At 39.3% G+C, this 288,358-nt stretch overlaps 1 protein-coding gene across 1 annotated transcript; it reads left to right on the top strand.

Annotated features, from left to right (window-relative positions):
• Positions 1-10,253: 10,253 nt before the first annotated feature.
• On the top strand, positions 10,254-221,113 carry cstpp1 (centriolar satellite-associated tubulin polyglutamylase complex regulator 1). The gene is made up of 9 exons (XM_052029624.1): positions 10,254-10,491; positions 54,379-54,481; positions 112,286-112,416; positions 152,019-152,103; positions 183,428-183,513; positions 203,960-204,149; positions 205,759-205,868; positions 216,889-216,952; positions 217,980-221,113. Exons 1-9 carry the CDS (start codon positions 10,449-10,451, stop codon positions 218,131-218,133), a joined length of 966 nt encoding a protein of 321 aa, XP_051885584.1. The 5' UTR covers positions 10,254-10,448; the 3' UTR covers positions 218,134-221,113.
• The last annotated feature ends 67,245 nt before the right edge of the window (positions 221,114-288,358 follow it).

A 288,358-nucleotide genomic window follows, 5' to 3' on the forward strand; every position in this document is an offset into this window, starting at 1 on the left:
GATAAAGAATACCATGCACAGGACTCCAGATGTGGTTTCATCCATCCCCAGAAAACTGACTTGCATTCTGAACTTAAGGGTTGTAAATGGTGCAAAGGTTTTGGGTTGTTCGAAGGTGAATCACTTGCTGCAGAATACCCAGGCTCTAACCTGCTCTTGTAGCCACAGTATTTATTTGGCTGGTCTAGATGACTTTCTGGTCCTTGGCGATTCTTTATCGAAGGGGGAATCAGTCACTGTTTAAGGATATACTGTGTCTACATTTACTCCACGAGTTATGAACCTGCAGAATCACTGTCTTTAATCAGTGTAGATGCTTACTTATTTACATTCAGTGGTAAGAGTGATTCATTTTTTAGATTCAAGTGATAAAGGGATTGGGTACATAAGTGGAATTAAGGTAAAGGACGAGGTATGATCTTGTTGAAATGTCAGAGCTGTCCTGAAGGGTTGAGTAACTGACTCCTGTCCCTATACCTTAAGTTCTTAAGTAGAATTATTATCTATCATTGGAGAGTATATCTCTGAAAGAGTAAGTTGAGAAAAGATGAAATAGAGGCACTGACTATTGATAGAAATTACTATAAATAAGTATGGAAGTGATTTCATGAACTCTGAAATTAATTTTTTTGTCTTTTGTTACTATAGTCATCGGCTAACAATGTATTCAGGATATCATAGGAAGAAATAACTTGAATTTATACAGCAATTTTTGCAATTTTGGCTTTTCATAAAGGATTTCACACTCAATGAGTTATTTTTTGAAGTATAGTCAATGATCAAACATAATCAAATTGGTCGAGGCAGTCTTGAGGAGGACTTCATTAGAATGCATTTGTGATAGCTTTCTTGAACAGAATGTTAGTGAACCTACAAGGGAAAATGCTATCTTAAATCTGGTCCTGTGCAATGAGACAGGTAAAATTAATGATCTTGTAGTTAGGGATCCTCTTGGAAAGAATGATCATAGTATGATTGAATTTCTCACACAAATGGAGGGTGCAATGGTTGATCTAAAACCAGTGTATTATGCCTGAACAAGGCAGACTACAATGGGATGAGGCAGGAGTTGGCTAGCATAGACTGGAAACACAGGCTGTATGGTGGGACAGTTGAGGAGCAGTGGAAGACTGTTCCTCAAGAGATTTTTCATGGTGCTCAACAAAAGTACTGTACATTCCAGTTAAAATCAAGGACAGTAAGGGTGGGGAGAGCCAGCCTTGGATAACTAAGGAAATAAAAGGCGGCATCAAGCTAAAAGCTCATGCATACAAAGTCGTCAAGAGTAATGGGAAACTGGAAGATTGGAAAAACTTTAAAATGCAACAAAGAACCACTAAGCAAGCAATAAGGAAAGGAAAGATAGATTATAAAAGTAAACAAGCACAAAATATAAAACAAATAGGTTTATGGGCCCCCAACTGTTCATGATATACATTAACGATTTGGAAGACGGGACTGAGTGCAGCGTATCTAAGTTTGTTGATGACACTAAAATGAGTGGCAAAGCAAATAGTGCAGAGGATGCGGAGAGTCTGCAGAGAGATATAGATAGGTTAAGTGAGTGGGCGTCTGGCAGATGGAGTACAATGTTGGTAAATGCGAGGTCATCCACTTTGGAAGGAAAAATAGATCAGATTATTATTCAAATAGTGAAAGATTGCAGCATGCTGTTATGCAGAGGGACTTGAGAGTGCTTGTGCATGAACCGCAAAAGGTTGGTTTGTAGGTGCAACAGGTTATCAAGAAGGCAAATGGAATGTCGGCCTTCACTGCTAGAGGGATTGAATTTAAGAACAGGGAGGTTATGCTGCAAATGTACAGAGTACTGGTGAGGCTGCACCTGGAGTACTGCGTGCAGTTCTGGTCTCATTACTTGAGGAAGAATATACTGGCTTTGGAGGTGGTGTAGAGGACGTTCACCAGGTTGATTCTGGAGATCAGGGGGTTAGCCTATGAGGAGAGATTGAGTGGCATGGGACTATACTCACCAGAATTCAGAAGAATGAGAAGGGATCTTATAGAAATATATACAATTATTAATGGGATAAATAAGATAAGAGGCAGGAAGGTTGTTTCCACTGGGAGGTGAGATTAGAACTCGGAGACATAGCCTCAAGATCCAGGGGAATAGATTTAGGATGGAGATGAGGAGAAACAGCTTTTCCCAAAGAGTAGCAAATCTGTGAAATTCTCTGCCCAGGGAAGCAGTAGAGGCTACCTCATTAAATATATTTAAGACTCAGTTAGATAGATTTTTGCATAGTTGGGCAATTAAGGGTTATGGGGAAAAGACAGATAGGTGGATCTGAGTCCACGGCCAAATCAGCCATGATCTTATTGAATGGCGGAGCAGGCTCAATGGGCCAGATAGCCTATTCCTGCTCCTATTTCTTGTGTTCTTATGAGGAAGGAACAGAAATAATTTGGACGCAGCAAGTTCCAAACTGAAAACTGAAATGATTGCACAAAGCACTTTGAAAACAAACTTTGCAAATAATATGAACTACATATTTTGGACACAAGGTCTGCATTGATCTCATGGTGGATATACTAACAATTATGCAGAGCCGACTTCATACTTGATACAAACTTTCTTCACGTGACAACTCATCAATGGATATACTTTGCTGGCATGCCTTGATTGGAACATCTGAAATAATGAGGGCTGAAGATTTTTCTTTTCACTATAACCATAAACATGCGAGAACAATCAAGCACTCATTAGTGTTTAATGTACTTAATGTAGAGAAAACCAAAAACTAAATTATCAACCAGCTGTGTCAACATGTGTTCAGGGAGATTAGAATAGAATTACAGTGCTTTGATGTTTCTGATTGACCTGTTATATATTACTTGCTCTGCTCCATGAATGAACCTTTTCGAACCTCTAAGAAGCTTACACTTACGTAACAGGAGAAGCCATGGAAATTGCAGGCTTATTTGTTCTTGCGTTTTTTTTGAATGATTGCCTGAGTAAATTTACACAGTGCTGAGGAAGATAAATTACTGCAACAAAATAACTGAACAAAAATAATTCCCTTTAACTTCGATGACTTTTCTTAGCAAAAGGCATGTTACAGCACTACCAAAATAAATTGATGACCAACTGGCAAACAAAGGTTTATAATTAATACATCTTGTTCATATTCTGCCAACATGACTTTGTGAGACTGAAGTTTTACTAAAGCAGGTAATCTTAGTCTTTCTTTTAGTTATATTTTTATGAAAAATGTGTTAGTACCTGGACAATTTGAATTGCTCAGGACACTTTGGTTTCCAATTATAATTTATTTATCAGTTTTGGTACTTTACTTTGACAGTAACTCAATTTATATGTGTAATTATCTTCCTGGCAATAGATTATAAAAAGTGCATTTCTTTTTGTTGAAGCTGTGGCATTTCATGACCTTGCGCAATGTCAATGGAAAAAATTTAATGCTTTTCCCATAGTCAAGTTTTAAAATCAATTACACTTATCATTGAAACATTAAAAATGGAATCCACTAAACTTTGATGTATTAGACATAAAGCCAGCTATAGCTGAAATGACTAATACTCTATTATTCGTGGAACTTGATAGATAAAAATGGAGTTTCATCAGCCCTTACAAACTATATTCCTTTGCACTAATTGGTATTCCTAAGGTTGCTGATACAACCTCTCAAAAGGATGACAACTCAAAAGGCAAGCCTAAATATAAGTTAATGATTAGAGTCATAGTTTACGGTGACTGAATAAGTTAAATATGACTTTTATTATTTGGACTGCACAATTTGTGGTAATATTTTGAAGAATCATAATTTAATCTACTTATCTATTCTACTGACAGATTTTGCAGTCAGCAGCAAACAACATAGTTCATTAAACTTGCACTTGACCATGGACTTTCTATTAGCTTTTGCATGAATGTATCCACTGGAATATGTAGTTAGTAGAAATCCAAAATAGAACAATACCATGTTCTGGTATTTTGTGAATCTGGAGAATGGAGAAACATTTTCCCTAGACTGTAAAACTTTGTGCCAGGTGCTACCATCCATATAGAGTTCTAAATGGCATCTGTAATCCATGCTTACAGATATTTTGGAAGCAAAACGCAGGCATTAATTCTGGTAATGTATTCGTCTACTGGATTAAATAGAACATGATATTAGTCAGTATTCCACACTAAATTGACATCAGTACAGCCATTCTGCAGCTCAAAGATGAAGCCAATGATTAAACTCACACATTAAGCAGCAAGAGGACCTCACCAGCAGTATTTAAAAGGATCATTGAAATCTTAGAGGAATATTACTGGTTCATTTCTTCTTGCCATTGCTGCAGTTATTTATGGTTCCTTCCACTGATGTTTTAAAACTCTGAAGGATGTGTTTGATAGATGCCAAGATACCTTAAGGCAATTTTAAAGCTTTTGTTCAAACTAATTGCTCACAGACAGAGGAGTGCGGCAATGAATGTCATTCTACATATTTACATAATATGATTAAACAGCTGACAGTATATTGCAAGATGAGAGATATGGCTAGGAGGCTTGCAACAGAACTAAACCTGAGAGTGAGGTGAACTATATGCATGTTAGGTGTGAGATCATATCAATGGAGTTTCCTGGAGATGAATGATGGGTGTATAGAGTTTCCTGGAAAGTGAATAATGGGTGTATGGAGTTGGAAGGATATTTACGCATTCACTGACTTTGAATACATGTATGATGTTGTTTAAGTCTTTCAAATCATTGATGCTAGACACCTGACATTGAACTCTTGAGCTCTCTGCTTTCTTAATAAGATGGAGGACTTTCCCTTACTTCCACTTCTTCCACCAAGACCTCCAGCATAGCTTTGGGAGAACAAGATATTCACACTTTCACAAGTTCAGCCAATCTAGCATCTTCCTTGGAAGCTCACAAAAGACTACACAAGCACCACCCACAAGGATCTTGACTCCAAGAAGATGCAGTCTAACTTGAAGCTCCGGAAGTAATTCTTAAGTAGTGCCAATCCTGATTTAGTGCAGATGAAGATGTGTCTGCAGAGTTGTTGAAGTTAGAACATGCTGGATTTCTTGAGCACTGTAATTAGTTCTGGAGGAGGCAAAACCTGCACAACCCTGATAGCTTACTCATGCTTTTGAGGAGAGATAGGGCAGTGGAATGGGTGTGTGACTTCAGAAGGGAAAAAAGGTAAGACTAGAAATGGAAGGGCTGAGCATTAGTAAGTTAGGTTGAAAGACTGAGGGAGGAAAGGCTTGAACATAGACAGCAAAGGAGTTCAAAAATGTTTAAACATATATACATACACTCCTGCAAGTAGGCAAGTGTTAGTGGATATCAGTTATAAAATATTGCAAATTTATGTTGTCCCACACATTTGAATGCTAAGTTTTTTTGGGATGTAATTTTATTTTTTCCTACTAGAGTCATTATTGATGTAGGATGACTTCCTATTGGGATCAGTGCTCGCAAGCAAGAGCCTGCTGTAACAATACAGGAATATCTGTACAGGAGGTGCTGTAACTTTCCCAAAGGCAAAAGAGCCCCAAGTAAATCAGCAAAAATGGTTTTGCCATTAACCAAAACTGAGGCCTAAAACCTCAGGGAGAGAAGTGCTTAAATGGGGTTCCGCTGCTTTGAACATGTCAGAACCAATATCACTTTTAGCATAGCATTACAATCAGGCAATTTGGGAAGGTAATGGTGAAGGTGCCTGGATGATAGAGAAATAGGTTAGGAGCTGTGTGTCATATTTTATGCATGTTTCTGATCATACATAAAGGACATGTCTACAATGTTCCAGAATGACTTCAAAGAAATGACGAGAGGAACTTTTAATCCTGCACTAATTTTTGTCAGCAAAGGGTGAAAAATGAACAAGTCCAGAAATATTGTCAATTACATTTTTCCCTACTACCTGTCCTGACAAAAATGTTATTGATCTCATTTGAAATCCTCAATTAACCTAACCTCAACTGGCTAAGAAGGAGACAGTTCCCAAAGTAATAAAAAAAAACAGAAAATGCTGATAAATACTCAGTGAGTCAGGCAGCCTCTATGGAAAGAAAACAAAGTTGACGTATTGTGTTAAAGACCCTTCATCAGAATTCAGAAAGACTAAAAAATAAATTAAAGTTGCAGAGGAGGTTGGGAAGGATGGATAGGACAAGGAATATCTGTGCTAAAGTGAGGTCAGGGTCACCATAGGGATAAACTGGCGAGGTCATTTCACTGATAGATTAATGGGGACAGTTCAAGAATAAAAACAAAAGAACATAAAAAGTTGTGAAACACAGGTCTGTAGGATGTGTCCAGTGGGCCAGGCTGTATTAATGGAGAATGCAAAACTGAGGCAATGTGTGCAGGCACGGCAGTGTGGTGGTTAGCATAATGCTACTACAGCGCTAGCGCCCCGGGTTCAATTCCGGTCACAATTTGTAAGGAGTTTGTACGTTTTCCCTGCGTCTGCGTGGGTTTCCTCCGGGAGCTCCGGTTTCTTCCCACATTCCAAAGACGTGTGAGTTAGGAAGTTGTGGGCATGCTACGTTGGCGCCGGAAGTGTGGCAACACATGCGATCTGCACCAGAATACTCTAAGCAAAAGATGCATTTCACTGTGTGTTTCGATGTACATATGACTCATAAAGATACCTTAAAAGATGACTAATAGTAGAAATGGCCAATTCCAACACAGACAGAGAAAGCGAGTTACCTGAATTTGTAGAATTTGATATTGAATCCAGAAGGCTCCTATGTGTGCAGAAACAAGATGAGTTGCTGTTCCCCATGCTCACATTGGGCCTCATTATAACAGTGCAGGAGGCTAAGTACAGATAGGTCAGAATTGGAGAGGATTGAAGAATTAAAGTGCCCAATACATTCTTATTGGAGTGCAATCCCCAGACCTGAACATAAAACTCTAAATTTGGTGAAAACAGAACTTATTACAATTTGCACCTCTTTGCCATCAAGCCACCTTGAGAAAACATTCACAGCTCCATTAGTCTTTTAAATTCTATTTTGTACATGTAGCTTTTTTTCATGATTTCTGTACTGGTACCATTTAATCTCTCCAGTTTCTACCTCTCACAGTTTAGAAGCTAGTCTTATCTAAATCCTGAATGATCAAGTGAATGACGTCACATTTTCCATATTAATCTTTACCTACCATAGTCTTACCAGCTTAATCTATCAACTTTCTGTTCACACCTATGCTATTTGGTGTCATCAACAAATATGGATGTGTGACTCTTTACATTTATGTGAAATACATTTTCTAATTTACAAACTGGATTCAATGGAAATATCAGTAATGGTAGGATGCATAAAGGAAACAGTGGCATTTGCTTAAATACTTTGATTGAAAACGTTATCATGAATCAGCAATGACAATCACAAAAAATTATGTATTACATTGTTGTGCCGTATAATTGAATTTTTATTGTGTGTTTTTATATTGAATAATACTACATATTTGTTAGCATGATACTAAGGTGATCTGTTGCTATATTGTTTCATTTGCTAGTAAAGTCAGCTAGTGTGGGAGTATGCTTGCCAAGTGTTTAAATTGCTACCTGTGTATCCAGAGGCTTGGATTACTGATCTGAAGGCACATGTTCTGATCCCACCATATTATCTGGAAATTTAATTCAGGTAATTTAATAAATCTGACATTTAAAAAAGGACATGGTAGGTATAGCTACCATGAAATTACCAGACAGTTGTGAAAGCACACGTGGCTCACTAATGTCTTTCAGGGAAATAAATCTGCCAGTCTGCCCTGTATGAGGTTCAACAGTGATTATTTCTTCCCTGTGATCATCGTTTTATTTGTTCTTATTTTGCAGAAATTGTTAGTTTAAATGAAGCAAAATCTTTATGTTTTCTTATATTTTCTTTGTCACAAGTGTTGGTAGACTAAAATTTAAAAAGCCACAAAGCCTATTGAAAGTACATGTCTAAAACACAAATGTATGCTTATCCATTTATATATGTTTCCCAACATAATCTAATATCAACAATGTAGCAGATTAGAGAACTCATGCAGAAGGGTTTCCTGCAATTTCCTAAATATAGCCATGGAAATATAATCAAGCAGAGCACCGACTAATCCACCTAAAAATGCACTAAATATAATGATTTCCATTCAATCATTTCCTAAATAATTCCAGGATTTTTGTAAGTCAATTTCAACAGTTGGTCAGTCATCGTATGGAGAATGTAATGTCATCCTAACTTAGTTTTTTGTGAATTTGAAATTGTGCTCCTTGTCATTCTCTCAGACCTCAATTTTAAGTAAAATTGGGAATTTTTAGAATATAATTTCTTAATTTGGCTACCTCTACAAAGTAACTTCCTTTCAATATCAAATGTCTACATGTTTCTATCTTTTTTTATAAATGAGTCCTCTGACACCAGTCTCCATTTCTGTACTATTCCACATTTCAGTGTTTGAGTTATGTTTGATGGAGCTGAACTGGACATTATGTTCCAGTCTAACTGAATATGAAGACAAATTTCCATGATCAGCACTCAATTATTTCCTTTCTATAATTTTAGTATTCTGTTCGCTTTGTTGATTCCAAAACACAAATTTATAATATTTAAACATTTACAGATGCATTGTCAACAACAGCTTGGACTTAAAATGTTACTTCAATAAAATAAACTGTTTAAGATGCTCTAGGGGTGTTTAATCAAACAAAATTCATCATTGAGCCACATAAGAAAGTAATAGGCAGGTAGATAGGATTCCTTTTGACACCAAGATGAAAGTCTCTTGAAAATAAAAGGAAACTACTGACGTTGGAAATCTGAAACATAAACAGAAGATGCTTGAAACACTCAGCAGGTCAGGAGCATATGTCAAAAGAGAAACGGCATTAACATTTCAGGTTGAAGACCCTTTGTCAAAGATAGTCACATTTTGCTATCAGTGAATGAGGTGGAACTGGTGGGTAAGAAAGGGACTTTATAGCATGCACTGAAGACAATAGTTCTGGCTTTTCCATTTTTCCAAAGGATGAATTTCCACATGCAACAGAGGATGTTTGTCAGTGTGGCAATTCAGACAGTGAATGGGTCAATGCAGGCATCAGGGTACATATGGAAATTGATTATTTGCTCACAAATAATATCTTGAGGGGCAGAGTGCACAATTTATGTGGAACTGTGCACAGTTTACTGTGTTTGAAGAATTAATGACTCTTGAAGGAACTTAGAGTGAATCTTTATTTGGACTGATCAGTAGCAATTACACTCAAATGCTAAATTATATATTATTGAAATTCTTTATAGTTATATCTTATAGTTATACTTTATAGTTATTAGTTTGGTATTCTTGAAATATTCACAAAGAATACAGAATAGCAAAGGTGGAAAGAAAAGTATGGATCCAAATGGACTTAACAGTTCCTATGTCAGATTGAGATATTTCTTAAAGCAAAAATTGAAAATATTGGACATGGCACACAAAGACCCACAAATTCATCAATTATTTCCTCTCCCAGTCTCTCTTGGCCCACTAGTCTCTCAAGATCTGCTATTATATCCAATGCAAATTAATACAGCCTATTCCGTGGTGGGTTATCAGCATCTAATGTCTTTAACTGGGCTTGCTTGGATTTGCAGGGTATGTAGAAAGAACTATAAACCAAACTATCAAATAGCTTCTCAACTGCTGACCATGCCAGGAGAGGAGATGAACACCACTTGAGCACTTTGCTCAACAAACTTCACACTGGATCAGTTGGGGCCTGGGTCAACAGCATTAGCCATGTACGTACCAAAGAGGAGGATAGCTGTCGCAGCATGTAAGATGCCTTCAACAGTCACAGTGACCTTGGAATTGACACGACTTGATTCCATGTACACTTTTAAGTCTCTCGTGACCTTGTCCATGTTTTCTTTTACATCTTCCTCCATCCCTGCATATTCAAAATTATCCTTGGGTTCCTGAAACCATGCTAGCTCTACTTATTTTCAACTTTAATTTAAACCATTACAGCCACTAAATTCTGTTCTCTGTAATTTCCTTATTAAAACCTTCACCTCTGCCATCTCTTCTGCTTGAAAAAAACACTCGTCCTCACTTTTACCTTTTTGTGTTTTTCTTTCTATTCTCCTGTGTTTGTCGAATGCTTTCCTGGACTGAAGCCCTGCAGTTGATGCATTTTAAAACACTGCAGAAGTTTTTTTATTTTCGTTGTTCCAAAGTGCAATGAATTCATGTCCAACTCCAGCCAATGTGCCTGCCGGGATAGACGGCACTGATCCCGGAACCAAAGCTCGGCACCGACTAGGTTGAGACGGTAACTATTTGCGGCAGCACCTTGCTTGGGAAGCTGCTGTTATGGTAACCGGAGCCAACAAGGTGTACAAGTACGCGGAGCTTTCGGTAAAGACCGGCACCCGATCTCTGCTTCTGCATTCTTGCTGGACCAGGTGCAGGGAGGATGAGTGCCGACCGGTTTTCGCTGTCGGCCGAGGAGTATTTGGGTGAGTAGGGGGCCGGATGTGTCGAATGGCCTGGATGACTTTCAGTGCGAACCACACCCAGCCTCAGCAGGGGACCGGGGCTGTGCTGAGCCTCCACCCCATGGCTCTGATCCCTTGGGCAGAACATCCATCATCCGTTCTTTGAGAAATCCCAGCGTGGGACACTGGAATTGACTCAGCAGATCCTGGATATAGACACGTCCCTTTTCCGATGGGATGGGGAGGAGAAGCAGAGATCCAGATGTTTTCCTCTAACTGTCTGTCCACCAACCCCCCCGCCCCCGCTACCCGCTCCTCCCTCTCCCCGCTCCTCTCGCTCCCCCCCTCGCTCTCCCCCCTCTCCCCCCCTCTCCCCCCCTCGCTCCCCCCTCTCCCCCCCTCGCTCCCCCCTCTCCCCCCCTCGCTCCCCCCTCTCCCCCCTCGCTCCCCCCTCTCCCCCCTCGCTCCCCCCTCGCTCCCCCCTCTCCCCCCCCCCCCCTCGCTCCCCGCTCCCCCCTCTCCCCCCCTCGCTCCCCGCTCCCCCCTCTCCCCCCCTCGCTCCCCGCTCCCCCCTCTCCCCCCCTCGCTCCCCGCTCCCCCCTCTCCCCCCCTCGCTCCCCGCTCCCCCCTCTCCCCCCCTCGCTCCCCGCTCCCCCCCTCGCTCCCCGCTCCCCCCTCTCCCCCCCTCGCTCCCCGCTCCCCCCTCTCCCCCCCTCGCTCCCCGCTCCCCCCTCTCCCCCCCTCGCTCCCCCCTCTCCCCCCCTCGCTCCCCGCTCCCCCCTCTCCCCCCCTCGCTCCCCGCTCCCCCCTCTCCCCCCTCGCTCCCCGCTCCCCCTCTCCCCCCCTCGCTCCCCGCTCCCCCCTCTCCCCCCCTCGCTCCCCGCTCCCCCCTCTCCCCCCCTCGCTCCCCGCTCCCCCCTCTCCCCCCCTCGCTCCCCGCTCCCCCCTCTCCCCCCCTCGCTCCCCGCTCCCCCTCTCCCCCCCTCGCTCCCCGCTCCCCCTCTCCCCCCCTCGCTCCCCCGCTCCCCCTCTCCCCCCTCGCTCCCCGCTCCCCCCTCTCCCCCCCTCGCTCCCCGCTCCCCCTCTCCCCCCCTCGCTCCCCGCTCCCCCCTCTCCCCCCCTCGCTCCCCGCTCCCCCCTCTCCCCCCCTCGCTCCCCGCTCCCCCCTCTCCCCCCCTCGCTCCCCGCTCCCCCCTCTCCCCCCCTCGCTCCCCCGCTCCCCCTCTCCCCCCCTCGCTCCCCGCTCCCCCCTCTCCCCCCCTCGCTCCCCGCTCCCCCCTCTCCCCCCCTCGCTCCCCGCTCCCCCCTCTCCCCCCCTCGCTCCCCGCTCCCCCCTCTCCCCCCCTCGCTCCCCGCTCCCCCCTCTCCCCCCTCGCTCCCCGCTCCCCCCTCTCCCCCCCTCGCTCCCCGCTCCCCCCTCTCCCCCCCTCGCTCCCCGCTCCCCCCTCTCCCCCCCTCGCTCCCCGCTCCCCCCTCTCCCCCCCTCGCTCCCCGCTCCCCCCTCTCCCCCCCTCGCTCCCCGCTCCCCCCTCTCCCCCCCTCGCTCCCCGCTCCCCCCTCTCCCCCCCTCGCTCCCCGCTCCCCCCTCTCCCCCCCTCGCTCCCCGCTCCCCCCTCTCCCCCCCTCGCTCCCCGCTCCCCCCTCTCCCCCCCTCGCTCCCCGCTCCCCCCTCTCCCCCCCTCGCTCCCCGCTCCCCCCTCTCCCCCCCTCGCTCCCCGCTCCCCCCTCTCCCCCCCTCGCTCCCCGCTCCCCCCTCTCCCCCCCTCGCTCCCCGCTCCCCCCTCTCCCCCCCTCGCTCCCCGCTCCCCCCTCTCCCCCCCTCGCTCCCCGCTCCCCCTCTCCCCCCCTCGCTCCCCGCTCCCCCCTCTCCCCCCCTCGCTCCCCGCTCCCCCCTCTCCCCCCCTCGCTCCCCGCTCCCCCCTCTCCCCCCCTCGCTCCCCGCTCCCCCCTCTCCCCCCCTCGCTCCCCGCTCCCCCCTCTCCCCCCTCGCTCCCCGCTCCCCCCTCTCCCCCCCTCTCCCCCCCTCTCCCCCCCCTCCCCCCTCCCCCCCCTCCCCCCTCCCCCCTCCCCCCCCTCCCCCCTCCCCCCCTCCCCCCTCCCCCCCCTCCCCCCCTCCATCCCCCCCCTCCCCCCCTCCCCCCCCCCCTCCCCCCCTCCCCCCCTCCCCCCCTCCCCCCCTCCCCCCCCTCCCTCCCCCCCCTCCCTCCCCCCCCCTCCCCCCCCCCCCTCCCCCCCCCCCTCCCCCCCCCCCCCCCCCCCCTCCCCCCCCTCCCTCCCCCCCTCCCTCCCCCCCTCCCTCCCCCCCCTCCCTCCCCCCCCTCTCCCTCCCCTCCCCCCCTCCCCCCCTCCCCCCCCCCTCCCCCCCCCCCCCCTCCCCCCCCCCTCCCCCCCCCCTCCCCCCCCCTCCCCCCCTCCCCCCTCCCCCCTCCCCCCCTCCCCCCCTCCCCCTCCCTCCCTCCCCCTCCCCCCCTCCCTCCCCCTCCCCCCCTCCCTCCCCCCCTCCCTCCCCCCCTCCCTCCCCCCCTCCCTCCCCCCCTCTCCCCCCCTCTCCCCCCCCCTCCCCCCCCCTCCCCCCCCCTCCCCCCCCCTCTCCCCCCCTCCCTCTCCCCCCCTCCCTCTCCCCCCCTCCCTCCTCTCCCCCCCCTCTCCCCCCCCTCTCCCCCCCCTCTCCCCCTCCCTCCCTCCCTCCCCTCTCCCTCCCTCCCCTCTCCCTCCCTCCCCTCTCCCTCCCTCCCCTCTCCCTCCCTCCCCTCTCCCTCCCTCCCCTCTCCCTCCCTCCCCTCTCCCTCCCTCCCCTCTCCCTCCCTCCCCTCTCCCTCCCTCCCCTCTCCCTCCCTCCCCTCTCCCTCCCTCCCCTCTCCCTCCCTCCCCTCTCCCTCCCTCCCCTCTCCCTCCCTCCCCTCTCCTCCCTCCCCCTCTCCCCTCCCCTCTCCCTCCCCTCTCCCCCCCTCTCCCTCCCCTCTCCCCCCCTCTCCCTCCCCTCTCCCTCCCCTCGCTCCCCCCTCTCTCTCTCCCCCCACTCCTGGGAAAGCACCAGTACATAGAACCAAGAGCATGGGGCAATTGTTGTAGAAGTTTAAGCATTCATTGTGTATTATTTAACATATTGAGAAGACCATCAATTATCTTTAATCTGTTTCTTATAACTCTTCAAAACAAAAGTTCGGTGCACGTCGTGGGCCAAAGGACCTGTTCTTGTGCTGTACTGTTCTATGTTCTAAAAGCTTCTGGAGTATTGTGGACTTGTACCAACTCCATCTGTTCATTAGTAAATTTAAGACAAATTTTTATGAGTAATCCATTATTACAGAGGATTGCTAATTTCTGTTTTGTTTGCAAAGTACCTAATAGTTATCAGCTCATTAAAGTTGAAACAGCTCCATAGCTGGGGTCAGGAATGTGGACCAGGTGTGTTACTGGAACTAGGACTGGTGTGCATATTGCTGCCTTTGATTGAGGATTATATCAGATCATCCAGTAATTCTACCTTTTGAATGTGTTGCTACTTGTACCAAGTTTTTTTTTCTGGCTGAAAATTTTATTATGGAAATAAGAACATGCCGACATCTGTAATTTTCTTTCAAAGTAAAAGTATATTTTGAGCATGGAGCAACTCAGTATAAAAATATCTTATGGAATAAAGCAAATATGTATGTTTGGCATGGCTATCACCACATTCAAAGACAAGTGCCAAATTTCTAAAACTAATTATAAAACTCCAAATGTATTTGAACTGGGAAGGGCATGTCACAAACATTAAAGGGATACCAATGAGCCAGAAACTCTTACCAAACCAACCTCTGAACATGACAAATTTTTTCAAGCTGTATTTAGTAGCACCCTTGGTTTCTTGGTGATCCCAAAAAATTTAAAAACTAATTTATCAGTTCTCTACTAAAGGCCTGTGCTTCTATCAGGGGTTTGTTGCTGAACTTAATTTGGAATCCAGCTGTAGCACAAGAAGAAACTGAAGCAATGTCTTATTCTCTCATGGTACATGGGCATCACTGACAAACCTAGTATTTAACATTTTATCTTCTAATCTCCCTTGAGAGGTTGATGATGGGTTACATTATGAACTGCTGATGCCATTATGGAAAAAAAACTTCCACTATGCTGTTAATTAAGGAGCTTGTGATAATAAAGGAAAGGTAATATATTTCGAAGTATGGATGGGAAATTGCAGGTGTTGTTCCATGCATCTGATGCCCATGCTTTTCTTGGTGTGAGGTGTCATGTCATTTGAAAGACTGAATGTTCAGGCGAGTAGTGAGGCTATGTGTTACTTTGTCCTGAAAGATGCTGAGCTATTTAAAATTTGGAACTGCACTTCAAGCTCCTGGCTTGTGCTTTTTTGTTAGTCAAAGGCTTTCTGGAGACATGAAATGAAGGCTAGAATTCTTTTTTCCAAAAATGTACTTCATTCATTAGAATGAATAATAGGGATGGTACATTGATGCATAAGTAGAGCTGCTGCCTCACAGTTCCAATGACCTCCACTGCAGATTTCACAGATTCTCGCTGTAATCACATGGGTTTCCTATGGGTGTGCTGATTTCCTCTGACATCTCAAAGACTTGCATATTAGTAGTTAATTGACCACTGGAAGTTGACGTTAGTGTGCAGTTTTGCAGCAGCAGCAGTACAGTGCAAAGACATAAAAATTACTATAAATTCCAAAATAAATAAATAAATAGTGTGAAATAAAAAGGAATAATGAAGTAGTGTTCGTGGACCATTCAGAAATATGATACCAGAGGGGAAGAAGCTGTTTCTCAATCATTGAGTATGGTCTTCATTCTCCTGTACCACCTCCCCCATGGTAGTAATGAGAAGAGGGCATGTCCCAGATGATAAGGGTCCCTAATGATGGTTGCTGTCTTCTTGAGGCGCCACCTCTTGAAGATGTCCTTGATAGTGAGTCGGGTTGTGCCCATGATGGAGCTGACTGAGTCTACAACCCTCTGTAGCTTCTTTCGATGCTGTGCATTGGACCCTCCATACCAGGCTGATGCAATTAGAATGCTCTCCACCGTACATCTGTAGAAATTTGCAAGAGTCTTCGGTGACATACCAAATCTCCTCAAACTCCTAACAAAGTGGAGCCACTGGTGTGCATCTGTCGTGATTGCATCAATGTGTTGGGCCCAGGATAAATCCTCCAAGATGTTGACACCCAGAAGCTTGAAGCTGCTCACCTTGTCCACGTTGACCCCTCAATGAGCACTGTGTGTGTTTTCCCAACTTGCCCTTTCTGAAATCCACAATCACTTCCTTGGTCTTGCTGACATTGAGTACGAGCAACACGACTCAACCAGCCAATCTCTCTCACTCCTGTACACCTCCTCACCATCATCTGAGATTCTACCAACAACAGTGGTGTCATCCGTGAATTTATAGATGCCGTTTGAGCAGTGCTTAGCTACACAGTCATGAGTGTAGAGAGAGTAGAGCAGTGGGCTAAACACACATCCTTGAGGTGTGCCTGTGTTGATTGTCAGCAAAGCAGAGATGTTAATACCAATCTGCACTGACTGTGGTCTCCCTATAAGGAAGTCGAGGATCCAGTTGCAGAGAGAGGTACAGAGGCCCAGGTTTTGAAGCTTGGTGACTAGTACTGAGGAATGATAATGTTGAATGCTGAGCTGTAATTGATAAACAGTAGCCTGACATATGTCTTGCAGTTGTCAGGTGCTCCAGAGCAAAGTGGAGAGCCAGTGAGACTGCGTCAACTGTAGATCTGTTGGTAGGCAAATTGTAGCGGATCCAGGTCCTTGCTCAGGCAGGAGTTAATTCTCGCCATAACCAACCTCTGGGGGGAGTTGTTGGAAATATGGGGGAGAATAAAATGGGATTAGTGTAAATGGGTGCTTGATGGTCAGCTCAGAGCCAGTGGGCCAAAGGGCCTGTTTCCATGCTGTATGATTCTCTGATCCTGGGTCCATAATGAGGTTCATTTGTATGTTACCGTTTTCAGTATAAGTCACATCATTCCATCTACTTGCAAGATTTCCACTATATGACTATGATATTGATTTATCCATTATAAACGTTCCTGGAGCCCTGCATCTTGGAATGTCACAGTCTGCAACATTCTGTAATGGATAGCAACTTGCAGTGGAAGCCCAGCTTTTGGGCAGACCAGAGGGATTTTTTTCACTATGTTGATAATCCTCTCGTTAGTTGCTGCTGTCTCGGTCTTTCCTCCTGGGAGCAGCTAGAAAAACGGTGAACTCTGTGTTATGCAGCTGTACGGGATAAACCTCAACAGTGACCACTGCATCTCCTTCCAGACTTACTTGGCAAATGCACATTCCAGAAGGTGATGGATGACAGATTCATTGCCAATGCAGCAATTGTAAGGGCAGCATACGGTCATGATGAAACTCCAGCAGTGAATAAAGGATCTGTCAGGGAGAGCCCTTTTCACCAACAGCAAGATAAGTTTTGGTGCTTGTTTGCATGTTCCAGTTTTATGGCATTCTGCCACATGGCTGACAGTGTACTTGGAGTACCATCTGACAAGATGCACCATTTCCTTTTCAAGCAGGCACTTGAGAGAATTCCATGAAGGCGGCTATCTGTCTTTAAAATTATTTCATTTTCTGCATTATTGCATTGCTAACAAGGCTGACACTTATTACCTGTCCCAGATTCCTATTGGAAAGTGATGCTGAGCTGCCTTCTTGAACCATTGGAGTCCTTCTATTGAAGGTATTCCTACAGTGCTGTTGGTTAGGGAGTTCCAGGATTCAGACTTCGTGACAATGAAGGATTGATAATATATTCCCAATTAGAATGCTGTGTGACTTGCAGGGGAACCTGCAGATGGTGGTGTTCCTAATCACCTTCTTCCCTTGTCCTACTTGGTGATAGGTATGGGAGGTGCTATTGGAGTAGTCTAGGCAAGAAACTGGTGTGAATTTAGTAGATGATAGCTGCAGCCACTTAGCTCTGAAGTTGGGGAGAATTAATGTATAGGTAGGTGGATAGGGAGCCAGTCAATGTTAGCACTGGATAATGTTGTACTTCTTGAAAGCTGTTAGGCTGCACTCATCCATGAGAGTGGAGAAATTCCAACATGTTCCTGACTTGTGCTTTGCCGATGGTGGAAGACCTTGGGGTATCAGGTGCTTCAGAATATCCACACTCTGAAGGCATGTATTTATGTGGCTGGTCCATTTGAGCTTCTGGTGAATTATGACCCTCAGGATGTTAATAGTGGCTAAATTGACAATAGTAATGCCATTTAACGTCTTCTATATTCTTGTGTTGGACATGTTCATTGCCTGGCACTTCTGCTGTGCAAATGTTACTCAGCCCTTGCCTGGATGTTGATTAGATCTTGCTATTCATTTACTGAGGACTTGCAATTGGAAATAAACATTGTGGAATCATCCATAAACATCCCTACTTCTGACCTTTATGATGAAGGAATGTCATTAATGAAGCAGCTGAAGATGGTTGGACCTATGACACTGCCTTGAGAGATACTGCCCTATGAACTCCTGCAGTGATGTCATGGGTTTGGGTTGATTGACTTCCAACAAGCACAACCATCTTTCTTTGTGCAACTATGACTCTAACCACTAGATGTTTTTCCCTTTGATGCCCATTGACTTCAATTTAATCAAGATGCTTTGATGTCAAGGGCAGTTGGTCTCAACTTGCCTCTGCAATTCATCTTTTTGGTACATGTTTTGATCAAGGTCATGACAAGTTCTGAAGCTGAGTTCTCCTGTTAAAATCCAAACTGGGTATTGGTTATTGGTGGTAGTGCCACTTGATAGCATTGTTGTCAATAACAGTTTCCATCAATTGGTTTTATAGTAATGTTGGAGCGATGGGTATGTCCGGGTATGAGGTGTGCACAGCACCTCAATTGGATGCCCACAACTGGATATTGAGTTTATCCCATTTAGCATGATTATAGTGTTGTCCAAACAATGGAGGTGTAAAGACAGTAAAGCACATGCTGAGAGCAGCACTAATCATACTTAAATATGAATAGTTTCTACCTAGTGAAACTGCAACTCAAGGCTATATGCATGCTAAATAGCATGCAATAGACATTGCTGTGCAAGCTCACAATCAGTGGATCAGATTGAAGTTCTGCAGTCCTAGCACAACTCGACTCGGGCTGCGGCATGGTCACTTCCATCAATACTTCAATGGGCAGTTGCATCTACATAGAAAGATGTGCATCTACATAGAAAGATTGGTAAGGATGAGGTTAAGTAGGTTTGTCCCTCATTTTGGTTTGCTCACTTCCTGGTGCAGCTATGGTCTTCAGGACTTGCATGGTAATTTAACTGCTGCACCACCACAATGCCACTCTTGGTGATTGTTTTATACCATTCTGACTTTCATAGGTTTGCCCAAATATTGTTCAGTATGGACAAGCACTGATTCATCTGCTGAAGGAGAACAGTGGGTGGTAATCAGAAGGAGGTTTCCTGGCCCTTGTTTGACCTGTGAGGCTTCGTGGAGTCTGGAGTCAATGTGGAGGACTCCAAGGGCGGCTACTTTCCTCCTGTGTACCACTCCCCACTGTGCCCCTACTGTCATTGTGGAATTTGAACCCTACATTCTGGGTTGTTAGTCAGTGTCAGTTAGTCCTCTGGATTATAAATCTGGTAATTTAACCAGTGGATTACAAGTTTCTACCTGAAGTTGTTCTTCTGCACACACTTTTGTGTGAAGGACAGGTGGCATTGGTAAAGTCCAACTGAGTAGAACATTATCCAACATTAAGAATGTGGCCAATCCTGTAGGTCATAAGCCCTTACTCCTGATCCCCAAATCCCATTATTCCCGTCACATCTGATTGTTCAGTACATTCAAGACAGAGACAATCACAACCTGCTGAGTGAAGGCATTTCTCCAGCTCAGTTTTGAGTGACCAAACACTTTATCAAAGATCATGACCACTGGTTTTGGAGTCTCCAGCCTGCTTCTTAGCACCCAACTTGTTAATCCTTTTCATAATTTTATGATCCATTGACCATATTTCAGGAAACAGAATGATCAGGATGTATTATAAAGTTCAGTTCTATCATAGGTGTTTTTTTCCCTTTGTTTTGCCTAATTTATCGTAATATTTCACCAAGAATTGTATTTGTATTTATTTCACTTAATGCTACAAATTATGGGAAAATCTCCCTGAACTTTAAAGGCAAAAATATAAGTGCTGATCATAATTTATGCATTTAAAAACATTTAATATAGCACAGGAAAACTCCAGGAAATTCAACTTTGACTCCAGAAGAGAATTTTGCAAGCTCCAGTATCACTTTCAGCATAAACTGACATCCCTTCTTTTAATTCCACATGTTTGAACTTGCCCAGATTATATTTGAATACTGGCAGCAAATCCATAAGTATCCAATGAACTGGCTGTCTCTTCCAGGTGGTCATGATTCTCTGAGAAATGCCTCTTAGTCCTTTGCTGCTGCTTAATCTCAAGAAAACTTTTCACATTGACTGTCCTCTTTTTTTTAAATGATATTGAAACCCTCAATTGTACCTCCTACAAAATAAAATCTCTAGCTCTTTTAACCTTGTGCTGATGGCCTTTGAACTAGGGTTGTCTGTTGAATTATTTCCACTGGCATTTTGTGAGGTTATTCTGCTGTTATTAGCAATTAATTGTTCTAATACCCTGTGTGCTTTTACACAGCTTTATGCCTTTTCAGCCATAAATGTTTTTGTAACTTACTGAAAAAAATAAGGTAATGTGCCTGAATGACAACTGCTTGGTGGCTCTGACATCCACCATCATGAAGTGCTTCGAGAGGCTGGTCATGGCACACATCAGCTCTAGCCTATCAGACAACCCTGACCCACTGCAATTTGCCTACAACCGAAACAGGATGCCATCACCAATAGCCTGTCCTGGTCCAACCATGCAGAACCATGGCCAAGAAAGCACATCAGTGCCTCTACTTCCTCAGGAGGTGAAAGAGATTTGGCATGTCCCCTTTGACCCTCACCAATTTGTATCAATGCACCATAGAACGCATCCTATCTGGATGCATCATGGCTTGGTGTTCAAGACGGCTATCCAGAACCCTACAAGAAGTCCAGGTATGACCTATGGAAGGCCATCGTGAGAACAAAAAGGCAATTCCAAGTGATGCTAGAGACACAATCGGATGCACGACAGCTGTGGCAGGGATTGCATGCCATTACTTCCTATGAGGCAAAATCTAACAGCATAAATAGCAGTGATGCTCCACTCCTCGATGAGCTCAATGCCTTTTATGCATGCTTTGAAAGAGAGAATAACACTATACCTGTGTGAATCCCCACAGCACTCGGAAACCTTGTGATCTCTGTCTCGGAGGCCAATGTCAGAACATTGTTCAAGAGGGTGAACCCTTGCAAAGTGTCAGACCCCGATAGTGTATTTGGCCAGGTACTGAAAACCTGTGCTGACCAGCTGGCTGGACTGTTCAAGGACATCTTCAACCTCTCACTGCTGCAGTCCGAGGTTCCCATCTGCTTCAAAAGGGCAGCAATCATACCAGTGCCCAGGAAGAGCAGGGTGAGCTGCCTCAATGACTATCGCCCGGCACCACTCACATCTACCATAATGAAGTACTTTGAGATGTTGGTTATGGCTAGAGTTAACTCCTGCCTGAACAATTCGCTTAGCACTGCAACAGGTCTACGGCAGACCCAATCTCATTGGAGCACCTAGACAACCACAAAACATACATCAGATTGCTGTTTATTGATTTACAGTTCGGTGTTCAACACCATCATTCCCCTTAGTACTAATCACCAAGCTTCAAAACCTGGGCCTCTGTACCCCCCTTTGCAATTGGATCCTCAACTTCCTTATCAGGAGACCGCAGTCAGTGCGGATCAGTAATGACATCTCCTCCCTGCTGACAGTCAACACAGGCGCACCGCAAGGATGCGCGCTTAGCCCACTGCTCATCTCTCTCTACGCTCTTGACTGTGTGGCTTAGCACAGCTCAAACATCTATAAATTCACCGATGATACCACTGTTGTTGGTAGAATCTCAGATGGTGACTAGGAGGTGTACAGGTGTGAAATCAGCTGGTTGAGTGGTATCACAACAACATCGCACTCAATGTCAGCAAGACCAAGGAATTGATTGTGGACTTCAGGAAGGGGAAGTTGGGAGAACACACACCAGTGCTCATTGAGGGGTCAGCGTGGAAAGGGTGAGCAGCTTCAAGTTCCTGTGTGTCAACATCTCGGAGGATTTATCCTGGGCCCAACACATTGATGCAATCATGAAGAAGGCACACCGGTGGCTCTACTTCATTAGGAGTTTGAGGAGATTTGGTATGCCACCAAAGACTCTTGCAAATTTCTGCAGATGTATGGTGGAGAGCATTCTAATTGCATCACAGCCTGGTATGGAGGCTCCAATGCACAGCATCGAAAGAAGCTACAAAGGGTTGTAGACTCAGCCAGCTCCATCATGTGCACAACACTTCCCACCATTGAGGACATCTTCAAGAGGCAGTGCCTCAAGCAGGCAGCAACCATCACTCAGGACCCTTGGTAACCAGGATATGCCTTTTTCTCATTACTACCATTGGGCAGGAGGTACAGAAGCCTGAAGACCCACACTCAACAATTCAGAAACAGCCTTTTCAGATCTCTGAAAGGTCCATGAACCCATGAATACTAACTTGATGTACCTTTTTTTTGCACTATTTTTGTAATTTATAAAAAAAATTGTCTTTGCACTATACTGCTGCCGCAAAACAACAAATTTCATTTTATATACATCAGTGATAATCTGATTCAATGTTTATGTTAAAATATGTAGAACATAGAACAGAACAGTACAGGACAGACCCTTTGGCCTACAATGTTGTGCTGACCTAATTAAATCAATGACTCCTAATTAATCTAATTCCTCTTCCCTGGACGTTGATCATATTCCCTCCCTTTTCTGCATATTCATGTGCTGATCTAACGGTCTCTTGAATACTCCTATGCTGTCTGCCTCTACCACCACCCCGGCAGTGCATTCCGGCCCCCACCATTCTGTGTTTTTTAAAAAAAAAACTTGTCTCGCACATCTCTTTTGTACTTTCCCTCTCTCCTCTCTCGCCTTAAATCCATAGCTTCTAGTATGAGACATTTCAATCCTGGGAAAAGGATACTGACTATCTACTCTATCTATGCCCTGCATAATTTTACGAACTTCTATCAAATCTCCCCTTAGCCTCTGCCACTCTAGTGAAAACAGCCTCAGCTTGTCTAACCTCATCTCATAATCACACGTCTTCCAAACCAGGTAACAGCCTGGTAAGCCTCCTCTGCACCCTCTCCAAAGTCTCTACATCCTTCCTATAATGAGGCGATCAGAATTGAATGTAATACTCTAAGTGTGGCCTAACCAGAGTTTTATAAAACTGTAACATAACTTCCTGGCTTTTGAACTCACTGCCTCAACTAATGAAGGCAAGCATGCCATACACCACCTTTATCACCCTATCAACCTGTGCAGCCACTTTTAGGGAGACATATACATGGACTCCAAGATCCCCCTGTTCATCAGCACTCTTAAGGATCCTGCCATTAGCTGTGTACTCTCCCTTTATGCTGGATCTCCAAAATGCAGCACCTCACACTTGCCTGGATTAAACTTCATCTGCCACATCTCTGCCCATATCTGCAATTGATCTGTATCCTGCTGTATCCTTTGACAATCTTCTATGCAATCCACATGGCCACCAATCTTTGTGTCATCTGCAAACTTGCTCATCCACCCTACCACATTTTCATCCAAATCATTTATATGGATATATATGCAAACAACAGAGGTCCCGGTACAGATCCCTGCCGAACACCACTAGTTACAGACCTTCTTTCAGAATAACACCCATCCACCACTACCCTCTGTCTTCTATGGGCAAGCTAGTTTCAGATCCAGTCAGCCAAGTCACCGTGGATCCCATGCATCCTAATTTTTTTGAATAAGCCTACCATTCAGGACCTTGTCAAATGCCTTACTAAAATCTATGTATACAACATCCACTGCTCTCCCTTCATTAATCACCTTCATCACCTCCTCGAAAAACTCAATCAGATTAGTCAGACATTACTGCCAGAAAGCCATGCTGACTGTCCTTAATTAGACCATGTTTCTCCAAATGCTCATAAATTCTATCCCTAAGAATCCTCTCCATTAGTTTCCCTACCACTGACTCACCGTTCTATAATTTCCAGGATTGTCCCTATATCCCTTCTTGAACAAAGGATCATCATTAGCTACCTGCCAGTCCTCCAGCACCAAACCTGAGGTTAGCGAAGATACAAAGATCTTGGTCAAGGCCCCAGCAATCTCTCACCTCTGTCAATAACCTGGGGTATACCCCATCAGGCCCTGGGGACTTATCCACCTTAATGTTTTTCAAGAGACCTAACACTACCTCTTTCCTAATCTCGAAATACTCTAGCGTTTTAGCATGCTCCACTCTGATCTCACTATCTTTCTATCCTCAGTAATTATCAACGCAAAGTACTCATTTCTGATCTCGCCCACATCCTCTGCCTCTGAGCACGTTCCCTCCTTTATCCTTGAGCAGTCCTACCCTCTCCCTAGTTGTCCTCTTGCTCTTAATGTATGTGAAGAATGCCTTGGGGTTCTCTTTAATGCTACTCGCCAAGGGCTTTTTGTGATCCCTTCCAGCTCTCTTACGTCCCTTCTTGAGTTCCCTTTTGGCTCCTTTATTATCCTCAAGGGCCCTGTTCAATTATTCCAGCTTCCTAAGTCTTACATATGCTTCCTCCTCCTCCTCCTCCTTGACTAAATTAACTACCTCTCTCGTTATCTAACGTTCTCATACCTTGCCATCCTTGTCCTTCCCTCTTACTGGAGAAAACTAGTCCTGAACTCTGTGCAGCTGGTCTTTAAACAACCTCCACAAGTCAATTGTGGATTTGCCCAAAAACAACTCATCCTAATTAACTCTCCCTAGCTCTTGTCTGATGCCCTCATAATTTGCCGTCCCCTAAATACTTTCTTATAAGGTCCACTCTTGTCCTCATTCATAGCTATCTGAAAGATTAAGGCGTTGTGATCACTGTTTCCCAAGTGTTCACCCACTGAGAGGTCAGTCACCTGGTGAGGCTCATTCCCCATGCAAGATCCAGTATCGCCTCCCCTCTAGTTTGTCTATCCACATACTGCTCTAAGAAACCCTCTTGGACACACTGAACAAATTCTGCTCCATATGAACCTTTTGCACTAAGGAGTTCCCAGTCAATGTTGGAAAATTTGAAGTCACCCACAATGATAACCCTGTTGTTTTTGCTCCTTTCCATTATCTGGCTACATATCTCCTCCTCAGTGTCCCAATGGCTATTTGGGGGTCTATGGTATAAACCTAACAGATTGATGGCAATCTTTCTTATTTTTGAGTTCTACCCTTGTAGACTCAATCGATGAGCTCACCATTTCTTCCCCTTTGAGTACAGCCGTGATATTGTCCCTGACTAATATTTTAACCTTTCCCCTTTTTTTACCTCCCTCCCCATCTGTTCTAAAACATCAAAACCCTGGAACATTAAGCAGCCAGTCCTGTCCCAGGTCTCTGTAATTGCCACAACATCATAGTTCCATGTACTGATCGTTGCTCTAGTTTATCGCCCTTACTCTTAATACAACTTGCATTGAAATAAACGCATCTCAATCCATCTGTCATGTCATTTATATCACCTAGCTCCTGCTTATCCTTCCTTGTATATAGCTTTTCAATTGGAAACTATGTTCTGGATTATGACTAGTTTTCTTTCACTAGTGGAATCTTGGTTAGATTTCTTGAGCCAACACTGAACTTCATACTGAAATGGTTAAAAGAAAACAGAAAAAAACAGCCTGGTTTTGGTTGAGAACAAAAAGTAAGTCTGGAGTGACTTGGTCCATTCTGATCTCCCAATTTAAAAAAAAATCAGGGAGATGAACCTGAAGAGAATCAATTTCAAATAAAGAAAGTCATATTGCAACATTTCAGAGTATACCAGATTGATTCTGGTGAGGTAATGGAGTACTTAAGTTCAAGGTTGTGATTTCAGAAGCATAAGACAAGGGCATTACACATGCTTTTAAGCTTGGTCCATTTCTGTTTTGTAATCATTCTGATTGTTTCTATGTATAATCGCCTGGGCATGAATTTCTGTAAATCATCATTTAAGAAGCTTTACTTCTTTTATCACATGACTTCTATTACATTATCATGTCAGGTAATTAAATGAATTCTCCACTGCATATTTGACTTTAGAGATCTTCTATTTCTGATACATGTACTTTCAGAATCAGTTCCAAACAATTCCATTTGCAGTCAAGAAATTGAAAATGGTTGTACTGCTTTCACAAAATTAAACATGAAATTAATAGATTATTCTGTCTTCAAATACAGCAAACTTCCAACTGCTGTATGTTCTTTCGGCTTGCAACCACCATTATTTCCCTGCACTAATGTTCTAGTTCTGACACTTAAGATGCAGTTGGCAGCTATAGATTCTATTCATCTCTTTAGTAGGTGCAATATGGACAGTGACTTATATTTAGCATACTATAAGGTTCGAATCAGTATCAAACTCAATTTTTACGCAAATGCTCTCTTATACCTAATGTTGCAAAGATTGCTGGAACTTGTCATCTGCCATCTTTGTTCTTAATTTCACAAAATCCAAATAGTCTAGTAAGAACATTCAGCAGATTGGGCAGCACCTGTATAAGGAGAAACAGTAAACATTCCTGTGAAATGGAGATAGAGAATTCCAGAAAGGGGAGAAAAGAGGCAGAAATGGACTATGGTGTGAGAGCAAGGTGAAAATTGGCAGCAAAAGTGATAATATTTTTGAGTTCTATACGAGTGCAGAAAGCACTCTGCAGTTTTCAATGTACAGGAATAAGAAATGGGGGAGTGGGCCCCCATCAGAAGAAATTCTTTGTGTGATTGTGAACAGTTAAAGCTTCCAGGTGTACCTTTTAAGTTGTTATGTTATACTTGATTCAAGCATGCCTCCCTAGTTTGATATATTTTGAGCATTTGACCTCTACACTAGATTTTCAAATTTCAAGGTTTTTCTTTCCTTTGTCAAACAATGTCAAGCCAGCAAAAAAAAAATCCTTCTAACTTTGTATACAATAACTTAATGGCTGTAACTTGTATTTCGTATGTTGGATAGGAAACCTTTCCACAATTTATTGTAACACATGACAAAATGGGAACTAATAGTTTACTTTCTTAATCCAAAGTTGCTTAATGAAAATGATCTGAATTTATATTTACAATCTTGTATTTTTAGGCAATTCATTTTGCATGAGTATAGAAATTATGGATTTGCTGGAGTAAATACCACATTGAATGTTGCCATTTGAGCAACCCATTCAATGCCTTCCCTCAAAAAGGACCCTAATTTATTAAGTACGGAAAAATGGTCTAGCATCAACTATCAATCACACTCGGATGCCTTCCTAGTAATAGAAACGTGAAATGATACAGAACTTGGGGGTACATAATGGTGAATAAAGTTTGTTCTTCAGACTAAGCTAATTGTCCAAATCTGAAGAACATAATTATTGCAAGTAAAATGCTGCTTATCAAATTTTGATACCCAACTGGATGAATCCAAATGACTGTATTCTAAAGAGAAATTCCTTTCATCTTATAAATTATGACCAGCATTCAGTTTCGCCTGTTTCAGAGTTCCATTACTGCAAATGGTTGTGGCAGTAAGAAAGGTTCTCTTTGACAGATCCACACCATGTTTTTGGGCCATCAAAGATTAAGTTAAAATATTCTCAAAACAATTATGAGATGTTGGCATCTGGTTATTTCAAGAAGGTTTAATGGGTAATCTAAGCATTAGTAGTCCTACTTATCTTATTCTGTGACTTTGCTTTGTCTAATGACTTGCATTATATACAAATTTGCCTATCAACTTTTATATGAATGGTATTAAACTGTTACTTGTCTTTCTTGGAAAGTAAAAGAGTGCATGATTGTTAGTCTGTCCAACCTTAAGTGTGAATTATACAGGAGAAAGATGATTTTTCTTTATGACCAAGTAATACATCAGGTAAATGAGTTAGATAATTGTGGATGAATAGCTGAATAAAACTTTTAACTGACCTTGAAATTAATGGCAAGAATCTAGGAGCACATAAGGAAATCTTTCAAAAGTGGGATTACAGTGATGGATCTTGTCATTAAAATTTGGCACTTTCTTTTGTTCCCTAAATAACAGCCAGCTAAATTAACATGAACAATTAGCAGCTGCAAAAACAAGGATTGTCCCTGGAAATCAGGATCAGGGAGGGAATGAGAAATCAGGGCTTTGGGAGCGATGGAGTGGTTGCTAGTTGCAGCAGGAAGGGACAGTGTGGGGCATTTTGTTGGGGAGATGGCTGATTCTTGGAAGCAGCAAGATAATAGGCATAGATTGTGGAGGTCACTGATTAAAGGTGGGAGGAAGAGATCAGCACATGGATTTGGGGGAGAAATGTATTCTGGGATAGAGTGAGTGGAGAATGGAATAATTGGGAGACAGAGTTTGAATGCATCTGTGGCATAAAGATACAGCCATCAGAGTTTGTGGGTGCAGGAAAGAGGGAGGGCCACTGATTGCTGGGAACCAGAGGCTTTCTTGAAGGACTGGCTGCCAAAACTCCTGTCTTCCTGACCCACAAAGAGTTGTAAAAAAAATCCTGAATTGGCAGCTTTAGTCTCTTTCACTGCTGAGTTGCTTGAGCCATGGGATACCCACATGATAAGTCTTAAAGAAAGATTTGTATTTGTATAGATCCTATTATATTCCAATACAGTTGTTGAAACATGGGAAACATGTTAAAAACTAAGATGTCCGAAGAAATTGATTCTTTTTTGTGTTTCTGTGCTTAACTTAATTTGCCTATTTAGTTATTGGACATGGGGAGATGTGTTCTGACATTTAACCAATTCATAGCAAGACTGAGTTCTTTAGCTCATTTCTGATGAATGATTATTGACATGAATTTGTTTCTCTCTGTTAATGCAGTGTGTTCTGTTTTTACTTCCAATTATCAGTATCATAGTAGTTTGTTCTTGTACATTCAGATATTGGCTATGTTTTATCTTACATCGAACCAGAATCTACAAGTCTCCTTTAAAAAATTATTTGCTTAAATTTGTGTTGTCGTGACTGGGATAAGCTAATTGAAAATTAGCATTCCTGAGACATGTTAAAAACTAAGATGTCTGAAGAAATTGATTCTTTTTTGTGTTTCTGTGCTTAACTTAATTTGCCTATTTAGCTATTGGACACGGGGAGATGTGTTCTGACATTTAACCAATTCATAGCAAACACATGTTTCACCATGAGAACAAATCTGATCATCTGCATTGGGGTGACTCAGGCTGTGGGGAATGTTGAATCTGGCTGTTTTTAATGTCCTGGAATTATTTCTTTGATTTTCTCTCAATGTCCTCAATGAAAATAGATAATGAGTGATACCTTAGCAAATGTAGTTATGCTTTAAATGCAGTATTTATGAGACATTGTTCAGCTAGATTTAATTGCTATATTGTAGGTCACGTTATAGACCATTTGCCTATGGTCTAGAACATAGTGTAAAATCAGGAAAGGTGAAGAGAGATTTTATAATGTGTAAAGCACAGCTGATATCTTTTCAAAGTTTCTGCTGATGGGGAGAGGAACATTTGGTCAAGTCACCCTAGTGGTCTTCAAATCTTGCAACTAATTATGGAGAGTTACTCTTGAATTCAAACAAAGCAGTAACAGGGCCTTTGGCCTATGGTGTCCATTGCTGGCTATCAAATACTACCTTTTCTAGAACTCTGTTCATGCCCTCCTCTGTGATGGTATTTCAAATACTCATGTAAATACTTCTTAAATGTGAATGTGCTTTGCCTCTATCACCTCCTCAGGCAATTTCTTCAAGGTTTCAGCCACCTTCTGGTTGAAAATAAATTCTTTCTCGAATTCCCTCTAAATCTCCCACCTATACCTTAAACACATGCCCTCTAGTTAAGGACATCTCTGCTGAGGGGAAAAGTTTCTGAGTATTTACCCTCTCTCTGCCCCTCATAATTTTGTATGTTTCAAGAGAGTTATCCCTCGCCTTTCTCCATTCCAAGGAAAACAAACCTAGCCTTTACAGTTTCTCCTCATAACTGAAATGCTCCATCCAAGACAGCAGTCTGATGAAACCCCTCTGCACTCTGCATTATCAACAAAAGCTTCGAAGCAAGTTGCTTGTTCATTTACTGCCCTGCTAAATTGATTGGAGCCAAACCTTTTGAGAGTGAATTTAAAAAACACATCTGCATCTGAGCATGGGCGACACTTGAAATTCTCCTCTGTAAATGGTAGTTGATGCTACATTAATTGTTCATTTTATTTACCTGAGACTGATGAAATTTTGTTAACCAAATGTATTGATAGGTTGAGTGAGCTAGGGCTTTTCTCTTTGGAGAGAAGGAGGATGAGAGGTGACTTGATAGAGGTGTTTAAGATGATAAGAGGCATAGATCGAGTGGACATTCAGAGACCTTTTCCCAAGGCAACAATGGCTAATGCCAGAGGACATAATTTTAAGGTGATTGGAGGAAGGTATAAGGGGGATGTCAGGGGTAAGTTTTTTACACAGAGAGTGGTGGGTGTGTGGAACGCACTGCTGGCAGAGGTTGTGGGGGCAGATACATTAGGGAATTTAAGAGGCTCTTAGATAGACACATGAATGATAGAAAAATAGGGGGCTATGTGGGAGGGAAGGGTTAGGTAGATCTTAGAGCAGGATAAAATGTCGGCACAACATCGTGGGCTGAAGGGCCTGTACTGTGCTGTAGTGTTCTATGTATTAAGGGAACAGAGAAAAGGTATGTAAATGGCACTAAGGTCATTCAGCATTCATTGATAGACGAATGCTGAATGACCTACTTCCTTTCAGCCAGTCAGAATTTGCTTCAGAAGTTTGTGTTTTTGGAGTTTCCAATCAGCAATCGAAACAGGACCATTTAGACACAAAGTATACATGTGTCTAAATGGTCAACTCCCGTTTTGATTGCTGATCGGAAACTCCAAAAACACAAACTTCTGAAGCAAATTCTGACTGGCTGAAAGGAAGTAGATTTTTAATTTGGACTACTAATACCTAAACTTTTGAACTTGAAGGATTCTTTTCCATTTGAAGCAGAAGACTGTGGACTGAAATTATTGTGTGTATTTTGTTGTGTGACCTGTTGATATTTGGGCTGAGATCAAAGGCCATGTTTGTTTGAACTTAAGAACATAAGAAATAGGAGCAAGAGTAGGCCATCTGGCCCATCGAGTCTGCTCCGCCATTCAATAAGATCATGGCTGATCTGGCCATGGACTCAGATCCACCTACCTCCTTTTCCCCATAACCCTTAATTCCCCCACTATGCAAAAAAAATCTTAAATATATTTAATGAGGTAGCCTCTACTGCTTCCCTGGTCAGAGTTTGTAGTCATGCGCAAAATTCTTTTGGACATACAAGGCTCACAGGAACATGGAAGCTGGTCTTAATTAGAGTACTGATGGCAGTTTCATTTGTGACTATAAGGGTTCACTGTATCTGGGCCTCAGAGTCTGAGGCATGTCTTCCTCCAGCTGGCTGCCTTGCTTCACCTTTTGTCACCACCCCAACCCCCCCCACCCCCCCAACATGCCCTTTGCTTCCATTATCTTCTACTTCCATACCATCATTTATAAACGTGCATTTGGGTGTCCCTGTAGTATTGGTGTGATCCTGGCTTAGATTAACTGCTTATATTCAAGCTAAATATTTGTTGACCAGTTGGAAACTTGTTGTTTATAGTTAACTTAACCTGTAAGTGTACATTGGCATATTGGCACATAAAAGGCTTTAGCAAACAATATATGAACATTGGACAGTAGTCAGCAGAAGATATAGAGGATTTGTTAAGTAAAAGGTTGTCACAATTTAAATGAAAGACCTAAATTACTGTTAAATTATGTTTAGAAAGAATGGTAGGTAAGCTTAAGAGGGTTGCAGTGGAATGTCAGTTCGCCACTGGAATGTGAATAATTTAATTTTTAGGCAGCATCAGGACATGCCTGCACCCACTGGCTGTTTCCACTGTTGAGTATTTGATTGGCAGCTTCTTGTGGGAGAATGTTTCATTTTGGAAAAAAGAAGATAAAGGACTTGTTTATAGAAGTCAGATGAGGACATGGTTGATGCTTGGCTGTGACGCCATACATGATCAAGTATTCTGCTGGCACTCATCTCAATGTTTGAAAAATAGTGATTTGGCAAGGTATCAAGAGTTTTGATGACATTTCAGAAGCTGTAATCAATGAAAAGTATTTCCCAGGAGAATAGAAGAACAAATAAGAAACATTCCAACTCTCTCTCAGTGGAGGCCAACGAGGACTGGAATGACTGAAGTTGGTTTTATGATGGGAGACGATGGTTGAGATTGGTACAGGAATTGAATCTGCAACTAATGATGGTCCAGATTAATATATTTGCATAAAATAGGAAGTAGCGATTGAGCTGGTGTGGTTCAGTGGAGTGTGTCATTGTTCAGATCATAGATCAGCCGTTTTCTACCTTGTGTGTGTCCCTGTATTGATTGAGCGATAGGGATTTCAACGCCAAGAATTCCCCTACTTTCACTTAATTAAGGTCTGTTGTGCGACTGTGACATCAGTGGTGAATAGGAATTAATTCTGCTGCTGTTTGCTTCAGAGCACTTAATATAAGTGAAGTGGCTTTCCAGATGAAAAGATGCATGCATGTCTGATTTTTCTCAATTTACTCAGATGAGTTTAAATACTTCAAGAAGCCATACTTTAAAAAAAAAAGTGGTTTCAGACCACAATGCAAGCTTTTTTCAGTGTTAAACTTTCTCCAAACTAAAGGTGTAGCCATGGGCACTCACATGGCCCCAGTAATGCCTGTCTCTTTGTCGGCTATGTGGAACAGTCCATGTACCAAGCCTACACCAATAACGCCCCCCGGCTCTTTTTCCGCTACATTGACGACTGCGTTGGGGCTGCTTCCCGCACCCTTGCTGAGCTCGTCAATTTCATCAACTTTGCCTCCAACTTCCACCCTGCCCTCAGATTCACTTGGTCCATTTCCAACACCTCTGTTCCCTTTCTGGATCTCTCTCTATCTCCATCTCTGGAGACAGATTAACCACAGACTTCTACAAACCCACTGACTCCCACAGTTACCTTGACTACACCTCTTCCCACCCTGTCACTTGTAAGGACGGCGTCCCCTTCTTCCAGTTCCCCTGCCTCAGCTGCATCTGTTCCCATGATGAGGCTTTCCATTCTAGGACATCAGAGATGTCCTCCTTTTTCAGTAACCGGGGTTTCCCTTCTATCACCATCAATGCTGCCCTTGCCGTATCTCCTTCATTTCCTGTATGTCTGCCCTCACCCCCTCCTCCTGCCGACATAACAGGGACGGGGTTCCCCTTGTCCTCACCTACCACCTCACAAGCCTCCGTATCCAACACATCATTATCCACAACTTCTGCCACCTCCAACGGAATCCTACCACCAGGCACATCTTCCTCTCACCCCCTCTCTCCACTTTCCAAAGGGACCACTCTCTCCACGACTCCCTTGTCCACTTGTCCTTCCCCACTGATAACCCCCCCCGGCACTTATGCCTGCAACTGCACCAAGTGCTACATCAGTCCCCACACCTCTTCCCTCACCACCATTCAGGGTCCCAGGCAATGCTCCCAGGTGAGGCAGCGGTTCACCTGTGAGTCCAAGGGTGTCATTTATTGCATCTGCTGCTCGCGGTGCAGGCTCCTGTACATTGTTGAGGCCCGACGCAGATTGGGTGACCATTTTGTTGAGCACCTTTGATCCATCTGCTGCAACAGCCAGGACCTCCCGGTGGCCACCCACTTCAGTTCCACATCCCATTCCCATACTGACATGTTTATCCACGACCTCCTCTACTGCCACATTGAGGCCAGACGCAGGTTGGAGGAACCACACCTCATATTCTGCCTTGGGAGTCTCCAACCTGATGGCCTCAACATCAATTTCTCTAACTTCTGGTAACATCACCACCACCTCCCCCCCCCCCCCCCCCCCCCCCCCCGAACTCCTCCTTTTTCTTCCCTTATTCCTATGGCTCCCTTCCCCCACCTTGATGACCTGCCCATCTCCTCCCCTACCCCATCCACTGCCCCCTCTTACCAGATTCCTCCTCCTTCAGCCCTTTGCCACTTCTACCTATCACCTCTCAGTTTATTACATTTTCTCCCCCTCCCCCCTTCCACTTAACTTCCCCCCTCACCTGAACTCACCTATCCCCTGCCTGCATGTGCTCCTCCCCTTCCCCCCACTCCCCCCCCCCCCCCCACCTTCTTATTCTGGCTTCTGCCTCATCCTTTCCAGTCCTGATGAAGGGTTTTGACCCGAAACGTTGGCTGTTTATTTCCCGCTATGCTGACGCTGCCTAACCTGCTGAGTTCCTCCAGCACTTTTTGTGTACTGCTCCAGATTCCAGCATCTGCAGAATTATTTTGTATCTCCTTAAATGTAATCAGATTTTTTTTCCCTGAAAGTTTGTAGCTTTGGTGGCAGTTTTAATATAGCATTAGGATTCTTGTCTAAATATGTGAGTGTCTTGGCCACCATTTATCCCTCAAACTAAGTCACCCAAAACAGACTTCGTCCATTTGTGTCTTTGGGACCTTTCTATGTTGTGTTCAAATTTACCTGCTAAGTTCTCAGTGATGCCATTCGGAGTAAAGCTGGTTTTGGGTGCCATAGTGTCAAGTAAATGGAAACTATATATATATTTGTGTTAAAGGTAGAGATTTTAGGGTATTATGCTTTTGGAATTAAATGAGAATTAGTCCAATTTACATGTATACCTTGATAAGCCTTAAAGTGTTTTTCAGGGAATTCAGGCAGCTGATTGCCTGAAACAATGAATATTTCTGAGTGGAGCTTAAAAAGTAAGTTGTAGAACCACTTGATAGTAGAGCAACTGATAAAAGTTACAATAAAATCCTAGTTGATAAAAATTCTATAGAGATAAAAATCACTCTTGTTCTACTCTGCACATCGAAGCCACTTCCTGCTGGTGAGAATGAACCATCAGTCGACATACATTGTTTCATGTAATAATTATAGTGATTGTCTGGTAGCACTTCTCCAGATGCCAGATTGCCATGAAATGCCCCAGTCAGTCCTTTGAATTAATTTTGAGATTGACTAGATAAAATGTTAATCCAAAAGCGTGTTAAGAAAATTGCTTAGGTGGTTTGTTGTGTAATTTATTTATGATGTGGTAAATGCACCCCTTCATTCCCTTAATGGAATATCTTTAAAATATAGTTACAACAATTGACATCTTTATAAAGCCTTTAATGTAGTAAAATAGCTCCACTTAGCATAATATAAGACCATAATAAATATGTAAAATGCTTTTATATTCTGTTCACAAAGCATACACATCAAACAGATCAATCTTCTATCAGGTCGCATGATGGAATTATTTTCTGAGATTCCTTTACAAATTGGCAGGCTTCTCTTAATAAATAAATGTTAAACATCTGGCATATAGCTATTTCCTTGAATTATAATTGCTGATTACCTATATTAGATCACTGAATTTGTTTAAATATGAGCAAAAGGTTTAACAGCATAGGCTTGAACCAATAGAAAAAGGAAAACAGTTTTAATGTATATCTTCCTTTGTGCTTAACCTTAAAAAGATACATGCACATTATAGAAGGTACATACTGATCTGATCTCTATACTTAGTTCTAAAGTTTAAATTTTAGTCTAAGAAGGACAATTCTCTATACCAATCCAAAATTATATTCCTTTTAGTCTGATTTTGTCACTGAATCCAGTATATAGTATCAAAGATTTTTCATGTAAGCACAAACCAAAAAAAAGGGAATTGATGACACAAAAGACTGCAGATTGCTGGAATCTGGAGCAACAGCCAATCTGCTGGAGGAGCTCAGCAAGTCGAGCACCTCCAATCCTCTTCTGGTCCTCCCATACACCCCTCCAGACTCCCATCACCCATTTTTGTTCCCCTTCTCCTGGTTCCATCCACCTACTATCCCAACATTTTACCCACCAGATCCCCCCCCCCCCTTCACCATCCAGTCCCACCTACCTACCTCCCCCCTAGTCGTTATCATTATCACCTTCCTTACTTATCAGATTATTGCACTGGTAGCCTTTTGTGTTCCTGCTTATCACCCTCCAGCAACTGTCTTCACTGTCACTTTCTCCTTCCCCACTGGGCTTTATCTGCCTCTTTTTTACTCCTGCTTCCACCTATCATCCACTTGTCTCTGTCTCCCAACTCCACACCTCCTCCTCCCCCTCCCTCTCCCCGACCTGGCTCCATCTGCCTGTTGTCCTTCACCTATCCTCAGGCCACCAATCATCTACTAGCCCCTGTCTTATCCCTACCCTTCCCTTCCCTTTATACTGGGGATCTTCCCTCTCCACACTCAGTCCTGATGTAGGGTTCTGACCTGAAATGTTGATAATTCCTCCCCCCCACAGATGCTGCTTGACCAGCTGAGTTGCTCCAGAAAGGAATTGATTTCTTTGTAATCACATTGTTGCATCTTCAATTTTATGGATAGTTCATGAAGAACAAATATGTTCAATCAGATAAGCAGTACCTCTGTTTTTTGTGCCTCACATCATAGCAAGTGACAAATCATGGCAAGAATTTTCTATTGCAAAGAATTTTGTTTTTTGGTATCTTTGATTGGAAGAGTTTCTCACCAGGAATTTGAAATAATCGCTCTTTTCCCTCTCTGTTCTCTAAAATGCTTTTTAACATTATTTGCAGTCAAATATACCACGCTTTCCATTATGAAAAGCTGTAATTTATGATTTCTATGATGCAATTTGCATTGAAACAATTATCTCAGAATGAGCTAGAAACCTCCTAAGTCATTGTAGGCCTTGTGTCAAAGTGATTTATTGGGTCAATATTTCAATGTTAGTCTTTTCATGTGACAAAGGACTGGAAAAATGACAATTAACGAATAGTCTTGCATGGTGAATTAGCATCTGCTTTCTGAAACAAGTTTCTGAAAGTGTTTCTAGTGTGCCCAATTTTGCATTGGCCACAGATGTTGGGGTCAAAGAAGGGTTGTACTAGTTGAAAAAATGAAAAGAAGTCCTAACCCATGCACAACATAGTGGTTTAGATTTATTTGGTGAGGTTTAATTTTATTTCTTGCAGGAAGAACACAAAGCTCTAACTGATTTAGTGTTCTCCTGTAATAGGAGACCAAAAGTACACCACAGGGACCAATGTTTAAAGGCTTTTCAAATTTATTCTGTCTGCTTGATTTAGGGGTAGAATAAGAATATTTGTTGAACCAAGATTGTAAATATTCTTCCACTGTGCACATTATGCAGATTTCTGACAGTTATCAGAACTTGTACATTCAGTTTTAGAACTCCTTGGGAATAAGATCTTTTCCCAGGGAAATGTATGTTTTGACCTGTGTGTTCAAGTAATAGTTGCAGTGGGCTAACAGTATGCATTGGGGAAATTAGGAACTGGCGTCTAAAATATAAAATGTTTCTGGATTCGAATTTGGCACAATAGATGATTTTAACATCTCCATCAAAACAAATGGGAAGACTTTTTGACATTTTGCAAGTCATAATGTAAATAGGTTGTTTCATTTTAGCAACCATATTAGCCTTCCATCATTTGGACAGAAGTGATAATTATAATGGAAAAAAAACACTGACATTGCACTTAGCTATGTCTTGTTCTTTTTTCTTGCACAGGCATCTTGAAGTTTAATGTTACAACAGTTGTGCCCTTTCAGTTACAGTTACATGATCCATATCAATACTATACAGCACATGCAGAAACATGCAAGTGCATTTATGATGCCACAACTTGATAGACCTGCCTAAACTGTGTAGGAACCTACATACAAAATAGATATATTCATGACACTTTTAGAGCAGGCCTCCCTCAAGAAATTATTTTCAGAGAAGAGTGGAAAGTGTTTAATGTGCCCGTATTTTTGTGTATTTTTGTGGTCATCGTTATGGAGCCCGTCATATTTGCTTTAAGATTATTCCATGAAAATTGCAATTGGAGATAACCGTTATACGTAAGTATTTTTTCCATTGATTAAATATTTAACTTTTCTCCCTTTTGGTGTCTAGCAGCCTGGGGGTGATATATTTGCCTTGCATAAGCATATATGTTTCACTGAATAGCATAGACTCACAGAAACTTACAGACAGAAATGGGCCCTTCCAGCCCACTTCATCTGAGTTGACTGTGATGCCTATTTACGCTAATCCAATTTGCCTGCATTAGGCCAGTATCCCTCTGCGCCTTTGCTATCCAAGTACCTGTCCAAATGCTTTTTAAACGTAATTGTACCTGCCTCCACCACCTCCTCTGGCAGCTCGTTCCAGATATTCACCACCCTCTGTGTGGAAAAACTTACCCCTCAGATCTCCTTTAAGTTTCTCCCTTCTCACCTTAGAAGGCTGGTCATGGCATGCATTAACTCCAGCCTCCCAGACAACCTCGACCCACTGCAATTCGTCTACTGCAAAAGCAGGTCCACAGTGGACGCCATCTTCCTGGCGCTGCACTCATCTTTGGAGCATCTGGACAGTAAAGGCACCTATGTTAGACTATTGTTTATTGACTACAGTACTATAATTCCAAGCAAACTCATCACCAAACTCTGAGATCGGGGACTCAACACCTCCCTCTACAACTGGATCCTTGACTTTCTGACCATCAGTGAGGATAGGCAGCAACACTTCCAGCACGATTACTCTCAACACTGGTGCCCCACAAGGCTGTATCCTCAGCACTCTGTTTTACTCCCGATATACTCATGACTGCATGGCCAGATTCTGCTCTAACTCCATCTACAAATTTGCAGATGATACCACTGTAGGAGGCCATATCTCAAATAATGATGAGTCGGAGTACAGGAAGGAGCTAGAGAGCTTAGTGACATGGTGTCACGACAACAACCTTTCCCTCAATGTGAGCAAAACTAAAGAGCTGGTCATTGACCTTGGGAAAGGGGACAGTGTACATGCACCTGTCTACATCAACGGTGCTGTGGTCAAAACGGTGAGAGCTTCACGTTCCTGGAAGTGAACATCACCAATAGCCTGTCCTGGTCCAACCACGTAGACGCCATGGCCAAGAACGCTCACCAGCACCTCTACTTTTTCAGGAGGCTAAAGAAATTTGGCATGTCCTCTTTAACACTCACTAATTTTTATCGATGCACCTTAGAAAGCATCCTATCTAGATGCATTATGGCTTGGTATTGCAACTGCTCTGGCTGGGACCGCAAGAAACTATTAGAGAGTTGTGGACACAGCCCAGCACATCACGGAAACCAGCCTCCCCTCCACAGACTCTGTCTATACCTCTCGCTGCCTTGGTGAAGCAGCCAGCGTAATCAAAGACCCCACCCACCCAGGTCATTCTCTCTTCTCCCCACTCCCATCAGGCAGAAGATACAGGATCCTGAGGGCACATACCACCAGGCTCAGGGACAGCTTCTATCCCACTGTGATAAGACTATTGAACAGTTCCCTTGTACAATGAGATGGACACTTGACCTCACAATCTACCTTGTTATGACCTTGCACCTTATTGTCTACCTGCAATGCTCTTCCCTGTAGCTGTGTCACTTTACTCTGTGTTCTGTTATTGTTTTTACCCTGTACTACCTCAATGCATGTAAGACAAGTTTTACACTGTACCTTGGTACAAGTGACAATAATAAATCAATACCAATACCTGTGCCCTTTATTTCTAGACTACCTAGTCCTGGGAAATAAATTTTGACTATTTATCCTATCTGTGCCCCTCATCATTTTGTAAACCTCTGTTAGGACACCCATCAGCCTCCTAAGTTCCGGTGAGAGTAAACCCAGCCTATCCAATCTCTCCTTAACACTACAGCCCTTCATTCCAGGCAGCATCCTGGTGAATCTCTTCTGTACTTTCTCGATTGCTACCACATCCTTCCTGTAGTGTGGCAACTAGAACTATACATGATACTCCAAGTGTGGACTAACCAAAATTTTGTGCAACTGCAACATGATATTCCAACTCTAATGCTCAATGCCTTGGCCTTTGAAGGCAAGTACATCAGATCCCATCTTCATTACCCTATCCACCTGTGTCTTCATTTTCAGAGAGCAATGGACTTGCACCCCAAGCCCATCAACACTCCCAAGTTCCCTGCCATTTATTCTATATGTCCGACCAGAATTTGACTTCCCAAACTGCATTAACTCACACTTGTCTGGATTAACTTGCATTTGCTACTGCTCTGCCCAACTTTCCAGTTAATCTCAGTCCTGCTGTATCCTGAGACAACCATCTTCGCTATCTACAACTGTACCAATTTTCCGAGTTACAAAATTTTTAGATGTAATATGCTGTAAATATATATTGGGCTAGGTTGAGCTTAAATGTAGTTAATAGTTCCTTAGAGAACTGCCAGTTATCTGCTGGTCACAGTTCAGCTTGCCTTGGACGTGGGCTCATGCATTGTCAAAAATGAAAGTCTGAAATGAGCTGGACATCAGGTGCTGGTTTATTTTACCTCCTGCTTTTCCACTAAACTCATTGAATTCAGTGGTGAAGCACAAGTATACTGTGAAGAGAGATCAGATGCACTTTGTGTCCATTCCCCAGCCTTAAGTAATGGCAAGATAGCATAAGCACCCCAAATGCTTTCATTTGAATGTGAGTAAGTGAATTCATTGGTTTACATATTTTATTTAATGTTTTTAACTATTTGTTGTCATTTTAAGTTGCTATACTTAATTGTTTTTATTAAAGTCATTAAAAAAAAGTATTTAAATCTAAATGCTGTGGTCTACATAGATATTTATAACCAGTTGCCAAAAGCAAGGTATTCTGGGGTTGTTTCAGAGGCATGGCCCGAGAACCCAATGATTAAAACCTGCTTGAAGTGTGAAGGTGCTCTGCAATGATACCACTGACTACTCAATATTTTTGCAGTTAGTGATGAAGTGCCTCTGATCTTGAAGAAATCTTTCCAGAAATGTCCAGTGATGACCATGCATGAATTTCAGCTTTCTGTTTTCATTTTGATCTCAACCATTGAATCTGATGTTGAGCAGCGGTTTTCCATAAATAAGGCAAATTAGCCAATTATATTAAACAATTTTGACAGATGAATAACTAAAGACCTCAAATTTTTAAACATTTTGCAAACAGGAAAATAAATGTTGGACATACACAAAGTTGAGGCACAAACTGAAATATATGTAAACTTTTAAAAACAATCTTTAATTATGTTAAAAGCTTTGGAATTTTGAAATAATTCTGAAGGAATTAGACAAGGCACAAAATTAGTTTCTTAGGCCATAGAAAATTCAATAATTATGGAATATAACACTGTTTCAAAGTTCAACATGATGAAGCATTTTCATTGATTTTTAGAACCATAGAACCATACACCGCAATACAGGCCCTTCGGCCCACCATGTTGTGCCACCCTTCAAACCACACTATCTAACCCCTTCCTCCCATATATCCCTCTATCTTAAATTCCTCCATATGCTTATCTAACAATCTCTTGAACTTGTCCAATGTATCAGCCTCCACCACCACCCCAGGCAGCGCCTTCCATGCACCAACCACACTCTGGGTGAAAAACCTCCCTCTGGCATCTCCCTTGAACTTCCCACCCATTACCTTAAAGCCATGTCCTCTTGTTTTGAGCATTGGTGCCCTGGGAAAGACACACTGGCTGTCCACTCTATCTATTCCTCTCAATATCTTGTATACCTCTATCATGTCTCCCCTCATCCTCCTCCTCTCCAATGAGAACAGCCCTAGCTCCTTTAGTCTCTCCTCATAATCCATACTCTCTAATCCAGGCAGCATCCTGGTAAATCTCTGCACCCTTTCCAATGCCTTCACATCCTTCCTATAATGAGGTGACCAGAACTGGACACAGTACTCTAAGTGTGGCCTAACCAGAGTTTTGTAAAGCTGCATCATCATCACTTAAACTCAATCCCCCAATTTATGAAAGCTAACAACCCATAAGCTTTCTTAACTACCCTATCTACCTGTGAGGCGACTTTCAGTGATCTGTGTATATGAACCCCCAGATCTCTCTGCTCCTCCACACTGCCCAGAATCCTGCCATTTACCTTGTACTCCGCCTTGGAGTTTGTCCTTCCAAAATGTACTACCTCACACTTCTCTGGATTGAACTCCATCTGCCACTTGTCAGCCCAGCTCTGCACCCTATCAATATCCCTCTGCAAGCTTTGACAGCCCTCCCCACTGTCCACAACACCACCAATCTCTGTGTCATCTGCAAACTTGCTAACCTAGCCTTCCACCCCCTCATCTGTCGTTAATTAATATCACAAAAAGTAGAGTTTTACATGATGTAAAATTGACTTGATGTCTACTTCATGTTTTACATGAAGAATATTGTATATGAAGTTGAATTTCTCATCAAATCAGTGATTTCTGATTGATTCTCAATGCAAAAGTCCAAGAGTGCACATCATTGTGGAGCAGGACATCACTGATATCAAATTTTGAACTTATGTATTTTAACTTTGCATGCACACTGGATATTTTTGTCAGCTTTGCCAGGTAATAAGAGTGAATACTGACACTTCAGCTGTAATTACAATGACAATATATGGCAACTGCTTTAGCAGGGAAAGATGTAACTAAGATTTTACTGAGCTAATGGAGGATTAAAATATTTCCTGCAAGTTGTTCCAATGAGAGAAAAATGGTACACACATCCAAAGCATTTGTCTATTGTTCATCAGTCCTTCAAACCAAACACAAATGGTTTAGGTGACAAAATTATTTCAAAGTTACTAATTTTGTTTACATTAATGTCTTTTTGTAGATTGTGTTCTTCAATTTTGCCTTAAAATACAATCTTATTAAATTCCAGATCTTTATCACAGGTCTTGTGGTTACATTCAAAGAGAAGTGCTCTCTGAACCATCTGCTTTGAAAATTTGCAGTGACGCCTTTTTCTTAAGGGGAAGTACCTCAGTATGCCAGTGAAATATTCTGAGCTGTATCCGGCTGGGTTAGCATTTGGATAATTGGGAAGGAAGCTGCGTATAAGGTGTTATATTACACCCAGCAATGTTTAGAGTCATTTAAATACATAGATCTTGCTCTGTTTTAAAATTGATGTTAATAAATAAATAAATAAATGCCCACAATTGCCTACATTGGATTGGTTTACTTTTGCAAAATATGTTGACTCTTTTTCCCAGTTTATATTCCTACCAACAAGTTAATCTATAAACTGGAAGCTGCTGTACTGCTACAATGAACTGTCATTGTATCTACTGCCTTTCTGTTAATTTTTATGTTCATTTTCAAAGTGTGGTATCCTTTTAGGGTTTCGTTATTCTTTGTGGCAGGTGGGAAGAATTGAACACAAAAAAAATAGTCTAACCCATGGAAAAGTAATTAAAGTTCTGTTCACATCTTCTAACTTGGTAGTGAAAATCACTATGAAATGAAGGCAGTAACAAAAAACTATATGAAACAAAATTGCCATTTCTTTGAGAGGCTTATTGTCTAGTGCAACCCACACTTAGTACATTCAAAGTACAAAGTGCAAGCTTGTAGCTGAGCCTCTAGTGCAGGGACAAACTAGTTCATTTTTGGAAAGATAACGAGCTGTAATTTAGCAGTACCGAGTAAAGACAGAAATCTGAACTTACTATTTTTAATAGTGAGTCAAAGTATTTCAGTAACTCCTGATTTCTCTGGGAATCTAAAATTATATTTGAGCAGCTGATTTTAGCTGAGTGTCTATATTGTAAATTGATGCCTTTGTTTAAAGAAAAATCAGGTTTGTTAATAGAGCATTTCGACTCAGGAAATTTCAAATTGCGTAAATGATATTTAATTTCAAAATACATTTATATGCTTTACAAGGAATAGAAAATTACATTCTGTTAATGAGTCAGGAGGTTCCAGTTTGATATGCAATCCATACCAACCTAATTGAACTCATCAGGGCCAGCATTCGGGTTGTTACTGTTGGCTTGCATATTCCCATAGTAGCTAAAAGGACAACTTGCAAGTTCCACAAGAAGAGGGTCTCCTTTGTTTTGCATGCTGTCATCTGCAGAAGTGGCTTTTTCGTGTACTTTGAACAAAGAGGCAACCAGAGCAAAGGGCATGACAGGAGGAAACATTTCCTTTAGAAGTTGTTATCTTCTTTATTTTGTCAACACTATTGTCCAGTGTTTCACCGAGCAATCATTGATTTGTAATAAGGAATTATTACCTCTTAGATACAGCCATTTTCTCTTTTGCATTTTACAACATTTTTCATGAAGTTCTGGGCTATGCACTGGTGGAGGGGGAAGAAGAGTCTGTAGCACAACCTGTGCTGTCAAGACTGACAATGTTGGTGTCACATTTATATTTTCTGAGAGAAAGCAATAACTATATTAGCCTTTGTCCTCCAGCAGCCAGTCTCTGCCCAAAGCTGTGGACAGAAGGAAGTGGGTGGGGGAGGATGGACGCAGAGGGTTGTGGGGCTGCACGGCACTGCAGAGTGAAATTGATGATGAATGCAGAGTGAAGGTGTAGTGGCAGTTACTGGGAATCATGGCACAGACAAGCATGATTTTCAGCATATTGCACCTGAACATTCAGTGAGTGTAATTCTATTGTGTTCTTGTAAATTTAAGGCACTTCTACCAGAGTGCACTATGTTAAGTATTTGGTCTATAGCGATCTGCATCTGTAGGCAGCAATAGTAAGTGATGGATAAGAGGTTCTGTGCTTGTAAATATACACAGAATTATTTCCTGCATATTTCTCTCTCTGCCTCTTCTTCATTGCTAGATCCCTGAATTAATGTCCAGACCATTGACCACATCAGGTCAATGGCAGAACAAGCAACGAACCCATTTAAACAAGTCTTGACATTTTTTGGAAGCCCTGTCTCTTCTAGCAGCTAAGAGTCCCCAAATTACAAAAACAATACTCCAGCAGTTTAAATAATCTAACCAGTTTTGATAGAAAAGTTGAAATCTACTATGCTAAATCTGAATCCTAAAGAATTTATATTTTAATGCCAGTTCTTAATTTACTCAGAAGTTACCCACTGCAAGTATTACTTGAATGCACCAATCAGAATATTTGGAAAAGATCGTATTCTCAAAAAAAGTTCATAAACAGAACTGCAAAAGTTGTGACAACCTGACAGTAGCTGCTGGTATTTTAAATATAAACAGCATGCGCTAGAGTTATACAACAGGTCTGTCAATGTAAATGGAACTCCATGGAAGCTGTCTGAATTGATGAGGATTTCTTGGATTTTTGTTTTATATTTCATATTTCCAGGTTCTCTATTATTTTGCTTTTGTGCTTGTGCTTTAAGTATTGTTAGAAATGGTGACTCACAGACTGCTTGCATCCATGATTTTTGCAACTGATTTAGAAATAGTGAAAAGGATGTCAAAGGAAGGGTCAATCCTCAAATGAACACAGAACACTGGATGACATACTTGGTTTGTTTGACAAGAAGAAACCCAGTTTAAATTAGGTATAGATGAATTTTGTCCATGAAATGGAAAACAATATGCCATGGTATACCTAATTTTTTTTTGAGGTAAAATGTTGACATTTCCGTCTCTCTTTCTAGCATGAGTATTCATTTTTCCCTTTTACGCCATTAGAAACTTATCCTATTCAAGGACTATTTAAGTAGAGCACACTTACCGCAAGTATTTTTGTCTATCCAATATTACTAACCCTTTGTAATGTTAGTTTCAGTTACATTTTTAGAAATCGATATTGATATAAAATCATTTAGCAATGCTATTTTGTAGTGGGGTTTGTAAAAACAGCTATTGTTTTGTGTAGCAGAACAAAGAAATGAAACACCCTTATGACACATTCACAGGACTATTGTGGGCAATCTCTTTGGATAAATGACACTACTGCCTTTTGACTTTTCTACCTAATATTGTAAACAATAGTACAAGTTGGGATATGAAAAATGTTAAAGTAGATATTCTTGGTCAATCGATGTGTGATAGACTGAAAAACAACATACTGAGATGGCATGAAATATATCAATCAACTGAGTAAATTATTCACAGTGAGATTCAATCAATTGCTATGAAAGAAAACAAAACTTGCATTTGAAGTTCCCAGCTGAAACTAACCTTTACATTTTAGTGCATTATTATTCATACCTGCTACATACTTCAATTTGTCACAGAAACAATTCCAAACAGACATCCCAGTCATTTTATTACAACAAATCAAGCTAAGCTTAACGAACAGGGCATATATTAGGATGTGGAAAATGATTAACATCAGGTAAAAACATATTCAATTTTTTTTCTTAAATGTTAATGCAGTTCTACAAATTTAATCCAGATTAAATCTTGATTTTGTACAACTGTGCCATTCAGGCCTTAACACTAAATTGTAAAGTGCTTGACAAATTATTGAGGCTAGTTTCTGAGTAGATGGAACTGCTGCAGTGGCAACGAGGTGCACATGTAATGAGGAGTGGGACTGGATTTTTTTGGAATTGAATACATTGTGAGCTTTTCAATATTTAATGTAACCCCAAATATAGGGCAATATAATTTAAATATTTTATAATTTCATATACAGGAAAAGGAAGGATGGTAATTCTACATCATAAAATTTGTCCTTCATACTCTTTTGCTTACTTTGAAGTGAATAATTAACATGTCTTCAGTATTGTTGGAGGTGAAACATTATCTTGCTTGCTGCCGATGATTGATGTTGTAAGCTAAGATGGTAAACTAGGTTTTGCAATTATGTTGAAGAGTCTCCTTTCACAAACATATAGGACTTGCATTTAAATCTAATTCACATACATTGGCTGGTTCCATAATTTATGCAATGGCTCTTAATTATATTCAATTGCTCTTGTGCAGTAGCATAATACAATCCATTGGGGTCCATATCAGGAATCACAGGAATGATTCATGTATAGCTGTGTTTTCTGCTGAAAACATTCTGTATTTCATTTGGAATATGAAAAACCCATTCTGTATTGTGGATATTGCCATAAAACAAACACCCCTATATGATTGTGATCTATGAATCAAGCCAAAAATTAACAGCTAAACTACCAATGTGAAGCCCAGAGTTTCTGCAGCTTTGGTTAAATAAAGGAAATTAATTCAGACTTAGACCTTCAAAACATGACAATGTAATTTCCTCCTTTGTGTAAGTGCTTTATCATGACTACACTATGGATGATTATGCTGAAAACAATGGGTGGTACACATAAACAGGTTCTAATGAGACTGTTTTGTGCTGAGGAGTGTACCTTGCTGTTCTGTTTACAAGATGTCAGGACTGATGCACAGTAGAAGCATAAGGACAGCTGCAGCAGGAGTTCTAATAGGCAGGAAGGAAATCTACACCAGTGATTATTTATGAACATTAAGGCCTCTCCAAATTGTCGCTTTAAGGGAGAAACATGATAAGCTTCGTGTTGGTTGAATCCTGTTACTCTACACTGAGCCTTCAAGATGTGATGCCCTCGAATAGCAATCTGCTCAGAGTTCATTCAGAGATTTCAAAGATGATGACTAAAGTTTGAGCTATTTCAAAGAAACACTTTTTGACACTGTTAGTGACTGCTATTAATTATATAATCCAGGTCCTTGTATCTGTCATATCCTGAGCATATGCTGTTAGGTATGCTGTGATTGTCAGTCACCTTTGTTCTTTTCAATGATTTCTTTTTCTAATTGGATATTTTCTACTGTTGTTATTGGCAAAGCATGTTGCACAAAAGGTTCCTCTTCTATTTCCTCCTGAATTATGTTCTGTTTGAAACAAACACAACACAATCTCATTTTGCCCCCAGAAACCATCCCAGACAAATCATTCTGACAGTTCCAACTCCATCGTACAACCATTTAGTAATAATTTTTATATACATGTTAACATTTGAACTTAAAGTAACATAACAATTAACTCATTAAATTTAAATTTAAACCACAGCTTCTTACACAATGCATATTTGACATAGTTTGCCAGCCAGTTCATGATCCTGCCTCCATTGTGCACACAGAAAGCACAACTGTGCTATGAAAATTAATGGACAGAAAATTGTTGTGAGCCGCTGCTGAAATTCCTGGCAGCCAAAGCTGTGCTCTTGGATTTCTAAGATTATCCACATGAGTAAGTCCACCTGCTTTGATTGTGAATGTGAAAATGATGGCATCAATTACATTTTTGGCTACTGGTTCCTTCCAGGCATGAGTTTTTTTTTGTTTTTAGGCATTACACTACTTGCAATGTTCACAAGTATTCACAGTACTGCTTTGAAAGGTCCATGGATTTGTCTAATTCTGCCAAAGTGGAGACAAAGCAAAGGTTTTAAAAAGTTTTTTTTTAGAATGTGACTGACTGCACACATGGTAATGTAGGTATAAGCATTAAGCCAACAATGTAAATGAATTACAAGGATTTTATTTCCATAATACATGTGCCAGAATGACTCTAGTGTATGCATAATACCTGTGATCAGTATAAGGCATTCTCAGATTCTTTGCTTGTTCTACATGCTTTCCCTGAACTTCATCAATTAAAAAAAAGCAAAACACACAGTGGTAACAGAGTAGACTGCAGCCGTGCTCTAACACCATCATTTGTAAAACTACCAATTTATGTGCTTGGAGAATTTGGATATTCCGATCTCTTGTATTTTATTTTGTGTTTGTTTGTGAAGTATTGGTAATTTTATTACCTTGCATTTTGCAGGACTATTTGTCCTTTTTAAAGATATTTTCATGGAATGTTGGTGTTTCTGGCAGGGCTGCTATTTATTGCCCATCCCTAACTTTCTCTGAACTGAGTGCAATTTAATGCCCTTAAAGAATGCATTGGTTGACAACATTGCTGTGTGTCTAGAATAAGGCAGAGAGTCATGGAGCCATACAGTGTGGAAACAGACATTTCAGCCCCATCAAGGACCCATCCACACTAATCCAATTTTTCCTCATTTTTCCCCATCAACATCTCCAATCCCAAATGTCCTACAACCCCTTACACAAAGGACAAATTACGGTAGACTATAGATCTACCAACTAATAAGTGTTTGGCATATGAGAGGAAACCAGAGCCCCTGGGGGAAACCTACGCTGTCACAAGGACTATGTGCAAACTCCACACGGATAGCATCCAAAGTTGAGATTGAACCTGGATCTCTGGAGCTGTGAGCATTAACCACTGTGCCACACTTGGTATAGATGGTAGTTTTCCTTGAATGACATTAATGGAACAGTTGGGAAAGTCACACTCACATGAGCTTTGAGGAAAACTCATTTGCAGCCATTTTGAGTGGTTTGAGGAAATGTACCAGGCAAGTGGGTTGAATGGAGCTAACTGATATCTGGCAAGTAAGAAGGGAAAAGTTTGTGGCTCAGATTGTCTTGAATGTCCATGCATACACTGCCAAACACAGAAGTATATGATTGGCTAGAATTCAGATCATGGTGTATTACTTTCCTTTGAGTAGCATGAGTACAATGTTCCAGGTCTCTTCCTTTTGTCCTGTAAATTTTTATGATTCCAATTTTGACGGTGTTCTGCTGACCAACTTAGGCAAGGATACACTAATGTACTTGAGTAAACTTGCCCCACCATCATCGTTGGCTACATCTCCTTTCCAAGGTTTATTGGTCAGCATGCTAACTGCATATTTGTTCTTCACAGAAAGAATAGCTTGAATTTTAAAGCACCATCCACAGCACAAAGTGTACCAAAGCTGCCAGCAGGAGGGTTAGAGATTGAGTAATAGGTACAGAATAAATTGCAGGGAATGATTGAAACTGTGGGTGAAGAGAAAGGTTCTGAGAGGATTTTTGCAATGGGGGTAAGAGGAAGTTTTTAAATGATCATTCTAGATGAAGCATGCTGGATGAAAATTCAGGAAGGAGAACTCAGCAAGAATGCAGTTACCATACTTATGTTGATATCATAAATTTTAGATATGAAGAGGAATAGTTAAAACTCCTGTGTGATTCAGTTAGTGAGCTGCGGGGTTGATTTTTAAATTTAAGTGGTCAGAAATTGCAAATCCAGAGAGTTCTAATGGCTCATATCAGGATAGAAAAAAACTCATTATTTCTGAATCAGAATTCTGGGACTATGCATCCATAGATAGAACTGTGGATTAGATTATTGTACCAGTATCATCTTTGTAAATATTTTCCATTTAAAGCTTTATTCTGCACTATTATTTAACAAGAGGTAATTTTACTGAGATAGTGGTAAAAGTGAAGAAACTAATATTTCTCTTTTACCATTGTGAATTGTTTGTCCAAGTTGGTCGTGCGGCAATGTGCTTACTTAGTTAAGCTGTACCCACCTGCTCATCACATTTTGCCTCTGTGAAGACCTCTCCAAAATTTGATCAATGGAATGGCTATTTCCTTGGTGGCAAGTAATTACTTATGTACTGGGGATGTAAAACCAAATGATGTCTCTGTTTACGTCTGCTGGTATCTGCCACAGCAATGCAAGCGCTCCTGTTAATTTATGTTGTGTCTTTGAACTCCAGATGGTTCAAGTTCATTAGACAGAAGAAATGAATATATTAATAATATGGTATTACAACACCTTCTTGAACTTTAAAGAGTTAGGAGATTAATGCAGTGCTATAACTTGATTTAACTTTTTACTGTAATTCTTAATGTTAATCAATTCAAATTTATTTCAAAAAGCAGCTGCAACTAATTATAAAGAATATAACCTTCAAAGGCCCTTATATGAGGAAAAAGTATTTTTTATTTAAAAGTGTGTTTTAAAAGCTGTTACATTTAATATCCATGGGTCAAATGCTGAATAAACACTTGCAACTACCACTCTCAAATAGTTAATTAAAAATGTTTTGCTTCATTTGTGTGCATGTAGCAGAGAAAAAAAAGTAAAATTTACAATAAAAATTGAAGGAATAGTATAAACTACCTTTTGGAAAGACACAGATTGATCAAGGACAGCCATCATGGATTTATCAAGGGATGGCTATTTCCAGCTAACAATTACCTTTTTCTTAGAGGAAATAATTGGAAAATTGGTGAAGGTAGCACATTTGATATAGTCCATGTGGATTTTAGCAAGGCTTTTGACAAGATCCCAGTTGGCAGACAGATCAAGATAGTAAAAGTCCAGAGAATAAAAGGAAATATTGCAAGTCGGATCTAAAACTGACTCAGTGCCAAGAAGCAATGGGTAATGATCAGCTGGTGTTTAGTGAACAGAATAATACATGTAGCAGAATCCACAGAGCAGGGCTTTCGCTGTAAATGTCGGGTCAAATAATTGAAGACAATCTCGAATAAAATCTAGAAACCCAAGGAGTATCGGGTAGTTTTGAACCTTGTGTCTGTAATGGTAACTATGAAACACTCATTTTGTTATAATCCATATGGTTTATCAGTGCCCTTCAGGTCAGGAAATATGTTGTTCTCATCCAGTTGGGTTTATATGTAACCCCAGAACCGCTTATGTGGTTGAATTTTAATTGCCTTCTGAAGTAGCTTAACAACCAAAATGGCTTGGCAAGTCACCTGGATCAAGGGCAATTCAGGATAGCAATAACTGCTGGCCAAGCAGGTGACACCCATACTAAGTGGAATGTAACAGCGGGGAGATTATGTTTGAATTTACAAAACATCAGTTAGACCACAGCTAGAGTACTGCATACTGTTCTGGTCACCACATTGCCAGGAAGATGTGATAGTATTAGAGAAAATTCAGGAGAGATTTACAAGTATTTTGAAAGCTACTAAATGAGAATCAGGAAGTGCAATTAGTCAGGAGAACCATATTTTGGCTGGTTGGACACAAAGACGTATAATGCCATTTTCCTGTATTGTAATCTCTCATAGTTCTATTTAACAGCCTTCAGACTTGCCCTTCAGCTGATGCTGATTAGCTTGAAGTTGAATACCTTCCTTTACTCCTCATGGGAATGTATCCACTCTGAATCCCAAATGCTCTGCCCTTTGAAGATTGAAAAACTGACATAGGTGGACAATAAACATTCTGATCCTTCCGGATCAGATTCTTTTCAAATGAGTGATGTTAGCCCACCTCGTTAAGTATTCTTATACTTGATTGTAGCATGTCCTTTCACTATTCAGTTCACTTTCCAAACAATTAGATTGATTTCAACAACTTTCAGTTCATTCCTCCAACTGATCAAATTAGTTGTTACCAATAACCCTTGAATACAAATACGAAATTGATGTGAGGTTTTGCATTGCTAAACATCGGTCTGAAATCCTCATGTTTTCATGCATGAGGGTGGGTTTTGTGGAAGATCTGAAGATGAAGCCTATATAAGATGTTGGAATGCCAACAGCTATACTTCATTGATTTACAGGGATCAATCATAGCAGAAGCTTCCTCCTTCTCATGCTTTAATGTTTATATGCTTATCAAGAAAGGGAGTTATGGGCACCTGCTAGCAGCATTGTCCACTGCCAGGTCAGATATAGCACAGTAAAATGATGTAAAAGCTTTCTCTAGCTTCAGAACACTATCACACACTCCCATTATGGCATTTCTTAGTTTACACACCCTGCATCCTAAGGCTTGTTTGAGTTAGTTACTTTTTTAAAAACATGTTTGTCACTACAGTCCCTTTCAAAGTTCAGGCAATGGAACTTATTTAATGGAGGAACCCAAATAACTTTATTTCAGTGTAGAGTAGTTTTGAACCTTGCTCTAGGAGATGAAAAAAGACATTGTTCAGCTTAGTCTGCCACCATAATTATCACCAGAGATTATTTTACTTATATTGCAGGCCAGTTTTGAACAAGTGTCATATTTTGGTTGTGGATGAATTAATTTCAGTTATGCATGTCCTACATAAACCCAAGCCAATGAATAGTGACCATAATATGGCTTTCTCATCCATCCTGGATATAGATGAGGAAATGGCATTGGAATTTGTGGATGGATGGATGTGTGGGTGGGGGAGCAGAAGACCTGGCGATTCTGTGGAGGGTTGGATGATTGCAGTGAGTCTCTGGAAATTGTGGTGGATGGTGAGTGTGAGAAGAAGAAGAAGAAGAATAAGGTCAGGACCAGTAGGAGTATTGAAGTACAGAGGGATCTTGGGGTACAAGTTCATAGCTTGCTGAAAGTGGGAACACAAGTAAATAGGGTGCTAAAAAAGACATGTGGCATACTCTCGTTTATTAGTTGGATTGTTGGGTATAAAAGTCAGGAAATCACGTTGCAGTTGTCTAAAACTTTGGTTAGCCCTCATTTGGAGTGTTGTGTGCAGTTCTGGTTATTGCATTACAGGAAGAATGTGGAGGCTTTGGAGAAGGTGCTGAAGAGGTTCACCAGGACGTTGCCTGGATTAGAGAGTTTTAGCTAAAAGGAGTAGTTCGGACTTGGATTGTTTTCTCTAGAGCGGTGGAGGCTGAGGGGTGACCTGATAGAAGTATATAAAACTATGAGAGGTATAGATTGATTAGATGGTCAGAGTCTTTTTCCCAGGGTGGAAATGTCAAATACAAGAGGGCATAGCTTTAAGGTTAGAGGGGGAAAGTTTAATGGAGATTTACAAGGCAGGTTTTTTTTTTACACAGAGTGCAAGTGCCTGGAACATGCTGTCAGCAGAGGTTGTGGAAGCAGATACAATCTCAATGTTTAAGGAATGTTTAGAAAGGCACGTAAACAAGCAGGGATTGGAGAGATATAGACCATATGCAGGCAGATGGGATTAGTCTAGATTGGCATCATGGTCAGCACAGGTGCTGTGAGCTGAAGGGCCTGTTCTTGTGCTGTATTATTCTATCTTCTATCATAGCAGTTGCAAGTAGTGTTGGGGAAACCACAGCAGGTTTTCCTGGGGGTCTGAGGGTGGAAATCACATCAGCTCTTCTTGGCCTGTTGAGATGTACAGCAAAAACACTTACCTGGATCTGGCAACTCCCACATTCCTTCAGCTCCCATGTTTCATGGGCTCACAGAAGACTGGACTTACAATTTAAAAGTTTTTTTCTGATACAGTTACTCACTAAAGTGTCAAAATCACTGACTCGCCTCTATGGAGCAGGTTATTCTAAACCCTTACACTTGTCTCAGTTAATCTGGATGACCTGTGGTCAGCCTTCACAGTTTCAACAAATAAACCCACTCATCTTGCCAAGGGAGAGTTCAATGTGGAACGTGTGCCCCTAAGACTGATTCAAATGTTTCCTTATCTGAATACAGGAAATGTATTTTCCAACAAAAGTTATTATAATTCTGTTTTATAATGCTAAACATTAATCAATCTCTATGCAAAATGGTCTCTTTTCATTGGCCTTCATTTCTTCACACTGTAGTTTAATGTCCATCCTTGACTTGCTTTCTGACTTGTGCATTTGCAGAATTTTCAGTGCTAATTTCAGTATTTTCAATTTTTCCCCTCTGTCATTCCATTGTACTGAGTTGAATGGTATGGCTCTTCTATACATAACTAGAAATTAGAAATATTATTTAAATTTATAAACGTACTGGTAAATATGAACTGGAATTTAAGGGGATATTGTTATCAGAGATATTTCACTAGTTCTATCATCACGTCATGGAGTATTGCTGTTCTTATTTTAATGTATCTTTGCCAGTTGCATTTAATTCATGATAACCACAATAATTTATCAGTTTGTGTATGGCTAATCTGTATAATCTCTGTGAAGAATAACTGGGGTATGAAGCAAAATGGAATCATCTTGCAGTAATCAAAAACTATTTTGTAACTTCAAGTATTGAATATGAAGGGTAAGTTTGATTTGCTATTGATATCTTTATTTTCAGGCCAGACCCATGTTTTAACTTACATTGAGGATGCAGTGAGTCAACTACTAGAATATAAGGAAGAGCATAGTAAAATTGGGATTACCAGATTCCTCGCTGAATAGTAAGTACAAAAATGTATTTATGGATATTCAAACTGCAGTTACTTAAAAACAAATCAATGTACGACAAAGACATTTTTAAAAATCAAAGTTGTTTTAATTTCTGTTCCATTTGACATATTTGATGTATATGAGTTTCATGTTTGATATGTTCTAACCTTTACAAGGTAACCTGTTAAGTATTTTGCAGCAAATAACTAGCATGCAAAGATCTAAATCGGTTTTTCTTGCCTTTATTCCATTGCATGGACTAAATGTTTTGGTGTCAAGTCTGTAATTTACACCAATAGTTTGGATGTGTGAAGGGTACCATATGTTTGTAATTCTAAAGGGCTCTTTTTAGTCCATTGATTTCCTAGCAGTTTAAATCAAACCTGTTTCAGTATAAATCCTGATTTTTCCCAATGAAAGGAAATATTTTAATTTTTTTTGATTTTGCCATTTATATTGCCAGATTACTTTATGGAATAATTTTTAAAATCTACACATGTAAATAACTTGCTCCAGCCACATAGATCTGAGTTCATAGATGCTTCCATACAACATTTTCCTTTCCCTGCTTTTCTTTGTCAATTTCCTCACTACTCCTTTACTGAAAGTATTAACTCCTTGTTATTCTTCAGTTTCATGGACACCATTTTTCCTTCTATCTCAGTCAGGGAACTATTCTAGATATTCAAGCTTTGTTGGTGAGTTTAATCAGGTTATTCACCTACATGGGTACCAGATGGCCTTGTGTTGTCCTGGACCACATCCTATTTAGTCGGCATTCCTGCCCTCACAGTCTGATGCCAGCTGTCAGTTCCCAATGCAATGACAACAGCAGCAATAGCTTTATATTTGTTTAATATAGAATACAATCAAGAAGCATAAGTTGCCTAAATGAAAGGAGGTATCAACATATTAATAGGGGGACTTTAAGTTTTAAAAGAAAGAAAAGTGAAGGGGCATAATGGATTAAAATTGAAATCTTCATTTCCAAATCTTCCTTTTTGGAAGCTAATCTTTTCAATGGAGCTTCTGCTCTGCCCCCTTCCCCTGTGCCCCCACCCATGCCTGGACCCTTTCCTGAATATCCCACAATAGCTCAAGGTTCACTTGCAACATTTTAATTAAGATATAAGTACATGTCATTGTCATCATCTGGTTTCACACTTAAATAGTGGAAATTGCATATTAAATTCTAGAGCCTATAATTTTAGTGAAAGGCTTTTCTCATACCACAGACATTCAATTAAAATACCTCAGCCCACAGATATCAAATAAGGAAGAGCAACCACAACCTGTACTGACATATAATGTGGAATAATTGCTTTCCTTAGGATGGAAACACTGAACAAGAATCTTATCTTGATTAATGAAAAATGTTTGTAGCAGGCCAGCAGTGCAGTGCATTTATGTGTTGAGATTATCACCAATTCTTTCATAATCCTGGGCTGGCGTTTTCATGGGAACTGAACTTGGATGTGAACGTTGGTTGCATTTGTGTATAAATTATTTGGACAATGAAGTAAGAACATAGGCTTAGCAGTAGAAATTCCTTCAAGGCCTTTTGTTAACAAACTAGTTTAAGTAATTGGATTTGGTTCTTAGAACACAGAACTGTACAGCACAGGAACATGCTCTTTGGTCCATGATGTTGCGCTGAAATAATTAAACTAGTAATTAAATACCCAACTAAACTAATCCCTTCTGCCAACAAAATGTCCATAACCCTCTGTTCTCTGCACATTCATGTGCCTATGTAAGATCCTCTTAAACATCTCTATCTTGTTTGCCTCCACTACCACCCCTGGCAGCGCATTCCAGGCACCTACCACTCTCTGTGTAAAAAAAACTTGCCCTGCACATCTCATAGAAACATAGAAAACCTACAGCACAATTCAGGCCCTTCGGCCCACAAAGCTGTGCCAAACATCTCCTTTGAATTTACCCCCTTAAAAAGCATGCCCTCGAGTATTAGACATTTCAACCCTGAGAAAATGATACCGGTTCTCTACTCTATCTATGCCTCTCATAATCCTATAAACTTTTATCAGTTCTCCTCTTAGCCTCTGCCGCTCCAGAGAAAACAAGCTAAGCCTGTCCAACCTCTCCCCCAGCACATGCCAATTTGAGATTAAGGGGAAGGTAGTACTGGGTCTTCTGAAAAGCATTAAGGTGGATAAGTCCTCAGGGCCTGAGGGCATATATCCCAGAATACTGAAAGAAGCAAATGAGGAGATTGTTGGGGCTTTGCCAAAGATCTTTGTGTGCTCACAAAGATCTTTTGCAGAGGACTGGAAAGTAGCAAATGTTGTGCCTTTGTTCAAGAGGGGAAATAGGGAAAATCCAGGTAACTAAAGGCCAATGAGCCTCATGTCAGCACTAGGGAAGCTATTGGAGAGGATACTAAAGGATAGGATTTGTGCGCATTTGGAAAGGCCTGGCCTGCTTAGGGACAGTCAGCATGGCTTTGTCTGGGGCAGGTCACGCCTTACAAACTTGATCAAATTTTTTGAGGAGGTGACAAAGAAGCTTGATGAGGGTAAGGCAATGGATGTTATCTACGTGGACCTTAGTAAGGCATTTTATAAGGTCCCTCATGGTAGGTTGATTCAGAAGATAAAGATGCATGAAATCTGGGGTGAATTGCAAGTTTAGATTCAGAACTGGCTTGCCCATAGAGGACAGAGAGTAGGGATAGAAGGCTGTTATTCTGGCTGGAGGTCCGTGACCAGTGGTGTTCCGCAAGGATCAGTGCTGGGACCTCTGTTGTTTGTGATACATATCAATGATTTAGATGAAAATGTAGATGGGTGGATTAGCAAGCTTGCAGTTGACACCAAGATTGGTGGAGTTGTGGACAGTGTAAAGGACTATCAAAGAATACAGCGAGATATAGATCAGTTACAGATACGGGCAGAGAAGTGGCAGATGGAATTTAATCTGGGCAAGTGTGAGGTGTTACACTTTGGGAGGTCAAATGAAAGGAGAAAGTTTACAGTTGATGGTAGGCCCCTTAATGGCATTGGGGTATAGAGAGATCTTGGGGTCCAGATCCATAGTACACTGAAAGTGGATAAGGTGGTAAAGAAGGCATATTGCATGCTTGCCTTCATTGGTAGGGGTTGTTGGATCCAGTTATTTTCAAATCCGCAGGTTCTTCCAGGAGTCCAAGAATGAGTTGAAAACAACTTGGTGCTTCACAAAGTTTTATTGGAAAAGTTTAAAACAAAGAAACAGTCACAGAGCACATGGCACTAGCTTTACTACTAGAAGATGAGCCGCGACAAGGGAACTAAAATGAGCTAGGGAGAGGGGGAAGAGACCAAGTGATTGACAAAAAACAACACCTTTTATACCTGAGATAAGAGGTACTCCTTAGATAACAATAGTCCAATCAGAAAACTTATTAGGTACCTGTGGCAAAATCAATCAGTGAGAAAACATGTATTCACCTGATGGACGAACCAATAAGCTAAGAAGCAGTTATACCTTATACAGCCACTTGAGGTGTATTAAACACTATACATGTTAAAAAAAAACTACTTGAAACAGTTGAATCCAACAGTGTGTTGAGTATAAGAGTAAGGAAGTCAAGCTGCAGCTATATAAAACTTTAATCAGACTGTACTTGGTGTATTGCATTCAATTCTGGTTGCCCCATTATGGGAAGGATTTAGAGTCTGTGGAGAGGGTGCAGAAGAGGTTTACCAGGATGCTGCCTGGATTAGAGGGTATGAGATATAAGGAAAGGTTGACCAACTTGGGTTGTTCTCCCTAGAGTGTCAGAAACTGATAGAGGTTTTTAAAATTATGAGAGGCATAGGTAGGGTAGACAGTCAGAATCTTTTCCCCAGGGTACAAATGTCAAAAACCAGAGGACATGCTTTGAAAGTTAGAGGGGGAAAGTTTAAAAATGACGTGAGGGGCAAGTTTTTTACACAGAGAGTGGTAGATGCTTGGAATAGATTACCAGGGGTAGTAGTGGAATCAGGCAGTTTGGTGGAGTTTAAGAGGCTTTTTGATAGACACATGAATATGAAGGGAATGGAGGGATATGGATGATATACACGAGGAGGCCATTTAGTATAAATGGCATCAAGATCGGCACAACATCGTGGCCTGTCCAGTGATGTACTGGTTCTATGCCCTCTTTCTTTTTATAATATTTTTATTAATTCCGCAAAGAAAATACAGATACAGAGAATCAAAAGGGTAAAAGTACTACTAAATACATTGTGTTAAATCATACTTGAAATCACAATACTCAATATTAATAATCACACATGATAATTAATAACGAATAAATTGGAATAATTTTATTATAAAAAAATCTAAACCCACTACCAAGACCGAAGCTGTTTAATAAAGGAAAGGACAAGGAAAAACCCTTGACACATGGCAATATCAGACAATATCTGTATCTTAGCCACCAAATCAAAGGTTTTGAAACTAACTCAAAAAAGGTCCCCACAGCATTTGAAAATCTAAGTAAGTTAGATTCAGAAAATGAACAGTGGATCTTCTCTAAATTTAAGTATGACATAACATCCCGTAACCATTAAGCATGAGTAGGCAGAGTGACTTCCTTCCATTTAAGCAACACAGCCTTCCTGGCTATAAGAGAAATAAAAGCCAGAATGTGTCGGTTAGAAGCCTCCAAAGTTATCTTTTTCTCCAACAATCCCAAATAATGCAGTCTAAGGATTAAGTTTAAAATTTATTTTAAAGAGCACAGAAAAAGTTTGAAACACCTCTGTCCAATAGTTTTTAAGACTCTGACATGTCCAAAACATGTGAATTAAAGAAGCCTCTCCATTATTGCATTTATCACAATAAGGAGATACATCCAGATAAAAACAGGATAGCTTGTCTTTAGACAAGTGAGCTCAAAGACCACTTTAAATTGAAGGAGAGAGTGACGGGCGCATAATGCTGAAGTATTGACCGATTAAAAAATTTCATTCCAAGTCTCCTCAGAAATTGAAATCTGCAAGTCTTGTTCCCAAGCATTTTTAATTTTATCTAAAGGAACCTTACTCATTCCTAATAACCTGTCATAAATATTAGATATTGAGCCATCATAAAAAGGCTTCAAATTAAAAATTACATCTTGTAAGTTCTTATCAGGATTCATAGGAAAAGAGTGTAATTGAGATCGAAGAAAGTCTCTAATTTGTAAATATCAGAAGAAATGAGTTTTAGGTGAACTATATTTGGTTGACAATTGTTCAAACGAAGAAAGATTTCCTCCAACAAACAGATCCTGAAAACACATAATACCCAATTTGTCCCACTCTTTAAAGACTACATCAGTTATAGAAGGTTTAAAAAAAATTAGAAAAAATGGGACTAGATAAAGAAAATCTCAATAAACCAAAATATTTTCTAAATTGCAACCAAATCCTCAAAGCATGTTTAACTACTAGATTATCAGTTAGTTTGTTTAATGATAAAGGTAGTGAAGAGCCAAGCAAAGAAATAACAGAAAATTTTTTAACAGAGTTAGCTTCCAAAGAAACCCATACTGGACAATCCTCATGATTAATGTAATGTAGCCACAACGTAAGATTTTGTATATTGACTACCCAGTAATAAAACCTAAAATTAGGTGAGGCTAAACCTCCGTTCTTTTTAACCTTCTGAAGGTGAGCTTTATTTAATCGAGGATGTTTGTTTTTCCATATGTAAGAAGATATAATTGAATCAAGAGAATCAAAAAAGGATTTAGGAATAAAAACAGGTAAAGCCTGAAATAGGTGTATAAATTTAGGTAGAATGTTCATTTTAATAGAATTAACTCAGCTAATCAATGATATAGAGAGAGGTGGTCAACTTGATAAAACCCTTTTCACATAATACAGTAAGGTAAGAAAATTTTCTTTAAATAATTGTTTATAGTTTTTAGTAATCGTTATGCCTAAATAGGTGAAATGATTTTTTACGATTTTAAAAGGAAGGTTAATATCAAGTGATATCAGATTATTCAAAGGAAAAAGTTCACTCTTATGTAAATTCAATTTGTATCCTGAAAACTGACTGAAACAGCAAAGTAGAGAAAGCATAGGAGGTAACGAGGTCTCAACATTAGAAATAAAAAGTAAATCATCAGCGTATAACGAAATTTTATGGGTAATACCTCTTCTAAAGATATTATGCCCTCTAATACAGGCAGCATCCTGGTAAACCTCTTTTGCACCCTCTCCAAAGCCTCCACATCCTTCCTATAATGGAGCAATCAGAATTGAATGCAATACTCCAGATGCAGTTTAACCAGAGTTTTATAAAGCATGTCATGTGCTTTCCCTACCAACCTATCAACCTGTGCAGCCACTTTCAGGGAGTTATAGACTTGGACCCTAAGATCCCTCTGTACGTCAATGCTATTAAGGGTCTTATCATTGACGGTGTACTGTCCCTTTTACGTTTGATCTCCCTAAGTGCAACACCTCGCACTTGGCCAGATTAAACTCCATCTCCCATTTCTCCACCCATATCTGCAACTGATCTGTATCTCATTATATCCTTTCGCAATCATCTACACTATCCACAATGCCACCAATCTTTGTATCATCTGCGAACTTACAAACCCATCCATTCACATTTTCATCCAGGTCATTTATATGTATCACAAACAGCAGAGGACCCAATAGGGATCCCTGCAAAACACCACTAATCATGGACCTCCAGTCAGAATAAGTCCCATCGACTGCTACCCTCTGTCTTCCATGGGCAAGCCAATTCTGAATCCAAATGGCCAAGTCATCATCAATCCCATGCATCTTAATCTTCTGGATGAGCCTACCATGAGGGACCTTGCCAAACACCTTCCTAAAATCCATGTTGACAACATCCACAGTTCTACCTTCATCGATCACCTTCATTACCTCCTCGAAAAACTCAATCAAGTTAGTAAGACATGACCTGTCCTGCACAAAGCTATGTTGATTCTCCCTAATTAAGCCATGCTTTTCCAAATGCTCAAATCCTATCCCTAAGAATATCTTCTGTTCTATCATTCTTCTGTTCTCTATTTTAACATTGTTAGTCTTATTGACAATGAGCTCTTTCAAAGCTCTGATTGTAAATATGTCATTTGTACATTATCCTAAGATTTGTGTTATTAATTTAGATTGGCATATTTATACATTACTGTGGGAATGGTTCCTTGAACCCGTTAAAGAGATTGCCATGAAATTCCATTGACTTCTGCCCTCTAGCAGCTCGTGTAGCAATAACATTATGTAGCAGTATTTCAAAATGTATTTGTTGAGTGATATAATTTTTGTTAAATAGTATAACTTGATTGCTATATTTTTGAGTTATAAACTTCTTGGGATTAAATATACTAAGTTTTCATAATGTACATTTCTTGTCAGATATTTGCTGCATTCAGAATATTTCAATCAAGAGTCAGAAATCCATTATACATGATAATAATTTCAGACATCCCAGAATTGAAACTAACAATTGCAGCAGGCAGTAGGAAAAATGAAAATCTCTTTTTGTGTCTTTGTTTTTAAACCTTGAACAAATATGAGAAGCCGACTTTAAAAAGCAGGATCTTTGCATCCAAAACGATTGGTCAAATTTTTTTGTGCAGTTTAAATAATGCTGTTAATTGAACTCTTCAGAATTAGAGGAAAGTATACACTTGAATAATCTTGATCTAAAATTTAATGTTTCTTGTACACAGTTCCCATTATTCAGTACATGTAAACTGCCTAACTCCTATGGTGGTTACAATGTAGAATAGTTATGGTCTCTGTTTTAAAGGTGCAGTCTATCAGTAGACTTAGAGATTTTGATTTTCTCGTGTCATTGAATAGATATCTATATACAAACAAGAAGAAGATAGCTCTGGTAAAAATGCTAAATATACACTGTATTTATTGAAGTTCCTTAAATGTAAGTAGAATAAGCATAGGATAAAGTTTATATAATTCTGCAGTTAAGTATACATGGATCCTAGTAAATAGAATGAAGAATATTGGCTTATTGGTGTGTTTATTAAACAATCATTGTCCTTGGCCAAACAAGTTTCAGAAGAGACATGATTTTGAAAAGAAATAAGCAGATAACCTTTTATTTATTGTATAATTAATGGGCCTTTTTAGTTGCCTACAGCCGTTGAGTGCCTATTTTACTGTGCCCAGTAAACCGGAGGACACAGGGCCTGGAGATCACAAAAAAAATGTACCTATTAAGAGTATTTGATCACTTGCTGTATGCCACATGTTATTAATTCCTTGGGAACTGAATTAAGGACCACTGTCAAGTCGGGTAAATTTTTAAAATTATGGTGGAATGAGTTCCACAAATACAAGTTCAAATTGGAGCATCTGCAAAACATCCTGAAGTTGTGAAAAACCAAAAACTAAGCTTTTCTAAATCTTACTGGCATTGAAGCAAAATACACAGAATTGAAGAATGCATGGTAAAACTATGTGGTAATTGATCTCTTAACTTTTTAACATTGGTAGTGCAAAAAAGAGCACAGAATAACGTGCAGAAAATGTGTGATCATTGTTTGGGAAGTCTGTCCACTTTCTGCTATTCATAGTTTCTGAGCGGCTTCACCATAATGCAATTCCCTTTTTCCCCTTTTTATCTGCTTTTCCAGCCGCAGGATGTTGTTTGCAATGAACTGAATTTTCAAACCTCATTTTTGACAGACTTATGATGACAGATAATGAGTCAATGTGCATGAGATTTAGGCAAATATACTTATGTAATAACAAATCACTATCAAATAATTAGATGATGGTTAAAAAATGCTTAACTAAATTCTTGTTATTTTAGGTTATGTGCCAGAAAGCATTTAGCATTTTTGTATAGTCTTGGGAAGAAGGCCAAATTATCTTGGCATAGATTTAATATTTTGAATTTCTGTTGCATATTCTGAAGCATCCAGCCTGTATGCAAGAAATTGGTTTCATGACTGACCCTAAAATGATCTTCAGTCCTCAAATTCACACCATCATTAAGACCATCTATTTCCATTTCCGAAGCATCGCCTGATTTTCCCTGATGCTGAAGCCCTCAGCTATGCCTCAGTTATTTCTAGAGTTGATTATCTGAAGCAATTCTGGCCAGCCTTCCTTTTGCCATGTTTCATAACCTTGACATCATCCAAAACCCTTCTCCTCACTTTCTAAAGCAGATACTGCAGATACTTGAAATCTGAAATAAAGCAGAAAATGCTGGAAATACTCAGCAGGTCAGGCAGTATCTGTCGAGAGAGAAATAGAGAAAATATTTCTGGTTGATGAGGAACTGTCCTTGTTATCCACTTGCTTAATATCGGTAGATCTAGGTCAGCTATGAATTACTGGGAGTGTTGGCTAAATACTGTATAGTGTGTTTTCCAGAGCTGTCTCCTGTGGTATATGGTGAATTCTGTTTGTCATGAGATAATTGCATTTGATGTATGCTACCAAGTAGTCTACAGTCGGGGTTGGGCACACTGAAAGTTGAGAAAGTGGGTAGGTTTGTGGTTGGAGCTGGAATGCAGAATGTTTATATGTTTCAGTTTGGCAATTTTGACAAGCTGAAACTTGCATATAAATTTTTATATCCATGGATGGATACCTTTTGTGTCATTGCATGGCCTTGGTGGTAGCTGTGATTTTTTTAATATATATCAGTGGGAAGACTGTACCCCTAAACCTCACAAGTAACAAGGACTTTGTGTAACTCAAGGTAGTAGTAGGAGACCTTGGGCTTACAGTGGATATTAGTTGCAAACAATCTCTGATACAGAGATAGAAAAGTTGAGGAAGGCAAAGGAGGAATCTGAGGTGATATGGGAGAGGGTAGAAAATGGCAGCAGAGATGACTTTCTAGTTCAGTGCAAGAGCTGGAAGCTTGCCCCACTGGAAAAGGGGTAAGGAAGATGTTATGCATAGGACTTAAAAAAAGAATCTACCAGGTATACCACAAAGAAATACACACAGCTTGAGTGTATATAGGTTCCTATGCCTACACCCTTTATTTGGAAGCAAGTGTGCAGTGTTAAGGGAGGTGTTCCCCATGTTCTAACCAGCCCTAAGTCCTGTTCATCTGTTAGCCTGGTCTCACTGACCAACATTTGTTCCAGTTTAAGCAATTTCTCAGTTTTAAAATTCTCAGCCTTGTTTTTAAATCTTTCCATGGTCTTTCACCTTCCTATCTCTGTAACCTTTCCCCAGCCCAGAATTCTTCAATTTCTACATGCTCCTTCAATTCTGGCAACTTGATTATCACTGAATTTAGTCAGTCCACTGTTGGGGTGATGCCTTCAGGTTCCAATGCCTTGAGCTTCGCTGAAATGCTTTGGGATAATTTTTTCATTAAAAGCACTAGATAAAAGCAAGATATTTCTTATGCTGTCAATCAGGCAATTACTGCGAGAGGTTTGTGGAAGTCTTGAAATAGGCCAAATATAATTTCTTCAATAATTAATTCTACGTCTCAGCTTGACTGAAGGGTTTCTACTGTGTATTACAAGGGTACTTTCTCTTCATCTTTCGACATATAGGAATTTAATGTATAGTTAAGGACCATTTTATCACTCAGATTGGTGGCAAAGTCTCAGAAATACCATAATATTCTGTCAAATCTCTCCAATTCTCATTAAGAATTGACTCCATTCATGAGTTGAGCAGCCCATATCATATATGAAGAGAGAAATTGCATCCAAAATTCTCATTCAAGTTTATGGATTTACCATATTGTGGTAAAACTTTGTGATGTAGACTACTAATCTACCAAAGACCACTAACCGAGAAAAGGGCAGCACAGTGGTTCAATGGTTAGTACTGCTGCCTTACAGCTCCAGGACGTGGGTTAGATCCTGACTTTGGGTGCTGTCTGTGGAATTTTTACATTCTGTCTCTGACTGCTTGGTTTTCTCCTTATGCTCCAGTTTCCTCCTATGTGTCAAGGACTTGCAGATTGGTTGGATAATTGGCTACTGTAAATTGCTCCTAGTGTAGGTGGGTGTAAAAAGAATTGGTTGGAATGTTGGAATGTGATGGGGATGCAAGAGGCAAAATAAAATTAGGGTGCTTGATGGTTGCCGTGGACATGGTGGGCCAAGGGTCTTTTTCTGTGCTAATTCACACTACAAACCTCTTGAAAGTGCCAGGTTGCAGATTACATACAACTGGAAGTTTAATGTAGAAAACTGAAGTAATTTAATAGAAAGCATGAGAAGAGATTTTTAAAAAATGCCATTTTACAGAATAGTGCAGGAGCAGAGTGTCCTGGGAGCATAAGTATATACTTTGAAGATTGTTCATAAAAAGAGGCCTGGAATTCTTAGCTTTATAAAGAGAGACATACAGTACTGAAGCAAAAAAGTTGTATTATACTTGCCCAAACATTAGTTTGGGTTTAGATGGAGTATTTAATCTAGTTGTTACCACACATCATGAATAATGTAAAGACTTCCTGTGGCAGACAGCTCTGCATTCAGAATATTCAAGTTTTGCAGCAAAACCAAGTGTTTGCTGTTGAAAAGATGGTGGAAGTGGAATCAATAATATCTTTCAAATGGGAATGAGATAAGTACTTAAATCGGAAGTGAGAAAGAGCGAGGAGTGGAACTAACTGAACAACTTTCAAAGAACAGGTCCAGGCAGAATGGTCATCCTTCTGTCTTGCATAATCAAACAATAAATTTTGAGCAAGATATCGTTCCCTTCACCTCATATTTTTTGCCTTTTATTACCTTGTCTTTAGTAGATGCTGATTCTTACTAATTTGTCTATTGGCACTAGTAACCCTTCATCCCTGAGCATCTCTCTTGAATTATCATCTTTATTTGTAAACCCCTATTGAATAGGTAATGTTATAGACCTTATGAGAAGGAAACATCATAGCCAAATGATTAGCACATTGTTTATGATATTATAAATACATAAGATTTCAAGAACAATTTGCCAACAGAATAATATATCGTCAAAATGTTGAAATAATTTTGAAAATACCTGGAGCAGGCATTCTAAGGGATACCTTATGATGAGTGAAAGTGAACAATCTTGCTTCAGTTTTTCTTGGGGGAGAGAGTTCCAGTGTTATCTCACCTGCTTATATATTAATTTTGGAGCTTTAGTAGTACTTATGCCAAATTAAATCGATAAATTTGCCACGCATTAACCTACCTCAGTCTTTAAGAGGGATGCATAAAGCAGTACTTTGTTAGTATTTCTAAAATAGTTGCATGCAATACAAGCAACTTTGCTTTAAACTATATAATGCCTCAAAATCTTACATGAGGCATACCTTACATATCACTCAATCGTTTGGAGCAACTGTGAAGGTATTACAATTGACCTGGGTACCACTGAATTACAGAGAGAGGAGCATTTAGTCAGAGTTTCCACTCCTTATACATATCCAGTGACATATTTTCAAAAGAAGATTGTTAGCTCAACAAAAGTTAGCGGATTGGCTGCCAATGTGCCTTTTAACAGGTTATTAAGGACCAACTTCTGGAAATGAGAAAGAGAAAAAAAATTGGAGAATTATAGGGAAGTAAAATCCCAAATTATTTTTGTTTATTTTAGGAATATGTATCACAAAAAAATCCATTTGTGCCAACGGCAATGCTTTCTAAACAAAAATCGATCTGGCTTATTACCCCACACTTCCTAAAACTCTTGCAATTTATTGTTTTGCTTTTTGAGTATACACACAATTCTCTTTTTGAAATTTACTTCTGAACCTGCTTCCACTGGTCTGATTAACAGTATGTTCTAGATCCTAATATGTTCTGCAAAAAAAAAGAAATTCTGTGCATCTCCCTGGTTATTTTGCCAGTTACTTTAAATATGTATCCTCTGATTGCAAATTTTCCTATCAGTGTGAAAAAATTCTTTTTATTTACTCATTCAAAACCCTCTAATTTTGACCATTTTCTCTGCTGTGCTGTGAGCAATTCTGGATTCTCTTGTCACTGCACATAATTGGTTCATCATTGCTGAAACCATCATCACCACAACCTGCCTACGGTCTTGACATCCTTTCTCATCTATGGTGCCCAGAATTGGACAATACTCCAGCTGAAGCCTAGTGTGTTTTATGCAGGTGTGCCTTAACTTCCTTTTGTACTCAATGCCTGCTCTATCTGAAATTGAACCACATTTTGCAGTTCTTATTTGACCTTGTGGTGACCTTAGGAATGCCAACTCTACATTCCTCTTGGATGTCTGTGGTTCTCCAATTTTGGCATCTTGAGCATCCCTGAATTTAGATGTTCCATAACTACTAGTTGTGCATTGCTTGCCAACACCCTGAATTCTGAAATTCCCTCCCTATTCCTGTTTTCTCCTTGGGAACTGACCAAACTTTTGCCATCTTCCCTATTAACTCCTTATGGGACTGATTGTAAGATGTTTTCTTGATACTCTGGACGGCATCTTGGGATGCTTGGTAATGAAGGTGACACTATGAAAATACAAATTGCTGTTGTATATTCTGTTCATTCTTCTTTCCAAATTGCATCTTCTAACATTTGCTTATGTGAAGTTGCATCTTCCTTGTGTGTGCTTATTTCACCAGTCTGTATATATCACCTAAAATATGTTGCTGTTTTCTATGGTGTTCATTGCCCATTACACAAACTTGAATTGTAATCTTTGAAAATATGCTTCCTGTGCTCTAACCTCGAACATCAATAGAGATTTTTAAAAAAAGCAGTGGCTGTAATACCAAGTCCAGAGTGACACCCTGCACATTTTACTTTGATCTGAAAAACACTGTTTGCCCTTGGTCTGCTTTGCACTGCATTGCTAAGAAACAAACTCTTATTTCTGTCATCAAAACAACCACATGTCGATATGAAACCCAATTATGCTTCCCAGACAACTTATGAATTCTAGTTTGTTGTATATGTGAGTTTGTACTTTTTAAATGATGTGTGAAGTGGAAAATTGAAAACCAATGCTGCTTTTATTGAGAGAAATTGTAAACATTAGGTCAGATATTGGAAAAGCAGCACAGAGGTAGATGGAAATAAATAGATTTAAGGATCCCATGAGAACCAATAAGGATTTTTAAAAAAGTAGAAAACTCTACTCAACTAATTATTGAGCCCTTGCGCAGTCTGAAATTTGTATTGAACTGATTGCTATTTCTCTCATTTTAAGCATTTAATGTTTCCAATTTTGGTTGATTTAGGTTTACAGATTTGCTTCTTTACACAGTTATACAAGTTTGCTTAATTAAGGAAATTGCTCTATTGAAAAATGATACTTCTGATAGAAAAGCTCAGTGTGATGGATTTACTTTTAAGATTGTTTGTTTATTCATTCTGTAAAGAAGGATTGTGCTATAATGATTGTTTTTTCTGCTAACGGCTTTAGCGCAATATATTCAACACATTGATTCCTCAACTGTCTAGAGTTTAGGTGGATATCCCATACCACAGTTACTGCCTTGCAACTGCACTAGTTTAATAAATTGTCATTCTTGCCTATTGCTCCAACTGTGTTTATTATGAGTTTGAGAAATGCTGCACTGGAATTCATGATCTAAGCCCCTACTGCATCAATATATATGAGAAAATTAGAAATGTTGAATGGAAGGGAATAAAGCAATACAAAAACAGAACTGACACATGGGTTAAGACTACTACATGAATGGATAATTTGATCTAATTTGTATATAATCCTTCTCATCCAAAGTTTACACAGGGTCTATTGAACTACGATTGACCTGAAATGTTAATGCTGTTTCTCTGTCCACAGATGCTGTCTAACCTGAGCTTTTTTCAGCATTTCTCTCCTTATTTCAGAATTCCAGCATCTGCAGTTTTTTCCACTTACAAGAGTGGGAGTAGGATGAAGTAAATTTTGCATTAATCTTTTATCTCATTCTGCTACTGCTACTTTGAGCTGTGCAGGATGTTTATATATTATTTGATAATTCTAGCAATGTTTTTTCTGGCAGATCTGGCAGTAATTGAAGACCACAGTGTTACAGACTATGTTTAAAGGAATAAGGGGATGAAAGGAAACAGGAATAGATCAGCTAAGACTGTTAGAAATGTGGAGTGCCAACACCCTATAACAAATTTCCATGTTTGATTTTACAATGTGCACTAAAATTACACTAGCAAGATTATCCAGGTTGTGTGTATATATAGATATCTCCTACATATGCATTTTATGTTAAGTTGAAGTTCAACAATTAGTGTTCAAAATGAGAGCAAGCAAAAAAAATATCCACATGGGTAACTCCTTTGTGTGAACTGAATATTTAGATTTAATTTAAAATATCTTCAATACAGCTGTGGTATTTTATTGGTGCATATTCAACTTTTAATACTATTTTACAGGCTTTAGTTAAATTGCCTTCCATTTTTTGGGGAGATTTGAAAATTAATATTATGTACACAAGCACTGGAAGTAATAAACCGAGTGCATCCTTAGATATAAACGTGTGTTTTCCTTCATGCAAGCAGCATTGAGTGTAAATGTCTGCACTGAGTGATATATGTTAAGAATCAATAAAGTAAGAATCAATGAATGTCAAGAATATTTTTCAACTCAATATAATTTGAACCAGCTTAATATAACTGTAAATTCTCAATAATGCATTTTGATGCATTGACCATTGACGTCATCTCAATACAATTTTAAATTATTTATCAAAGCATGGATAATGATTTTTTATGAAACCCTGATTGCTGTATGTACCATCTACAAAATGCATTGCAGTTACAAGCCTAGGCCACTCTATTAGCATCTTATAAACTTGCAACTTCTACCATCAAGAAGGACAAGATTGCAGGTGCATGGGATCATCACTTCCTGCATGTTACCCTCCAGATCACATACCATCCTGGCTTGAAGCTATATTGTAGATCCTTCATGGTTGCTGAGTCCAATTTCTGGAAAACATTCCTAACAGTATTGTTAGAGTACCTTCACCTGAAAACTGCAAGGAAATAACTTGCCATCATCTTCTGTAGGGCAATTAGTGATGAGCAATGAATGCTGGTCTTAATAGCAACACCCAAATTTGAAAACAAATAAAAAATGTGGCAAATGCATTTAGTCAAGGAAAAATGTGAAATATAACATTAAGGAAAGGCAAGATAGTCAAGTGAATACACAATAAATGATGCAACACTAAGAAATGTAGAAGAACAGAGGGATCTTGGAAGAATGTGATAATACTGGAGGAGTTGCTGATGAGAATTATGAGGATAATACGGAGAAAATTATAGTCATGAGAAAAATATCAGTTCATCTAGGATTGTTTGCTTGGAATGTAGGTGTCTGAGAGAAGATTTAATTGAGGTCAGTAAAACTTTGAGAAACCCAGACAGAGTGAACAGGAAGGTCAAGCTTTGCTTAGCAGTAAGGTCAATATCTGGGGGACTTTGATTTAAAGGAACTGTTGAAATGATTGAAGAGAGTTGAAGGAGCTTTTGTTTATTGCAACCTCTGGATAGTCCAGGATATCCTGCCTGAAATGATGGTGATGAGAAACACTGGCCAGATTTGAAATGTTTATGAATGATTATTTGAATAGCACAGGCTGCAAGACTACGAACTGAGAACTAGAAGTTGGATTAACCTGAATAGATCTTTTTTTTGGGTGGGTGAGTGAGGGGGAGCATGGACAAAACAAGCTGAATGGCCTCCTTTCTGTGCAGTACATATTTGCAATCATTGCTCATCCCCAATTGTCTCTCAAATTGCTGGTGAGCCACTTGAATCACCACAGTTTTCTTGGTAAAGTCACTGTTTCATTCAACTGAGTGGCTTACTAGACTATTTCATGGGGGAGTTAAGAGTTGAACACATTCCTGTGGATCTGGAGTTATTTATAAGCCTGACTGCATAAGCTTGGCCTACTTCCTTCCCTGAAAGACAAATAATTCCCTTAATATCTTCTGCATGTTATATTTGTGATCCTCCTATTTAGAATTTAAGCTAAATGGGATCAACCATATGTTGAAGTTGCATAAATATAGTATCTTTCAAAATATCTTCCTCACAGAAGAAAAAGGAATATTGTGTTGTTATTGGCAAGTTAAAGGTTTCAATTAGAAAGTTAGTCAACTTGTTTTGCATATATTCTACTGCAAGGGATGAAGAAGTGGAGGCATTTACTTCCAAGTAATGCAGCGAGAACTGATGAGACAATAGCAGAAGCAAGTTAACTACCTAGCAAGATGTACTAAATAAAGATTTGAACATACATACAATCAGAGCAAAATGTGAAATATAAATACAAGCTTTTACATTTCATTTTGAAATTGCCCGTGTCTTGAAATATGTAAGGAAATTATAAGACACAAAATTCACAGGGCCAAATAGTTTGCTGAATAGTAATTATGGCTTAGTATGCCAATAAAAACTCAGTTAGACCTTATGTAATAAAAGAATTTTTTAAGGAGTATTTTATAGTGGGATAATTCCTTAAACACTTGAAATTCATTCCAGTTAGGTTATTTCTCTTGATTTGTGCTGGAAAAGGTAGCAACCAGTTGATTGTTTGAAACCACTTTGACAGCAACTTAAGGATTTTCACTTTAAACCACTTTGAAGACTCCAAGGTTTCCATCAGCTCCATAGAATAATGATAGTATGTACCATTCATTTTGCCATCATTACTGTCATAAAATATGGGCTATTTTGAGTTGCTCAAACTGGAAACTTTCATCTGAAGATTTCTGCCTTAAGCAATCAAGCTAAAAGAAACGCAGCATCATTTTCTGAAAGTGCTGAACGAGAGTTGTTAAGGTGATACACAGTTGTAATCTCAGGTGTTTAGTTAATGATTTATAAAAACTAGTTCAGCTTTTCTGTACCATTCTCTTTATCATCTGAACTGCCCTAGCAGATTGATGCCTTGGAAATTCTGCTGGTTTTCCCATTTCTTCCTGTGTCTTCTACATACAACCATCTTTAGCCGCTTCACTTTCCCTCTCGTACTAGATTTGAATTGTTGATCAGGTAATGTTGAATTACATTTATAGTTACTAGAACTTTTAATCAGAAGAGCAATATTTGTATTGTTTATTTTAAAGTAATAAGCAATGCTACAGAGTCTGCAAAACCGTAAAATTATCTGATTTACTTAAATAATTTAGGCAAATGGAAATGTAAAGTAGTCTAGAACACAGTTTACAATGATGACAATTGCACAGACAGTATCCATTTCAGTATCGACCTTCCTCCATTTGCCTTCTGTTAATAAGAATTAGATGCATGTTATGCACATTACTGATTATATGTACACCATGCAGTTAGTATTGGCAGTACACATTTCAGCTGCTACTTGCCATGTAGGTGCATATCTTAGTAGTTATGTCATGAACATTTCATGCTTGTGACATAACTGACTGTGGGATTGTTCCTATCAACAAAATTTAACATTTTAAATGAATTTGAAATGCACCCAGGACAATCTGCTGTGCTTCAGTATAAACGTTTGTGATGTGAAGCAGTCTGGAATGTTAAGCTAAAAAAATGAATTTTCTAATACAGAGCACCATTTCAATATCAAAAATACACATTCTTTAACAATACAGTTAGGATACTGCTACTTTGCAAATGGGAGAAGGTGGGTGGGGGAGGGGTGCAGGGCAGCCATGTACTCTTTCTGAATTTACAGCTATCTGAAAATCTAGCAATGTTTCGACTGAGCACAGTAGATACACAGAATGCCTTCCCCCTGCCTGCCCTATTTTAATTAATAAGTGAGTAGAAATGCATTTATAAGTGTAGATTTAACTCTGACTAAATTTGGCCACAGATTGTTTCACGTTATTTTGGAAATGTTTCTTATTCACAGTGAGGGTCAATGAACAGGGCAAAACTGGGGTAAAACTTAGGTCAGCTGAATGTTCTTTTCAAACAGCTGCAAAATATTCTTCCTCCCTGCAACACAGCCCTCCTACATCAACCAGCTGTTTCATCAATGACCTTCCCTTCCTTATAAGGTTCAAAGTGACAATGTACCTCATTGATCATGGAAGGCTGGACTCCATTTTCAATTCTTCAGATAGTGAAACAGCCCATGTATGCATGTAGCAAGACCTGGAAAACATTCAGGCATGAATAATAAATGGCAAGTAACATTCACTTCATGTAAGTGCCAGGCAATGACTGTTCCAATGAGGGAGAGAGTCTAACTGTCTTTACGACATTTAAGAACATCTTTCCTGGGGTTAGGAATGGGGGTGGTGTCACCATTGACCAGAAACTCAACTGGATTAAGCAAATAAGAACATTGATAAAGCGCATGTCAATGGTTCGGTGTCCTGTAGCAAATGACTTTCCAAATTCTTTCAACACAGAACAAGAGTGTGATGGAAAACCCTCCATATGCACGGAAGAGTACAGCTCTAACAACCTTTGAAGATGGACTTCATTGTGGAAAAAGCAGTCCACTTGATTGACATCTAATCATTCAGTGCAATTTGACAAGACTTCTCCCAAACCTACAACCTCTGCCTTCTGGATCCAGGGAAGCCAGGAACATAGAAATACTGAAATAAATACAAAAAAAGTTTGAAACACTGAGCAGTTCTGCAGAAAGTGAAACAGAGTTAAACAGATGAAAGATTCTTTGTCAGTAATGGAAAACAAAGAGACCTAACTTGATTTTTCTCTTAACATTTAAGCAGCCTGACAACGTTAGCCTTATGGCAGCTCGGATTGTTTATATCCTTAACTCTCCTGCTGCCATATCTTCTTTTCTTTCACTCATCGTTATCTCTTCCCTCATTCACCTTAAAATTCCCTGACATGATTAATTATCTCATTTACTATCCAGTACCTGAAACCTATTTGACACTTCAGTGCCCCATTACATAACAGATTTTTTTCTCTTTTAACTGTGATTAAGTGTCATATTCACCATGTAGTATCATTGTTCATTGTCTGTGATGCCCATTCAGTGTGTTAAATAACTGTTTACAGAGTTATTTATATTTCTTGCATTGCATGACAGAACACAAATGGAATGCTTAAGCTTCAACAACTGTTTTGCTTCATCTACAAGTTGGAAAAATGAGCATTCAATAACAAATGTTCTCTTAGCAACCACACACTAACCCAATGAACAAGAATCCTCCGCTAATGGGGATACACATTTCTGTGCTTCAAGCCATGGCAGGTGCAGATGTGGTTGCGTTATTCCTATATGGTGTTCTTTTTGCTGCAGTAATTTATCTCCCAATAAGTTATGTCAGTTTTTTTTCCTGCTATTATGCCTGCTGATTACCATTATTATGTTATGAAGCCATCTGGACACAAGTTCGCTATGTTAAATTAGTTTACTTGTTCAATAATGTTTAGCCTCAAGGTTGTAAACTATTTTACTTTCTTGGAATAAGTCAAGGCTGAGGATGAGCAGATCATTTAAACTGCTCTCACTCTGTATTCTATTCAATTCCTTGATATGGCGTACTTTTTTTGCCTGTTATTGTAGAATCATAGAATGTTAACACTTAAGAAGTCTATTCAGCCCATTGTGCTTGTACCTGCTGCTTGAAAGAATATACAATCCAATCTGTTTGTTTCTCCCCATGACCCTATAATTTTACCATTCAAATATTTATCAAAATCCTTTTTTCAAGGTTACCATTGATTCCATTTCCACCATACTTTAAGGGCATTCCTGATTTTAACAACTTGCTAAGTAATGTGGTTTCTCTTCTATTTATTCCTCATCTATTCTCTAGTTAATATGCCATTTACTCTAAGTTGTGTCCTCTTGTTACTAACCCTTCTGCCAATAGAAGAAATTTCACCTTATTTACTTCATCACACCATTCATGATTTCAAATAGCTCTTTTGAATCTCCACTTGTCTTTCTCTTCTCTGAAGAGGTATGCAGAAATTTCTTCTCTCAGAAGGTAGTGAACCTCTGGAATTCTCTGCCCTCCAAACAACCCCCCCCCCTCCCCCGATAGTTATGGGGGTTAGATCATTGGATGAATTTAAGGTGAAGATGGACCTGGGACTCAACAGCTCCCTCTGAAACTAGATCCTTGACTTCTTGACCAACAGGCAGCAACACCTCCGGCACAATTATTCTCAACACTAGTGCCCCACAAGGCTGCGGCCTCAGTTCCCTACTTTACTCCCTATACACTCATGACTGTGTGGCCAGATTCTTCTCTAACTTCATCTACAAGTTTGCAGATGATACCACCGTAGTAGGCTGTATCTCAAATAATGATGGGTCGGAGTACAGGAAGGAGATAGGAAGCTCAGTGGCATGGTGTCATGACAACAACCTTTCCCTCAATGTCAGCAAAACAAAAGAGCTGGTCATTGACTTCAGGAAGGGGGCGGTACACATGCACCTGTCTACATCAACGGTGCTGAGGTTAAGAGGGTTGAGAGCAAGTTCTTCGGAGTGAACATCACCAATAGAATGTCCTGGTCCATCCACGTAGATGCCATGGCCGAGGAAGCTCACCAGCCAGTGCCTCTACTTCCTTAGGAGGCTAAAGAAATTTGGCATGTCCCCTTTGACACTCACCAACTTTTATCGATCACCATAGAAAGCATCCTATCTGGATGCACCATGGCTTGTTATGGCAACTACTCTGCCCAGGAAACTGCGGAGAGTTGTGAACACAGCTCAACACATCATGAAAACCAACCTCCCCTCCATGGACTCTGTCTATACCTCTCGCTGCCTTGATGAAGTAGCTAGCATAATCAAAGACCTCACCCACTTGGGACATTCTCTCTCCTCCTCTCTCTCATCAGGCAGAAGATACAAAGGCCTGAAAGCACATACCACCAGGTTCAAGGACAGCTTCTATCCCACTGTTATAAGACTATTGAACGGTTCCCTAGTACGATAAGATAGACTCTTAACCTCACAATCTATCTCATTATGACCTTGCACCTTATTGTCTACCTGCACTGCACTTTCTCTGTAGCTGTGACACTTTACTCTGCATTCTGTATTGTTGTACCTTGTGCTACCTCAAAGAACTGAGTAATAAATTGACCTGTATGAACAGTATGCAAGACAAGTTTTTCACTGTACCTCAGTACAAGTGATGATAATAAACCAACTCCAATAAATATTTGAAAGATTGAGAGTTATGGGGAACTGGCATAAAAGAGCAACTGAGGCCAGCATAGATCATCCATGATCATATTGAACTGAGGGACACGGTGGCCTACTCCTGCTTCTATGTTCTTGTGCCTTGTGAGAAATACCTTGGTTTCTCTAGTCTCCACATACTTATATTAGTTAATCTCTTGTACCTTACCAGTAAATGTCTTACAATTCACCTAATCCCTCGGTATCTTTCACTTTGGTATCCAGAATAGGCCATAGTACACCAGTAATGAACTAATAAGTATTTTGGAAGGTTTTAGCATGTTTTCAATGCTTTGTGTACTATGCCTCTACTAATAAATCCCATTATTTAACAGGCTTCACAATTTTTCTTTTCATTTTACCAGAGCTTACTATCCTCACTATTTACTACATTTCCAAGTTTCATGTCATTTCCAGAACATGAAATTATATCCAGGTTATTAATTATATCAAGGGAATGGATCCCACATTGAGCAGTGCAGGACACCAAGGAACTCCTTCCAGTTTAAAAATAGAGCCATTTGCCACTGCAATATCCAAGAAAAAAATAATATTTATGTGCAACAAAACATTCTATTGTATCTTATCGGAATTATTTTTATTATAATCTCATCCTTGCTTATATGAAAGAGATGGCCAATTTTTAAAGACAAGAAAACCCTTGCTGTGTTTGGAGGACCTGCATAGTACAAGATGCAGTGTAATCAGGGTCACGTCTGGGCCAGAACTAGCTCCAGCACAAAACTGTTGAGAAAGCCTTGCATAAATGGTAAAGCTGCACTCCTAGATTGCAGTCTATCAATGCCATCATGTTATTTTCAAAGTTTCTGACAGTCAGATGCATTGAATAACTGTTAAATATGAAATAAATAATAAAAAATGTTAAATTATTAAACTTTAAGAAGCTAAGTAAAATGACCTAATACACTCAAAAGCACTTATTAATAATTAAATTCCTTAAAATAAATTATTAAAGCCACAACAGCAAACAAAAATAATTCATAAGATGTAACATACCTTATTCTAATGCCACAATATCTAGGGCAGAGTGACAGATTTGTGAGCAAGGGCCTGTTAGCATGTTCAGATCTTGTACATCTGGATACACATGCACCAAAGTCTCAGAGTTGTTGGCAGTCATGTGGGTCAATGCTGGCATTTCACAGTGGAACTGTTGTCACTTACCAGCAAATTGCAGGCAATTGAAATAACCTTCATGGGTCATCCATCAGTTTTCAACAACAAAGTTTTCAAAAATGCGATTATTAATCATTAAACCCCCTCTATGAAAGAAGTTGGCATTCGTGATCATTATCTTTTATCAATTGTCTACCATTTCTTTCTCCCTTTATTTCACTCAGTCATAGAATAAAACTCACATTGTTGCTATCACATCATGCGATCCTGGAAGCATGTGATTAGACTAAACTCAATGGTAGCACTCCTAACTTTTGAGTTAGAAGTTTTGAATTTAAGTCTTACCCCACAGAGACTTAAAGATATAATTTGAACAGTCCAGTCCAAGTAGATATGAAAGATCCTTTTGTACTTTTATAGGAAGAGCAGAAAGATTTTTCTTGGCTATTCTTTTATCTCTCAACTAACTCCAACAAAGCACACTATATTGCAGTTCATCATGTTTATTTCTGTGTGTCAGTACTGTGAACAATTGACTGTCATTATATTTCAACAGTGACTCCAGAAGCTCTTCATTGGCTTTGAGTCATTTGAGATCATCGAAGATTGTTTATATGTGATTTCTTTCTTCATATAACGTAGTTAACTTATAAGAAATGAGATTACTTAAATTGACAATTTATGGATTATTAGCATGAACAGTTTTTAAGCTACAATTTTCCATCAAATATTTGGAAGAAACAATAAATGGTTATTTTTTCACTATCATCAGTTTTTAATTGCATTTAGCTGTAAATTCTATTAGAATAATAAAAAGAGATAATTTGTAATTCCCTACCTGTCAGATCCAACTTGAAAAAACACAGAAATACTCTGGAGGCTAATGGCCTGTAAGAATTATTTGCTTGACATCACTGTCCCGTCACTGCAATTTCTTCAAAAACAATGTTGTGAGCTCCTCACCTTATTCTGCATCTGTTGTTGAAAAACCATGTTGGAAACCACTGCATGGAAATGACATTGACTTTCTGAATTAACTTGTAGTCTATTAAGAATGACGAATGTGAATGGCTTGAAAGCAACATTAAGGAGAGAAATTACCCTATTATAGTTTTTGATTTTGTTTTCCTCTTACTCCAAGCAGGCAGGAAAGATGTTGTCAACTTACGTAGGTCCAGCCTCTGCTTTGTAGTTAAGTAATTTATCTAGTGGGTTCTAATTTTGCTAATGTCATGGAGATAATTGCTTTCTCAAACCCACTTCTCATGATCTTCTCTTGTTTCTTGACATCTGAAGACTGCAGGTTGCAATGCTGCTTCAGACAATGGTTTGATGTTATCATTGTATTCCGACTAGCTTTGCAACTGGACGTTTCTGTCAGTGATAGCTTTTAAGAGATCTGAGCATTTCACTCTTCCTGACTGAAGGACCAGCTGGCTTCTTCATTCGTTGCACACACCTCTGGTTCCTTTTTTTAAATTATGTTTGTACACATCTAGCTTAATTGAGTGCATTTCTTTGCTTTTCATTGCATTTGCTTTAATCCAATTTGAGATTATTATCCCTCTGAAGAGAGAAATTCATTCCACATGGAAGACAATCTGTGTGGATATGGTGTCTGGTTTTCACTTCCTGGAACCATTTCCCAAGAATAGGTTGCAAGTTGGTTTCCATCTTATATGTTTTTTTTAACGTAAGCTAAAGCATCATCTTAATACATATTAGTTTTTTAATAAACATTCAGAAGGATATAACTTACTTGCTTTGAGGTGTAACTTACTGACACCCTTTTTGTTTTTTGTCTTTGCTGTCTACGCATAACTAGCAGCTTTGTTTGGCATCATGGTGTTTCCTTTGGGAAAGCTGCCTTTTACAGTACACAATTGCAAGATCATTGTTACAATTTGTACTCTGAAAACTGAGAATATAAATCTTTGTGTTTTCTGGAATGATGCTAGCATTATCTTCACATTTTTGTAACTTCTCAAGCAGATACTAGTAATGTACAGTGCTTGATGGGTGCAGGAATCCTGTAGTCTTTGCCTATTAATGCTATTCCTTTATGGAGCAGTGGAGAACTTTATTGATCATGCTCATTGTCTGCTTGAGCTGGGAAAATGATATAAATTTGCCATTTAAATTGGCCACATAACTCCATTGTGAGCCACCTCGGCATTGAATTTGTCTTGTCCAATTCCTGTTGTTACTCACTTGGTGATGTCCTGCTGATGGCAATGTACTGAAATAAATCATTGATATAGAAGTTTGTTCTCTGATTCATGTTATAAATTAGTAGTGTATGCATGTTGTGCTCCCCTTTCAAAGGTCCAGATTTCAGAAACAGAATGTACACTTCTATATTGAACATTTAGTGCATATAACTCAAAAAAAATTTTGATCCCTTGACTCTCCCAGGCTATTATTTTGGACAAAGAGCATACCAACCATCTTTAACTCAGTGGAAAAAGTAAAACTGGTGTCATTAGTGTGCATTTCAAAATATGTGAATGGAATAGTGAGGAAAAAAAAATGACCATCACTCATCTTGTCCATTAGGCCGTGTGCCATCTTCCCCAGAAGTTAATGGCCCATATGTGGAAGCTGATCAGATGTTTTCAAATGCTATTGCTCATGGGTAGCATGTAATTGAAGATGTGGAAGGAAGCAAGAATAGACTGCTGAGAACACCTGAATTTTGAATTTCAAAGAAATGTCATTTCATGTAAAGTATTCATTGTCACACACACGACAGCAATCAAAAGAGAACAGTGCTAATCAGAATCAGGTTTGTTATCACTGACATATGTTGTGGAATTTGTTATTTTGTGGCAGCAGTACAGTGCAAGACATAAAAATTCTATAAGTAACATAAATAAATAAATAAATAAATAGTGCAAAAGAGGAATAACGAGGTAGTGTACATGGATTCATGGATCGTTCAGAAATCTGATGGCGGAGGGAAAGAAGCTGTTCCTGAAACATTGAGTGGTAAGTAGTAGATTGCAGAGGAAGTTAGCTGGGGGAAGTCATATATGGTTGATGTTATTAAAGGTGGCAGGTAGGCAAAGGAAGATGAGGAAATACATTGAACAATGGCAATAAATATACCATTTACATAAATGGCTCTGTGCAAAGTTGTGGTTTTTAATAAATTGGCCACTGAAAGTGTCCTTCTACAATAAATATTGCAGGGCTTTTTAAAAAAAAAGTAAAAAAAGAGAATGCATCAGAAGAATAAAGGACTTGGTGCTGTTTTATTTTCAGGAATGTACGATGTGCAATTAAGGTGTAAATAGAATTCATGAAAACAGACACACAAGCATGGGGATAAGGAAATGGAGGCTGGGGTAAGAGGCTGGTCAGAAGACCAGGAGATGTACTTCATGGGCCAGATTTATGTAAAGGAGAAAATAAGAGAGAAACGTGCTTCCTGCTACATATGTGGAGATATAAATAGCGTGGAGAACTTATGCAAAACAATCTAATTGTTTTTGTTTGCTTGAAATATTCATTCAGTCATTGCTTTATAACTCTGGATTATATAGATTGAATATAGATTGTTTAGTGCTGTGAAATTATTAAAGAAAAGCTGAAAACTGCTTTGAGAGTTTTGTGGTACAAAAGAATTGTCACATTGGCACAGCTAATGGAGGACATAGCATTTAGAAAATGTTTTGAGCAGATCAAAATTCATGTTGGAAAATGTGTTCAGCTTCTCTGTGATTGTCCATGATATCTTAATTTTCAAAGCTGGCTTAAAGAGTTACAAGGTACTTATTAAAAACATGAATTCTATTATTCTAAATGGTAAGTGTACTTTCAAATCATCATTTCTTCTACTAGAACATAGTAGAGCATAGGCACAGGCTCTTTGGCTTACAATTTCTATGCCAACCATGATGCCAGTTCAATCTAATCCCATCTGCCTTCACATGGTCCATATCCCTCCATTTCCAGCCTGTTCATGGGCCTGTCTAAATGCCTCTGAAATGTGCCTGTTGTATCTGCTCCCACCACTTCCCCTGGTAGCGCATTTCAAGCACCTACCACTCTCTGTGTAATAAAATTGCCTTGTAAATCTCCTTTAAACTTTCCACCTCTTGCCTTAAAGCTACGCCCTCTAGTATTTGACATTTCCATTCTGGAAAAAAGACTCTGACTATTTACCCTATCAATACCTCTCATAATTTTATATGTTTCTATCATGTCGCCCATCAGCCTCTGACGCTCCAGAGAAAACAATTCCAGTTTGTTCAACCTCTACTTATAGTTAATACTCTCTAATCCAGGCAACATCCTGATGAATCTCCTCTGCACCCTCTCCAAAGTCTCTGCATCATTTCTGTAATGCAGTGACCAGAAATACACACAATACTTAAAATGTGGTCTAACCAAACAACTGCCACATGACTTCCTAACTTTTATACTGAATACTAAGTGCAGTGGTAATTATTTCAATGTTTCTGTTAATGTTTAAAACTTCAATAAAATTGAATAGAAACTGTTTATAGCAGCACAATATATTATGAACAAAACATTAAACACAAAGGTATTGATACAAGTTTTCTCAGTGAATAAGTGAATACAATAGTGTGGAAATTTGTGGCTCAGTGGATGAAATGAAGTATTATCATGGAGTGTGAAAGGGACCTCACTAATGATGTGAACTATTTAATTTTGCCCTTATAGAACAGATGGTATTCAAGGAAGTCTTTGTTGCCAATTTCCAGGCTTGCGTGTCCTGTGATATTTCACCACTAATGGCTCTCTGTCAAGGATTCACATGGAGCATGTGGACTTTAACCAAAAATATTCTACCAAAGCTACTGAGAGCTTCCATAGTTCCTTTGTAAATTGTTTCCAGAATCTCTGCTTCTGAAATATATCTCTCCAGTTGAATGCAGCAAATCTGTACTGATAAAGTGAGTACTACTAGCCTCCAGTGTGAATCAACTAGTCAAGAACTGACCAGATTGTCTGTTGAAAATAACTTTCTTGTATCACAGATTGGCCTGGAATCCTAAACATGTTGTTGTAAATGGTGGTGGACAATTAAATAGCTGACAATAGGAGGAGGCTCCCAGAATATCTCCATCGCCAGCACTGGAAAAGCTCAGCACATGAGTGACAAGGCTGGAGCATTTGCAATCATGTTTAGGAACAGTCATCAAATAGGCTATCCATTACAGCTAAAGAATAAGTGCCCTTGACATTAAGGCAGCATTTGACCAAACATGGCATCAAGAAACCCTGGTAAAATTGAAGTTAATGAGTATATAGTGGTTGGAGTCGTGTCTTGCTCAATGGAAGATGGTGGTTGTTGTTGTTGCTGTTTGAATTCAATCATATTAGTTCTCTATAGCAGTCATCCATCTGCCACCCTAGCCTTTTCACTCCTGGATAGTCCTGAAGTCTACTCCAAGCTGAGCATCTAATCATTCCATTACATCATAAGTCCTTGCCTTTCTTGCAGTTTGTACTTCAACTGCCTCATTGTGTTTTTCTGCCTCTTGCACATTATACACATTAATAAATAAAAAGAAATAGGGAAAACTTTGACAATTATGTTTCGATGTAAACAAAGGTTAATTTATCCACTTTGGATCTAAAAGAATAAAACAGTACTTGCTAAATGGTGAAATGATAGAAGTAGTATAGATCTGAAGAGTTTTGGCAAGTCCTTATGTAGATCATTAAAAGTTCCAGCTTAACTAGGAGAGCCACCTGAAAGGCCTGTAATCATATGTAGTGAACAGAATCTTGTGCTGTTGGCTCAAGAGGGGAATGAGGTGGGGTATCTATGTCTGCTTTCAGTACAGTGGTTTTAAATCCAGATTGTGGAAGAGTTTGGAGACTCAATTTGTGCTTGAAGTTCTGTGACCACCTGCTCCTGTGGTGTTGATGGGTGAATTGTGCTGGAAAAATCAATATTTGTTCTGCCTCATTGAGAAGTACACAGTTATTATTGGTTATTTTTTTGTGAAAATCAAGCTATTTTGCATAAAACAAAATAACTCATGACGTTGATACACCCATCCACACATTCTACCCTCACCCCCCATGTCTCTGCAACCTGTTTAGTTTGCACATATTGAATTAAGTAACCTAGCAACAGTCCTTGAGAGCTAAATCAGTATAAATATGACATTATCTCCACATGTTTGGCATCTATAAAATCTGGTTTCGACTGTTGAATCACCCTTTGACAATTTGTCAACCAGATGGTTTCAGCTATAATTATTTCAGTAACCTGTATGCTTATGATCATCATTGAATTCACCAGTGTGCAGTAACTTTACAATACTATATGTATTGGACATGCATGATTACACACAAAGTAATTTCTGTAAAAATTAAACTTACAGACCAACAGGTTCCACTGGGAGAGTTGCAATAGATACTCTGATTAGCTGGAGAAAATGTTGCTGATTGAGTTAACACAAACTTGGAGGTGTAATGGACTGTGAGGAGGATAGTTGTCGATTTTAAGGAGACATAGGCTACTGGAATTGGTGGACAGGTACTAGGTGAAATTTAATGCTGAGAAATCTTAACTATTGCATTTTGGTCAGAAGAATAGTAATGGAAATACAACGGTGGGCACAGTTCGAGAATAAAAGAGAAATATGGGGTATATATGCATAGTTCATCGAAAGTGGCCGGGGCAGGTTGAGAAAGTGTTGAACAAAGCATACAGGATTTAAGGCTTTATAAACTGAGACATAGAATACAGGTGCATGGAAGACACGAACCTTATAAAATACTGGTTTGGCCACAAGTGGGCTATTATGTCCAGTTATGGGTGCTATACTTAAGAAAAAATAATAAGGCTTTGGAGGGTGCAAAGGAGATTCAATAAAATAATTTCACTGATAAGGGAATTTTGTTTTGTGGATGGAATGGAGAAACTCAGTTGTTTTCCTTGGAACATACAAGGTTGAGAGGGGATCTGACAAGAGGTATTTGTGATTCTGTGAGTCTATTTGAAATTGACAGAGTAGATGGAGAGATATTGCTCCAATTTATGGAAGAGTCAAGAACCAGGGGACTTAGAATAAAGGTGATTGATGATAGATTCAAGGGTTACATGAAGAGAAGCTTTTTATGCACTGAGTAGTTAGAGTCTGGAATGCTCTGACAGGAATAGTGGTAGATGTAGATTCAATTGTAGCTTTCAAAAGGGAGCTAGATAAGTTTCAAAAAGGAAATAACGTGCAAGGCAATGGGAAATAAGTGGGGGAGTTGGACTAGATGGATGGAGCTGGTAGTAAGAATTCTGTGATTCTGTGACATTTCTGCTTTTCCTTCACCAGAGGAAAATTGAATGAATAGATTTCAATGTTACCATCAAGGAAATTTTTAGCAATAAATGTAATTATTCCAAAATGATATTTTGTAAACCCAAGGGTGTTTTATAGCTTAATTATTTGCAATTTATTGATTGCAATATAGGCAGTACACCAACTTTGTTATGCATGCTAATTTCTTGGATTTCCACATCCGGCGAGTGCTAACTCTGCTGGTGATTGGCTTGATGCATCAAAAGGGGACCAATATTATGAGTGGCTATTTTCAATAGGAGAAAGATATTTACTCTGAAAAGGGAGGTACATTGTGACAGATGCTCAAAGTAACTCTGAGGTGGGTTACACTGAAAAAAGAAACCACCTAAGTGAAAGTGAGCTGAAATTTTCAGATGCTGCAACAAAGGCAATGGAAGTGATGCAAAGTAGCACAGATGTCTTCTATCCCTACTGGACTTTAATTATGAGGCATTGAGTGCAGACAATCATGGAATTCAATGCCAGCTGTAAAGCCCAAGGACTTGCAGCACCACAAAATGTTTAGTGACTTCATATGAGTGGTCAAGGTTGGAGAATCCATTTTGAAAACCTTATCTTCCCAATTGTGATATTACCCTTCAACACTTCTCAATTCAATACACCCAGACCAGCACCTATCCCATCACCTACCCCATCACCTACCAACAACCTCAACTAGAACTCATAAGATCTCATGCAAATTCCAAGAGGAGCCCCCTCTACCCATGAAAAACACGATGATGCTGGAGGAACTCAGCAGGCCAGGCAGCATCTATGGAGAAAAGCAGGCAGTCAATGTTTCGGGTCAGGACCCTTCTACAGGACTGAAGATAGGAAAAGGGGAAGCCCAATATATGGGAGGGAAAAACAGAACAGTGATAGGTGGACAAAAGAGGGGAGACGGGGTGGGCACAAGGTTGGTGATAGGTAGATGCAGGTAAGAGATAGTGATAGGCAGGTATGGGGGAGGCGGGGAGAGCAGATGCACTGGGGGATGAATCAAAAGTAGGGAGAGAAAGGAAAAAAAAGGTAGAAAAAAGAGAGAGAGGGAAGGAGAGAAGAAGCATGGTGGGGAGAGAGGTTTGTGGGGAAGAGGGGTGGGTTACTTAAAGTGGGAGAATTCAATGTTCATGCTGTTAGGCTGTAAGGTTCCAAGATGGAAAATGAGGTGCTGTTCCTCTAGTTTGCACTTAGACTAGTCCTGCCAGTGGAGGAGGCCAAAGACTGTCATATCAGCGATAGTGTGGGAGGGGGAGTTGAAATGACTGGCAACGGGGAGATGAAGATCATGGTTATAGAAAGAGTGCAGGTGTTCTGCAAAACGGTAACCTAGTCTGCGTTTGGTCTTGCCAATGTAGAGGAGGCCACACTTGGAATGCAGTAGATGATATTAGTGCAGGTGAATCTCTGTCTCACCTGAAAGGACTCTTTGGGTCTCTGGATGGAGGTGGTGTAGGGGCAGGCGTTGCACCTATGGCGGGGGCAATGGAAAATTCCTGGCGTGGGAATGCAGTGGGAGTTGCAGGGAGAGCAGTCCCTGCGAAAGGCAGAAAGGGGTGGGGAGGGGAAGATATGCTTGGTGGTGGGGTCCCTTTGGAGATGATGGAAGTAGTGGAGAATGGTCTGTTGGATACATAAGCTGGTGGGATGAAATGTGAGTACAAGGGGGAGCCTATCCATGTTGGGTCTGGGAGGGGTAGGGGTGAGAGTGGAGGTGCAGGAAATGGCAGAGATACAGGTGCGAGCTCTCTCAACCACAATCAGGGGGAAACCCTGGTTAGAAAATAAGTTGGACATCTCGGATGTCCAGGAGTGGAAAGCCTCATCGTGGGAGTAGATGCGGTGAAGGCAGAGAAATTGAGAAAAAGGGATAGCATCCTTGCAAGGTGGGAGAAGCTGTAATCGAGGTAGCTCTGGGCATCAGTGGGTTTGTAGAAGATGTTGGTGGATAAGGAATCTCCTGAGATGGAGATGGAAAGATTGAGGGAGGAGAGGGAGGTATTAGAGAGAGGACGGAAAGATTGAGGAGGGGTACTGACCTGAAACATTGACCCCCTGCTTTACTCCACAGATACTGCCTGGCCTGCTGAGTTCCTCCAGCATCATTGTGTTTTCCATCTAGATTTGCATCTGCAGTCCTTTGTTTCTCACCCACTTCCCATGTTTAACAAAACAAAATCAAATTTAAAGAAGATTTATATAATTAAGCATAGACAGATGACGGGTCAAAGACAGCAAGAAATGACTAAAAGATTAATAGAGAAGGAAAAAATTAAGGTATGAGTTAAATCTAGCCAGAAATATAAAAACAAGCATTGAGAGCTTTTTTTAGATATTTTAAAAAAGGAAAGTTATCAAAGTGAGTGTTGGTCCTACAGAAAGTGGGTTTGGAGAATAAATAATGAAGCATAGAAATTCTCCAGATATGAATTAAGCAGATAGATGCATTAAACAGGTAATTTGCATCTGTCTTCAGTATGGGGGATAAAAGTAAAATGCTAGAAATAGCTGTAAATTGGGATTTGGAAGGGAGGGTAGTGGTACTAACAAAATTGTTGGATCTGTTTGCTGACAAATCTCTGAGTCATGTTGGACCTCATCCAGAGGTCCTAAGAGGAGTGGCCAGTGAGAAAATTGAAGCCTTGATTTTAATTGTTCAGAATTTCGGAGATTCACGTAATATTCTAATTGGATTGGAAAAAGTGGAGGTGGGTGGTGGTGACAGAAAGCAGAAAACTACAGTACAGTTAGCTTAATATCTATCATTGGGAAAATTTTAGCTATCTTATGTCATGGTTATCAGGAAAAGTCAACATAGTTTTATGAAAGGGAAATCATGTTTGACTAATTTATTGGAGCTCTTTAAGGAAGTAGCATGAACTGTGGGTCAAGGGGAACCAATGGATGTACCATGCTTGGATTTCCAGATGGCATTTTATAACATGCTGCATCAGCTTATTGCAGGAAATAAAAGCTCTTAGTGTTCAGGAGTAACATTGGCATGGATAAAGGTTTGTCTGGTTAACAGGAAACTAAGATTAGGCATAAATTACTCTTTCTTTGGTTGCTAAAATGTGATGAGTGGTGATTCACAGGGATCTGTGCTGATCTCTCAACTTTTTACAATTTATATTAATAATATGGATGACGGTACCAAAGATATGGTTACTAAATTTGCTGATGAGACAAAGATGGGTAAGGAAGTAAGTTGGGAAGAGGACATGTGAAAGCTGCAAAGTGATTATGTAGGGTTTTATAGGATTAAGTGAGTGGGCAAAGAGATGGGAAAGTGGAGCGTCATGTGGAAAAATGTGAAATTATCCATTTTGGCAGGAAAAATAGAAATAAAAACATGTTTTCTAAGTGCTGAGAGATTGCAGAGTTCTGAAACTCAGAGAGATCTGCATGTTCTAATGCTTGATTTGCGAAAGGCTATTATTCGGGTCCAGCAAGTAATTAGGAAAGCTAACATGTTATCATTAACTGCTAAGGGAGAAGGAGGGAAGTTGTGCTTTAATTATGTAGTGCATTGAATCAGCATTTGGAGTACTTTGTTTAAAAATGGTCTTATTTAAGGAGGAAAGTTAACACATTGGAAGCAGTCATAGGGGGTTTGCTGAACTGAAAGCTGGACTGAGCTAGTTGCCTTATGTGCAACAGTTGGGCAGGCTAGGCTTGTATCTGCTATTGTTTAGAAAAGTGAGAGGGGTCTTGATTAAAGCATATAAGATTCTGATGGATCTCAACAGGGTAGATGTAAAAAGAATGTTTCCTCTTATTAGCCAAGTTTTTTTGTCATGCCTTATGATTATCAATTTATGAATACTCATAAATCAAGAGGGATTGATTTGACGCTACAAACAAAGGTTCTTTAAAATAAAATGTTTTACATTTTACATCATTGTGTTTATGCCGTATTATTGCATGAGCAATTAGTTCTGGATTGTAAAATCTTTAGCACTTCAGCCAGGATCTCGTCTGGTCCCATAAAAGTTAGATGCATAAAATATTCATTGCCACTGTCATGTTGACAGGCACTGGCAAAGTTGTCTTTGTCTTGATCTTATTTTGCAATTGTAACAGTAGTATTGCAGATATCAGTGAAGATAACCTTTTCATGGTTTGGTAGCTCACTCATTGTGAGGAGGATGCTCTCTGAGTGATCTTGGGAGCTGTGGGCTTTTGATGAAAGCTTTTCTCTCTGCTCTTCCTGCAGCTTATTCTGTTCTCCATGCACTCTGTTCATTCTCCCAAATCATATTCCAAGGGCAATGCTTGGTGCTGGACCCATATCTTAGACCTTGAGTGAAATGAACACCAGTCTCTTCATCTGATTGGCAGCATTGTCATATCAACAGATGACAGAGGTTCATTTTAAGACAAATCTTTCTAGTTAGGGTTGTTTGAGAAAGTGTATCTTTTCATTGAAGTGAATTTGGGTTTGTAAAGAAGGCAAAACTGAGAGTCATTGGAGTTTATTTTGGATTAAGCTTGGGTATCCAAATCAAACGGGACCAAGGAATTTGACGATATTGTGAGGTGAGGTGATGCATATTAACTTCCTGACAGCAGCATTCTACTTGTATGTAAAGCAAGGTGCAGCAAAGGTTTTCATTCAGGGTTCTTTCGTTATTTCACCATACATCAAGGTAAGTTCACTACTGTAAAAAGCTATGCCTTTGTACATTCTGTTCAGTATAAACTTCACTTAGTGATCATTTTACTGAACTGAAGTCCCAAACTAGGAAACCTGCTATGTACTTCACCATTTATTATATTATGTTGTGATCTCCACATTACAAAGACACAGCTGCACACCCTCATATGCCTTCTGAAGTGATTAAATATTTACCTGAAAGCTATTTGACAGCAGTATAAAGGCTGTTAACTTGAACACTACATAGTGGCCTTTCCAAAACTGTGGTTTCAAGTTTTGTTTGAGATTTCAGCCACATAAGCAAGTGTAAAGAAAAATGTCATATTGGTGAGGAAAACCCAGTTGAAATTTATTAGATAAATAACGAGCATTGCTATTAACTGAGAGCAGTGCATTGTTTTGTATTTAAAGTCCTTTGATAGAAACATAATTTTTATTGGAGTGGGTTTAGTCCCTGTCAAAAATTTATTTTGTGCTTTACTGAGATACTAAAATTACAGTATATATTGCAGTAAAGTTTTGCCAATTTCATCTTCACTTACTAACTGTTATGAATTTGGTGACCACTTTCTTTCTTTTTAAAATTACCTTCATGCAGACCATTTTTTTTTGAAGCCTCAAAATGAGATGGTTATAAAGATTTAGAGAACAAACATTATCCAATTTGGAGAAAATCCTTCAGTAAATAAATGGCGGAATTAAAGTTTTAAAAAAAAACCCTCTGATGTATCTAATCAGACATTAAGGCTAAAAGACTAAATGTTGTAATAAAATATATTTTTCCATCAAAATATAGTGGTGATGTATAAAATACATCACAGCTCTTTAGGTGCAGTGCATGGAGCATAAAAAATAGAAGCAGTAGTAGCTTATATTTTCCTTCAAGCCTACTTCACCATTCAACAAGCTCATGAGTAATACTGTACTTCATCCGATTTCTCTTTATTTATTTAAGATCCAAAAATCTCGGGTTTAAATGTATTCAACTGAGCAAGTATTGTCTCTGAGATAGCTCCAAAGTGTAATTTTTTTGAGTAAAAAATATGTCATCTCAGTCCTAATTGTCTGAAAAATTATACTGAGATTATGCACTTAGTTCTAGATTACCTAGTCTGAGATACTCAGCAGTCACACTGGCCTATTTACTTCATTGAGACCATCTCTTGTTCTTCTAAATTTTGGGCAATATACATCCAATTTATTCAATCATTCCTGATTTCAAGAATCAAATGGTGAATCCATGCTACACTATCCTAAAGGCACTTTAATTCCTTGTAAATGGAGAACAAAACTTCACACAGTACTCCAGGTGTGGTCTCATCAAAGCCCTGTATAATTTCACCATAATTTCCTTTTCTTGTTCTCCAACCCCCTTGTACTGTCTCAGATGCCTTTTCAAAATCCAGATGTACAACAACTCTTCATCTTCCCATCTGGTTACAACTTCCAGAACCTTTTTTTTTCCCTTTCAAAGACACACTTACGCTGATTAATCATGTTATCCCATTTGTATTTCCTAATAATAGATTCTACCATTTTCCCAACAACTGATGTCAAACTGATCTGTAGTTTCCTATTTCCTCTCCACCTCTTTTATTTTGAATAACTATATTACGTTTGCTATCTTCCGATCTTCCTGTATTTCCAAGGGATTTTGGAAGGTCATTATTGCATCCACCAACTCTGCAACTGCTGAGGGGCGGGCTATCAGGTATTTTTCTTATTGTAGTTGTCTTAGTTTCCCCAGTGCTTCCTCTTTATTAAAATTAATTACTTTGAAATCCCATTTCATTAATCATTTACATATCAATATTTCTTACTGTGCATCCTATGATGAATACAAAATGTTTCTTTAACGCCTCAGCTATTTCTGTATTACTTATTTTAATTTCTCTTGCCTCTGGTTCTAATGGACCTGCATTTGTTATGCAGAGTCTTTCTTTTTCTATGGTTGTGGAATCCCTTTAAATCATTTTCATATTTCTTATCAGTTCACACACATATTCTCATATGTTCAATGTTTTGGTTATTCTTTGGGTTACTACTACTCTCAGCCTTTTCTTTTAGCCTAATGATCTTTTTAAATAGCCATAGTCACACCCCTTGTGGCATTTTTATTTCTCAAAGGAATGTATATTTATTGAGAATTATAAAACGGATTTTTAAATTACAGGATCATGGAATCGTAACAACACAGAAAACTACCGGCAAAACCTTGAATATAATTTCAGAATCATTGTTGGCCAATTACTTAATACTTAATTAATTTAGAGGCTCTAGTTTCTGATTTGCATTCCTCATCCCAAGAATCAAAGTAGTGAATCTATGCTACACCATAGATTTGCATTCTATTTAAATTTCCTGGACACCAAAAAGTCATGATTCTCTGTTCCCTTAATGCCTCTCCTGCTCTGACTTCCTGTAGTTTTTGTCTGATATGATCAGGTTTTGAATTTCTGCACCTATAGCAACGTTTTAAATGATCAGATCACCAAGGAGAAATTGAGATGGGGAGGAAAAATGCCAGTATAAGCTTGGCAAAGCATGTGGAAAATGCCAAAATTATGTTTTTTACAGGTGAAAGACATCAACATGACCATCGAGATTTAGGAAAGAGTGTCAGTATCATCTCAGAAGTAAGGTTATAGCCAGGAACTAAAAGACAGCATACAACTAAGTAACTATTCTGCTATCCATAATATAGAAAACTGGGCAGTTGTTATATTTTTGTATGCTTGGGGAGTCTAATAAGTTTCTTCAAGTAAAATAAATTAAAAGGGTACAAAATTGTAAGCCAGCATGAGCTTCATACAAAGTTTAAAAAAATGAAATCAGATATACTCTGACCAAATTAAATTATTAGTAACAGGAGGAATACCCAACTGTAGGAAAATTTTGAGATCAGTGTAATTTTTTTTCATGAAGGAAGTAGGGAGAAAACTGGATATCCGTCTGGATAAAGTTTAAAGAAGAATGCTGAAAGGGTGGATAATGAAATGCCTGACACATTTGTGAAGAAATTACAGTGTAAATTATGTGACTGTGGTAACATCTATATTTACTCACAGCTCACAGGCATGGTAGTGTAGCAGTTAGCATAACGCTATTACAGCGCCAGCGCCCTGGGTTCAATTCCGGCCGCTATCTGTAAAGGAGTTTGTACGTTCTCCCTGTGACTGCATGGGTTTCCTCTGGGTGCTCCAGTTTCCTCCCATATTCCAAAGACGTACGGGTTAGGGAGTTGTGGGCATGCTATGTTGGCACTGGAAGCGTGATGACACTTGCGGACTGCCCCCAGAACACTACGCAAAAGATGCATTTCACTGTGTTTTGATGTGCATGTAACTAATAAAGAAATCTTATTATATTATTATTGATATTGAACCATACAGCTATTAGTCAGAAGCCATGCAATATGAAGCAAACTCTTTAGGTGAACTGAGAATTGACTAAAAAGTGATAATTTTGAATCAATTATATTGATATGGCAATACTGACTGCATGTGAGAGATTGGCAGCAGTAGAGAAAATACTGACGAATCTTGGCTAGATCAAGAACTGGGTTCATTAGTGGAAAATAGTGTTTAATTTGGCAAAATGCAGAACTATGATAAGGCAATAAACAGTGAGCATATGATGTAATGCTTTTTGCCTGCTTGAGATTAATATTTTCTCATGGACCCTTCTATAACTTGCCCAAGAAGTAGGAGAAAGACCTTTTAGCAGAAATCTGTACATCTTTAAATCTGTTGTTTCCACTATACCTCTTCAACTGCAGATGTTGTACCATACCTGTATAAACTTGAATTTGAAAGACAGAAGCTATATTTGTGACTGATCTAGGCATTCCACCTAAGGGTAAATATTGAGTGGTTCTCCTTTATCTATTATTTGTAACGTAGCTTCAAAGCAGTTATATGAAATCCAAGAAGAGTGAAATCTAGCCAACTTGCACTCATCCATTTGAAGGAGGGATGTTTGGAAGTTAGTAATTACAATGGGCTGTAGTAAACAGAGCAGATGTAGTTTTCTTTTCCCCCCAAACATTGTGATGAACAGTGTTAGTTCTTGGAAACAGAACACAGATTCAAAGACATTTTATCTCCAAAATGTGCTTATCGATTCTTGTTTCATCTCCTACTTTTAACACTCACTGTTGGTGTGTGGGCTAGTTCCAGAGAATACATCAGTAATTCCACTTGGTGTATTCCTAAACTGCAGTGAGAAGGGAAGAAATTGGTCCTTGTTACACCAGATGCTAGGTTGAATAAAATCACTGTGTCATTAAGTGTATTCTTACTTACACTACAAAAGACTATACATGCCATTCTGGAAAATGAGTAAAGAGTGCTGCAGAAAACATGTTGTAGTCCCAAGAAAGATAAGATATCTTTATTAGTCACATGTACATCGAAACACTCAGTGAAATGCATCTTTTGCGTAGTGTTCTGGGGGCAGCCCGCAAGTGTCGCCACGCTTCCAGTGCCAACATAGCATGCCCACAACTTCCTAACCAATACATTTTTGGAATGAGGGAGGAAACCGGAGCACCCGGAGGAAATCCACGCAGACACGGGGAGAACGTACAAACTCCTTACAGACAGCGGCCAGAATTGAACCCGGGTGGCTGGTGCTGTAAAGTGTTACACTAACCGCTACACTACCGTGCCTAATGACAGCTCCAGGACCCTTGTGCAAAGTCAACACAAGGAGTTGGATTGAAGGTACATTAAGCATGTGCTTATACAATGTGCCCTCATTTTTATAAAGGGGGATAAAAACAGAAGTGTGATTCTGGTATTGGCAGCATTAGAAATTAAAAGAGTATTTGTTAATGCTAAGGCATGTTTTTTTAATTAAAATTGGCATGTTTGTTCTTATGAAACATGTTTTTTTTTCCATTTTGTCCAAGTGACTATTCTGCATTTGAGAGTAAACTATAATTTTAATTTTCAAGTCAAATAAGAGAAGGTTACAAAAGCCATGTATTGCCGATGTGAGAAATCTGAAATTAAAATCAATAATGCTGGAAATATTTAAGAAGTCAGGCAGCATCTATAATAAAAGTAGTAGAGTTAACATTTTAGTCAATAACCATTAAAAAAATTATGGACATTTTAAATCTAAAAAAGATTGTATTGATTTAAATACAGCTTTATTAAATTAAGTTATAAGAATAGATTTTTCATAACACTTTCTTAAATAGCAAATGGAAAAATATAAAAATACTTATTTCATTTTTCAGTTACTACAGCTGAAAACTGTTTAGGTGATGGCGTTCTTTCAAAGATACCAGCTTCTTGCAGTAGGAACAAAATTATTTCACACAAAAATCCTTGATAAGAAATTGCATAGTGCACAGTTGTCATTTACTGGAACAGATCGTGGGTGAATTTTATCCTCATAAGTGGTCCAACCTGCCTTCAGTCTGTTGGAGCATTTCTGTGGAACCTAGGATCAGAGGGGCTTGGCTAATGAGATCAGAGCTGGCTCCTTTGAGAAGATACTTGCTTGAGGACCTTATAAAAGTGAGATCGATCTTGGTGGCATCATTACATTCACTCTCACTGGTTACACAATTTCAACAAAGCTGCAAGTAAATTGGAAACAGTTTTCACACCAACAAAATATAACCAGGTATTGGAGGGGGCTGGGGAGCTGTGTTGCACAGGGAAAAGTCCAATGGTTTGCTCTACACATCACAGTAATAAAATCCTGGATGTGGGAAAGTTCATCTGTTTTTTCTGAAGTGAAACAAATTATTTTTCCAACCCAGTATATATTTTTTCCAAATCTTCCAATTCATGATTCTGGTAGTAAGATTAAATATTTTTCTCAAAAGTGGTTGCAGCAAAACTTTAACAAAATAAAACTTTAAATGAGAAAATATCTAGGTGTATCCCAGACAGATTAATGAATTGGTCAAATAAAAAGACAAAATGGATCCATAAGCAAATAAGAAGTAGACCTGTAGACTACCATCCATCCAAGCTCCACCCCATTCTAGGTTTCTCTGAGATATTATCTTCATTTGCCCCCTCAGCTTCTTTTCGTCTATCATTCTCTGTAATTTCAGTGTCCACCTGTCTGTACATTAACGCTCCTACCAAAATTGACTACCATCTCCTTGACCTTGCTAACTCATGTACCATTCCATTCCCATTGTCTAAATGATAAAAACTTATTTAATTACTCAGCTTTATATTTCTCGGCATGCACATCAGCCTTGCAGCTATATTTCCTTTAATGTCTGCTTTTTGTGTTTCTTTTGTCTCTGCCCCGTCATACCATATCCCATCACCTACCCCATCTCCAGTGCTGCGCATCACTTACCACAGTATTTTCAATGATCAACGTGGGCCAAATGGCTTTCCGTCACAGTAGTTATTTTGTAAAGTGAGTGACAATCATGAAGTCCATATAAGTACTCACAGGTGTACTGTTGTTCTGACTAAACTATTGTAAATCTGTTGGAGATTGAAATGTGGGGAGTGCAGGTTTAGCTTCTGTCATTTTTACTGGTTGGGTCCAGTATTGCATCTTATATCAATATTAATCTGTTGCTAACCTTTTGCAGCTGCATCTTGAAAGATGTTCACTTTTTAAATAAAAAGATATGGGAAGGATATGTAATGGAATTGTAATTGTTTTCATTGAGTTTTACATGCTATCTGACTTGCTTCACATGAACTGTGCAAATAGTTTTAAAGACTTTGACTAATGATCATCTTTGTTATGTGCTTTGTTAATTCTTTGCCCGCCTGTGAATCATGTGATGCAGCTGCACCCTGTTCTCACTCCCAAATAGGAAAATAAAATTTTGTCAGCAGAATGCAGTTCTATAAATGTTTTTCCATTTTATCTTGCTTTACTATTAAAAGTATTTTTTTGCAATGTGACACAAAGTGGCAGGGAACACCTTTTATTGCAGTATCATATAATTCAGATGAAGTTACTTGAGTCAAGTATTTAGAACCTTGATTAAAGGCACCTATTATCTTGCCAAGTTAGCAATAGAGCTAGGTCATTTGGCTGGACATAGGAAGGAAAGAATTGAATTATTTGTCTAAAAGTGGAAGAGTCCACGCATGAGAACATGTAAGGATTACAGGTTAAAAAATGCAGGAGTTCTCTTCTGAAATCTTGGCCATAAGTTTTTCTTCAGTTCTGGTGTGTGATACAAAAAGTTTTAAAAATAAGCCATTATTAAATGTGACATAGTAAAATGGTGTTCCGCAGGGGTCAGTGTTGAGTCTGCTACTTTTCACATTATACGTTAATGGTCTGGATGACGGAATTGATGGCTTAGTGGCCAAGTTTGCAGATGACACAGAGATAGGTGGAGGGGCAAATAGTGCTGAGGAAGCAGGGAGTCTGCAGAAGGACTTGGACAGGTTGGGAGAATGGGTAAAAAGTGGCAGATGGAAGACAGCGTAGTGAAGTGTATGGTCATGTACTTTGGTAGAAGGAATAAAGGCATAGACTATTTTCTAAATGGGGAGAGAATTCAGAAATTGGAGGTGCAAGGGGACTTGGGAGTCCCAGTGCAGGATTCCCTAAAGGTTAACTTGCAGGTTGAGTCGGCAGTAAGGAAGGCAAATGCAATGTTAGCATTTATTTCAAGAGGACATGAATATAAAAGCAAGGATGTAATGCTGAGGCTTTATAAATGCATTGGTCAGACCATACTGGAGTATTGTGAGCAGTTTTGGGCCCCATGTCTAAGGAAGGATGTGTTGGCTTTGGAGAGAGTCCAGAGGAGGTTTACAAGAATGATACCAAGGATGAAAAGGTTAATGTATGAGAGCCATTTGTTGGCTCCGGGCCTGTACTCGCTGGAGTTAAGAAGGATGAGGGGGGGGGATCTTGTTGAAAGCTACCGAATATTGAAAGACCTGGATAGAGTGGACATGGAGAGGATGTTTCCAGTAGTGGGAGAGTCTGGGACCTCAGAATAAAAGGACATATCTTTAGAACAGAGATGAGGAGGAATTTCTTTAGCCAGAGGGTGGTGAATTGGTGGAATTCATCGCCACAGGTGGCTGTGGAGACCGTCATTGGGTATATTTAAAGTGGAGGTTGATAGGTTCTTGATTAGTAAAGGTGTCAACGGTTACGGGGATAAGGCAGGAGAATGGGGTTGAAAGGGAAAAATAAATCAGCCATGATCAAATGGCAGAGCAGACTCTGCTGAATGGCCTGGGATGATTAGGCTGAATGGCCTAATTCTGCTCCTTTGTCTTTTGGTCTCAAAATGAGAAAAAATAGTATGAACACTTATTGTGGTTCTGGAGGAAAAATATATCTACATCCATCAACATGCTCCAGTAATTGTATTAATATACATAATATTGATCCTATTTTTCAGTTTTTAAAATCAGTTGGTTTCTGCAAACTTCTTTTGCTGAATAATGCAGAGCACACTAATATAGAAAGTCATCAACACTGTTCCTTATCGTTGTGCAATGATCTGTTCCCCCACCCTCCTTGAGTTTTCACGGTTGACAATAACATCCTTCTTCATAGTCCACCTCCTCATCACTGCATTCTTGTCCTATCAGTGTAGTTGGTAGGTTTTCTATAGTTTTTTGTTTGGTGTTCTGTGCCTACATTTTCATCTTTGGGATGTCCCAAGGTTCCATCTTTGATAGCCAACTTTTCTTGTTTTGAATTATGGCAAAAATGCTCCTTAGCTTCTAATCTCATTCTCTCTTCCTGGATGTTCACTCACGTTTAATCAATAGTCTTCGTCTTTTTGGTTTCAGTGCTGAAATAAGGTTCAAATACTGCATCATTTCAGCATTAAGATTAGCTGTATCTGTTATCTAAGTATAGAATCATGGAGTATCAGTGGCATGCAAAAGTTTGGGCACCCCTGGTCAAGATTTCTGTTACTGTGAATAGCTAAGTGAGTAAAAGATGACCTGATTTCCAAAAGGCATAAAATTAAAGATGACACATTTCTTTAATATATTAAGCAAGATTACTTTTTTATTTCCATCTTTTACAGTTTCAAAATAACAAAAAAAGGAAAAGGGCCAAAACCAAAAGTTTGGGCACCCTGCATGGTCAGTACTTGGTGACACCCCCTTTGGCAAGTATCACAGCTTGTAAACGCTTGCTGTAGCCAGCTAAGAGTCTTTCAATTCTTGTTTGAGGGATTTTCACCCGTTTTTCCTTGCAAAAGGCTTCTAGTTCTGTGAGATTCTTGGGCCGTCTTGCATGCACTGATCTTTTGAGGTCTATCCATAGATTTCCGATGATGTTTAGGCCAGGGGACTGAGGGCCATGGCAAAACCTTCAGCTTGTGCCTCTTGAGGTAGTCCATTGTGGATTTTGAGGTGTGTTTAGGATCGTTATCCTGTTGCAGAAGCCATCCTCTTTTCATCATCAGCTTTTTACAGACGGTGTGATGTTTGCTTCCAGAATTTGCTGGTTATTTAATTGAATTCATTCTTCCCTCTACCAGTGAAATGTTCCCCATGCCATTGGCTGCAACACAAGCCCAAAGCATGATTGATCCACCCCTGTGCTTAACAGTTGGAGAAGTGTTCTTTTCTTGAAATTCTGCATCCTTTTTTCTCCAAACATACCTTTGCTCATTGCGGCCAAAAAGTTCTATTTTAACTTCATCAATCCACAGGACTTGTTTCCAAAATGCATCAGGCTTGTTTAGATGTTCCTTTGCAAACTTCTGATGCTGAATTTTGTGGTGAGGACGCAGGAAAGTTTGGAGAAAAAAGGGTGCAGAATTTCATGAAAAGAACACCTCTCTAACTGTTAAGCACGGGGGTGGATCGATCATGCTTTGGGCTTGTGTTGCAGCCAGTGGCACAGGGAACATTTCACTGGTAGAGGGAAGAATGAATTCAATTAAATACCAGCAAATTCTGGAAGCAAACATCACACCGTCTGTAAAAAAAAAAGCTGACGATGAAAAGAGGATGGCTTCTACAACAGGATAACGATCCTAAACACACCTCAAAATCCACAATGGACTTACCTCAAGAGGCACAAGCTGAAGGTTTTGCCATGGCCCTCACAGTCCCCTGACCTAAACATCATTGAAAATCTGTAGATAGATCTCAAAAGAACAGTGCATGCAGGATGGCCCAAGAATCTCTCAGAACTTAGAAGGCTTTTGCAAGGAAGAATGAGCGAAAATCCCTCAAACAAGAATTGAAAGACTCTTAGCTGGCTACAGCAAGCGTTTACAAGCTGTGATACTTGCCAAAGGGGGTGTTACCAAGTACTGACCATGCAGGGTGCCCAAACTTTTGCTTCTGGCCCTTTTCCTTTTTTGTTATTTTGAAACTGTAAAAGATGGAAATAAAAAAGTAATCTTGCTTAAAATATTAAAGAAATGTGTCATCTTTAACTTTATGCCTTTTGGAAATTAGGTCATCTTTTACTCACTTTAGCTATTAACAGTAACAGAAATTTTGACCAGGGGTGCCCAAACTTTTGCATGCCACTGTATAATACAGAGAAAAGCCATTTGGCCAAATATGTCCAAGTCAGTCAAAAAAGAGCTACCCAATCTAATCCCACTTTCTAGCATTAGATCCTTAGCCCTGCAAGTCATACTTCTTCAAGTACTCATCTAAAGATCATTGTTATTTATTCTATTTAAGCCTTTCATAATTGCATACACCTCCATTAAGTCTTCCCTCAGCCTGCTCTGTTCCAAATAAGACAACCCTACCTTATCCAATCTTCCTCCTTTCTTACAATTTTCCAACCTTGATCACATTTCTCCAAATCTCCTTTGCACCTTTTCCAATGCAATTGCATTTTTCCTGTCATGTGGTGACCATAACTGTACACTGTACTCAAGCTGAAAAACACTATGATGCTGGAGGAACTCAGCAGGCCAGGCAGCATCTGGTGGAGAAAAGCAGGTGGTCAATGTCTTGGGTCAGGACCCTTCTTCAGGACTCAAGCTGTGGCCCAACTAGTATCAAATACAATTAAAGCATAGCCTTGTTGCTCTTAGATTCTTATGAGAAAAGGGAACTTTAAATAATTGACACTAGTAAAGGAAATGGTACTGGAAAAATTAATACAACTGAAAGCTGACAATTCCCCTGGACCCGATTTCCTACATCTTGGTCTTAAAAGAAGTTAGCTGCAGTGATGAAAGATCCTTTGATTTTCCATAATTCTATGATTTATGGTATGGTCTCAGTATAGTAAAATCTAGTAAATACAACATCACTCCTCAGGAATGACCGTAGAGACAAAAAGTACAACTCCAGTCTAGTTAGTCTGATATCAGTCAAATGGAAAATGCTAGAATTTATTTAATGGGGATGTCAAAACAGCGCTCTTGAAACAGTACAAGTGATTTAGCATAGTCAGTATTGCTTTATGAAAGGAAAGTCAATTTTGTCAAATTTGTTAAGAGATTTTTGAAGGTTTAATCAGCAGGGCCGAAAAGGGAAATCAGTTGATATAGTGTGTTTGAAAAATCCTAGGGTACTACTTGTAAGGATTGTTAAATATGATCAGAGGTAATAGCATAGATTGAGAATTGATTAACTTGCAGAAGCAGAGATAAAGGGATTATTTTTGGGAAGTGTTATGTAGCCAGAGTGCTGCAAGAATCAGTGCTTCAACCTCAGCTATTTCTAGTCAATATCATTGACTTGGATGTAGCAATAGTTTGTAATGTATCTATCATTTCTGATGATTCAAGTTTGGAGGAAACTTCATCTGTGAGGGGGCATTAAATGATTTGGCAAGTAGGTGGTAGATGGACTATAAAATGAGTGAAAGCTACTTAAGTTGGAAGAATTGAAAACCAATAGAGTTAAACCTGAGAAGCTAGTATACATTGTTATTCAGAAGGATTTCAGGATTCTTGTACCTGAACTTATTAAGAAAGTTAACATCATACCAAAGATTTGAGTACACTTTTCAACTTATCTGAGGAATGTTAGTTGAAGATTATAGCACCAGGGTTCACAGTCTCAGATATTTTGGGCAGAATTGAGGAGAAATTTCTTCAAATGACCAAACCATTTTACTTAATGGCTCTTACAGCCTGGTGTTAATTTTGTCTGATGATGTTCATTTTGATAAAGCATGCTTTATGAAATGGTGCTGATAAAGCATCATTTTGGGATGCTTTAAAATATTAAGGGTTTTTATCTAAATGAAAGTATTTATTAAGTGCTCCATCTGAATGAAGATTGCATTTCATTTTTGAGTCATGAAATGTATGTAAAATGTTTAGTGAAACAGTCTTTTAATTGCATGTTTACTGTTTGACAATAGAATTTACTAGATACAGTATAAGCTTGCATAACAAGATAATTTAACAGCATTAATAAAAACCTTCATGTGGAAATACAATTTAATTGCTGAACAAAACTACAATCTGAGCATTTCTCTGGAAAGTTGTTTTCTTTTAATTAAGTTCCCATCATCTTTACCAGGACATAAAAATGATATAAAGTTATTTCTTCAATTAGACTATATCATATTACTTTTGAGTTTCACAATTTATCTGCAGTTTCGTTCAGTTGAATGACCAGTTTTCATCAAAATAATAGGCTGTAAACAAATTGTGCTTTTAATATGTTTTCTGAGACGTTAAGATGTCATGTAGTTCCAAATTTCTTTGGATAAACCTTCCTGTCTCCAATTCATCTTTTAAATTTCATCAGCATTTTCCAATGCATCAGTAACTCAAGCTGAAATCCTTTATAACTAAACATCCTGCCAGTTAACTGAACTGTGAAGCTGTTAAAGTACATTTAAATTTGACATCACTGAATAAATCTGTATTTTGTTTAAATATTTTGTCTGCCCAACCTTTTGTCTGCAAGACTTTCTGTATTCACAATTCTTGTCAAACTTTTGTGCTTATAGGAAAACTTCACTGTATAATATGCAATCTGGCCATCACTTCTGCAACAATGTGAATTGAAATTATAAATAAATTTTATATATATAAATGAGAAAATCTTGTGCACCTTTTTTCCTTATTTCTACCAATGTAATGATGGGGTCCACTCACAATTTCATAGCCATAACCCATTAACCTTAAAAATTCAGTGATATCTTGAATAGTGAAGAAGAGGAGCAGAATGAAGTGGTGAAGATCAAGGCCAGTTTTACTGAAGAATCTGAAACCTGTAACAGCATATCAAATTTACTGAATATTTACAATCTTCCCTGCTTTTTATTGCAGGCATTTTTTCCTCTTGTATATTCATTTAACATAGATCTTCCTCAATAGCCAGCCTCTGCCTAGCCATGCTCATTTACAAAACTGAATTTACCCTCACCATGAGATCAGCTTTCCCTGTGAGCTTAAGTCATACACAGCGTATTTTTAGATTTGACATTATGGTTGAATGTTAGACTTTTTCACAACTCCAAAACTTGCCTCGTTTCTGACCAGAGAAATACCTATGGCAATAACAAACAGTAGGCTGGCTGTGAGCGAGATGAAAAATAATATTAACATTTGCAATGACAATGGCAACAAATTCAGCAAAAACAGGCATGTTGGGAATATTCAACAAGAACACCAAGGTAAAGCTGAATGAACATAAATCCAATGTAAATGTAAAAAAGGTCATTTTATCAGCACAGACATTAGGAGATTGCTAGTTTGCTGTGTGTCTAGCAATTTATAGTAACTAGATGTGAAGCAGCTATGGTGCAATATTTTAATAGAAGTGAAAATAATGAAAATTGTATGAGGAAAAAGTCAAGAATCAGAATGGCTTCCCGTATGAGGTTAATTTTAACCATATGTTCCGGCATATGGTTGGGTCTTGCTATCATATAGTCATTGTAGAAATAAAATGGGATAGTTAAATGAGATATGCAGCAATTAGGATAGGAAGAGATTGATCTTGTCCCACAATTATTATCAAATGTACTGGACTCCATAGCACAAAAACAAAACTCCAAGGCACATTTTATTTTAGCACCGTTGGCGGAGATTTACTTCGAACATTATGATCAATATGCATGCACAATTGTAGCATGAATCATTCTGAAATCATGTTGGTGTGAAGGGCATCCATGTGCGCCCACTCCTCTATCAGCCATTAAAATTTAAATTCTTGTGCACACCCACACAGACAACACACATAATCAGCAGAAAGGACTCCCCACCAGCACTATTTGAGGTTATTTGCTGATTAATTCCTGCTGTCTTTTGTTACAATTCTACAAGCATTGGTCTTTCTAGCGTTCTTTATGGTTGCCAAGATTTATAGGAATTGTCTTTTCTGCAGAACTGAATTGCTTTCTGACATGGGAGCATTAGTAAGCATTATCCTTGAACTGCAACATTCCTAGGAAACAAATGGAAGCAATAGAGAGGAGGACAGGCTGTGTCTGTTCACAGGGAGGAATACTGACCTGAATCTCAGTGTATAGTTGTGTGTGAATCATCTGTGTCTTAGTAAGGACGTCTTCCTCTGCTACCTGCTGCAGCCACAAATGCAACCTCAAAGCACCATGATGTCCACATTACCAATTGCTGTTGAGGTGACTATGGTCAATATCTTTATGCTTCAGACTGTCTCCAGCCTGGAGCTGAATATGTTTGCAGTATATTGTAGTTTGTTGCATAAGCAATATAACTAGTGCTCTCAATTCAAAAGTGAGCTGACTATATTTAATTCTTTCTTGCAAAAGGACAGTAGGTATTCAGGTTCATGAGAAATGCATGCTATACGATGGTCGGGTTGCACACATGTGACTTTGAGGGCACCCCATTGCCAACTCTGAGGTGCAACACAATCAAAAAGGATTCCATTCCCTGTAGCTGGTGAGAGATTGGAGTCTTCCCATCATGCAGGTTAGTGCCCTGTAGCCTGCAGTTATCAGAATCAAAATCAGAATCAGATTTATTTTCACTGAGTTATATGATGTGAAACTTGTAATTTTGCAGCAGCAGTATAGTGAAAAGACATAAAATTACTATATATTACAAAAGTAAATAAATAGTGCAAAAAATGAATAACAAGGTAGTGTTCATAGGTTCATGAACTGTTCAGAAATCCGATTGCAGAGGGGAAGGAGCTGTTTCTGAATTGTTCAGTGTGGGTCTTCAGACTCCTGTACCACCTCTGAGAAGAGGGCATGCCCCAGATGGTGAGGGTCCTTAGTAATGGATGCTGCCTTCATGAGGCACCATCTCTTGAAGATGTTCTTGATGGTGAGGAGTGTTGTGCTCGTGATGGAGCTGGCTGAGTCTATAACCCTCTGCAGCCTCTTGAGATCCTGTGCATTGGAGTCTCCATACAAGGCTGTGATGTAGCCAGTCAGAATGCTCTCCACCATACGTCTATAGAAATTTGTAAGAAGCTTTGGTGACATACCAAATCTCCTCAAATTCCTAATGAAGCAGAGCCGCTGGCATGCATTCTTCATGATTGATGTGTTGGGCCCAAAATAGATCCTGCAAGATGTTGACGCCCAGGAACTTGAAGCTGCACACCCATTCCACTGCTGACCCCTCAATGGGGACCGCTGTGTGTTCTCCCGACTTCCCATTCCTGAAGTCCACAGTCAGTTCCTTGGTCTTGCTGATGCTGAGTGTGTTATTGTTGCAACACCACTCAACCAGCCAATCTGTCTCCCTCTTATTCACTTCCTCATGATTCTTTCATTCTTTGATAATCCACTGTGTCACCTGCAGTTGACTCACCACTATAAACCAAAAGTTGGCTACATGGCCAGCAGATCCATTCACTACAATGTAGCTCCTGACTCTGATGTATGATTTATATACTCATAGCCAATATGACCGACCCTTAATTTGAGATTAGGTCCCTTGGTTCCAGACACCCCAGCCAAGGGCAACATCAACTCCACAGCCAACCCATCAAGCCCTGTAAGAATTTTGCATGTTTCAAAGAGATCACCTCTCATTCTTCTAAACTGTCTTAACATTATTGTAAAAAAAAAGTTAAAAAATATATTAAGCTGTTGTAAGGTAATTAAAAGGAAAAATATTTGAAATGAAGAAACTCTTTAACCTGAACTCCATTTTTCAATGAAGGTCAGTGACCCCCATCAGAGGGTGGACAGTTCCTGATGGAACCAACCTAATGTCATCTTGTGGATTGGTTTTGGGTTTTGAAAAGATTTTTATGAAGTATCATGTAATATTTTTGACAGTGGTGCTATACATGTACAGCATATTATTTTTCAGTACTGCAGACTCCCTTTGAAAGTACATATCCTACAAATGGTTGAAACTCTTCCAGGATGAACTTACTACACTACAGTGTTAATTTGCAATCTTGTCATTGCCATACAACGTGGCCCACACATAATTCTGGTCTCAGACCATATCCTTGATGCTTAATGTCTGGCAGCATTAATACATGGACAATAAATGCCATTTTGCCAGTGTATAAAAAATTTACAGCAAGATATTATGCAATCTTGCAAAGTATGCAATGTAATAGAACCAGTACGTGACATAGTTGAACTAATTTTGTTTATTTGTAGTGGATTTGTATATAATGTGTCTGTTTGTTTTATTGATGCATGCTGTTGTACATCTTTCTTGTCTTTCGCATTGGTATGGTTGAGGGGAACTGTAAACTAAACAGATTGTTGCTGACTAAAGTTTCCATGGATGAAAGAGTTGAAGTACAGGAAATGGAGGAGATGCGGGTGAGGGCTCCATCACCCCCAGTGGAGGGAAAGCAACATTTCCTGAAAAAGAAGGACATTTCAGATATCCTGGAGTGGAAAGCCTCATCTCAAGAGCAGATGTGGTGGACACGGGAAGACTGAGAGAAAACGATGGTCCTTACAATAGACATCTTCTTTCCATGACCCATAAATAGGACTGCCCTGGTAGGCCAATTGTTTCTGCCTGCCTTTGTTCCATTGAACTTATCTCTTCATACCTCGACTCTATTTTGTCCCCCCTTAGTCTAGTCCCTTCCCATCTACATCCGGTACACTTCACATGCTCTCCATCATTTTAACAACCTCCAATTCCCTGGCCCCCACTGCTTTATCTTAACATGGACACCAGTCCCTAAACACCTCCATTCCCCATCAGGAAGGCCATAAAACATAGATCCAACCAGTTCCCCTCTTCTGACACTCTCCTCCATTTGGCCAAACCTATTCTCACCCTGACCAACTTTCATTTGATTCCTTTCACCTTCTACAAATCAAAGTTGTAGCCATGGACACTTGCATGGACCCTAGCTACGCCTGCCTTTTAGTTGGCTACGTGGAGCCATCCTTGTTTCAAGTCTACTCTGGCCCCAGTTTACAACTCTTTCTCCAGTTCGTCAACAACTGCATTGGTGCTGCCTCCTACACCCATGCAGAACTCGTCAATTTTTCATATTCGTAACTAACTTCCACCCTGCTCTCAAATTCACTTGGACTATTTCTGACACCTCTCTCCCATTTCTGGACCTCTGTCTCCATCTCAGAAAACCAACTATCCACTGACATTCACTATAAACCCATTGACTCCCATAGCTACCTCGACCACACCTCCTCCCACCCCGTCTCCTCTAAGGACACCATCCCTTTCTCTCAGTTTGTCTGTCTCTGTCTCATCAGCTCTCACGATGAGGCTTTACACTCCAAGACATCTGAAATGTCCACCTTTTTTGGGAAACATGGTTTTCCCTCTGCTGTGGGTGATAGAGACCTCATCTGCATCTCCTCCATTTCCCACACTTCTGCTCTCAACCCACCTCCCCACAGACAGAACAGAAGTAGGTTCCTTTGGTCCTTACCTTTCACCCTACCAGCTTCTGCATCGAACACATCATTCATTATTTCTGCTGGCTCCACAGGATTCCACCATCAGTCATATCTTCCCCTCCCCACCCCTTTCTGCTTTCTGCAGGGACCACTCTCTCTGTGACTCCCTGGTTCACCCATCCCTCCCCCACCCATCCCTCACCCTCCCCAGTCATTTTTCCCTGCAGGAGGAGTAATACCTGTCCCTACATCTCCTCCCTCACCACCATACAGGGACTTAAACAACCCTTCCAACCTTGTCTATTTGCATTTGGTGCCCTCGATGTGACCTCCTATACGTTGGTGAGACCAAGCACAGTCTGGATGACTGCTTTGCTGAGCACTCTGTCCACAACAGACATCATAAGCTTCTGGTTGCCAAATATTTCAATCCCCTTCCCACATCGATCTATCTGTCCCCTGCCTCCTCCATTGGCAGGGTGAGACTAAGTACAAGCTAGAGGAACAGCACCTTATATTCCGCCTGGTTAGTCTACAACCCAATGGCATTAACATTGAATTTTCCAGTTTCAGGTAACCCTCACCCTCCCTGTTCCTTGCTCTCTCCTTCTGATCCACCCATGTCCTCTAGCTCACCTGTTCTTTCCAAACTCCTTTCCCCAACCTCCATTACCTATTTTCTTTCCCCTCCCCCACCGGTTCTATCCACACACTCTACCCACTCTATCCTGTTCCCCATTCCCCTCCCCATTCCCATTCCTATTCCCATCTGCCCTTATCTGGTTTCACTCATCACCTTCCTTATTTATCAGATTCTGATTCTGCAGCTTTCCACCTATCACCTGCCAGCCTCTATTACTATCTCCACCCCTCCTTCCACCACCTGACTCCATCTGCCCATCAACTTGTCCTCACCTGCCTCATTCCCTACCCCTCACCTCTTTAAACTGGCTATCTCCCCTTCCAATCTCAGTTCTGATGCAAGGTCTCCACTCAAAACATTGACAATCCCTTTCCCTCCACAGATGCTGCCTGACCTGCTGAGTTAAACAGCTAGATTAAGGTGGAAGAAATGATCCCTTCACTTCATCTAACACCTGCAGCCACCATACAGTGAATTTGGTGTGATTTGGAGATTAGCTTGGAATTGGGATGAATGGACTGCAACCAGTCTGGGGGATTTAATGGTTGGGTACCATCTTGCATGAGGGTGAGTTTGCACAAGTTCTGCTGCACTGTGTTTATATACTTTTCAAGTACGGGACAAAGGGAGATCTATCCATCTGCTTTTCCTTGTGTTTGGGGTTCTCACAGGGTGGTAACCTGTGAATTCCCTGCAGGCACAAGTTACAATTCTGTCTTGGGGGTTCTTTCTTTTTCAAGACAAAGGGAAGTAAGGAAAAATGAAAGGGTTTTCAGATGAAGAGTTTACTGCAAGTCCTCAGAGCCCTGGTAATTTCTGTAAATTTACATTTCAAGCCAGGTTAAATGGAGGTTTAAGTGTGTTGTCCAAAACTATGAGTGGTTCTGATTGTGACTTTTTTTCTTATACGCTCCTTTACAAATGACGTCAACATACTTCCACTACAGTTCTGTCAATTCTGAGGTGCCTCAGGGTCCAAAATGAGGCCTATAGACTTGGCCACAAATGGGCAGGAGGAGCCTGATGGGGTGGGTAGTTTGGGTAGGTTATGTTATCCATCTGCCATTTACACTGGAGTTCTACCAATGTATTAAAACAAGATTCTCAATGCCTTCCCAAATGCTCCTTCTCCATTTCAAGTGGTTATGGGTCAGTGATTCTCATAAGTAAGTGGGGATGTTATACTTTTTCAAGGAGGCTTTGAGAACTGACTCAACACTTTCCCTTGTCTGCCTGATGGTCTCTTGCCATGGCACTACTCAGAATGCCGGATTTGGACAGGCTCTATATTGGACCTGCCCATTGAAGTCGACTGAGTGTAATTAAGACCTCAATGCTGAGGATGTTAGGAAAGGATGCTATTTTGGTTTGCTTATACTGCCAGTGCCTTTGGAAGATTTTATAGTGAAACTGTTGGTGGTATTTCTCCTGTGCTTTGAGGCACTTACTGCAGGTAGTTCATGATTCAGAAGCTGGCAGGAGGACAAAGTCATTGTTGCCTCCTATATCATGAGCTTGTTGCCTGTTTGATGTCTCGCTCTTCAGCACTCTTTTCCAAAGCAACCAATGACTCTGCTGGCACACCGAAGGTCATGGTGAATTTCAGCAACCATATCTTTCTTCATTGAGACGTGTCTCCTGAGATAAGAGAAATGGTCTATGTTTTCCATCCCACTGAGAGCTTAGAACAGAGTCGAAGGACAGAGGCAGGCTGTGCCCTTCAAAGGGAGAAATTTAAAGAATTTCTCTGCCACAGCACTGTCATTGACACAAGTGGCATTAACTCCATCCCACACTTGACCATCTATTCCACACTTTTACCACCCCTGACCAGCAAGAAGTTGAAAAGGCGAAATGTCATTGAAAATTTACAAGGCCTTTGGAGCCAATTTATAGCTGTTGAAGTTCTAAAACTTGGTGGAGAGTCAGAAAAGCACAATCTCATGGCCTGTGTCTGGATGTGCAGGTAACCCCAGTGACACCATAATCGTGACATCTTCAAGAAAACAGTCAAATATGACTGTAATAACTAAAGAAAGGTTTTCCCTGCTGTCTGTCACATGGAAAGTAATTTTAAACTATTTTGAACTAATTTTTTTTCTATAGACCATGTTATGGTAAGAAGTAAACTGCCTGAAAGGATAGTGAAAACAGTTTCAGTAATAATGTTCAAAAGGGACTGGAGTATATGCTTGAGAAAGAAAAGACTGGAAAGCTACAGTGAAGAACATGATGATGGGACTAATTGAATAACTCTTCTAAAGAACTAGCATGTGGACCATAGGCCAAATACTTGTTTTTGTTTGTTGTAAATATGGAAAAACATAGATACAGATGCATTCTTGTGGATTTGTCTTTATATGATTAAAAAAAATACATAAGTAGATTGTTAATAGGGATATAATCCTGTAAGGTTTGTTTTACTTTTATCTTTTCTGTTCAAGGTCTCAACAGATTCAAACAAAAATTAAAAAGTTTTACAAAAGGATCAAAAAATGTCTTGTATATTAGAGGATAGTATCAAAGTTTCAGGTGTGGTATCTATTTGATCTTTCTGTCCAGCTGCAGTGTAAAATAATGGTGATTAATATTAAACTACAAAAGGCAAACTATTCTTAATAAAACATTACAGAGTTGAATGAAAAGACTTTGTACTCATGCTTGCTCATTTACAATGTAATAGCCCTTAAAATGAAATGTCTTCATGTTTTAAATCCTTTGATTCAATTAATGTGAACTGCAGTGGTTTGTACTACATCAGTCTTCTCCTGACTTAGTGCCACCCTTTCCTGGACATTTGCTAATTTTATCACTGTTGTCTTACATTTCAGGATCACTTAATCACAGCATTAACTCATAATATGGATTGCTGTTGATATTCATCTTTCTTCACTGAAAAGTTTTGCTCTTAGGTTTTTTTTATAAGACATTTTCAGGAATCCATTTTGGATAGCATTTATTATTGTCATTTCACATTGAATTCTTTGAGTAAACTCTTTCCTGTAGGTCTTAGCAGTCATGTTTTGATAGCAAAGTATAAAATGATACATATTTATATACCAAATGGTTTGGAACCACAAATATATAGAAGTATGAGCTTGGCAAAATAATAGAATCATATCAGAAATATAAAAATCATATTGTTATTGATGGACTGTGATCAGAGCTTTTTAAAGATGTATCTCGCTTACAATACAGTGTTGACTAATGCATAATTTTTTGCATCTGTTGTTATTTGGAGTTGCTGTTTGAATGATTGATTGCTGATGTGAAAACTATTACAGTCAATGTAATTTATGATAAAAATACAATCACTCAGATAACTGAATATACCCTGGATTTATTACCTTATTGTATTTGTAATTGGGGAAGAAAAGGACTAATGAAAATATTGAACTATTTATACAACTGAGATTTTAAAATTGTACTAGTAGGTCATTGCTCTGAAATGTTTCTTTCTTCATTGTTACTGCCTGACCTGCTCAATATTCCTGTTTTGTTTATAAAGTACATTAAAATTGTTCAACCTATTATTATTTGCCAACCACCTCTCCTGTCTTTTTGTGGGTAAATGCAAAGTCCCATGTATATTCTGTTAGTTCCCAGTGATTTTGACATTTAAATCATCCACAGTGGCATTGTTATTAGCATCATGATCAGCACAGACATTGTGGGCTGCAGAGCCTGTTCCTGTGCTGTACTGTTCTATGTTCTGTATGTAGACATTTGAGACGGGAGATGGAACTCAACTTCGCTGATCTGTCCCCATGCAGTGCGAGGCATGAGAAAGTTGCCAGTACTCTTTGTTGTGTCAGTTCTACTCCATTTATATATTTTCTTAAATAGTATAGAAATTACTGTGCAGGGGGAGGTTGTTTAATTGGGCAGGAACACAGTGGTGCCAGGTCTTAAGAATGAACTAAGAATTACTTTATCTATTCTAATCCCTTCCTGATAACTTTTTATGTCCTTCCTTTTCAAATATTCAATTCTCCTAATGAATGATATATGTTGCCTTGCACTTTGATAACATATCAGCTGCTTCTCTAATTTTACCTAATGTGGGTGTAGAAGGCTTACCTTGCTGGTCTGAAGCTTCGCAAGGTTCAGCAACAATCTCTTAGAAGCCTCAAATGGCACAATGGCAAAATCATACCACAAATTTTCCCTAGTCCATGTTGTTTGATTAGCAGTTGTCCCACTCATTCTCAGTAATGAATAGAATTGTCTGGTTGTTTCTAAGTCATAATTAATGTCTCTTTCTGTTTAGTTTCATCAGTGTTAAACATGGAAGTCACATTTTGTTTCGTGAGTTCAGCTTTGTCAAAGCCACCCCCTACAACAGAGCTTCATTTATACGAATGTTCTGGCAGTGCTTTCGACAGATAGGCAAGAATGGAGGTAAGATGCTCCCAGTCATCCATTGAGAATTTTTCTTTAACTTTTTTTTAAAAAACCTAAAAAGTTGATGTGGACTTCTATTTTAAAATTTTATTCATAACTTATTTGTCTTTTACTTAAAGTTGTTTGTTGCAGTACGTTTCTCTCTAGCAACTCCAGCCTCTTGCAACTGTTATTTTTGTGACAGCAGATATATGTGTTACACATTTCCTATTTAAGCTTGAAGAACCTTCCTTGACTTTATGTTTAAATGCTACTTGCTTTATGTGATCTGGAAATGCTGTTTTTTTCATATTTCTATCCTTGTGATACATGTAGTCAGTTATTCACACAGCCATATTTTTGAAGAAACATATGCTTCCTATCCTTCAGCAAATGCACTAGCCATGTTATTCAAGATTAAATCACATTGTGATTGGGGCTGAAGTAGCTCAGGTTAAATAATGGTTAGTATTGTAGGGAAGGCTTACAAAATTCATGTTTCTTAGGACTAAGGTCAAAATTAAACATGTATGTATTGATTTTTTTTCCAATCTTATGTCTGTGTGAACCTACATTTTGGGCTGAGGGCCTTGCATCATGCAGGATACTAGTGCTTATTTATCCCACTCCTGTTGGAACATTTTTTTCTTCAATCATCATGTAACAGCACACTAAAAATGTGCAGCTTCGTAATTTCCCCTTCGGTACTTCTTAAGTGCTAGTCATTTTGTGATTGTTGCACTCCTGTGAAAATGAATCCGCAGTAATTGATATTAAGGCTCCAACTCTTCAAGGATATCTGACATGAATTCATTTCACTGCTGGAAGGCATTGAGGGGCATTGTTGGAAATAATGGTTGCAAAAAACCTGCAAGCCTCCAAATTCAGTGTCAGCAACCTGGACATCCATTGTGGAAGGTGTAGAGAGCTTCACAAAGGCACTTTACACAGAGGAGCCGGAGGTCCTTGAGACCACCCACATGGTGTATTCCAGGTAATAACAACACTTTACATTTTTAGAAAATAATAAATAACGTTTTCCCCTGGAAATGTTGCCATTTATCTCAAGGTGGCATCTAATTATTTTTGCCTTTTAAATTGCTACCAGTGTGGTTTCAAGAGCCATGAATTAACAAACTAAAATCCTGCTAATATTTCACTTTTGATACGTGACTTCCTACCAAGTTTATTGTCAAAATCTGTATTGCCAAATGTATCATGTACAATCCTATTTTCTCCTTCCCTACAAGTTGTTTGTCAATGCTTCTCATGAATAAATACTCGCAAAGATATTTTTTGTTCATTATTTGATTAATAGATTCTCACAATCATATTTGAACAGAACAATGCTGGTTGCTGTCAGCATATATAGAACTTTAGAATGTGATAACGTGTAATATATGGCCCTTAATTTTTACTTGATGAACTTTATTATTTGATTAAAAACTAAAGTAGGGGAAGATGGTGGATGAAAAGGAAAAAGGGCCTTTCCTAAATAAGCATCTTTCTGTGCACTCAGGTCACCAACATAGGTGGTGAATGCTCCATGTTTAACTATGCTAAACATGCAGTTTAAGTTGAAAATACTTACCTTCACAATTCTTTAAACAATGATCCAAGGTACTTTAACTAATGTCACAGAATTAAACACATTGAAGTGAATTCTAATGTTCACAGACATTCTTAATTAATTTGCAAACCCTGTTTTTAATTGATATTTTTGGTTAGAGATATTGACGCACTGAATGTTTAAAGGTAGCTGTAAGACGCTTTTCAGGAACCCAAGCTGTACAAGAAGCTGAGGTAATTGGTGATTGAATCAACTCATTTCTTCTGGTAGCCCTGAGTGAAATATCCAGGTATGAGATAAAAAATGCTTTTTTTTTACATTCGCATTAAAACACACATGAGGAGAAATTTGACCTTAATGTGAGTTTTGGCTGCTGATTGTACTTGGCGCTTCAACATTCACCAACATTGTCTTGAACAGACTCAAATGTGCAAAATGTTGAAATATCCAGCATCAGCTCTGAAGGAACTAGTTCTGAAGTTACAGTTGCGGTTGGAGCAGATGACGGATTTCAGTGAAGATAACCTTATTGAATCATAAGGTCTACCAATTTGATTCTCACTGAAGTTCAGGTAGCTGACCATTTGGGAGGATGTGGCATTAAACTGGGAGCCATTCTCCTTTTTCTTACTCCTTTAATATTATGCCCTGCTCTGTGTGCCCCCACATTCAATCTCCCTTTCAAAAACTCAAGACTGTTGAGGTCATTTCTGACAGCAGCTGGTTTGTGCAGAAGCCTTGAAGTCAGCAAAAACTCCTTCAGCACTCACCACGCCATTACCTATAGATTTTTGAAACTTGACAGGACCATAGAATCATAGAAAATGTATAAGACAGGAAGCTATTAGGTCCATTGTGTCTGTTCTGGCATCAACTACCCAGCATTAGATCTCTAAAGTCATGGCTCTTCATGAAAGCAGAATATATTGTCAAATCATAGCAGCAGCCAGGAGAAATCAACAATCAACTAACTTCCACTTTATTTATGATTCCCTCAAACAGCCCTGGTGCAGGGTTCATTTTGATGCTTAGTACGTATTCGGTTTTGTGAGTATAAAGGGAGCAATAATTTGATTGCCAAGCTCCAAAATAGGAGCATTGATGTCAAATCATTGTTGTTTGGGTTATTAGAAAGCAAAGAACTGAATTAATCTGTGAATTACCTGTTGCAGAATCCCATATAATTCATAACTAGAGGAAATATACCAAAATATGCCTCTTAAGACTTCATAATTATAAAAAAGTTATATAACATATAAGTGAAGATAATATTGTAAATGTGCCTTGAAATTATCAAACAAATATCTGCACATCTTCAAGACCATCATAATTAATTGCTAAATAGCTATAACTAATAGATGAGTGTTTCTGTAACATGTAGATGCACAGGTTCAGGAGATAATTGTTTCAGATCATCATTTAATGTATATTCTTAAAAAAATTCTGTTTACTTTGATTAGCATTCTTCTCCATATGTAGATTCATGTGAAGCCTATATGATGTTTTTGACATTCCAGGCTTGCATGGTTCAAAATATGCATATGTAAAATTTAGACATATTGCATGTTTTGTTTTCTTTTATGATACTGCCAAACCACAAAACTTGTGATTGACATAGAGAAATTTGAGTAAGCAAATTGACTTGGATATGTATTATTTTGTAGTACTGAGATTATTTGATAAATTTTGTGGTTGCAGCATTGTCTTGTGGAAGCACGGAATTTGACAGCAGAATTGTTCCTTGAAAACCGATAGTGGATATATGATCTCTGTTGAGGGCCCTTCTGCCCTCCCTTCTCCTGCCTCTTCTATCAGATTTCTCTGCTCTGCATCTTTCCTGTTCAATCTCACTAACAACTCCAAATGAATCATTTGTAAAGCACCATATCTGGGAGCAACTGGTTATTACAGAAACCTTGAAGCCAGAACAAACTCCTCTGGCTCGAAACACCACTCCATAGAGAGTTTACAGACTCTCCAGGACTCTGGAAGCTCCAAGCACTGTCCATAGAAATTAAGTGATACTGGAGCAGGACTGAGTTGGTCTCTCCCACTCGGAACATATGTTCAGCTGTACAGGTTTAATGTGCACCATCAACTGGACTGCTGAGCTCCAATTTAACAGCATTATTATCATGTCTGGGCTGGGCAAGGATGACCAATAGTAATCTAGTATCACTGGCTTTAGAGCATAAAACACTAAATGTGGCTTCCAAATGTGGACAGGTGCATTTTGCACTGCACATGTGCTTATGTGTATTAAACAGCATATTAGAACCAGTTCCACAGTTATAGCCACAATTAATGGACAGCTACATTTTGCAGTCACACACAAAAAGTGCTGGAGGAACTCAGCAGGTCAGGCAGCATGTATGGAGGGAAATAAACAGTTGACGTTTCAGGCCAAGACCCTTCATCCTGTGTATTGCTCCAGATTCCAGCATCTGCAGAATTTTTTGTGTCTACATTTTGCAGTCTGTGATTTTTACTGATGAAACATGAACCTGTGTTAATAGATGTCATGCTTTTGCAAATTCGGCTTTAGATCTTAAAAGTAAGATTAATTTCTTAATTATATGTGTATATAGGAACAAAAATATTTTGCCATCAGATTTCTTACTGCACCACACGTATGTGCATGTAGAATGGAAAAGAGGATTCTTTTGAAGATCAAGTCCATTCAATTGTGAAGGCCATAATTGCGACAGAAAAAGCCCTTGAGGACCTTAACAGTGTTTTTAACCTTAACTGATTCCAAGAAGAATGGCACAGTCAAATAACTGCTGGGAAAATCTTCTATAAATGAACTTAAAAAGTAAATTTGAGATGAGACATTAAAACCTTTGTCTTCATTTGATGGTATGGCCCCAGGAGTTTTTCTTAAGTGGTCTGAAGTTTACGTTTTTGGGTCAATAGAGAATAGGTATCCCTTTTTTACTTTGAAGTACAATAGAAATTTCGCAGTGCCATGTAACAATCTGTCTTACCATAAAACTGCAAATTAAAGGCTGCATGTACAAGTTGAAAACTTCAGCAGGGATGTTCATAGGGAAGTATCTGTACTCTTTCCTTGTCAAGGTGAACAGAAGCATTCAGTTGGAGTCGCAAAAGACAGCAGATGCTGGAATTTGGAGCAACAGACAATCTGCTGGAGGAACTCAGTGCATCGAGCAGCACCTATGGAGGGGGAAAGGAATTGTTGATACTTTGGGTTGAAATCCTGCATTAGAATTAAGAGTGGAGAGGAGAAATGGCCAGTATAAAGATGAGAGAGGGAGTGGTGAGACTGGCCCAGAGGTAATTAGTGCTCTCAATGTGGCCCCCTCACCAATGGCAATACCAAATGCAGATTAGGTGACCGGTTCACAGAGCACCTGTGCTCTATTCACCAAGGCCATCCCAAACTCCCAGCTGCATACCATTTCAATTTGCTTTCCTATTCCTAAACCAAGCTGTCCATCTTTGGCCTTCTCCACTGCCAGGGTGAGGCCCAAAGCAAAGCAGAGGAACACCTCATATTCTGCCTGGGTAGCGTACAGTCCATGGGTATGAACAGTGAATTTTCCAATTTCAGGTAACCTTCACCTCTGGTGTTCACCAGCCTCTCACCCCACTCCCTGCCACACCATCCTTCCAATCCTCCTCCAGTCCCCCTATTTTTGTCCCCTTTCCAATACTCCCCATCCAGCCCCCCATCACCCATTTTTGTCCCTTCTACCTCCCTGCTCCATCAACCTATCAGCCACACATTTCACCCACCGGCTCTGCCCCCATCACCTCCCCCATCTGGTTCTGGTTCCATCTGCCTTTCATCTCTCCTCTAATGGTTCCCATTATCATCTTCCTTACTTATCAGATTCCAGCATTGGTAACCTTTATGTTCCTGCTTATCACTTTCCAGCAGCTGTCACCACCTTCACCCTCCCCTCCCCCCACCCACCTCCATCTACCTCTTTTTTTATGTCTGCCTCCATCTATCATCCACCTGGTTCTGAGTCCCAACTACACCCCTCCCTCTTCCCTCTTCCCTACCTGGCTCAATCTGCCCATCATTATTCATCACACACCCCTTTAGTCCACCAATCACCTCTGGACCTGTCTCACCACACCCCCATTCTTTATATCGGGGGTCTCCCCTCTGAATCGAACTGAATTCGTTTATTATTGTCACTTGTACCGAGGTACAGTGAAAAACTTGTCTTGCATACCATTCATACAGATCATTTCATTACACAGTGCATTGAGGTGGTACAAGGTACAACACAGAATGCAGAGTAAAGTGTCACAGCTATAGAGAAAGAGCAGTCCAGGTAGACAATAAGGTGCAAGGTCATAATGAGGTAGATTGTGAGGTCAAGAGTCCATCTTATCATAATAGGGAGCCATTTAGTAGTCTTATAACAGCGGGATAGAAGCTGTCCTAGAGTTTGGTGGTGCGTGCTTTCAGGCTTTTGTACCTTCTACCTGATGGGAGAGGGCAGAAGAGAGAATGTCTGGGGTGAGCAGGGTCTTTGATTATTTTGGCTGCTTTACTGAGGCAGTGAGATGTATAGACAAGAGTCCATAGAGGGGAGGCTGGTTTCTGTGATGTGCTGAGCTGTGTCCACAACTCTCTTCATTTTCTTGTCCTGGGCAGAGCAGTTGCCTTACCAAGCTGTGATACATCCAGATAGGATGCTTTCTATGGTGCATCGATAAAAGTTGGTGAGGGTCAAAGGGGACAGGGACATACCAAATTTCTTTAGCCTCCTGAGGAAGTAGAGGTGCTGGTGAGCTTTCTTGGCTGTGATGTCCACATGGCTGGACCAGGACTAGCTATTGGTGATGTTCACTCCTAGGAACTTGAAGCTCTCAACCCTCTCGATCTCAGCACCATTGATGTAGACAGGTGCATGTGTACCGCCCCCCTTCCTGAAATCAATGACATTGAGGGAAAGGTTGTTGTCATGACACCATGTCACTAAGCTATCTCCTTCCTATACTCCACTCTCCACTCTTTGCCCTGATCCAGGGTTTCAATCTCTGCTGCTTAACTTGCTAAGTTACTCCAGCAGATTGTTTGTTGCTTCAGCTTTCAGTTGGAGCAGTTTTTGTCTTGTTTCAATGCTCTATATTATATAAATACTAATGAAATTAGTATTAAGATTGACAGCTTTCATTTAACACAAGAATGCTAACAAAAGGCATTTTTAAAATATACCACAAATCTATGTTACAGTTTAAAAATATTATAACATTGGCATTTGTACAGAATATGCAGTTTCCTAAACTGTAATGTGGGCATCTACATTCTACTCAGAGATCCCATTACTTTTTGAATTTAGAAGATTGAATTATTTAACAATTTGAATTAAGCATTGTTTAGAAGAAAATATATTTTAAAATTATTTTTAGTGAAGGACTTGGGGAAAAAATGTGCAAGTTTTTAATATGTGTCTCAAGTTATCTTTGAAAGATAGGTTGTTGGTAAAACAAACTGTTATCCATGGAGACTATTCATTACCTATTCAGAAAGTGCACACAACGATTGTGTTGTGAAATTGTTTAATCTCCAGTGTTTATGAGGAGAGATAAGATAAAGGCTGGAATAAGTGAAAGGGAGATGCAGGACCTGCCTGGGATATGAGGTTTCTGTGAGGGAATGCAGGGACAGCCTTCACTGAGGTGAGATGTATAGAAATTCTTGAAGACAGAATATCAGGGATGGTGTTTCTGTTTTGATCGTAATCATCAATTTGGGCGTATAATACATTCAATGTGCCAGTTTTTTTGAAGTAAAGTCTGGGTTCAAATTTATGTGCAAATCATCTGCAAAATTACGAAGGTAAATCCTGACATGAACCAGTGTAAACAGGAAGTGAATGTTTATCTTTTCTTGAATTATAAAATGTTCTTTGATTCATTTAATAGAGGCAACCTGGCGCAGCTTTGTTAAGAGTTAAAAATTGGGTTACCAAAAATATATAGAACTTTTATAAATACAAATGAGGAGAAGAAGGCTATGTCGTCCCTTGAGCCTGCTCCATCATTTAATAAGATCTTTGGCGATCTGATCGTAACCTCAACTCTACATTCCCATTTACTCACGGAAACCTTTCACTTCTAGCTCATCAAGTATCCATCTGCTTCCTTATCCTTTGAGGAAGAGAATTCCAGACCTCTCAACCCTCTGGGAGTAAAAGTTTCACCTCTTTTCTGTCTTAAATAGGCAACCACTTATTTTTAAACAGTGACTTCTGTTTCAAGGTTCTCCCACAAGAGGAAACATCCTCTCCACATTCATGCCATCAAGGCCCCATCTAGGACACCACCTGTGAATAACCCAATTTAAAATCACTGAAAATAATTTTCAGAAAGCTATGTAGAAGCAATTACAAGTTCATGAGTATACATATATCAGTTTCATGGTAAGTTCAATTTTTTTTGACATTTCAAAGGTGCCTACTACTGCTTGTACCTGAAAAGCCAATTTTTGGACATGATTTGAAGGCATGTAAACATTTCATGGTGATTGATTCTGGAGCTGAGGCCAGTTTTATGCAGGCCCTGTTCCAGCATAATTACCTAGAAGCTACACAAAAGATTTTGTAAATTCGATATGCATAATTTCTGAAGTGCTCTTGAAATTACTATAAAAGTGTCAATGGTTTAGTTCATTTGGGACTAAATCCACATACCCAAAAACCTAGGAGAAACATTTCCCCCGCTCATTTACATGAAGTAAAACAGCCCATTGATAAATAATACGATCTGAATTAAGTAGCCTGATCGTCAATGTTGCTCATGTTGCCGTCAATTAAAGAACTTGCTGATTCACTTCATCTTACCAAAGGTAAATCAATTCAGATAAGATAAGATATCTTTATTAGTCACTTGTACATCGAAATACACAGTGAAAAGCACTTTTTGCGTAGAATGTTCTGGGGCAGCCCACAAGTGTCGCCACACTTCTGGCGCCAACATAGCATGCTCACAATTTCCTAACCCGTACGTCTTTGGAATGTGGGAGGAAACTGGAGCACCCAGAGGAAACCCATGCAGACACGGGGAGAACGTACAAACTCCTTACAGAAAAATAAATACATGGGAGGATAGGTGCAGACGGCATAATATCCAATTCTACATGAATGAAAAATTATTGCTTTATTGCTTTTTGCACTATTGTTTAAGTGCATATTAGGCAGTAAGAGTCAATTTTAACACATAAAAGGTTTGGTAGATATTTTTGGGATCCATCGAATACAAGAAGGTCTTTTTGTGAAAGTTCTATTCTTAAAAGACAAAGATTAGGTATCATTAGTTTCAAATTGAATATATCTGACTAAACCTCAAAACTGGCCAAATCCTGCTAGCTCAGGCCATTGGCTCCAAAAGCAAACTGCCAGATCCATGTGAATCTCAGTTATCCCAGTCTCTCCACTCTCCTGCATGGGGAAGTTCAAGAAGAATACTCTCCAGATCAGTTCCAGGTGAATGAGGGCATGTCAGGAAGATCCAGCATACTATCTCAGTATTATATTCATGATATCCTGGTTTAAGATTGCAATTATAGGGCTACACATCAGTATTAGCTTTGATTAGTTGACCTACATTAGAATGACTGCCACTGGTTTGTTGGTTTTGATCCTGTAGCTGAATTTTGCTAATTATTTAAATATAAACTGTGTATTTTAAATTATTAATTAAAAAAAAGTTTGTATTTGAGCAAGCTACAATGAGCAGCTGATTTCAAATTTTACGCCATTTCTGCAGCAGAGTTTTGATCATAATATATATTGGACTTCTTGGCAATTTATTATGTGTTGAATTTCTTCAGACGTTATACACGTAGGGGTATTCAGTTGAATACATCCTCTATGTTAATGCAGTCAAAGATAACCATTGAGAAACAGATCCTTTCTGTTTGAACTAGAGAGATAAATGGGAAGCCAGTTTCCTTTACCTGATGCTAAGAAGATGTATATATGAAAGAGTTTGGCAGTTAAACAAATGAAAAGTAAAAACATAAACTGTTCTGCTATTCCAAAACATTAAGCTATTTGTTCTCTGCCAAAAAGATGAGAGACATGTGCATTCCTAGCACTTTGATAAGGTATCAAGATGAATCTGTGCTCATTCACCTCAGCTATGCCGGCAGGCCATGTCAAATGTATGGATGATCTGTGCATGCAAAGCTTCCAGCCTGACATGGGGAACAGCTGCACAGAAGAAAGTTACATGGCACATAGCTTGCAAGGTTACGCTTTATGTTTCAAGCAATACAGAATAGAAATCATCAAAGAGTCAACATAAGGCTGCAGTGTCAATACACAACCAAGCCATCAGTTGGGTGAATGTGACCATGCTTGCAAATCAGAGTTTGGCCTCACATCAATCAAGAGGTCCCTGATGAATGAGGTTCATCATGATGATGACTCAGTCTATGGTTCCCAACATCTTTTATTTCAATTTTCTAATTGTGTCTGTAAATGAGAAAGCATGATATATAATTAAAGGCATTGAATAATTTTAAGAGAAGGAAGATATTGTTTGAACAATTGAGCAGATTAGCACCAGAAGGATAACAAAATCTGCAGGAAATAAAAAGGAAAAACTGATAGAAATATAAAACAAAGTGATAGCTTCTATGGAAAGGGAATATTTTTGTTCAGTGATGAAAGGTCTATTCTTGTGAAGGACCAAGAATATATTTGTGATACGAAGAAACGTTATAGGCCAAAGAAAATATCAAAACAGTTAAAAATATGTATGTAGCCTCTTTAAAAAAAGATGGTATGAAATTACATGAGATGTAAGGCGTTTCTTGATGCACTTTTTACATTGGACTATAACTTTCCCCTGAAAAACATTGGATACAAAAATATAACATAAGTCTTTCAAACTTTACCTGTGGTTAAACTAGATTTGAAGAAATTTCTCAGACTGATCTGAAAAGGAATGTGCAGAACTGAGTTATCAGAAAAGGAGAATGTAGAGCTGTTAGACAGAGGAAAATGTCACAGAATATAGAGACAATCAAAAGAACAATTGGAACAACTAGTAAAACATTTAAGAGTAATCCAGACTTTGGAGCAAAAAGCAAAGGGGTAGATGATTAATGAGAAAATGAAGCGAGGTACATTGAAAAGTCATGGGACAATTGAGAAGCAGAGAAACACGGGAAAATGACTGGGAGATGGGGATAAAAAGGAAGGAATGGAGGAGTTGGAAATGAAGCCAAATTATCAGCAGAAGATCAGCAGGTATACACCAGACCAAACAACTTTATGGTTAATCAAGAAATTTGAGGACAGCTTTAAGGAAAAATAAGTTAAGTGAGTAGATTTTAAATTCAAACAGAGATGTGTAGACTGTACCTCCTGTTCAAATTACAGCCAAAACCTCTGGCCAGAAATGTAATATAAATTGGATAATGTTTAACATTGCTAACAATGGTTAACAGGCAATGCACAAGTTGCAAACAAAAAAATTCTTTGAGGCATAAAACCCTAAAGGAAAAGTGAATCAGAGAACACAAGAACACAATAAAATAGGAGCTCCTTCACTTGGCCCCTTAGCCTGCCCACTAATCCTATTTGCCTGCATCAGGCCTGGATCCCTCTATGCCTTCCTTATCCAAGTACCTGTCCAAACACCTTTTAAACATTGTAATTGTATCTGCCTCCATGACCTCCTCTGGCAGCTCGTTCCAGATATTCACCAGTGTGTGAAAAACTTACGCCTCAGATCTCCTGATAGGACTGAAAAAAATGACGTGAGGTACAAGATCAGGCTCAAAGGGCTGGATAGTTTTCTCCTGCTCTAATTTCCTGTGTTCTTATGTTCTTAATTACCTTTTTGAACTATGTACTATGTTCTTCTAAAAGCTTTGAAGAGTGGAATATTCCACACCATCATTGCACTTAAGCTCACAACATAAACTGTTTCAAAAGGAAAAAAAGACGGTGAACTTTTAGCAGATTAGTCAAATATCTTTTAAACCAAATTTTTGATGAAAGTAGCCTTTAATTACTTGGATTAGCTCTGTCTTTGTTTGTAAAAATCAGTCCAACATTAAACACCCTCCAGCTGTTCCAGATGTTTGTAAGTGTTATGCTCACAGTGCCACCTCCAAATGTAGTATCACTAAAATCTTGCAACTCCTCCAAAATCTAATTACAGCAAGTCCCCAAAAGCAGTGAACATGGGTATCACATTGTGTTATTAATCCATGCTGGCTGATTGCAATGCAAGTAGCAAACTATCCTTGGCATATCTGCTCACCATGATTTCAACAACCAACCAATACTGGTAATGCTGCTGCTGGATGGAATACATCCAGGGGATTATTATATATAAAAATAAGATATATATATGTGTGTGTGTGTATGTGTGTGTGTGTGTGTGTGTATGTGTGTGTGTGTGTATATATATATATATATATATATATATATATATATATATATATATAAAATTTTAAAAATAATATAAAAAAATCAGGGGACTGAGTAACTGATACCAGTTAAAGCTTGCCTGCACTTCCTAAAGCAGCAGTAAAGGTATGGCTGGAACAGATGTAATCAAGTGAATATGATCCAGAATCAATAATGAATGGCATAACATGTGGTCTCTGAGATTTTTGAATAGCGCCTTGGAGGATATGATGAAAGGTAGACCTGCACTTGTATGGGTCCACTTTATACAGGTGGTCAAGGTCAGTGAATATACTTTAAAATGTCACATCCTGCCACCTGCACTGCCAGTCCTTAAAAATTTGTGCAGTTCACCAAACTGTTAGCAATTATCTGCCACTCACAGGATTTGCTGACAGATAGCCTAGAAGAAAGGGAGGAAGTTGTTTGTTGGTTGCCTTCAGTGCTCTTCTTATTTCTCATACTCCTAAGCTGCTTACTATGTAGTGGGTGTCAAAAGCTATTCCCTCATATCAGCAAGATTGTCTTGCATGCAGCAGGTAACCACACATTTGGGTTTTTGTAGATTTGAATACTCCAGAGCTCCTGCTGAGCAGTCCAGACCTCAGAGATAATTTCGCATGCTGTTGGCCTGCTCTATCACACCCTTCCACCCCGGACACCCTCTCTTCTCTCCCCTTCCATCGGGCAGAAGATACAAAAGCTTGAAAATATGCACCAGCAGGGTCAAGGACAGCTTCTATCCTGCTGTTATAAGGCTCTTGAATGGACCTCTTGTACGATAAAGATGGACCCTTGACCTCACAGTCTACCTTGTCAGGGCCATTGCATCTTATTGTCTACCTGCACTGCACTTTCTCTGTAACTGTAACTATAACACTATATTCTGCACTCTGGTATTGCTCTTCCCATTGTACTGCCTCAATGTTCTGATGTTTTAAAATGAACTGTATGGATGGCATGCAAAACAAAGTTTTTCATTGCACCTTGATATGTGACAATAACAAGCCAATTACCAATTACCAATATGGATTCCATTGTATATTTACCATGTGTCCATGGGAAGCATACTGGCATCATGGGCCATATCATCAGCTAATATCGCTTGTAAACAGTAGCTTCCCTTTGGTTTGCCACAATGTTCAAATGTAGCTGCCATAAAATGAAGACAACTAGTACTTTCTGGGTGCCAGCCATAGGTCAACATGATTCATTCCCTATGGACACAGCCAACTGAGAAACATTGAAAGAGTGAAATCCCTTCTAGATTTGCATGCTGTCATTGCACGTTGCACCATGGGAAAGCCAATGATCGTAGCAAGCTCCTTTTCTCCCTTTGCCTGCTGGTCTCTGGCAAGTGAGAAGGAAACATAGTTAGGTCTTTTTGAACAGATGGCCTCACTGACCTCCCTCACACAACACCTCCCTCACACAGCATGGTAACTACAAGGTATTTCAGATATTCCTGTTACAGCCTGATATGAAGTGGAGGCATAAAGGTTCACTGCTACAACCACCTTGACAAGCACCAGCAATCTGGTCTTTGCCCTGGTTTGAGTTCAGAATGTGACTGCAAACTGTCCTGATTACAAATGAGGACATCCTTTTACAAACATTTATGTCTCACAATGATCTTAGTTAAGGTTCAGGTAGGAAAATTAGTTCCTAAATATCTTGGATGAATATGGACTCCCGCTGTGACATCTGCTTGTCTGTTTTCCTCTTCCACCAGCTGGTCTTGCTTTGGGAGTGCTTTGCTCTTTATCACTGCTGTATGGCTTTCCAAAGGGATTCTTTGTTAACTCATTCATTTGAGGAAGCAGTTGTTTTGTGCAAGTGCTTTGAAGCCAGCAATAAGTCCTTCAGTGCTGTTCCATCACACCCTGTGGATTTTGTCCTGTCTGGAGCAACTGGTGAAACCACTAACCACCTACAGAGTTTTACCAATAATTCAAAGAAATTTAGCAGCTACCAATTTGTAAGTGGTTGACAGTATCTTTAAATGTATTGGTGCAGTGGGATTCCTTTGTTTTGCTGAGTGTGTGCTCATCCAAGTAAGGTAGCAGAGGCAATACTTGGAGTATTGAGTTCCAGGTGGCAGTGCCAGTATCAAATTCAATTTGTACCTTGATTGATGTCAGGATACTCTGCATACTTCAAGCATAATTTACTGCACGTGCAAATCCCCTCCCTGTTGTTGCAGTATTAAGATTAGATAATATTAAGCACAATTTCTCACCCACCATTTTTAATTTTACTGATAATCAGCTTTTCTTTCTATGCAATAACTTTTAAAGTAACGACAGAAAATAAAATTATTTTAGATTTAATATGCCACATGTTTATTTCTTCACACAATAGCACAACAGTTAATAGTTCTGAACTAATTTTGGCTCTATTTCTGTATAAACTAGATGTAAAGAAACACTTAAAATCCCTGGTTATAAATAATCAGATTTTAGAAACCAAATAATCCATATTTTTCTATCTGCATTCTTTGTTGTGTTTCAAAGAACATAGTAACAATATTTTATCATCATAATTAACATGCTTTGTGACTTGCTACCATAGGGGAGAAGTCTTGATTTCAGGCCACAGCAACAAGATTGAACAACCCAAGAGCAAAGTTGCTGATTGAAGTGAGACATCTGAGGCATCAGAGAGTTATTGCTGACAGAGGAAACAACTCCTAGAGCTACTTGCCCCCTGAAGCTATTAATACAGAGAAAGGATTCTCACAGAATTATAGAAAAATAGGAACGCATTTTAAGCCAGTTTTTGTGCTTTGAGGAAGAGATGGGGCTGGAAACGGTAGTTCTATGAACAGGGAACATTTCTAAATACTTCAGCACTTTTACATGATCACATTAGAGTTTGAACAATAGTATTTCTTTTCTCTCTAAATGATGTTGGAACTCCAAAAACAAATAACAGTTAAACCTAAAAATGTTCTTCAGTCCTATTCAAGGGCCTTGTACTTGAACATCCACTGATTGGCCTGTGTTTTTGCACAAATACAGCCTTACCTCCCGTCAATTTCTGTATTCTCTGTTTCTTTTGAAAATTTGTTTTGCTATATTGTTTCTGTTCTGTAATTTGTATCCCCTTTGATGAATCTGCAGAAATGTTTGGAAAACAGAAAAATGTGCCACAATTTAGTGTGCTTGTTGAGTGCAGTGGAACATCTACCAATTCTTTTAATGGATGCAGTCACAACTACACAAGAAAATTGTAACATTATGCAGAAAAGATCATATTATTGTATTGTTGCTCTATATGTGTGGTTAATTAGGCAGGTTGACTGTTGCAAAATGTAGAACAACAGCTGTTTATTATCACAAATAAGATACTGGCCATTCTCGGAAATGTACACAGTCTTATAGACAAATTACCTACAGCATTAGTAAAAAGGAAATGAACTAACATGTCATTAACAATAATAATTCCATATCTTTCCCCATGTTCATTAGCAGAACAATTCTTTTTCTCTTAATCATGGAGTCATAGAGAGATACTGAATGGAAACAGATGCTTTGGCATATCAAGTACACACCAACCATCAAACCACAATTTACACTAAACCTACATTAATCCCGTTTTTTTAAAATTCTTCTCACATTCTCATTAGGTCCTCTCAGATGTTACCACTCACCTACACACTAGGGGCAATTTACAATGGCCAATTAACCAACCAATCCGCAAGTCTTTGGGATTTGGGAGGAAATTAGAGCACCCGGAGGAAACCCACGTGGTCACAGGGAGAACGTGCAAACTTCACACGGACAGCATCTGAGGTCAGAATTGAACCCTCAAATAGAGGAGTAGGTTCCTGGGAGGAGATCCCAGAGGATGTGCACAAGAGACACCCAGGAAGTAATTCTCATCATGGTTAGAAGCAAGAAAACAAATGGACACAAAAGTCCAGGAGAGGGAAGGGGTGAGAGTGCCAGTCTTGACATCAGAAAATCCAGGAGCTGTTCTCTGACACACTTCAATATATAAAATCTGCTGGAGTCCTAGTCGCAGAGTGATGTTTTGAGGGCTTTGAAGAATGACATATTTCACATATTGCTTTGTAAATCATGCAATGCTGTGACCATTGACTCATTCCTGACTGTATTTTAAATGGCTGTGTTTCATATGGATATGCCTGCTTGCTTATTTGGTTATTATACTTCGTAAGGACTCTATCCCCAGGCAGTAATGGTACAGATCAGAATCTCATGTATTTACCTGCATTAGCTTTCAAGTCATCTTGGCTTTGTTATGCTCATGTGGATATTAGTAATCTATCTTGCATGGTGTATTTGGATGATATTTACACATAGGTTGTTCTAAAGCAAGTGTAGCTAGCAATATTCATGAATGTGGCGTTACTCTGTTCCATAAAACTTACAAGGTTCCTGTCTCCATGATTTCCCTTTGACATGAGCAACATGAATGATTTGCTTTAGTATTTGATGCAAGTCTCTCCTCTACATTTTTAACTTGTGGGTACCAAGTTGTATTTTTGTAGTTTCCATGGCAGTAGTTAACTAAGTTATTGAAATCAAAGCAAATGATCACCAGAGAAAAGGTATGTAAAATCATCACTAATATTTAACCGTGACCTTCTGGGTAATTCTGATATTTTTACTTGTTCTTTTAGATGTGACCACATGATTGTTTGCTATGCTAGACACTTGTTGATTTTGTGTTCAACCAAATGAACTACCTTCATACTTTCTCGCTCAACATTGGTCAGTTTTCACAATTCTTTGGATACCTTTATGAGAAATGTCAAAAAGAATTCTGTTGCTGTCTGTGGGATGACAGTGTGATGACTTCTTAGCACAAGATTTGAGATGGATACATTTGTACCTTTATCACAAACTTTGTGGAGATCTTGAAAGTTGTGCGTGATTTATTTCCATTCTTGTGACTGAATACCTGTTACATATTCAACAACATTTCGCTTTGTTGCAGTTTTCAATTTACTTGGTGTCATTGTTCTGTGCCCTGAGTTCATTGTCACATAACCAATAAGCTGTTCTGTGACCTTTCGTTTGTGACTTGTTGGGTCAGCTCTAGGCTTTGCATATGTGGTCCCCACAATATGAAGAGCTGAAGTTGTTCAAAACTCAAAAAAGTATAATTGTCATCTGAATCAATAAATCTTGTGATAACGCTCATGGATTTAAAAGTAATCTGTGCTTATCTTGGTGATCCTGATGATTGTTCTTCATTGACACCTTCAAGCAAAAAGTTCTGCCTTGGTGTTTGTTGTGTGTTCTGATCCAATTTAAATCATATTACCCTGTAATCTTTTTTATCAACCACTATATTCTCTCAACCAGTCGGGCACTTTGAAGTCCTTTGACAATCTACATTTTTAGCTCTCACGCAAGATCAGAGGTAATATTTTGCAGCAAGTTTTCTTAGCCATGCGATAGACAGATCAGTTGCTTCATTTGCTTGTTGTATATGATGGAACACCATTGCCTCACATACCACTTCCTGTTATAAATGAGCTGCTGGAGGAAGTCAGGTGGTCAGGCACATCAGAAATGGACAGTCAACATCTCAAGTCGAGAATGGTCTCGACTCAAAATGTCAACTGTCCCACTTCCATCCACAAATGCTACCTGTCCCACTGAGTTCCTCCAGCAGCTCGTTTTTTGCTTCGATTGCTCCAACATCTGCAATCTTTTGTGTGTCTGTTTTCTGTTATGATATGAAATATGCAGTCGCTAGAGCTTTTTGTTCTATGTAGCTAGCACTTATGGTGACAATGTGTAATAGTTGTAGGTCTTCACCACTATGTAACATGAATGCTTTTCTTTTTACTAAATCTTTGATTCCATATCATGTTATTGTCCCTTCAGACCTATGAAGCAACTTTTCCCATCGGGCATAACCAAAGATAGCTTAGATGATGCATCAAATGGCATGAGGTGAGGCATGGCCATCAGCATTTTAATGGTTTGCATCTGCAGCTTTGGTGCACCTGAACTTTTTGAGTGTTACTATTTATTGAAATCTATATTTTCAACATTGGCTGGCTTGCACAGACTCTGATTAATTAGATTGGATGTTAGAATTTATTGACACCTCTGCAGCCACAGAGTTAAGAAGTAGGCTTACTTAGTTACAGCCATGACATACCAAGAAGCCAATATACTTCATTGAAAATCAACAGCAAAAGTACATTCTGGCTGGTCCTCACACACAAAATGATAAATATTCAAAATGACAGCAATTGCACTTTAAGTTTGCTCATCCTTGTCAGTAGTGTAAACTGCAACTGGTCAAGTTTTAGCTTTGTGTGATCAACCAGATTCACTGCTGCACTGTGTAGAACAATGGCTGCTTCCTTTATTACCACATTGATGATTCAGAGATTGCTCAGACACATATACTATTTTAAAGAGGAATACAGTATTCTTAAAAAGGAAAGGTACTAGTAATGCATAAAAGCAAAACTACAAATGGTGGACTCCATCCCCTCCTTCACCAAAGCACTGTAGAGTGTGGCATGCAGCATAGTAGCAGGAATACAGTTGTTCTCCAAGTTACCTTCCATGTCACACACCATCACAAAAGGGATCATGGACATTCAAGGAAGAGGCCAAGCACCAATTTGTCAGGGCAGCTTAAGAGAGGTAATAATTATGAAAATGTCAGTGTCTTCCATGCCTGAAGAGCAATTAAAAACAAAAGTTGATGACACTAATTTACATATTTGCCCCTATATATATTTAGGTAAGTCATGTATGTAATAATTTCCTAATGCTGTTAAAATTTGTGTATATGGGAATAGGTGAAAATCTGTTTAACTGAGTTTGTTCTACTCCCATTGTACTGTTTTCAAAGAGCTGGATGTCTGAAATAATTCTAATGTTTCAAATATAGAACTTTCTGTTTGGCACAGAAAGAAGGCAAGGTTGGCAGCCTGAAGGGTGAAATCAAAAGGGCTGCCTGTTTCTGAACTCCTTTGTTATATTCTGCAATCTAGATTATGCAGTTAAGTTCCAACTCAAATGTGCAATAGCAAGTCTAAATATGCAAACAAAACATAATAATAATTGTTCTGTATAGTTAAGTCAAAAAGAGTGCAAACTGGCATTTGATGTTAATTTCTCTATTACAAGAATATCAGCTGAAATATTGTTATAATTTATATACTAAATGCATTTGAGTTGGAACTGAAGTGGATAATATAGATTGCAGAGTATAGTAGAGGAGTACCCACTTTGAAAGGGGGCTAAAAGCACTATAGTGAAGGCTGGAATTTAGTGCTTTTAGTGTTTTTCATCTCCCTGAAGAAACGTAATGCAAGCATTTGAATTCTCTTCTTCAGAGAGTATGATCAGGATGAATTGAAATTGTCAAGGTAGAATTGAAGAGAAGTATAGTACATTTCTCAGCGGAGATGCACAGGGAACTGAGATAGTTGTTGGGATATGAGAGACCATATAAAAACTTTTTTTGGTTTTTGTCACCTTGATGTTTGTGAAGCTTCCACATCTAAGATGATACATTCAAACAAACACTTCATTGGCTGCAAAGTAATTTAGGATGGCCAGAGGTTGTAAAAAGCACCATGTAAAGAGTCGGCTTTTTATCTTTTACTCACATAGAGTATTCAAGATATCGAATGCACTCTTTCAATACCCTTTATGATCTTTCAATAAAGTATGTGAGTTTTAGGAAGTTAAGATCAAATGGAGCCCTTGATGATTATAAAGAAGCTAGAAAAGAACTCAAGATAGGAATTAGGAGAGCCAGGAGGGACCATGAAAACTCCTTGGCAAGTAGGATTAAAGAAAATCCCAAAGCATTCTATACCTATATCAAGAGCAAGAGGATAAGTAGGGAGAGGGTAAATCCACTCAAGGACAAAGGAGGGAACATGTGCTTGGAGGCAGAGGATGTGGGTAAAGTCCTAAATAAATACTTTGTGTCAGTATTTACCAAGGAGAAAGACGTGGAGAATAGTGAGATCAGTGTAGAACGTTCTAATACGCTAGAGCATTTTGAACTAAGAAGGTAGTGTTGGAGCTCTTAAAGAACATTAAGGTGGATAAGTCTCCAGGGGTTGATGGGATATACCCCATGTTATTGAGATTGCTGGGGCCTTGATCAAGATCCTTGTGTCCTCTCTAGCCACAGGTGAGGTCCCAGAGGACTGGCATGTAGCTAATGTTTCTGTTATTCAAGAAAGGAAATAGGGATAATCCTGGAAACTATAGACCAGTGAGTCTCACGTCATTGGAGAGGATTCTGAAGGATAGGATTAATGAGCATTTGGAACACCATGGCCTAATTAGGGACAGTTAGCATGGCTTGGTGCGGAGCAAGTTGTATCTTACTAATGTGATTGAGTTTTTCGAGGAGGTGACTAAGGTTATTGATGAAGATAGAGCTGTGGATGTTGCCTACATGGATTTTAGTAAGGCACTTGATGAGGTCCCTCATGGGAAGCTCATCCAGAAGATTAAGATGCATGGGATCCATGGTGACTTGGCCGTTTGGATTCAGAATTGGCTTGCCCATAGAAGACAGAGGGTGGTGGTTGATGGGACTTATTCTGGCTGGAGGTCCACGACTAGTAGTGTTCTGCAGGGATCCGTACTGGGACCTCTGCTGCTTGTGATATATATAAATAACCTGGATGAAAATGTGGATGGGTGGGTTAGTAAGTTTGCAGATGATGCAAAGAGTAGTGGTGTTGTGGATGGCGTAGAAGATTGCTAAATGATATAGTGGGATATAGATCAGTTGCCGATATGGGCAGAGAAATGGCAGATGGAGTTTAACCTGGTCAAATGTGAGGTGTTGCACTTTGAGAGATGAAATGGAAAGAGACAGTACACTGTTAATAGCAGGACCCTTAACAAGGTTGATGTATAGAGGGATCTTGGGGTCCAAGTCCATAGCTCCCTGAAACTGGCTGCACAGGTTGATAGGGTGGTAAAGAAGACATATGGCATGCTTGCCTTTATTAGTCAAAACATTAAGTTCAAGAGTCGGAAAGTTATGTGGCAGCTTTATGAAATTCTAGTTAGGTTGCATCTGGAGTATTTCATTCAATTCTGGTCGCCCCTTTATAGGAAGGATGTGGGGGCTTTGGAGAGGGTGCAGAAGAGGTTTACCAGGAGCGAGTGCTATGAGGAGAGGGTGGACAAACTTGGGTTGTTTTCTCTGGAGCGACAGAGGCTGAGGGGAGACCTGATAGAAGTTTATAAGATTATGAGAAGCATAGACAGTGTAGACAGCTGGTATCTTTTTCCCAGGGTCGAAATGTGTAATACTGGAGGGCATGCATTTAAGGTGAGGGGGGTAAGTTCAAGGAAGATGTGCAGGGCAGGTTTTTTTTTACTAAAGAGTGGTGGGTGCCTGGAATGCACTGCCAGGGGTGGTAGTGGAGGCAAATACGATAGAGGCATTTAAGAGGCTCTTAGATAGGCACATGAATGTGCAGAGAATGGAGGGACATGGACATTGTGTAGGCAGATGGGATTGGTTTAGTTAGGCATTTAATTACATTTAATTAGTTTGGCACAACATCGTGGGCAGAAGAGCCTATTCCTGTGCTGTACTGTTCTATGTACTTTTCACAAAGCATGCACAACTGTTTTAATTTATCTCATTTATTTAAACAGAAAAATAAATTGTTATAGAATACTGTCCAAATTATGTCATTGTTATCATTGGTTTGAAAGATCTGGTACACATGTCCTAAAATATCCTTATATTTAACTAATGACTTAAAGATTTTTTTTGAGAAAAACAACTTTCATATTTTACTATCACTGTCAAGCAAAGTGATAGAAGTTTTCTTAACCAAATGAACTGCAGTGATTTAAGAACTTGCGCCACTGCCAACTTCTCAGATAATTAAAGATGGGTGGTAAATGTTGGTCCTTCCAATATGTTGATATCCCATGAAAGAATTAAACAAAAACTGCTATTCAAGCTAGTTCATCTCAAATCCTCTGGGTGTTTTTTTTCGATATGAGTGCAAATGTGGGACGATCATCCTAGAGTGGCATTGAATTTTACATGGAATGAAAGTTTTAATGAATTGTTCTGAAAACCCTTTTCTTTATTATGTGTATATAATATTGATTTGATCAATTCTGAACCTCAAATAGGCTAATAACATGGAGTATTTTGGTTGTGTTGTGACGCAGTCCACACCCAGTGGACTCATTTAGTAAGTCCATACTCAGAAAGTGAAGTACTTGTCATGGAATGAGTGTACCATTCATTCACTGGATTGACTCCCAGGATGAGAGGGTTGTCTTGTGAGGGGAGATTGAATAAGATTAGCCAATGCTCACTGAATCATATAAGATTCTGAGAGGGGTTGTTATAGTAGATATCAAAATGCTATTCCCACTGGGTAGGAAATCCAGAAATAAAGAGCAAAGCCTCAAGATTAGGATTGATCCATTTACAACTGAGATGAAACATTTCTTTCTGTAGGGGTTGTATATCTGTACCTCAGAGGGCTGTAGATGATCATTGGTTGAACATATTTAAAGCTGAGATTGATAGATAAGGAATAAAGAGGATATGGGGAGTGGGTGGGAAAGTTTGCTTGAGTTGCTGGAACAGCTTTAATTTTGATGAAAGGTAGAGTAGGTTTAAGGGTTCTTGTGGCCTGCTGCTTCTACAGTGCTGGTATGACATTTATATTGCTGATCAACTGAGACCATCCCAGGAATTGATGGTGAGGCACTTGACTACAATAGCATTATCTTTACTAGAACTTATCTGTAAGTTTGTGGAGAAATAGAGATGTACTCTCAAAGGCACGAGCAGACTCATAGACTGGTTACAGCAGAATAGGAAGCCATTGGGCCCATCAAATGTATGTTGGCTCTCTATCATCCACCAACCCTTCTTCCACTGTCTTGCAATTTTTTTCCCAAAATATATTTATCCAAAACCATCTTAAAGGTCACAGTGGAGCCTGCCTCCACCGCAACCACCTGCAATGCATTCAAGATTCCAGCCACACACTGCATAAAATAGTTTTTCCTTGTGTCACTCTTAATTCTATCCTCATTTGTTTTATACCTGTGACCCCTCGTCCTCAACCCACTCCACTAAAGTGAACAGCCTCCCAATATCGACTCTGTCTGACCCTTCATCATTTAATATGGAAGTATATCAAATTTCCCCTTTGCTTTTTTCAAAAAAATAGTCCTAGTCTCTCTAATCTATTCTTATAGCTGTAGCCCCTTATCCCAGGAACAATTATCATAAATCTTTTGTAAGCTCCCTTAGATGCCTTCACCTTCTTCCAATACTGAGACCACCAGAATTGAACATAGTACTCCATTTGAGGCTGGACCAGCGTTTTACAAAGGGCAGTATAACTTCCATATGTTTATACTTCAAGCCTTTATTTGTAAATCCCAGACTTGTGTAGGCCTTATTAACTGTTTTGTCAACCAGCCTTGCCACTTTTGATTATTTCGACACACATACCCCTAGGTCCCCCTAATCCTGCAGTGCTTGTCAATCATTATTCTTAATTCTATATTGCCTTTCCTCATTCTTCCTATCAAAATGCATTATCTTGCATTTCTCCCCTTTAAGTATTATCTACCATGAGCTTCACGCGTTCCACCATCCTGTTTATTTCCAGCTGAAGTTTATCACCGTCGGCTTTGCAATTCACAATACTGACAAATGTTGTGTCTTCAACAAATTTAAAAATTGTGGCTTGCACCCCAAGGTCTAGCTATATAAGAAAAAACGTGAGGCACTTAAGAGATGAATTTTTATGCTGGCATATGCACAACAGAATGCAAACTGCATACATTCACAGTTACAGAGAATTCTGTCTGTGCTTGTTACTTTGCATATCCATTTGCTTATTACGTTCAGAACTCTCTACAGTAGCAACCCACCTGCATTCACTGCTCTCTGCCCTACTGTGTCGGAGTGGATCTTCCACTGGTAACTTCATGAATGAAGCTGGTTCTAGTTTGGTTGGTGAGGCCCTATATACTACAGGGTCTTATGGCCATATATGACAAATTCCACACAGAAAAGTACTTTGACAGCTGACTAAGCACATCCCCATGCAAGAAATCTGTCAAAACTGTTTGTGAATGTCTCTGACAATCACAAGACTCAAAAACATTTTTACAGAGCTATTGAAATTAATCATAATTTATTCAAATTAATCAGACTAATATGTTAAAATTATTTTAAATATAAATTAAAACACTTAACAATGTATGCATTTAAGCTAAATTGAATAATTTTTAAAAAAATTACCTGAAACTTACCTCACACCTTCTTGAATAAAAACACTGAACTTGTACCAAGGTCTAATGTGGCTCAGATTCAGCAGTCAGGTTTACCAGACTAATTTCTGGGAAACTGGTGAAGATTAATGTTCATTTGCTGACCTTATGAGAAGCTGAACTTTGGAATGTAGTTGAGCATTTGCCAGTTTTGAGGAAGTTTAGGGCATCAGTGCTTGCACACAAGTAAACAGGAACCTAACTTGCCTGATATTTACAGAGATAAATTCTAACAGTTGTGTCCAGATCTGCCAGGATTTCGTATGATATTCCAAGCCAATATTATATATATACATGTAGATTTTATGATAATTTCGAATATTTTGATTCTACCTGCCGATAGATGCTCTGTACGATTCCTTTGACGTTGTGCATTTGAGCATTCATCTAGATTTCTCTCACTCTCTATACTTGCAAACTTTCATGCACATGCATGCACGTGCACAAGCACTTAATGTTTGTAGCTGTCTGGGTGTGACTTTCTCTTCCCACCTCTATGCATTTTGCATCTCTATGGATTCCTGTGCCTGAATTCTGCCCTAGACCTGGTGTGGCTTGAAAAAAAACATTTAGTAATCAAGCAAAATAGATCATCTGGCAATAAATCCCTCTTGAAGATGGATAAGTAATGGATAGTTTGTTGACTGAAGTCAAAGCACTCAAAAGTAAAACCTTTTAATCAAAACTAAAAATAAAAATTTGTGATCAACAGCACTCTAAAATGTTGTAATCCATTTTGTCCAAAATCAATATTAATCCACAAAGTATTTGCTGTAATCATGAATGAGAACAAAAATAAGAAATTTTGGGTTAATATGTTAAACATTTCCATTGGAACATAGTCAAGATATTTGAGCATTTACATAAATACAGCATGATTTATATAACTGTGCAACAGTTGGTACTTCTCTAATAAACATAAAAAGTAATTGAATCAGAAAAATCACATTTCACCAATTTGAAAATACAAATAACAACATAAAAGTCAGAACTCAGATTTGAATATTGGATGTAATTATCTTGTGTATTGTTTACTCAAGTTAAAACTTGGATCTATAAAGAATCCTTTTTTAAACATGAAATAAATTATCCCACTCACATAAAGATGCATTGAAATTTGATTCTGCATTCCCTAAGTAAAGCTGTATGCTAGCTATTCTAGTTTACTTGTGTAGCTGTTATTTTTACAGAGTTAATGTAAATGTAATGAATGTATTATGATAGATTTTAATGAGTGTATCATTTTGAAATGCAAGCTTGCCTTCACTGCAATGAGATTAGACCAGTGGTTTTTGAAGCGAGGGGTTGTGACTCTCAGATGGGTTGTGGGATGTTAAAATGTGGATCATCAAAACAGACCATGCAAGGGTTGGTAGAGTGTTAGCCAAAGGAGTCTAGATAACAGCTAGGAAAGAGGCTAGGGGAGTTTGGAGGGAACACTATGGAGACGGGCCCAGAGTCCTTGGCAGGAGGGAAGGGCTTAGGGAGCTTAGGAGGAAGATGGGAGTGAGGGGCACAGGGAGTTTGGGGGGGAGCATGGGAGAGAGAGGTCTGAGTGTATGGGAGTTGGTGCAGGAGGGGGAGGGGTCCAGAGAATGTAAGAAGAGAGCAGGGCATAGAGGCGTCTGGGTGGCTTGTTGGGAGTGGAATGTTTAGGGAGATTGGGAGGAGGGGAGGAAAAAGAGCTTGGGGAGTTTGGGAGAGAGGGGTTTATGGAGCTTGGGGGTGCATAGTAGAGTGGGGCCTGGGGAACTTGAGGGGAAAGTGCAGGAGAGAAAGGACTCCAGAGAACCTGGGGGGATAACAGGGCAAATAAGGGTGCAGGGAGCTTGTGGGGAGTAAGGGTGAGGGCAAGAAGCCGGGGGAGATTGGGTGAAGGTCAGGCGAGAGGAGCCCAGCAAGCTTGGGGAGAAGGGGGAGCACAGTATTGGGGGAGAAAGGCCAAAGAATGTGGGGAGAGAGGAGAGAAATAGAGGCCTGGGGAACTTGTGGGGAGTGACTGAGGCCCAGGGAGCTTGTGGGGGGTGGGGTGCAATGTGTGCGACAGAGAGGGCCGAGAAACTACAGGTCCTATCTCCACCTTGCTTACTCTAAACCCGCATATGCTGGTGGTGTGCAGAAATGACATATACATGACATATCAATTTCTTATGATAGTGCCTTTTAGGGTTTAACCAAAGTGGTTTGTCTGTCATACCATTAGATCTATAGTTATTACTATTGAATTATGTGGGTGAACCATTGGTTAAAGTGGGTCATCCGAAAGAAAGTTGGAAAACTACTGGTTTAAGCACGCTAAAAACTTTGTGCTCAGCAAGGTTGCCATATATTGCCCACTCTTTGTTACCATGAGTAGGTGGTGTTGGCCTTTCTGAGTTATGTGAAGTGAGGATGCTCATACATTTCTATTCAGTTCAATGTCCCAAAATCTTTACACAGCACTTATGAAAGAATAGTGAATTTATATGCAAATCAGGATTATGTGTGGCTTGCAAGGGAATTTGGAGGTTATAATATTCCAATGCCCCGTTGAGTTTAAGTTGCAGGTACTGGGTATCTTGTTGCAAAACTGAAAAAAAAAAATTTTTTGATAAAGTGGCAAATAACGTCCTCAAACATTTTAATATTTTAACTAAAAGGAAATAATGTTTTGTATTGTAATAAAGTTTTTTTCTTAAGGTAAAATTTGTTGTCTCATAGCCAGATAAGATACTAGCATGTACAGATCAATATAACTGAGACAAAGATACTTGCAGAAAAATGCAATTTGAACATTAGCTTTGATTTGGATTGGATGGAGACTACAATATATTTTCAAATGTGTAGAGTTATCAACAAATGATATGTTTAAAAAGAAAGGGAGGAGATATCATTTTCATAGTCCTGATTAAATTGTCGACATCTTTTCAAGAGTTGATAAGCTGAAGGGACTTGCTTGGCAGAAAACCAAAGGAAGTTTAACTACCCTAAAGGTGCTCTATAAATGCTATGTAATATTGTTAAGAGACAGTTGTTTTCCTGATTAATATGTTCCCTGAAATTTTTCATTATTTGGATTTTCACTGTGATACTTGCACAATGATGTTAATGATCTTTTTGTAAAATGACATACAACAGTTGTTTGAGAACTGTATTGAGTGAAATTTTAGCAGCGAATAAAACACAAAGTTGGCCATCATTTATTAAGAATGTAATTTTTTTAAGTTTTGAAGACCTTGCCACATTGAATGTCATCTAAAACAATTGTAATTGTTGTCTAAGTTCTGATCTATTTCTTCAAAATTTGCTTTCCATTCTATCCCATTTCAGTGTCATCTGCCAATTTAAACAACTTAAGTGTATTTTCCTTATCCAATTTACTTCAGTAGATTAGTACTATTAGAAGTTGCATCACCAATTTGTTGGATAATCAATTCAGTTCCAGAAATGGTAGCAACCCATTTATTTTAAACTGTCAGCATTAGCTTGACTAAAAATACTTAACATCACTCATGTAATTAAGACCCTTTGCTTCCTTCCTTTCAGCCTTTTTACCCAGTTCCAGATATTAAGTAGGATGCCCACTTTCTCTGAGCCTTCAAAAATAAAAGTGTCTGAGGCATACAGTATAACAAGATTTCCCTTTTAGGCAGCAACACCCTCAAAATCGGAAGAATATAACCATGTTTAATGCCATTTGATTTGTTAGTGCCTATAACATCCATCATCAAAAATGTAATCACATTCTTAACAAACTTCCAATTCCTATTGGAAAGCATCTTATTTTATCCTACTGCAGCTTGGAGTATCACAAAAATTATGGTTTTGGAAAAGTGTAGTGATAAGCAATTCTTGAACCTAACATGAAATAAGAACTTGAATGCAGAGCAATGCTGATTCCAGTCTCTTTGCACCTTCATCCTACATCAGGAAGGTCAAAGGGCCCTCTGTTTCTTTCTTGACCAAAGACCCAACCAGTTGCCCTCTGCTAACTCTTTCATCTGCTTAGCAGAACTTGCCCTTGCCCTCCACCACTTCTCTTTTGATTCCTCCCACTTTCCCAGATCAAAGGTGTAGCTATGGACACTCACATGGGCCCTAGATTTGCCTGTCTTTTTCTTAGCTTAGCTAAGTCGAACAGTCCTTGTTTCAAGCCTATTCTGGCACATTCCCCAAAACTTTCTCTGCTACATTGGCTTCAGTGCTGCTTCCTGCACAAGTACAGAACTCGTCAATTTCATCACCTTTGCCACCACCTACCACTCAAGTTCACCTGGGCTATTGCTGACATTTCTTTTCCTTTTCTGGATCTCTTTGTCTCCATCTCAGGATATAGACTTTCTACTGACATCTTCTATAAACCCACCAACTCCCACAGCTACCTCAACTGTACCTCCTCCTACCCTGCCTCCTGTAAGGATGCTACCTCTTTTTCTCAATTTCTCCATCTTTGCCGCATCTATTCTCAAGATGAGGCCCTCTTCTCTAGAGCTTCTAAAATGTCCTCCTTCTTATAGAAACCTGGGCTTCCCCTCTGCCATGTTTGATGAATTCCTCACATACATTTCCTCCACTCCCCAGACAGCTAGCAGTAGAGTTCCCTTGGTCCTCACCTTTCACTCGTCTCCGCATCCAATGCATCATCCTTCACCATTTCTGCCAGTTCCAATGTTATCTCATCTCCAGTCACATCTTCTCCACTCCCTACCTTTCTGCTTTCTGCAGGGGCTGGTCCCTCCATGACTCTCTGGTCTGCTCATCCCTCCCTGTCCTCTGGCACTTTCCCCTGCAATCATAGGAGGTATAACACCTGTCCCTTCAGTTCCTCCCTCACCACCAGCCAGGGACCTAAACAGGTAAGGTAAAGGTTCATCAACACCTCTTCCAAGCTGGTCTGCTGCATTCAGTGCTCACAATGTGAAACCAAGCATAGACTAGATGACCAGGTTTTGTGGCACACCTGTTCTCTGTTCGCAATGGGCATCTCAAGCTTCCGACTGCAAGTGATTTTAACTCTCCTTCCCACCGCCACACTAACCTGTCTGTCCTCAGCCTTCTCCAATGCTATGGAGAGGCCAAACACAAATTGGAAGAACAACATCTTGTAGTCCATGTAGGTAGCTTACAACCCAATGGTATGAACGTTGAATTTTCCGCAGCTCCAGTGTTGTCCTCCCACACACATTCACTGGTCCACCTAATTTTCTTCTGTCTTTGTGTGTGTCTTTCTCTCATCCCCCTCCCCCCACCTGGTTCCACCTGCCCATCATCCCCTCCCCAGTTGGTTCCATCTATCACCTACCAGACTCTGCCCTCGTACTGCTACATACTGTCAATCTTACCTCTACCACTCAGTCCTGATGCAGTGTTTCGACTAAAAATGTCGACTTACACCTTTTGCCTCCACAAATGCTGTTTGAACTGCTGAATTCTTCCAATATGTTCCATATTCCAGCATCTGCAATCTCTTTTGTCTTCAATGTTGATTGCATAATATCCAGAGCACTGTCAATTGTACAGTGACATCTTGTGCTGAAAGTTATCATTCCAGCAAAGATCACGCTATCCAAAATTGAAGCTACTTTAATAATATTTGCACTATATTAAAAATTCAGTCTTTGTATTTGGTAAAATGAACTACTACATTTTTCTAATATTTTAAGAAGTTTTGACATAGCACCTTAAAAACAATATATGCATTATAGTGGGATATAAAAATATTGCTTCAACGTGTGGTATGACTGAATTATTTACACTCTTCTGTTTGATTTACCCACACTTAGTAACCTTATGAAGATTCTTCTTTATTAGTTTTGAAATTTTAGCAATTTGGAAATAAAGGATTGTTTTTATATCTTAGTACTTACTTATCAATCCATTAATTCACAACTTAGATTAGCTGTGAGAATGTGTCTCAAAGCTATGTTGTTAGTAACCAGGATCAAGCCAATTTACCTGCGGTGTTTGATGATGGACAGGTCAGTCACTGTATGGGATTTGTAGGTTTTGCTGCAGCTTTGGGTTTGGTTTGTTGTGATATTATTCAGTGGAAACTATAAATTAGTGGGAATAACCTGCTAATGTTAGGTGGTTTTGTACTGAGCAAGATGGAAACCATTGAGCAGTTTACAATTATTACCAGGGTTGTGATTGTCAATTCTGCTGTGGCAACACAGATGATGATCTAAAGAGAAACAAGTGTTTTCAGTCAAGCTAAGCTAGGTAATGCTGACAACATAAAACAAGTGAGTTTCTGCCATTGTTCCAAAACCGTTGATTGGAAAATAATATTTTCTCGGGCTTGGAGAATATTATATTGAAGCATTTAATGTGTGAAATATATGAGAGGTTGCTAAACTACATAACCCACGAACAACCAAGTTGAATGATATACAGTATGTAAACCAGATCTCTACTCAAATTTTAAGAGTTTTAAAGAATACCTTTCATGCTAATATAGTTGTTAGTTGTAATTTAGGAACTGAGAAGAATCATCTTCAGTGCACCCTTTTACATTACAGTTTCCCACTGAAAACAAGTAATTTTGGTAGCAACTCATTAACAGAAAAAACTGCATCTCCACTGGAACTTGATGCAGCAAACTCCTGTTGGAGGTCTGGACACTGAGCTGGCATTAGGGAGATCTACATAGAGTCGTAATGTCTACCTTAAGTTTCCTAGTCCAAATCTAGATCACAAGTTCAGCATCCAGCCTTCAAGCTGTTGACCTTTATTCCTCCATTTTATTGGATGTTAGTTAATGGTTTAAGCATACACATTTTGAAAGTAAAACTTTTTGATCCATGATAACAGCATTCGGAAGCTATCTTGCCATTCGTTCTTGTTATCAACTCTTCTGGCTTCTATTTAATGTTTCAAGGTTCCAGCACCTGATTGAGGCTCGCAGAAGAAGTTCCAGAAGAGGATGGGATCACCTAGTATGTGCTTAATGAAATGCCCAATAAAATTGTAGCCATGATGGATAAGCCCTCTCTTTTTCACTGGGAGAGTATTGGGGTCCTAAAATAAGACCTGTCCAAACATTACGTGGGAGATTCTCTGCTAGTGATGGTGATTTTTATATTTTTCTTCTACTTACATCCATCTATTGGCCTTTTCATGCCAGAAAATTAAGGTGGGAAGGAATGGAAAGTTGGTCCTTTGTTTTTCACATGGGTACTCTACTGTTCTTCTATCACATTCAGTAGGGGTTTGAAAATTAGTTTTCACAAATGAATCATAAGAATACAAGTTAAAGTCAAATCACACACAATTCACTAAACTTCATACCCTGCTTCATTTGTTTAAACAAAAAAAATCAGTCACTTACTCTAGATTAGCGACTTTTAATGACTTCATTTTGGTTCATTCTAGCATTGAGACCACGAGAAGGTTGACACATTTTTGGCTGACATTAATTTTAGAATTTTAGAATATCTTGCATAGTTTTTCATCTCTTTCTCTCACATGGCTGATCACAATTGACTGACCTAGCCTGGGTTCCCTTTTTTATTATTTTCCTTGTATTTCCAGAAAATGGATGTGTTGTCTTCCAATTTCTATTTTTCATTCAAGGATTCACCAATAAGTACTTCAGTGAAATTGATCACTTCACTGGTGAGGATATTCTCATCATTAAACTATAGCTGGATACCGAAGAATGCCATTTCAAGTGTATGAAACAGAGACCAATTGACTCAGTAATATATTACATGTCTGTATGTCCAAGCAGCTACAAGTAAGAGCAGTAAGTAGTTTAATCTGTGTGAACTCAAATCAGTTTAATATTACAGCATTAAATTTAAGTATAATGCTTTTCAAAATTGGAAGCCATATGACCAAACATACAGAAAATCGAAATCTTCTAATTCGATACCCTTTTTCAGCAACACTTCTGTTGCAAAAGCAGAACATTCCTTTGAGCTAAACAGTGAAATAAGTGGAGGTTGAATCATTATCAAACATCTTTTGCCTACCATTTTATGAATAGGAATGCTTAATTATTATTCACATAATCCAGGAATTAGATACACTTTTACTTTGCACTATCACCCCTTTTGTCATTTTGTCCCTCCTCTTTTCTGCGCAGTCACAGACCTTTCATTCTCTCCTCTTCTTCCTACTTTCTCTGCATTTTAAGATTTACTTATTTCTGACCTTTCCAGGTTTTGGCGAAAGGTTATCTGTAAAATGTTTACTGCTTCTCTGTCCAAAGGTGGCATCTGAGTATTTCCTGCATTCCCTATTTTTGTTTTGGATTTCCAGCAACCACAGTATTTTCTTGCCTACGTTTGAATTCAGTAACTCTGCAAGCATTTAGAAATAGGTATTAGATAGTTTTCCTTTAAATTATCTATTTGTTGTAATGCAAACAAAGCTGGGTAGGATATTTCATTGGGATAATAACCACAGTAATTGTTTCTTTACAATTATGGGAGATTATTTCAGATGATTGGTTTTACTGTGAGAGATTATCCTTTTGTTCATCTATGATGGTTTCAAATGTTGTAACATCTTATGTGATTATCACCAGCAGCCAAATTATACAGTTTTAAAAGGAAATGGGAACAATGAGACCTGGGAATGCACATGAATCTTTGAAGGTGGAAGAACATATTGAGGAGATTTTTTAAAAGAAATACTTGATCTCTGGCTTTACAAATGGAGATGAAGAGTATAAAAATTATACAAATTAGGCTCTGGCTCGAACATTGAGGCCACTTCTGGGCAGCATGTTTTAGGAGCATGTTTAGACCTTTGATGGAAAGCAGATGAAGTGGTTCCAGAGATTAATGACTTCACTTGTTTGGAGAGACCAGAGAAACTAGGGTTATTGTCCTTAAAGCAGGAAACTTTAAATGGAAATTTTAGAGTTGTTCAAGATTGTGCTGGGAATTGATGGAGCATATAAAGGAAAATAGGTCCCAGTGGTAGAATGGTCAGTAACAACAGATTTAAAGAACTGGCTTAAGAACCAGAGGAAGCAAGACAAAAGAAACGTTTATGCACTTAGTTGTTATCAGAGATTTTCATGACTGGAAGGGTGGTGGATCTAAATGTATTAATAGCTTTCAAAAGTGAATTGGATAAATACTCAAAAGGCAAGATGTGCAAGCTCTAGGGAAAGAGCAGGAGTGTAGTGCTAATTGCATTCAAAGAGCCAACACTGGCCCACTAAATTGATTGCTGTTGGTGTCATTTTATGATTCTTTGTATGAATCAAGATTGCAACTTAACAATGTCATTCTGACCTTTGGTCAATAGAAGAATGCTTACTAGTGGCCAGACAGTTTGAGTCCATTTCCCCTTTTCTACACAATTCCATTTAGTTATGCTGGAAAGCAATGGCATAACTGAATCAAATTAATGTGAGCCATCCTCTGCTGTTGTTTGCATTCTTAACCTTGCTATATCTTTTGATCATTAATGGCCAATGCAACATTTACCATCTCAATTTTTTCCACTGCCCTCTTTCTTTCTAAGCTACTCCATTTTGAATTTGCATTTGCTCACAAAGGGCCAATCGCAATGTCATCATCTTCATACCCGCTGACAAGCGTGATGCCACTGTGCTTTGGTGAGCTGGCATCTACCTTTCAGAAGCTGAACAGACACTCAAACACCTCCCAACCCACCACTAAACATCAGGCCATTGTCTCCCAGATAGGCACTGAACTCAGCAAATTTGAACTCAGCAAACCGGATCAGCAAATTTACGGATGACACCAAGATTGGGGGCGTAGTGAACAGCGAGGAAGGCTATCAAGGCTTGCAGTGTGATCTTGACCAGCTAGGAAAATGGGCTGAAAAATGGCTGATGGAATTTAATGCAGACAAGTGTGAGGTGTTGCACTTTGGGAGCACAAACCAGGGTAAGACATACAGCGAATGGGAGGGCTCTGAGGTATGTGGTAGAAAAAAGGGACCTTGGAATATAGCCTCACCCTTTCCACCACTGACCCCTCAATGAAGACTCGTGTGTGTTCTCCCGACTTCCCCTTCCTGAAGTCCACAATCATTTCCTTGGTCTTGCTGACACTGAGTGTGAGGTTGTTGTTGTAACACCACTCAATCAATCTATCTCACTTCTGTAGGCCACCTCATTGCCATTTGAGATTATGCCAACAACAATGGTGTCTTCGGCGAATTTATAGATGGCTTTTGAGCTGTGCCTAGCCACACAGTCTTGAGTGTAGAGAGAGTAAAGCAGTGGGCTAAGCACGCATCCTTGAGGTGCGCCTGTGTTGATTATCAACGAGGAGGGGATGTTACTACCGATACGCACTGACTATGATCTCCCGATAAAGAAGTTGAGGATCCACTTGCAGAGGGAGGTACAGAGGGCCAGGTTTTACATTTCTCTTTTAATTTTATTCTTTTCTCTCTTCTGTTTTTAGTGCCATTTTTTCAAGTAATTATCACCTTGATACACACCCCCCAACCCCCACCCCTGCAATGTAATATATCTGTTTTCTCAGTTTTCCAGGTCTCAGAAGTGTCCTTGAGCCAATACATCGATCTGTTTCTCTTCTTGCTGATACTATTTGACTTGCTGAGTGCTTTTAGCATTTTCTGTTTCATTTTACATTTCCAGCATCTGCAGCTATTTTTTGCTCCAATATAATTTCTTGATTGTAGCCTAAGTAACCATCAATGGCGTTGTTCTCACATTGTATAATGTCTTCCAAGTATCTTGGTTTGGTTATAACTTGCACTCACGAACAGGTAATCATTATTCTATATTTAGTGTAAGGGAAATATTATGTGAAGTGATAGTTACTATGAAAATATTAACATTATTCAGTCATGAAAAGTAATTACTACCCACAGAACAGTGTCTAAATTCAATGTGGGGAGGAAGGAGTAATGAGAACACTTGAGAGGGAGAGGGAACTGCAGAAACTACAAATCTGCTACTCGAGGAATTAAGCAATGCTGTTTGAGAGCCTCTGCTGAGAGGGGAATAGGTCTGTGCTCTTAAAATCTTGTGAAATGACATCGTATTTTGTATACCCATTATTGTGATGTCACCAAACAGTGAAACGTCTCACCATTTTCTTCAAATTAAATTTCATTCCATTTGGCTGAAGATAAAGTTTGTTTATTACTGGTTTTAGTTCACTTTGTAGTATATTGCTTTACACAGTAATTTGTGTAGTAAACATAATAAACTCTCAATTTGTCAATAAATATCTAATCAAAAAATTCAGACTGCCATCAAAATTCACCATATTAGAGTAATGTTGAGTTTACATTGCAAATTTCCTCTTATTATCATCTCTTATTTCCTTCTCCATTATGAATGAAAGGCATTATATTGGACCTGGAAAACTTCAGACTTATGGAATTTCTTTTACCTTTGAGTAACTGGTGCATTTTCTTTGTTATGCATACCAATAAATATTTGAAAGAACTGGCTGTGATTTGTCACAGTGTTACAGTGTTATAACTCTGTAATATCTCAGGACTGACAGCTTTTGAAAGCACCTGTAGTTTGCATTTTTAATGCTTTTAAGCAGAAAATAAACCTTGAAGATAAGCCTGTCTGCACTCAAAATTAAAATTGTTTTCTTTGGTGAAGGACTCAGACCTGATGCTGTGTTCCCAAGGATATGCTAGCTTAGAACAAAAAACATGGAACATTACAGCACAATACAGGCCCTTCGGCCCATGATGTTGTGCCGACATTTTATCCTGCTCTAAGATCCATCTAACCCTTCCCTCCTACATAGCTCTCCATTTTTCTATCATTCATGTGCCTATGTCAGAGTCTCTTAAATGTCCCTAATGTATCTGCCTCCACCACCTCTGCCAGCTGTGCGTTCCACACACCCACCACTTTCTGTGTAAAAAAAAACTTACCTCTGACATACCCCCCCATACCTTCCTCCAACCACCTTAAAATGACGCCCCCTCGTGTTAGCCATTTTCGCCCTGGGAAGAATTCTCTGTCTGTCCACTTGATCTATGCCTCTTAGCATCTTGTACACCTCTATAAGTCAGCTCTCATCCACCTTCGCTCCGAAGAGAAAAGCCCTAGCTCGCTCAAGCTCTCCTCATAAGACATGCTCTCCAATCCAGGCAACATCCTGGTAAATCTTCTCTACACCCTCTCTAAAGCTTCCACATCCTTCCTATAATAAGACGACCAGAACTGAAAACAATACTCGAAGTGTGGTCTAACCAGAGTTTTATAGAGCTGCAACATTACCTCGCGACTCTTGAACTCAATACCCCGACTAATGAAGGTCAACACATCATACACCTTCTTAACAACCCTACCAACCCAAGCAGCAACCTTGAGGGATCTATGGATGTGGACCCCAAGATCCCTCTGTTCCTCCACACTGCTAAGAGTCCAGGCATTAACCTTGTATTCTGCCTTCAAATTCGATCTTCTAAAGTGTATCACTTCACACTTTTCGGGGTTGAACTCCATCTGCCCACTTCTCAGCCCAGCTCTGCATCCCATCAATGTCCTGTTGTAATCTACGGCAACATTCTACACTATCCACAACACCACCAACCTTTATGTCATCTGCAGACTAACTAACCCACCCTTCCACACCCTCATCCAAGTCACTTATACAAATCACAAAGAGCAGGGGTCCCAGAACAGATCCCTGCGGAACACCACTGGTCACCGACCTCCAGGCAGAATATGCTCCATCTACAACCACCCCCTGTCTTCTATGGGTGAGCCAATTCTGAATCCATACAGCTAAGTTTCCCTGGATCCGATGCCAACTCTGGATCCCATGCCATATAAGCTATGTCAATTAACACTGGATTTTTATGTGCAGTTGTGCAAAAATATATGTGAAATATATTGTGCTGGCAAACATTTCTTGGTTAAAATTATCCATTGCGATGTCACCATCTGTGCAACACTCCTTTCCTCCCTTCCCAACATCAATTGGAGCTCAACTGAAACTTACAACCTTCATGGAATAGTCTCAGTACAACAGGAGCATATCAGCAGTACTTTGTACTTAAAATTGCTATTCAAAGGACGTTTTGCTGACATTGGGAGATGTATTGTAAGTGGCTCAGGCACCTTCTTAGCTGACAAACTGTTACAAGTAGCGAGTGCTTTCAATAGTATTCAGCTGCTGAGATAGTCATACAATGGGTACTTCAATAATGACACTACGGACAGCATTAATTACTATTAGCAAAGATATGCTATCTCAGAAGACTCTAGTTGTACAGAGTCTTCAGAGACATTACATTCAACCTTGACTCTCTAATCAATGATGTAGCCATAATCTCTAATAGATGTGACTTTTTGTCAGAAGGACTTCAGTCATGCTCTCATGCCTGGATTCTCTTTCTCTCTGGTGTCAAGGTCACATTGACTCACAGCTACTGTATGACAAGATCTTTCCAAATTATCACAGTAAATCACTGCAATGTCTCCCAGTTTGTTGCTCATCACACCGTTAGAGGGATTACCCTTGTACTGTATTCTTGCAGAAATGATTTCTTCAACTTTGATTTTAGTGAGAAACAGGAGGCATCTCAGGCATGGGAGTCTGCCTGCATTAGTGGTTTCCCAGAAGCGCAGCAGCTGTTGAGTGCACAAATGTGACCTTAAGTTCTCCCATTAATAACCAAGATCTTTTCATCAACAGGAAAGGTTTCCATACAGAAACATATAGGTAGTTGTGAATGATCAGAGTTTCCTTATACTTGGTGTTTCTTGGAAGCATGCATGACACCTTCCTCTTCAGAGAGACCACACTGCCAGACATTTTCAGCAGCCAGTACTGCCCGCAATGATGTATCCTGGAAATGTTTCTCAGACTTCTCACACCAAGTTACACCACCAACACAGCAGCTAAATACTGATAGAATGACAGCCTTGCAAGTGCCAGAGTTGTGGAAAACACTATTGGCTTTCCAGAAATGCTATTCAGTTCCCATCTGTCTAGAGGTGCACAGGAGTATGCCAAGCATGTGCAGTATACTTTTTCATGGTGTGCTGCACAATTTTGCCAACCAAAGACAGCAGATGGTGCTGGAGTAAGATCAGCTCGAAGTCCCTGAACCTAAGCAATAAGGCAGAGCCTGAGCAGCTTTAGGAAGAAGACAGCTGCAAGGAGCTCATTCCTGCTCAACATCCCATTCTCTTCTAGCACTGTCAGCATGGAATATGAGTGACTTCCTCATAGATACTTCATGTAAGGAGTCTGCAAAGTCATAGTCCTCAAAGCAAAACAAGTTACCCTCTCCATACACAAATCATTATCTACAACATAATACAATAATAACCAGGCAGAGAAGCCTGGATTACATTTAATAATCCCTGACATGCTCCTTTGCAGGTAGAGACACAATGACTTCTATAAACGAATCCCTAATCTAATTATTGATGATGTAGTTTATCAACAATGATGTGGTCATCACACAGACACATTGCACTAATTCACATCCCTCTATCACAGGAGAAAGTGATGAGTTAATGCTGATTGCAGCAGTAAATTGGCAGGGGGCTTCCCATGTGTGCAGTGTGAATAGGATTAAGTTGATGGTTCTGATAATAATATAAATGGTTGCTGCAGTACCCATAACCAGCAATGAATCCAAGGTGACATACTGTATCTAATATATCTTATTTTATTATATATTCCTTTTTGGGATCTGGGCACTGCAGGCAAGGCCAGAGTGCAAGATGGTGCCAAAGCGTGGCAACTGATTGCAAGCTGCTCTCCGCAGATCTTTTCATACTCCTATTATAATTGTTCTATTCATTTACCATTTATTGTGCATCCCTAATCTGAGAGAGTGGTGATGAGCTGCATCTTGAACTGCTGCAGTCCTTCCAGTGAAAGCACTCCCAGAAGCACTCTGGTTGGTAAGGAGTTCCTGGATTTACACCCAGCGATGATGAAGAACTGGCAATGTATTTCCAAGTCAGACTGGTGTAGAACTTGGAGGGGAACCTGCAAGTGATGGTGTTACTGCTCTTTTCCTCGGTGGAAGAGATCACTGGCTTGGAAGGTTGATCTGAATGGTCTGGACCTCAAAATCTACATGTTCTTAGTAGTCTTTTAACTATTTTGTTTCAGTAGAGCAAATCTTAATGCCACCATCAAGTATTGTGTTGATTTCTTGCAAAAATGTGTTAAAGATCTGATTCACAAGCTCCAAATGTAAACTTAGTTAATTCTCAGCTAAATGAAGCATTTCACAACTAACAATAACTAAAAGATGTTCTCTCAATTTAGCAAATGCCATTAATAATTTATACTGTGGATCTTTTGTATTCATAATTATCTTCACGTATCAGACTATTACCAACTCTAGATTTATGCTGAAATGATTTAATTTCAAATTCTTTTATTTCAGATCTTCTGACGGTAATGGAGTACCATTCCTTACTTCAGCTTATTTGTCATGACTTTCCAATGGATCTTGCCCAGAAAACAGCAAGGTAATGTTCTATTTAACAAGCCTTTCTGAGAAGTTTCTTTAAACTGAGAAGTTCTGTGAAATACTGATTTTGTGGAGCAGGAGGTTTCAATATTATGTAGTTTCCTAAACATTTTGATTATTCAATAAGCTTATAAAAACGTGTTAAATTGATAAAGTAGCTTTTGTTTTCATTTCCCAAAGCTTTTTTAATACCAATAGAATTGTACTTGTATTGTGAAGGTGATCCTGTTAACCATTTTGTAATTAATTGTGAAGTGGCTCGACTTCACGCCTATTTTACAGATTGTGTGAAATAAACTAAAATGTACTTGTAGTTGTCAATTTACATGGCCACAGTTTTTCAGTACTTAAATACCACATTTTACAATATTAATGTATTTTATATGTTTCATTGCTGAAAGAGTGAAATTAATATTTATTGAATGTGCTTTGAAAACTGCACATTTATAATTTGTTTTATTAAATGTGAATTAATGGTTAATTAGATTTTTTTTCAATATTGGAAAGAATTAAAGCTTATCCGATCTATCTTCATAGCTACAATTTCCAGACCCAGTAATGTCTTTGTAAAGTTCTTTCACATCATCTCTAGTGTAATAACATCTTTCCTGAAATGTGCAGAGGAACTATAGGCAGTACTCAAGTTGTGGCTGAACTAATGCCAAAGATTTTCTAGTATTACCTCCCCGGTGTTATATTCTGTGCTTCAGCTAATGAAGGATAGCATCCTGATGGTGTAAGAACACCCATTAACCATGACCCTTTGCTTCCTGCCACTAAGCTAATTTTGGATCAGTTTGCCACCTTCCTTTGCAAATTGATCCAAAATTAGATTAGCGGCAGGAAGCTTTTTGACCAACCTTATCAAAAGCCTTGCCAAAATCTATGTAAGCTACTTCAAACACACTTCTTTCATTGACCCTCCGTGTTACCACCTCACAGAAGTCAATCAGGTTAATCAGGCATGATCTTTCCTTAATAAATGCATACTGATTGTCTCTGATTAATCTGTTCCTTTTTAAATGAAGGTTTATACTGCCCCTTGCAATGGATTCCAATAATATGTCCGCCACTGAGTTAAACCAGTAATTATTTGATTTATCCTTCCGTCCATTCTAAACAACTGTATAATATTAGTAATTCTCCAATTTTCTGACAGCACTCCTGTTTCCAAAGAGAATCAAAAGCACCCACTATTCCATCGTTTGCTTCTTTTAACAGCCTGAGATGTATGTCATCCACGTGTGGCAATTAATTAATTTTCAAAGATGATACTTCCGTTAATATTTCCACCTTTGCTATGTTTACCCATCCTAATATCTCACAGTTATTAACCTTAACTACCTCATTGAATCATCTACCTTTCTTTGTGAATACAATTATAAAACATTGATTAAGAACCTTAACCACCTTCTTCACCTCAACACTCAGGATACCTTCTTGGTCCCTAATAGGCTTTATTTCCTTTATTATCCTATTGATAAAACATCTTGTTATCCTTTGTTATGCTCTGATAAAACATTTATAGATTTTCTTTGATTTTACTTGCCAAAATTATTTCAGACCCTCATTTTGCTTTCCTAGTTTCCCTTTTAATTTCACTCCTCATTCTTTTCATTCTCTTTCAGCTTCCTGGTGTATTAAGCTCTCGGTGTGTGACATCATTTTCCCTTTTCTGTCTTCTTCCCTTTATGCATTTTGTCAGATGGAGACTACATTTCACAGTCTCACCCATTTTCTTTGTGGGAACATGTTTACCCAAATCCCTTGAATCTCCTTAAATGGCTTCCATTACAATGAGACTGAGTTATCTTCAAGTTGTTTTATCTCATCTACTTTTGCTAAGTAAAATGAATTACATGTTTTGAGAGTTTATAATCTGTTTCTTAAACTTGCTTTCTGTTCCCAGGTACAAGTGTCACCTGAGGTTGATAGTTAGAACTCAACTCCAAGCTTGATGCACTTGGCCACAAATAAGTTAACCATGCCCTCTTACAAGGAAAAACTACTTAGAGCCATAGAGTCATGCTGCATGGAAACAGGCCCTTCAACCCAACTCCTCCATGCCTACTGTGTTGCCCAAGGAGCTAGTCCCATCTGCTCGCGTTTGGCCCATAGCCCTCTAAACCGCTCCTATCTATGTACTTATCTAGATGGCTTTCAATTGAGCAAGAGTTCCTTTATAATATTTTTCAATTCGATTTGGAGGCAAGAATTCAGATAACTGTTTGAATCAAAGTATAGATTTCTTTCTAATATTTAAATTGTAATTCTCTACCTGAAAAAATCATAGCAAAGTTTTGTCCAACTTTTCATAGATTTAATAAAAAATCATCGATCTAAAATATTAACTTTGCTTCTCTTTCCACAGATGCTGTCTGACCTGCTGAATATTTCAAGCATATTCTGTTTTTATTTCAGATTCCAGCGTATGCAGTTTCCTTGCATTTCCTCTTTCTGTGCCATTTTTATTTGTTCTGAGCTGAATCTTTTTTTGTTTTGATAGCTGCTGTTTCTTTTGATTTTTATCTGGTGAATATAGTTTTGTAACATTGCTTTGACATCAGTCATAATTCACAAACAGGAGCAGTTATTGTACTGTCTTCAGAACTAAACTAATTAGACCTTGCGTTACAAAATGCTTTAAACAGTCTGGATGACAAGCTCTTTCAACAGCCTGGTATATAGTATTCAGGTATTCTGCACTGAAAATTACATTAAAAAAACACTACAGAAACCTTATCATTATGGTTTTAAAATTACATTAAAATATTTTCTAATCAATATTATGTTTAATGGAAAAATGGTGTTTTTTTCCAGATATACAAAGCAGCACTGTGTCTTTAGAGTTAATTGGACAAGGATATTCTTTTGAAAACTCTCCTGGAAGAAATTCTATATAAAATAAATCTGGTCATATTTATCTTTGAGGAAAATGAAAGATTCATTGAAGAATGCATTTTAAAAAATGAGTTTTTAACTTGTTTGGATTATCCATAGTCATTTAGTTTTACTTATAGCTCGGTCTGAATAAGTTATTTATTTTTCACCATGCTGTCAGTGATACTCTGCCAATTGAACCACACCTGGATTCATTCCCTCTCCATAATTACCTCCAAACCTCCACAATGAGTCATCAATGCTTCAAATTAACTCCAAGTCAGCCTGCTTTCAATTTCTGATTTGAATTTTGAATTCTCTCAAATCATCACCTTGTTGTTCTGCATTAAATGATGTTTCAATCCAATTGCTGCTCTGCTGTTGCTCTTTATTTTTCTTCCTTTGTTCTTTCTCCTTGGATGTTTACTTCTCATCAGCCAGTCAAAGGACCTTCAACCTTTTCTCTTTCTGGTACCTGGCAGCTCAAAACCCCAACCCTGACCTATTACTCACTACCCCTGTGTCATTTCTACTCTCCTGTCAGTTGCATTATGGCATTGTTGCAAACTGGGATAAAGAGTTGATTTCAGAGGTGATGTGAGACTCACTGCCCTTGATATGGCAGCATTGAACAAAAGTAACATCAAGGACCTGTAATAAAATTGAAACCATTGGAAATAAATCAGAAAACTCTCCACTGCCTAGAGTCATACCCTGCATAAAGCAGGTCAATTATCACAGCACAAGGCATCACTGAAAGAGCCCTTCATTGCAGTATCTTAATCCTAATTATTTCCAGCTGCATCATCAGTGATCTTAGTTCAATCATAAAGTCAAAAACAGGGATGATGCTGAAGATTGAACAGTGTTTACTTCCATTTCCAACTCCTGTATTAATGAAGCAGCCCATGCCTACATGTAAAAAACATCTGGACAACATTTAGTTTGAGGTGATAAATGATAAGTCTTATTTGTAGAGTGTCATTTGTAGGAGTCTTATTTGTAGATTGTAGAGTTCCAAACAATGGTGATTCTTTGCAAAATAAAAGGTCCACTTGCCTCCACATCAGTGTTGCCAAATCTCTCATTACCAATACCCTGAGGGTCACTCATAACCAGAGACCTTAGCCAGCATGTTGTGGCTATAATTTATATGATCTACATGATGTACTGTAACAACTTGCTGAGATTTCTTTCACATCTCTGAAATCTGCATATTATCCCACCAAAGAGAAAAATAGATGTAGTCACATGGGGATATACATGTTCTCCTCTGAATCACATACCATTCTGACCCGGAAAGATATAACAATCATTCAGATTGCTGGGTCAAAATTCTGCATCTCCCTACACAACAGCATTGTGGGAACACTTCACCATTAGAATCATGGTAGTTAAAACTGCTTAACTTTTTAATTTTGATCTTTTGACTCGTTTCTTATCTCTGACATTTGTCAGGTTTTGGCAGAACAGAAGACTGTCTAACATTTTGACAGCTGAAAGAATACAAAGTCACTTAGTCAATGGTGCTTGGGAGTGGCATGGGATAAAACCCCCAATGGATGAGCACCAAACATTCCCATAGTGATCACAGGTCAATTTGACAGATGGAGGTTAGGGGACACTTTTCTGGCTCACACGCAGGCTTCAAACAGGCCCTCTGGTAGCTCTCCCTGGTGATTGCACTAACCTTCAGCTGGCTTCTCCAGACTAAGCAGTTGCAGGCAGGGTTCTCCCAGTTCTGAGTTGGAATATTGAACTTCTAGAGATTGTGTGTAATTTTCTTACATTGGAGTTCTGTTTTTTCTCTGTGCCAGGGTAGGTTCTTGAGTCAGTTACAGAGCACAGCCTTCAGCAGGTGATTTTGAAATCGGTTCTCCATCTGTCACAGCCAACACTGCCTGTGAGTGCCTAACACGGCCTGTAGGCTAGATCTCTCAAGGATTTCATTGCTGGTGATCTTTAGGTCCCAAGTGACTCTAAAGATTTTTCTGATAATTCAAAGGCAGGAGGTTCAACTTCTTCTGTCGTATGGAATATGTGACCTGTTTTCACAGCCACAAAGAAGAGGAAACAAGCCTGATGGTCAGAAATGTTAGTGTTCAGATGAGTGACGTATTGCTCCAGTTACTGGAAGTATGGTTGGCAAATATGACAGAAATTTTGCTCATTTTTGCAACAAATTTCTTAGTGAGTTTGAGTTGTTTGCTGAGTGAGGTCTAGAGCTTCAATACTGATGCAGATTTTGGGAGGGATGTTACTCTGATTGGTACTCTGTGACATGACAATTGTTTTCTTTTGCCATTGTCAAGGTTGCCATACCACACTCAGTGCATTCATCGGAGAACTTGTTCATCAGGATCTGCAACTCATCAGCTGAGTTTGAGATAAATTCAGCATCATTTGCAAAGAGCAGATCCTGGCTGGGTGATGTGTCTATTACTCTGAAATCACCTGATGTTAAACAAGTTGCCATTTTCTTCTGATTCAGTTGACACACAAGCCTGATTATTTTATTTCTTATTATAGTAACAAGAGCCATATAATCAAATGATTCCATCCCTTTTCATTGATTAATTCCACAAACCACTTTTGATCTGTATCCATAATCTGCTTTCTTTTTAAAGAATACCTAATACACTCTTTTTATTACTACTAAATATTAATTAAACTTTGGATTGCAAAGTTCTCATTTATCCACATCTTCTATGTAATCTATTGCTATCATTTTTAATTTGTTAAATTTTGAACATTTTAGAAAAGGCTTCTTCAGATACAAAATTATGCAATACAGCTGTAATATTTGAAGGAAGGACTGTCTGCCTTCCTTGTATAACTGGCTCCAGTTGTTGTTGTGTTAGAACGTGTATTATTGCTTACACTGCCATACAGTGACAAGTAATTTGGAGGTTACAATGACATTGATGTAAATTAGAACTGTGGGCTATGAAGGAAGAGTACAGGCAGTATGAGCCTGCAATTCTACAGAATTCAGTTAGAGTCTTCTCTCCCATCATAATTACATTTATTGAAATAGTGATGAAAGAAATAACTCAAAATCTGAATTTTGTTTTAGAGAGACTAATCTTTCTCAGGTGTGATTCTAGAACCTTGTTTGTAGAGAGCCTTTTAAAGTTAAAGGCAAAACTCCTGAGAGTTGTAACAGGGTTAGGTCATATTTGTCCTCTAACTTTATCCTACTAAAAAATAAGAAGTGCATATGGTATAGATAACCAATAACACCACCACAATGGAGATTTTAAGCAATTAAACTGGTATGGATTTCAATGGACATATTGTGATACTCTGCAGTGTTCTATCCAGCTAGTTTTGGTTCTGGGTTAACTCCTGACTTTCTTTTATGTTGATTTTCTGAAGTATTACTTTAGAAATTAATAAGCTTTTAAAATGTGGTTATACTTTGGATTTCCTTTGTTTTCTCATTAATATATTTTATATTACAAAATGTTTAGCCTTGCAAAATTTCTCATGGAACTTCAATTTATTTCCTCATTTATGTAACAGGTATATTTTGTACTTTGTTCCTTCCCTGGGGGGACATCTACAAACCATGCTTGAACAAGTCTTCATTTTGCAACCAATAGGGAGTAATCAGAGTACAGCAAAAAAAACAGTTTGATAGATTTATTTTTTTATATATAGAAATGGACTCATCATGTTCCTACTCCTCACATACAGAGCAGCAAATGATATAAAAACACAGCAGAGTTCCCCTAAAGGCATATTATTATTCTTTACTATATTATCAACATGGTGTCCACCTTGTGAGAGATTGTGATATTTTGAGAAATCATCTGTTTAATCAAGAAGGAAGTTTGGGTTCAAGTGTTGTTACGTTAAATTGCAGCCAATGGTGGCTTGGAAGCTTGGCCACTGAATGACCTAGACAAGTCCTGAATAAAGCTGCCAGATTGGGTCCACAGCATGCAATGAGCAAAGCAACACAATGAATAAATTCACTTTAACATACTCTCCAATCTACCTTTGGCAGATGTATGTATCAATGGTAGCATTGGTGGAAGTCATTACTGCACAGTGAACATGCAAACATAAGAAATAAAAACAGAAATAGCCCACTTATATCTGCTGTTTCATTCAGTAAGGTCAAAGCTGTCCTTTTACCTCAATGCCAGGCTCCAGCACTAACTCCCTCCAATCCCTTGATGCTGTTTACACCTAAAATTCTCTCCCTCTCTGTCTTGAATATACTCAGCAACATAGCCTCCATAGCCCTTTTGGGTGGAGTATTCCAAAGATTAACCACCCTCTGTGTGAAGAGATTTCTTCTCTGCCCTGAATGGCCAATTCCCCCTGTTCTACATGCCTCAGCCACGGGAAAAAACAACTGTAAAGTCTCTTAAGAATTTTGTATGTTTCAATTCTTCTCGACTCAGCAAAGCTTAGGCCTGCTCAATCCCTTTTCATATGAACAAGCCAGCCATCCTAGGGTTCAATCAATGACCCTTTGCTGCAGTCTCTCTGTCGTAAGTATATCCCGCTGAGGTCAAGAGCCAAAACCTGTACATGTCCATCTTTGTTTTTAAGATAGTAGTCAAACCTTGTGACTTTTAATGAGTTATCCTTGTAGATTTGAAGCTTTTAGCTGGAAGTTCTTTCTATTCATTTTTGTAATCCAACCTAGTTTTACTTTTTTTTTGGTCAGGTGCTATCAATAGAATAATTAACAGTTTTTATACAGCCTTTGTTCCCAAGCCCTCATTTTGTGTGTTTTGCAGTCTTGGTCGAAGAGGTAAGCAAGCCATTCTGGGAGGACTCCATATTGTATTTGTAATTAAAGAGCCTGATACTAAGGGAATCCTTTAAATCCTTGAAATTGATATCATGTATTCACCTAGTTTAAAAAGAGAGACTCAGAACCAGAGCATGAAACATAGTGGTCTTCAGAGAGGGCTTTGGTAAGTAAGAGGGCTTTGATGAGTGTGGTCTGTGGGAGATTCACAATATTAGCTTTCAGTCCAAAGGGGTGACATCAGTGAACGTCAGGTAGGTGGATGATTAGTTTTGTCTGACAATTTTATAGCTTATTAGTTACTACTAGGGCTACGATATGGCATCACACTTTGGTCGAGTGCAATGCATTTCCTGCACCATGTAAGAGGTCATGGGTGTTTCAAGTGTGGTCCTGACAACCATGTCTAATGTCTCCTGCACTAGCATCTTTTCCACATTTCAGGCATTGTGGCTAGAGTCACTGTGGTGCATCTGTGAGGCCAAGATTGGTAAGTTTAGAGAGAAGGTCTCATCACAGCTTAAGCATGGGCAGAGGAAAAGTCCGTGGGTGACCAGTGACTCACATACCCTTTCTCAAGGGCAGACAGGGATGGTAAATAAATGCTGGCCTTGCTGCTGATGCCCAGATCTTGAAAAATAACTAAACACTTCTGGTCTTAGCAACCCATATGTGATTTGGGTTGTAAATTAGGTTCCTTAGCTAGGGTACTAAATGAAATACTAAATATTGTGCATGCCAACAGTCCTGGTTTGAGGCAAAAAGCAAGGTTGTTAGCACATTTTACAAAAGTTTGTAACTTCATGGAGCCAATAAAATTAACCTAGGAGTTGGGGAATATTCTTTCTGATCCAAATTGGTTGATTGTTTGGCAGTGCAGTTAATTAATTCTTAGCAATAGAAACTGATTGATGAATCCAAAGGTTTGTTTCCTTTCTCTTGCTGGATGAAAAATGATAGTTTGAAGGATGACAGAGAAGTCTACAGTTTTGCTGGTTAGTTCAATGATACTAGTTTATAAAGTAAGGACACCACCATATGATGGATAACATTTACGTATTCTATTTTTAATTCGCAGGCAATATGAGAAAGGAAAATTGTTCTTTGAAAATAATTATTTTTAATATTGTGAATGAGAGTGTTGATTTATAGTTAGTCTTTTGTCACCAGAATTTTTGTCAGTCCGCTTCACAGAAAGTAGAAGAAATCATTTGATGCTTGGGAGAGGACAACATCCATTCATTCAGGAAACATAATGAGGTTTTGTCATTGTCTCAGGGTCAGGATATTATATAACTAGATATCATGCAGTAGCTACAGTATATGTTCCTTGATGTACTTCTGGGAATGATCAGTGACAAGATCAAAGATATTGAATACAGAATCTCAAAATAATGGAACTGTTGGTGCCATATCCCAACAGTGTATCCAGAAAAATTAAGATGTAACCACAGTGTCTCCTGAATGCTTTACTTTTGTTATTTCACTGCAGGCAATAATCTCCATGGAAGCTAACCTCTGTGCTTTTAACACATACAAAATGCTGGAGGAACTCAGCTGGTCAGGCAGCATCTATGGAGGGAAATGAACAGTCGATGTTTTGGATCGAGACCCTTTACCAGGACTGGAAGGGAAGAGGGCAGAAGCCAGAATAAAAGGGGGAGGAGCACAAGCTGGCAGAAGATAGGTGAGACCAGGTGACAGGGGAGATAGGTGCTGCCTGACCTGCTGAGTTCCTCCAGCATTTTGTGTGTGTTGCTCCAGAATCTCTTGTGTCTCTGTGCTTTTAAGGCCAGATGAAATTCTGAAATTTTAATTGTGCCAAATTTCTCAGCTATTACTTAAATTAGTTAGAAATAATTATCTTATCTTCTCTTGTATTTACATTGATTTTAAATGTTTCTCATGATCAGATACATTTAGAAACAATTGAAAAGACCTTTGACGTAATTTTCTGTCTAAAAGTCCATTAGAATCTGCTGTCTGAGGCCTAGAAGTAGCTCATGGGCCATACTGCTTTGTAGGAATGTCGTGGCTGAGAGAGCTCAGTAGTTGGGAGCTGTGCAGCTATTAAAGGTAAGTGCTGTTGCAGAATTAGTGGTAGGGGAAGAAAGTGTTGAAGGAGAGAGGGATGAAAGGAGGGTTAGTGTGGGGGTTGGGGCCATACTGTATGGTTTCTTAAGTTCAATTTCAGCCTTTAAGTCAGAATTGCTAAGAAGACACTCTAATAGGATATTGCATTAGCATCACACTCCTTTATAAATTTTTGAAAAATCCAGTTGTGTCATATCATAGAATCATAGAAAGATACAGTACAGAAACAGGCCCCTCGACACACCAAGTCTGCACCAGCCATAGCACACCCATTAACACTAATTCTACATTAATCACAGTTTATTCACCCTACTCTTCCCAGATTTTACCACTGGCCTACACACTAGGGGCAATTTACAGGGGCTATTTTACATACCAACCAGCCTGTCTTTGGGATGTGGGGGGAAGCTGGAGCATCTGGAGGAAACCCATGCAGTCACAGAGAGAATGTGCAAACTCCACAAAGACAGCACCCAAGGTCTGGATTGAACCTAGGTCTCTGGCAGTGTGAGATAGTGGCTCTACTAGCTGTACCACTGTGTTGCCCAGTGTCTTGACTTCTGATTGTGCAAAGATTGCCGGACACTGTTATCTCTGCCAAAGTCAATTAAAATGTTTGTGCTTTCTACGTGGCTCCCCAATTGGTTCTATAAAAATGTAAGAAACAGTAGGCCTTATGGCCTGTCAAACATGTGCCACGACTTGATTTGAAAACATGTACTGGATCTCAGTGATACTTTTTGGACTGATGCAGAGTTTCCTTTTTAAACTCAGCCACTTCTTCCTGTTTTCTTGGTGCATTTTAAAATCTAATATCTGGGAGCAATATTTTTGTGTCCTTATGTACACCTGGAGGTCTCTCTCATGACTGCAAGAATCAGATTTGCAACCAAGCAGTATAAATTAGTTTTCACTGTACCTCGGTACAAGTGACAATAATAAACCAATACCAATGCTACCAATTGGAAATCAATACTTCAGTGACTCATTATAGATTTGTTGCTAAAGTATAATTGCAGCCTATTTGTCCTTGTTCTTGACCTACAAGCACATTGTGCTACATCTTTCAATATGGAAAAATATTCTGTTTCCTAGCATAAGCAGTCAGTATGTTAATCAAAAATTCATCAATATCTTTTTAAAAGATAAAAAAAAGATTAGTACTGATGACATTATTCAGAAAATGGTTAGAAGAGCTAACTGACATGGTGATGGAAATGAAATAAAATAACTGGAAGCGGTAATTAACTCATAATTAATTCAGAAGTCTTATTACAACTAATTTAGCTCTTTCACAGTGTCAGTTTATTAACTACTCTCAGCAAGTTCCTCTGACAATGTCATGCCCTGTGTTGAAAGACAAACATTGAGCACACCAACAGAAAAAAGGCTAATTATGAACTTTTCTGGTGATCATTTATTTTCACAAAAGTGAAATACTTCTGTTTGAGGGAGAGGAGCATTTGCTGTAGTTGTGCTTTATGAAGATTAGACGCTTCCAGATGAGGGACAACATAGCCAGGTCCAGAGTAAGCTGTCTTTCATTGAGATCCAAGACCCTGTCTGCTCTTTCAGCTCAATATAAAAGGTCCCTTGGCAATATTTTGAAAAAGACCAAAGGAGTTATCCCCTGTATAGTGGATAATGTCTACTCCATAATCAAATTCACAAAAAACAAGTTATTTGGTCACTTCCTTGCATCACTGTGAAAGCTTGCTGAGTTGTTTCCTATATTGCGAAAGTGACTGCTCTTCTGAGTACTTTATCAAGTGTAAAGTGCTTGGGACATCCTAAAATCATTAAAGATGCTACATTTTATGCTATCATATTTGCCCTTACCCTATTAAACACCATTTAGGTTGTTGCCCTAAGGAAAGATTTTCAAATCAGTGGCAATTTGAGGGCAGTTGTACATTTATTCATTGGAAGCTGACAGATCAAGATGAACCTTTACTAATCAAGGGATTTATCTTGGCATCCTAGGCCTAGGCTGAATTTATCCCACAAGTTAGAGACTTGATACAAACTCGCTGTACCAGCAAATAATCCATTTTTTAAATTAATTCGTGCATTTTTATATTTTTGAAGTAGATTTTCTGTGGGTGCTTACAATAAAACAGGAAAATTGTTTCCAATAATAATAAACACAATAATATTTATTAATTCATTCATGATTTTGACATCCAGACATTGCCAGCGAGATCAGTGTTTATTGCCATCCCCAGGTGCCACAGAGAAGGTGCTGATGAGAGATGCCTGTTTGAACTGCTGCAGTCCTTCAGTACTCTCCCATTGCCATTGAACAGAGTTTTTCAGGATTTAGACCCAGCCATGATGACGATCTGCCAATATTCTTCCAAATCAGGATGGTGTGCAGCTCAGAGGGGAAGCTGCAGATAGTTTTCATTCACCTGCTGTCATCCTCCTCCTCGGTGAGAGAGATTGCAGGTTTGGGACGTGCTGTCAGGGTAGGCCAGACAAATAACTGCAGTGCATTTTGTAGATGGTGTACACTGCACTGCTGTGCACTGCTGCTGAAGGAATGAATGTTTAGGGCCAGTGCCAATCAAGTAGCCAACTTTGTTCTGGATGGTGTTGAACTTCCTGAGAGTTGTTGGAACTGCATTAATTCCTTCAAATGGAGAACAGCTGTTGGAATATATCAACTTTGTTTATTCCACCATTTCTTGACTCATATCACATCTTGACTCAGTTCATATCATTTGGGTGCCTCATAGCTCCTGTGACTCTTATGCTGTCTTTGTGGAGTTTGCATGTGCTCCATGTGTGTAGGTGAGTGGTAGAATCTAGGGTTAAGTTGATGAGAATGTGGGAAGAATAAAATGGGATTAATGTAGGAAGGGTGCTTGATTTTTAGCATTGACCCAGTGGGCCAAAGGGCATGTTTCTGTGCTGTATAACTCTTTGTTTCATAATCACACTAGATCAACCTGAATATATTCATGATCACATAACTCTCTTATATGCACATGTATATTTCTTGCAGGTTTTAAGTGATTTACATGTACATCTCTGATTTTATTTTCTGTTTCCACAAGATTTCCCTTTATACCACATATTTCAACTATCACTTCAACATCCCATTTCTGAATGTCAGTTTTGCAAGGTGTTGTTTAAAATATGAACTCTACCGTGTTGTTTAAAATGCCATTCAGCATGTCTAGAATCATGATTTTTGTCTCAGTCTCACTTGCTTAACTTCCACTCTCCCCTCAAAATTTGGCTAAACTAAGTTTAGCCTTATTCAGTCTTCAACACATTAGCAACTGAGCAGGACTATAACATGTTGTAGACTGTGACATCATTTTGTATTTAAGCAAATATTTAGCTAATTGATGTCTTAATTTAAATGGGCACTCCTAAAATGCCTGTTCTTTCAATGCTTCTTTCACCGTTCTCAGATCTTTCAGTTATACCATTTGATGCTTGATAATGTGGTAAACTAAACGTAAGCTCAGCACCATTTTGTTTCACAAAGTTCTCAAAGTCCCGCATGGTAGGCCGGTCCAGAAGGTTAGGGCACATGGGATCCAAGGTGAGTTGGCAAACTGGACCCAAAATTGGTTTGGTGATAGGAAGCAGAGCACAGTGGCGAGGGGTGTATCTCTGTCTAGTGGTGTAACCAGTGGTGTATCGCAGGGATCAGTGCTGGGATTGTTGTTATTTGTCATATAAATGACTTGGATGAGAGTGCGGGTGGACTGATAAAGAGAAGGCTGTGAAAGTGTACAGAGGGACATAGATCAGTTGGAAAGTTGGGCAGAGCTGTGGCAGATGGAATTTAATCCAGGCAAGTGTAAGGTAATGCATTTTGGGATATCAAGACATGTACTGTAAATGGCAGGGAAGTTCAGACTGTTGTTTTACAGAGACACCTTGGGTGGGAGTGGTTCATAGCTTCCTGAAAATGGCAAGACAGGGTAGTGACAAAGGGATTCAGCATGCTTGCCTTCATAGGCCGAGGCATTGAGTACAAGATTTGTGACATCATGTTGCAGCTATACAAAACATCGATCAGGCCACACTTGGAGTATTGTGTTCAGTCTGGCCGCCACATTACAGGAAGGATGTGGTAACATTAGAAAGAGTGCAAAAGAGATTCATCAGGATGTTGCCCAGAATGGAGGGCTTTGCATACAAGGAGAAATTAGATAGGTTGGGTTTACTTTCACTGGAACATAGGAGCTGAGGAGTGACCTTATTTATAAAATTATGAGGGGGATAGATAGGGTCAGTCTTTTTCCATCATAATGAACAGTGAACTCAGTGGCAGCTGGTTTAACTCTCATAATACAGCTACTTGTTTCTTCATCCACTTCCATAATGACATTTGAATCATCAACTCATTGGTTAAACATAGCAGGAATAAAAGTGATAAGTAGACCTTCAACTGTGTCATGTTGGTCAGATCAATTGCATCCAGCACTGCTTTAACCTTGTCCAGCATTGGTTGGAGTCCTTCAGTATCTGTCATCTAAAAAATATAGACTACTTCTAAGGCAACAAAGGCACAACATGCTCCAAGACATTGAAGCCCATCTTCTAGATTCTCCTTGTTCCTGCACTCTCTTTCTAGACATTGACAAATCAAGTTGTTGATGACCCCTGGTTAGCCTCAGTTCAAACTATTCATCATCCTCTGAAGAATGTCCAGAGCTGTGCTACCCCAAATGGAAATCTGTTATAATGAGACATTGTAAGATGAGTATTAATCACTACAGAAGTCTTTAAATATTTATTTATATCAATCTGCTGATAAACAACGACATGTCAAGGATTGTGAAGGTCTGTCTTCCATCTCGCTAAGAAAATAAATCACCGAGTGGTAAGCAGTGTATGTCCATTTTCTCATTGTGCTAATATCTTTCACTACCAAAACAGATAATGTCACATAAGAACACAAAAGATTTCTTGCCACTTCAGTGTCTATTTAGTTGCACCCTCTGGTTTACTAGAATAACCACAATAGCTTTTTTTTAACATGAACCCCATGCTATTGGACTTATCAGGAGATCTCTTATCCCGAAGCATACACATCCAATTTCCTTTTCTGACCATAATGTATCTGCATGGCCTCCCTCTTCCCTGCATGAAGTATATTGTCCAACATACTCACCCAGGTGTCTCAAGCTGCACTGAATCTCCTTTTTGTGCAGTGTTTTTGACTGTATTCTCTCATGTGCCCACACTTGCTGATATTCATTCACAAAAAGTTCCCAATGTGCTGAAATTTCTGCTGTGGTTACCTGTGCTGTTGACTTGAGGTAAGTCTTTTCTGCTTGACTCTGAGTCTTTCTTTCCTTTATGTGAGGTTTGTTCTTTACATCCATACCACCAATTTGTATTAGCATTCCTCGTCTAACTATATCTAGTACCAAGAATACAGTATAATGAATCACTTGGAGAACAGCTAAAAGACATGTATCTCATTATTCAGTATTTCCTCATTGCATGTTTACATATCTGTCATCCATATAATCCACATGTTTACATAAACTACAATGGCCTACAAACATTTTCAATCCAAATATATTCAAGACAGTTGAAAATGTCTATGTGGTGCTATATTTAGAAGTACAGACTAATGACTAGCACATAGATTACTGTATCTAATTTTGTATGTTAGGAATTTTCTACATCACTACAGTGACTACCACCTAAGTGTACTTAATTGGCTGTAAGATTTTGAATGGAATTATATAAATTTAGAAAAGTAAGATCTTTCCCATTTGCTCTTCTATTCCTAGGTATTTTTCTAAATTTCTACTTCCTCATTCACAGTGATAAGAACATCGGGGTTCTGTATTACATCTGCCATGGAACTGGATGAATCATTAACTTCGTTCAACTTACTCAGAATCCTGTAGGGTTTATCGCACAGCTTGTGCTCAGGAAAGAGAGATGCCTAAACTTGGCTCAACAAGCTATCTTTTATCACCCTATTCAGATTAAATATGAGTTCCCTTTGTTGAGTTTAATTGAACTGAATTTATTTTCAGTGAAGTAGAGAAAATTGAGATGGGGAAAGGGAATGTTATTAAACTGCTCTGTGGCATAGATGGTTGATTATTTGATGTGGACAGCCTGGAGGGTAAGAATACAAAATTAACACAATTCAAGCTTTAGCAAGAGATGAGGAAAAAAAAGTATTCCTAACAAGTACATGGAACAATTTCATAGCAAAACAAATGTTTTACTTATGATTATCTCCTTCAAAATCAGAAATAGATACATTTCTGCTTAGGAATTGAGTAGGTTGTACCTCTAAGTAATGGACAAAAATAATTAAACTTTCTTTGAAATGTGATTCTAGCTACATCAAAGGGAATTCATCAGTGGTAGGCAGATAGAGTTCAGAACTAAAATGTGTCAGCTTCACTCAGTTAGTAACACTCCCACAGAATCCCATGATGATGAGTTTAAGCTTCACGTAAGGACTTGAGCACATATCCTAGCTTCGTGCTTCATTACAGTACCTAAAGAATGCTGCCTTTTTGGCTATGCCATAATTAGAATGTGACATGAAACCTAGAACTATTTGTTCCTGTGGTTCAAATTTTATTGAATTCCTAATTAATTGCTTTTTGAATGATCTTGCTGCGGAATGGCTCCCGAGTTCACCTACAACAGTTACTTCGCTGAAAAATAATTGTGCCTGAAAGATGCACATGATTATGTAAATAGCCAGCAACACGTGGCAAGGAACAGACTTTCATAAGTTATGGAGTGTCATATGTTTCTATCCAATTGTGCTGCTCTGCTGTTTGCTTTGTGAAAGAAATATTGTCTACTTAATCCCCCTGTGATTTGCATGATGGTACTGCCTATGTACATTGGCCATAAACTTGCTACAGAGTAATGAATCTGGAAATTATTGGAAGAAAAATTCATCTTGATGGTGATTGGTAATGACTGATGATCAGCCCAGAACATAAGCAGTTGTAATTATGGTGTCCTTTGTTCAGCTGGTTGTGAATTGTTTTTTGGAGATTTATAACATTCAGATTTTTTTCCTTTATTTTCTTGTTTACATCTATTTTCCCTCTCCTGATCTTTCCTTCATTACCCACTTTGACAATGAATTCAACCACAATAATTCACCATTTTCATCAGTGCTTCCTCTGTTTATTTCTTATTCTTTTTATCTCACTGTTTTCTCCCTTTAGTCACCAGGGCCCCATTGGACCTGTTGACCTACCTGTGCCGTTAATCAGTTTGTACTTCCAGTAACTTTATTGGCTATATTTTTTAGTTCCTGAACTTTCTTGAACAAAAGCCCATGCCTTCCCTAACTCCTGGAAAATTATGACCCAGTTTATTTTTAGTGAACATATATAGTAATCTTTTCAGAATTTAAACAGGCACAAACACGTCTAACCAACGGTGCACACCATGATTTTCCCCACTCTTCCAAAACACAAGTTAATATATTTATAGAAAGCATAAATAATAAAATGCATTGTAGAAGTAGAAGTACTCTTTGGGTGGCATTACTTGAGGTTAAAATTGTATTTGAAATCAAGCTGTATATGTTTTAAGCAAAGCTGTTGCACCTGTGTTTACCTAACTTCTGCAGTACATCGACATATACAGATTGTAACTGGTGTAAGCAATGAATATATTTGTATTTTACTTAAATGGGGCATTATAAATTGTGGTTTTGTTTTTGCTTTGAGAGGAATTTCTTTTTTTTTGTTATTTATGGAATTAAACAAAAGGCTGCAAGACTTTTGATGTGGCTCAGTACTTTTTAAGTGATGCTGCAGGCAATGCAAACATGTTTTGGAATAGTTTGTTCATGGCTTAGAGTGAAATGGCTGGAGCCAAGTATATTTAATTATACTACATTCAGATATAGAAAGTACAAATAAGAATGATTAAAGGTACATGTGTAGCTTTAATCTTCTGCATAGATATTCACTATCTTAGACTTAAATTTGCTGTTTTGTTTTACAAAGGTGTCCATTTTCATCATTTTCTTTAGCCTCATTCTGAATTTGATATTAAATAGTAGACAGGAGAGTCAAGGTAAGGGCAGGGTCTGTCAATTAACCTGCCATGGCTGAGGAGAGGCATACCCTGCAGTTGAGACCCTTAATATTATAGGGATGACACTCATATGATAACTATCCAAGTATATAGCATTGTGGATTGGCAAGGGGGATCTTTAGCAGCAGGAGACTACATCCCCTGAGCCAAGTGCATGCAGTTGCCAGTACTGGGAAAAGAGCATCAGCTTTAGGCTGTAATCAGGATTGGAAGAGGGAAAGCAGATGATTGGGATAAAGGCGGTGGGTGATGGGGAGAAGAATGTAGGATGTTAACTGAGAAAGTGGGGAGTGGGGTTTAGGTTGGGAATCGAAAGTGGACGTTAGGCTGGAACAAAAATAGAAAATGGTGGAAATATTCAACAGCTCAGGCCTTAGCTGTGGGAAGAGAAACAACGTCATTGTTTCAGCTTGGAGACTTTTCTTCAGAACTGAAAAGGAGATAAAAGAAGCTTGTAAAGGGTGGGTGGAGGAGGAGAATGTCTCTGATTGGGTAAAACCAGGGAGGAAATTGGAAAAGACTGAAGAATGGAAGAAGACTTTAGGCAGCAGGTTGGAGAAGGGGTTTAGCCAGTAGGTTGGGAGAGGGGGTTTAGGCTGTATTTTGGGAGAAGGGGATTAGACTGATGATGTTGTTCAGGCTGGTGATCTGGAAAGGGTGAAATTGGAAAGCTAGAGGTTTGGATAAAGGTTGGGAAGAGGGAAGTTGGTGATTTTGAGTAGAGAAAACCAGCAATTGAGAAGGCTAGAGAGTGGTTGGTTATTAGGAGGTTTGGCTTCTTTGAGAGATCTGAGGCAGGTTGCAAGCACACTCCTCCTCTCCTGCTCCTTTTGGTATGCAAAGTGTGCTCAAAGAGAAGCCTACCTTGGAAAGCTAGCAGCTTCTGCCAGTCATCAGATCCAACAGATCAGGCAACCACTTCTATTAAATTTACATTGTGACACCCATGGCGACATCTGTTTGTGTCATTGCTATGTGAGCTATGCCTATGTTTTTGTTTGCTTTTGGTGTTTATCTTTGGTTTTTTGGGGGAGTTTTTTTTACTTCTTATTGCTTAGTCAAATCAGATGTTTACAGTTATTGAACAAAAAAATTGCCAAATGCATCAGCCTTCAGTTTCTATGATAAATTACAACTAAATAGATGAAGAGAAACAATAAACCTACAGATTAAGTGTTATCCAATGCAACCTAAGATTTTACTAATCTATCTTTCTCCCTTTGAACTGTCCTATCACCTCAATGACCAACATATAATATAATGCATCCATAAACAAATGCAAATGATCAATTAGTTTATGTACAATATCAATTTTTTAAGATGCATTCTTAAAGAAAAATGCATGGTTGGCATTATTAACTACACTGCCAATACAGTTTTACTGAATTTTTTAAGCAGGTCTTTTTAGTTTTACTTTTTGGTCATTTCAACTTTCTTTTGGTTATTATAATTAAAACTGAAAAATTCAGGCACAAGTTATGTCCCTTTTGCCTTTTGCAAGAGGCTCATCCAAAGTCTGAATTTTGCACCCTAAGATTTCATCAGCAGGAATGGGATAGTTATCTGATCTCACACCAGCCCCAACCCTCTCTCATCTGGGTAGCCGGGAGAATAGGAGGGAGTGTTAAGTTTGAAATTCATGTGTTGTAGTATGGAAACTGTTATCATGCAAGATACCTCATAATATTGAAAGGCACGTGAACTTGCATGCACTGCTTTAATGTTGCAATTATGACAAAACATATTGGCATTTTCAGCCATCCTTTCCATCTCCTGAGCACTATTGGGCTGGCTTATGTTAGATCCAGCACGCTCCTCCAGTGCTGAGTCTAGTGTTGGAGGAGGTGGTCAGATGCACTGATATCTTTCCTTCAACCTCTAACTTTTGTGCTATAATGAGACAAGCTGACCTGAAGAGCATTTTGCTAATGGTTCTTTAGCAAAGCTGATTCACCAGCAAAGGATAAGTATGCTTCAGGCCATTATGATAGACAAGCAAACTCCATCTGAACCAGTTGAATGCCATTTGATAACCTAATTGCAGGAGGTCATTGCCAGCCTCACTGATTTCCATTGGGACTAGGTTTCTTCATCTGTTGAAAGTGCTCATGTACAAAGACCATTTCCAGTGTAATAATAAGATAATAGTCAACAGAGCAAGGCTATTCTCATGGCACACTGAGAAAATGCACTAAGATGATCACTAAGTTCTCTGGTTTAATCACACTATAACTCAAATTTGCTGATATTGTGACTGCTTTAATGCTCTTTGGTGATGAAGGAAAGGAATAAATAAGTTTCCTTATCGTGAATGATATCCTACCAGGTCTATTAACAAGTGTAAGAATAGGATAAGATTACATTTGTCATCCCTGCAATTTAATACTGTATGACACTTCAGATGTCAGAATACACCATTTTTGTACAGGTGACTATTTTGGTCTACCCTATTCATCTCCATGAGATTTATAATATTCTACATGTAGGCCAAGAGTGAAGAGCCCGACTATCTGAACATGCTCATGTTCCCACACTTCACTTGTACACTGAGTTACAATTTTTAACTTAGCCACCTTGTCTCTTTTCACCTTTATCTCATTCATTGTCCTTGTTCTTAAGGTTCTAACACAATGAATATTCTTATGCTGACTGCTACAATTTAAACAGCAAAAACTCAACTGTTGAATGTTTTCGCTTTGTCAAGCTTCCTCTCATGCCCTGTGGTTAGGTTACCTTCATGGTCCTTTTTGGTTAAGTTGCATTAACAATCTTTTTAAGAGTGCAGCGTATACATCTAAAACCGCAGCTTATATGGTTAGTATTTTTACACACTCAAATCATCCTAAAGAAACAAATGTAGAATAAAAATATTAGAGGCTATGCTAATGAATACTACATTTCAAAAGTCTCCTTCCCCATTGAATTATTTCTAACACTAACACTGAGACTTTGAGAACAATAGAGACGATGTCATGACCTGTGAATATCTTCTCAACATGAGCAATTAGGAGAAGAGGGGTGTGAACTGAAAGAGGAAAGTAGAAGGCAGCACAGATCACCATTGCAGAAAGTGAGATAATGCTAGTACTGCAAGTTATTCAATCAGTATTGCCTGCATTGATTTCTTTAGTTTAAACCAGAGCTGAAGTTCATATGTTATGATTTTAGACGTAAAAATGGTCTTCTAAACTCATTATTTCCAGATGGTTATCCCTAAAAAATTAAAGGGACGGGTGAAGTAATTAGTTTTATTTAAGGGTTCTTTAATACAAATTACCATAATTTTCTCTAAGCAGAATAAAAGCTCATGGTGCGATACTTTGAAAGCAGTCACATTACCTTATATCACACTTCAGCCAGATGTTACAAGTCATACATCAAAACATTAAGATGTTCATTCTGGATGCAAAGTTTTACACTGAGCTTTGTGGTTTAGATTCTGATTTATTTTGTTGCTTTTCATTTCCATCATGAATACCTATGAATTTGGAGAAACAGAATCATTAAAATTCAGTGATTAAACTTTGTCAAAATAATTTTTTTCTTAGTCATTCTTCTTTAGCATCTTGGCATGAATTCGTTTGATCTGCATTTGCTGGGGACCATAAACTCTCCCCCAGTGTCTTAATTACCTGTAGTCAATTTCTGAGAGAGTTTCTGCCTATTTAGATTACAAAATACTACAAAGGGATCTGAGGGTCCTACTACATGAAACACAAAAATTGACATGCAGTTACAGTAGGTAATTCAGAAGGTTAATGAAACATTGTTGTTAAATGCAAGTGATATGAAGTATAAAAGTTGGGGAAATTTTCTTGCTACTTACATGGCATTGGTGAGACTGCACCTGGACTACTATGTATTGTTTTGATCTCCATATTTAAGGAATTATATACTTGCATTGGAGATGGTGCAGAAATGTTCCCAAATTGATCCCAGGGATGAAATAGTTAACGTACAAAGAAAGGTTGAGCACCTGGAATGCTGCATATAGTTTTGGTCTCTGTATTTAAGGAATAATGTGCTTGCATTGAAGGCATTACAGAAAGGTTCACTAGGTTGATTCTTGCAATGAAGGGGTTGTCATCTGAAGAAACGTTGAGCAAGTTGGGCCTATATTCATTGGGGTATAGAAGATGATCTTATTGAAACATTTATGATTCTGAGATGGAGTAACAAGATGTATACTAAGAGATTGGTTTCCCTAGTGAAGATGTCCATTTTTGATGGAAATGAGGTGGAATTTCTTTCCTGAGGGTTGTGAACCTTTGGAACTCTTTACCCCAGGAATTGTGGAGGTCAAGTCATAGAATATATTCAAGCAGAGACTGACAGATATTTGAATTAGAAGAGAGTAAAGGGAAGAGAGTAGGGAAGTGATGTTGAGGCCAAGATTAGAGCAGCAATATGAATGACAGAATAGGGTCCAGGAGCCAGCTGGCCTAGTCCTGTTCCTGTTCCTGTTCCTTTTCTGTTTCTTATGTCCTTGTATTCCCACAGGACTGAGTTGAAGAATTTCATCCAGATCTTTTAATTATGCATATCAAAACATCAAAAATACTTCTGTTTTGGCCTTGTATTTTATGCCTCTGCTTTTCTAGGATATGGTTTAAATTTTCTGTATTTGAAGCTTGCCAAGATGTAGATTTTATTTTTATTTTGTTAAAGTAAACAAACTCTGACAACACTGAGACAGGAAATATACTGGAAATTCTCGTATATCCTTAGGAATACGATGGAATAGCGTAATTGGTGTGTAATCCTGACCATATTGGTCATTGTCTCAATGCATCAAAATCCACTTGCAAGCAAAGCACGAGGCCTCTGTTGCAAGGGATCAGGAGTTATACATTTTGCATTCAAAAAAGTACAGACCCCTGCCTCCCTTACCCATTTCCTTGAGACCAGGCCATGGAGTTCAGCTACAGGCCCAGACAATGAGGTGGAGGGATTTGGGGTTGGGGTCTGGATGCACGTATCAGGGACTCAGTGCCCTGGTTTCAAGTAGCATCCTATAGACACAGTATTATTACTAATTTGATTTGACTGCTGTTTGGAAACCAAAGACAACTCCCACCAAAGTCTTCCACCTCTTGATGCTTCTTCACTTCACCCAGACTGATTTCCACATTATCTCCTCATGACATTGAAGAAGGCCATTCAGCCCATTGAGTATATTGGCAGTTCTCAGAACTATCCATCAGTCCTATTCCTCCACTTATTTCCCTGTAACCTATTCTATCATACATACCTATTAACCACACCAACCACCCCCCCCCCCCCCCGATTCTCCCACCAACCACCTACACTGTGGGTAATTTACAGTAGCCAATTTACTAGCACATCTTTGGAATACCTGGGAAAACCAACATAATCACATTGGAGAATGTGCAAACTCTACACAAAGAGCAGTGGAGGAGGGAATCAAACTCTGGTCACTGGATCTATGAAACAGCTGCACTACCTGCAGTGCTCCTGTGTCATTTTTTAAATTTTCTGACCCAACATCTTTTCTTGCTCCAACTTCATCCAACAATCTATACTGAGAATTTCCAACAAGTTAATTCACAATTTAATTGGAATAAGTATTAAAGATTTGCATCAAATGGACTGCCTTTCACCACTTTAGGAATGAATAACGTAAGGACTGAACCAACTTTAGCACATTCAAAAGAAGTCCTTTTGAATTGTGGTCTCCCTTGTAACATAGGAGACATGACAGCTAACTTGTATGCTAGCTCCCAAGCAGCAATGTGATGATGAGCAAATGATACTTTTTATGGTTTGATGGATAAGCATTGGCCAGGACTCCAGGAAAATTACCCTACACTTTCTCCAGGTGGCATCATGGAATTTTTAAACCTATCAACAAGAGTGGATGGGCCTTGGTTAACATCTAATTCAAAGGATAGCACTCAGTGTGTCAACTTAGATTATTTTGTATGAGTCTCTGGGACAGGATTTTAACCTACGACCTTCCTGATTCAGGTGACTGCTGTCCATTGAGCCATGCCAGACACTTGTAGAGAAGCTTTTGACACAATTTTTCAATATGATGTTATGTATTTTATGATCTGTGAAAACAAATGAATCCAAACTTTAGTGATACTGTAATAAAATGTTAATGGAGCCCAAAGAATAGCTCTGCTTTTACATGGAAGTGAGGTTAATCCACTTTGATTAACACAAAAACTTTCCAAAATCTTTAAATTAAATAATGCATTTATATTGAGCAGCACATAGTTGTAATCCTATGTGAATAATCCAGTGAAAAAACTCCACAGTAGCTGAGGCTCCTACCTTCAAACTAGGCCTTGCATATATTAAATGTTTTGTTTGCTAATGTTTTTTTTTGACAGTTTTCTCTATCCTCTTAGGCTGAAAATCCTGCTGAGGGATAGTTGCAAAGAGACTTCCAACTCCCTGTACTTCACCCAACAAGTCATTCTTTGTCCTTGTAATTGTCAGTGGTTTGATAGATGTACATCCAAGCCTAGTACAGTTCTTGCATACAGTTTTGAAAAGGAACTACTCAGTAGCACCAATGATCAAGAGCTTTTATTGATCTCTACAATTACTATTAATGAACATCACACCCAATCATGCTGGTCTGAGCTTTGTGTGCCCAACAGGAAATGCCAGTTAATTGTCTAGTGCAAATGGAAAATAGGCAGGAAATTGGTTTCAAGGGAGCTTTAAAGAATGCATGAGTAGTAATGGAATGGCCCATCGTTCACTTTGAAAATATTGTTTTTCACTGGTTGCTATTACACTGGAACCAATAAAAGCTGGCATTTGGAAAGGCAGGGACTGATTAGGGATAGTCAGCATGGCTTTGTGCATGGAAAATTGTGTCTCACAAGTTTGAATGAGTTTTTTGAAAAGGTGACTAAGAGGATTGACGACGACCATGTACTTGACTGAAATGATTACTACTTGACACTGTCTACATGGACTTTAGCAAGGCTTCTGACAAGGTCCTGCATGGCAAACTGGGCTGGAAGGCGAGATCACATGAGATCCAAGGTAAGTTAGATGATTGAATATAAAATTAGTTTGGTGGAAAGAGTTAGAGGGTGGTAGTGGAAGGTTGTTTATCAGATTGGACACCTGTGTCCAGTGGTGTGCCACAGGGATCAGTGCTGGGTCCCCTGTTGTTCGTCATGTAAATGATCTGGATTAGAAAGTAGATGGCATGATTAGTAAGTTTGCAAATGATACCAAAATTGGTGGTGTGGTGGACAGTGGAAAAGGTTGTCTAAGTTTACAACAGGATCCAGATCAACTAGGAAAGTGGGCAAAGAAATGGCAGATGGAATTTAAGTTGCACAAGTGCCAAGTGATGCATTCTGGGAAGCAAGGCAGGACTTATACGGCAAATGACGGGGCCCTGGGGAGTGTTGTAGAAAAGAGAGACCCAGGAATACAAGTACCTAGTTCCCTGACAGTGACAACACAGGTAGACAAGGTGGTGAAAAAGGCATATGGCACACTTGTCCTCGTCGGTCAGGGCATTGAGTACAAGAGTTGTCACATCATGTTACAGCTGTACAAGATGTTGGTGAGACCGCACCTGGAATATTGTATGCATTTCTGGTTGTCTTACAATAGGAAGGATGTGATTAAGCTAGAGAGAGTGCAGAAAAGATTCACAAGAATTTTGTTGGGACTGGAGGGCTTAAGTTAAAAGGAGAGATTGGATAGGCTGTGACTGTTTTCCCTGGAGCAAAGGAGGCTGAGGGGTGACCTTATAGGGCTTTGTAAAGTCATGAGGGGCACAGATAAAGTGGGTGGTTGCAGTCTTTTTGCCAGGGTAGGAGAGTCTAAAACTAGAGGATATCAGTTTAATGTGCAAGGGGAATGATTTAAAGGGGACCTGAGGAGCGCTTTTCACACAGAGGAATATGGAACAAGCTACCAGAGGAAGTGGTTCGTGGATAGAAAAGGTTTACAGGGATATGGGCTAAATGGGACTAGCTCAGGAAGGCACCCTTGGTCGACATAGGTGAGTTGGTCCAAAGGGCCTGTTTCTGTGCAATATAATTCTATGACTCTAATTCCTTTGGCAGTTCATTCCAGATAACTGCCACCCTCTGTTTGGAAGAAAATGAGCTCTCAGATCTTAAATTTCTCCCCTCTCACCTTAAACCTGTGCCCTCTAGTTCTACATTCAGAAAAAGTTCTACATTCATTCCCCTCAGAAAAAGACTCCAATCAACTATCCTATTTGTGTCCCTAATAATTTTATAAGCCTCTGTAAGATCACCCCTGAGCCTTTCATATTCCAGTGCGAATAAACCCAGCCTATCCAGTCTTTTCTTATAACCACAGCCCTCCATTCAGCCAATGTCCTGGTGAATCTCTTCTGCACTCTCTCTATTGCTACCACATCCTTCCTGTAGTGTGGCACCCAGAACTGTACACAATACTCCAAATGTGGTCTAATGTTTTGTACAGCTGCAACATGATGTCCCAACTCTTAGCCTCAATGGGCTGGCCTATAAAGGCAAGCATACCAAATGCCTTCTTCACTACCTTATCCACATGTCATTACTTTCTGTGCGCTATGGATCTAGGTGCATTTGTACATTAACACTTCGAAGGACCCTGCCATTTACTCTGTATATTCCACAAGAATTTGACTTCCTAAAGTACATCACTTCATACTTGCCTGGATTACATTCCATCTGCCACTGCTTTGCCCAGCTTTCCAGCTCATCTAGGTCCCACTGCGACAACAATCATCACTAGCTACGACACCACCAATTTTCATGTCATCTGCAAACTTACTAATCAGATCACCTACATTCTCATCCAAGTCATTCATTTATATATATCAAACAACAAAGGTCCTAACACCATATCCCTGTGGTACACCACTTGTTACAGATTTCCAGTCAGAAAAAACACTTATCACCACTACCCTCTCCTATAAACAAGCTAATTTTGAACCCAGTTTGCCAGCACATTTCAGATCCCTGATGCCTTATATCTTCTGGACCAGCTCACAATACAGGAACTCATTAAAAGTCTTAATGAAGTCCACATAAACTACATCTACCGGGCTGTCTTCATTATAGTTACCTCCTTAAAACACTCCATCGGATTTGTGAGACATGATCTTCTTTGCTGACTCCACCTGATCAATCCCTGCCTTTGCAAGTGAATATAAATCCTGCCCTTAGAATCTTCTCCAATAGAAGGCTCACTGGCCTGTAATTTCCAGGTATATCTCCACTGCCCTTTCTGAATAAGGGGACAACATGAGTTATATTTGCTGACATTTCGTACACAGCTTGCTGGAGTGGATACTGCTCTCTGATGGGCTGTTTCCCTAATTTTAGAGATATTTCTATTAGTGTGACAAGGGAACATTTTATTATGGGAACTATCTAATAATGAGAAATCTATATAAATATTTTCATCTCATTCTCAGCAGTGCTCATGACCAGCTGGGAGAATGGCCAATTCATGTTCCGGAACTTCTTGCTCCAACGGCATATGAACAGCTGATAATGGCTGCTTGGGGAAAAGATGGCCTTTTCAGGTTCAACAGTCCAGCTGAAAGAACGCTGTACCTTCATGGATATGGTCATAGCCAACAAAAAAAATGTAATTGAACATTTCCCTGCAGTTGCTGTTCAGGTGTACCAGTCACATTATAAAATGCTCTCTTTTATGGCAATGAGGAATTCAAAGGATTTGCTCACATAGTGCAAAGGTGGTATGTGCACTGGCATTTCTCATCACTATCGGCCTCTCTTTAATAAATTGGGTATGTGGGTTAGGTCTCAGACTGTCTGCCAGCTGAAGAGCAGTGTACTTGAACACATAAAAATGGTAAGCCTTCTAGTGTTCAATATTAGCTATTAACTTTTTTGAAAAGAGACTTTAAAAATCAAATTATTTCACTTTGTTGATTAAATGAATTATTTATTACTTGCCTATATATACTCTTAATTATTCAGATATATATTAATTGTTAATAAGAGGAGGCAATTACACTTCTAGTATTGCTTGATATGATGTAGTGATTATACTTGTTATAGACTATTTCCCCAGAAGCCAGAGTTCACCTTTTTGTCATTCACCAAATGGCTATATGGATACAGAATTGGCTTGATGGTAGGAAGCAGAGGGTGATGGTGGAAGGTTGTTTTTTGGACTGGATGTTGTGACTGACTAAATTAAGCCACACGGAAGCTGTAACTGGGAAATATAAAAGTCTATATTCAAACAGCAGATTTGCTGGAGAGAATCTAGAATTGCCTCCCAACACAATGTTATACTTTTTAAACACAAAGCTAACAATAAACAATTAACTACAGTTTCAATGGTTATAATCACCTACTTAACTTTAATGTTTTGAATGTAGACAGGTAACTTTGCAGAATTACATACGTACAATGGTAGCGCATCCCAACTAGCAGAACTTTTTTGAATATTCATTACTGGCGGCTGGTCCAGGAGCTTCTCAGCACAAACTGCAGACACCCAAAATATATCTCTTTAGTTACAGTGTTGAGCAATGGCTCCCTGAATATACAACTAGCCAGAATATTAATTGACAAAACAGACCTGTCCTGAACTGCGCATTAGGTGGCAGGGATACGCTTTTAACAATGTGCTCATACAGGAGATGGCCACTTAATGCCTTCCCTGATCTCATATGGAAGTTTTCAATAACCACCAGTTAACAGGAACATTCATCTATTGTCTTCCCTTGAGTAGTTTCAATGGTACAGAATCAATGTCCCACACCCAGTGATTGGTTTCAATAGTCTTAACGTATCAGTTGCAGTTAAATTATGAACAGGTTTTATTTCCTGAAGACTGGTTCTCATTTTAATTAATATCTGCTATCCATAATTTCATAACTCCAGAATAATCGCTAACACTGGAGGCCAATGACTAGTGGTGTTCCCCAGGGTTCGGTGCTAGGCCCATTGCTATTTGTTATCTATGTCAATGATTTGGATGAGAATGTACAAGGCATGGTTAGTAAGTTTGCAGATGACAATAAAATAAGTGGTGTCATTGACAATGAAGATGGTTACTAGGATTTACAGAGGAATCTTGATCAACTGTATAAGTGGGCCGAGGAATGGCAAATGGAGTTTAATTCGGATAAGTGTAAGGTGCTGCATTTTGGGAAGACAAATGAGGGTAGGGCTTCCACAGTGAACGGTAGGGCCCTGGGGAGCGTTGTAGAACAGAGGGACCTGGGAGTACAAGTACATGTTTCCTGAATGTGGCATCGCAGGTTGACGGTGCGAAGGCAGCTTTTGGCACACTGGCCTTCATCAGTCAGGGCATTGAGTATAGAAGTTGGGATTAGATGTTGGTGAGGCCGCATTTGGAATATTGTGTTCAGTTTTCGTCATCCTGCTTTAGGAAACATGCCATTAGACTAGAAAGAGTGCAAAGGAGATTTATGAGGATGTTGCTGGGACTCCAGGGACTGAGATATGGCGAGAAGTTGAGTAGGTTGGGACTTTTTCATTAGAGTGTAGGAGAATGAGGGATGATCTTATAGAGGGGTATAAAATTATGAGGGGCATTGATAGGGTGAATGTGCACAGTCTTTTTCTCAGGATTGGGGAATCAAGAACTAAAGGGCACAGGTTTAAGGTGAGAGGAGTGAGATAGGAACCTGAGGGGCAATTTTTTCACTCAGAGAGTGGTCAGTATATGGAATGAACTGCCAGAGGAAGTGGTTGAGGCAGGTATATTGACAACATTTAAAAGGTACTTGGACATGGATAGGAAAGGTTTATGGGGTATGGGCCAAACACGGGCAAATAGAACTAACTTAGATGGGAATCTTGGTTGGTGTGGACCAGTTGTGCTGAAAGGCCTGTTTCCGTGCTGTACAACTGTGACTCTATATGAGATGCTATTGCCCAATCAGACAACTTGCAAAATATCTGGAAATCAGGGAAAAATCTAGCATTACGCTGGTTTTCACCCTTAATCGTTGTAAAACTTGACCTGGTGTGACAATTCTACCTGCAGACATTGCAGATAATTGCCATGCTGACTGCTGGGATGTGGGTCAGCTTTTCTGACAATTTTCTCCAATGACAGCCGCAATACAGCATTCGACAGAACAGTACAGCAGCATGAAAATCTCCCATGGAGAAGAGGAGAAAGAGCTGATGGTTTGTTGAGTTGGTGTGAGAGAAAAGGGACCTGCTGTTCTTCTGTGTAGTTGGGCAGCCCCTACAAAACCCACCAATCTTCTACCAGTTACAAACTCATCAAGAGGCTGAGCATCTGCACAGCGGTGCATAATATGGTGATGCTGCAGTCATTTTCAGTGGTGCCTGTAGTCAAAAGTCAAGCACATAAAATGGACTGTGGTAGAGGCTATGGGCAAAACATTAATGTCCCAGTGGGGACCCTTTACTTTGTGTTTCTTTGCTAACTTGCTTCAGGGTTTGCTATATCTTTTACAATGAGTCATAAATTTGGGTCACTCCTTTTAACAGCCAATTTCTGCCAATGAATGCAGAAATGGCCACTGCATACCAGATGATATTACTTGATGTGTGTCTGATGCTCAGGTGAATCATGACTGGAAGTGCCTGGGTAATTTCCCAATGGTTGTTAATCAAACTGGCACTGGTTGTTATTGTGATCTAAAAAGTGCAAAGAAGTTGCTTCAAAAGGTCCAATTTCAAGGCATATGCCTCTTAACAAATAAAATGTTAATAATATTGGATGATTTTTCAAACATTGACTTCCCACATTTTAACCTACTAACTTAGCAGTAAAATCATATTCCAAATCTTCAGCAGAGATGGCCCTGCTACTCCTAAGTGCATGCCAGCCAAGAAAAGAGCTCTTGGCCCATAGTCTTGTAGGCTCTTCAAGTGATCATCCGGGTGTCCTGTAAATGTAATAAGGGATTTCTGTCTCTACCACCCTTTGCCAATGTGTTCTAGATTCCAGAGCTCTTTGAATATTTCTCTCCAACTCCCTACTAATCCTTCTGCCAGTTAATATAATTCTATGTGGCCTATTAATCGTCATCTCTGCTAAGTGAAATAGATCCTTCCTGTTCACACAGACTTACATTCTTCTAATTTTATACACCTCAATTAAATCTCCCCTTAGTTCCTTTTGTTCCTGCCTCGGCTGTCCCTCCTCATAACTAGAATTCTCCCATGCTAACAACATCCTAATCTCCTTTGCCATCTGTGGTACCATTACATCCTTGATGCACCATAGACACCAGAGCTGTGTTGTATTCTGACTGTGGTCCAACCTATGTTTCATTCAGTTCTACCATGATCTTCTTGCTCTCGTATTTCTATGCCTCAGCTGCTATTCTGTATATCTTCTTTACCATGCACTTTGCCAGCCAAGCTTTGGCAAGGAGATTCCAATGAAGCAAGTAATTGTTTTAATAAGATTTTGTTTATCCCCATTGATGACCAAATTAAATGATTTACCTTCTAAACTTGAATGAACATCTCAGTTTCTATTTGATTCCTGTTTGCAGGATTATTCTCATGGATGATGCAATGGACTGCCCAATGTCATTTGTGGACTTTTTGTATGCATTCCAGTTACAGTTCTACTATTGTGGTAAGTTTATATCTCATTGCTTTCTCATTTCACTTGGGTGAACAAAACAACCACTATTAAATTGAATAGTGAAACAGTGCTAAGGGCCTGATCAGCTGTCTCCTGTCTGTGTATTTGAAGTTAATGAGATAAGATAATATATGGTAGTACCCTCTTTGAATTTAGAAGGTATTCGAGAGTTCACAGCTTATACAACTATGGTACCTAACAGAATAATACTCGTAGATTGTTCATTGGGGCAGGTCAACTTGTTAACTTTAGGACAAGAAATCAATTTGAAGCAGTGATTTACTAGAGGGTCACTTTCACCATTGAGCCTGCTTTTCGAGACTTTTATTTTTAACATAAATTCAGCACAAACCATACAATTTACAATTGAGCAATGTAATATGGTTACACATCTTATTGTGCTTATTATAAACATGTTGTTTTTCTGAGTATGCCTCCTTTCTGCAATGTTCCAAAACTTTAACAACAATAGCAGTTTTCTTGAACAGATCAAGAATATACTTGGTGAATAAGAGGATGTTATTGTTAAATAATTCTGTTAGAATAAAAACAATGAGGCAATAGTTTTCAGATGAGAGGATTGACAAAGCTGTAGAAAGTCTTTAACCCAGAGCATATACATCTGTATAAAATAGAAATGCTTTAAGTTTTGAACACTGGAATTATTAATCATGGTATATCAAGGACTCAGCAGATGGCATTCCATTCGGTGTTACAAATATGGAAGGAGAGAAAACGCAGTATTACTCAGAAACTTCAGGCATAGCATGGAGCTTCTGGGAAATATGGTAAAATGAAAGGAGTTAAAGTCCTAAAATTGAAGGACTAAGAAAGCAACTTAGAAAAATAATCAAAAAACACAGAAGTACCAGTTAAGAGTTATAAAGCATTACCTGAATGAAATAATCATTAGAAAAGTGAGCCCCTGAAAAAATGTAAAATCAAAAAGGACACTATCTAAAATCAGTGAAGCAGCAAGTAAGGAGAAAAATATGATGAAGAAAGGCAAGGGGAAGGAACTAAGCTGGATATGCTATATGTTTACTGTGGAATGTTCACAATGACATAAGGGCATGTAAAAGATAGCAAAAATGTTGTTGTTCATAAGTTTAAAGAAAAACAATGTGTCTTGGAGTGCAAGGTAGAAGAACTTACAAAGGCAGAAAGAGATAGTATACGAGAGAGAGTGGGTCAGTACTGGTTTTGAGGATGAACACATAGTACTAAATGGATACATTTAGAGAGGTGGTATAGCTACCTTAACATCAGAACTCAAGGGTAATTCTTCGGCGAATGGAGTTGGAGCTCAATAGAAATAAGGAATCCAGTTGTCAAGCACAAAGTCAAAGTATTAAAAGAATCCAAAAAAAAATGTCTAGTTATGGAGAAAAGATAGGATACCAGTGAAGTTATTTAAAACCACATTTGCAACATTTTCCAAAATCACAGAAGGCAATAAAATTCCAAAGGAAAAGTTAGATTAAAAAAAGAGGACAGCATGAAAAGTGGTACAGTTTGTAGGGCACAGAAAAATCTTTAGTTCAGATAGTCTATGGTATTTTTTATGTGTCATTCTGCTGCAAACCTGTCATTCCCAATACTTTCATGTGGAAAAGATGAGTCCTGAGGAAAGTTATTGCTAGCGTAAAAACAGAAAATGCTGGAAATACTCAATAGGTTAGTCCGTGTCTGTGGGAAGAGAAACCAAATTAATGCTTCTGTGTGAAGACCGATAGAACACTACAGCACAGAAAACAGGCCATTCGGCCCTTCTAGTCTGTGCCAAAACATTATTCCGCTAGTCCTATTTACCCACACCCAGTCCATAACCCTCCAGACCTCTCCTGTCCGTGTATCTATCCAATTTATTCTTAAAACTCAAGAGTGAGCCTGCATTTACTACATCAGATGGCAGCCCGTTCCATACTCCCACCACTCTTTGACTGAAGAAGTTCCCCCTAATGTTCCCCCTAAACCTTTCCCCTTTCACCCTAAAGCCATGTCCTCTCGTACTTATCTCTCCTAATCTAGGTGGAAAGAGCGTACTCGCATTAACTCTGTCTATACCCCTCATAATTTTGTAAACCTCTATCAAATCCCTCATTCTTCTGCGCTCCAAGGAATAAAGTCCCAACCTGTTCAATCTTTCCCTGTAACTCAACTCCTGAAGACCCGGCAACATTCTAGTAAATCTTCTCTGCACTCTTTCAATCTTACAACTATCCTTCATATAGCTAGGTGACCAGAACTGCACACAATACTCCAAATTTAGCCTCACCAATGACTTACACAACCTCACCATAACATCCCAACTCCTATACTCAATACTTTGATTTATGAATGCCAGGATGCCAAAAGCCTTTTTTACAACCCTGTCTACCTGTGACGCCACTTTCATGGAATTATGTATCTGATCTCCCAGATCCTTTTGTTCCTCTGCACTCCTCAGTGCCCTACCATTTACTGGGTATGTCCTACCTTGATTTGTCCTTCCAAAATGCAACACCTCACACTTGTCTGCATTAACTTCCATCTGCCATTTTCTGGCCCATTCTTCCAGTTGGTTCAGATCCCTCTGCAAGCTTTGAAAGCCTTCCTTGCTGTCCACAACGCCTCCAATCTTAGTGTCATCAGCAAATTTGCTGATCCAATTTACCACATTATGATCTAGATCATTGATACAGACAACAAACAACAATGGCCCCAGCACAGATCCCTGAGGCACACCACTAGTCACAGGCCTCCAGTCTGAGAAACAATCATCCACTACCACTCTCTGTCTTCTCCCACACAGCCAATTTTGAATCCAGTTTACAACCTTTCCATGGATACCTAGTGACTGAACCTTCTGAACTAACCTCCCATGTGGGACCCTGTCAAAGGCCTTACTAAAGCCCATGTAGACAACATCCACAGCCTTTCCTTCATCTACTTTCTTGGTAACCTCCTCGAAAAGCTCTACAAGATTCGTTAAACACGATCTACCATGCACAAACCCATGCTGACTATCCTTAATCAGCCCTTGGTTGTCCAAATACTTGTATATCCGATCTCTCAGAACACCTTCCAATAATTTACCCACTACTGATGTCAGGCTCACTGGCCTGTAATTACCTGGTTTACTTTTAGATCCTTTTTTAAACAACGGAACAACATGAGCTACCCTCCAGTCCTCCAGCACTGCACCCGTGGCTAAGGACATTTTAACTATATCTGCCAGGGCCCTTGCAATTTCTACACTAGTCTCTCTCAATGTCTGAGGAAATATCTTATCAGGCCCGGGGGATTTATCTACCTTTATTCACTGTAAGGCAGCAAGCACCTCCTCCTCTTTAATCTCTATATGTTCCATGACACTATTGCTTGTTTCCCTTCCTTCCATATCCACTATGCCAGTTTCCTGAGTAAATACTGATGCAATAAAACTGTTTACGATCTCCCCCATCTCCTGAGGCTCCACCCGTAGATGACCACTCTGATCTTCTAGGGAACCAATTTTGTCCCTTACTATCCTTTTACTCTTAATATACTTGTAGAAACCCTTCGGGTTTACCTTCACATTATCTGCCAAAGCAACATCATGTCTTCTTTTTTGCCTTCCTGATTTCCTTTTTTAGTATTTTCTTACTTTTTCTATACTCTTCAAGTACCTCATTTGTTCCTAGTTGCCTATACCTGCTATACACCTCTCTCTTTTTCTTAACCAGATCGCCAATATCCCTTGAAAACCAAGATTCCCTATGCTTGTTAACTTTGCCTTTAATCCTGGCAGGAACATGCAAACTCTGCACACTCAAAATTTCGCCTTTGAAGGGCTTTCACTTACTGAACACATCCTTGCCAGAAAACAACTTATCCCAATCCACTCTTCCTAGATCCTTTCTCATTTCCACAAAATTGGCCTTTCTCCAATTTAGAACCTCAACTCGAGGACCAGACCTGTCCTTATCCATAATTAACTTGAAACTAATGACATTATGGTCACTGGACCCAAAATGCTCATACTTCTGTCACCTGACCTGCCTGGTTCCCTAATAGGAGATCAAGTATTGCATTCTTTCTCATTGGTACCTCTATATATTGATTTAGAAAACTTTCCTGAACACATTTGACAAATTCCAAGCCATCCAGCCCTTTCACAGTGTGGGAGTCCCAGTCAATATGTGGAAAGTTAAAATCCCCTACTATTACAACTTCCTGTTTCTTACATCGGTCTGCTATCTCACTACAGATTAGTTCCTCCAATTCTCTCTGACTATTGGGCGGTCTATAATACAACCCTATTAGTGTGGCCGCACCTTTCCTGTTCCTCAGCTCCACCCATATGGCCTCTGTAGACGAGCCCTTCGGGCCGTCCTGTCTACGCACAGCTGTGATATTTTCCCTGAGTAGAAATGCCACTCATCCCCCTTTCATCCCTCCCCCTCTATCACGTCTGAAACAACGGAACCCCGGAACATTAAGCTGCCAGTCCTGCCCCTCCTGCATCCAAGTCTCACTAATAGCAATAATGTCGTAATCCCATGTGCCAATCCATACCCTAAGATCATCTGCCTTACCTACAATACTTCTTGCATTGAAATAGATGCACCTGAGAACATTTCTATCACATACAAACCTTTGACTTCTGTCTATACCTGCAGTCCTCGCATGACCTTTTTCCTCCTCCACCTCACTATCTGCTCTAACACTCTGGTTCCCCTCCCCCTGCAAATCTAGTTTAAACCCCCCTTCGTAAGAAATGGGAAGAAGATTTTAAAAAAAGCTCATTAAGCTGCAGGGAGAGACGGGGAGGCAAGATAGGATTAAACCTGGATAACCATGAGATCAAAGTCAAAGTTGGGTTTATTGTCATATGCACAAGTATACGTATACACAGGTACATTGAAAACTTGCTTGCAGCAACATCACAGGCACATAGCATCATATAAGCAGCATTCACAAGAAAATCATAAATTATACACAATTTATGCAAAAAACACAAAAGTCCATTTTATTGCAAAGTGATCAGAGTGGTCATAGTGTTGCTAAACTGTAATGGTGATTAGGGTTTCACTGGTTGGTTCAAGAACTGAATGGTTGAAGGGAGGTAGCTGTACTTGAACCTGGTGGTGTGGGACTTCAGGCTTTGGTACCTCCTTACTGATGGTAGTTGCGAAACTATGGCATGGCCCAGATGATGGGAATCTTTGATGATGATCTTTCCTTCTGGAGGCAGCACCTCCTGTAGGTACCACTGATAGTGGGAAGGGATGAGCTTGTGATGTATTGGGCAAAGTCCATTACTTTCTGCACAAGGTTATCTGGTCAATGGGTAAATTGGAGCAGTTGGAGAGCAAGAACATAGAGAAAAGCATATAGCAAAAGAGTGTAAGAGTTTCAAAATGCAGAGCAGGAAGACATGCATGTTAGGTCAGGCTGGGCACGTCCTCCACTTACAGAGAGGAGAAGAAAAAGGGGGAAAAACAAATGAGCTAAGTCAACATCACAGATGAATGACTGATACAGACAGAGAAGTCCAAATACCTGAAGTTGTAGAATTCAATATTGAGTCCAGAAGGCTGCAAGGTGCCCAGACAGAAGGTGCTGTTCTTCAAGCTTACATTGGGCCTCTTTGTAACAGTACAGGAGACCACAGACATATAAGTCAGAGTGGAAAAGGAGATAGAAAATTAAACTGACTAGGCCACAGGAAGCTCATGGTTGCCCCTGCAGACTAAATGCAGGTGCTCCGCCAAGTAGAGGAACGGCACCTCATCTTCCATGAGCAAGATTTGAGGTAAGAAAGAGGTTTGGGTGCAAAGATACAGCTGGCCACTATCTCAGTGATGTCTAGGACTCCACACCCCTTAAGGGTAAGATGATAAATCTAGCTATTTTATCCTGAGAGAGAGAGAGAGAGGAGAGAGAGAGAGAGAGAGAGAGAAAAACAAATATGTTAATGACTGTCAAGGTATTCAGGTGATCTGCCGGCCTTGGTTGATAAGTTCCTGGTATGTTCAAGTGATTAATTATGACCTATACATTAATTTTCAAGATCTATATAATTGATGCCCTGATACAAAGAATGTCTTGATTTTGGATCTGTAAAAAAAAATCTTATTTATAATGTTACACGGTTATCCACAGTTCTTCACTTTAATTTGGAGATAGAGAAGCCTCTCTCTGATAAAATTGTTTTCCTAGTGCAATTTAAAGTTTGGAATTGTTATGAATGCATCATTTTATCTGCCCTGTGTGGGTGCATGGGTCTCTATATGTGCATAAGCGAGGCTGGTAAATGAGAGTGGGTGGAAATATGGAGAGAAGTATTGCATTCTAGGCCAGTTAGAGTATTTGTTCTTATCTGGTTCGAGTGCACATTATGGATTTCAGCAACGTGAGTTGTTGAATTATTCTGTTTGAAATTACATTAGCAAACACAGTATGCACTCAGATAGGTAGTAATAATTTCTCTCCATTTTGCTGCATTTTTCGTGTTCTTTTAAAGAATGTGTTTATTTTCTCCAACTTTTAATGTACACTTCTGCACCTGTTCTAAATTTATCTTGCACCAGTTAGACATCATTATATTAATCCAGTTTTTGATGCTGATGGTGAGCAAAGGTCATTAGCCATTTTTTGTACATACACGATTTTCAACAGGCTCTTATACTGATGTTTACAGTAATGACAGAGCAAGAACATTGCATTATCACTACCTGGACCTTGAGGCCCTGTGTGAAGTGCAAGGACATAGTACATAGAACAGTACAGCACAGCACAGGAACAGGGCCTTTGGCCCACAATGTCTATGCTGACCATGATGGCAATTTAGACTAATCCCAACTGCCTGCACATGACTATTGTCTGCCTGTTCATGTACTTTTCTAAATGCCTCTTAAATGTTGTTATCATATCTGCTTCCACCACCTCCCCTGGCAGCATGTTCCAGGCACCTACCACTCTCTTTGTAAAGAAAAACTTGCCTTGTAAATCTGCTTTAAACTTTATTCCTGTCACCTTAATTCAATGTCCCCTAGTACTTAACATTTGCACCTTAGGAAAAAAACTCTATCTTTGTGACTCATAATCTTATATACTTCCATCATTGCCACAGCTCAGCCTCCAATGCTCCAGGAAGTGAATCCAAATTTGTTCAGCCTCTCCTTATAGCTAATACTCTCTAATCCAGGCAACATAATGGTGAACCTCTTTTGCATCCTCTCCAATGTTTGCTTCCTATAATCCAGCAACCACACCTGCACACACTGTCCAGATGTGGCCAAACTAAAGTTTTATACAGCTGCAACATGACTTCCCAAGTTTATATTCAATGCCCCAACCAATAAAGGCAAGTATACTGTAACCTTCTTTACCACTCTATTTACTTGTGTTACCACTTTCAGCAAGCTATGGATTTGCATCCCAAGATCCCTTGGTACATCAGTGCTCCTAAGGGTCCTGCATTCACTGCATAGATTCCTCTTGCACTTGACCTCCCAAAGTGCAACATCTCACACTTGTCCAGTTTAAACTCCATCTGCCATTTCTCCGCCCATATTTTCACAATCCTGCGGTATCCTTTGGCAACCTTCCTGACTATCTACAGCTCCACCAATGTTTGTCATCTGCAAGCTTGCTAATCAGCCCACCTACATTTTTGTTATTTGTGACATATGTCAATGATTTGGACAGAGGTCCCAGCACTGATCCGTGCAGAACACCACTGGTCACAGAGCACCAATCAGAATAACACCCCTCCACCACTATCCTGTCTTCTATGACCAAGCCAATTTTGAATCCAATCTACCAAGTTACCATGGATCCCATGCGCCTTAATCTTACCATGAGGGATTTTGTCAAATGCTTTACTGAAGTCTATGTAGAGAACATCCACTGCCCTACCCTCATCAATCATCTTCGTCACTTCCTCACAAAAAAATCAATCAAGTTTGTAAGACATGATCTCCCCCACACAAAGCCATGGTGACTACTCTGAACAAGTCCATGTTTTTCCAGAGGTGTGAAAATCCTATCCCTAAGAATCTTCTCCAGTAATTTCCCTACCACTGATGCAAGGCTCACTGGCCTATAATTTCCTGGTTTGTCCCTAAACAAAGGAACAACACTGGCCATTCCCCAGTCTTCTGGGGCCTCACCTATGATGAAAGAGGATACAAGATCTCTGTCAAGGCCCCAGTAATCTCCTCTCTTAATAACCTGAGGCAGATCCCATCAAGCCCTGGAGACTTATCACCATAATGTTCTTCAAACGACCCAGTACCACCACCTCCTCGATGTCAATATTCCCAAGAATTTCAGCACACCCCTCCTGGATTTCAGTAGGTTGAGCAGCATCAGTGGGAGGAAAGGAATTATCAATGTTTCGGGTTGAAATCTTGCATCAGGACAGAGTTAATGTTTCTACCATGGAATCAGAGCCAATGTCTTTTCTTTTCAGGCATATTTGCTGTCCTCTGAAATTATTCACTTTTTAAAACTCTAGGGCCAGCAGTTAAGTCTGCTGTTCATTACAGATAATTGACCAACTTCAAATAAATAGATTTTTCCTGATACATTTTAAGGTATGCTTATCATCATTTTCTTTGTGTCTTCTCTCAATGTACATTCCTGACTTGCTTTGAAGTTACAATGTGGGCTATGTTTTCTTTGTCATTTAGTTTTTTAAATACCCTGACCCATCCCTGCACCTAACCAGTTATTGATGAAGCTCTGCAAAATCATCATCTCTCAATTGTAAACCTAATCTGCCCTCATAACTCAGTTTATCCTCATTTCCTTTTGTCTTATACCTGCATTTTTCTTCAGCTGTGCTTCTGAATAAAACTGATCACCTTTATAAATTGTAAAGTCTTGGCCCAACTTGTGTAGACTTGTAATCTATTGCTGTTCTGAGGGTAGATTACAACTCTACATACAATAGAATATTTGTGCTTTGAATTGCCTCAGATTGTTAAGGATTGAAAGTGGTATGTCAACTATTGCTTTCAAACCATTTCCAAGTCTCCCAAATTAGTTCAATTCCATGTATTGTACATGATATCCTTGGATAATGAATGCATTCCATTTTTACAGATGTCCATAAGTCAATTTTGTCTGCGTCAGAAAATACACAGAAATCATTTGATACAATAACCATATCTCCACAGTATTGTAATGAATGGCATCAATAGCACACAAGACTGATAAGATCAATTACCAAAAGTAGAGAGAGAGAGAGAGAGAGAGAGAAGAAACTAGTTCTGCCATTTACAAGAACAAATATATGCCAGACTTCTGAATTTAAGAATATTACGGGAGCTCGCTTGCACGTAGGGATGTCTATAAGTCGAACATTCGTAACCCAGGGATGGCCTGTAATGAATCAGAATCAATCAGATTTATTATCACTGACATATGTTGTGAAATTTGTTGTTTTGCAGCAGCAGTACAGTGCAAGACAAAAATTACAATAAGTTACCAAAAAAATAAATAAATGGTGCAAACAAGGAATAATGAGGAAACATGGACCGTTCAGAAATCTGATGGCAGAGGGGAAGAAGCTGTTCCTAAAACATTGAGTGTGGGTCTTCAGGCTCCTGTACCTTCTTCCCGATGGTAGTAATGAAAAGAGGGCATGTTCCGGATGGTGAGGGTCCTTAATGATGGATGCCATGTTTAAGTTATTAAATTTCTTTTGGCATGTGTTATCCAGTTGCATTAGTGATCACATTTGTGGGGATCTTGCATATTTTAGTGTGGTCAATAAATTTAACAAGCCTTCAGTGAGTCTAATTATCTAGATCATTTACACTGCTAAGGAGCAATGTAGTTTGTAGCACTGCTGCCAGTATAACCATAGTATTTATCTCAAACTACCTTTTTTTTTCATTTATTCATTTTTTTAAATCTTGGCATCACTGGCAAAGCCAGCATTTCAAGCAAGCCCATGCCTAATTGTCCTTGAGAAAGTGATGCTGAGCTGCCTTCTTAAACCACTGCAGCCTTTCTGATGGAGGTGCTCCCACAAGGCTGTTGGTGAATTCTAGGATTTAAACCCAGTGCTGATGGACTACCGATGTATTTCCAAGTCAGATGATGATGTTCTCACAGATGCTGATGTTCTCACAGATGCTGCTGTTGTATTTCTTGGTGGTTGAGGTCATCAGTTTACGTGGTTTTAATGGAGTTGTTAAAATGGATGCTGAGGTTGATAAACCCCCTTCTATCATTCCAGAGGGACCTGACTTGCTGAGATATTGAGACAGAAATTCAGAATTAAGGTCAAAGTGTCAGGATTGTCTGGAGCAGGTCTGTGACACTGGAGAAAGGGGAGATCCTGAATGTAATTTTGGGGGTGGGGGAAACAAAAAGCATATGACACTCATGTTCCCCCATGCATGTATTCAAGTCGTCATTTTTCTAAAGTGCTTTGGTGTTGATCAGCAGTGACCTGATGGATCAATAAGTAGTCCAGTTTCTCTGAATTCATCTATGGTCTTAAAATATATATGTGGATTAGCTCAATACAACATAAAGTAATTTTATCATTATTTATGCATTATTAGTTTAATAACATCCCTCAATATAATAGGTACTGGGATAATGTTTTAAATCAAATTGTTGAATTATTAAGTGAAATATATCTTTCATACCAAGTATATATATTTATATTATATATGGCATGTTTCTGCTCTTTAAACTTAAGGGATTTATAGAATTTAACAGAGCTGCTTTGAGGAGTTTCAATGTTTGCTTTCATTGCAAAACCAGAGTAGTCATAGAGACATGCAGCATGAAACAGGCCCTTCAGCCCACTGGGTCTGCCCCAACCATAAACTACCTATTCTTACACTAATATGACGGAGAAATTTCTTTAGCCAGAGGGTCATGGAATTTGTTGCCATGTACAGCTGTGGAGGACCAATCATTGGGGGTGTTTAAGGCAGAGATTGATAGGTATCTAATTAGTCAGGGTATCAAGTGATATGGGGAAAAGGCTGGGAATTGGGGCTAGAGGGGAGAATAGTTTAGCTCATGGTGAAGCAGACTCTATGGGCTGAATGGCCTACTTCTGCTCCTTTGTCTTGTGATGACACTAATCCCATTTTATTTTCCTCATATTCTCTCCAAGTCCTCTCAGATTCTCCCACTCACCAATACACTGGGGGTAATTTCCAGTTGCCAATCTTTGGCACGTGGGAAGAAACTAGAGCACCAAGGGGAAAACACAGTCACGGGGGAAAGCATACAAACTCCACAGAGATAGAAGCCGATGTCACGATCAAATCCAGGTCTCTGGAGCTGCGAGACAGCCACTCTATTAGCTACTGTGCTGGCCAAGCTTTTAAAACTTTATTTCCTGATTGCTGCACTCTTGTGTGAACAAAATCTTTAACTCAACATATTTCAAAATAAGGATTGTACAATCTGTAGTCATTTGTTGACCTCTGCTGGACTTGATAAGAAAAGCATTCCAGTGGTAGATACGTGTTACCTTTCACAATAGCTGTGATTCTAAAATCTGGGATAATATCACTTCAATTTGGATCAGGTGAAGTTGGGAAACAAATAGGTAGAAAATGGTGTTCCAAAAGGATAAGTGCTGAAACCAAAGTTTTATTAACAATTTGGATACGCACAGCACCTACAGGCTGATTAGTGTAATCATGGTGGCAGGGTAACCTTTAGCAAAGGGCAAAATAATTAATAGGCACCTGGAGAAGTTTGAATTAATTAAGGAGAGCTGGCAAGAATTTATTTATTAAGGACATTGACTAACCTGATTGAATTTTCTAATGTAGTAGAAGGTCGATGAAAATAATTCAATATATACCATCTATATGGATTTTCAGAAGACATTTGACAAATTCCCATATGAAAGGCCGATTAGCAGAATTGTAGCCCACAGAACAAAAGGATCAATGGCAGCATGGATGAGAAATCAGCTGAAGGATACAAAGCAGACGGTTGTGGTAGGCAGTTGTTTTCAGACCAAAGTATGATGGGCATTGATATCCCTCAAAGGTCAACACTTGTACCATGCTCTTTTTTGATATCTATTGTTCTATTTGAAATCTATATTTGATATCTGTTAATAACTTGGTTATGTTTTTGAGATTGGAGCAAGAGAGAAGATAGTGTTCTGTGCTGGGGCAATTGATATTCATCTGCTCTATTATTAATTTGGATTTGTGTAAAATGTACAGATGACACAAAGAGGTGGGGAAACATTGTAACTTGGCACAGCAGCATGGTAACAGATTGCAAAAGGACATATACTGTATAGTCAGAATTGACAAATGTGGCAGATGAAATTTACTAGAGAGTATGCTGTTTTGGCAGAAAGAGTGAAGAGAGACCAGATAGATCAAATGTCATAGTTTCAAAGGGTGTGCATGGAGGGACCTGGATATATGCATCAATCTTTGAAAGAGGCAGGGCATACTGAGAGACTGGTTAGAACAGCATCCTGAGCTTCTTAAATAAGGTACAGTGTAGAAAAGCAGGAAGATTCTGTCAAAACATTATAGTATGATGGTTATGCCATAACCAAAGCACTGTGTCCTTTTCTGGTCACCACACTTTAATAAAGATATAAAATCCCTGAATGCACAGAAAAGATCCATTAATATGGTTCCAGAGATGATGGATAACAGCCAAGTAGTTAGACTAGTGAAGCTGGTATTATTTGTTTCAGAAGCAGAAGGTTTAGAGGAGATTTGATAGGTCACAGGTTTAGATACAGTAAATAGAGAGAAGCTGTTCCCATTAGCTGATGGTTCACGAATCGGGGAAGTGATGGACAAAAAAAAACATGAAAATAACAAAAAACATTTTTCACGGGAGTAGTTTGTTCTGGAATGCATCGCCTGTGGCAGTGGTGAAAACAGAGCCAGTCATGGATTTCAAAAGGAAATTGGATAGATAATTGAGGGGAAATAATTTACAGAGCTACCAAGCATGTAGGTGAATAAACCATTAAAACCAGAATCAATGGTCAGCAGTTAAAATGCCAACAATGGAATTTATTTCTGGAGATATAGATTTCAAAAATAATGATGTTATGTTTATGTACATTTTTTGTTACATTTGAAGTACCGAGTACATTTCTGGTCTCCATCCTCAAAAATGGATGTAGAAGCTGGAGCAAAGGTGTATAGATTTACAAGGATGCCACCTGAACAGAGAGATTGTAGCTATTGGGCAGTATTGAATAAGTTTAAAGCTTTTTTTTGATGAAGGGGGAAGACCTAGAGGAAACCTAATGGATGTTCTGGAAATTGTGATTGAATGATCAGGAAACTGTGAATTAAAGTGCATGTAAATTGGACTTTTGTGCCTGATCTGCCATATAAACCTTGGATGAAAATTATTCTGCATGTATTTTTAAGTGTCTGCCCCGTTTCCTGTTGAAATCTCACCCGTCAGGTAATTGGACAGGTCACCTCCCCAATATCATACTCACTCTAATGTTTGTATTGTGTCTCCCTCATATTTCCCACACTTTTTGATATCATCAATGTGCATGGTGCCAATTACTTACCAACTGAAATTGAATCAAAAGGTTGCAACTTATGTTTTTCATTGTTTATAGTGCCGGCGTACTCTTTAGTGTTGCTGCTTGTAAAAGGTAAATAACAGAGAGGTAGAGTTATCAACAACATATTTACTGAAGACAGTAAATTCTCAGCTTTATAAACCTCAGTTAAATCTTCTCTCAGTTTCTTCCTTTCCAAAGAAAATAATCCTAGTCTAGACAATCTGTTGTCATAACTATAATTCTTCAACCCTTGCTGTTAAATCTCCTCTGTACTCATGCTGATGCCATCAAGTCCTCCCTGAAATGTGGTGAACAGAACTGGGCACAGAACTCCAGCTGTGGCCTTAGTTATCTTCTGTATTATTCTAACATGACCTCTCCACTTTTATGTCCTGTACCATCTTTCATGTATAAAAGGAAGGATCCAAGTTCTCCTCTTAACCACACTATCTACCTACCTGCTATCTTCAGGGATTTGCAGACATGTACCACAAGATCTTTTTGTTCTTCTGCACTACTTTATAATCCCACCATTTATTATGTATTCCCTTGCCAAGTTTTTCCCTTCCCAAATGTTTTCAATCTGGGGAAATGAGAGTTGATTTCTATTTGCCACTTTTATGCCCATGCAACCAGTTCATTAATATGTTACAGTAGTCTAGAACGTTCTTTGTTTCTAACACAATGCCTGTTATTGGCATAATTCTTAATCCAGTTCATTTATATATACCACAAAAATCAAGGACCCAGTACTGAGCCCTGCATAGTCTCACTCCCGACAACCTCTCTACACTAAGATATAAGATATCTTTATTAGTCACATGTACATTGAAACACACAGTGAAATGCATCTTTTATGTAGAGTGTTCTGGGGACACTAATATTCCTGTCAACGATTAACCTTTCTGTCACTGAGTTGATTTTTAATCCCAATTTCCCACTTGCCCGTAGATTCTGTGGGCTTCTATTTTCATGATAAATTTGAGACATCAAATGCTTCGCAAAAATCCATGTATACCAGATTAAAAGCTCTACCTTCTTCAAAAGCTCTTTGTTACTTTCTCAAAAACATCAATTAAATAAGTGAAACATGACCCGCCCATACAATTTCACACTGATTGCCCTTGATTGAATTGTGCCTCCCTCAATAGAATCTGCCCAACAACTTGCCCATTGCTAATGTAGGGTTGAATCTCTAGTTACCAGATCTATCAGTGTCTCAGAAAATTAGTAGCCTGCGGTATTTCCTTCTTTTAGGAGCCTGGAATATATTTTGTATGGACATGGAAAATTATCCTTTTTCAAAAATACCAGAACTCCTAATATGCCCTCCCTCTCTCTGTTCATGATTTCCAAGCTTCATGTTCTCCATCCTCTGTCTTGAATACAGAAGTCAGGAGAAGGAAAAGCATGCACAATTCTATGACTGGAGCCTGTGCTTGAAGGGGTAGAGATCATGATTCCTGTCACCCATTGCTGATGTTGCATTGACCACACTCTCAATGTAATATTGATGAAATGGAGACCAAAAACAAAGGATGCAGAGAGAGTAAGGGAATGCTGGAAATTAGAAGGATGAATTGCTTATAAAGCAATGTTTATGCAGTCATTGGGCAAAGCTGCATTCTATGTAAACCTTCTTTCTAACATAGCTATTTGACAGTAGCAAGAGAGAGTGAATTGAAATTCTTTTTAATAGAAATTGAGAGCCTCCATGATCTCCTGTAAGCAGTGTTCCACAGTAAATTAACAAGGTATTGCTTAGCCTCACTGCTGGAGGTATGTAACATAGATGCTGAAGGCTGATCTACATTCTAGTCATGTGAGCCCATAATCACCGCTGACACTGCCAAAGAAACACAGAGGGAGTGCGCACTGTCCTTGTAAATCAGGTAAGATGTTAAACTCCCGTCTTTCATCTCAAATGAAAGTAGAATAGCTCACAGAACCATTTTGATGTTTTTATTAGAGACTTGTCATCTGCTGGAAGCAAAGAGACCTGCTCCATGTTGATATCAAACTGAAATTAGCTGCTAATAATTAGAAATATTGTAATTATTATCAATTGTGCTCAAATCAGTAGCATTTTTTTTAAATGTAAGCACCTTTCTAGTCACGTGAGCCCATAATCGTGGTTGACACTGCCAAAGAAACACAGAGGGAGTGTGCACTGTCCTTGTAAATCAGGTGAGATGTTAAACTCCCGTCTTTCATCTCAAATGAAAGAATAGCTCACAGAACCATTTTGAAGAGCAGAAGAGTTTTCCCGGTCAAAATTTATCCCTCAAAAATTGTTTCAGTCCCAAGAACAGATTATCTGGCCATTAACTCAAAGGGATCTTATAAGTTGGCAGCCATGCATCCCTATATTAATTTAGGGATGAGACTCCAAAAGCATTTATTTAACTAAATAGCATTTGAGATATCCTAAATTCATGGAAGTTCTATACAAATAGTTTCTTTACATTACACCACTACTTTCAGTTCAAGTGCTATTCAGTTGCTTTGATAAAAAGTGAGAGAAGCAGGGGAATTGTGGACATGTTGGCCTAACAGCTGTTTTCAGAAAATGACATGTAATTAAAAGTGGACTGTCTGAACACCTTGTAAATTTTTCTCTGAGTAGAGAGAGCAAGCCTGGAAATGTAAAGGGTAGGTCTTATCTAAGGAATCTGATACAAGACTAGAAGCTATAGACATCTAATTGAATGGCAGACAGGCTAAAGCAAGCTAAATGACATAGCCCTGTTCCTAACTACCTGGTTAAGTTAGATTGTCCTTAGAAGCCTCATAGTTAAACTGGATAAAAATAGAAAACATATTTAATTTTGCCCATTCACATTGGAAAATGAAGTAAACAGGTAAATTGTGAAAGGTGTTTTACATATGCATCATAGTGAGGAAAAGTAGTAATATAGTATCTGTCTCCAATACTAAGATAAGCAGAAGAAAACAACCCATTATCCTCCTGATGTTCCATCTTCACGTAAACCCCTATCTTCTCTCTTTGAAGTTAAGATTAGAAGAAACAAAATTCACTTAGATTTTTTCAACACCTGTCCTGCAGTTATACTCCCAAAGTGCTCATAGGCACATTAGCAAACAAAATTTGATACCTACCCATATTGAAGATATGCTGATGGTGGCTTCAAGGAGCATCTTAAAAGGAAGAAAGAGAGGTTTAAGAAGGAAATCCTGGATTTAGAACCATGGAAGTTGATGGCATAGCCAACAATTAAAACTTTTAAGACAACTAAAACACAGCAAGAAAATGCTCCAGCCATAGCTAACAGGAATAAAGGCAGTATTATGTCAAAAGGAAAAGCTTGTAATATTGATAAAAGCTCAGTAAGCCTCAACATTGAAAAGATTTCAGAATTCAGCAAAAGGATGACCAAGAAATTGATAAAGAGGAATTAGAATAGAAAAGTAAACCAATGAGAAACTATATAAAAATAAAGCTCAACAAAAATTGAGCTTTTGTTCAATTCTTTATAGACTGAGATAGGAGAAATCACGTTAGGGAATACGGAAACGGCAGAGATATTAAACAAGTATTTTAAGATGTGGAAAACCTCCCTGATGTAGAAGAAAACAAGTCCAGAGTAAATGAAGAACTGAAAAAAATTGGCAATAGTGAAAAAATGTAATGGAGAAATTAATGGGACTGAAAATGCACAACTCCTGAGCGTGTGAATACTTGTCTCCTAATATTTTGAAAGAGTGGCTATGGAGAGGGTGGGTGCACTGCTCGTTTTCCAAAATTCCATAAGGTCTAGAAAGTTCCCCACAGATTGAAAGAGAGCAAATGTAACTCTGTTATTTAGAAGGGAGAAAGTGAGAAAGGGGAACTACCAATTAGCTTGACATCAATAATAGGGAAAATACTAGACTCTAGAATTAACAGTGATAGCAAAGCACTTCAATACTAATTGGATTAGGCAGGTTCAGCATTGGTTTAAGAAATAGAAATTATGTTTGACAAATATGTTAGTTTTTTTTGAGGTTGTAAGTCGTGGAAAGGATGAAGGAGGACTAGTGGATATGTTGTATATGGATTTTCAGAAAAGCTTTGATCAGGTGTCACTCGAGGTGATGAAACAAAATTAGAACATGTGGTGTTGGAGATAATTTTCTGGTGTGGGTTTAGGATTGGCTACTGGACAGAACACATAGTAGGAATAGGTCATTCTCGGGTAGCAATTGCTGTGACTAGTTTGGTGTCACAGCAATCATTGCTGGGGCCCCACTTTTCACAAACTATATCAATGATTTGGATGAGGGAGCCAAATTTAATGCATCTCAATTTTCTGATGCTATAGAAGTGCGTAGCAGTACGGGTTGTGAGGAGGATGCAAAGAGGCCTCAGGACACAGTCAGGCAAAGTGAAGAAATCAAACTACTGGAAGAGGTCAGTGGGTCAAGCAGCATCTGAAGAGGAAAAGCAATGGTCGACATTTCGTGTCGACACCCTGCATCAGGACAGTGTTGAGGGAAGATAGCCAGTATAAAGAGGTGAGAGGGAGAGGTGAGACAGGAGGTCATAGGTGATAGGTGGGATCAGATGAGATGGGAGATGATGGGCAGATGGAGCTATGTGGGCAAGGGGGAAGTTAGAAACAGAGGCTGGAAGATGATGTGGAACCAGATAAGGGAAGGATGATGGGCAGGTGGAATCGGTTAGGGTTACAAATCTAGGTAAGCGGGGTGTGGGGAATCATGGAAAAAGAGAAAAGGTGAACAGAGGCCTTGAGTGGACCAGTATGAGTGGGAAAGGAACACGGGCGTGGGTTACATGAAATTGGAAAATTCAATGTTCATACCATTGGGCTATAGGCTACTCAAGTGGAATAAGAGGCTGAAAGTTCAAGATGGCCATTGTGAACTTTCTCAGGTGCTCCACAGAATGGTTGCCTTGTCTGTGCTTGGCCTACTGATGTAGAGGAGGCCACAGCACCAGTGCTGAATGCAATAGAGGAGGTTGAAGGAGGTGCACATGAATCTCTGCCTCACCTGGGAGGGCTGTTTAGGTCCCTGGATGGTGGTGAGGGCACAGGTATTTCACCCCTTTTAGTTACAGGAGAAAGTGTCAGGTGACAGTGAGGGGTGGGTGGGGGAGGATTGAGCAGACCAGGGAGTCACGAAGAGAGCGATCCCTGCAGAAAGCAGAAAGGTGGGGAGAGGGAAAGACGTGACTGGTGGCGAGTGGGATCCCATGGCAGCTAGTGGAAATGGTGAACATGATATGCTGGATGAGGTGGCTATTTGGGTGAAAGGAGAGGATCATGGGAACTTTATCTCTGTTCTGTCTAGGGGTGGTGAGAACAAACATCCAGAAAATGGAGGAGATGCGAGTGAGGGTTCCATCAGCTACAGTCGAGGGGAAGCCACATTTCTTGAAATAGGAGGACATTTCAAAAGAACTGGAACAGGAAGCCTCATCTTAAGAACGGATGCAGGGGAGAGGAAGAAACTGACAGAGGGATGTCATCCTTACAGGAGACAGAGTGGGAGGATGTGTGGTTGTGGTAGCTGTGGGAGTCAGTGGATAGTTTGGCTCCTGAGATGGAAACAGAGAGATCCAGAAAACGGAGAGAAGTGTCAGAAGTGTTCCAAGTAAATTTGAGGGCAGGGTGGCAGTTAGTAGCAGTGGTGGTAAAATTGACAGGCTAAGTGAATGACTGAAAACATGGCAGATGGAATATAATATGAAAAAAATGTAAGGTCATCCTTTACTGTTGAAAAAAGACAAGAAATAAAAAGTGGTGGGAGATTGAAAAGTGTTGGTGTTCAGAGGAAGCTGGGTGATTGCCCACGTACATGATTCACAGAGTTAATTTGTGGATACAGCAAACAATTAGAAAAGCAATTGGTAGTTTGTCCTTAATTGCATAAGGACTTGAATACAAGAGGAAGTATGTTTTAGTGAAATTATGTAGGGCCTTGGTGAAACTCCAACTGGAATGTGGTGTATAAGCCTGGTCTCCTTACTTGAGGAAGGATATACTTGCAGTATACAGGATGTTGCCATACAAAGAGATTAAACAGACTGGGCCTATATTCTGTAGAATACAGAAAAATGAGAGGTGATGTCACTGAACCTCTTCCAGGGTCTGACAAGTTGGAGGTAGAGATGTCATTTTCATTGGCTGGTGTGTCTAGAATCAGGGGTCACAGTCTCAAAATAAGGGGGTGATTATTCAGTACTAGGAAGAGAAAAAAATTACTTAATGCAGAGTGTTGAAATTCACAGTCCCAAGAGCACCGTGGAGACTCAGATGCCAAATCCATTTAAGATAGATTGTTAGATTTTTGATATACTCAGGGAATCGAGGAATATTGGGTTAATGCAGGAAAGTGATGCAGAGGTAAAAGATAGGTCACAATCTCACTGAATGATGGAGCAGGCTTTGAATGACCTATTTAGGTTTCTATTTTTTGTGCTCATACGGTTGGAATGCCAGAATTTGAAGAAATGCACTAATCTCTCACGTAAAGTTGGAGCAGAATACAGAGGTAGGGAGGTGCAAGACCCTGGAGGGATTTCAAAACAAGGATGAGAAGTTTAAAAAGTGTGGGAATGCTTGTTTTCTTTATAACTTGGGATTTGATTAGTTAATTGGAAGGTTGCCTTCCTGTTTAGTTGTAATGTAGTTTTAAAATGCGACTTTTGGGCCATTTAGTACTAATATATCATAAATGTTCTCATCTGACACTTTGCAGAATGTATTTTTATACTGCTTTATGTCTTCTATTGCCTCTGAAAACAGTAAACTTTGAGCTTTCTTTGTATGTGAGATTCTACAATACACTACCACAGTATTCTTATGATCAAGATTATTCTGCTTGAAGTTTTTTTAAAAATATATATACACATACATAACACAGAATTTTACTTTTGTCCCCCCTCAGAATTTCTTGAAAGCATTGCTATAATTTATCAAGATCTTCATATGGGAAAGAATCCAAACACTGTGATTGTACCAACTTCTTCAACTGAACAATCCCAGTCACCAACTAGTGATACACCAACTCAAGAGGGTGTTGACGCATCTCAGTTTTATGACTGTTTGGAAACACTCTGTGACAGGTATAAGCACAAGTAAGTATTATCTTTGTAGTAATAATTTTTGTGGCTGTTGCACATATTTAGTTTATTATTTATATCACGATTATCTTGCTATTTGTCATTTTTCCTTCTTTTGTCACAAGCTGTATCATTTCTCTGATTGCATCTATTTTTTTTAAATATTCAAATCTTTTTCCATTTTCTTTGCCATTGTATTCCACATTAAAGAATTATTTCAATTGCATTACGTAAATATTGCCCTGGACACATCTTCCTCAAGTTTCTTGCCAAACCTGCGGTCAGCCCTTAAATGAACATTTCTGACTTAAATTGTTTTTACTTTACTTGCATCCTGTTCCATAAATGGTCCAGAGCACCCCAATGGACCTCCCAATATTCTCAAACTGATTTATACTTTGTCATAATTTGTGGCCCTACCAGTGGAAAGGATAGGCTGAATGGTTTCGGAGTTGTAATTTCCTGCGATTCTCTGCTGGATTACTGGTGATAAGACTTCCTTCACAATTCATGTGCAACATACAGGACTGTGAAGCAGAGGTGAATAATCAGGAAGAAATTGAAAAATTGCAACTAGGGACCAATCTCACTTTCACACCGCAACAACCCCATATTCACAACTTTTTCCATTGGAAATCCTCACGTTTTCATTTACTTTTCCAGTCCATCATCATCTTGAAATTGCTTAATGTCCTAACCACATTTTTACTCATTGTACAAGTTCCTCTATAAATCTATAAGTCGGTAGGGTAGAAATTCTCTCATGTTGGGCAATAGTTTGGTACACCATGTGTGTGAATTTTATTGAGACCCAATGACAGCTGGGTCTTTTATAAAAACAAACCCTCCAACTTTGACTTGAAACATTAATTGTTTCTCTTTCCACAGATGTTGTCAGAACTGGAGGGTTTTTTTTTTGCATTTTCTGTTTCAATTTCAGATTTTCAGCATCTGTGTGTTTTATTTTCATTCAGAGTCTAGATAGGATCTGAATCTTCCACATGTATATGCATAAGCACATAGCAAGAGCCTTAAAGGACAGCTGTTGTTCCAGCAATGATAGTTATCCTAGAGAAAATGTTTAGTCTAATTCCCCAGGTTTCCCATGACATAGACCTACATCCTTTCAAAGGATAATGTTTAGATAAGGCAACTGAATACCTTTGCTTGCCGAACCCTTTTTCAGTGAGCCATAGCTTTCTTCACTGAATCTCCTTGTTCCTTTCGTAGTTTCTAAGTTCCTTTCATAATATATTCTGTATGGTTAGGATGAATTAATAGAAATATTTCACTGCCAGAAGTCTAAGAGTAGAGTTCAAAGAATTTAAATTCTAAATAGGAGACATTTTTACAATTTAAGTGTGTGGTGATCCAAACCATTACTAAATATAGTCACTAACTTGTGGTTTGCAATCTTTAGCATTGCTTACAATCTTTGTGCTGTAATGCACCATTTCTACATATTTATGATATCTTACACCAAAATCCCTCTTGCATTACATTGCCTTCTTAACTATGATCTATTTGACAAAGTTGCATATTTTAATGGAATATGTTGTACTCCAATTCATTTTATTAAATGCACGTGAAAAAATTATGAACAACCATGTATTTACTTTTACAGCTACCCACCAACTTCATATCTTAAGCAGATCCTCCACAAAGTGGAACGAGTGACTTTCTTTGGATTTCTGATGGCTATTGTAAAGCATGAGGGGATTAACTGCAAATTGGGTAGGTAATAATTACAGAAGAAAGCTACATCTCGGGAGTTCTGGAATTTAAAATAAAGGTTTAAAAGTTGTGTAATATATGTTGTAAATTTAACAAGCATATCAAACCAGATATTCAGATATTTCAACATTAAAAATTCTTGTGGGAAGCTTTAGATGAATATTTATTGACTCATTTGACTGTCTCTTTTTGGGAATGGCTAATCAGCTGAAGGCATCAGACAGTTCTTTAGTTAAATGTTACAGTTATCAGTTATATGGTACATCTTGGAATTTTTCATCTTGTTAGCCTTAATTGTACACATTTTAGTAAATCTAAAAATACACTGCAATAATTCTCTAATGAGTGTTGCCAACTAATTAAATGTTTCATAAGCCATTGTGATTTACGTACTTAGGCTTACCAACATGTAAAGCTGGAGGGAAAAAGAAATAGAATGACTTCATAAAAAAAAACTGACAGTTCAGAAATCTAACAGCTCAAAAAAGCAAGGTCCAACTAAGAAACAGTACCAAAGAACAATCGATGATCAATACCACTGCTTCAGGGTGACACAATATTGGGCTGGATCACTCTGACATTTAGTCAGCAGTTCTGCAGAGAACTGCCAGCTATCCACCTTGTGCATGTCCCAGGGGCATTTGATAACATTACAGAGCAGAAGCATCACTCACATTTCATATTTAGCTCTCAGCTTTTTGCCAGGAATTGTTGGCACACCTGGTTCAGCAGCATTCATTGAACTTTCCTTAAAAAGATAAGTGAAGGCAAGTGGTCTACTTTATTTTGTTTTCAAATTAATATCAATCAATTTGAGTTTTAAAGGAATTTTTTTTCACTATTCTAGTTTTTATAAATATTTTTCAACTATTCAAATGTTTATATCCATAGACATTGGGAAATAGTACTAAAGGCCCTTTGACAGCACTTCATGGAATGGCTGCAGCACTGACTCCAGCATGGCATTGGAAGCCATACGGCTGCAAAAGATAGTGCAACTTCGGGCATCCCATGAGGGACAAGTGGGTTTTAAGGTGATTGGAGGAAGGTATAAGGGGGATGTCAGGGGTAAGTTTTTTTACACACGGAGAGTGGTGGGTGCGTGGAATGCACTGCCTGCAGAGGTTGTGGGGGCAGATATTAGGGACATTTAAGAGACTCTTCAATAGACACATGAATGATAGAAAAATAGGGGGCTATGGGGGAGGGAAGGGTTAGATAGATTTTAGAGCAGGATAAAATGTCAGCACAACATTGTGGACCGAAGGGCCTGTACTGTGCTGTCGTGTTCTAAATGCAAGACACGAGCCAGATCCCATACTGTAAATTCCAACTTATTTGAGAAAACCAAAAGTGAAAAAATCAAAAAAAAATTGCAGATGCTTCAAATCTGAAATAAATACATAAAATGCTGGAAATACACAGGTCAGGCCACATCCGTGGGAAGAAAAACAGAATTAAAGTATCAGGTCAAAGTCTCTTCACCTGACAACCTGAAATATTAATTCTGTTTCTCTTCCCACAGAGAATGAAGGAGCTGGCATGGATTTCATGGGGCGATATCTTTTCTCCTTCTGTACTGTCATCCTTCTGCGATTCTGACACTCTGAAACAAGCAGAAAATGTCAGAAATGCTCAGCAGGTCAGACATCTGTGGTGAGAGAAGTATTATTGTGACCTTTCATCAGAACTGATGAGAACTGACTTTCCTTCTGAAATACTTCAGTTCCCACAAAATGCTGCCTTCCCCAACTGTTTCTAGTATTTTCCATTTCCAATCTAAATCTGCTTAACATTGAATAGTAGAAAGGAAACCAAATACTGGTTCGGACTGCTCCTACATTCACTGCTGTGGCTCTTCATATCTCTTTCACAATAATTGAACATGCAGCAACATGCTTAGTTGACTAAAGCTGACAGGCACTGGCAATGACTTCAGAGCTGCTTGCTCAGTGCTAAATGCCCTGCATGGCAATGTCTCAAATTGTTATGTCTCATCCTACATGATAAAAAAAATCAAGCTACAAAACCCATACAGGCAGTCCCCAGGTTACACAAGGGTTCCATTCCTGAGAACTATCCGTAAGCTAATTTCTCCACAAGTCAGAAACAAACGTTTTCTATAGCTATCCATGTTATATCGCTCTACATACACTTGCTATAAATCTTTCATTTCAAATATTTGCCATAACACTACTCATAATTGAACTAATGAAATATTTGCTATATCCAGTCATTAATGAATACCACAAAACATAATTATTAGTCTTGAAAAATATTTTTTTTAAATGTATTGGAGAATTTACATAGTCAGATTTCCATAAATTGGGTCATCTGTAATCTGGGGAACCCCTGAATAATGTAACAACAATGCGCTTATTTAGAAGGAGGGGGCCTGTAAAAGAATGGTATGAAACAATCTATAGTTGCCCTACGTGTTTGAGATGATCTAGTCCACACCAGGAGTTTCAAATTCTTGTGATCATTAGAGATCAAAATGCACAAATGGTGCTTATTCTTTTACAGTGAAAAATAATTGTCCAATGGAGTCAGTAACCATATTCTTAAAAGCAGCAATATATATTAGTGTTTCAAAGAATATTGTTGTGCATTTATATGCGTAATAAAATAGTTGGCAAATGGAATAAAGAGAAACAACAAAAATATCAAGGGTCGGATGGAAGATGAGGAGCCTAAATTACATCCTTGTGTAGCCAGATGAAACACATTTAAGACTAATCTCAGTAATAGCTGAAGATACTTGAAGAGCCACTGATTTCTAGATGCAGACAGTGGGCCTACAAAAACTGCTGGGCAGTTCTGTGACAAGAAACGAGCAAAGGTTTATCTTTGAAGATCATTTGTATGAGTGAAAGTTCTTTGTATAATGTCGACTCCCCCCCCCCCCCACTCTACCACATACTTGATAAGATCGTACAGTGAATATCTTGCAGATGTGGCATTCAACTTGCAGATGAAAGTCTGAAAGAGCACAGCCTACAAAGGGCCAACAGAAACTGCTGTTCCTGTAAAGTAAACTTAGGAAGGGAACCAGAAGCTAGTATCCAGTACTAAAAATATGAGAGAGGGGATTAGCACAGAGATGGTGCAACGTATTTTCCAAGGGATGACACAGTCTGATCTCCTACACTTTTGCTATCAACTGGACATGTGTGTTAGCCATATTTAGGACATAGTTTGACTTCATATCTTCTCGTGAAAAGACAGAGAACTTGTGGAGAGGCAAAGAGCTAGCCTGAATAGCTCTGCTGAGAATAGTTTAAGATTACTGTATGATAGTCTTGCTTCTCTAAACAATTGACAGGAATACCTTCTAATGGATCATAAGCTCCTGGGAGAGTGTGCTCGAGGGATGATTGCTGTTGCAGAAAGTCCTCATGGTTGTGGAGTGCTTGAACCTGTACATGAAGGCTCTGGCTGAAGAGCTCACACTGTAGTTGTTTACTTCATACAAATTCTGCAACACTGTAATAGCTTTTAAGGAAAAATCTATGAAGAAGGATTAAGCAAAATGTTATAACCCTCCTCTTACAAAAGTGCATTGGATACCAATCTCTAAAAGGCAGCCGAGCAAAAGAAAATGTCTGGATACCTCTTCCACACCAGCAGTTTGATCCAGATATCTTTTAAATAATATCTATTATATATTAGGCATATGTTGATCTAAAGACTCTTGTCCATATCTTGCATAAATAACTTGCAGTCCAGTAACACGGTAGTTACTGTTCCAACACCATTCTTCACATATCTAAGCAATCCCAGTGTCAATCAGTCACATCAGTGTTCTCCAAGATTAAAGCCAAGAATTAAAATTACAGTGGCAAGTGCTGTAAACCTGCTGGAACTCCTTCATCTGTGAGGGAAAACAAATACAAGCAGTTTTAAATGATAATACATTGCTGGGATGGAGCAACTTTTTTCTTATTTTATGTTGTTTATAAAGTTTGAACAAAAGCCACTTTTGATACATATGAAGAGTTTAGTACATATCCATCACTGAAAAATTAAACCTGATGGCTGTTGATGTAAAGGCTGGAAACCTGCATCATGGTTATCACATCATTGCCAAGAATAGTTAAACAAGTTTATTTTCGAAATCAAGCTTGAAGCACGATTAGATTGTAAAATAGTAGCTTTAATATGTCACCATAATTTCCCCAAATGTTATGAGTAATACTGCAAGAGAAATCAACAGTATACATTGAAAACTTATTTTAGATATTTACAATTTTGGAACTACAAGAGTTTTAATTGGGAAAAGTATATTTGTACCAAGAGACATTTATAGTCAAGGTATAAAGTCAATAGTCTTTACCATACAAAAAACTGAGGAACCTTGGGCGTACAGGTGTTAAGCATATAATTATCTCAGCCTGCATATCCTCAATCATTTATGACTGTCTATTGGTCTCAATGCATGAATGCATCTTGGCTTATTATCATTTCACCTCTGGCTAAAGAGTAGTTCAGTGACATTTTCAGCAATTATACTAGTTCAAAATGGATAAAAATGATGTGTGACAAGTAGCAAAAAAATTCCCTCTGACGAATGTTTCGAAGCAAGTTGCAAAGCTCCACCTTTAAAATGATTTTGCTTGAAATAGCTCTTTCTGTTTTCCCATGGCAACCAGAGGAAGTCATCTCACCTAGAATCTTAGGTTTGAATCAGTCATTTATTATAATTGTTTGGGCATGTTTTATGTTTTAATAAGGGAACCCGTAGTCAATTGGTGTAATCAAGTGTTTGAATCAGATCAGTGATAACTAATCTTTCATAACACATGGTGGATTATGATTTGTAGATGAATGAGAAGCAAGATTCATCTTGGCAATCTGAGATACTGTTTTGGTCTTCTGGTGGCCTTTTACAGCATGTTAATGCTTGCTCTCTCAGCCAATCAAATTGTTCTTTTACAATAAAATTCTTAAAATATTGGGTTTGCCTCAAACACAGGCTTGTTTTATGGGAAATTTATCACTCTCTCAGTTGAATGCAGAAGGAAACAATATAGTGTAATATAGAATGCTATTTCAGAACAACTGTGACACACATTTTAATGCGAGATTTTTTTGGAAATGCTAAATCATTGCTATCTGGAATGATTTTAAATATAATATTCATTATAGACAATCTTATATTGCAAGCAAAGTGTCTCTGATTACAGAATCTTATTAATTTGCAGAGAAGTGTTGCAGTTTGCAGAGAGCATTAAGTACCTAGAATATCAGGAAAAGGATTACCATTGTCACTCTTTGGTAATCTGTTAAACACTTCTTTTAAGAGCTACTTACTAAATCATCCAGCAATCACTCACTTTATTAGGGAATTCTTGACCAAATTCTTAATTTTAAAAGTTTAACTACTACAAATTATAATAAAGATGCAAATGTGGAAGACATTGCAGTGTATTCTGATCTTAACTCAAAAGTCAGTATTAAACTTTATGCTCTTCAGCAATAAAATCAGCTGATTGAAGTGAAAAATTGGGCAAACTGTAACAATAGGAGGTCTGTTTGACAAGTTGGTTAACTGTAAAAGCACAAGAGGGGCTGATTGACCTCCTCCTGTGGCATGAGATTCTATGATTTACTATAATAATAAGTCCATCTTATAGAACAGAACACTACAGCACAGTACAGGCCCTTCGGCCCACAATGTTGTGCCGACATTTTATCCTGCTCTAAGATATATCTAACCCTTCCCTTCCACATAGACATATGAATGATAGAAAATGGGACTAAGAGTCTCTTAAGTGTCCCTAATGTATCTACCCCCACAACCTCTGCCAGCAGTGCATTCCACGCACCCACCACTATGTAAAAAAAACTTACCCGACATCCCTCTTTATACCTTCCTCAAAACACCTTAAAATTATGTCCCCGTGTTAGCCATTGTTGCACTGGGAAAAAGTATCTGACTGTCCACTCGATCTATGCCTCTTATCATCTTGTACACCTCTATCAAGTCACCTCTCATCCTCCTCCTCTCCAAAGAGAAAAGCCCTAGATCGCTCAACCTATCCACATAAGATATGCTCTCCAATCCAGGCAACATCTTGGTAAATCTCCTCTGCACCCTCTCTAAAGCTTCCACATCCTTTCTATACTGAGGTGACCAGAACTGAATACAATACTCCAAGTGTGGTCTGACCAGAGTTCTATAGAGCTGCAACATCACCTCGTGGCTCTTAAACTCAATACCCTGACTAATGAAGGCCAACACTCCATATGCCTTCTTAACAACCCTATTGACCTGCGTGGCAACCTTGAGGGATCTATGGACGTGGACCCCAAGATCCCTCTGTTCCTCCACTCTGCAGCTTCGGAGTGACTGACTCCTTGTAGCTCTTGCCTATGTACTCCTCAGTATCCCATAGGAGCCGAAGGTCATCCAGCTGCAGCTCCAGTTCCCTAACATGGTCTGTAAGGAGCTGCAGCTGGATGCACCTCATGCAGATGTAGTTATCAGGGAGACTGGAGGTCTCCCAGAACTCCCACATTTCACAGGCTGAACACACCACTGACCCTGGAGCCATTCTCACTGCTCTGCACTAAAGGGAACACCAAATCAAAGAAAGAAAGAAACGTACCAGAAACTTACCTTCGCCTCTTCTCTCCGAAGCCTCTTGAACCAAAGCCTCAGCTCCCCACTCCAACACTGGCCACTTGCACAGTAGATAAAGCATGTTTAGATCTTTCTGAAGTATGAAAATTTAATGCCTCTATCCCTTGGATACATGGATTTTGAAGTTTTTTCACTTCACTGAAGGCAGCAATCCATTAGAAGTTAAATAAGTTGGTGTGCTTTATGATCCTGAATTTTGCTATTGTTAAAGTCCGTAAATGTTTCTATCAGCTTAGTTCATTTACTCTGCTGCCGTTCTGGGTCAAATATTTGACTTCGGGTTGCATTCCTCAACTTGAAAGTGCATCGTGTAGAATGGCAGTCCACATGTTGGTACAGCATTCCTTCAGACCCAAGGGGGTCATAACTTCCTATTCAGATAGATGTATATGATTTCACTTTTATAAGAACATGTTCTAATGGTCTGAACAGTATCCTCCTTCAACACCTTTAAATCAGACTGATTTACTTATGCAATGTGTTCTAATGAGAATAAAATGATTACCCAAGTTTAAAAGTCATTTAATAGAATTGAAGCATTTTTGGATATGTTAAAAGGTATACAAGATATTTCAAGACTTCCAAAAGTTAAAGATTTGTGGGATGGAAACACTGAAATTTCTTTCACATCTTTTCTATGTCTTGATACAAGCAAAGGTTTCTATGAAGTGGTGCTTTTAAACCCTTATCTCAAAAGGCTTGTTTTGAACATCCTGATCCTTGTAAGGATATTTATCACAAATAGAGTTAACTGGATTCTACTGCAATAGTAAACTGAATTGACGAGTGAATTCTCACCTACTCGAGAGATCTGTGGGTGGTTGTGCAATTTCACGACATCCAATTTGGTTTAATTACTTATATGGGATTTGCAAATTAGAGTCAAAGGGGACAATAAAGGATGTTTTTTTTTCATTCATCCAGAATTACAAAGGATACTTTCATAATTTGTTTGTAAAATTATTTTATGGTTACTTTTTGTTTTACACAGTCTGATGGCTGCCCATCAGTTAGCAACAAGTCTATGTACAATATAGTTACAAGGTAATGATTTATGCTTGGTGGCAAAAATGTTCTGATTTGTTACTTACTAACTGTATCACTGAATTGAAATCAATTTACTTTTAATTTGAAATCTTTCTCTATAATTCTGTAACAAACAGGTTAAATTCCTTTACCGGCACAGCCTTGTGACTTTTACATGGTGCGTTTACAATAGAGCTGATGTTCGGCTCTGTCACATGGATCTTTGACATTCACAATTTTATAATAATAGTAATATTTTAAAAGGACTCAATAGTTTCTAAAATCCAATTTAGCATAATCTTCATTAATCCAGTTTAAAACAACTGTGCTTTTGAAATATGAATTTAGTGTGGCAAACCTGATTCATTCAGGGCAGAATATATTGCCATGGAATTCATGGAAAGTGTCAATTAAATTGTCAAGAATTCTTTAATATTGCTTAGGTGACAACAACTTCTGTATTTCCATGCATCTGCTTACAAGCATGGAAATCCAAAAGCTCCTGTCACCTGTTCACCATCAGTTAGCAGGCTACACTCCAACCCTCATGGGGCAGACACTGGTTATAAATGCTCACTGGTTTCAATGGAAGGAAATGGCTACAAGAGTTTCACCAAAATTTTTTCTTTTGGTGTAAAGTACTTGTACTTAGTTTAAACTATGTTTCTTAACAGAAGGTTTTTTTTAAATCTAATGAATGTTACTTTAGATTTAATTAAAAACATTTAAGACTCATTTCAATGATATAAGTGATTTAGCTTCTGGGTTTAAGTGTTTAAATGTTTGAGGTTCATGAATATCTTTGAATTTATCAGCAATTTTTAAAGTGCTTTAAATAGTCTTTAGCAGTTTCAGTTAACTGAGGGTTGCAACTACTAGCTATTTTTTTTCCTCTTTTTTTTAAAAAAACAATTGGGTGGTTGTGTTGTCCATCCAATACGATCCCATTACAGTACAGAAGGTCCTTTCACTGCACAGAGTCACCTGACCATCAGCATGGACCTGATGGGCTGAAGGGCCTGTTTTTATGCTGTATGACTCCATGATTCTTGTCAGTGGTTTATGGATCTGTATTGATCTGTACTGACAAGTTGCTAATTTGTCAGTGGTCACTGGGAAAATTGTGAAAGTTAGGTCCATATTTTTCCCCCCATATGTCAGCAGTGCTCACTATTCACTGCAAGATCTGGGTGACCAATAACTATCCAGGCAACCCCAATGTTATAGCCATTCAGATTATGGAAATTACAGAATCTACAAATCACTACCCAAAAATTTGAAATGTAGAATAAAATTTTCCCTTTGAGAATGTGGAAGTAAATAAATAGACAATATTTTTTCAGCTTGTGTTTCTTGACATGTGCAGATGACATAGCATTGCACTATGGAAAAAAAATCACAATAAGGGCCCTTTTCTAGGAATGCAATCCCCCTCCCCCCCCCCGCCTGCCCCCCCCCCTCCCCCACTGCCTTTAACGTGGGGAGGCCATCTGTACAGTGAAAGTTTGGTTATTCAGCATTTGTCAGATTTAGCAGATACAGGTTAAATAAATATGCCGAGTACCTGATGTTGGCCCAGGCACTGCCTAGCTGCTGTTCTCCCTTCAGTCTGGCTGCTGCCTCTAATGCCAGTTACTGAAGTGTGCCCATTAGGTAGCAACAAATAACCAAGTTTTACATTTTTAAAATTAGAAAACAAACCAAGACAGTCAAAATATTTCACATCAGTAATTTTCTTGACTTTTTTTTGTTCCCCTGATCTTTTTGCAATTCTCTACCACACAGGACTACAGAGACCTGCTTGCTTAGTATATCCAAGTGGGAGCAATGGATTTCTGATACTAAAGGAATGAAATGATATGGGGATAACGAGGGAAAGTGTACAAGGTGGAATAATAGTCATGCCCTTGTTAAATGGTGGAACAGGTTGGAGTACAGCCTACTCCTATATTTTGGATTGCATTTTAGAAATGAGTTATAAGGAGAGACTGGATAGGCTGGGGCTTTTTCCCCCCCGGAGCATAGGAGGCTGAGAGGTGACCTTATAAAAGGTATATAAAATCATGAGGGGCATACATAATGTGAATGGTCAGAGTCTTTTTCCCAAGGGTATGGGGTGTCTAAAACCAGAGACCATAGATACAAAGTGAGAGGGAAGCAATTTAGAGGGGACCAGAGGGGCAATTTTTTTCCCCCCCACACAAAGGGTGATTACTTGCCAGAGGAAGTGGTAGAAGTGGGTGCAATTACATTTAAAAGACATTTGGACAGGTACGTGGATAGGCAAGGTTTAGAGGGATAGGGGCAAATGAAACTCAATCAGGTGAGCTATTTAGTTGGTATGGATGTTGAGCTGAAGGACCTGTTTCCCTGCTGTATAACTCTATTTTTAAGTTATTTGCATTAATGTATTTGACACTAATGCTAATTAATAAATTTCTTCCAATACTATCAATGATAGTGTAAGTTTCTTAGAACAAATTAAAATAAGTAAGATTCCACATGCAGAGCAGCATCTTTATTTTTCCCCTGTATTACTATTCAAATAATGCACTCCCTGAAAGATTCCTGTTTCTACACTTTGTACATTCCTTTCTTCCCCTTCTCTATTCTCTTCATCTCTACTTCCCATCTCCTCCTTTTCCCCTCTCAGGGAAGATATGGCCCGATGATGTTATACCACAATCTACAGAAATTACATTTGCATGGATGCCTGTCAGGTTTTCTTTCGCCAGTTTACCTCACTATCAGGAAGTTGAATACTGATAAATGCTTCTGAAGATTACAGTGCCATCCAGTGACAGAACTTGAGTAAATGCAAGGAAATAAAACGGGCATTTTCAGGAAAGAAAAAAAATAACAATTCCATTGATAATTACTTTTCATTGACTAGGAATTTAATTGCTTTACCATTGGTGTCTGTACCTCCAGCAGCCAAGGCCTTAACTCTGGAGTTCCCTCCCTGAACCTCCCCCATCTCTCTTTCTTCCTTTATGACAGTTGCTGAAACTAACCTTGTTGGCAAAGCTTTTGATCATTTGCCCTGGTATCTCCTTACATGGCTCAGCATCAGTTTCATCTGTAACACTCCTGTGTAGTTTTAGATTTTTAGCATCTACACCGCAAGTTCTTATTGTCAGCTTTGAAGACAGTTAAAGATGTTTTAATGTTTCAGTCATTTCCTATTATAAATTTCCCCCACCTTTCCATCTAGATAATTAAATAGAGAAGGATGATAAAACATTTGTAATGTTTTTAAGCTAATCCTAGCTGAGAAAAAGTTAGTTTTTTTAAACTATAGATTTAGAATTATTTGAAATAATATGTTCTATATTGCTATGTTTACAGGAATTGTGCCGAATAAGGGAGAACTTTTTAAAGATTCAGAAATGGACCAAGAGCTTGAGAAATTGTACGTGAGAGATTAACTGCATGCTAAACCTACAATTTTATCATTTCAATTTTCTGTCTTACTGGCACTGAATTCCTTTTCACCTTGCAATGACATTCCAGTGTGAATTTGTTTTTAACCAATATATCAGACTCTAGTTTCCTTCTCACACCTGACTCCTTGCAAGTAATGTTGGATGCATATTTTTACGTACACTCAAGTTGCCCTCAACTGAACTTGGATGTGTTTCAGATTCAGCTAATTACTTTGCATTCTGTTAATGAGGGACCAAACTGCTGCTTTGGTTCCCTTGTTTGGAAAAGCACTATTTCTCAAAGAAACCAGTACATGAGATGCACCTAGATTTTTTTTTTGAATCATTTTACACTTTTAAAAGATTATATGTTGTCCATTAAAATGGTTTTTAAAGTACTCTTCACAAAAGATTGCCCCATAGTTGAGTTCTTGTTACTGGGGGCTGGTGCCTCCTTATTGTCTCTGATTCTATTAGGAGAAACACTGCAGCCTTAAATGTTAATTCACTCCATTGCACTAAAATACACCGTAATATTGATGTCATTCCATCTTTGGAATGTACCTATGCGATAATAATATGAATGAGTTTAACAGATATTTTTGTTCCGTGTGACAGATGATTCAAAAACTATAGAAAAGTAACATTTGGTGGGAAAATATAGTGGATTACATTGCCTATTAGATGATTAAAGTCTTCAAGAGAAGCCCAAGAATGAATGCAGAATCTTTTGTTCACTTTGTTAAATTTGAAGGGGAGCAGTGTGCCTTTGAGTTTATTCAATCAATGGATTTTAATAATTTACTGTTAATGTTACTTAATCTCATGATCTAATTTGGTGATAAAACATGTCAAACTACTCCTCCAACTTTATGGTTTTGTTTTATTCAGCTTCCCATTTTGTAGTTTAGACTGTACATTTAGGAGATGGGGGGGTTGATGAATCTATGCTTACAGGGACATAGTGGCTTTCATATTGTTGCAAATGTTTAATGTGTTTATATCTGTCGGCAGTATTGATCACATACTCAGTAATCCAACCACCAGTACTCCTACACACAAGGAACCAACCCGAAAAACCACTCATCGTAAGACTTTGCCTCATCGTAAGAAAGTGGACATTGAGAGTGATGGATCAACTGAAGAAACTGATTCCTCTGAAAATTGACTCCATCTTTGTATTAATTTCTCATTTCATTGTAAAATCTTCAGTTTTACTATGTTTGTTAAAATGTAAGTTTGAATCCAAATTGGATTAATAGGATGAAGATTGTCTATTTCTGCTACTTTTCCTAAATTAGTATTAGGTCAACTCAACCCAGTTCTATTTGAATCTTGCGCAAGTGAAAAAAATATCTGGAGATGATACTGTTAACGGTGAAAGGCTGTAAGAAATGAGTTAAGGGCACTGTGCTGTGCACCTAACCTGTTCTATTCCTTATCATTGAGCTACATCATCTTGATAAGAGGAAAAAGTAAAACCATTTCTGTCCACCTACTTTGGATGGAATACTGGAGAGTCAGAAATCTTGGCTCAACTGCAGCAGTAGAATCACAGTGGAATGAATCCTCACTGTCTGAACCTAGAAACTGATGATGCATCTCAATAAAGCTCTGCTCAAGATGTTTCTAGGTATAATGACCATTCTCATATTATTTGTCCTATGGTCAAGAGAGTTTGTAAAGGAATTCTAGTATTGTAACTAACTCAATCACCCTGTAGCAATCAGAAGAGGAGATTGGTTTCAGCAGTGACAATGTGTAGTTGAACATCATTTGTCAATGGTAACAACTTGAAAAACTGATGAGGGCTAATTGTTGAGGGCTTTCATTCTCAGTAAAACTTATCACCTACAAAAGAGATCAAAAACTTAAAAGAAAGTTACAAAACTCTCCACTTAATGTGTCAGCAGAGGTGAAATTCATTAAAACAATAACTTGATTAATCGAAAAAAAATTTGAACAGAACAAAAACTAGCCAATTAATCCAGAGCTTCATATATGCATATCGTTTACCCAAAATTTTCTGATTCAATTCATTTGGGCATGTGCTGCTTGTGACTGCTCAGTTGGAAGTATTAGCAGCTGCCATGTTAAGTGCAGCTGAATTGAGTGCAGATTTACTTTGAGGTTTCAGATAAAATTCACCTCTACAGTGAAAACCACAGCATTGTAAAAACAAGCCAACTATGCTACTACATCGTAAATTGAGCGATTAAATAGTTCTCTGATTTCTGCATGGTTGTCAGATATTTCTGCCATTAAACAGTACAAGATTTAGTTTTTAGTTATATTGCTTTATGGAAAGAAATAATTATGATTCACATGAAATATTCTCCCAGTGTTTGTCAAATTACTGTTGTGGCATTTTGGAAATTGTCTCAGAATATAGAAATAAGAACAGATTTTGAATCAAAATATCAAATGTGTTTTTCAATTGAAAAACAATGTGCTGAATACTTTCTCTTATTTTAAGCTCATATCTAAACTTATGGAGTTGCCCATTTCATCAGTTTACAAAAGTGAAGAGATTATTCTTGTGTTCAGTCTCATACAATTGTAGCCATAGTCTCATTTCCTTATCCTGATTTTGTACTAAATGCCTTGGTATTCACCAAATTCAGTTAGTTTCCAAACTGAGATGTGTTCGCTGCCAACATAAGTGTCTTATTTTTGCTGACTTTCTGTATTTTTGTTTAGAAACCTATTACCGGGTTGTGTTTACTCCATACAGATACACATGATAAAATGTGAGAGTCTACACCTACTAGGTAACACATTGCAGCACAAATCTGGTCCAAACATTCCATGTTCAGTTTTATCCTCCACATGAGCTGTTATGCTAATTAGAGTTGCAATTCTTCTGCATGCACTCATTATTTCCTCTACATACATAACAATTTTAAGTGTCCATGGCCTCTATTTCAATCACTAATTATGAAATGCATCCCTTAACATTCTCTATAAAACAAATTTCCAGCTGCTCAGTCCACCCTTTCATCGTTTTAAGCAGGTCTATAAAATCTTTATCCAATGAAAACAAATTTAAACTCATTACTCCCTCATTACTTCAATGATATAAAATCTAGAATCCCCTACGTTCTTCTCCAACTCCTACCCATCATTTTCCATAGCAATATTTTTAGTTCCGTGAATCCATTTACAAGCGTATTTTAATTACATATGCACTGCTGTCCAAAGCTTTTGCTGACCATCAACTATTCCTGCCAGATTTTTCATCACCTTTAGTACCTCCTATGGCAGCAGCACGTTGTCATCATATTTCCTAGTCTAAACCAAATGTTCGGCTATTGTGCAAGCATATTAGATGCCGAAGCATTGTTGCATCCTATTTACCAAGAAAATACAAAAAGCCCGGAAATAAATCTTAAAGTAGCCAGTGACAATCATTGTATTTCTCTTGTCTTTCTTTCCTTCCTTACCTTTTTACCTGATTGCCACATGTGGATTTTGAAAGATAAAATAACATTGGACCTGACTGGTAATCCATATGCTCACAAATGTAATTTTATATTTGCTGTTCTGTTCCAATGCAAGTTTAATTCACTGCTAAATTTTGCACATTAGTGAAATGCAAATGCACTAAAAAAGGAAAACAAAGAAATGTTTTCATTTATACACTCCCTCTCATATTCCTTTCAAGACATCCTAAAGCACTTTAAAGCCAGTGAAGCATTTTAAGTGTAGCTTCTGATGTAATGGAGGAAATCCAATTTGCACAAAACAAACTCCCACAAACAGCAGCGTGATAATAACAAACTCCCACAAACAGCACCAGAAGATTTGATTTAGTAATGTTGAGTGACTACAACTATTGGCTTAGATACTGGGAATGACTTCTCTACTTTCCTTTGAGAAGGCATCATGTGATCTTTAAATCCACTGGACAGACCATGTGATAGGCTTGGTTTAATCTGTCATCCAAAAGACAGCATCTTTTCTTCAGTACTACATGTCCTAGTACTAAGTATGATTCTTAAAACAGTTGTTGATGAGTCAGGTCATAAGGAAGACAAAGGGAAGAATCAACAACCCTTGCACCAGCTATCTGCTGGAGGAATTCATCAGGTTGAGCAGCATCTGTGGGGAGAAAGGAATGGTCGACATGTTGTGTCTTGATGCAGGGTTTCAACTACCACCCCCCCCCCCCCCCCCACACACACACACACAGACGCTGCTCAACCTGCTGTGCTCCACCAGCAGATTGTTTGTTGCTCCAGATTCCAGCACATGCAGTCACCTGTCGACACTTGCACCAAGTCATTTTCAATGGGAGAGCAAAGTAAACCAGTAAGATACAATGTTGTCTTCTCTGGTGGAATTTATTCTGGAAATTAAATTTATTTGAAAGCATGTTACAGCAAAGATTTTTTCTAATATTTTGCTTGGTACAGTATGTGGACCATCCTTTTTGACTTAATTATAACACTTCTGTACAAGCATGTTGGAAGATAATTGTAAACACAATCTTGAAATAGTCCAAGTAATTTGTCTTTCATAAATGACATAAGCTTTGCTTTATGTACAAACATGCCAAGCAAACCAGAACCCACAAAATACATGTGAACAAGACAAAGAATTTATTCTCCATACAAATCGGAGGTGAAGGAGGAAGATGAGGGTAGTTATAAGAGTGACAGTGAAGCACAAGCTGTTCACATTATTTCAATAAGGGAATCCTGAGCAGCAGTGTTTACCTAGGGTACTTCAGTGAACTGCTGGCAAAATCATAAGTGGCATAAAATCTTCATGCCTTCCCTGCAATGCTACTGTCAGGGGCAGTTATATAATAAACATTCACCTTGACAAGGATACTCTCATCCCATATATAATTACCTTAAAACAAAACTCAAGTCACTTCTCGGAATACTGATGCACTTTTGGTCATCGTTCTTTGGATCCTTTAAATGATCCCAAAGTTTGAGTGTAAAAGAGAAGACACAGCCATTGGGAGACAATGTTAGTGAATGTGCTTCTCTACTCAACTGCTCAGGTCACCAAAACACCTGCATTGAATCAATGAGCATGGCACAATACACCTTCGACTGACCATCTCAAGCACCACCAAATTTGCCTGTTATTGCAGTAACACATTTCTCCCTCTTCCCCTCCCAGACTTCTCATACCCTACTCCATATAGCAAGAGAGATGTCAGTGAAGCAACTATTCTCACATTTTACCACCTTCCTCCACCATGTTCCACTTTTGCATTGCCTCTTTAAATCCTGCAGTTCCGCTTACATCATGATTGACCACAGCCACCATCAACAAATCCTTAGCACAATGATAATGAAACAGGTGGGTTAGAATGCTACAAACATGTTTTCCAACACAGATAAACGCATTCTGCTTCTACCATAACACAGTTATTATCAAGGACAAATTGTTGTAACAGAAGCAAAAAAAACAGCAAATCGTGGAAATTTGTAAAAATGTTGGAAACAGCAGATAAGGCAGCATCTGTGGAAAGAGAAATGGCCCACATTTCAGCTCCCTTCATCAGAACCAGAGAAATAAAGAAAACAAACATGTTTTAAGCTGCAGAAAGTAGGAGAGATGAAGATGACGGAGAGCAAGATTGCCCATTTAATATAATTGTTTTTGTGCCAGTGGTTAGATTAAAGAAACAAAACAACACCTTGGATCTGTGAGACACAGAACACAGTAATTGCTGGAAATCTGAAAACACCGAGTAGATTGGGCAGCATCTGGAAGGACTGGTTGCATCCTTAGTTTGTGGGAAGGGATGATGCAAAAGGGCTGATGGAGAAGCGAACTAAGGAATCATGGAGGGAACAATTCCTTCATTATGCCGAATCCCTCGTACTTCTTCCAGCTCAGTATTTTGCATTGGAGAGAGAAAAACTGAATTGACATTACATGTGGATGATCTTACTTCAGAAATGGACAGTTCTGACACAAACAAAGGTTGTTTACGTGAAATTGTTGAATTCAACATCGAGGCACAAGGCCTGCAGTGTGCCCAGATCCTTTAACATATGTTGGGCATCGTTAGAACAGAGAGGTCAGAGTGGGAACAGAATGCAGCATTAAAGTGACTGGCAACTGGATGCTTAGGTTCACCCATGTGGAAGAAACAAGAGATCCAACAGTTGATTCTGCAGCTCACTGATTTGCTCCTCCACCCTTTCTACCATTCAGGGACTCAAGCATTCCTTTCAGGTGAAACAGCAATTCACTTGCACTTCTAAGTTAGTCTACTACAGCTGATGCTTACAGTGTGATATTCTCTGCATTGGAGAAACCAAATGCAGATTGGGCGACCACCTTGAAGACCACCACCATGTAATCCTCGAAGATGACCTCAAAGGGTCAATGAGAGAAAAGCGGTTGATGTTATCTACATAGACTTTAGCAAGGTCTTTGAAAAAGTCCTGCATGAGAGGCTGCTCTAGAAGGTCACTTGGCATTCAGGATGAAGTGACCAACTGGATTCAACATTGGCTTAGTGGGAGAAGCCAGAGAGTGGTAGTAGAGGTTGTCTCTCTGACTAGAGGCCTGTGTCTAGTGGTGTGCTGCAGGGATCAGTTTTGGGTCCATTGTTGTTTATCATCTAGATTAATGATTTGGATGATAATATGGTAAACTGGATCAGCAAATTTGCAGATGACACCAAGATAGGGGCATAATGGACAGCAGGAAGGTTCAAAGCTTGCAGCGTGATCTTGACCAGCTAGGAAAGTGGGCTGAAAAATGTTTTATGGAATTTAATGCAGACAAGTGTGAGGCATTGCACTTTTGGGGAGGACAAACCAGGGTGAGATTATACAGTGAATGGTAGGGCTCTAAGGTGTATGGTAGAACAGAGGGACCTAGGAATATAGGTCCATAGTTCCTTGAAAGTGGCATCACAGATAGATAGGGTTGTAAAGAGAACTTTTGGCACTTTGGCCTTCATAAGTCAGGGTATTGCGTTGGGATGTTATGTTCAAGTTGTAGAAGATGTTGGTGAGGCCGAATTTAGAGTATTGTGTGCAGTTCTGGTCACCTATCTACAGGAAAGATATCAATAAGCTTGAAAGAGTGCAGAGAAAATTTATAAGGATGGTGCCAGGACTTGAAGACCTGAGTTACAGAGAAAGGCTGAATAGGACTTTATTCCCTGGAGTGCAGGAGAAGGAGGGGAGATATTATGGAGGTATACAAAATTATGAGGGGCACAGATAGGGTGAATGCATGCAGGCTTTTTCCCCCTCAGGTTGGGTGAGACCAGAATGAGAGGTCATAGGTTTAGAGTAAAAGGTGAAATATTTAAAGGTAATCTGAGGGGGAACTACTTCACTCAAATGGTGGTGCAAGTATGGAACAAGCTGCCCACTGAAGTGGTAGATGCAAGTTCAATTGTAACATTTAGGAGAAGTTTGGATAGGTGCATGGATGGGAGGGGTTTGGAGGGATATGGTCTGGGTGCAGGTCGATGGGACTGGGCAGAAGATCAGGTTGGCATGGACTAATTAGGCCAAAGGGCCTGTTTCTGTGCTGGAGTACTCTATGACCTTGGTCTCACCTTATCACATACATTCTATTTCTATTCCTGCCCCTCTGTGCAGCTTTAAACATGCTTGTTTCCTCATTTTTCCATTTTTGATGAAGGTCTTTGATCTAAAAGCTTGTTTCTCAATTTCTATCTCCACAGTTGCTGCCTGACCCATTGAGTGTTTCTGGTATTTTCTATTTTTGTTAGAAGAGTTTCAAGCCATCAAATTCCAGAATTTGGCAAAATATAAATGCCATTTGTGAATTCTAACACTTTATCATGGTTGTTATACCATTCTCAGTATTTTCAGTTGTGTCCATATGGCCTAATATATGCAAAATATTTACAAGAGCAAAATGATTGCATCTAGACACTTTGAAGATTTGGCCACTTTCTCTGTAAGAGCTGCATTATGTTATTTAGCCACAGGGGGGAGAAACAGAGCACATGTATTAGGTGTACCATCATAGGAAGAGAACTCATATTTGGTTGCCACCATGTGGCCAAAGCAGGAAGTACATGACACCACGATCTTTCACACACAACTACCATAAAAAAGGCAAGCTTATCATTATTTCCAGAAATCTGCATGCTCTGTCCTATTGCTTTTCATTATGATAGGTAAAATAATCCAATGCAAGATTTGTTTACAGGGCAAGGAGGAGACTCTTCTGGATGATCTACATCTGCCTTTGCTCGACAGAATGTCAGTGGCATGAAAAATTTTTCATCCATTAATTGCCGACAAAATTCATTTGAATTTTGAGAAATAAGAATTAATTTCAAAAAGGGTCTATAGTGAAAATAAGGACGCTGAGGATAGCACTGATGGAATTCCTGTTGGGAGCTGGCATGGACCACCCAATGGGCCAAATGGCCTCTTAAGAAGAAAGTCGACATGGATTGGTAAAATGTAAATCATATTTAACTAACTTAATTGAGCTCTTTGATGAAGTAACCCGAGACGAGGGTGGTGCAGCTGGTGTTGGTATACGAGCTTTCAAAAGTGATTTGACAAAGTACCACAGAGTAGCTATTAGCAAAAACATTTAAAAGGTTAAAGGAACAAAGGAAACAAGGAGTCAAAATTATGAATACAGAGCAAAGGGTAGCAATTAATCGTTGATTTTCAGACAGTGATATTCCCCAGGAGTCAGTGTTTAGGACTGTTGCTCCTTTTGATATATTAATGATGTTCACTTGAGTACATAGGATATAATTTCAAAATTTACAGATAATGTAAAATATAAAATGTAGTTAACAATGAAAGCAACAAAAAGGATAGCAACATACCTCAAAGTAAATGGACTGGTAAAATGGGTGGGCACATGGCAATTAAAATTCATTACAAAAAAATGAAAGTTAATATATCACCCCTTAGCTATTCAAACTCAAAGGAATCCAAACCAAGTTCATGAAGCGATCTTCATAATTCAACCCTTTAGGGCTTGATTTAATACCAGTGAAACTGCACGTAATCTTTCCAAAGCCATGATATTTTTCCTGAGATTCAGTATCCAAAACTAAATTTAGTCTTTATTTCCTCTGCTTTGTATACTGATTCCCTTGAGATAAAGGCTAACATTTTGATTAGTTGATAGCACTAATCTTCAGGAACATCTGAATCTGTGTTCTTCTCCAGAATTCTTTGGCTTTCACGACACAAAAAAAAGTCTAAGATCCAAAATAAATAACCTTACGTTATCAGTTTAAGCTCACACTACTATAGATTTGCCCATTCACTTCTGTCCCTTCATATCTTGATGTTACCCCACCAATAATCATGTTTGTAGGTACCAAATATAGCTCGCTCGGCAAATAAATATTTAAAATACTTCATACCTGCAATTTCAGATTCTGGCAATATCTGCAGAGGTCCACTTATCCCCTCTCTCAGACAGCCAGGTGTACGTTCAGTCACAGATACAATCCTCTAGCCCAATGACATTTACATTGGTGCACCCATTTACATTGGTGCACCCATAATTCATGCATTAACTGACATTCACATACTTGCAGAAGAATTGTTTTTGACGACTTCTTCTGTGCTAAACATCACTTGTTTTACTATTTCACCTTGTCTCTTCTTTGCCAGTTCACCATCATTCCCCAATCTCTCAAAAAATTATCTACCTTCTCTTTAAATATCTCCAATGATCCAGTCTCCACAACCCTCCAGGGCAGAGAATTCCAGAGATTCAGCAGCCTCTGTAAGAAGAAATTCCTACACACCTCAGTTTTAAATGACCACCCCTTGTAACTGTGTCCCCTTGCTCAATTTGAGATTCTCCCACCAGTGTAAATATTTTAACATCCAACCCATTATGCCCTTTTAGGATCTTATGTTTCAACAAGATCACCCCTCATTCTTTTAAATTCCAAAATGGTGTTGTACTAAGTGAGTTAGTCTAGAATCATGTCACACCTTACAAAATCTGTAGCATCTCTGGCATCAGATACATTTATTTTGTTTAGTTTTGTTCAATTTCATGTTGCGTTCATTTTGATCTTCCATGAACCACTGACATCTAAATTATGGGATTACCCACTAATGTCCTTTCGGTGAAAGCAATTTGAAAATTGCATCAATTTAAAGGTTAATGGCTTCCATTTATAGTTTAGTTACTTAAATTTTTTCACAAGCTAAGCAAACCTCTTTCAGCATGACCTCTTTCTAGGTCACTCCGAGACATAGGACTCAACACCTCCCCCTGTAACTGGATCCTTGACTTTCTAACAAACAGACCACAATCAGTGAGGATAGGCAGCAATACCTCTGGCATGATTATTCTCAACACTGGTGCCCCATAAGGCTGCGTCCTCAGCCCTCTACTCTACTCCCTATACACCCATGACTGTGTGGCCAGATTCTGCTCTAACTCCATCTACAAGTTTGCAGATGATACCACTGTTGGAGGCCGTATCTCAAACAGCGATGAGTCGGAGTACAGGAAGGAGATAGCGAGCTTAGTAGAATGGTGTCATGACAACAACCTTGCCCTCAATGTCAACAAAAGAGCTGGTTATTGACTTCAGGAAAGGGGGCAGCGTACATGCACCTGTCTACATCAATGGTGCTGAGGTCGAGAAGGTTGACAGCTTCAAGTTTCTGGGTGTGAACATCACCAACAGCCTGTCCTGGTCAAATCACATAGATGCCACAGCCAAAAAAGCTCACTAGTGCATCTACTTCAGGAGGCTAAAGAAATTTGGTTTGTCCCCTTTGACTCTCACCAACTTTTACAGATGCACCATAGAAAGCATCCTATCTGGATATATCAACTGCTCTACCCAGGACCGCAAGAAGCTGGAGAGTTGTGGACACAGCCCAACGCATCACAGACACCAGCCTTCCCTCCTTGGACTCTGTCTTTACCTCTCGTTGTCTCGGTGTAGCAGCCAGCATAATCAAAGACCCCACCCACCCAGGACATTCTCTCTTCTTCCATCGGGTAGAAGATACAGGTGCCTGAAGGCATGTACCACCAGACTTAAGGACAGCTTCTACCCCACTGTGATAAGACTATTGAACAGTTCCCTTTTACAATGAGATGGACTATGACCTCACGATTTACCTTGTTGTGACCTTGCACCTTATTGCACTGCACTTTCTCTGCAGCTGTGACACTTTACTCTGCACTGTTATTGTTTTTATTTGTACTACATCAATGCACTTTGTACTAACTCAATGTACCCGCACTGTGTAATGAATTGACCTGTACGATCGGTTTGTAAGACAAGTTTTTCACTGTACCTCAGTACAAGTGACAATAATAAACCAATACGAGTTTAAGCTGCTCATAAGGAACTGTTGTTCCTGTTAGCTTTTGGTCTCTGAGTTCCTGTGAAGCAGCCATATTTCATTTAGCATTCAGTAAGATGGTAAATTGGTCTGTTATTGTCACATGTACTGACAATAATCTTGCATACCATTCATATGGATCAATTCATTACAACATTGCATTGAGGTAGTACAAAGTAAAACAATAGCAGAGTAGTGTTACAGTTAAAGAGCAAGTGCAGTGCAGGTAAACAATAAGGTGCAAGGTCATAACAAGTTAGATTGTGAGGTCAAGAGTCCATTTTATCGTACCAGGGAACCATTCAATAGTCTTATAATAGTGGGATAGAAGCTGTCCTTGAGCCTGGTGGTACATGCTTTCAGTCTTTTGTACCTTCGGCCCAGTGGGAGGTGGGAGAAGGGAGCAGAGAGAATGTCCTGGGTGGGTGAGGTCTTTGATTATGTTGTCTGCTTTACTGAGGTAGCAAGAAGTGTAGACAGAGTCCATGGAGGAGAGGCTGGTTTCTGCGATGTGCTAAGCTGTGTCCACAACTCTCTGCAGTTTCTTAGTCACAGGCAGAGCAGTTGCCATACCAAGCCATGATGCATCCAGATAGGATGCTTTCTATGGTACATTAATAAAAGTTGGTGAGTGTCAAAGGGGACATGCCAAATTTCTTTAGCCTCCCAAGGAAGTAGAGGCACTCATGAGCTTTCTTGGCCATGGCATCTACGTGGTTGGACCAGGACAGGCTATTGGTGATGTTCACTCCTAGGAACATGAAGCTATCAACCCTCTCGACCTCAGCACCATTGATGTAAATGGGAGCAATGTGCACCACCCCCTTTCCTGAAGTCAATGACCAGCTTTTTTGTTTTGCTGACACACCAGTGACCCAGGCTCAATTCCACCACTGTCTTTAAGGAGTTTGTATGTTCTCCCCAAGACTGCGTGGGTTTCCTCCAGGTGCTCTGGTTTCCTCCCACATTCCAAAAGACATACAGGTTAGGAAGTTGTGGGCATGCTATGTTGGCGCCGGAAGCGTGGTGACACTTGTGGGCTGCCCCCAGAACATTTCCAGTTGGATCTACACTTGACTAATAAAGATATCTTATCTGTTAACACAAAAAGACACATTTCACTGTGTGTTTCGATGTACATGTGACTAATAAATATTATTATATTAGGAATCACTGGAATCTTTGCTTTATTTCAAGTCAATAAAATGTTTTCAGCTATGAAATAGAGTATTGGATAGGCATTCCTGCCGTACAGGTATTTAGCAGTTGGCTCAAACAACTGATCTGCAGCTCCACAGAGCCAAGCTGAAAGCTCCAGCATGGCTTGTACACCCAGACCTGTCTGTAATTCATCATCTAGCTGGGTGTTCCTGGTTATGACACATTGCTGTTACTCCACTCTGTTAACAATATCAAAAAGACCCCTTATTCAAAGTTAATATTACTAAGTATTTACAGGCCAGACAATCATTGTGACCCAAGTTTTTTCAGGAGTGTTGTAAATTGCATGATTGAGAAATGGAGCCTTCAGTGAGCTCTGAAGGGACTCTGGCTGGTAGAAGTTACCCAAAAGTTCACCAAAACAAAAAAATGGCTTGCATATTATAGCAACATCCATACTCTTCTCAGGAGGACTCAGAACACTTTACAGCCCATAAAGTACTTCAAACTGTTAGAACCGGAGCAACAAATATGTACACAGTAATCTCCTTTTCAAAGCTATATAATGATGACCTAAATCTTTTTTTGTAAGTGTTGATAATAATCCATTACATCTACTCTTAAACCAGACAGAGGCGCATGCTTTCATGCCTGACCCAAGGTAGCACCTCTGATACTGCCACGTACTTATAATGCTCCACTGGAGGTTAAGTCTCTAATTCAGAACTAAATATATTACCAATTCAGTCACAGTTGACAACTTGTTCTATAATTAAAACAGATAAAGCTGGAAATACTCAACAGATCAGAAAGCATCCAAAGAGAGAAATAGAGTTAATAATAGAAATAAGTCACTGACTTATGAAAGATCAATATTGTTAAGTGTTAAGAGTAGTTAAATGGAGACACAAGAGACTTGCTTACCTTTGATTTTTTTTTTCCTCCATGGATGCTGCCTGACATATTGAGTATTTCCAGATTTTTCTGTTTTTCTTTTAGACTTCCAGTATCTGCAGTATTTAGAACTTGCTCTATAAAATGGATTGGAGGCCCATGCAAATGCACCAAAATTAATTAAGATGGAAAATTCCTCGGTTATTTCAGTGCAATGACAAAACTCATAGCAAGGTTTTCTTTCCCAGGTGTTGAGCTTCTAACAACCTCTTCTTTGTTGAAGTAATCACTCAGGCTATCTGTAATGATTCCATCTAGTAACTTACTACCTGATGTCAGACTAACTGCCATTATTCTGTTTTAGTAACTACAAACAAAAACAGCAGTACAAATTTGTATGATATAAATCTTTCCCAGTTTGTACTTTGAATATTGTAACACACATATGCTTATCCTAATCAGCTCTTCAGTTCTCATTAAAAGGTCTTTGATATGAAATGTTTACTCTCTTCATGGCTGCTGCTAAATATCTCCAGCATTTTATTTCTACACTTTCCACTGCCATGTTTCATATCACATTTCAAGTGATTATTTTGATCAGGTATATGTAGCATTCTTGTTAATTTTAAGAGGAGTCTGCACACCTTCTCTGCTGATGCACTTTAAGCTCAATTGCTAAATGAATTTAGTCACAATACAGGAAAGGCAGTGTTATGTTGGACATAATGCACAGAGTACAGAATTACACAGGGTTAAACAGGAAACTCTTCAAGAATCTTCTGATTGCTTATCTAAAACTATCAGACAAAGTGGCTATAATTAAATCAAACAATTTATAATTGAAGGAAATGACTAAACTACTTTACAAGAACAGCTATAACAGCTGACAGAAAAGTGAAGCAAATAACATTCTGCAAGACAGCATCAGAAGCTGAAACAGACTGGTTGTACCTTTGTGTCATATTGGACCCTGGGATGAGCTAACAGCTGCATATCTGCTCCATCTTTGGCACCTTTTTCTCCCAACTCTGGGCTGTAGTTTATCTGCTGAAATCCTCACTGGAACTTTGGTTATCTCTGTATTTGAATGTTCCCATGCATTCCTGAGTGGACTACCCTTCTCACAGTTGAGGTCATCCAATACTCTGGTGTATTGTGCCCAAGACACAATGACCCATCATCCAATTGTATCTAAAGTCATCTCAGAGGATCATTAGCATCAAAATCATCCCCAAATTGACCTCAACATAAGTAAGTTGATAACAAATAGAAGTTAACAGGCTGTTCACCCTGCAACAATTTGTTAATACTTAACTGGAAACTGATCAAGTCATCTGCATTTGCTGGCAATGATTAGTGGAAAGTAAGCCAATTTAATTTTGCTGTACAATATCAGTTTTCTGGTGTTCAGTGTTTATAGATTCTGAAATGTTCTGTGAAAATGTAAACTGTGGCTGCTGCTGTATAAACTGAAACTGCAAAAAAAAACCATTTATTGTGTTCAGTGGGTGTGTTGAAGAGGTGGGGAGTTGATGAATTTACGACATTTAATTAGAGTTCAATTTGCAGAGAAATGACTCACAGAAGATCACAATTTAACAAGAGGAAGGCCTCCCCTGGCCAGTGTTTCCCTTCCCACCAACAGATTGACCTGCTGGATCCCACCAATCCATACAGCTTGTGCTCAGACCTGTTTCCTGGACCCAGAGAGCAGCCTTTGCTCACCCAGTTCAAACATTTTTGATGAGGAAGCTGGAAAACAACATTCTAATGAGACCTGATCATTAAAGTCAGCCTAGAGACCCTGGCCCTTCCCTTTAGTACAATTCTGCCCAGAGGCTGCAATCAAGTCCAGCACTCCCAGTAGAACACCCTGTCAGAGAAGCTTATTATTCCATTCTTTGTAGTAAAGTTGTGATCATCACCACAGAACATTGTACCTAGTAATTGATCAGTGCTAAAAATCAACTGCAAATTAACTGCAAGGATAAGTTGGTAATGAATTGAAATTAATAGGTATGAAAGAATCTATTACCATTTCACTGCAAATCAGTTAAATAATTTACTGTATTTGTAGGCATCTTGAATTTTCTTCTACACTGCACAGGTCACAAGCTAAGTACTTTTCAGGCTCAAGAGGATGGTTTCTTAGTCAGTGAAAAACAATTGGGAAAAGATCAAAATTGTATCACTGCATTAGGCAAATACAGAAAGAAAAGTGTACCAAACACATTTTGGCTGAATACAGTGCTGCTTTAAGAACAAGCTTTTATCTAATGTTTTCCCCATATCAAATAAAACTGCAGATGCTGGAATCTAAAAAAAACAAACAGGAATACTGCAAGAACTCAGCCAGTCAAGCAGCATCTGTGGAAAGACTTCCCAGGTCAAAGACCCTCTATTGGGTGGGTATTGTGCATGGTGAGGCACAACATAAGCCACAGGATGTTGTCACAATGAGCCTGCTAGCAGGGAGGGATACTGTCTTCATTGCCAGCAGAACTGGGCAGCTGGCCAACGCACACATGCAATTTATTGTGCTTTACTGAAATCTACTTGGAGATTTCACAGAATTTTAATAAGAACACAAGAAATATGGCGGGAGTTGGTGAGAGCCCCCTGAGTCTGCTCCACTATTAAGATCATGGATGTCCCAATCTTGGCACTTACCCCACTCTCTCTCCATACCTCCTGATTCCTTTACAGTTCAAATCTCCACCTTGAATATAAAAACAAACTGAAGGTGTGGGTCTGAGGGGTGGGGGTGTGGAGGTGTGGGTCTGGGGGGGTAGTAGAGGTGTGGGTCTGGGGGAGATGTGGGGGGTGGGGGGGGCGGGTCTGGGAGGGTGGGTGTGGGGTGGGGGTGTGGGTCTGGGATGGGGTGTGTGGGTCAAGGGTCTGAAGGTGTGGGGGCGTGTGGGTCAGGGGTCTGGGTTGGTGGGGGTGGTTGTCAGTGGGTCTGGGGAAGTGTGGGTGGGTCTAGGAGTTGGGGGTAAGTCTGGAGGGATGAGGGGGTTTCGATGGGTCTGGGCAGGTGGAGTTTGAAGTAGGGGGAGGGGAGGGGAAGTGGGAGGGGTAGTGGTAGGGGAGATGGAAGGGGAGAGGAGATTGGGGTTGGATGAGGGGGACAGGGAAGGTAGAGGGGAGGTTGGGGAGGTGGAGGGCGAGGAAGTGAGGGGGTAGAAGGGAGGAGAATGGGGGAGGGGAGGAGATATGGGGAGGGGTGTGGGGGGAAGGGAGGTCGGGGAAGGGAGAGTTGGGGGAAGGGAGGTGGAATGGGAGAGGAGATTGGGGTTGGGTGAGGGGGCATGAAAGTTGGAGGGGGAGGGGAGATTGGGGTTGGGTGAGGGGGCATGAAAGTTGGAGGGGAGGGGAGATTGGGGTTGGGTGAGGGGGCATGAAAGTTGGAGGGGGAGGGGAGATTGGGGTTGGGTGAGGGGGCATGAAAGTTGGAGGGGGAGGGGAGGGGGAGGGGTGGGGACGTGGGATTCCTCTTCCTTCATTCTCCTTTCCTATCACCCCCTCCCCCACCTGCTTCCCAATGCCACACCACTCCCCTCCCCCTTATTTGCTTTCACCTACCACCTACCAGCATCTGTCTCAACACCCTCCTCCCCTTGCCCTATTTGGCTACATCTCATTAGCTCCCCCCCTTCATTAGCCTCCACCTATGTCCTACCGACCCCCGTCTCACCCCTCCCTATTACCTCTATATACTGGCTACCTTCCCTCCATGCTCTCAGTCCTGATGCAGGGTCTTGACCCAAAATGTTGACAATTCCTTCCCCTCCGCAGGTACCGGAAGCGTGGCGACACTTGCGGGCTGCCCCCAGAACACTACGCAAAAGATGCATTTCACTGTGTGTTTCGAAGTACGTGTGATAATAAATGAATATCTTGTAACTTGCTCGACCCTCCTGAGTTCTTGCAGCAGTTTGTTTTTTGCTGCTAATTCCAGCATCTGCAATACCTCATGTCTCTGCCTTGAATATATTCAATACTTTGCCTCCAGATTTCTTTGGAACAAAGAAGTCCAGAGTCACAATGCTCTGAAAGAAGGAATTCCTTCTCATCACCATCTGAAATGAACAATCCCTTGTTTTGAAGCTCCCCCCCCCCCCCACCCCACCCCTGCTGTTGTAGATACACCTACAGAGGAAATATCCTCTGCATCCCTCTCAGAATCTTGTATCAGTAAGTTTATTAAACATAGGCCTAACCTGCTCAACCTTTCATTGTTAGTCAACCTCTTCATCCCAGCAATCAACCTAGTGAGTCTTTACTGCACCTCCTCCAATACAGGTATACAGTATTGTTCCTTAAATATGGAGACCAAAGCTGTACACAGTACTCCAGATGCAGAATCAACAGCTCCCTGTAAAGCTGCATCAAAACTTGCTTATTTTTATACTCCCTACTCCTTGTAATGAAGACCAACATTTCATTGGTCTTTCTAATTACTTGCTGTACCTGCCTGCCATCTTTATATGTTTCAGGTAATAAGATCCCCAGATCCCATCATACTACAACATTTTGTAGTCTCATTCCATTTAAGTAATAATCTGCTTTGTTTTTGATACCAACTTCTCCTCCACTCACTTAACCTATCTATATCCCGTCATGAAGTTTTTCGAGAGGCTGGTCGTGGCACACATTAACTCCAGCCTCCCAGAAAACCTCAACCCACTGCAATTCACCTACAGCCGAAACAGGTCTATGGCAGACGCCATCTCCCTGGCCCTACACTCATCTCTGGAGAATCTGGACAGTAAAAACACCTACATTAGACTATGGTTTATTGCCTACAGCTCCACCTTCAATACTATAATTCCAAGCAAACTCATCTCCAAACTCCGAGACCTGGGATTCAACACCTCCCTTTGCAACTGGATCCTTGACGTCCTGACCAACAGACCACAATCAGTAAGGATAGGCTGCGACACCTCCGCCACGATTATCCTCAACACTGGTGCCCCACAAGGCTGTGTCCTCAGCCCCCTACTCTACTCCCTATACACTCACGATCGTGTGGCCAAATTCTGCTCTAACTCCATCGACAAGTTTGCAGATGATACCACTGTCGTGGGCGGTACCTCAAATAATGATGGGTCGGAGTACCGGAAGGAGATGGAGAGCCTAGTGACATGGTGTCATGACAACAACCTTTTCCTCAGTGTCAGCAAAACAAAAGTGCTGGTCATTGACCTCAGGAAAGGGGGGCGGTGCACATGCTCCTGTTTATATCAACGGTACTGAGGTTTAGATGGTTGAGAGCTTCAAGTTCCTAGGAATGAACATCACCAATAGCCTGTCCTGGTCCAACCACGTAGACACCACGGCCAAGAAAGCTCACCAGCACCTCTACTTCCTCAGGAGGCTAAAGAAATTTGCTACGTCCCCTTTGACCCTCACCAATTATTATTGGTGCACCATAGTGTAACGGTTAGCGTAACGCTGTTACAGTGCCAGGGACCTGGGTTCAATTCCAGCTGCTGTCTGTAAGGGGTTTGTACATTCTCCCCGTGTCTGCATGGGTTTCCTCCCACATACCAAAGACGTATGGGTTAGGAAGCTGTGGGCATGCTATGCTGGCGCCAGAAGCGTGGCAACACTTGCAATCTGCCCCCAGAACATTCTACGCAAAAGATGTATTTCACTGTGTGTTTCAATGTACATGTGACTAATAAAGATATCTTATCTATCTGGATGCCATACCAAGCCGTGATGCATCCAGATAGGATGCTTTCTATGGTGCATCGATAAAAATTGGTGAGGGTTAAAGGGGACAAGCCAAATAATGATGAGTCTCCTGAGGAAGTATAGATACTGGTGGCTTTCTTGGCCATGACTTCTATGTGATTTGACCAGGACAGGCTATTGGTGATGTTCACTCCTAGGAACTTGAAGCTCTCAACCCCCTAGACAGGAGCGTGTGCACCAATCTCCCACCCCACCCGAAGGCAATGACCAGCTCTTTTGTTTTGCTGACATTGTGGGAAAGGTTGTTGTCATGACACCATATCACGAGGCTCTCTATCTCCTTCCCGTACTCTGACTCATTGTTATTTAAGATAAGTATCACTTGCAAACTTGCAGATGGAGCTAGAGCAGAATCTGGCCATGCAGTCGTGAGTGTATAGGGAGTAGAATAGGGGGCTGAGCACACAGCGTTGTGGGGCACCAGTGTTGAGGATAATCGAAGCAAGGTGTTGCTGCCTCACTGATTGCAGTCTGTTGGTCAGGACGTCAAGGATCCAATTGCAAAAGGAGGTGTCGAGTCCCAGGTCTCGGAGTTTGGAGAAAAGTTTGCTAGGAATTATAGTATTGAAGGTGGAGCTGTAGTCAATAAACAATAGTCTAACATAGGTGTCTTTACTGTCAAGATGCTCCAGATAGTTAAGGTGCTGATCCCCACAGATGATGGATGATAGATATCTATCATTCTCGTGATGGATTGTTTGAAATTTCTCTTTCCCCTTAGCTGCTTGATTATTTATTATTGTTGGGATATTTTCAGTATCTTCTTTTGTGAAGACAAATTGAAAATAAATATTTGGAATCTCTGCCATTGCTTTATTCGTATTAATTCCTCTATCTAATATTCTGAGGGACCAATGGTTACTTTAGCAGCTCTCTTCCTTGAAAGAAGCTCTCTCTATCTGTTTTTATTTATTATTTACAATACACATAAAGTAGGCTATTTATTCTTACATGTCTATGCTGAGGCTTATCTCCACGAAAGCACAACCATATTTCATCTAATCCTATCAAACAAATCCTTCTGTTCTATTTTCAACAATGTAGTTATTTAGGTTCCCTTAAATGAACCTGTGCTATTGGCCACAACCATTCTAACTGGTAGTTAGTTCCACATTCTAACCGTTCTCTGACTAAAGGTGTTCTCCTGAATTCCTCCTTAGATTTATGAGTTCAGGGGAATTGTCAGCCTTTGGCCTCATTAGTTTCCCTAGTACTCTTACATTTTTGTTGGAATCGATACCCAACATATATAGTCCATTACGAGTTTTAAAGTTCAGCTCTCAGTTTTTGCTATTGTAGTGGAAACTCGGTAGTATGATCAGCTTTTCTTGAGGTTCTGTTATTATACTTGTAAAACTTCAGTGCCTTTGTATCCAATGCCTCTATATCATTTAGTAATTTGAATACCAGAAATGAGCACAGTACTCTGACATTGATGTAACCAAGGTTCTAGGCAAATTTAGCATAACATTTCTAATTTTGAATTGTATTCCTCTAGAAATGAGTCCCAATGCTTATGGCCCTACATTTCTTCATGCCTCTTTCCCTTACTTACAGTCTTGGTTCTCAAAGACTAGCTATTCCTTCCATCAGAGAGTATTATTTTGAAATTAATTTGCCATTTGTGTGTCCATTCTGCAAGCTTGCGAAGATTTTCATGTGTTTTATCTTACTATTCTTCAAGCCATATTGAAATCAAGTGAACATTATGAAATCATACTTCTGCTTCCTGAGTTCCAGTCATCATTGTAAATTGGGAAATTCACCTCTTGGACCAACAAAATTTTAAAAATCCAGGAATAAATTATTGTCAAAGTTCAAAATTATTTACAGAATAAGGCTTATTATGCCCATAATTTACAATGATTTACCATCCTGCTCCCAGTTTAGGCATTTCTCCAGTTCTTGTTTATGATCCATTGCGTACCTTTCTTGTTCTGGATCATGTACAGAGCTGATGATTAGGAACAGTAGAAAGTGATCATTAATTTAGTAACATGACAGAAAACCCATACAGTTATAGTGGCCGTGTAATCCCTGGCATCTCGAACAGAATAATATTTCCATATTCTGCTATTTGTACATTATCATTTCTATTCCTGCCTTGTTTATTCTATGACATAAAGAGAGGGTAATGCTGCACTTCCTCTCTAAATACTGGTCTCAGCTCAGGAGAATGTTGAGTACTGTTGGTGAAGTAGCCAAATGAAGCTATCCTTGGTGTGAAGTACATGCAGAGTAACACTACCAACTGCAGGAAGTCTCCCATCTATTATCTTGCTCATATTTTGTACATCAAACCTATTCAGGGAAATGCAAAAAATAACAGTATAACTGCTTTACTTTTGTAAAGACAGACATCAAAGGAATCTTCCAACCTTTTAAGTACAATTTCCTCACAATGTGTTTTCGATGTTGGTTGGTTTAATACTAACATGGATTTCAAAGATCTGGACAGGTGGGGGAAATATAAGAAGTTTTATCACTGCTGAGCTCCTGATCTAACATGTTAAGAATAATTTCTGGATTTTATTAATGACTCCGGAGGGCAAGAAAATAAAAATATAATAAATGGGGGCTTGATAATAATGGCACCGTTGCAAACTTTGCCAACAAGCACTAGAAAACTCCAATATTAGTATTTTAAAGTGTGAAACATTTAGACTATTTGGAGTAACAAAAAGAATGGAATTAACAAACTAACACAGCAGCATGATTGTGCAATGCATCAGAGCCCACCTCTCATTTCTTACTAGATTTCATCCCTTTACGCCTATCGTACATGTACAAATCTGAATATTTGCACACTGCATTGTCATTTTGCGCTCCACGATTGATTTGATAAAAAAATAACCTTTCTCAATAATAAGTGCAATATATTGAGAATTATGATGCATCCTGACCCCTCTAGATTCTCCCAGAATCCAGAAATAATAGAAAATGTGAATGAAACAGCTGCACACCTGCTGCATCGTGGGTGGATGTACTGGAGAGAATGCAGGGACAGAGGCAAGGCTTGGAAGTCACATCTAGTTTAACACCTGGCAGGACTGGAATTGGAATTGGTTTATTATTGTCACTTGTATCGAGCTACAGTGAAAAACTTGTCTTGCATACCATTCGTACAGATCAATTCATTACACAGTGCATTGAGGTTGTACAGGGTAAAACAATACAGAATGCAGAGTAAAGTGTAACAGCTACAGAGAAAGTGTAGTGCAGGTAGACAATAAGGTGCAAGGTCGTAACAAGGTGGATTGTGAGGTCAAGAGTCCATCTTATCGTACCAGGGAACCGTTCAATAGTCTTATAACAGCAGGATAGAAGCTGTCCTTGAGCCTGGTGGTATGTGCTTTCAGGCCTTTGTATCTTCTGCCTGATGGGAGAGGGAAGAAGAGAGAATGTCTGGGGTGGGTGGGGTCTTTGATTATGCTGGCTGCTTTACCAAGGCAGTGAGAAGTATAGACAGAGTCCATGGAGGGGAGACTGGTTACAACATTTGCTACGACATTCTACTGCTGTGTGAATCAGTAGCCATCAACAAACTGCCAGGCATCAAATCTTTCCCATTGACCTATTGCTCTGGCACAAGACCAGGGCGCAAGAGCTCCATAGGTTAAGGGTTAGGGAAATGACATCCCTGGCCTCTGCTTTGTTCCCAGTTACTTTCACCTAGACAACTAATGCAGATGTGGCTCTGGCACTATTTGTATTTGTCCCTGTTTCTGAATATTTATATCATGAGAGGCTCACTGAACAAGAAAAGTCTGGCTGTTTAGCAAGGTCTATTTTCAGCAACATATTTTATCCACCAATGATTGCTGGGAGCATTCCATTCCAGGTCTCAGAGCCCATTGGCATATAAAATATAGCCAGCAATAGGAATCCAGAGATCTCCAGAAGAATGATTCACCGGTGCTCGGAGTTTATAAGCCACTTAACTCCTTAAACATGAATATTCAGTTTAGGCAAGTTTCTCAACCTGAATACTTTCTGTGTTCAGCCGGATAAACAGCAGATCCTAACATTTGTGAATAAAAGGGTAGAAAATGACAGCAAAATGTACAGGTTAGCAAACAACTTTAAATAAGTTTTAATAAACAATTTCAAAAGGGGTCCTGTTTAATAGGCCTAGGATACGTAATTACAGTAAAGCAGCAGCTTGTCTCATTTTGCATGTTAACCCATTGTTTCAATACTTATATGGATGCAAAAATGGCAGGGACTTTTTCTAATTTCTTGCAGACCTACTCAGTTGAGCCAGCATATCCACTGGGAATTTCTGGCTTTCAGCTCCTTGGGCCTCAGCACACTTGGACTTCTGCTCAGCCAAACATAGATGTCTAAGGCAAGCTGTGGTTCAGATGACAGTCCTCCAGCTCTATCACTAGATTCACCACTGAGCCCAGCAGGGGAGCAGCAGGAGAAGGATGGATGCACTTTGCTTCTGCTTCCTTAGCTTTCCACCAGAGAAGCCTGGCATTTGAACAATAACCCTTGCATCAATATGTTTATTTTGTTGTTTATTTTTGTGGAAGGCTAATTTTCATGGCATTTATACTCTGTGTATGTATGCCTATGACAAGAAAATTGATCTTGAACTTCATTTGAATGGGGTCACTGATCCTGTGGGAAAGGGTAAGTGCAAGTAACTGTTCGAGTTATTTTATTTCACTTAGGTTTAACATTTTAACTTATCTGTTTTAGACTTTAACTAGACAGATGTCTTTAAGTGTGTTTTATTTTATTTATTTAAAATATATTATTTATCCTCCTTTATTCTTTAAATATATTTGAATAGTTTCTAAATGTATCTCACTATCAGAGATGTTTATAAAATTCTGATGTTCAGAGCAGGAAGGTGGTCTGAACTGTTAGCCTGGCTGTAATTGGCATAATCTCAGGAATGAAAACAATGAAAAGGCAAATCAGAATTGGGATTGAAATGCCATATTGTTTTCATTGTCTTTAAAGGTGGAAATGTCCGATGATTGTTTCAGAGCTGGCTATGGTGCCTCTTGGATGAATAAATCGCCAACAGCAGTAAATCATCACTTACAGTGCTGGAGTATATTAGGAGGACAAGATGTTGCCAAAACTTACTATTTACAAGCTCTATAAATGCGTGAGGGAACAGATGTTGTTAGGGGTAAGTGAGGAAAGGTAGGATAGAATTGAATGGAGCATAAATGCTTGGGCTGCTTGAGCTGCATGGTGGGTCTCTGTGTGATACATTCTATATAATTCCATGTTGAATGTAAAGGCTCAAGTAATGAAAGCAATGAATTTCTGTAATACACTGAGAATAGTATTCTGGAACAGAGCATTTCAAAAATGCTTGGCGAACAGAGAATACATGACATCTTTATTGACATTCACAATCTTTGAATGTAATCAACCATATCATTGTCCTGTAAAGCTTCTCCAGAGACAACTTCAGTGAACCTTTCCAGTGACTGAATAAAGGCATGTTTTTACAAATCTAAAATGTTTAGAACTGGCCTGTGCATCAAACTAATCATTCAAGTAATAAGCAAATTATAGGACATGTTAATTTCTCAGCTGCAAATGTGACCTCTCTTGCAAAAACACTCATAGTAAATCCCCGTTTATAATTCCCCTTAAGGTCTCAGTGACAATATGACAACCAAAGTGAAGGTAACAGAGTTTAAGGGATTTGTTTGAAGTTGAGGATTGGCGCTGAAATGTCATTGTTGTTTGGGAATAGAGTCTAAAGTAAAGCAATACACTGCATGTTGGGGATAACTGTAGTGGAATGGGAGCTTAGGTGACATGAGACCAAAATGCACAATCACAATTCTGATCCCATTTCAAGTTCTTGATTCTGCACTTAATTGCTGGATTTTGGAACAAATTACATGTGAAAACAGCCACTTCTCACTTGGCCAGAGAGAGAGCTCTCTGCATGGGAAGAAGAGACAGAAATCTGGAGAAAACAGAAACAGATAAATGTAGTACAGATGTTCTTATTAGGGCTGGTGTCTGGTCACATCCAAAAAATGCAGACATAATAAATTGTGACTTTGATCTGGAATGCCAAAGGTTGAAGACATCAGTAAACATGAGGTGTTGGGTGAGAGGAATGTGTAATTGTGATCACCATCACAGAGGATGCAAATTTTGACCCTGATTAGGGCCATTTGCTGCTGTGGCTGGTGCAGAAACCTGATCCTGGAGTTGTCAGACTTGGGAGCTGAAAAGACTTCCCTGCAATAGGGAAAGGAAAGGGAAACATGGTAATGGTTTGCAAAGGTGGTTTGCAAGAGGGTAGAGATCATGACAGTTTCTAACAGTGGCAAGTGGTGATATCAAAGGAGATGGAGCAGTGAGAGTGAAGAATATTTAATGTCATTTAATGATGAAGACTGTAAGGGAAGATAGCTCATGTGCATGCAGCCTGACAAGAAATGATTTTCTTTGCTTTGTGGTGCTAGAAGCAACACTTTCCAGCTCCACACCCAACAGTACCCACTATCACTACCCAACCCCTTAACCACTCACTCACCAATGGAGCGCTGCCAGCAAGATAGGCATTCTGAAATTCAATCACTAAAATGGGCAAATTGCCACAGGAAACGAGCAGTGACCATAACATATTACGATGATGCCCTAGAACCAACTGTGAGTTGTCCTGAGGCCAACTGTGTGACATTAGTGTTGACGCATAAAAGAATTTTTGGGGTAGAGGTGTTATTCTGACTACAAACTCCCAAGATTGCACTGATTCAATTACACTTCAAGTTTTCTTTAAGGCTGCATAAATTGAAAACTTTCCAATATGATAGTATGTCAATTTTTCTTTCCACTAAAAAGCATGCCTATATTATTTAAGAATGCAGCTTTATTAGCACAGCTAAATTTGGAATTCTCAAGTAAGTGTAAAGATGCCTTGTCCTCCTCCTATGAGATTCAAAAGCTCTGAAAAAGACTTCTAAAAATACCAAAACTATCTAATAGTTTAGTGGTGTAAACTAACTGGTTTCTTGTAAGTTATATTTTCCCTGACGTGAGAACAGTTTTAAAACCTGGCCCTGCACTTAAGAAAATGAGTGAAAGTTGGAGGGCCTTCCCAAATCAACACAACCTGTGGAACCTCACAATTTCACCCTGAGCATGTGAGCAGTTTGATGACCTGGGCAAATTGAATACTGATGCAGTGTCACTGAGAAAATGTGACAGCCAGTCATTTTGGGTATAACTTGGGTTTAAAATTCCACATTCTTTTCCAATTGTTTGCCTGATTCCACCTGGATTAGGTTGACAAAGTTGCTATACAAAAGTACAAACTCAAACCCATATTGTATAAATTACAATATAGTAAGACTGCATCTCCAAGCCCAATGCTGAATTCATTGATTTGGGAAAAAACAGTTCACGACAACTTGACACTTTAAGCCAGGTTGACAATCCAGCCCAAATAAATACTGCAATTTTTCAGAATTCAGGGACTACTCACATGGTTTAATCTCAAGACTGCCTTATGACATAAACATGTGCATTTTGTTTATTAGTGCATTCTTTATTGCAGGGCACATGCTGGGTTGTTTCCATGTGAAGTTTGTTATGGAACAAATGACTTCAGCATCCTGTAGAGTGACCCAATTAATCAGCTTTACGCCTGGTTTTCATAAGTCCTGTTGAATCAAATAATTGTAATGTTGAATTAGAATCAGAATATATCGCATTGAGCCAAGTGTACTGATTTCCAGTTCTCTAGGAATCATAAATAGCACCAATTCCAGCATTTTATGTCAGTTGGAATAAAAGAGTGCATTGTAGGGACAAAGTGATGTGTTCTAAACCTCATCCGATCCTTGTTATCACTAATCTGTGAACACGTCATGATAGTAAATTGACTCAAAGTAAAAAGCTTTCAATTATTGCATTGCTCACTATCAGAAAAAGAGATTCCAGAACAAAAACATATTTCCATATTTTAAATCACAGATGATAAAAGTTATTCAGAATATAAGCTTTGTTGAGATCTAATGACCATGGTTAGCAGAAGTCATGTTTTCATTTATTAACTTTTGTGGGCTGATCACGGCCTCAAATTTGTCCCGTACCTCAGAATTCTGCAATCAGTTATGGATTTCACTCTGCTTTAATCCTTTAATGTCTTGCTATTTTTTGAACTGCATTACTGTGGTTTGTGCTGTGCCTCTCATTCTCGACCAACACAATAGTTTTCCTCGTCCTCCTCCATTCTCTCCCTATTGAACGATCACTTTAGAGGGAAGTACCCCATCTCGTGGCCAAGCAAAGGAACTGGCAGTTACCCAGTTCAAGAGGTGAGTTTATCATTAAGCGCAATTCAGATCATTCAGAGTCAATACTCATGCTTGAACCTTGATGCTGCCATACAATAAACCTCTAATAATCCAGCATGTTTGGGATGGTGCCAGACTAGCAGATTTTCTGGACTGTTGGATGTTATTCACTTGATATTGGGATATTAATATCCCAACATTTTAAAATTTTTTTTTAGATGTTACACAGTATTATAATAAATTTCACAATCAAGCCAGTAAGTTTAAAGAGAATGTGGCAACAGGCCTCAGTGAGTTGAATGGGGATGTGGGAACCAATGCCCCAGCGAGTCAGAATGCAGCACAGAAACTGGGGCCCCGGTCAGTCAGAAGAGAGTGTGGGAATCAGGGCCCTGGTGAGTGGGAAGGGAACACAGGAACCAGGGGCCCAGCAAGTTAGAAGGGAGATCAGCAGACATTACCTGGTGAGCTAGATACTGAACCATCAGGATTTCTAAATGATCAGATAGCAGATTATCAGAGTTTTACTGGTATAAAGTAGACTTATTGTGCAAGATATGTTTTCTTCTGGGAACATTCAAATATTATTAGATGTCAAATGATGTACCTTGCAGATTCAGGAGATAAATCCGTTAACATATACTACTGTTGCATCAATTTAGGATTTTATTTTTATTTACTTAGTTATGACATATAGAGCTCAAGATAATGTTTCAGAGAGGCAGGAGATTATAATACTGTGTAACACTTAATGAAACACATTTGTCTCATAGGGGCCAAGCCTTATATAACTAATTTTCCTGTACAAAGCTACAACAACTTGAAAGAAATGACAGCTGCACATGGAAATAAATAATCAGGATAAGAGAGAAAGTATCACAGTTCATAGAAGGCCTTGCTCTGGCATCTACTCCTTCTGTCAGTTCTCTGAAGAAGCTTTCTGCCACCACAGAATCAGGACGCATGGTAGCCGATCAGAACGAGTTTGCCTGTGCTGCATTCATCCCAGGGCTCAGGGTGTGGAGAAAACCTGGGGAAGGGTCACTTCGTCCCAAGAGATTCAATGCCTTTTGCAGCAGCCACCTTCATCTGAACTCTCAGGTTAGAACAGGATAGAGACAAACTTGCTCAATCACAAGGAGTGCGTACGACAACTGAACCACACCAGGAAAACAAATTACTCTTGAGTTGGAGGAAGAGTACAAGGACTGCTTGGCATTTGGTTCTCTAATGGGAGATTGGTAATGTGCCGATGTTTAGGCTCAGAATCAGGCTATCATAGCTCACTGCAAGGTTCCAGCAATTGACCAGGGGTTGATTTTTGATGCATTGGGTTTGTGAATAACAATCTTGATTTATCCATTCTAAAAGTGTACTACATGTGTCTCAGATACCTTTCAACCACTGTTACTGTTCATACCTTCCTGGGTCAGGTCTACCATATCAGCAGCGTTAGCATTAAACTCTCTAACATTATGTGGAACATCCATAATCATTTCTTTCCCTCAAACATACAAAATGCTACCAGACTTCATTAAACATTGTTGGCTTGTACTTTAAGGGACTATGTGCCCTACAATGACATCAAAACCTTCCATTGAGAATTCCGGCAGTAGGCTTAACTTTTTTCCTTACTTTAATGTGTGGATCATTACAATTTTCCTCTACAGCTTTGGTGATCTTACCAGAAGGAATAATGAACCATGGAAGCGGTGACCATTTCTTGTCACTAGGCAGCCCTTCTAGTAGTTGCTTCTGCTGCTGAGGCCGGCCTGAAACACCGCGGCATTAATGGAACGTACACAGGGATCTCTGCCTGTTGTCACATTATGAAGCAGACACAATGCAGTTCATGTCAATAGGGGCACATAATAACCTTGACAACTTTGAGGAATCTGAAAATTGCACCCTTGGCCACCTGTGTAAAATTGAATGAGTTATACTGGTTGAGTAAAGTCAGCACTGGGCTTCTTGTGACACCCTGGAACAATTCCCTGTTTACGATATGGGTTTGCTGGCAATCAGCTGAAGTCCATCAGCAATGTATACAATCGGATACACATGAGTGGTGAGGAGCTCAAAGTAAGGACTCCTCATAGACTGACTCTCTGGAACATTCTATAAATATTGTTGCAATCCAGAGAATAATTAATCATATGGCATAATCCTTAACAAAGTAGCAGTCTTAATGCAACAAATATCATTCACAGCCAGTATTACTGCATGGGCACTGGAGCCGTTGTAGAAGTGTTGAGAGGAGGAAGGGAGGGTGACAGTAGCCGAGGTTGGAGGAAGAGGGTATTGGTTATTAGGGGTAACACCCAAGTAAGGTGTGAGATTTCTTGCAAATATAAGATGTATGAAAATAGAGTGCATCTGCAACAAGAGCAACAAAAACAACTTGAAGCTGCACAATAAAGTCTGGTGTGTAATTATAGTATGGTCTCATGGCACATGTTATTGTTGCTGTGTATGTTGGGGCTGGAGGATGGGGATGCACACGGGTATCTCCCTGCAGCAGCCGTCCATCAAGCTACTGGAATGAAAAGAGCCCCGCCAATGTTTCCTGACAGGAGCCAAGCCTGGGACAGGTCTCGGAAGGTCTGCCTAAGCAATGGGAAATTTATACCCGAAAGGAGGTCATTTTGTACCTCCCAGCTAAAAATTAAACTATTAAGATTATTCTCACTGTTCAGCTCTCAAACTACAGACTAAACAGTGACTGTTGCCACCTCCAGCACCCTTTCAGACAGAGTATTCTAAATCCCCTGTGCTTCATGGACAGAAAAAATGCTCAGTTTGCCAATAAATCCTACCAATTAACTTTTCCATGGCCCTAGTTACCAAGCCCTCTGCTAGGGAATTAAGTCTTATTGTTTTCCTGTCAAGGCCTCTCATAATCTTATACTTCTATAATTTTACCTATTTTAAATCTCCCCCTCAGTCTCATTTGTTCCAAAGCAAATAGCCCTAGTGTAGTCAGTGTCCCCTAATAACTATAATACTCCAGCTTTGGCAATATTCTTGAAAATCTCCTCTGCATCCGCTGGGGTGTTAGCATATCACTTTCACAGTGTGCTGACCAGAAAATGTATCACATAATTAGTGTTTTATATAATTCTTGCATGATTGCTTGCTCCTGTATCCTGAGCCTAAATCAAAACAGATATATCCGATATGTTTTCTAACCACCTTATCTACATATTCCACTAACTTCAGGAATCTGTAACCTTGCCCTCCAAGGTCCCCCTGTTCCTCTGCACCTTGTACTATCCTGTCATTAATTGTGTGTTCCTGTGTCTTGTTTGCTCTCCCCAAATACTTATCTCTCACTTTGCCAAATCGATTTCCATTTGCCACTTTGATGCACACCTAACCAGTCCATCAATATTTCCCTTGAGCCATGAACTAACGCTATCAACCACACAACCACTTTTGGTAACATCATCAACCATGCTACCTACAGTTAAATACAAATCATTGATTTATTTCACAAGAAGTCAGGGAGCTAATACTAATCCCATTAGAAACCTCACTGCACACAGTCCTCTAGTCACCAAAACTCTCATTGACTATTATCATTTATTTTCTTCCAGTGAGTCAACGTTTAATTAACTTTTCAGTTTCTTCTGGATCCATGGCTTTTACTTTCCTGACTAGCCTGCCAAGTGGGACATCCAAATACCTTCCTAACTTTCAGGTAGACTTCACCAAATGCACTGTCCTCAATCAATAAATCACTGCCTTCATTTAAGAAATTCTTGCTCACTATCCTCACTATATGCTAATTTATGCACTTCAGCAGAACTCTTCCTGGTAATTTTGCCCACCACTGATATTAAGCTTTCTTGGCATATCACTTCTCCCTTTTTAAACAGTGGGACTGCTTTAGCAATATTCCAACTGTACGGTATCTTGCCTGTAGCTAAATAGGATTAGAAGATGATAGTCAGACTTTGCGCTATTTCCTCCCATTCTGTTGAGAATCTGGTATATGAAGCCTACAAGATTGGTGTGGTTCTCTCCTGGGACAGCCTGTCTCCTGTTGCTCTTCCCCATTTTGAAGATCAAATAAAATGAACATAAGGCGGCACGGTAGCGTAGCAGTTAGTGCAACGCTATTACAGTGCCAGCGATCGGGGTTCGATTCCCGTCACTGTCTGTAAGGAGTTTGTGCGTTCTCCCGTGTCTGCATGGGTTTCCTCCGGGTGCTTGGGTTTCCTCCCACATTCTAAAGACGTACGGGTAGGTTAATTTGGGGGTTTAAAAAAAAATGGGCGGCGCAGACTCGTTGGGCTGGAAGGGTCTGTTACCATGCTGTAAATAAAAAAAATCCCATCAGGATGCTAGTTGTACATTATTTTGTATAATTAATAACTATAATCTCAGTAAAAATTGTGCACCTTAGTAGAGAAATTAAGGTGTAGGAAAAGGATCTCTTAATAAACAATGTTTGTATGATCTGATTGATGAAATAAAGTCTAATCCATTGATAACTGTCCATTTTTGCTTTACAGGTTTATTGAATTTCATGAGTTATGTTTGCCATTCCTCACCACTTGCTGATTGACACTCCCCAACTGTTGCAGTTGTCTTTTGTTGCAGTTTTCTGAATACAAAGTTTGCTCTAATGGCCCATAATGTCCTAACCACTTGCTATCAACAAAGTGGCAAAGGGTCAATGCAATGCTGATTTTTTTTGCTTTAGAAGACTGAGGAAATTGTGCATTTTTTTTCATGTTAAGGCTGTTTTGGTGCTCCAGTGTAAATTCCTCTGAAGCTTTCTGCTGTAAAGCAAAAGACTGAAGAGCATAGATTTCCTGCACTTGTACATATTATGAACTGTAAATATAGGCCTAAAATTTGAGGCTCAACAGAACCCATAGTCAAGTGAAAATCATTTTAAAAAGCAAGTGCTGGAAATCTGAAATAAAAATCAGAAAATTCTGATAAAACTCAGCAAGCCAAGCAGCATCTGTGGAAAGAGAAACAGTCAACTTTTCAGGTGTGCAAGGGTCTGATGAATGGTCACGGACAGAAACATTGACCATGTCTCTCTCCATAGATGCTGCATGGCCTGCTGAGTTTTTCCAGCAATATCTGTTTTTATTCCATTTTTTATGGTGACTTGTTCTTATGAGCCTTTATTTGAGGAAATTTCAGTATATGCCTTTGAATAGCTAAAAATACATGCGATGTTTTCATGTTGATTGTGCTTTGCAGAATGAAAGTATTTGTATATTCCCAATGTTTAGAAAATGAAGGTTAAACTCTGCACTTATTCTGAATTGAATTAATAGAACATCATACTCACTGTGAGAGAAATCTTGTAAATTTCTGACCCACTGACAAAATAACCATTGTTAAGTTTTGGCTACACGGCATGTTTCAGGAAAAAATGTTCACTTCTTTCCCCTCTATAAGCCCCTCAAACTCAGCCAGTGTTTTAAAGCAACTAATAAAAGGATTTCATGAAAAATGTTATAATTTCATTTAAAACATTGCAGTCAAATCCAATAGAAAAATTAATGAAACTGGGTAAACCATAGAAAATTGGAACATGCAAGGAGCTCATCTTTTTATCAGGACATGGACACCTCTTACCCCTTCCCAGTAGCCTGCAGACTATCCCCAATAGTTGTAGTCTGTCCAGAGAAGGTACTCCCACAATACAGTGAACTTTGGAGTTCCAGGCTTTACACCCAGCGATGATGAAGGAACTGTGATATTTTTCCAAGTGACTCAAGTGGAGGTGTTTCCGTGCACATGCTGCCCTTGTCCATTGGTAGTAGTTACGGATTTGGGAGATGCTATCAGGGTGGCCAGAATGAGTATCTGCTGATGCCTTTGCCCTTTGTGCTGTACTGGTTCTATGAAAGAGAGTCATTTTTAGACATCCCTTAGCTTAAAATCTGTAACTCTGAAAATTCCTCATCCACAATTACCCTTTCATTACTTATGGAAGCCATTTCCAACACCAGGTAGACCTTGACAGCCATCTGTATGAAGAAGATGATACAAAAATTGGTAGTGTTGTTAAGACTTATAGGTTTATAAGATTGTGAGAGGCATAGAGAGAGTAGACAGCCGGTATCTTTTACCCAGGGTCAAAATGTCTACTACCAGAGGGCATGCATTTAAGGTGAGAGGGGGTAAGTTCAGAGGAGATGTGTGGGGTATGTTTTATTTTACACAGAGTGTACTGGGTGCCTGGAATGCGCTGCCAGGGGTGGTGGTGGAGGCTAATACAATGGGGATGTTCAAGAGGCTCTTAGATAGACAGATGAATGAGCAGGAAATGGAGGGATATGGACACTGATTAGGCAGAAGGGATTAATTTAGTTGGATATTTGATTACTAATTTAATGAGTTTGGCACAACAACATGGGCTCAAGGGCCTGTTCCTGCACTACTGTTATATTGATAATGAAGACGATAGTCTTCGGCTACAGGAGAATATTGATCAGTTGGTAAGATGGGCAGAGCAACGGCAGACGGAATTTATTCACGATAAATGCGAGGTGATGAATTTTGGAAGTACTAGTAAGGTTAGGACATACACCGTGAATATAATGGCCCAAGGCAGTACTGAGGAACAGAGGGACCTTGGTGCACAATCCAAGGATCCCTGAAGATGGCAGCCTGTGTAGATAGCACAGGTGGTAAAGTACAGATACGGGATACTTGCCTTCATTAACCTGGGAACAGAGTATAAGAGCAGGGAAGTCATGGTACAACTTTATAAAATATTAATCATGCCACAGCTGAAGTACTGTGTACAATTCTGGTCACCACACCACAAAAAGGTGATTGCACTAGAGAGGGTGCAGAGAGGATTCACCAGAAGTTTGCCTGGGATAGAGCATTTCAGATATGAGGAGAGACTGGATGGACTGGGTTTGGAGTGAGAAAGATGAGGGGTGACCAAATTGAGGAACACAAAATTATGATGGGCATGGATAGAGTAGATACTGAGGAACCTTTCCCTTTAGATGTCTATGACCAGGGGGAACAAGTTTAAGAAAAGGGTAGGAGATTTCGAGGAAGAATTTTGTCACCCAAAGGGTGGTTGAAATCTGGAACACACTGCCTGTGGAGGAGAAGAGATTCTCACAACACTTAAGAAGTGTCTAGATGAGTACTTGAATACCGAGACAAAGAAGGCCACAGGCCAAAAGGTGAAAAGAGCAGATGGATACTTGATGATCAGCATGGACATGGTGAGCCAAGGGACTTGTTTCCATGATCTATGATCCATGACTCTATGACTGATTGAACAATTTCTCTCTACAGTTGTAGAGCCCTCTACAACTCCACTAATTTTCATGTCATCTGCAAGCTTACTAATCAGACTACCTATATTCTTAACCAAGTCATTTATATACATGACAAATAGCAAATGTCTCAGAACCAATCCCTGCGGCACACCACTTGTCACTAATTCCAGCTCAGAAAAACAGCCACCCACTGCTACCCTCTGCCTCCTATCACCAAGCCAACTTTGGATCCAGTTTGCCATCATGCTTCAGATCTCTTGTGCCTTAACCTGCTGGACCAGTGTATTATGCAGGACTTTGTCAAAAGCATTACTGAAGTTCATATCAACCATGTCTACCATGCTGCCTTCATCAATTTTTTTAGTCACCTCCTCAAAAAACTCAAATTTGTGAAACATGATCTCCCCTGCACAAAACCATGCAGTTTCCTCCTAATTAGTCCCTGACTTTCCAAATGAATGTAAATCCTGTCCCTCACAATCTTCTCCAATAACTTACCTACCACTGTTGTAAGGTGCGCTGGCCTGTAGTTTCCAGATTTATCCCTACTACCCCTTTTGAATAAGGAGACAACATTAGCTAGCCTCCAGTCTTCTGTTATCTCACTGTTGGCCAATGAAGATGCAAACATCTCCATCAGAGCCTCAGCAATCTCCTCCCTTGCTCTCCTTAGCATCCTTGGATAGATTTCATCAAGTCCTAGGAATTTATCCATCCCAATATGCACCAATATTTCTAACACATCCACCATCCTGATACAGACATGCTCCAGAATATCAGTGTATCCCTCACTTAACTCTCCTGCCTCCACATCCTTCTCCCTAGTGAATACAGATTAGAAATACCCTTTCCAGATTTGTCCACAATACTCCAGCTGAAGCCTAGCCAGCAATTTACAACATGATCTTTTTGCTTTTATATCCCGTGTCTCCATTTCTAAATCTAAGTTACTTATGTGTAATTTTAACCTCTGTATCAGTGTGTCCTGCAAATGGACACCAAGGTGTGTCAGTTCATCCATGCCTTTCAAAGATGTGGCAATTATATTTACTGTCTTTCCACATTTGTCCTCAGAATTGCTGCACCCCTAAGTCCAGAACATTGAGAAGACTAATAGCCCACAGCTGATAACATCCTGGTAAACTCCCATGTTGTTCCAGATGACCCCTCCCATTTTGAAAACTATCCAACTGCCACCAATTTGTGCTTCCTGCCACTGAGCCACTTCCATGTCCTTCTCCCCTTCTCCCCTTCAATTCCATGGGCTTCCATCTTCACACCACATCTGCAAGGCTGCTTCATGAAGCAGACTGGCCAATGGTTAACCAGTTTATTTCCTCCCCTTTTATTCTTGAATATTAGTGTACCATTGACAACCTTTCATCATTCAGGCAGAATTACAAGTGTATAGGCAGCTGCCAAACCCTTAAATGCAGAAAAACATGTCTTGTAGCAGGAAAGAGAATTACAAAGTGGCATGGCATACAGTTCATAGAAAGAGGTTGCATTTTCTCTTGGGCAGGTAAAGGTTCATAGTATGGACATAGAGCAAGCGTTCACCAATAAAACTACATGATTGTAGAACAAGTAGGAACACATCATTGTTGGTGAATATTTGTTTTCTATTTTATTTTGTTTTAAACTGGTGCAGTATTATGAATTGTGGTCCCAAGAAGCATCATGTTCAGATAATAGTGTTTTCATGTACAAAGGCGATAAATGTCGGGCAACGTTCAGAAATGGAAAACTTTGCCACTTCAGACACTCAGTGCCAGCACAAAGTACTCTTTAGGCAGGTACAGTGAACAAAGAAATTCCATTTACTCTATCATAGCAATTACCCACTGCATCAATGACATTGTCCTATACCCACACTTATCCTTTGGCTTCACATGGTCAATCAGCCTATTAGTCTTGAATTAGAACCAAGTCTGCCTGTGGGTCCATCCCCATTGGCAACTTGAATGAAATTGTTTAAATTAGTTTCTGTATTGGCATTTTCATCACAAATTTCCTGCAAAGAAAACCTAAGTTTTACCTGAGTTTTTTTTGTTCACAAATCCTGATCCTAAATGTTCCTTTTGAACAGTCACATTAACTTTCATATTTGGCTTCTTTACAAATGTAGAATATCTGCTGTAGCAATACATTTCACTCAGTCTTCCATTTCCCACTTCTGAAAGGTTAACTCTATCTCTCTTGCAATAGGTGCTCCCTGATTTGCTGAGGATTTTGAGCATTTTCTGTTTTTTATTTAGATTTCCTGCATCTGCATTTTTTAAAATTTTTATCCAGGTTAGAATCAGAATCAGGTTTATTATCACTGATATATGTCGTGAAATTTGTTGTTTTGCAGCAGCAGTACAGTGCAAGACAGAAAAATTACTATAAGTTACAAAAATAAATAAATAGTGCAAAGAGAGCATGTCCCAGACATTACAATTTTCAGAGTTTCCAAATTTAAAATGAGAATTCCTAGAGCAGCTGTGGCTTAATTTACTAAAAATGCCTTTGGTAATGTCATCCAATGAATAAAAGGATGAAACTGTATGTACATTCATTTTATTGGTATTGTTTCGGAACTCCAAGTGATAAAAAAAATCTTTCCCATTTGGCTGTTAAACATTCTTATCCGGCAGTTGGCCTCGTTCCAATGTATTCTATATTCTGATAGCAAGACACTGATTAGCAACTTTTAATCAAATAAATAAGCTAGCCCACATTACTAGGTGCAAGTTTCAGAGCCATCAGTCCATCTGGAAAGGGCAAGTCATTTGAAGGTAATACAGCATCTGAAACAAGTTCTGTGGAGGGAAAATAGTGGAATGGCTATGGTTCATTTCCTCTCTTTTCTGCATAAATCTGGTTTCTGTGTCATTTTCATCAAGGCATTACAACAGACAACAAACAGTATTGAGAAGCACTTTTACCAGCTCAGAATGTAAAACATAATCAACCTACATCTCTCCATTTTGATGAATCAAGAACAAGTCTTAAAAATGTTTCACCACAGGTAAATTTTTTGCATCTAACTGCAATTAATAAAACATGATCTTTCTGCTGTGATTCTTTTCCTAAAAGTTGCCTCTACTCAGCATTCACTTCAACACTTAAGACTTAAGCAGATCAGCCCATCAGATTAAACAAGATAATACTTTTTCAAGTTAGTCAGCAGGTGTTTAACAATGACACTGACTGTTCCATTATGGGAAGCACGTAGGTTTGCAAACTGCCAAAAATTGTTTCGTGGTTATTTGATTTGGGGCAAGTCTAAAAGTACTGTTTGTAGTCAAGGAAAACCTTTATAAAATATTCGCCTTCATGAAAATCAGCCTAGAGCAGTATTTACAACTCAGTCATCGTAATAAACTCTGGATTACTTTACAAGTAGCACAGGAGAAGTTTATTCTCCACAAAGAGCAACATGCTTACATCAGGATAGGCAATGGCAACTTGTTGAAACTAGGGCAGGTTTTTTTGGAAACCATATAACTGAACTTTAAATTACTGTTTAGAACCAAATAAGACATGTAGATGTATTTTTTTAATGTTTGTAAACTAGTTAAGGAATTGGAATGGCATAAAATCTTATTTAGTCACATTTGATTCTACCATTACTAATTAAACAGCGAACATTTGGTGCTGTATAGTTTGCATACTGCCTTCATGACTATAATCTGCTTGAATTCAGGTTCCAAACATAGCAGCCTCATTCTCAGGACAACATTGTCCGGAATAAACTGAAAGGCTGTTGCTAAGTTCAGGAAATGTTGTTTTGAAGAAACAGTGCCAAAGATCTTAAATCTTTTTGACATTTCTGATCAGGAGCCAGCACCTCCAAGAACAGGCAATTACTTCTAGTGTTTACCACAGAATCTGCTTTAACCCTACTTGCCTTGACTTTGGGAGAACTTTAGTGTGAGAAGCTTGAACTTTGTGCTGTCATGTGATGTTTACAGGCCTTACCGACAATGCACCATTTTGAAAACTAGGGGAAGGGAATCAATTAACACACTTTACATATGTAATAAACAGTAATATTTAACAGAGACTCATTATCTTTTATATGCTTGCTGCATATTTTCTCTGTTTCAATTTAAAGGAAACCAGTCATATAATTGGAAAGTTAGAACAATTGTGATTGTTTTGCCAGCAAAATTAACTAATTAAAATCATTCATTCAACCAACAAAAACAATTAACACAAAGGCATGATACATCTGGGGATACATCTGGGGATAAAATCTCATGGTCTCTCAAATTTCACCAGTACTAGGATGGTTGGGACTAGAACTAAAATGCCCAAACTATGATCATTGCCACACATGAGAATGACAAACCTCAGCAACTTCATTCGAAACCTTAGTGGGTTTGGAGATTTAATAATCACTTGCTGGCTCTTTGATGGAATAATTGTAAATGAAAATACCCAAATCTGTTATAAGCCACAGCTAAGTGTATCTAATGGCAGAATAAATGATTCAAATGTTACACGTAGTCTCCAAGTTTCCATGGTATATATGAAAATGGTCCTTGAATAGTGAAAACATAGCCCAGAAACGACCTGTGCTGCAAAACAAAGAGCTTTCCAGTAGAATGGACTCCACTTACAGCAGTTAGGACCAATTTCCAGTGGAAATGAATAACTAATTTAGTAGGCAGATTTTTAAACTAAATATGAAGGGTCGGAGGGGTATCCGGTTGAGGAGAAATTTATAAAATTAGAAAGAAATAGAGCAGTGCAGAGATTTGGGATTTGATAAGAAAAGTTTGTTAAGAATGAATTGTGAGCTGAATGGTGGTGGTGAAACATTAAACTGGGGTGATCGTTATATGCCAACTGGCTGGCAGTGCCCACATCTCTTATTATTCATGGGAATAAATTTCCTACTGAACCTTCTCTTACTGTTGATTATCTCAATGACTGAGCACAAATTATTTGCAAACATGAACCAACTAAATGAACATATCAAACATACTTCTATATCTAGTCAATTGCCAAACCATGCAACTATTGACTATTCAACCTGGTGCAAATCCTTAGGGCCTATCTCCGATGTGCCTTTCCCTGTCCTATTTATATCCAGTTTCTGGAGCTGAGTTGGATGATGGTTACTCCCATGCTGTGGGGGATGGAGCTGATGGCCATGTCAGACAATCTCAAGTACCTCTGTGGCTTGGTGGGCTATCTTCTATTTATATTAAGTAAATGGCAGTCAGCTGGGCAAGCTGGACAACTAAAAAAGAATAATTACAAAGAGAGTTGATTCATATCCTTGGATCCATTGCCACTACCACAGGGTGGAACCTCAGCCACCATTGGATGACACATTCCTGAGATTAACAGAAACTCTCATTAGTGATGAAAGGTCATCGACCTGAAACATTAACTCCCAGCTTTTATTGTTTGCCTTCACCTACTGTGTTTTGCTCTGGGAATGAATGTCTGTTCAACAACCTTAAAGCAAGTGTTATTTTCACTGATGCTTCCAGTCATAGTTAATTGCCATTGAGTCAAACCTAGCATAATGTTATTCATTGGAAATGAATTAGTTATTCATTTCCACTGGAAACCGGTCCTAACTGCTGTAAGTGGGCAGGCACATAGTGTAGCGGTTAGCGCAATGCTATTACAGCGCCAGTGACCCAGGTTCAATTCCGGCTGCTGTCTATAAGGAGGTTGTACGTTCTCCTCATGTCTGTGAGAGTTTCCTCCGGGCGCTCCGGTTTCCTCTCACATTCCAAAGACGTATGGGTTAGGAAGTTGTGGGCATGCTATGTTGCCACCGGAAGCGTGGCGACACTTGCGGGCTGCTCCCAGAACACTCTACACAAAAGGTGCATTTCACTGTGTGTTTCAATGTACATGTGACTAATAAAGATATCTTATCTTGTCACATCACATTAGTCATCAAGGTAAAACATAATGAAAAACTTCAAATTAAAGACTTCATTTTACGTGTCTGATATAAAGGCCTCTCCCAAGTTTCTGAAAATAATGACCAACTTCAAACAAATGTTAATTTTATGTTTTGATAGAAAAACAAAGTGAAATTTTATGACTTACTGGCAATTGGATTAAGAAAGGAAAACCCCTGTCAGAATTTATATATGTAGGGTGGGACATAGGGACCCTTGAAGGAAGTGTGTGTTTATGGACAAGGGGTGAGTGCAGCCCTGCTGGTGTCCTTTGTTAAGCTACACATTTGAAAAATGACTTCCTGGGTGGAAGACAAGTGCTTCTGTGAAACTGGTCCCCAGCGGGTCAGGTAATGCCAACAGGAGAGGGAGAGAGAGTTAAAAATAAAAGAAGATGGAAGGAGTCTGAAAGGTCTTTGTACTGGCTTTCCTGAAACTTGTAAACTAACAATCCATTCTTAAGTAGTCAAGGTTACTTCAAAGAACCATCTCTAATTTGTAACAAATCAGAACTCAAAATGTTGAATTGTTTTTCTAATATAGAAGCAGATTTTACATGATGTTGCTTCAGAGTGCAGTGGATAATAAACTATTTACAATGATAAATCCCAAGCGTGAGGATTTTGTGTAATTTATTTTATTTATTTGCACACAGGATATAGGTGCTGCTGCCAATGCTGGCATTTGCTGTCCCTTCCCATTTTCCTTTGAATGAGTCAATCACAATGTATGGTCTGGAGCCAGATAAGGTAAAGACAATAGATACCCTTTCCTGAAGAACATTAGTAAACCAGTTGAGTTTTTAGAATAATCCAATCGTTTCATGGTCACTACTATTGATGCTAGGTCATATTCCAGATTTATTTAATGACTTGAATTTACATTCCCGCACTACAGTGGTAGATATCTTCTCAGGGAATTCAGGAGAAATATCTTCATTGAGGGTGTGGTAAGAAGTGGAACTCATCAGCTAAAATTAGTTGAGGTCACTACTGTGGTTCATTTAAGGGAAAGCTAGTTAAACACAAGAAAATAAAAGATTACCCTGATAGGAATATGGGAGGGGATTCACGTGCAACATCTCCACTGGCAGTGGCCACTGGGTCAAATGGGTTGTATTTGTGTATTTTATTGTATGTAATAGGCTGGGATATTGGCTAAAGAATATGAAGACTACTATTCACTGTGTATGTGGGTCTTAAACCATGCGACAATGTATTATTTTGCTTCTAATGCAGAAGTGTTTAACCTGGCATTTCACTTTAGAACTGATATATATTTATTTTACCTTTTTGATCTGCTGCAAGAATTGTGGCAAACAAGCCTTTTGTCAGTCCACTGTGCACTGTCCTACCAACATAATGCTTTAAGTATCCTAAGCCTAAACATTTATATTTGGAGGTGCTCTCCTGTGGCATAGCTCATGAGAGTTTGGATGATAAACTGCTTTAGGACAAAGGGAGTACTATAACAGTAAACAGTAAGATACTGTTCATTTGCTATTGAGCAACTGTGTTCACCTTCACCTGTCCCTTTAAGGATACAAAGCCTCATGTTAAATTGAAACATTGGTCAGTTGGTATTCTTTTTTATGATTAGAGACTTGTAAACGTCCAATTCCTTCAAAAGAAGCCAACTGCTTTCGCCATGCTAAGTGTGCTGACAAAGTTCTAGGTACACAAACATTGCGGTGAAGAGCCAAAAATTATAAAAGTGGCTAAAATTAATAAAATTATCTAATAAATATAGTTATTTTGTACTGAATATATGTATATTTAAAAACAGCAAGTTATAAAAAGTAGACATACAGTTGACACATGGTGATTTAACTTGAAAACCCAACAATTATCATCATGAATTCCTATCAGGGTTAAATGATGCAAGCTTCAGTGTGCAGACTGCTGAGAGAAATCTGAAAATTGAAATAGAACTTGTTTTGTTTACTGTACATGACCTGGCATTGAGTTAAATCTTCCAGTGTCTGCGTCAGACACTGCGCGCCTCATTAATTCTTCAGTTTGATTGGTTAACAAGATACACAGTTGTTTTTACTGTTCACACATGTCCCTGATCCCCTATGGATGGTGCAATGCCAGAATGCCTTCCTAATCATTACAAATCCTCTGGAAACCCTATGGACAAGTGTAAGTGCAATGAATGACTGGAGTTGCTCATTCTCTCCTGAGTGAAAAATCAGGGCCAATAGTTCTTATGGAAGTTATATTGGGTGAAATGGTTGTCCTTTTCATTTCATCAACAACTTTAGGTGGAACTTACTGACTGAGATGAATAACTGACTCCATTAGTATAACTGCTTTTATGTAATTCATAAATTTTAGATCAATCACATTTCAGTAAATGGCCATAAGCAAAATACCACAGACACCAGAAATCTGAAATAAAAACAGAAAATAATCTTAGGTCATCAATCTGAAACATTAATATTGTTTCTCTCCTTATGAGTGCTGCCTGGTCTGCAGAATATTTCCATTATGGCCAGTGATTTTACTTAGCTGAATGGTGAGAGACTAAGTATTTTTGATAGTCAAAGAGCCTTAGGTATGCAATTAGGAAGACAAGTTAGAAAGGAAAATCTCCTTTATTATGAATGGATTTGAATACATGAGTAAGCAAGTCCTACTGCATCTGCATAGTGTCTTAGTGAGACTATATCCTGGAGTAATGCTTACAGTTTGGTCTTCTTACCTGAGGAAAGATGTACTTGTTATAAAGGCATAGCAGCAAAGATTGACTCAACTGGTTCCGCGGATGGTGAGTTTGCCATATGAGGAGAGATTTGAAAGACTCACACTGCATTGTCTAGATCTCATTGAAAATTTCAAAATTCCAAAATTCTTGAAGGGAATGACAGTCCTCATGCAGGGAGGATGTTCAGTATCATGCAGAGAGAAGTTCAGTGTCTCTAGGAGATCAGGACACAAGAACAAATGAAAATAGAGGACAAAGGTAGGAAGCCTTAACAAGGAACCAAAGGAGAAAATGATATACTTGGGTTTCTTCCATTTAGTAATAAACTGAAAGCAATGTGTTGTAATTGCTACAGTAGTTAATAAGAATTATTAGCATGTGTTAAGTTTAATGTTCCAGTTGATGTTTAGAAAATATGATGTACATTGTATTTATAATTATGCATGGTTAAGGTAACAATTACGTTTCAGGAAGTAAGCTTAGATTTTTATGTATTTGGAGGAGGACTTATGGATATTATTCTTACCTGGAAGGATACTAAGATTATGAGGTTTAGTTGAGAGGACTAAGAAAATGAGTTAATGTATGTTTACTGCAATTTACGAACAGTGTATGTAGGTAAATGATTAACTATATAATTTTACAGTAATAGACAACCAACTGATGATATTGCTCAATATATTCATAAAGTTGGCCATTTGTTTGTTGCTTTTTTAAGGGTAGTAGAGTTGTATAATGAATGTGCGCGTGTCTTTAAGAACTGTGCATGCCATGAGCAATGACCTTTGATGTATTGCTGTACCAGTAGCTGCCATTAATTGAGTGTTGACTACTTTCAATAAGAGATGTTTTGTTGGGAGTTCCATCATTATTACATGCCTTGGTGAACAGCAACCCAAAAGAGGCTGTAGACAAGACAGTCAATACAAGAGCAAGATTTTGCTGGAGCTGCACTTTCGTTGATTGCCTCAGCAGCAGTTTAGCAGCAGACTCTGTTGCCATGGACACTGTTAGCAGAGTCTCCATCATGCCTCCAGATCTGACCATAAGGACCAAATGGTTTCCATATTCTGCACAAAACCTGAGAAAAGTTCCTGAACTCCTTCAAGCTCTTTGATGTGGTGTGCCAGTTCACTGGCGGACTTCCCATTGCTTTGAGCATCATACAGAAAGGCAGCCTGGACCCTGGACATCAGCATCTGAATCCTTGGCAACAGAATTAGTCAACATCTATGTCATCTTATGTTCTCCATTCCAGCTCCTAGTCCTCCAGAGTGCAACTGTGAGCAGTCACCTCTAACCTCACATGTGTTTTGCCAATGAGCTGGTGATTACAAGTGTAAGGTTGAGTTGTTTTTATATATTCCTTCATAGGATGTGGGCTTTGCTGGCAAGGCAAGCATTTATTGGCCATCCCCAAATGAACTCAGTGCTTTGGCTGACTATTCCAGAGTGTGGTTAAAACTGAATCACATTGAAAGCATCTTGAAATCTTGAAGCATGTAAACACCTAAAAAGGTAAGAACAGCAAGATTTTTTTCCCTATAGGCAGCAGTGAACTCATATGTTGAGTTTAAGAAGAGGTGTGAGGAGGGAAGTAATAGATTCTTACCCTGACAACTTGGATCACCAAACTTATTTCCTAGTTGATATTTATCCTTATACTCTGCCGTCTTCGTACTGTACCAGTTGTCTAATATGCTTCCAACCCCAGCAGTGGGTGGGAGAGGTGAGGTGGGTGCAATGTGCAAGAAGAGCAGAGCTCTGCTCTTCTTCTTCCTCATCCATAGCCTCCAAGGTTCACCTCAGAACCTGCTTCAGGTACTTCACAGTATCCAATAGAGATACCCTGGTGGCTACAGCCACAATATACATCCCTTTTATTAGATGATATCTACCTTTCAATATTATTACAGATATAGTAGTGTAGCAGTTAGCGTAATGCTTTACAGCGCCAGCAACCTGGGTTCAATTCCGGCCACTGTCTGTAAGGAGTTTGTACGTTCTCCCCATGTCTGTGTGGGTTTCCTCTGGGTGCTCCGGTTTCCTCCCACATTCCAAAGACGTATAGGTTAGGGAGTTGTGGGCATGCTATGTTGGTGCTGGAAGCGTGGTGACACTTGCATGCTGCCCACAGAACACTCTGCGCAAAAGATGCATTTTACTGTGTGTTTCGATGTACATATGACCAATAAAGATATCTTATCTTATATTCAGAAGGCTATCAACTCCTCCCACCCCATTATTCCTAACTTTACAGTGAGTTGCCAGTGAGTAGCGCGCACAGCGATGTCTGCATGATTAGAATCATCAGTCAGCACAAATACTGCATGCTGCCTGAGTCAATGAGAACAGACGCGTCTGGTATGCACCCAATTTCACAGTTAACTGGATTTGTCGACCTGAATCTTAACCACCATGCAAACATAATTCAACCAATTAACTAAATATATTCTATGTTACATCAAATCTGACAGATGTCTTTATTTTCACATATGGTCCCATGTCCATTTTAATACTGATGTTTATACTTCCTGCTGTTTGTCCTTGGGGGGATAAATGATGGGTTTCAAATCCAACTAACCACACAAAAGAATGAGAAAATTAAAAACATCTCTATACATTCTGCATACACATTATCCAGGTTTTCATTTTATTTATAATAGGAGAGAGGACTCAATGGACTCTCTATAAGCCAAGGGTCAACTTGAATACAAGAATATGGTTCACCAGTGGAGGACTGATAGAGGTGGGTAGGAGGAATGAGGTGGAGGCATATGTAAATTTAAATTTTTGTCCTATATATTTCTGATATTACTGGCATTGTCATAGAGTCATAGAGCACTACAGCACTGAAACAGACCATTTGGCCCATCTAGTCCATGCTGCCTGATCTTCCGTCTGGTCCCATCTACCTGCACCCGGACCATATCCCTCCAAACCCCTCCCATCCATGTACTTATCCAAACTTCTTTTAAATGTTACAATTGAACCCGCATCTACCACTTCCACTGGTAGCTCGTTCCACACTCACACCACCCTCTGAGTGAATAAGTTCCCCTCAGGTTCCCCTTATACTGTATATTTCACCCTTCCCCCTAAACCTATGTCCTCTAGTTCTAGTCTCACCCAACCTGAGGAGAAAAGCCTGCATGCATTCACCCTATCTATACCCCTCATAATTTTGTATACCTCCATAAGATCTCCCCTCATTCTCTTACACTCCATGGAATAAAGTCCTAACTTATTCAACCTTTCCCTATAACTCAGGTCCTCAAGTCCCGGCAACATCCTTGTAAATTCTCTCTGCACTCTTTCAAGCTTATTGACATCTTTCCTGTAGGTAGGTGACCAGAACTGCACACAATACTCCAAATTCGGCCTCACCAACGTTCTTGTACAACTTCAACATAACATTCCAGCTCCTGTACTCATTGCCCTAATTTATGAAGGCCTATGTGCCAAAAGCTCTCTTTACGACCCTATCTACCTGTGACACCACTTCCAAGGAATTATGGGTCTGTATTCCCAGGTCCCTTTGTTCTACCACACACCTCAGAGCCCTATCATTCACTGTATAAGTCTCACCCTGGTTCTTCCTCCCAAAGTGCAACACCTCACACCTGTCTGCATTAAATTCCATCTGCTATTTTTCAGCCCATTTTCCTAGCTGGTCAAGATCATGCTGGAAGCTTTGATGGCCTTCCTTGCTGTCCACTATGCCCGCAATATTGGTGTCATCTGCAAATCTGCTGATCCAGTTTACCACATTATCATCTAAATCATTAACGAAGATGATTAACAGCAATGGACCCAGCACCGATCCCTGTGGCACACCACTAGTCACAGACCTCCAGTCAGGGAGACAACCATCTATTACCACGCTCTGGCTTCTCCTGCTAAGCCAATGTTGAATCCAATTGGCTACCTCATCCTGAATACCAAGCGACTTAACCTTCTGGAGCAGCCTCCAATGTGGGACTTTGTCAAAGGCCTTTCTAAAGTCCATGTAGACAATGTCCACCATCTTTCCTTCATTGACCTTCTTGGTAACCTCCTCGAAGAACACTGTAAGATTGGTTAGACATGACCTACCACACACAAAGCCATGTTGACTATCCCTAATCTGGCCATGTCTATCCAAATACTTATATTTCCTGTCCCTTAGAACACCTTCCAATAATTTACCCACGAATGATGTCAGGCTCACTGGCCTATAATTTCCTGGCTTATTCTTAGAGCCTTTCTTGAACAACAGAACAACATTAGCTATCCTCCAGTCCTCCGGCACCTCACCCATGGCTAAGGACATTTTAAATATTTCTGCTAGGGCCCCTGCAATTTCTTACTAGCCTCCCTCAAGGTCCGAGGGGACACCTTGTCTGGCCCTGGGGATTTATCCACCTTCATATGCCTCAAGACAGCCAGCACCTCCTCTTCTGTAATCTGGATACTGTCCATGACCTCACTACTTCTTAGCCTCAGTCTATAGTCTCTGTGTCTGTCTCCAGAGTAAATACGGATGAAAGAAATTCATTTAAGATCTCCCCCATCTCTTTTGACTCCATGCATAGACGACCACGCTGATCTTCAAGAAGATCAATTTTGTCCCTTGCTACCTGTTTGCTCTAACCCTAACCCTTGGGATTCTCTTTCACCTTGTCTGCCAGAGCAACCTCATGTCCTCTTTTTGCCCTCCTGATTTCTCTCTTAAGTGTCCTCTTGCATTTCTTATTCTCCTCAAGCACCTCATTTGATCCTAACTGCCGATACCCGACATACACCTTTTTCTTTACCAAGGCTTCAATATCCTTTGATATTCCCTAAACCTGTTAGCTTTGCCTTTTATTCTAACAGGAACATACAGATTCTGTACTCTCAGTATTTCACTTTTGAAAGCCTCCCACATACCAAGCATCACTTTGCCGGAAAACAGCCTATCCCAATCCACATCTGCCAGATCCCTTCTGATGCCATCAAAATTGGCCTTACTCCAATTTAGAAGCTCAACCCGAGGACCAGTCCTATCCTTTTCCATAATTATCTTGAAACTAATGGAATTATGATCACTAGATCCAAAGTGTTCCCCTGCACATACTTCTGTCACCTGCCCTGTCTCATTCCCTAAGAAGAGATCCAGTATCGCGCTGTCTCTAGTTGTAAATGAAATAATGTAGGTTATTTTATTACTGAATCTCTTTAGCAAACTGTAAAATAAACATTTAACAACACTCTTTTATATTATTGATATTACAAAATTATCAGTGGATTTGAAATATGCCTTTTGATATTGAAAGTGAATTAGAAACTACCATGAGTAATAATTGTCAAGGAACTCTCCTCTTTTCAACTGATTTTGTTAATGAAATGGGTAAGTAGGGTCAGGTGTCCCTGAATGGTGAAACAGGCACAACAGGATGAAAGACTTTCTCTTGTTCCCGTCTTTATTTCTTATACTTTTTTTTGTTTCTCTCATATATTGAGAGATATCAGTCTAGAAAATGGATTGAATAGATCTGGCCATTTATGTATGTATCAAGCAAACATTAGTTTTATCTGGGGTAATGATGGTTTCCAGGTGAATTTATTAAATCGGAATAGAGTCATCTAGTCTAGTTGGCATGGAAATAGGACCTTCAGCCCAACTCATCCATGCCAACCAAGGTACCTTCTTGAGCTAGTCCCAGTGGCCTGTATTTGGCCCATTTCCCTCTAAACCTTTCTTGTACGTGAACCTGCGCAAATGTCTTTTAAATGTTATAATTGTACCCACCTCTGCCATTTCCTCTGTAGAGGAAATCCTTTATTCATTTTGTAGAATCAGTTTGCTTATGTATTGTACATGCTGTTCTTCAGACAGTTCAAGTAGCAAACAATGCTAAATTATTCAAGAAGGTCTGAAATTAAGTTCATTCATTGTGCCAATTTGGACTCTATATTTTAAATCAGAACAGCTTGAAAGCTGCAAAAAATTATTTTTGTTGAATTATTCCAATACTCCAATGGTAAATCCAGAAGATTATAACTAAAACTAACATTCAAGAAAAGGGAAGAACATATTTATACCATCCTTTATACATTTTAAAAATTGTTACCATAGCTTTATTGTCACAGTTGGCCAAACATTGTATTTCCCTTTCCTTATGTCATCTGAATTTGTTGACAGAAAATTGTTTCCATTGCTGAACAAAGATCTTTTACAAGCAAATTGTTTCTCACCATCAAAGTGGTTAGAGGGGGGAAAAAAAAATCACTGTTTATTTTAACAAAAGGTCCACAAATGAAGCTGCTTAATTGACCTTCAGTGCAGTCACCCTATTAGGATCACCTCCATTTTATAGATAGATGGAACAATGGTCAGAAAGTTCCTCTTGAATTTTCCTGATCAACAGCTATTTAGAGGTTAACCACCTGATTTCTGGGGTGATGGGATTATCCCAAAGGAGAAATTGAATAGATTAGGCATATAGTGCCTTGAATTTGGAAAACTGAGATGTGATGCCATTAAAACCTTTTACATTCTTCAGGTACTTGACCTTGTGGATGCTATGAGGATGGCTCCCCTGGTTGAAAAATGTGGAACTTAGTCTCAAAATATCCCTGGGTCAGTTCTCTGATCCCAGAAATTGGTCTATTTTACCTTCATTACACTCGCTTCAAGGCAAGAACCTCTTTACTTTGGTACAAGGAGCAAAACTAGACAAGATATTCCAGGTGTGATCTCACCAAGAAATTGAAGCCAAGATTTTCAGGAGTGAAGTTAGAAAACACTCCCTCATGTCAGTTTGAACTCCCTTCTGCATATGCCAGTTGATCACGGATCAATTATTAATTTCATTTCTGAGCTTCACAGAGCTTTAATAACCAAAGATACTAGGAAGCACGGAGAAGCAGCCACAATGATACCAATGAGTGGTGAAATAGCCCTCTCTATACTAATGTCCCTACCCCATTGTGATAAGGAGAGAGGAAGTCCAGAGAACTGGTCCAATTAAATTAACATAATTGATAGGAAAGGTAATAGAGTATTTACTGAAAGTAATTGACATATATCTGGAAACTGAAAATACAATAGCACAGATTTGAAAAGGTATGGTCTTGCTGCTCTAATTACAAACAGTAGACAGGATTACTGTGCACATGTAATTTTCAAAGCACCACTGCATATAAACCAAGGGTTTGGGTAGAGGTTTATAAATTTATGAAATTGTTGAACAGTGTACATGTGGAGAAGATGTTTCCATGTGTAGGAAGTTTAGAACTATAAGTCATAAATGTAAGATAAATAAATCTAATAAGAAATTCAGAAGGAAGTATGGAAATCACCATCACTGAGGCCATAGCATAGATGGATATAAAGGTACCCACATGTGGGAGAAAGGAAGAGAAGGGGTATACTCACAAAACCTAATGAAAAGGTGTGGGAGGAGGTTTGTGTGGAGCATAAACATAGAGCAGTTGGGCTGAGTAGTCTGCTTCTACACTGTGATCTCAATGCAATTCAGTTTACAGTTACTTTTTATCCACTACTCGAAGTAGTGGTTCCAGCCAGATCATTTCCGTATTAAACTTTTTGGGAAGCATATTATTTCCACTTAGTGCCTGGTGTTTATTGTGTACCTTCCAGCAACATATTGCATCAGTTTGGAATTTTGTTGGTTTCAGTAATTTGGGACAGGGGAAGATTTGTTTGTTCTCCAGAGTTGATAATTCAATGGTCTGAGCAACAAATACTTCAATTGCCGATCTTGTTGCAGCCAGGCTCTTATCCAAGTATGAAGTGAGTTTGGCAGATGTAGTTCAAATCACTGCCCATTTAATAGAAGCTCATTCTAATTTATAAATAAGTAAACAGGAAAGAAAATGAAACTCTGTAGCTGTTTGACTTCCTGCTCTACAACAAATGTAAAACCAAAGTTTTGAAAATTCAACATTGCTCCCACATTTATTATAAATTCAATGTGTTATAACCTTCAAACACTGTTTTGCATTGCAATTATTGATGCAATATTTTAAGTTATGGTACCAGTAAATGTTACCATTCAATAGTGATTTAGAGAGGGGATGAGGCTGTAATCAGGATGGGGTTGCCAATTCATGGCCAGCAGTAGCCAATGGATTTAGATTCCTGCACTTCTTGACTCCCATGGATATGAGAAATTTATAAAAACTCACTCATTTGCTTTATGGACACCATTTAAACAATTGGTAAATACAGGCTGACTTTGTGTGACTCACAGGGTTTAGACTTCATATTTACATATCTAAAGGGCTGATCAACCATTGAAGGCACAGTCCCTGAGCACCTCTTTTAATGCCTGTCCTGAAATAATGAACAGCCACCTCAGGATGAGAAACTGTCCATACCACCCATCATACTGAACATTTTCATGCCAATATCCTGCTTTAAAAATGGTCTCAGCAAGACTGAATTTCTCCACCAACATTTTTCCCAAATCTATTTTTAGCAAATTGCAGCTGCTAAGATAAAGTTAACCATAGTTTCAAAGTGCATTTGACCACAGAAAAGAAGGTACAAACACAAATTCAACAAATATAAAATATTTACATTTTCAAGAAATGAAGGCAATAAAGCTTTGCTTATAAATATCATCCATAATAAGGTTACCTATGAAAGAAGGGAAGTAGCTGTTCTTGAACCTGGTGGTGTGGGACTTCAGGCTTCTGTTCCTCCTGCCCAATGGTAGCTGTGAGAAGATGACATGGCCTGGATGAACATAGAACAACACAGCACAGGAAGAGGCCCTTTGGCCCATGACAGACATTATGAAATTCCTTCAAGGTGTTTGACTTTCTTGATAAGAACCAACAATATTGACCCTAGCAGGCTCTCCAACATCAGTGGGACATTCCCTCACCCACATCCCAATAGTGGTTGCCTGAACTACAAGAGGTGTAGCCATTTTGCATGTATCCCTTCAGAGGCTGGGAAATTGATGCCTCCTGGATTCAGGGACCATAGAGTTTTCCTGGATCACTCCAGGAAAGATGAGAGCTAAGTTTCTTTGTAAGGCAGCTGGCAAATCTTCAACCTTTGGGTTTCCCAAAGCAGGCAGTGAATCACTGCCTATGTTCCAACCGATTACTGAGAAGCTAAGCTGGCAGACACCCCTGTATTGGGAGTGTTTTACCCCTCCTTTCACCCAAATCTTAACAATGCCAGTCTGGTTTAAAGCAGACAGAGCCTCTGCCACTTAAAGTGCCCTATGTCATTTTTTCCAAATGCAGCAAACTATCTCAAAAGAGTTAGGTTAAGGAAAGCAGTATCAAAGTCATTTGGAAGTTGGTCATATCCTAATGGAAATCCAGTTACCAGGAGGCACAGAAGTCTTGGAGGGAAAAGGGAGAAAAGTGTCAGACATAAACCAAGTGAAGATGAGAAGTGGGGAATTAGTACAACAGTAAATGAGATGTACTAATTGAATTAAGCAGCATTAACAGTCACAAGTATGAAAGGAGGAGTCAGCAAGAAAGTCTGAGTAGTACTGGAATAAAGAATGATTTATAAATCCTATATTTAACACAGGCATAGCTGGAACCTGTGCAGGTTTCCATAACAATATCTCTTATCTAGAGGAAGTAAGTTAAGTTAAAAGTGTTGCTCCAGTTCAAAACAAGTTCAGCCAGGAGGAAGAGGGTGGATGAGAATTACTTTTGAGTCATTCTTCAAAGAAAGCTCCGGAGATTCCAGAGACCATCCTGGAGAAAAACTCAACGTGCCTGCTAACGTGTACGGGAAATGATGCACATTGTCTGGCTATTCTGGCTGACTGCAGGAATACAGATTTATTAGAGGTAAAGACAATATTCTTTTATACAGTGATTTAAACTTCAAAAAATATTATTTCACAGAGTTTTTACTAATAATGCTAAGATTTTCAGTTTTAATTTTAATGACCTTTATGTTTTAACTGAGTCTATTTGGTATGGTATCCTGCTATTTCTAACAGGCACAGATGATTTAACAATTCCTTCATAATCACTGAAAACAAAAGATATTGTAATAAACAAAAGCAACACAATAAAAGGCAATAAAATTTTGCTGATAGATTTCTAATTATAATGACAACCTGCAACTGTGCACGTCTGATCGTTCACAGAATATTCCAGACTTGAAGAGCAGCTTCTATTGTCTAATGTAGTCCCAATAGTTTCTTATTGCAGAATTTGTTCACCGATTGTTATAATACGATAAATTCACCAGAGCAATATGCCACATGGCTAACTCAAGATAAAAATAGCACATGGCTGTTGGAAGGATCAGATAAAAACTACGTCTCCCATGATACATCTCGGTCCTGCACAAGACCATACTTCTCAACAGCTGGAAAAAGACAAATTCCTCCCCAGAAGCACCAAGCACGCAATACTGCAGCAACAACATGTTGGACTCTACCTCTGAAATCCATTTCATTGAAGTTAATGGAATAATTCTGAATGCAAAGAACAATGTGGTTACATTGTTATATGGTGCGTTTAAGGTTACTGAACAGGGATGAAATTCTATGCAAAAATACTGCACATGCTGGAAATCTGAAACAAAGACAAGAAAAGTAGGAAGCAGACTGCATGCCAGGAAGATCGAGTTAATGTTTCAGTTCGTTAAACTTTCACCAGAAACCAACACCCTGTATCCTGAGAAAAGTTAGCATGTAATTCCCCAGTCAAACATACAGACCAGTTTCAGTGAAATTTCTTGAGGGCGTCTTTTTTATCTAATGAATAATTTTGTTGCCAGTTTAGCAACTCGTTTTTGAGAATTGTCTAATTTTGTATGTTATTCCTTGCTGCATATTTTGAGCTGAGAAAGAAGGGAAGTAGTACCACAAATAGTGGTGGGAATGCAGGGGGAATTTGGCTGCTGGCAGATTTCCAGAGGGAGACTGCAATTTGCAGTTAGATTCCCGCCTATGAACAAAAAAATTGAGGCAACACTAATTTTGGTTGGCAGGGCTTTTTAACGTGCTGAAGTGGTTAGTGGCCTATGGAAAACTTGGCTGCTTTTGGATCTTGGCGCTGATGCAAGTGGGGATCAGAAATCCCAGAAGGCAGAGGTGGGAGTGGTATTGTGGCAGTATGGAAGACAAGCCCAAAGTATCACTTTAGAACAATGCTTTGGTACATTTGATTCATACATGACCAGCTTATTCAATATATGATGTTAGGAGCCAACAAGTTATTTCAGATAAACACAACTGTTTTGCTGTACAGTTGCCTTAAATATGGTATCTATGCGACTACATTTTCAATATTTTAGGAGTATAATGGATGATAAATTTCATTGTATCAAACTCATTCTTCATAACATTTGATATTGAAGAGCATTAATTATAAAGAATACTGTGAAAATAATTATTACAGTTTTAATTTACTTGGAAAAAAACAGGATTTACATTTACAATATTAACTCTGCCTGAACTGCTTGAAATAACCACAGTTTTATTTATGACTGCTGAGACAATAGAGGAATGTAAAGGTATCAAATGAATATTTGTAAGGATGTGTTTGGGGATGCTGACTGCCAGATTATAATCGTTAACTCAAGATATTTTATTATTCAGTTCAAGAAAATTACAATTGAACACATCACCAGGAATTGCACTTTGCTGTACACCCGAATAAATATATTCCATTGAAAAAGAGAAAGAGATTTTAAGTATGATATACTTAATGATGCTGAACACTTCACTAAAGTAGATAATAATAGATATCTGACAATAGGTTAGACCCAGCTACTCAATCAAGGACTCAGAGTGAATCAAAGCCCAAGTATTTTCTGAACATTATTCCATCTTGAGATTGGATTGTTACTTTTAACTTTTGTGTTATGTAGATACTTCAGTTTGCATTTACGTATTTCCAAAGTGCTACGTTGCCTTGGTGATATGGTCCTGAATGGAATACATCACGATATGGCTGACAGGAAGGATTTTCATTGCAAGCAACTGCAGAATACTGGAGTGAAGTTGCCCCCCAGAAATATATAAATCTTATGATGTCATTAGGCCTAATGCTATTGGGCAGAACCATGCATCTTGTGGTGAATTATTTACTGATGGTTAGCATAAGAGGAGCTGAAAGTTAAATAAAACTTTATGGGAAAGAAGTGTATATTTGTTACCTGTGCAAAATGCTTGCCGCTGCTCACACTCACCAGTAGGCTTCACCTTTGGCTGCAAGTTGCTAATGAGGTCAAGTTTTCAGGGAGTGATGAGCATCACGACAGCATTACAAAACAGTTTGGTTGAAAATACCAAATGCGCTAATTTTACCATCAAGACTTTTGAGGCAAATTGTTTTTTTTTACTAGAGATCATTAGACTGAAAGTCATTTTTACACTTAGCAGTAACATTTGATATAATATATAAGAATATTCTTATAATGTGCTTGACTCCTTGCATCAGTAATGTCGGGTAGGAAGGCAATTGATACAGTTGTCATGTACTTGTGATATATGAGATCATATATCATTTGGAATCATGGAATAAATCAGAACACAGAGAGGCTTTTTGGCCTATTATGTCAGTGCTAGTTCCTTAAGAGATTTTTCCAATTAGTATGACAATTAATTTCACCCACTGCTCTTTTCCCATGTCTCTTTTGAAAGTTAATTTGAATCTTTCATCACAATCTGGTTTGAAATGATAGCAGAACTAGCCTGGACCAAATTTCAATAAACTTCAAAAGGAAAGACTCTCTCTTAAGAGAGAGTTTCCATTTATACAGAGCTTTTCACAACCTCAGGATATCCCAAAGCATTTCACAACTATTGAAGTGCTTGGGCAGTTGGGGCCTGGCATTATGTGGCATTAAATGCTGACCTTACCAATGATATACACACCACATGAGCAAACAAATAAATTAAAGGATACGTGTGTGTGTGTGTGTGTGTGTGTGTGTGTGTGTGTGTGTGTGTGTGTGTGTGTGTGTGTGTGTGTGTGTGTGTGTGTTTATGCGCATGCTTGAATGCTTGAGTTTGCTCTGGAGAGTGAAAGGTGCAGATGTTTTAATTAAAATTCAAGAGAAGTCCTAGTTGTTTGTAATGTTCTTTCAGTACTCCAGTAATATAATGTAGGGAGGGCATTGCTGAGGATTCTCTGGCAATGTTTGAATAAGTAAAATTGGAACCAAATAAGGCTGAGCTGGTCATTGGAAGTGAGGTGCATTATCACTTTTTGAATCCTTCTGTAAACCTTTGCATGATTAACCCTTGCAACTTTTTCCAAAGTTAGAATGCAGGAACAGTAAATAAATGGAATATTGGCTTTTATTACAAGAGGATGGAGCACAAGAACCAGGAGGCCTTGTTGCAACTGAGACAATATCTGGTACACTGGATAAATTTGGATCTCCTTCCTTACCTTAGGGGCAGATCACAAAATTTCTCAGGAGTTCCCTGGGATATCCTTTCGGAACAATTGAACAGTTTATCCTTTTTGGAATTTGGAAGGATGAGATGTGATCCCATTGAAATCTATATAAAAAAAGGGGCGTGACAAGTGGATGTTTTAAGAATGTTTCCCTTACTGGGAGGAGTCTAGAATGAGCGGATATGTTCTCAGAATAAGGGATCACCCACTTAAGAATGAGGACAAGTCTGTCTCAGAAAAGATTTGAGTCTCTGAGAGATAAGGAAACTGAGCCATAAAGTATATTCATAAGACAACTAGATTATCAGACCAAAGAGGAATCAATGGTTATCATAATCTGGCAGGAAAGTATTGAGGCCAAAGATGACATCAATGAAGCCCTTACTGAATCACAGAATGGCCTTAGGGGCACTATCCCTACTTTTATTACAGATGTCCTCCTCCACATTAATGGGATTGCCCTTCACTCTTCCCACAGGATTGTACATAGAACAGTACAACACAGGAACAGGCCCTTCGGCCCACAATGTCTGTGCCCACCACAATGGCAACTTAAACTGCACATCTGCTGCAATGTGATCTATATCCCTTAAATTTCCAGCCTGTTCATGTGCCTGTTGAAATGCCTCTTAAATGTTGCTACTGAATCTGCTTCCACCACTTCCCCCAGCAGTAGGTTCCAGGCACATATCTCTCACTATGTAAAAAAAAACTTGCCTCGCACATCTCCTTTAAACATTCCCCCTCTCAGCTTAAAGCTATGCCCTCCAGTATTTGACATTTCCATTCTGGGAAGGGACTCTGACTCTCTCTCTCCTGTCTATGCCTCTCATAATTTAATATTATCATTCAGGTTGCCCCTCAGCCCCCAAAGCTCCAGAGGAAACAATTCAAGTTTGTCCAACCTCTCCTTATAGTTAATACTTTCTAATCCAGGCAACGTTCCTGGTGAACAACTTCTTCACCCTCTCCAAAGCCTCCACATCCTTCTTGTAATGGGGCGAATAGATCTACACACAATTTTCCAATTGTGGCCTGACCAAAGTTTTATATAGCTGCAACATGACTTCCCAATTTTTATACTCAACACCCCGACCAATGAAGGCAAGTGTACCATACACCTTCTTCACCACCCTATCTACTTGTGTCGCAACTTTCAGTGGCTATGAACTTGCACCCTAAGATCTGTACAGCAATGCTTCTAAAGGTCCTAGCAATTTACTGTCTTCTGTCCTCTTACATTTGACTTCCCAAAGTGCAACACCTCACACTTGTCCAGACTAAACTTCATCTGCCATTTCTCTGCCCACATTGCCAACTGGTCTATATCCGGTTGAATCCTGTGACAACCTCCCTCACTATCCACAACCCCGCTGATTTTTGTGTCATCTGCAAACTAACTAATTAGCCCACCTACATTTTCAGGTAAATCATTTATATACATCTCAAACAACAGAGGTCCCAGCACCGATACCTGCAAAACATCACTGTTCACGGTCCTCCAGTCAGAGTAACAACCCTCCATCACAACCCTATATTTTCTATGGCCAAGCCAATTTTGAATCTAATCTGCTAAGTCTCATGTGCCTTAATCTTCTGGATCAGCCTACCACGAAGGATCTTGTCTAATGCTTTACTCAAGTCCATGTATACAACATCCACTGCCCTGCCCTCATCAACTATCTTTGTCATCTCCTCACAAAAACTCAAGTTTGTAAGACATGACCTCCCCTGCACAAAGCCATGCTGACTATCCCTATTAAGTCTATGCTTTACCAGATGCAAGTAAATCCAATCCCTATCTTCTCCAATAATTTCCCTATCACTGGTGTAAGGCTTACTGGCCTATAATTTCCTGGTTTATCCCTACTGTCCTTCTTAAACAGGGGAACAACACTGGCAATTCTCCAGACCTCTGGGATCTCGACTGTGGCTAAAGTGGCTCCTTTTAGCCCTACTGATTCCCTGTTTAAGTTCTCTGCTGCTTCCTTTATATTCCTCAAATCCTCTGTCTGATTTCAACTTCCCAAACCTTACATATACTTCCATTCCCTTTTTGAAAAAAAGTAGCCAAAGAATCCACAGCACTAGAATAAGAGGAACCAGCGGATCCGTCAATAGTTCTAATCACATAAAACTCTCATTCACCTATATTTTAAGGTAAAAGTTGTCCTAGAGATTATTTTAGTAATAACACAATCTCAGGGATCTGGTGATTTAAATAGTATTGTCATAGTTTAGGATATCATCACTGTCAAGCCTTGTATACTGAAGTAATTCATCCAAACAATTGACTGAAAGGATTTTTAAGTTACTGACATCTTTCAATCTTCAAAGGGTTAATGAAAGTGGAACAACCCATTCAGGAAAAATTCAAACATATAAATGGATGTAATTGTGTAGTAGTTATTTTACTGTCATAGTAAATTTTCTTCGCTTTTAAGTTTACAAAAATGTTTTCAACTACACTCGACATCAATGTGGACAATATTACAAAAAGCTTTAACAGACTGCTGATCAGAACTATGTCTTTGGTCAGGCAGAACAAATCTAAACTCCCTGACCCAGCTCAAGCTCACAGCCATTTCCCATAAAGAGCTGTTGCCAATGATAACATGTCTGGTGGGACTGACCCATGATCTTCATTGCAACTGCGTCAAAGTCATAATCTCTCAATATAAACAGTTCAAAACAGATGTTGAACAGGGCATTAACTCAATGTTTTGTGCCTGCACTATGTGAAGTTTGAGAGATATAACAGTCAAAGATGGATAGCTTCAAATCAATGATTTCAAAGGAAGCATTTGCTCAGAAAAGTGATAATTAGATTGTCAATACATATATAGAAGGGAGGGGAAGGTCACTCCTGGAAAATAAATAATGTAGAAAGGGACAACCTTCTGCTAAAAAAAGAATTTAACATTCTTTTATCTTGCATTTTTTTATTTCAAAATGCAAATGCTTTAAACATTTCATCAACACAGATTCTGAGGTTGAACAACTTCTCTGAAAGTATGCTAGCACTATGATTATTTGTCATGAGAATGAATACCATCCCTGTTAGCACAAATAAGAACTTTACATCATTCAGAATAATTGGAATGCCAGGGAAAAGGGGCAGGTCCATATAACTTAGGAAATGTTCTTTCTTCAAGCCACATCAGTGCTGTCCAACCCTAATTAAAAATGAACTGTTGTTCCAAATGTTATAAACAGAAGAAAATAGAAACAGTATTATAACAGGTATTCAAGAGAGTTCTGATCCAATTATCAGTACAAGAACGTGAACAGAATATTGAATCATTAGTTCACATCCATCAACATAGCCAGGAGGTATAACTCTGATGTATCCAATATTTTCCCATTTTCGGAAATGTACCTCACAGAGAAACAAGCTGATTTCATGATTAAATGTTCTGTTTATCTCTTTAAATAATGACCTTAACATTGATGCCAAAGTTTAGAGAATGCCTGCTGGTTAATATTCTGCACTAAATCATAACAAAAATCCATGCTCCGTGACATAAAGAAGCATAAAAGGAAAGATGATGGAGGTGTAGTTATTTGCTGTGAATAATAAAAATCATTTGATTTTTCTCTTAAAGTAAATACATAAAAAGAAACTTTGATCTTGAAATAGTCTTTTTAATCTCCCCACATCTTTCAAGTAGTAGTTCTACTAGGTTTTGCATACCCGCTTATAAAACAGTAAATTATTGTTGGCATAAGCCAACATTTTTGTGACATTTATTATTTTGGAATATGTGCAATGAAAACAGTATACAAACAAAAATACCTTGATAACATGAACCTAAGAATATTTGGTTGATGCAGTTTTTGTGCCTTCCACTTTTCCTTTGATTTTAAATTATTATTCTAAATTTTCTGAATAAAGTGATTTAGACTGGAGGATGGCTTCCTGAGGCAGCACAACAAAGTGTGGTCCAGTCTTGTTTTGATGGCTATCATGGGGTCAATAGCTCAGGTACAAGTGTGGAACTAGGACTGCTTCAGTCCATACCCAAGAAATGCTAGGAATAATTCTAGTATCTATATTAATGCCTTCAGCTAATATCAGCTAATTCAACACATATCCAGATCCAAACCTAAGATCTAACTTGATTTTTGGTACCATAACCTCACAGCCAGTGAACCATTTGGGGGAAAGCAAGCACTAAGTATTCAGTGTTTGAAAAATACCATAAAACATTAATGTGGAAGGATTAGTATATTTCATCGTAAATGAGCTTTTAACTTTTCCATGCATTTCCCTTAGAGTATTTTTAATTCAATCTTGATGTTTGGTTCAGCTGCTTTGGAGTTCTATTTCATTTGTTACTACTTTCCTCCAACTTGGAGTAATAAACATCCGACTGGCAATAATTGAAGTCATACCTATCTTTTGCTGGTGATTTGGTTAAAAAAAAACTGCCAATGAACATGTTCATGACTTCTGAACCTCTATATTGAAAACTGAATGCATGGAACATAGTGGAGGTCAAATGTCGGAGACATGATCAATAAACACATTTAGAAGACATCTGAGCTCTTGCTCTGTCCCTCACCACTGAGTCTAAGGGAAGTTCTGATTATCCTGGGATGAGAGGCGGGATACATTTCATATCTGGACCCTCAACATGGACCCATTCAGTTGCATGAGGCACTGACCTTCATTAAAAAGATAGATTTAGCTAAATATTATTTTTATTTATTTGTCTGTAAATTTATCTAAATGGGAAAAGCAGCAACAATTAAATTGGTGGTCCAAAGCAGCATAACCAAGATACAAGTTTAAATGTATTTCACCTGTTCTTAAATGTGTTTGACCATCAGGTACATTTAGAAACAGTTGAAAAGGACTTTGATGACACCAAATACGGAGACTGGGTGGTCAGGATTGGGCATCAGGTTCCACTGCTTGAGGCCTAGTCGTCACTATCGGACTGCTTCGCTTCACAGAATGACTGCAACAATGAGGTGTCAAGGTTGTTGAGAACCACACAACTGCAAAAACTTATTGTGATTGCAGAAATACGCGAGGCGCATCCAAAGCTCGGTCTGTGCCAAGTATGATTTGAGCTATTGGTTCAATCACCAGCTGTTGGATTATGATAGGGCAAAGAGGAACACAAAAGCAGCATTCCTTTTAGCTGTTATCCGCTAAATCAGCACCAGATTACCTGCATTAATCATCTTTAGAACTGTTTCAAAGTTCTTCAAAGCAAGACGACTGAACATTATTAGTAACCACAGCCAACAATGGATTATTCATAGTTTAGATGTCACACAGGTTGATGGGTAACAAGTGTGGTTTTACTCTATCCTATAAAGTACCTTTCCTGAACTCAGTAACACATCCTTTGCTAGGCTTGATGCATTTTGTATATGATTCATAGCTTTATTGAGTGAATTTACCACTCAAGTAGTTATTCTGTCTACAATACATACTGTATCCAATAACCTGTAGCTGGCCAAACATTACAGCTATCTTTGCACTCACTTGAGTCCTGTTAAATTCACATTCCAGATTTTGTGTTCTATAAACATTGCCTGAGGTGAAAATGTTATTTATGTCAACATCTTTCATGTCTGTCAACCTTTTAAAAAGATAGATCTTGTTTCCTCTGTTTCAAAGAAAGCCTGTTCAGTTCTTTGTAATCTTGGGTTTTACCTCCCAGAATAACAGTTTTGGTTTTATTCCAGTACATTAATGTGGGGAAAATTATAGAGAATACACTTTTTTTTTAGCTCATGCTGCCTTGAAAGTATATTTGACAAGGTTGGGTAAAATTTTGAAAAAAATATATTAATTGTTCTCTGTCCTTTGATTCACAAATAATTGTTTGTTACTGGTATGAACTAATATAACAGGAACATTGTGAGAAATGCCAAAGGAAATATTTTTCCTTTTCAAACCACCCAAACAGTTCAAATAATAACTGCTATAGTCTTTCTTTATTGTTAGTTATTTTCTCCACTCTGTTCTATTAGGGATGCAAAAGACTGAATCTACTGACAACATAGTTATCTACATGCTAAATGACATCTTTGTTAAAAGATGAACAGTGCTGTTTTGTACTCTAATTGCTTGAATACCATTTTGGGTGCATCTTTGATTAAATGTTCGAGAGCATGTTTGGTACAGTTTGACCGAGCTGGGATTCACTGGTTCTTTTGTTTTGTTGTGTTTTGGAAAATCAGGATATGTTCACAAGCAGTGCAAGATCTGAAGGCTAGAGGAAGTTAATTGAATTGTGGGACCAACAGAGCGCAGCCTTTTCCTTTTCACAACAGGCTGCTGAATGGCAGATGTCCAAAAGCATAGAGGAAAACAAGTATAAAAAAGGCAAATCCGGGAATGCAATAGCAGGCCACCAAAGCTATTATTCTAATGAAAGGATGAATATAATCAAGAGCCTTATTTTCTGCAGTTTACAAATGATTTAACTGAAAAACAGCATGGTTCAAGGCTAGCTTAACAGATAAAATTACAATGTGACTGAAATACATCTTTGCGTATTGATGATCCATCTACACTCTGGCTATCATCTTAAAGTATCACTATGGAACTACGAAGTAATTATTTACCAGTAATTTGTTAAAGCTCCATAATATTATTTTATGTTTTGGATCAACTCAAAGACAATTGTTATTTTAATGGAGAGGAAATTGCCGGTGGTGATTTACTTAATAGTAATTAATTTGAGAGGTTATGTTGGGATTACAAACATTTGGATTTTGGCATTATAGATAAACAGAGCCACATGATGATCCAAGGCCTTCTGTTGTGTGATCAGCTCCAATGGTGCCATTAACTCAGAAGATAAAATTATTGAACAAGGCTTTGTTCTATGGTCTAAAGCTGTTTGTGCCATTCAGAAGCAGCACAAGGTATAAGAAACATTAGATGTTTTAAACCAAGATAGAAAACTACACGAGGTTTCTTCTTGACTTGTAAAGTTTCTTACTTTCCATTATTATGAATGGTGGAAATATGATTCCTCCTCATTTCCATAAACATTTCTCCATTAACGTTTGAAAAGGAGATCCCAAGACTGCATATCTATACAAGGAATGGAACAAGTATTTTGTTGCATAAACCAAAAAAAGTGCAGAGACTAATCTAGCAAGTTCTTGCGGGAGCTGGCTCATACTGATCTGAGCTTAAGGAATGTGTTTTCCTCTAAAGTTATAGCTTACAATTGTCAAAAATATGTGAAAAACTATAACACTCATGTGTCAAACACCAGATTAAGTAACCTACATTTTTGGGCTATGTTCTTAGAAATTAGTCTGGAACTTTATATTTTAAAAACGGTTCTAAAAATTGCAAAACAGTGCATGGTAGCGTAGCAGTTAGCGCGACGCTATTACAGCGCCAGCGATCGGGGTTCAATTCCCGTTGCTGTCTGTAAGGAGTTTGTACGTTCTCCCGTGTCTGCGTGGGTTTCCTCCGGGTGCTCTGGTTTCCTCCCACATTCCAAAGACGTACGGGTAGGTTAATTTGGGTTTTAAAAAAATGGGTGGTGTGGACTTGTTGGGCTGGAAGGGCCTGTTACCATGCTGTAAATAAAAATAATCAAGAAAAGTAAAAAAAAAAATCAAAAAAATCTGGTCCTAACACTGACAATAGATGACAAATTTGGGCTCTTGTGGACGAATTCACAACAGTTCTAGAGTGGTAACCCACCAGGTTCTATCATTTTTAGTAAGTGGGAATATAGCCCAGGAAAGGGTTGAAGAGATTCCCTGAAATGAAAATGTAAATGAGAAGCTGGCAAATAACACTGTTTAAAAAAAGCTTAATGTAAATATTTGTTGTGACACTCTGTTATCAATGATCCAGCTTGAAAATGCCCCAGTCATTACTAACATTATTCTAGGGATCTTGGGTTGCCTTTACAGTGTCACAAATTCTATATCATAGGCCCACCAATGAATTACTTGTTTGTGATTTTTGAATTTAAGCAATTTTATGCTTTCAGGAATTAGAAATTCTCCTGTTGTAGATTACATGGTATAACGTATTACAGAAATGGCACCACAGCTGCACTTGATGCATATTCAAAACTTCAGTTTGACAGACAACAGTGGAAACTTCTGTATCCTGCTATATTGCTTTGAAATTATGTTAAGAGTTGAGATGAATGCTGCCTGCACTTGCTTAGTTTCAAAAAAAAACAATCCAAGTCAAGCTGTCAGTGAGAAACCCAGACTAGATTGATTAATCAGACTATTAGGCAAGATAAAGAAGTCTTCATTCCAGCAGAAATTCAACAAGAATGCTGTTTAAGGTCTTGAAAAGCATGAGGCAGAGACAATATTTGTTGAATTGCTCATTAGTATATCTTGCAAAAACTCACAATATCTTTGAGGTTTTGTGATGGAAGAGTTTTTGGAGACTGAGAAACATGGCTGCAATATTTCTCTGTAATCTTCAATTCTCTTCGTCCCTTGAATACAATTATAGTCCTGGAACCAACATAAGGATCCCACACTGAGAAATGCATCATTAAAAATCCAAAGAAAGCAATTTTATCCTAAAGCTTTACAACATATTGAACTGTTATAGAAAAGGTCATTACAATCAACTGTGGGATTGTCCTGTTGGTAGGTTGCTGTATATTACTTTTCTTGTGTGTGTATCTGTAGTGTGTGTGTAATCCACTAGGTTTAGCTTGAAGATAAGCTTGACAAATAGAGTCATAGAGCAATACAGCTCAGATACAGGCCCTTTAGCCCAACCAGTCCATGCCGACCGTGGTGCCCACCCAGCTAGTCACAATTTCCTGCATTCGGCCCCATATCCCTCCAAGACCCACCCCTCCATGTACCTATCCAAGTGCTTCTTAAATGATACTATTGTACCGGCCTCAACCACTTCCCCTGGCAGCTCATTCCATATACTCACCACCCTCTGCAATAAAAAAGTTGCCCACCAGGTCCCTTTTAAATCTTTTTCCTCTCACCCTAAACCTATGCCCCCTAATTTTGGACTCCCCTACCCTGGGGAAAAGACTGTTACCATCCACCTTATCTATGCCACGCATAATTTTAAACACCTGTAGGTTGCCCCTCATTCTCTTACATTCCAAGCAATAAAGACCTAGCCTGGCCAACCTCTCCCTATAATTCAGGCCCTCTAGTTCTGGCAACATCCTTGTAAATGTTTTCTGCACTCTTTCCACCTTAACTACTTCTTTCCTCTTACAGGGTGACCAAAACTATACACAGTGCTCCAAGTGTGGCCTCACCAATGACTTGTACAAATGCAACATAATGTCCCAGCTCTTATATTCAATGCCGTGACTGATGAAGGCCAGCGTGCTAAATGCCTTTTCACCACCCTGTCTACCTGTGACGCTACTTTCACCAAACTATGCACTTGTACTCATAGGTCCCTCTGTTTCATTACACTCCCTACTGCCCTACCATAGTACCAGTCCTATGCTGGTTTGACTTTCCAAAATGCATTACCTCACACTTATCTGTATTGAAATCCATTTGCCATTCCTCAGCCTCCTTCCCTAACTGATCAAGATCCCCCTGTAATCTACGATAACCTTCTTCATTATCGACAACACATCCTAATTTCATGACATCTACAAACTTACTGTTCAAGCCTTGTGCATTGGCATCCAAATAATTTATATAAATAACAAACAACAAGAGTCCCAACACTGACCCCTGGGGCACACCACTAGTCACCAGCCTCCGTTCCAAGAAACAACCTTCAACCACCACCCTCTGCTTCCTACCTCCGAGCCAATTTGGAATCCACCTAACTAGCTCTTCCTGGATTCCATGAGATCTAACCTTCCAGACCAGCCTACCATGCAGGACCTTGTCGAAGGCCTTGCTAAAGTCCAAATAGACAACATCCTAAAATTGTGGCATTTACCATCAGTGTGGTAGGCAGGTGATAATGCTGAGAACAATATCCCATTAACACCTAATGGTGTTTATGGAAACTTCTACACGCATGTAAATAATTTTGGTAGAAAACCTACATTTTATGCAATGTACATTTGAAACATGTCAAGTAAGAAAGCACTAATACAACAGTGAAATCGTGGGCAATCTTTTTGCCAAGGTACAGTGGACAGCCAGAGACTTTTTCCCAGTGCGACAATGGGACATAATTTTAAGATGACTGGAGGAAGGTATAAGGGGGATGTCAGGGGTAAGTTTTTTTTTCCCCACACAGAGAGTAGCGGGTGTGTAGAATGCACTGCCTGCAGAGGTTGTGGGGGCAGATACATTAGGGACATTTAAGAGACTCTTAGATAGACACATGAATGATAGAAAAATAGGGGGCTATGTGGGAGGGAAGGGTTAGATAGATCTTAGAGGAGGATAAAATGTCAGCACAACATTGTGGGCTGAAGGGTCTGTACTGTGCTGTAGTGTTCTATGGTACCCATTAAGTGTCAACTTAGTTCAGTCAGTTAAACCCTTAACTTTGGGTGAGAAAGTCACAGGAGCCTTACTATAGAATCTGAGCATCATTCCATGAGGAAGGTTCAGAGAAGTCCATGGAGATGCTGCAGCAAGATTAGATGCTCTAAAGTTTGAAGAAGCTAGTCAACTGAGGTTTAGTTTCAAATTCCAAGATTATTCTAAAAGAGGGAAAATGCATTCCTAAACAGGTATTATTATATACAACAAATTGTCTATACAGCTATTTAAAATTCAATAGAAAATGCAGGGTAGAAATTGCTGTTTTACCTACATAACTAAAGTAAATGAATTTTAAATTTAATTCAGTGGCGGTCACAAGAAGTTCTATATAAAATTCTGACAGTTGCTGGCCATCAGCTTTCTGCCCTAATATTTGTATGGATATCACAGCAGGAGCAGGTATTTATTAATCTTAACATCTTTTGTTTTAAATATTTCCATCTGGCTAGCAGAGCTGCATAAGTTAGGACATATTTATACAAGAATCTTTATCTATTATTTAGATGGACTGATTTATGAACTCTCTATTTGCTCCAGTAAATTACAGGAAATGACTTTTAAAATGTAGCCATACTCTCATAACTTAACTGTTGAAATTATGATACTGCATAAATAGAGAAATGGAAACTAATTCCAAAAATGACTCACAGTTATTGCACTCCCTTCCAAACTCAGTTATATCGGCAGAAGGGGTTTTTCCAACTCTACCTTTGCATTTTTAGTGCAAAGTCAAAGACCCATTATACTGCCAGTTTAAAAAAAACAGCATTTAAGTAATGTATGAATAAGGAAATATTACAACAGGTACAATCAACAACAAAGCCTCTTTCAGTTCCACTTTAATCCAATTTTATTGACAAAGAAAGGAAAATGTTATATTGAGATCTATGGCCTATAATTTTCAAAAGCCATATCAGACAGCAAAGGAAGCAGTACTTCATACTAAAATAGATCAGCAGAGGAGGATGTCATACTAAGCTCTCTCAATACAAAGTTATTACCTTCAAATAAGGTCTAAAAGTCAATCTATTTTTAAGGAAAACATTTAGCTTGTTGTGTGGTTCATGTGCTTTAATTGCTTCAAATTATAAAGAAAATAAACTCTATATCTATTTCTCCTGCATCTAATATTTTTCTCTTTTGCATTCTCATCCCTGACTGCATCACATAGTTCCAAATACTGCCACATACTTGCATGAAGGGGAAGTGAGATAAAACAAATTGTGGCTACAGTGTAACAACAACAACTTTTATTTACAAGTTAGCTTTAATGTACAGTACTAAGCCAAGGAAATGCTACCAATCCAATATGATACCAAATCAGGTAAAATGATATTAAGAGAGATGAGGTCAAAGAGGCAAGCTCCAAGGAGCATTTTAAAGAAGCAATGGCAAAGAGACAAACAAATTTTGGACATGAGTGAATTCCAGATTTTGCATTTTGCTCATTTTTGTGGTGACTTTCACCCTCACCCCTCATGCAATGAACAACCAAACAAACTGTGTGTTCAATACACAATATGCCTGATTTTAATTTCCAGTTACCACCAGATATTGTGGGTGAAAATTGTCCCCTTTGTGTTTAATGCAGAAACAGGAATAGACATGACCCCTGAAAGCCCTTCTTCCCATTAGCAGATCATGGCCAATCTGTGGCTAACTCCATATATTCATCTTTGTTTTAAAACTCAAAATAATGTTTGGTTAACAATAATCTATTAGTCTCATATATAAAATTAAAAGGCTAACCTGGAATCAATCTCCATTTGCCAGACAGTTATAAACTTCTGCTGCTTTTCGTAACCTGTCTTCTGAAAGGCTTCTTCCAATTTTTCTTAGATAACAACTCAGTGATGGCATGTACTATAAGGAAAGGTTGGACAAGCTAGCGTTGTTTTCTTTGGAGCAGCAGAGGCTGAGGGGAGACCTGATGGAAGTTTATAAGATTATAAGAGGCATAGACAGCTGGTATACTTTTCCCAAGGTCAAAATGTCTAATACCAGAGGGCTTGCGTTTAAGGTGAGGGGGGTAAGTTCAAAGGAGATGTGCGGGGCAAGTGTTTTTTTTACACAGAGAGTGGTAGGTGTCTGGAATGTGTTGCCAGAGATGGTAGTGGAGGCAAATACAAGAGAGGCATTTAAGAGGCTCTTAAATAGGCACATGAATATGCAAGAGAATGGAGGGATATGGACATTGTGTAGGCAGAGAGGATTTGTTTAGTTTAATTACTAGCTTAATTAGTTCAGCACAACATTGTGGGCCGAAGTGCCTGTTCCTGTGCTGTACTGTTCTATGTTCTATGACTCAGCCCTGGAAATATTTACTCATTTAATTTAGCAATTAAATAATCTTATTTATTTATTTATTTACAGGCATCGTTAGCCAAGCCAGAAGGTGGTGGTGAGCCATCTTCTTGAGTTACTACAATTCTTTTGATGGAGACACTCCCATGGCAATCTTGGGCAGGAAATTTCAGCTTGGACACATCATTAACTATGGAATGGCAATGCATTCACAAATCAGAATGGCACATGACCTGCAGGAACTGGTGGGATATGTCAGGCCTTGGGGTTATAGATTAAGGCATAATACAGTTATGCAGCTTCTAATGGTCCAAACCAGTTTGTGGATGTTCAAGTTTTGAGCTGCTAGATGTTCTGAATGTATCTCATTTAACAAGGTGGTCACAAGTTTGAGAGGTGCTGTTGGACCAGACTAGGCAAGTAATTGTAGAAGGTACACACAGCAGCCATAATGAGCCAGTGGTGGAGGGAACTGATGTTTAGCTGAGTGATGGGATGCCATTTCAAGGGGCCAAGTTGTTGAATCTTTTGAATGGTGTTGGAAGTGCACACATCCAGGCAAGTGGAGAGCATACTGCTAAGGTCCTGACTTCTGCCTTGCAAATGATGGAGAGACTTAGGGATGAAAGATGAGTCACTCACACAGGAAGTCCAGCCGCTAACATTGCTGTTGAAGCAATGGTGTTTAAATGGCCGATCCAGTTGTGTTTCAAAGAAATCACCTCATGACCTTCCAGGTTTTCTAACCTTGGTTTTTGTAAACTTTCCTCATAAGTTTAACCCCTTGAATACAGGAATCATCAAACCATGGAACAACCTTATCTACAGAAGAACAACCAAGAGCAACTCTAGACATTCTAATGAAGCTACAGCACTGGACTAAATATGTGATAAAAAGTGGAAGCAGTATGCTAAAGACCAAACAAAATGATGCCATATTTAATGGATCAAATCAAAACTCTGTTGTCCTGCCAGATCCAGTTGTGAATTTTGGTGGACAACTAAACAACCAGAAAAATCTAGTGGAGAGCAATCTTCATCTCCCCAATGCCAGTCACTTTAACTTGAACCACCCCCCCCCCCACTCCATCACTGATATGTCAGTCCTCGGCTTCAGGCATGGTAGTGTAGCGGTTAGTGTAACGCTTTACAGCGCCAGCGACCCGGGTTCAATTCCGGCTGCTGTCTGTAAGGAGTTTGTACATTCTCCCCGTGTCTGCGTGGGTTTCCTCTGGGTGCTCCAGTTTCCTCCCACATTCCAAAGACATACGGGTTAGGAAGCTGTGGGCATGCTATGTTGATGCCGGAAGCGTGGCGACACTTGCAGGCTGCCCCCAGAACACTATGCAAAAAGATGCATTTCACTGTGTGTTTCGATGTACATATGACTAATAAAGATATCTTATCCACTGCCAGGAGAATTCCAAGGGAAGACTGGAGGAACAGCACCTCATTTTCCATCTTGGAACCTTGCAGTCTAACGGAATGACATTGAATTCTCCCACTTTAAGTAATCTCCACACCCCTTGCCCAAACCCCTCCACCCCCCGCCCCCCCACCATGATTCTTCTCTTCTTCCCCATCCTGGCCTCTTTTTGTTCTACCCTTTTTTTTCCTTTCTCTCCTTACCTTTGACCCATCCCCTGGTGGATCTGCTCTCCCCTCCTCCCCCTCACCTGCCTGTCACTATCTCTTACACACATCTACCTATCACCACGTTGTGCCCACCCCACCTCCTCTCTTTTGTCCACCTGTCTCTGCTCTGCTTTTCCCTTCTACATATTGGGCTTCCCCTTTTCCTATCTTCAGTCCTGAAGAAGGGTCCTGACCCGAAACATTGGCCGCCTGCTTTTCTCCACAGATGCTGCCTGTCCTGCCGAGTTTCTCCAGCATCATCGTGTTTTT

The sequence above is a fragment of the Pristis pectinata genome, chromosome 14, assembly GCF_009764475.1.
Source record: "Pristis pectinata isolate sPriPec2 chromosome 14, sPriPec2.1.pri, whole genome shotgun sequence".
NCBI lineage: Eukaryota > Metazoa > Chordata > Chondrichthyes > Rhinopristiformes > Pristidae > Pristis > Pristis pectinata.

Coding starts and splice junctions, on each gene's coding strand:
- cstpp1 (XM_052029624.1), top strand. CDS start 10,449: ATGAGTGCCGACCGGTTTTCGCTGTCGGCCGAGGAGTATTTGG. Junction 54,482..112,285: donor ACCAGATTCCTCGCTGAATA/GTAAGTACAAAA, acceptor CTTTCTGTTTAG/TTTCATCAGTGTTAAACATG. Junction 216,953..217,979: donor GACCAAGAGCTTGAGAAATT/GTACGTGAGAGA, acceptor ATCTGTCGGCAG/TATTGATCACATACTCAGTA.